At 41.7% G+C, this 234,291-nt stretch overlaps 10 protein-coding genes and 2 long non-coding RNA genes across 15 annotated transcripts; 6 read left to right on the plus strand and 6 right to left on the minus strand.

The window, feature by feature from the left end:
- Nucleotides 1-2,543: 2,543 nt before the first annotated feature.
- Nucleotides 2,544-75,771, minus strand: LOC5512020. Of its 2 annotated transcripts, XM_048727350.1 has the most exons (68): nucleotides 75,604-75,771; nucleotides 72,741-72,908; nucleotides 72,551-72,627; nucleotides 71,377-71,643; nucleotides 70,312-70,552; nucleotides 69,259-69,495; nucleotides 68,480-68,815; nucleotides 65,761-65,922; nucleotides 65,257-65,370; nucleotides 64,774-64,957; nucleotides 63,909-64,174; nucleotides 63,417-63,617; nucleotides 62,564-62,904; nucleotides 57,699-57,951; nucleotides 57,126-57,235; nucleotides 56,652-56,798; nucleotides 55,661-55,964; nucleotides 54,858-55,007; nucleotides 54,116-54,418; nucleotides 50,264-50,515; nucleotides 49,696-49,887; nucleotides 47,161-47,498; nucleotides 45,953-46,205; nucleotides 45,379-45,609; nucleotides 44,314-44,637; nucleotides 43,848-44,003; nucleotides 43,145-43,404; nucleotides 42,405-42,687; nucleotides 41,920-42,064; nucleotides 41,466-41,515; nucleotides 40,326-40,492; nucleotides 39,935-40,096; nucleotides 39,231-39,483; nucleotides 38,680-38,789; nucleotides 38,058-38,376; nucleotides 37,547-37,675; nucleotides 36,924-37,079; nucleotides 36,305-36,544; nucleotides 35,542-35,862; nucleotides 34,732-34,932; nucleotides 33,666-33,877; nucleotides 33,163-33,285; nucleotides 32,131-32,383; nucleotides 31,437-31,673; nucleotides 30,558-30,881; nucleotides 29,801-29,953; nucleotides 28,527-29,090; nucleotides 27,266-27,460; nucleotides 26,328-26,665; nucleotides 25,058-25,310; nucleotides 24,075-24,632; nucleotides 23,383-23,541; nucleotides 22,585-23,148; nucleotides 21,887-22,087; nucleotides 20,041-20,237; nucleotides 17,979-18,128; nucleotides 16,171-16,423; nucleotides 14,714-14,955; nucleotides 13,947-14,167; nucleotides 13,396-13,496; nucleotides 12,831-12,992; nucleotides 12,109-12,264; nucleotides 11,803-11,980; nucleotides 10,290-10,522; nucleotides 9,844-10,053; nucleotides 5,814-6,145; nucleotides 5,151-5,388; nucleotides 2,544-4,212 (listed from the first exon to the last, which is right to left on the minus strand). In XM_048727350.1, exons 1-68 carry the CDS (start codon nucleotides 75,677-75,679, stop codon nucleotides 4,118-4,120), a joined length of 15,381 nt encoding a protein of 5,126 aa, XP_048583307.1. In that variant the 5' UTR covers nucleotides 75,680-75,771; the 3' UTR covers nucleotides 2,544-4,117. The 2 variants fall into 2 exon arrangements, with proteins under 2 accessions (XP_048583307.1, XP_048583308.1); XM_048727351.1 differs by lacking the exons at nucleotides 21,887-22,087; nucleotides 22,585-23,148; nucleotides 23,383-23,541; ... (1 more) ...; nucleotides 25,058-25,310; nucleotides 26,328-26,665.
- Nucleotides 75,772-90,043: 14,272 nt separating this feature from the next.
- On the minus strand, nucleotides 90,044-95,716 carry LOC5512019 (collagen alpha-1(XII) chain). The gene is made up of 5 exons (XM_032381357.2): nucleotides 95,518-95,716; nucleotides 92,932-93,101; nucleotides 92,392-92,462; nucleotides 91,319-91,585; nucleotides 90,044-90,907 (listed from the first exon to the last, which is right to left on the minus strand). Exons 3-5 carry the CDS (start codon nucleotides 92,413-92,415, stop codon nucleotides 90,659-90,661), a joined length of 540 nt encoding a protein of 179 aa, XP_032237248.1. The 5' UTR covers nucleotides 92,416-92,462; nucleotides 92,932-93,101; nucleotides 95,518-95,716; the 3' UTR covers nucleotides 90,044-90,658.
- A 4,267-nt stretch (nucleotides 95,717-99,983) lies between these two features.
- Nucleotides 99,984-108,136, minus strand: LOC5512016 (collagen alpha-1(XII) chain). Of its 2 annotated transcripts, none has more exons than XM_032381409.2 (6): nucleotides 107,938-108,136; nucleotides 105,157-105,274; nucleotides 103,246-103,413; nucleotides 102,991-103,061; nucleotides 101,001-101,267; nucleotides 99,984-100,452 (listed from the first exon to the last, which is right to left on the minus strand). In XM_032381409.2, exons 2-6 carry the CDS (start codon nucleotides 105,272-105,274, stop codon nucleotides 100,204-100,206), a joined length of 873 nt encoding a protein of 290 aa, XP_032237300.1. In that variant the 5' UTR covers nucleotides 107,938-108,136; the 3' UTR covers nucleotides 99,984-100,203. The 2 variants fall into 2 exon arrangements, with proteins under 2 accessions (XP_032237300.1, XP_032237299.1); XM_032381408.2 differs by lacking the exon at nucleotides 107,938-108,136 and adding an exon at nucleotides 106,228-106,459.
- Nucleotides 108,137-108,906: 770 nt separating this feature from the next.
- On the plus strand, nucleotides 108,907-130,169 carry LOC5512002 (DIS3-like exonuclease 1). The gene is made up of 31 exons (XM_032381380.2): nucleotides 108,907-109,156; nucleotides 109,850-109,902; nucleotides 110,427-110,504; nucleotides 110,734-110,885; nucleotides 111,272-111,353; nucleotides 111,697-111,841; nucleotides 112,204-112,274; nucleotides 112,713-112,783; nucleotides 112,995-113,057; nucleotides 113,478-113,572; nucleotides 113,652-113,773; nucleotides 114,128-114,160; nucleotides 114,970-115,049; nucleotides 116,972-117,205; nucleotides 118,421-118,489; nucleotides 118,673-118,771; nucleotides 118,880-118,972; nucleotides 119,375-119,477; nucleotides 119,820-119,917; nucleotides 121,059-121,135; nucleotides 121,535-121,614; nucleotides 122,084-122,179; nucleotides 122,483-122,568; nucleotides 123,339-123,405; nucleotides 124,049-124,198; nucleotides 124,508-124,612; nucleotides 126,703-126,845; nucleotides 127,937-128,028; nucleotides 128,249-128,331; nucleotides 128,623-128,769; nucleotides 129,394-130,169. The coding sequence occupies exons 1-31, from the start codon at nucleotides 109,015-109,017 to the stop codon at nucleotides 129,547-129,549; spliced, it is 3,165 nt and encodes a 1,054-aa protein (XP_032237271.2). The 5' UTR covers nucleotides 108,907-109,014; the 3' UTR covers nucleotides 129,550-130,169.
- Nucleotides 130,170-131,292: 1,123 nt separating this feature from the next.
- LOC5512006 (matrilin-2) lies at nucleotides 131,293-136,202 on the plus strand. Its single transcript, XM_001632321.3, has 6 exons — nucleotides 131,293-131,580; nucleotides 132,718-132,757; nucleotides 133,253-133,378; nucleotides 133,735-133,974; nucleotides 134,506-134,697; nucleotides 135,225-136,202. The coding sequence occupies exons 1-6, from the start codon at nucleotides 131,545-131,547 to the stop codon at nucleotides 135,482-135,484; spliced, it is 894 nt and encodes a 297-aa protein (XP_001632371.1). The 5' UTR covers nucleotides 131,293-131,544; the 3' UTR covers nucleotides 135,485-136,202.
- Nucleotides 136,203-136,323: 121 nt separating this feature from the next.
- On the minus strand, nucleotides 136,324-176,850 carry LOC5512017 (3'-5' RNA helicase YTHDC2). The gene is made up of 45 exons (XM_048728294.1): nucleotides 176,672-176,850; nucleotides 176,338-176,428; nucleotides 175,652-175,842; nucleotides 175,087-175,235; nucleotides 174,175-174,219; nucleotides 168,708-168,874; nucleotides 168,055-168,157; nucleotides 167,325-167,481; nucleotides 166,727-166,781; nucleotides 165,905-165,957; nucleotides 165,204-165,488; nucleotides 163,616-163,851; nucleotides 162,966-163,034; nucleotides 162,621-162,678; nucleotides 160,412-160,541; nucleotides 160,092-160,157; nucleotides 157,662-157,779; nucleotides 157,519-157,576; nucleotides 157,158-157,248; nucleotides 154,313-154,364; nucleotides 153,967-154,002; nucleotides 153,582-153,662; nucleotides 153,215-153,297; nucleotides 152,400-152,505; nucleotides 151,945-152,064; nucleotides 151,747-151,789; nucleotides 151,246-151,368; nucleotides 150,803-150,909; nucleotides 147,880-147,974; nucleotides 147,471-147,576; nucleotides 147,044-147,114; nucleotides 146,388-146,525; nucleotides 145,894-146,158; nucleotides 145,583-145,678; nucleotides 144,851-144,941; nucleotides 144,060-144,093; nucleotides 143,421-143,479; nucleotides 142,719-142,756; nucleotides 142,576-142,639; nucleotides 142,413-142,471; nucleotides 142,262-142,315; nucleotides 139,350-139,404; nucleotides 139,181-139,277; nucleotides 138,549-138,633; nucleotides 136,324-136,932 (listed from the first exon to the last, which is right to left on the minus strand). The coding sequence occupies exons 1-45, from the start codon at nucleotides 176,787-176,789 to the stop codon at nucleotides 136,468-136,470; spliced, it is 4,863 nt and encodes a 1,620-aa protein (XP_048584251.1). The 5' UTR covers nucleotides 176,790-176,850; the 3' UTR covers nucleotides 136,324-136,467.
- A 33-nt stretch (nucleotides 176,851-176,883) lies between these two features.
- LOC5512011 (nucleolar protein 6) lies at nucleotides 176,884-195,985 on the plus strand. 2 transcript variants are annotated; one of them, XM_048728295.1, is made up of 24 exons: nucleotides 176,884-177,061; nucleotides 177,254-177,364; nucleotides 177,793-177,909; nucleotides 183,691-183,870; nucleotides 184,314-184,482; nucleotides 184,593-184,727; nucleotides 185,570-185,736; nucleotides 185,831-185,951; nucleotides 186,023-186,087; nucleotides 186,316-186,533; nucleotides 187,098-187,275; nucleotides 187,504-187,623; nucleotides 188,324-188,475; nucleotides 188,908-189,169; nucleotides 189,370-189,508; nucleotides 190,074-190,228; nucleotides 190,934-191,091; nucleotides 191,525-191,775; nucleotides 192,230-192,354; nucleotides 193,075-193,161; nucleotides 193,772-193,963; nucleotides 194,732-194,833; nucleotides 195,459-195,512; nucleotides 195,737-195,985. In XM_048728295.1, the coding sequence occupies exons 1-24, from the start codon at nucleotides 177,014-177,016 to the stop codon at nucleotides 195,872-195,874; spliced, it is 3,444 nt and encodes a 1,147-aa protein (XP_048584252.1). In that variant the 5' UTR covers nucleotides 176,884-177,013; the 3' UTR covers nucleotides 195,875-195,985. The 2 variants fall into 2 exon arrangements, with proteins under 2 accessions (XP_048584252.1, XP_048584253.1); XM_048728296.1 differs by having other exon boundaries at nucleotides 176,885-177,061; nucleotides 177,793-179,833.
- Nucleotides 195,986-197,930: 1,945 nt separating this feature from the next.
- Nucleotides 197,931-201,694, plus strand: LOC5512010 (kxDL motif-containing protein CG10681). Its single transcript, XM_048727674.1, has 4 exons — nucleotides 197,931-198,204; nucleotides 199,565-199,717; nucleotides 200,278-200,324; nucleotides 200,707-201,694. Exons 1-4 carry the CDS (start codon nucleotides 198,017-198,019, stop codon nucleotides 201,423-201,425), a joined length of 1,107 nt encoding a protein of 368 aa, XP_048583631.1. The 5' UTR covers nucleotides 197,931-198,016; the 3' UTR covers nucleotides 201,426-201,694.
- A 1,313-nt stretch (nucleotides 201,695-203,007) lies between these two features.
- On the minus strand, nucleotides 203,008-215,386 carry LOC5512014 (dimethylglycine dehydrogenase, mitochondrial). Its single transcript, XM_001632345.3, has 15 exons — nucleotides 215,199-215,386; nucleotides 213,982-214,138; nucleotides 213,511-213,609; nucleotides 210,806-210,995; nucleotides 210,363-210,542; nucleotides 209,610-209,835; nucleotides 209,201-209,439; nucleotides 208,039-208,250; nucleotides 207,491-207,748; nucleotides 207,291-207,421; nucleotides 206,611-206,828; nucleotides 205,443-205,600; nucleotides 204,516-204,575; nucleotides 204,166-204,300; nucleotides 203,008-203,737 (listed from the first exon to the last, which is right to left on the minus strand). The coding sequence occupies exons 1-15, from the start codon at nucleotides 215,324-215,326 to the stop codon at nucleotides 203,507-203,509; spliced, it is 2,622 nt and encodes an 873-aa protein (XP_001632395.1). The 5' UTR covers nucleotides 215,327-215,386; the 3' UTR covers nucleotides 203,008-203,506.
- Nucleotides 215,387-219,711: 4,325 nt separating this feature from the next.
- Nucleotides 219,712-222,894, plus strand: LOC116618099. The gene is made up of 3 exons (XR_004296036.2): nucleotides 219,712-219,942; nucleotides 221,726-221,760; nucleotides 222,167-222,894. It is a non-coding gene; the product is annotated as an uncharacterized LOC116618099 (long non-coding RNA).
- Nucleotides 222,895-228,354: 5,460 nt separating this feature from the next.
- On the minus strand, nucleotides 228,355-231,176 carry LOC116609000. Its single transcript, XR_004292821.2, has 2 exons — nucleotides 230,778-231,176; nucleotides 228,355-228,918 (listed from the first exon to the last, which is right to left on the minus strand). It is a non-coding gene; the product is annotated as an uncharacterized LOC116609000 (long non-coding RNA).
- On the plus strand, nucleotides 231,160-233,139 carry LOC125562988. The gene is made up of 2 exons (XM_048727447.1): nucleotides 231,160-231,356; nucleotides 231,464-233,139. Exons 1-2 carry the CDS (start codon nucleotides 231,241-231,243, stop codon nucleotides 231,768-231,770), a joined length of 423 nt encoding a protein of 140 aa, XP_048583404.1. The 5' UTR covers nucleotides 231,160-231,240; the 3' UTR covers nucleotides 231,771-233,139.
- Nucleotides 233,140-234,291: the final 1,152 nt, after the last annotated feature.

Genomic DNA, 234,291 nt, shown 5'->3' on the forward strand with positions numbered 1-234,291 from the left:
GGTTAAAGCCACATTGTCACCAGTTCACTTTCGGAGGTCCGACAAAAACCTCAACGATATTTATAGATCTATTAGAATCTGCGCTATTTAACAGGTCATCCGCTCTTAATTATCAATCACATACTCGAAGAAACTCCCAAAAGACACATTGCTTTCACAATTTTTCGCGTTTTCTGTTAAAAATCATCGGAGATTACATAATCGACCGGAAGTAAACTGATGACAATGCGGCTTTAATTTGCTTGTCTTGTACCCAGACGCCTCGCGATGCATTATGGGGACACTGAAGAAGCGAGGATTCCTGTCGATGTCAGCAAATAGGGGCCTTAAACAAGGACGACGGCGACGGCTAGGGCAACTCGATCGAAAAAGATGTTTTCGCGCGTAGTGATCAATAATAATTTAATTGCAATTATTTCTACAGCGGCGAACGTAATTATTGGGGTTTACAGTGCAAACGTCAGCGTCCTCAATTGACCGTGAAACTTGGAGTTTTCACGTCGTGGTTTTACGGAAAACGGCTGAAATGTATCAGACAGAACGCATTCCCACGTGCTGCTATTGAATTCTGAATCAAATTCCATTGTTTTCTGCCGTCGGCGTCCGCGTTGCCGTTGTCGTTGCTTAAGGTCCCTAATAACGACTGGATACGAGTCTGTTAATTTGCCCATTTATTCTCCGGTTACTAGCTTCTAGGTGTTCTGTCACAAACAGAATTGTTTAATTATGCAAAAGATGGATTTCGTCCTTGGGTGGGCTTGAACCACCAATTTTCCGATTAACAGCCGAACGCGCTAACAGATTGCGCCACAGAGACTTGGACGGACACTGAACTTGAATCGTGGCACCGAATGGTTTCTGGTACTACTTCAAAAGCAGTATTAAACTATGCTTTAATTTCCCGGCAGGTTTTCCGTAAAAAGCTCGCATGTAGGTTGGCTAAGTTTTCACCAGGTCAAAGGAATTTCCCTTTTTTTTTATCTATGTCTATTTTCGTTCGGGGGGAAATTCCCAACGAGGTCGGAGTGAAATTGTACGATGGAAGGGAAAACTCTACCAGGGAGAGTAATTAAATCTCAGCGAGTACCGGGGAGACCAAAAATTCCCCAGGTAGGGTAAAAACCCTATTCAGTTCGCGCCTCACCAGGTCAGTGGTACGGCGGTGTATGTATCGTAACATGCGATGAATGTCGGTATTAGGTTTATTTACAGACGTATGGCAAAAGGTTGTCATCAACGGGCTTTGCGACTACGCGACAAGCCCGCATGTAAAGATGGATAAAAACCACTGAAGCGCCTAGCTTCATATATTAGCCACCGCTACATCGTCGAATTCTGAAGTTATGTATGGCTAATAAATGCAGCTAAGCGCTTCAGTGTTTTTTACCCATGCTTAGATGCGGGCTTGTCGCGTAGTCGCAAAGCCCGTTGATGACAACATTTTGTCAAACGACTGTATACACCTTCTTCAAAAAAGGTTGTCAGTGCAAATGGCGAATGGCAAATAGTAAATGGCAGTTCTAAGCCCGAACGGTGCTTCTGGGTACTAATCATTCGTAAAATTAAAGGTGTTAAATAAAGTCTAGCAATGTCAGAGACATACATTGATGATCTTTAATGGATAATTGTTTCATTTATCCATATTCTTCAGCATTAAGTAGAAATTTAATGAGACCCATGGTTCCTTTCGGTCCTAAAACTGCCATTTGCCAATCGCCAGTTCGCACTAACGACGTTTTTTGAAATAGGTATATACAAAAAATTTTGAATCACTCTGGCTTGTCAGGGCGCTGGTTTGTGTGGAGAATGAATAGACCCATTTTAATAAACGTTGTCAGTGTAAATGTTGAATTGTAAATGGCAGTTCTAAGACCAAACTCTGATTATGGGTATAATCATTAGAAATCGGTAGAAGTATTTTTCGATAGCAGGAACTGCCATTTGGCATTTTCATATTGCGCTGATAACATATTTTGAAATAGGTGTATACACCAATTTTACAAAAGGTTGTCAGTGCAAATGGCGAAAGGCAAATGGTAAATGGCTTATGGGTACAAATTATTCGTAAAATTAAAGGTGTTAAATAAAGTCCAGCAATGTCAGAGCCAAGCATTGAGAGCCTTTAATGGATAGTTGTTTTGATTTATCCTTATTTCTCGAGACGCAAGGTTACTTTCGGTCGTATAACTACCATTTGCCATTTGCACTGACAACCTTTATTGAAATAGGTGTATGTTACATTAAGCGGTGCGTTGAATTTCGGGCAATGCAAACTTCCAATTCGTTATTTAGGCCCTAGAGAGTATACTGTATTCGTACAACTACGTTCCACTGTTTATCAATAGGGAGCTTTAGCTAGGACTACGGGAGCGAAAATAATACGCTCGCACTTTGCTCTCAATTGCAGACTATAGCCATGGAAAAGACGAAGCGTTGCCGAAAGCATATGGAAATAGCCTAAGATTGTTATAGTGAATAAGGTTTTGGGAGAAGTTGGGATATATGGACATTCACATCCCATTATAAATGTAGAGACACTGCTATACAATAAAAATACAGTTTATTTCCAGAAAATAAATATAAATAATCAAATAAATAAATAAACAAATAAATGAATATTAAAAGATAATATAATGACAATGAAATTAATATTGTATAAAATCGCAAAGTGTTGATGATAAACATTCTTGAGAAAAGAAAGCAAATGTCAGTGAAATTCATCAATCCCTTTCATGTGAAAGACTCCTCGTTGACTCCTCGTAAATCCACATAGATCTGGCTGTAATTGGAATGCAAAGGCAGAAATAGAAAATATTGACAAAACAGGCAGGTAGACAAAGGGGAGACCAACAAGTAAAACGACCGTCAGAAAAATGTCGGGACAGACAAATAGATAGCTTAACCAACACGCTCTCATTTGGAGATATACGGGAATTATGGTCATTTCTATGATAATGCGCTAAGCGGCAAAGGAGCACTGGGGATGAAAGTACGCGTAGAAGCCGGCCCAGTGCATCTCATCCCGCGCACCACAGAACTCCAAACGTTCGATAACAAACATTTCCAAATAATCCCAAATTAAAGCCCACTAGTAGCGAGCCAAAACAGACAAAGGAAAAGCGAGAGATAGACAAACCATCGAGGAAAAATGGCTATGCAAAGTTTACCATTCCTTTATTTGCTTGTGGCCACGTCTGATCTGTGAATCACACAACAAAACAAAACAACAACAGCAAAAAAAAGAAACAAATCAATGGAACCCGTAATTAAGGACAATTTTCATAGTCCCATAGAAAATGCTCTTTTTTTATAAATCCGTTTTTGTAATGCTTAAAAGGACCAGTTGTTAGTTAAGAGAGTTTATGGGGTCCCGAACAGGTGCTAACCCAGGATTTGCCGAGGTCATAAATATCATTTGGAAAATGTATGATATTCACGACCTTTCCCACTTTTTAGGGATCGGTGGTAGCGCTGAGGGGGGGGGGGGGGGGGGGGGATGTGTCATTATTAATGGGTATGTCCTTATTGACGACGTTCCACTGAAGAAAAAAACCGGATATAATTAATTGTTTACCGTCTCGAGGTCCCGAGGTTGTTTCCGTCGAGTTATCTATTCTGTGTGGAAAATAAAAATCTATACGCAGACAGCTGAGCCGTGCGACTCTTGTAACACAATAGAACACAACAACAGCAATATCCTATCCAAAAAAAAATAGGATTCAAAACAAGAGAGATATCAAAGTCAAATACCAATAGAAATTAATACCAAAACGCATATATATTGCGTTACATTTGATTGTGTCACAGAACAAAATATCGCACAATATGTCACAACTTACTAACCGTCGTCACGCAATACTGAACGTGACATTAAACAACATATACTGTATGTTATTTCATATCAAGCCTGATAAACATAACAAGTCACGCAACTCATAATGGGTTACATTGTATTGTCACGCAACACGTGACGTGACACCTTCCATTCCATGTCACGACCCTCGAGAGGAACATGTTTCGATTTGCGTGGCATCATTACAGAACGCAATGGTGCACTGGTAATATGGTTAACATGGTGACAAATCCATGATCTGCCGTCATTTTCACATGGTATTTCTCATAGGCCGTTTGTTCTGATTTTGGCATTTAGAGTCAACCAGATGACAGAGATACAAACTTTCGGCATTATACTTACCATTAGGTTCTTTTCAGCTGGAAAAATGAAAATAAAAACAAGTATCAAAAAGTATGGTCACAATGAAGGAGACAATAATTTGGAGTATGGCAACTTGATGAAGATAATTATGATGATGACTATAATGATGATGATGACGATAAATTAATATTGTTGGTGATACGTCTAATTTTAATGAAGGTGATGTAATAGATTGGTGATGATGATGATGATGGTGATGATGTTGGTAATGATGTTTCTGTTATTGTTCTTGATAATGATGATGATGGTGATGGTGATGGTAACAATAATGATGATGTTGTTGTTGTTGTTATGGATGATGATGATGATGATGACGGTGATGTTTATGGTGATGATTATAGTGATGGTGATAACGATAATGGTCTTTTTTATAGAAGAAAAGTTATTCCATTCTCTAGGGGCTATAAGGTCCCTCGGGGCCTCGCTCGGCTGAGCTCACACATGTAATGCTATAATTCCCTTCAGGGACAATAATGGTGAGCTCACATGCGTCGGGAGATTATACGAATTAAGGTTTTTGCTAGCCTGAGTAAGCTGGCGGTTATGTTGTGAGTTCCAGAGCAGTTTTCTATTCGAGAATACGCAAACTCGTTCGTAGTTTGTTTTGTTAGCTTTTTGAATTGCCGCGCGAGAGAGCTGGGAAAAGCTAATGAAACAAACTAAGAACGAGTTCACGTATTCTCGGATAGAAAACTGCTCTGAAACGCAATAACCGCCAGCTACGCAGGCTAAGTTATTGCGTACCTCCGTCACAGACCCTCTGGCTTAACGTCCGTCAAGGGTTCATACGAATAATATTTTGTACCTCCGTCACAGACACTCTGGTATTACGTATGTCAGGGGTTCATACGAATAACGTTATTACGTACCTCCGTCACAGACCCTTTGGTATTACGCATGTCAAGTGGTTCATACGAATAACGTTATTACGTACCTCCGTCACAGACCCTCTTGACGAGTGCCCGAGCCTGCGCCCTCAGCGCGTCAGTGGACGACATCATAAAGACGTTGTCCTCTGTTGGCCGTGACACCAGTTGACGGATGGTCTGCAGGTCTGGCTTGTCGCCAATGACGACAGAATAGACGTCAACAAGCTCCTCCTTCATCTGCTGCGCGACAGCAAGGGCGGTGTCTGGCTTGTCGAACTGGCCCGTCGTGAAAAATACGACACTCTGTCAAAAAATTGAAAATCATTAATTCAGGAAAAGATAACAAAGCTCGACGGGGAGGAAAGGCGGGAATGAAATTTAAAAAAACAGCAGCTGAATTCAACACCTTCAAAATTGCGATAGTTATTTTCTAGGGTGTACTGGAAGTACACCCTAGAAAATTAGGGTAATACACCAAAAACTAGTATTCCACTCTGCCAAATTTTCGTCATTTCGACATTGGTGTCTGCCCTGAAGAAGTCTTATTAAAGACGAAAATTTGGTAGAGTCGAACACAAGTTTTTGGTGTATTGTATTCCAACCTCTTCTATTAGTACCGTATTGACGCCATCCCCACCCCTCCCCTGTAAGTACCTTATTGACGCCATCCCCACCCATACCCTGTAAGTACCCTATTGACGCCATCCCCACCCATACCCTGTAACTACCTTATTGACGTTGTCTCTAGCCCCTCCCCTGTTGGTAAGCGATATGTCAAGGGCTGTGGTAAGCGCGTTGGTGGGCACCGCGTAACGCCCTCCGTGGAAACGCGACTTGCCGATAGCCGTGTTCACTGATTGGATATCACTGAACGAGCTGAGGCGGAACTCCTCACGTGACCGTGATCCGAAGGAGATCATGCCGATGTGTGCCCCGTCACGTGACACACTAAAGGCGGAGGCGAAGTACTGGAGGAAGAGTTTTAGGCGCTCGTAGCCGGCTTTCCCGATAGTATCCGAAGACTCTACGATCAGCTCGATGTCCTTTGTCTTTTTGCATTCTAGGATGGAAGGGAAAAGGTGAGGGCTTAGCTAGCCCCGGGGGGAGGGGGAGGGAAAATGCTGCCCTACCAGTATAATGGTACTCCAATGGTAAAGAGTAAAAAAAGCAAAGTACCGCTTACAAAATACATAAGGTAGAAAATGGCGCCTGCCCCTGTTTCCCCAGCAAGCACAAATAATTACTGAGACCAGCCCCAGTCCCTCCCTGAACAATTCTAGCTACGGCTCTGAAAGTTAATATTAACCAGGGGCTCATAAGTAGGGGCAATCAACTTCCCCATATTTTCGTATTGTATACGTGTCACGGCGTTTCCTAAGATCAGGCTATTTTTAGACGCGCGGATTAGCCAATCAGATGACAGGGCGGAAAAATTGACTTTGTCTCAAGGGATCCAAAATGGCGGCCGAGAAGGGGCAAAACGACGCTTGTTTTTTAAAGTCTTATACAATCGCCACAGAGTAAGAAACATTTTCTTACATTTTCTTATTTCTATTAGTGAAATTAGTCAAATGTTGCTACGAGTTGCATACTAACATAAAAGGCAACCTCAATATGGATATTTGTGTCTTTTTGTAAATTCTATTTCCATTTAATTCAAAAATTTATACTTGTTATTTATGATCTGTTATGAATACTTTGTTCAAATTTGAGGATAGAGAGGATGTGTATGTAGGGGCCACCTGTGGCGGTTTCGGCCGCGCGCCCCTGGATCGACCCGTTTGAAATGCATTGTGGGACGATTTTCCCATGTGAGATTGTAGAACGGAAAAAGTAGACTTTTGTGAGTTGGATTATTAAATAACTAACTGAAATTATTTATTATTTATTAGTTATTCAATTATTAAATAAATAACTGAAAATCGCCCCACAATGCATTTCAAACGGGTCGATCCAGGGGCGCGCGGCCGAAACCGCCACAGGTGGCCCCTACATGTATTATAGTGACTATCCACTTGGCTGACCAGAAACTATAATACGTTTTATAATCATTACAAAAAAGGCAAGGAGGGTATAAAAGCATTTATATAATGTAAGACTTGCCACCATTATAGTAATGCACTTTCAATCCTTGTTAAATCTTTCAGAAAAGTTCTTGTGGGGAAGATTATGCTGCCACTCAAACAGTCTGTTATTTCCCTGTAATAACAACAGTCTGTTATTTCGCTGTAATAGATAATTATATGTTATGATAAGGAAATTATCCTTATGTTTTTCTTTTAATGATAATATCTGCTTATTCATGACTGTGTTTTGCTACTAAAAAAGCTTTATTGTTGACTTTTGTTTACTGTACTTAATATTAAATATTAACTGCAGGTATTGGCCTGCCAAAATATAGTGTATTAAAAAGCACCTCTGAATGGTGTCAACCTTTTTCTTTTAAAGTCTGTATTTGTCTCTAACTGTTGACACAGTCCACAAGATCCAGCAGGATAGAAGTTGTCAAGTGGTTTTCTTCCTGGGCTTATTTGGCCCATTCTGTGTACATTCATTTGGCATGGTGTTAACACAACTTCTAAGAATCTGAAATTTTTTTGGTGCAAGGCTAGATTTTCCTCTTCACAGACTGAAGCATTCACAGACTGAAGCAGGGCACCAACAAATCCAAGCTATTGACTTATTTGCCTTGATTCTCAACATCTTATCAAACCAGGAAATAATAGCCAGAAACTGGGTATTTTGAATCTAAGGCAAGGGAGTTGGTAGCTATAAAGGATGAATATGTTTACCTAATGTTGTTATGGGAGGGCTTTGAAGAGCCCCATTTAAACCAAAATGGAATGTTAGAAGAGCTATTACTTTCTAAGCATGTGCACTTAAACATATAGTTATATTGTAAACTTAAATATTAGCCCCATCTACATTGATCATGACATTTCTATATCCATCCTCTGAATATTTGTTTCGTTGCTAATCCTTTCAGTTGATTGGCGTACCAAGGCTTGGCCATATGAGATGCTTTCACCACTTTCAAATCTTAGGACACTTAAAAGGACTCCAGAGTGCTACCATTGACACAAAATGAATGGACTGATGAAATAATCATCACGCAATTGGCACAATGATAAAGAACCATTCAGCGAACTAAAGAAAACCAAGGATCACAATCTATAGATAACCGATGTCTATATACAAAAAAAAAAGGTTGTGTCAGTCTGAGAAAATTTTTTTATAATATTTGATAAGGGGTCCAATCACCTGGTGGTCAATGGACCCGGAGTCCATTTCCCCAAGTGATCCACAATATTTCAAGAGTCTTAAACTGTTTGAGTGACAGCATCATCTTTCCATCAAGAAATTTTTGGAAGATTTTACTAGGGCCATTACTATAATGATGTCCATTACTATAATGATGGCAAGTATTATTACAAGCCAGGATGACGGATTTGCATGCTTTTATACACTCCTGGCCTTTTTTGCAATGTTTTTTAATCTTATTATGATTTCTGGAGAGCCAAGAGGTCAGTCGAAAGAAAGTCAAATACTGTAAGTATCCATAACAGATTATAAGTTTAATGAGTAATTAAGTAACAAGTATCAATTTTCGAATTAAACTTAAATGGAAACAGAATTTACAAAAAAAAAAAACACAAATGTAACTCATATTGAGGTTGCCTTTTATGTTAGTATAATTTAACATGGTTATTTTTCACAATTTCTTACCAGATCAGGGCAAATTGAGTCCAGGGCAGGTCATGATTGTTGATATTTATGCGCATAATGACTAAATTCTTTTTTATACAAACACAATAACTTACAGATTTGAACAGCTGGTTTAATATAAATGTAAAACAAGACATAAACTTTCGTATGTTACTTCTTACACTATTGTTAGTTAACTAGCAGTGTCAAACACTTGATGATAATATGGCCTCTCAGCGAGAGAATTTCGAGATCATAACAAATGATCACTTATTTCCGAATTAAAGTTGCTTTGCAAGAGCGAGAAAAAATGTCCTCGTAACAACGTTTGAGTCCACTCATGGAGAAATAAATAGTCCAAGGCTAGTAACAAAATGTTTTTTTTCTTTGTGACAAAAAGGATTCAGAAATAAGAAGGCATATGACGATGTAGGAAGACTTTGAAAAGCAAGTATCGTTTTCCCCCTTCTCGGCCGCCTTTTTGCATTCCTTGAGACAAAGTCAATTTTTCCGCCCTGTCATCTGATTGGCTAATCAGTGCGTCTAAAAATAGCCTGATCCTAGGAAACGCCGTGACACGTATGATTGCCCCTACTTATGAGCCCCTGTATTAACCCTATTCGTAATACTAACCAGCCCAGTCCCTCCCTGAACAATTCTAGCTACGGCTTTGAAAGTTAATATTAACCCTATCCGTAATATTAACAGAACCAGACTGTGCCCGAACTAATTCTGCCACCGTTTCCTCCATTATGCACTATAAACCGCAAAAGCTTCCATCTCTTTAAAAACCCTATCTACAGAAAGCCTGGCCCCCTCTCTTTCCCTTAAAAAGCATAAAGAATACAACGCAGCATTTTTCCAAGATTTCACAAAATTTTTGGTGATCTAAACGTAATAAAGACACGATGGCGTTGTTTATGTAGAGACAAGCGTTAAACACTAATTGATAGCATCTTTTGTAGATCATTCGACCCCCCTCCCCTAATAATGTACTTTGTACCCAATAGCCACAGCCTTTACCCACCCCTCCTTAAAAAGCGTACTACATACCCAGAGGGGGCTCCTTGCAGACGAAGCACCCTGTATCCACGTCCCTGCAGCACTTCTGTTCGCCCGGACAGTCCCAGTCGTTCTCCCGCTGACTGCGTCCGGCTTTCTTGGCCGAGTCTCCGCATGGAATGATCTCGGCGCGGGCGTTACATACTGCGGGATCAGGCGGGTCTCCACCAACTGGTCCGGGAGGACACTGACCTGGCTTTTCTGTAGATATTACGGTATATATTGAAGTAAGGAAAAACTGCATAAAAAATCTATATGTATTGTGAAGCAAAGCAGAAAATATTATCTTCAGCCACCAATTTCTTACAAATGTTTTTCCCACTTCCCAATATGCTGTCCAGAAAATTAATCCTTTGGATACTCCACTACCTAAATAGATTTCTAATGGTACTTTTTTTTAATTAAATACATATCACTATAAAGGAATATGACCTTACCGGCGCAGAATCCAGCCAATACTTGAGGCCTGATTTTCTCCAGGCTCTCGGCACTAACTGACTCGAACACCAGGTCGCTAGACGAGGCGAGTTGATTTAGAAAGGCTTTATCCACATTCGAGCTCATGCCGACAGCAACAGTCTTAACACCCAGTCGATCTAGCTCCTTACGAGCCTCAAGCAGATCCCCTGAGTCAGCGGACGTTGCCGAGGAAACCACAAATACCAGGTAACTGCGGAAACAAAGAAGTAGAAAGAAGTCAGAGGGCAGGTTGGTTCCTCGGTAGACATTACATCAGATTACGGCACTATTATCGACGCTTGTTTCTATTGTGTTTTGTTTGCCGCGGTAGGGAGGGAGGGGGTCTAGACTGTAGATGTTGGATTTCACGGGAAAATACCATATCTGTCGTGTAAAACCCCAACGAGCCCCACGTAATCTTTGGATAGCACCCTTACCGTGGGTGGCCCTGTCGCGTATATCCACACCCTACCCCACACAGTCTAGGACATCCTTACCGTGGGTGGCCTTGTCGCGTATATCCCGACCATACACCACACACTCTAGGACATCCTTACCGTGGGTGGTCCTGTCGTGTATATCCCCACCCTACCCCACACACTCTAGGACATCCTTACCGTGGGTGACCTTGTCGCGTATATCCCCACCCTACCCCAACACAGTCTAGGAATTCCTTACCGTGGGTGGCCTTGTCGCGTATATCCCAACCCTACACCACAAAGTATAGGACATCCTTACCGGGGGTGGCCTTGCCGCGTATATCCCCACCCTACACCACAAAGTATAGGACATCCTTACAGTGGGTGGCCTTGTCACGTATATCCCCACCCTACACCACAAAGTATAGGACATCCTTACCGTGGTTGGTCCTGTCGGGTATAGCCCACCCTTCCCCACACAGTCTAGGACATCCTTACCGTGGGTGGCCTTGTCGCGTATATCCCCACCCTACACCACAAAGTATAGGACATCCTTACCGTGGGTGGTCCTGTCGGGTATAGCCCACCCTACCCCACACAGTCTAGGACATCCTTACCGTGGGTGGCCTTGTCGCGTATATCCCCACCCTACCGCACACACTCTAGGACATCCTTACCGTGGGTGGCCTTGTCGCGTATATCCCGACCATACACCACACACTCTAGGACATCCTTACCGTGGGTGGTCCTGTCGTGTATATCCCCACCCTACCCCACACACTCTAGGACATCCTTACCGTGGGTGACCTTGTCGCGTATATCCCCACCCTACCCCAACACAGTCTAGGAAATCCTTACCGTGGGTGGTCCTGTCGTGTATATCCCTACCCTACCTAGCCTGCATAGCGAGCGTTTCTGTGGAGTTTCAGCAGGAATAAAGAGCGAGCGAGGAATATGGCCGCGCGAAAAATGGGGCGAGCGCAAAAAAAAGAAGGGGGAGGGGGACATCCTTACCGTGGATGGCCTTGTCGAGTATAGTCCCACCCTACCGCACAGTCTAGGACATCCTTACCGTGGGTGGCCTTGTCGCGTATAGCCCTCCAAGCTAAAGATCTCCTTCTTGGCGGTTTTCAGGGCAAGGTCCACCCGTCTTGTCGGGTCATTTGTTTTCTTCATGTTGTCGATAACACTGCGCAGGTCCGCTTCTGAGCGCGCTTTTTTGAAGCCAGGGGTCAGCGTTCTGGCGCTGCCTGATAACAAGATGATTAAAAGGTTGAATAACTAGCTACAACGGACACACAAACAATGGTTGGTTCGGCACATGTGACCTGATGCACATGTTCAAATGCAGCAATCATATTATTGTTCCTAGACTCACCTGCGAACTCCATGATACTTGTGTGGATGTCGTTTTCGGAGTCGGCAAATCGCCGGATCATCTCCTTGACAAAGTCCCTGGAGTAGTCGAAGTCCTGTGAGCTGACGGTCTCAGACACGTCTAAAGCGAAGGCGATCTCCATCGGCACGAAGCAGTCTGAAGTCAGAAACTATTAAATGAGCGCAACATAAAAAAAATGAGGAAAAGCCAGTAAAACTTAGGTAAAAATTGTTTTCACTATGAATTAAGCGCAAGGACAAGTGCAAACGCAACACAAATGAGAATCTACCGAACACAAGGGAAAGGGTTTAGAAACTAAAGCAATTGTGTAGCGCTAGCGCTTTCTTCCTAGTGAGAAATAACCTCAGGGCTACTTAAAACATTGCCGCGACGTTAAGTTGATTGAGCATTTATCACAAAACATCACATTATCTGTATAAATGGAGGTAACTCCATTTTACTTAGCAAAACCTCGAACTTTTAAATTTTATAAAACCCAGACGCATCAGTTTCTTCGAAAATCCTGACACGTTTTGTTAGATAAATAAGTAACAAGTTATACTAAATCATATTGTTATTAGAATTGCATAACACGTGTAAATTCAGATTTATCAACCACGCCTTAATTGGTACCCGAGACGTCACATCACAGGGATCGCAAAAACATTGAATACCTATACATAAAATGGTTTTTCAGTTCGTTTAACGTGGCTATCCCTTACTCTTCACTCCATCCTTGCATGTCCTTTGCTTGCATCCGTCCTGGCAGCACAAGTCGCCTTCTGTTTTACAATCTTTGTCTTCTGAGCACTCATGGGCCAAGTCGTCCTCGGCCGGGCAGGACGGAGGAGCTGGCGGGGGTTTGGGACAGCGACCATATTTGGCTGTAGGTATTTAGTGACAAACATTGCTTATCACCAGAAAAACAAATATACACATGCTTATTGTACATAAGCTTAGATTATTTTTTTTGCATATTTAGGTTAGCGATACGTAAATGCTCCCCCGGGTGTTTATTTTTCTCTAAAAAAAAAGAGAGAGAGAGAGAGAGAAAGAGAGAGAGAGAGAGTGAGAGAGAGAGAGGGGGGGGGAGCTTATTAGGGAAAGGGGAGGGGCTAAAACCGTAAAGGGACTTTTTTTTTAATCTTTTACAGTTTTTGACCCTAGTATTTTTGCCCCTCATTAAGTCTCTGATGCTATAAATGACAATCACATTTGACGTTTGTAGAAATCCATCTAGTCCGCAGCACACATCGACATAACGTTTGTTGAAATCCACTAACTCACCGTTGCAAATTCTGTTGGCGGCGGCGTTGAGAGCAAGATTGAGCCCGGCGAATGAGTCAGCGGTCAGTACAAACTTTCTTGACGGTTGTGTGGACACCGTGCTGTAAAGAACATTTAAAAAACTCAACGCTTTAATTAGATATAATGGGGGCACTCGTATGTTATCATGACAAGGAGTCCAAGAGTTTGTAAGACTTGAAGTTGCGCGTTCTATCTATGAAATTGGTACTCGGAAAAATTCCAAAACGTCTGTTAATCTTGGGTATGAAATCATATATTGAGGACTGAAAATGTTTATCTGGGTTTTGCGTTGGGTATGATTTTTGGCCTCTTTTGACACCCCTCTCCCCTTGCTTATAACCCCCTATGAAAAAAGACAAACAAGACAAACAATAGACGAATAGAGTTAAGAAAGAAATGTAGTGGCGACTGTTTATCATTACGCTAAATAATCAGCGCTGATTTTTCGACACATGAACAGAAAGGAGCAAGCATACGGACAAATAGAAAGATAGAACACAGATCAAGGAGACAGATAAAACACAACGAACCTGTACAGCGACTTGTCGATGTTGCTGTCCAAGCCGAGAAGGACCACCCTAACTCCCAAGCCTTTGAGCTTAGTAACCGCGGCCTGGACCTCGGCTGGGGGACTGGAGACTGGACCGGGAATGTACACCACAAAGATCTTTGGTACAGTTTGCCGAACGCCGCCATATATGGTGAAACCGTGGTCTGCTGCTACTTCGAATGCGCGCGCAAGATTTAGACTCTGCAAATGGAACGTTATATAAGATAATATGTCTAAGAAATCGTTTCGAACTATTCCATTAAATGCAGCAGTTTTGTGTGCTGATGGCTTTAAAGAGCTCTGTTCATCCACACTCATATTTTAAATATCGAAAGACAAATGTTGCGACGAAATTTCAAAATGACCACCTGAGAACAAATATACTCCATTTACCAATGAAATTTTCCAATTCTATCGAAAATATAGCAAATGATTTTCCAAATTGACCGATAAAAAATGGATGCTTTCTCGAACTTTGCTAGGGTCAAAACTGAATTGCTGTTTGAAAAGGCGGTTGTTTACAAACATTTTTTAGTTGAAAATAGGTTGGTTAATTTAAGATGGTTAACGAGGAAATGGTAGATATAATTTGTGTGAGAAAACGTTTTACAAATAGGTGTCCGATTGACCAATGACCGTTTGTCGAGTTTGTACATTACTGAGCAGGCTGCAAGTAAGACTCAAAATCCATGTCAAAATCCATATGGGGTCCCCGCGTAGTAATCCACACGACGGTACAAAACCTACCGAGCCAGAAATGGGGATCTGATTGATAACCGCGCCCACGGCGTCCCTGTTGTATACACGGTTCAAGTTGAGCACCACGTCAGCGGTGTCACTATACCGGATCAAACCGGTATGCACCAGTCTGTTGTTGACCTTCAACAGGCTTAACAGGCTTGTGAACATCTTCTTGATGTTGGCAAACTGCGGCGCCACGCTGCCGGATACAGGGATCCCGAAATACACGTCAACAGGTCTGTCACACTCTGTCGAAGACAATAAGAATATTGAAATGTTTAAAAGAAAAAAAATCATCTAAACGATGGGTATGGCCTGGTAATATTCCCTGCGGATGACAATCTATACAGACACTTTCTTTAACCATTAGACTACGAGTTCAAGTTTTCTATGAGTTTACTATTTGACTCATAGAAAACGAGAACGAGTAGTCTAATTGTTTAAGTATAAATCCACTCACATACTACCTTCAAATAAATTACGATTTTCATAATTCTCATTAATAAATAACCGATTTCGTCGCCACTTTTTCGCTACTCACTATCTATGACTCAATAGATAGTGAGTAAGAGAGCGAATCAAATTGCTAGTGGATTTAAACTAAATTCATATATCATTTATACATTGGGCATGCTTTCCAGTGTGGTGTCGTCATGTGGCCATGCCTCTAACGTTTGTGTAGTCGATTTAGGTAAACCATGAAGTGATACTTTAGACTATGCTGACAAAGTAGCGCATTTCTGCAAAGCTTCACCGTATTGTTTCTATTTTTAGGAAGTGTTAATTATTTACGGCCGAGGGGGGGGGGGGGGGTCGGTATTCAGCGCCACCCCACTTGAAATTTTTCCCCCTTTTTGTCAACATCAAAACATCAACATCAAATTTGTTGCCCCCCCCCCCCCAGAGGAGAAACCCCAAAACTTGTTTGACCCCCCCTCCTTTTCTTTAAATATCCACAAAGCTACATTTATAATACGAAATATAGATACATATATACAAATCATGCAATGAGAAAAAAACCAAGAAATAATATTTCTTATTGTAATAAGTCAAATGTGGCCTTGTGGCGATTTCAAACAGTAAATATTTGCATGCCATATTACTAATCCATATCAAGCAGGACAATTTTATATTTTACTAGTAAAAGATCAAATCGTCCTGTGCCCTTGGTCTGGCAGATCTCCCAGATCTGGTACTAGGGGGGGGGGGGGGGGGGGGTGTCTAAAGCAAAGGTAGCAGCTTTTCTTGCATTTCAATTACTCATTTCAATAATAATAAAAAATAAAGTTTCTTTCTTTAAGGAATGAAACTTTTTTGACACCCGCCTTCACCACAATGAAACTTTTAAGACGCCCATCGGCGTACAAAAAACTTTTTAGCCCCCTCCTCCACATGTGGGAACCGACCCCCCTCGGACATTTATAATGAACACTCCCTTAGATTAATCCCTGTATTGAACTTACTTCGGATTTTAATGGCGCCATCACAGATGGCCTTGGTAACCGCGCGAACGTGAGGCCGCAGTGCATTGTGGGATGACGTCATAAACACGTTTTTCTCCACGTTGGGCGAGGCGAAGGATCTTAGAGTTGCTACATCCGGGTTATCACCCACAGGGACCGCGAAGACGTCTACTAGGTTCTGCTTAAGAGCGGCACCCAGACCGATAGCCACGGCAGGGTCTTGGAACTGACCGGAGCCAATGATGACGAGCGACTAATGAAGAAAGCAAATATTTTAATGTGCACGATATCAAAAAAACGAATTTTTACAAGAGAAAAATATATAAATCAGCATTCATCCTCCATAAAAAAGGACCCCATTTAAGGCGAGCTTTGAGCAAGAAGACAAAGACAAAAAAAAGTAAGCGCGGATATTATCACTGCTCATCTTACCCTTACTTTGGCACAAGATGCGTGATGTTAAGAACTAGATGAAAATCACAATCCATCGAACGCTTTATTTTTTTTGAAAGAAAACAAATCGAGTGAACGTGAAAATGTGGTCAAGCGGCACAGGGAGTTCGAGTTGAGCGGGTTTGAAATATCCTACAAAAAAGGGGCAGATCTAGCTTTCCGCTAGCTTGGTCCAGTGACAAAAGGGTAGGTTTTTTTTTGTTACATATGGTTTTCTGGCAGCCCAAACACCTACCCCCTTTCCCCCAGATCCGCTACTGCAAAAAGTGGGAAACTAGGAGCAAACGAAAAGGGAGTTCGAACTTCGAGTTGTGTTATTCAAGTGAGCGGGGTTTTACTTCAAATGTGTGTGTGTTATTCAAGTGAGCGGGGTTTTACTTCAAATGTGTGTGTGTTATCAAGTGAGCGGGGTTTTACTTCAAATGTGTGTGTGTTATTCAAGTGAGCGGGGTTTTACTTCAAATGTGTGTGTGTTATTCAAGTGAGCGGGGTTGTACTTCAAATGTGTGTGTGTTATTCAAGTGAGCGGGGTTTTACTTCAAATGTGTGTGTGTTATTCAAGTGAGCGGGGTTTTACTTCAAATGTGTGTGTGTTATTCAAGTGGGCGGGGTTTTACTTCAAATGTGTGTGTGTTATTCAAGTGGGCAGGGTTTTACTTCAAATGTGTGTGTGTTATTCAAGTGGGCGGGGTTTTACTTCAAATGTGTGTGTGTTATTCAAGTGAGCGGGGTTTTACTTCAAATGTGTGTGTGTTATTCAAGTGAGCGGGGTTTTACTTCAAATGTGTGTGTGTTATTCAAGTGAGCGGGGTTGTACTTCAAATGTGTGTGTGTTATTCAAGTGAGCGGGGTTTTACTTCAAATGTGTGTGTGTTATTCAAGTGAGCGGGGTTTTACTTCAAATGTGTGTGTGTTATTCAAGTGGGCGGGGTTTTACTTCAAATGTGTGTGTGTTATTCAAGTGGGCGGGGTTTTACTTCAAATGTGTGTGTGTTATTCAAGTGAGCGGGGTTTTACTTCAAATGTGTGTGTGTTATTCAAGTGAGCGGGGTTTTACTTCAAATGTGTGTGTGTTATTCAAGTGAGCGGGGTTTTACTTCAAATGTGTGTGTGTTATTCAAGTGAGCGGGGTTTTACTTCAAATGTGTGTGTGTTATTCAAGTGAGCGGGGTTTTACTTCAAATGTGTGTGTGTTATTCAAGTGGGCGGGGTTTTACTTCAAATGTGTGTGTGTTATTCAAGTGGGCGGGGTTTTACTTCAAATGTGTGTGTGTTATTCAAGTGAGCGGGGTTTTACTTCAAATGTGTGTGTGTTATTTAAATGGGCGGGGTTTTACTTCAAATGTGGGCTCTACCTTATTGACACCCTCGCGCGCTCCGTTGATATCTGAGAACACATTGTTGACGGCTTGATCTAGCGCGGCGTTCACTGCTGCAGGGGACCCTCCGAGGAACTTGATTTGGTCGATATTCTCGTTGATGTAAGATGCCGTAAGTTGTGGACCCTGTCAAAAATGATGCAAGTGTCACCGACGCGATATCGACATTGTCGATGGCTTACCGATTATGTACCCTACCGCTGTTTAATGTTTGGACCCTGTCAAAAATGATGCAAGTGTCACCGACGCGATATCGACATTGTCGATGGCTTACCGATTATGTACCCTACCGCTGTTTAATGTTTTGACCCTGTCAAAAATGATGCAAGTGTCACCGACGCGATCTCGACATTGTCGGTGGCTTACCGATTATGTACCGACGCGATATCGACATTGTCGATGGCTTACCGATTATGTACCAACGCAATATCGACATTTTCGATGGCTTAACGATTATGTACCCTACCGTTGTTAAATGTTTGGACTCTGCCGATAATGGCGCGAGTGTTACCGACGCGATATCGACATTGTCGATGGCTTACAGATTATGTACCCTACCGTTGTTAAATGTTTGGACTCTGTCGATAATGGCGCGATTGTTACCGACGCGATATCGACATTGTCGATGGCTTTCAGATTATGTACCCTACCGTTGTTAAAAGTTTGGACTCTGCCGATAATGGCGCGAGTGTTACTGACGCAATATCGACATTTTCGATGGCTTACAGATTATGTACCCTACCGTTGTTAAATGTTTGGACTCTGTCGATAATGGCGCGAGTGTTACCGACGCGATATCGACATTGTCGATTGCTAATCACGTATCCTACCGCTCTCAAATGTTTCGGCTCTGCCGATGATGGCCCGAGTGACGTATTGACGGTGAGGATGGCCTTCCTATCTTACCGTTGTCAAAAGGGGTGGAGAACTCTGCTTCGCCGAATAAAAATTGATTATCATAGTTAAAGATATTGTGTGATACAAGAAACTGAAAGAAGTTTTCATGAAAGAGGAAACAACAGTAAGGCAATATTGTGTTGTCCAATTCATCCGGCCACAGATAGCTGCAAAAGTGACACATGAAAGAGGCAGTACTATACGTTAGGATATCGAATGCAAATGCACCGCAATTCCAAAATTCGCTACGACAATACTCTACGGTAATATATCGACTTACCGACAAGCTATTGAAGTTGAGGACCAATACCCTACGGCGATATATCGACTTACCGAGAAGCTATTGAAGATGAATTTCCCTACGGCGATATATCGACTTACCGAGAAGCTATTGAAGTTGAAGTTCAATGCCCCACGGCGATATATCGACTTACCGAGAAGCTATTAAAGTTGAAGTTAAATACCCTACGGCGATATATTGACTTACTGAGAAGCTATTGAAGTTGAAGTTCATTACCCTACGGCGATATATCGACTTACTGAGAAGCTATTGAAGTTGAAGTTCAATACCCTACGGCGATATATCGACTTACCGAGAAGCTATTGAAGTTGAAGTTCAATACCCTACGGCGATATATCGACTTACGGCGATATATCGACTTACCGGGAAGCTATTGAAGTTAAAGTTCAATACCCTACGGCGATATATTGACTTACTGAGAAGCTATTGAAGTTGAAGTTCAATACCCTACGGCGATATATCGACTTACCGAGAAGCTATTGAAGTTGAAGTTCAATACCCTACGGCGATATATCGACTTACTGAGAAGCTATTAAAGTTGAAGTTCAATACCCTACGGCGAAATATCGACTTACCGAGAAGCTATTGAAGTTGAAGTTCAATACCCTACGGCGATATATTGACTTACTGAGAAGCTATTGAAGTTGAAGTTCAATACCCTACGGCGATATATCGACTTACCGAGAAGCTATTGAAGTTGAAGTTCATTACCCTACGGCGATATATTGACTTACCGAGAAGCTATTGAAGTTGAAGTTCAATACCCTACGGCGATATATCGACTTACCGAGAAGCTATTGAAGTTGAAGCTCAATACCCTACGACGATATATTGACTTACCGAGAAGCTATTGAAGTTGAAGTTCACTGACGAGCTGGCGCCAAAGGTGGTGACAGAAACGTGTGTCCCGGATGTTCCGATCTTAAAAGCGTTCACGATGTCTTTCGCGAATTTCTTGGCCTTCTCAAATCCGGCCGCACCCACCGAGTCCGACGACTCTATGAGGATCGCCAGATCATGGGCCGCGTTCTCACAAACTGTACAACGCAGTAAAGTGTTTAAGTAGGAGAAAATGATCTGGTAGCCATAGAAACTTGATGTAGGCGGGTTCTTTGTGGGTAAGAGAGGGTTGGGGAGTTATGAACGTTGAGGGCTTTAAATGTAGACTTTGAAATAGATTTTGACGTCTAGAAATCATGATAACCCGATGCTTTTAGAACTCTTGGATATATGGATGCACATGCTAAAGTCACAATTGATACCAGAACTTCGCCAATGCGTATTGTTTCAGACCATTAATATACATTTTTAATTATTTTAGCCTTTATATCCTTATGTATATTGCAATTAGTTTATCAGTTATAGCTTACTTTACTTAGGCTTGACCCTCAGCATATTCTAAATATCGCAATGCCAGCCATTTTATGTATTATGTTATTCTCAACTAAATTATTATTCTAGCGGCTGCGGACATTCAACTACGCCGTATTTACGCTTGATATTACGCCTATTTTTACGCTCTTTATAAATAAAAACCCAGGGCTAACTAGAAGGGCTTGCCGGAAATGACGTCACGGGTCCTCTCATGAGCCGGAGAGCCGTTTTGAAAAAAGCGAGTTCATTGAAAATGAGAGGATTCGTGCCACACACCGGAAAAAGCCTTAGGCACCCCACCATACTCCCCTTAGGCACGGGACCGTTCGCTATCTAGATGTCAGTAGTTGGTAATTAGTAGTTAAGGTGCTCGGTTAGGGTGTTTATGAAATACATATGGATATATTGAAATAATATCTAAATTAAAATAATTTTTAGGTTTGACCATTTTTCCTTATGCGGAAATGGTTCAGTGAATTGCATGCAAGAAAGAATTTTATAAGGCTTCATTATAGCAGATAAATGGAATGGTAATGGATAAAATTATTAAACAACCGGCATACATAGATATGCGATGAAATCACGGCATGCCCGTGCATAAACCACCAATAGGCATTGTATGTGCACGACATGCATAACATGCAGGTGTATCACAAGTGCATAGTACATGTGCAAAGCCGTTCATAGAACACAAGATAGATACCACGTGCACGTGCGTAGAGAAGAAGATGAATTACATGGCGAAATATACATTACCACTTGATGGATGATCCATTGAGCTGATGCTGACGTATGCAAAATACACGTGAATCGAATTATGCATCAATAAATATGCAATGACGTCACAAACCCCTTCTCACATGCCGTGACCTAGCCCATCCGCCCTGCATGCCATGACGTCACTCAACAAAAAAATGCCTGGACGCCATACACACTAAGCACATGCCTTGACGTCATACATTCCAGGTATATAACATGACGTCACACACTATTAGCACATGCAATGGCTTCAAACTGCATTCTACGTACATGACATGAGGTCTCACAATTATTACGGACGCCTCTATGCCCGCTTTCACTTTCTATGAAAATGACGCACTTCGCGATGTCACGCATTCTACCCTTCATAAACATGCGTCACGAACTCGATGATTTTGTCACGCAACGCCTCAGGTGATCGCATGACAAGCCAATCACGCAAGTGCTCGCCGTTTGTCATGCAGTTTGAAGCACAATATATCACATGTTGTCACGCAAGTGTCACGCAACACCCGTCATGCAGTTTTTCACAAACTGGGTCACGTGATCATACCGTTTGGAGGTTCCTTGCAGACCGAGTGGCATCCATCGTCGCTCTTGCAGCACCTTTGTTCTCCAGGGCAATCCCAATCGTTTGCTTTGTCGGTCCTGCCTTCTTTACCAGCCACAGACTCGCCGCACGGGATCTCTTCAGGGGGGACATCTCCGCATGATCCGCCCGAGGGAGGGGAGGGTGGACACTTGCCAGGCTTTTCTGCATTGAAAGAAACGGGAATTCTTATCAAATTTCTAATTCACTTTTATTCAAGCGTGTCACATTATAACGTCCTTTGGAATAAAGCTGATCGATCAAATTTAGCACCTTATCATATCAGGAAATTGAGATGTGATTAAGCCAAAGCTCATTTATAAAAAAAATACTTCGTCTACTATAAAATATTCTAAAGAGGCATTGTTTACGCCGGGTTTCCTATGCTCTTAGATGACCGTCATGAGGCTCAATGTGTAGGACTGGTTCCCACTTACGTTACTTCAATTGCTAACAACAAAACAGAACACCAGGGGTGTTTAATCGAAAATATTGCAATAACTCTCATATATCAGGCGATGGAATTTAGTGCTTTCTCTCACTTCTCAGACTTTCTTTAACTTCTCAGACTTTCTCTCACTTCTCAGAAATTCTCTCACTTAGACTTTTGTTAGGATGACAAGATAGCGGCTGGCTGAGAGTCTTTAACACTGATTTCATACCTTGGCACATCTGCGCCTCTATCGACGGCCATAGCGCATCCAACTCGGCAGGCGAATTTGCCGAGAAAATGAAGCGATTTTCAGAGGCGAGTTCAGCGAGAGATGCTTGATCTGCGTTACTGTTCACTCCAATCGCTATCATATTCACTCCAAGATCAGTCAAGGGCTTGGACGCCTTCTTCAGGTCGTCTGCAGTCCCGGTATTTGCGCCCGCAGAGAAAAATATCACGAATCGAGGATGTCCCTGCCTCATGCCACCTTCCAAGCTGAACAAATCGTTCTTCACCGCCATTGCGGCGAGGTCGTGTCTCCGTGCCTGCACTCCGGTTTTCTGGATTCCCTTGATGGCGGTGCGGAGCTTGGCTTCGTCAAAGTTCTGTTTGAAGTTCGCAAGAGTACGTGCTTCTTGGCCGTAGGTTGTAATGCCGAAACGGATAGAGTTCTCAGAGTCGGAGAATTGGTTGACAAGTGTAGTGACGAGGCTCTTGGTCTTTGCGAGATCCGCGTCGCTCATTCCGTCTGAGGTGTCAACCGCCAGCGCCACGTCCATCGTAACGAAACAGTCTAGAATAAACATAACATCGTTTTGCGACATAGAGACACATAAAATGTCGTAACAAAGTATAAGGGTCTATTGACGACAGTCTGGGGCATACATATCGCCCTAATTACGCAGGGTGGCTTAACAAAAACATTCCGTTTGTTGGAAGACAACACAACACAACCGACACAACAAATCACAACACAATGAAACGCAAAGCAACAAACACACACCATGGAGTACAGCAAGTTACTTACTCTTGACTACAGGGCGGCAGATCATGTTGCCACTGGCGCATCCGCTTTCACAGCAAACTTCGCCCGCTTTACAGTCCTGGTCCACTGCACATTCGTCTGCACCGTCTGTTGAACAGTTGCTGGCGGGTGGCGGGAAAGCTGGACATTTTCCATAACGTCCTACAATACAAAATGGAAGTTATTTATTTATTTAATTATGATTGAAGTCTTATCAGATGTGCGTCACGCGGAGTGCGTGACAGATCGCGTGAGTAGCCGTTACGTAGATATAGTTGTCTCCAAAGCAGATAATAAGGAATAACATTTTGAGCAATAACTCGATCTTAAACTTGAAATACGATGCGACGCGCATTCATTTCCGTGTACGTAAATCTTTTTGTATTTAGAGTTATTTTAAAGCACTGACAAAAGATCTTGTCAACCACCTACAAACAAAGTTCTCTACGTTTATTTCAAATTGAAAAAGTCATTACAACTTCCTCAAGCCGATGGAAACGGATTCTTTCTCACACTTGTTATTTTTCAAGAATAACAAAATGGTGACTGACGACAGAGACACTTCAGTTATACCTCGTACGCCCTTTTCTGCTGTTTGCTTCATTTTGCTTTACTCAGCGCGCTGCTCTCCTACATAACCTTTTAAGGTAATGAAAAACTCTGTTTTCTTCTTTATTTCACACCACATTACCAACCTTTGCAAACAGTCTCCACCGTATCCAACAGATTAGCTCCAAGCACGTCAGCATTCCCATGGACCAAGAACTTTCGAGTAGGCTGCGACGCCGACAACTTGTACAAGTCCTTATCCGCTCCCTCCAGCGCCAGAACCAGTAGCCTCACTCCCATGCTCTTCAGCTTAGCAGCCGCCCCTGCGATGACATCATTGGGCACTGACGCTTTACCAGGCACAAACAGGACAAATGTTTTGGGTACGGTTTGGCGGACACCTCCGAAAACCGTAAACGCGTTATCTGCCGCCAGCTTGATGGCGGATGCGACATCGACGCCGAGACCTGCACTTTGAAGGTTGGAAATCTCTGATTGGATCTTGTCGCGGTTGTACTCGGTATCAAGGTGAAGCGGCATCTCGGCACGGTCGCCGTACTTGATCAGCCCAACGTGCACTTTACGGTTGTTGACATTGAATTGGCGCAGCATGGAGCCAAAGATGGACTTGGCGGTCTCTAGCTGGGGCTTGAAAGCGCCAGATGTTGGGATGCCAAACACGATGTCCATAGGGACATCACAAGCTGAAGACAGAACATTGGAGTTCCGTAAATAAGAGCAACATGGGGACCAACAAAACTCTGCTCATACAATGATATTTAAACAAGGGTAACATGGATACCTACATAATTCTGCTCATACAATGAAACTCCGTTCACAAGGGCACCGTGGGGCCTACATAATTCTGCTCATACAATAAAACTCCGTTCACAAGGGCACCGTGGGGCCTACACAATTCTGCTCATACAATGAAACCCCTTTTACAAGGGCAACTCTGCTCATACAACTGGGCCTCGTTAATAAGAACAACGTTCGGATCTTCAAAACTCTCCCCATACAATAATACCTCGTTAATAAGGACAGCGTTGAGACCCAGTTAAAGCACCACTGATCGGAGGCTTGGGCTACCTTTGGTGGTAAAAAAAGGAAAGAAAAAAACACTTTTTACCCTTAATATCAACAGGTCCAAGGCAAATAGCGTTCGTCAAGGCACGCAAGTGGGGCCGCAAAGCATCATAGGAAGACGTCATGAATACATTCTTCTCGACAACATCAGACACGATCTTCTTGATGGCAGGAAGGTCGCCCTGTCCCCCAACGGGCACTGCGTACAGACCAACCTTGTCCTGCTTCAGCTTGGAGGCAATGGCAGCGGCTTTAATTGCGTCCGTCATCTTGCCGGATCCGATGATCACCAATCGCTGATGATGAAAGCGATGAGAGGGCGTGAGATAATAATAATGATAAAGATGGTTTTGAAAATCATGAAAGTAGTGATGATGATGACGAGGTTATGACGCTAATTGGAGTGGTGTTGATGGTGATGATTGTTGTTGTTGTAGAATCTGATTGTTGATGATAGTGATGATGATGATGATGATGATGATGATGATGATGATGATGATGATGATGATGATGATGATGATGATGATGATGATGATGATGATGGTGGTGATGATGATGATGATGATGATGATGATGATGATGATGATGATGGTGATGGTGGTGATGATGATGATGATGATGACGGTGGTGTTGGTAGAAATGTTGATGGTAATGGGGATGTTGGAGTTGTGGTGGTTATGATAGTGCAGTTGGGGTCGATGGTAATGGTGGTGATTTTGCTGGTGGCGATGATAATGATAATGGTGGTGGTAGTGATAGTGACAATGATGATTAGGTAGTGCTGTATTCCAGACCTGGGACTCTCTTTGCGCTCTACATTCTGGCTCGCGAGCTAGAATGTCGAGCGCTAAAAAAATTCCAGGTCTGGACTAGTAGTGCTGCCGATGATATGATAATGATACTAATAATGGTGTCTATTATTGAATTAGACAATAATTATGACAACGCATCAATGATTGTATCAATGAGAATAATGACAACTTGAATGATCATGAAAATAATAAAAATGGCAAAGATAACATTTCAAGAGGTGGTTTTGTTATCGAGGATTAAAGCTATTTTTATTTATACAACGACAGCATCTGCGCGCGCTCCACGAAACTAGATTGTACCGTAAAAAAACATTTTTATTTTTGTATAAAATAAATAGATTGCACGCGAAAATGAGATATATTCGTTAAAGAAATGATTGTGTAAAGCTGATAATCATAATAACTGTAATTGTGCGTAGATGTCTCATTTTTCTATGATAATAGTGATGCTTTTATTCAAGTAAAATGCTGATAATTATAATAATAAATAATAAATCGAACCTTTTTGGACCTCAGACGTGCTCCATTCTGCGTCTTAAACACCTCGTCCAGGGCGTGGCCCAGCCCCCTTCCAATATCAGGGGCATCCCCCCCTTGAAAAGTGGCGAACTCTATCCTTGACTTGATACCATCTTTACTCAGAGCCCCTCCTTTCAGCGTGTTGAACATAAAGTCGATCTTTGTGCTTTTACCAGACGTGATCACGGCGAACTTGGTATCTCCAATGTTGAAGGCATCCACAAGCTGACCAGCGAAGGTTTTCACCTTATTGAATCCGTCTAATCCGACCGCATTTGAAGAGTCCAGAACCAAAGTGATGTCGAACTTCCCTGCGCATTCTGCAGGTGGAAAAAAGACTCGAAAGACGAAAAAGAAGTTGCGAACAGGAATAAAACTCCAAAGAGTGCTGTCTGTTACAATGTCTCGAGAACAGCCCTGAAATAACAGGTATGAAGTCTGCATTGTGACATACTTACATGTTGCATTCAGGTATTCGATCCTTTGGAATCTAGACCTGATATGATATCTGAAAGTCGATAAGCGGTGCAAGAGTGCAGTGCTGTGGTGCGAGGGAAAGGTGCAGTTGTGCAAGCGTGCATGTGCTTTTAGGTAAGCAATAAGGGTTATCAAAGCCAGGCCAAACAACCGCGTGTAATTGTTAAAAAAGTCTCCGGCTCTGGACTTTCCGCAGCCATTTGCTCTGGTTTTTAGGGACAGTAACGAAAACATATATGATAAAAGAATTCAAATTGTCTTTAGCCAAGTCGATCAAATATTACAGAAACTGGATCAAAACATTCGTCATCGGAAAATTTTAAGATGAAATAACAGGTGTATACATATTTACACCCGCAATATGCCTTCGTAGCGCTGTTCTCTAATAAGTCAGCGCTTTTTAAATAAACTAGTTACTCAAGACGCTTTCTGCGCATGCGTACCATTTGGAGGCTCTCTGCACACGGTTCTCCCGCATCCGTCAGCGCAGCACCTCGTCTCACCCGGGCAGTCCCAGTCGTTCTCTTTCTCGCTCCTTCCTTCTTTCCCCGCCACCGAGTCACCGCAAGGTATATCTGATGCTGGGATCTCTGACCCACACTCGGCGCTCTTAGCTGGTGGACACTGGCCGGGCTTAACTGAAACGTTAGGCTTGAGTAAGAAAAAATCTACAATGCCCATCCAAAATATCCCTGAAGCCCGACCTTCCATCAATTGGCCTGACGCAGAGAACTCGTGGTGGGATGCCTCATGGGGGCGTGTTTTCATTTGCCAATTTCGGTAGCGAAGTTGTGGTGCGACACGCGCTACCGTGGCCACGAAAACAAAGTCAAATTAACATGAGAGATTCCCTGTTTCGATTAACACGTGTCTCACTGTGTTCCGATGTGTACCGAAGAAATTCTTTGCCCAAGCTGATTGGCTAGTGATATTGATGCCAATCACATCTTCATTGGCTTACTTCACAAAACTGTCAAGGTTGCCACGGTAGCGCGCGTCGTATCAGATAGCACGTTTCTCGTATCCCCATTGGCTTACTTCACAAAACTGTCAAGGTTGCCACGGTAGCGCGCGTCGTATCAGATAGCACGTTTCTCGTATCCCCATTGGCTTACTTCACAAAACTGTCAAGGTTGCCACGGTAGCGCGCGTCGTATCAGATAGCACGTTTCTCGTATCCCCATTGGCTTACTTCACAAAACTGTCAAGGTTGCCACGGTAGCGCGCGTCGTATCAGATAGCACGTTTCTCGTATCCCCATTGGCTTACTTCACAAAACTGTCAAGGTGGCCACAGTAACATGCGTCGCATTGTAAAGTTTATTTCTGCATTTCTTAATTTTAAGAAAGCAGTTTAGTACTAGAGAGTCGATTACTCGAGTTTACAAGATTTTAAAGATTGTAGTAAATGATCGCAAATCAAGTTATTCTTGGAAATGGCACAGGGAGCCCAAGTTCATAGTTTCAGCTTTTTTTTAGTTTTATCAAAACTTCACCTAGCTGTTAGAAGTGATAAATGACTCGTTACAGAGCATTGTGTAGTTTAAGGCAGAGTCGGTCAATTTTTACGAAACGCAGGGAGGAGTAAAGTGGTCGCTTGTAATAGCTAGATAAACGATATGCGTTTTTACTGTAAATTTCCCACAATTCTAAAGAACTACGAGCTGTGATATTGGGCTCCCTGTGGATAATGGTTGTGACTTACCTGAGCATAGCTCTTTTTCCACACGTGACCAGAGAGTCTTTAGCTCCTCGGGAGAAGACGCCTTGAACGCTAATCGATCCTCACTTGCCAGTGAAGTAAGGAACGCCGTTTCTACATTGCTATTGATGCCGACCGACACAATCTTAACGCCGAGCTCTCGTAACCCCTTTGATGCTGTCGCCAAATCTTCGGAATCGGGCGAGGAGTCTCCGGCGGTAATCACGATGACGTGCCGTGGGTGGCCTTGTCTCATCCCTCCTTCCAAGCTGAATATATCTCTCTTGATCTGCTTCAAAGCGACATCGATCCTTCTAGAGGGTTCTGCACTCTTCTTAATGTCTTTAATAAGTTGCCGGATTTGTGAGTCTGTTTTAAGGCCGTTGAAGTTGGCGAGTGTTTGGGAAGAGTCGGCAAATTGAAGGACGCCGTAATGAATGCTGTTCTCGGCGCTTGAGATCGAGTTTACTACCTGAGTAGCGAACTTCTTCTCTGCTTCGAGGTCCTCGTCAGAGACGCTTGCTGAGTTGTCGATAGCAATGGCGACATCCATGGTTACGAAACAATCTACGGAGTCACAAATACAAGGATGAGTCATTTACGTTAGTTTAAATAAAAGAACGAACATGTAACACGGGACTTGCGCTAAAAGATCACGTGATTGTTTGCGGTTGGCAAACTAGCGCGCGCCCAGGCTTTAAGCGGCAAAATAACAGCAACAAAAACAACCTATTTAGCGCTTAGGAAAATAGCCAGAATGTTTTTCAGAAAGGGTTTAGTTTTATTTAGATTTTTTCCGTCGTTCTCTTGTGACGGGAGCAGTGATTTCTGTGATTGTTTTGGTTTGAATTTGCCACCCAGAAATGTCACGGGATCTACATTTCCCATGTTTCTCTGAGTGTTCAATTAAGATACGAGAAATGGTCCATTCTCAGAGTAGTTCGAGTACAAAAGCGAGGCCTCGACAGGTTGGAGTTGGTTAACAGCCGTTTTTATATGAAGAGAGCATATTCGGTGTCCTAATAATAATGCCCTTAGAATAATCCGGTTTAAGATGACCACCTACATTATATATCCAAAACAGCACCTCTATATGACGAACAAATTCAGTGCTCATACGGTTAATTTGCTTTGAATAATCCTGATTAAGGAGAACAGTTACTCTTGACCACCCACATTGTACAGTATATCCAAAACAGAACCTCTATATGAAGAACAAATTCATGGCCCATACGGTTAATTTGTTTTTAATAAACCTGGTTAAGGAGAACACTTACTCTTGACTTGCGGTCTGCACTCCCTGGCACAGCCTCCAACACAGCAGACGTCGTCGCCCTGGCACTCTCCGTCGGTCGCGCACTCGTCTTTCGCCTCGGGTGGGCACTCTGGAGGTGCAGGAGGTGGGTACGCGGGACACTTGCCGTAACGAGCTAGATGAAACAAAAACAGCACGCGTCTACAAACAAGGTGTAGTGTGATCTGCATAGGCATTGTGGAAACTATAAAAAAACGTCTTTATTTTGATGGAAAAAGAAACAAAAGTGAAAAAAATGAACTTCTCCCTCGAATATTCAAATGATTTATAAATCGCTTCGTGCGCTTTTTTATTTATCTACCTCAGGTAGATAAAACCCCTCTAAACTGTAAAAAGTCTAAAGAGCACTATTCCGTCACACCTTTGTGAAACATAAAGAAACCTGAAAATACACATAAAAAGCGAGAAATGCTGAGAAAATCTGAGAAATGCATCTCCAAAATAAGCAGACGCAAACGGATCCCTGCTCATACTCGGTATAAGGCTAGAATGACTTAATAATGGCAGCTCTGAGGCTTCCCAGGGTCGTAGCAGGGGGTGGGCCGTGGGGGCATGCGCCCCCCCCCCCCCCCCCCAAAAAAAAATCAGAAACAGAAGGAAATGACCAGTAGGGGCATGTGCCCCCCCCCCCCAAATATTTTCTTAATGTTTCTGTATTTTGCACCCCCCCCCCCCCCCCAATCGTACGTGGCCTGCTACGGCCCTGCTTTCCAATGCACCTTTGCAAATGGTTTCCACTGCATCGTACACCTGGGCGCCGACTTCGTCAAACCCCCCGTGCAACAGATGCTTCCTGGGTGGCTGGGTTGAGAGCGTAGAGAAGGCCGCCTTGTCCACCCTATCCTTGATCCCTACGATCATCAGGCGCACGCCAATGGACTTGAGTTTCTTGACGGCTGCTTCTATGGCATCCCGAGGGGTGTCCGCCTTGTCTGGGACATAAAGGACGAAGGTCTTGGGCGCCGTTTGACGCACCCCCCCGAACATCGTGAAAGCGTGGTCTGTGGCAACTCGCAGGGCGGCGCCAATGTTGAAGCCGCTGCCTGAAGAAGAGGGAAATGGAAATGCAATTTGATAAAAATTAGAAAACAGCTTACCGGAGGCCAACATCGAATGCTGTCGAGGAAACTTTAGAATTTGAAAGAAACACCCCTAACTTACCCGGTTTTAATGACTCCTAACTTAGAATAGAGCCTTGAATACGGATAGGACCTTAACTTAAAATAGAGCTTTGAATACGAATAGAAAGAACGCAGAAATAAATAAAGTCCGATGAATATTCCCCGAACCGTTGAAATCTACCGCCAACCTCATTTAGATCCGTAGAGCGGGATAAGTAGCATCACAGTTTTCCAGAGTTTTCTCAAAGCGACTTCTATATCAATCAAGTAACTTATATCCTTCCGCCAGCCCTAATAGGCGTCACACCAATATCCCAAGAGATAAACGCCACAGCGTCTAAACAAGCTATGTTTTTTCATACATTGACAGGACACTGGGGAGAAAATGGCGGTCAGAAGGGAATAAGAAGTATCGCAGTTATCCAACACTTCAGCTGCAAAGAGTGTTATTAGATTTGTCAATCTATTTATCCTTACCAGAAGGTTTTAGGTTCTCGATAGTCTCGATGAGCTTGTTCTTGTCGTATGCCTTGTCTAGAGCCACAGCCAAGCGCGCATTGTTGCTGTACGGGACGAGACCCACATGGGTCAAGCGGTTGGACACGCCAAACTGCTTCGTCATGCTCGTGAAGAAGTCCTTGACTTTGTCGAAGTCTGGGCCGAGTGAGTTCGACACAGGGATACCATACACAACATCCATAGGGATTTTGCATTCTGTAAGATGCATTTAGGGGCATTTAGGGGCATTTAGAAAACGGGAAATCCTAAAATGGTGATGAAGAAGGGGAAACAAGAAGGTGAAAAGGGGAGAGAAGTTTTAGGAAAAAGAAAGAAAAAGTGAAAAACAACACCACAAACAACAATTCTATGCAAAGTAATGTTATGAGACGAACCAGTATGCAAAATAACAACAATGCGTAATAAAAATCGATACGAAAAAAAAACAATGGTATGGATAAACAATGCTACAAATACATTGGTATGTATTATGAAAAAAGAAATATAAAGAAAAAAAATAACAAAATTTAAGGTGTATGTGGTGCTCTTTAACACCAAACATAAAACACAATAAAAGGATAGTTTTTTAAAGAGAATAGAAGTCTTTTGTTTAAAACAATTAGAAAATAATGTTAGAGGCCAAGCTGTAATCAGCTAGTACGGGAGCTGGTACCTTTCAATTTTTCAGCACCATCACAGATCGTTTTCGTCAGCGAGCGCAGGTGGGGCCGCAATGCATCATAGGATGACGTCATAAACACGTTGTTGTCGACGATGTGTGAGACGATCTTCTTGAGCGCCGGGATGTCTGGGTTCTCCCCAACTGGGACAGCGAATACGTCCACTTGGGCTTGCTTGAGGGCTCCTGCCAGTCGAGCAGCCTTCGCGGGGTTCTGGAACTTTCCGGTGCTAATGATGACCAGAGACTACGAGAGCAAACAAACAAAATAAATACAATCAACAATTCTGGTACATCTAAATAATATATTAACAATCAAGAATACTAAAACTGCCGCATTAATTCGAAAGAATTAAGAATACTATAAAATACCATATTGCAACAGACAACACCCCCAACAAGAAAACGTTTTGAGGGAAAGGTACCGATGACTCTTAGTTTATCTTTTCAGAGATTTTCTCCATTGAACAAAGATGGTCACATTCACTTTTCTCTTCTGATTACAAGTCATAAAGATTACGAAGCACCTGCGGTACGGCAACCTTACCTTGTGTGTTTTCTCTTAGCAAAGAATTTTGTATTTTGCAAAGTATTTGATAATATATTGAAACAAAGTTCTTATTCCTCTATTGCAACTAAACCATTATTCTAATAACCAAGAAAAGGGGATTGTTTTAGCTCAAAGCGATTTCTGGATCAATCAAGTAACTTTTCTGACAAACGCCACCCTGAATACAGTAGTTATATATCAGCACCAACATATAAGCACCAGGAAATGAAGAACCTGTTAGGCTAAAATTTTGTAACTTATACACCATTCATATAAGAACTTTACAGTAAATGTATAAGAAATTGTCCACAAATGTGAAGGCTAACTTTGTAAATAGCAGGTTCTCATATGTGGGGTGCTACTGTAGACGTAACAGCTAGATCCCGAGAAGTAAACGCCACAGCATGTAAACAAGCAAATATTATTTACAACACTTTGGCACGGACAAGAAAATGGCGGCGTCAGAGATCTATTACCTTGTTAGCACTTGGTCTCATCTCTCTGTCAGTGTACACCTCCTTGACGGCGACCTCAAGCGCATCCGCTGTCGACGAGGCTCCACCCCCTCCAAACCTCACCCTGTCAATCGCGTTTTTCACCTGGACGTTAAAGTAGTTAATCTCGTAAGACATATGGTGGATTGTAAACAAAGAACTTGTCATTTTGAAATAACTGTACAAGCTCCATAGTGAAAAGGAAATGAAAAAAAGAAAGGTCATTATCTAGCTTTCCCGGCGAATGTCAATGGAGCGGTAATCTCTTGTTTTCCTAAATGGTCTGAAAGAGCCTTGGCGAGCGCACGGGAAGCCTTTGATGTTCTATAACGTTATAGCCTGGATCTAGCCTTTTCAAGATGGCTGTCCGCGAAAATACCAAATATAATACAGTATACGCAAGTTCCAAATATGGTATGTCACATGGCCGAGCGAGCTGGGAAAACGACGTTGAAAACTTAAAAAAGTGCAGGGTCTACACTTACCTTGTCGCTATTGACTCCGGAAATCCCTGTGAGCTTGAGGTCAAGCTTGGGTTTCTCGCCATACGAGATGAGAGACACACGCGTACCCATATCACCGACATTAAACGCATCGACCAGGTTCTTAGCGAACGTCTGCACCTTCTTAAATCCTTTCTCAGTGACGTCATCAGAGGTATCCAATAGCAGCGTGAGATCGAACTGACCGTTACAGACTGAGGACAAAAATAAAGACTTCGACAACAAACATTAAACGTAGAAAAATACGAAGGGGGGGGGGGGGGGGGTGCAGGTGCTCATTAGTTTTTAGAGATAATGTTATTTTGTCTTACAGTATCTCAATTTTGAATATAATTTGTTGTACCTGAACAAAATACACTAAAATGATACTATATCAATTGAAGGAGTTTACAAGTGACGTTGATTTGTTGTTCGAAGGCTTTTCTTAGATCCCTGACTGGCTAAAAGCGCTCACCGGCTGTTCAGATTGATCGCACTTGAAGTTATTTGTGTTGGTTAAGGTCACGTGTTGATGCATTACGAGAAGTCTAAGGGCAAAATTTGAAAAAGAAGGTAAAAAATAAAAACCCGCGTTTTTGTGGCTCTCCAGCTCATTTCGCTTCTGATTCAAATATTCCCCTACGACGTAGTAGTCAGGATGTCAGTTCTTAGATGTTAAGAGTCATCATAAAAAGACGATGAAAGAAAGAACAAACCTTTTGGCGACTACAAATAAATGGAATATATGTGTTTTAAGCCTGTTTAACCCTATACCTTGATTCGGCTACGTGTTGATGCCTCACAATATGTCACTCAATACAATGCAAGCAACTTAAGGTAACGCTTTATATAATTTCTTAACAAAACGTCACAGAAAATGCATATGTCGAGAAACGTTTAAAGATGTGCAACGCAATTCATATGGAACGGTCATGACACGCCACTCACGCAATCTCTCACAATCAAAGTTAAAACTGTGAACTCAACGTATCACCTGCATGTCACACAACCCTTCAACATCCGTCACGCATTGTTTCAAACACTTTACGCCGAATCACGTGATCATTACCGTTTGGAGGTTCCTTGCAGACCGAGTGGCATCCATCGTCGCTCTTGCAGCACCTTTGTTCTCCAGGGCAATCCCAATCGTTTTCTTTGTCGGTCCTGCCTTCTTTACCCGCCACAGACTCGCCGCACGGGATCTCTTCAGGGGGGGCATCTCCGCAGGATCCGCCCGAGGGAGGGGAGGGTGGACACTTGCCAGGCTTTGCTAAAATATTTAGTTAGAGTGTTTGATTAACTTTCATAATATAGGCGGGTATGTTTTTTAGTGTATACTATCAGGAGGGTCAAAACGAAAATGGCAACACGCCAAAACGCGGCTGTTTTGCTTTTCCGTAGATCGGTAAGAAGCGTGTTTTTCAAAAACATGAACGGAATTACGCGTTCCCTAGAGGTTCACTCAGGCCTATATATTTAGCTAATTACATTCGCCTTTCACTTGACCTTACCAGTTTGCATAACGCGTCGTTTTTCCCGGGGTTATTTTCCCCAGTTTTCTGCTAGCTGATACATGAACATGTTTGCATATTTTGCATTACGCCCCACCTATGGGTAGGGCGCCATCTATCATACTCCTTATGACCTATGTCGTGCGCCATCCATCATACTCTTTATGACCTATGTCGTGCGCCATCTATCGTACTCCTTATGGCCTATGTCGTGCACCATCTATCATACTCCTTATGACCTATGTCGAGATTAAGCACAGAATACCCCCACCTATGGGTAGGGCGCCGTCTATTATACTCCTTATAACCTATGTCGTGCGCCATCTATTATACACCTTATGACCTATGTCGTCTCATAATAGACTCACGTGAACACATTTGCTTCTCGATATCATTCCACAATGTTCTGAAGTCTTCAGGTTTGTTTGCAGTAAACTTGAGATTAGGCTCGGTCGCAAGCTGCCTCAGTGTATCATCGCCCACGCCGGCATTAGTACCGACTGCAATTATCTTTACGCCAATATCAGTAAGCTCCTTAGACGCTTTCGCTAATTCTGCTGAGACCGCGGCACTTGCACCGGAAGTGATAACGATAGCAAAACGGGGTCTCCCTTGGCGCATGCGTCCTTCAAGGCTGAAGATATCTTTCCTGATACCCTTGAGTGCTGTGTCAAACTTTCTGTCGCCATCTGGAAATAAGATTGAAATGTTGTCATTGTTTTGTAGAACATAAAAGCTTACAAGAATTCCATCTTCTGACACTGTTGAGGATGGTGATACTTGGAAATGTAAGCTATAAAAGGTAAAATATAACCTAAAATTATTTCGTCACATCACATCAGGTCATATCTTTACGATATCTTGTGGAAATTCTAACTAAAAAACCAGCCGCAAATTATCTAAAGAGAGTTAATTCTTATCAAAGTTGTTTGATCTAAAAAACCAAACGCCCCATGAGTCAACTGGTGAGCCAGCTCGTGAATGCAAATGCATTTTCCTAGTTAATGTCTGGATAATGAACTATATTGTATACAGTCTAATAAAAAAGTATAAGCACATAAAGAAGGCTGTAAGCTGATGCTTGTTAGCCAGTCATATAAATAGACAGAGACAGGCACATTTTTACCATACCCAGCTTTTGCATGCCCTTGATAAGGTCGCGGAGTTTCGCTTCAGACGCGAATTTCTGGAATGACGTCAATGTTTTGGTCTCTGCGCCGAATTGCAGGACGCCAAAATGGATGCTGTTCTCGGAATCTGAATTGGAGTTGACGATGCGTGTGACGAAGTTCTTCACATTTTCAAATTCGTCATCCGGGACACTAGCGCTTGAGTCCACCGCAATGGCGATATCCATGGCGACAAAGCAATCTGAAAATGAATGAAAACGTTTGTGTCTACCGGCTGCCATTTTGTCATATTGGAAGTCAAAGCTGAAAGGTGAAAGCAAAATTGAAAGCGCGAGAAGACCAAACCAGCTACTTGGGAGAGCTATTGCGTTTTTAAAATTAAATTGGCTAAATGAAGTATCATTTTTTAGCAGCTAATTAGATATTTTAGGATTCCTCGTAATTTGTCTCCAAGATGAATGAAAAGAAAGAGGCGTCTGACTAGGACATCTAAATCGTAAGCTCTATTTCAAATAGACGCTCTTTTTCAAAAGATCTTATCAAATCGACCACTTAAAAGTGATACCACGGCAAATGGAAAATCTATATCAAGAACGAACCTCATAAAGCCGACCACTTACTCTTGACTCGAGGTCTGCACTCCCTCCCGCACCCTCCGGCACAGCAGACGTCCTCGGGCCCTTCGCAGTCCTCGTCCACGGAGCACTCGTCGTCTTGGTCAGGCGGACACTCGGCAGGTTTTGGTGGAGGGAAGGCTGGGCACTTGCCATACTTGGCTAGAGAATACACCAAGATACATTCACACAGTCATACAATCACAAAGGTAACGTGATGAAGTCTCGGGCTCACTAAAGCCATTCTGGTCAGCCGGTGGCGTTTTTTTAGAAGTGTAGAACCTTTGGCTCTCTACAAAACCTCTATAAAACCTTTGGCTTTCTCTTTGGCTCTGTACGGAAACCTCAACCGACAAAAGACAGAAGCATCAGCTGAATCCGCGCAATTCAACAGGCCAACAGCTTTAAATTATCAGTCACAAGTTTAGAGATACCTCCAACAGACACACTGCTTTACAATTTTGAAATAGATGTTGCGTTGTACGTACGAAATCATCGGAAATTGTTACATAATCGACCGGAAGTAAACGGGTGCCAGTACCTGTTCAATTCTTCGTCTTCTCGGTTAAGGACGTTGAGACAAAGGTCAAGTCTCACCGCACTAAAAAACCTGAATTGGATGACCTTACCTTTACAGATCGTGTTGACGGCATCATACACGGCAGCGTTGATTGCATCAAAGTCTCCCGTCAGGTGGTGTTTGCGGGGGGGCTGAGAGGCAGCTAGGGCGTTAACTGCCGCATCTTTAGGTTTCAGCTCTGAAAACAAACCGAATTAGAATAAAGATTAGTGATGATTGAGGAATTCCCAGCTAATTGTAAAATTAATACGATCGTCGCGGGCATTGGTAAGAACCTTGCTACTTATTCGAAATAGTACCCAGTTATTCCTAAAATGTTTTAAAGAGCTCTTCTCAGCCTTATCATTGTATTGTTTTAATCCACATTGGAAGATAAAATTGAAATCTCTAGAGAACCATGTTGAAACGAAATTTCATAACTCATTCACCAAATTCAATAAAAAAAGAATTATCTCAATAGCTTCCCCAAATCAGACGATACAAACGGATGTTTTTACACGCATGAAATTTTGGCGGCTGAACGAGAAAATTAAAACCTTCAACCGAGTACTAAAGCTTACCAGCAATCATGAGCCTCACTCCCATGCTCTTAAGCTTCTGCGCAGCCGCATTGATCTCTTCCTGAGCTCCTGTCGCGTCACCAGGCAAGAAAAGCACGAACGTCTTCGGAGCCGTCTGCCGAACACCTCCGAAGATGGTAAACGCGTGATCGGCAGCGACTCGGAGAGCGTCAGCGACATTATAGCCGCTACCGGAAGGTCTCAGGTCGTTGATGGCGGAAAGGAGGGCTGGTCTGTCGTAGATTGAGTCGAGTTTTTGCGTCATTGAGGCGGTATTGCTGTACGGTATAAGCCCGACGTGCACGTGTCTGTTGGAAACCTGGGTATGGAATAAGTACGATAAGCAGCGGGAAAAAAATACACAGATTTATTATGTAAGATGACCGTTGTCATCATAGACATCGTTCTCGTAACAAATTGATGGTATGGGCAGATCGACAAAAAATACCTATACTCGTTGTCATAGACTTCGTTGCACCTACCTACCACTCTGTGTCTATCATGAAAAGCATGGCTGGGGGGACTTGGGCGTATGCACCTACTCTCTGTTTTAACTCGACTGATTTGTGCGAGGGGGCAAGTCAGGCTCTTAGGCTCTTCAAGCCTTAATATAAAAACATACCTTGAAAAGTTTGACCATGTTACTGTAGAAGTCTTTGACTTTCTGAAAACTGTCACCAAGTTCTGTAGCGGTGGGTATTCCAAACATCACATCCATCTTTTTGTCACAAACTGATGAGAACATGCAACGATATCAGTAATCATCCAAAAAGATAACGCCAAACAATAGTGAACTGATATAAATAATAACACAACTGAAATTGTAAAAAAAAAACTATGTGGTCAACACCGAGTTGAAGCTTTACGTTTAACGCCTAAAAACTAGAATTGTTTCGCTTTGTTTTCAGAGACTTTTGTAGCATAAAACTTCAACCCTTTTGATATCGCCCCACGATTACTTTTTTTAACAAAAAGGAATTCTTTATGCAAAAAGAATATTCTAATAATAACCATAGATTGAGAAATTACTTTCATTTACTTATTATGCAAAAAGACGTTTTCTTGAACTCAAGATCTACATCTATCTTATTTTTTAAGATGAAATAGACACCAGATGGCCATCACTCCTGGGAAAGTTGTCAATGAGAATTTGTGAAATCTAGTTGTCATTACCTTTGATCTTCTCGGCGCCTGCGCAGATAGTATCAGTCACAGCCCTGAGATGTGGCCGCAAGGCCTCAGGGGAAGTCGTCATAAACACGTTCTTTTCTTCTTTGCGCGACACCACATTCCTGAGGGTCGCGAGGTCGGGTTTGTTGCCAACAGGTACGGCGAACACGTCTACTTGTTGGAGCTTCAGCTGACCAGCCAGGCTGATCGCGGCCGCAGGGTTTTGGAACCGGCCTGTGCTGATGATGACGAGAGACTAGGGTTCATAAAAAATCAGATTAACTTTTTAGCACAAAACATTGGTCGTATGGGGGCAAAACAGAGATTGGTTTTTATGTAAGGAAGAGCCCGAATAGCTGACAATTCACTTGCACACGGTAGAAACGAAGAACTAAAAAAAAACACTGAACATGCGGAATATCCAAAATAATCAGCCAGGTTTATTAAACAATCAACAATTGATCTTTAAGACAAAAAAAAATATTTTGGTTTGAACGTCTCATATTGAGGATAGATAGAAATGGATAAAAAATTGTTTTAAGTTTCGGTACCGGCTGTACGTTTATTCAAACTATGTAATGGCATATTTTATAGAAAAAAAAACGAGATCGTTTGCATAAAATCCATTTCATGGAAAATAGATGTTCTTATCTGAGGACCCCATAACCCCCTCCTCCTCCCTCCCCCTCCCCTGAACGTGTCGTTACCTTGTTAACGCCTTCACGCGCACCCTTTGCGGCAGGGAACACGTCACTGAGGGCAGTTCGCAAAGCTTCGCTTGTAGCGGACGCCCCTCCCTGGTAAGGAACGTTGTCTATAGCTTTTAGGACCTGATCTTTGTCTTTGTAGCGCTTCAGTGAGAAGTCCGCCTAAAAAGAACACAAAAGCGAGATGTCAATCATGTGATAATGCATCGAATTGAACTATGACAGCTGTCAATATTATGATAAATGCGTGCGGCGTTCCTTTTGGCTGTCCGTCATGTGACCCATAATGCAACAGTGCAGTTTTGTCAGCGAGTCACGCCTGCTTCTCTTTCCGGCGTGCTTTCACTGCCTGTCTATTCTCGCGAAAAGCTGTGTGACCTCTCCACCTCACCTTTGCAGATGCGCCATATGAAATCAAGGCAATTTGCGCCCCATTTGAAGACACATCAAAAGCAGAGGCAAGCTGTTTAGCGAAGGTCTTGGCGTATTCGAATCCAGTCTCCCCGATGTCAGCAGACGCGTCCAATAGGATCGCCAGGTCGTATTGTCCCTTACATTCTATAAAAAAAAAATATACAGGGCTTCCAAAGACGTGGGTTAAACAAGTGAGCAGCGCTAGTAAAAATCGGGTTGTCAATCATGTAGTTCGAGTAATACCAAGTAGCTCCCGAGTGACTATCGAGTCCATCCCGAATTAATTCTACCGAGACACATTCTAACACTACCGAGTACGTCCAGAATATTACCGAGTATGTCCCGAGTTAGCCCAAGATAATAGTATTTAAGTACTCCGCATCTTAAAAGAACTGATTCACTCCAAATATCTTATGTTTGAACCCAAAGGTAACATAGAACTGGAGAATATCACTCATGGTCTCCAACATAATGACCAATTCCTTCCGAAATATTATTTCTATCGAATGCAGTATCAACTAGCCGTAGAGGAATTCCTAGGTAACACTGTGGTACTGCAGAACAATACCAAACCTACTTACTCGAGTAGTACAATTGTTAGAAATTTATAGAATTAGCGCTACCTGCATCAAAGACACCTAGCTTGGATAAGTTTTTTTTTTGACAGCCAATTTATTCTCTCCGGCTCTTGTCATATCCAGACTAAACGTCTTTGATACTTCACCTAATTTTTTTATGGGAGTAATTTGCCTTTATTGAGTCGTCTTCTACACGATTTGTAGAGAAACTGTAAGCAGATGAATTAAGAGACTAACCCGGTAATTCCATAGATTTTTCGACATCGAGACCAGCTAAGTTATGCGATGCTCAAACTCAAGTTTAAGACCATAGATCAATTTGTTTGACACCGCTGATTTATCAAATACTGAATAAATCATTATCGTTAGAATAGTTTATACTTTGCAATAGAATGGAGCTGCTTTTCTTGTCGATTGGATTGACTTTCACAGAGATTCAAGTGGATTTAGTTCACTACCGAAGAGTCCTTCAAAGAGAAGGGCAGGCGTACAGCCCTTATTTACTTCTACGGGGAAGATAAGTTGGACTATGTTTTTACCGTTTGGTGGATGACGGCAGACCGAGCAGCCATTGTCATCTTTGCAGCACCTAGAAATAAACCATACGTCTAAGGACACTTCCCTGGTTCTAATCAACGGGACACTAACCAATTTACTCTTGAAGGTTTATAAAATTACCTTTAATCGGTCAGTTAAGTGAATGTTACGCTATGATCTTTTAGCATAAAAAGGATGGAAACGGATCCATAAACGACTTTCTGCACAGTGTGTGCGTTTAATCAAACTTTAAAGATATTTGTTGAGTAGGGGGTCTGGGTGCTGAATAATTTGCTTCCGTTAAAGTGCCTCAGACACATCTAGAATCCAAGTATTGACCAAATTCAATCGTACGTATTGCAATAGCTTTCCTAAATAAGCCGATGGAAATGGATGCTTTCTGACACTTGATGTTTTGCTAAAAATAGCGACTGCCAGAGGCCCTAACGTTCGTACCTCTGCTCCCCGGGACAGTCCCAGTCGTTGACCTTGTCAGCTCGTCCTTCCTTGCCCGGGATCGATTCACCACAGGGGATGGCCTCGGCACGAACGGATGCACAAGAACCACCGCCACTTGTCGGGGGACACGTGCCTGGTTTGGCTTTTGAAGAAAGCGAGTAATATAAGGTTACTTACGTAGCTTAGACAGTAGCGGATCTAAGGGAAGAGTTTAGGGGGTTTAAACACCCTTTTGGGCTGCCAGAAAGCCATATGTAACAAAAACAATAACCCCCTCCCCCCTTTGTAACTGAGCCAAACCCCCCCTTTAGCGAAAAGCTAGATCTGCCTCTGTTAGACATTTGGCAGGCACAATAACTGACATATTTTCAGTACCCTGCTCCTCTATTAAGCGGCCACATATTACGGTCCAAGGGGTATCAGTTTGATAGAGGGACCATTTCAAAGACACAGTTTTTTTTCTTGTGGTGCGGTTGCCTTACCATTACAAAGCTTCTTCGTCATGCTCACAGCGAGATCTGACAGTTGGCCACCATCAGGCTTGAATACCAGCTCTGGGTCACTTGCAAGCTTCGCAAAGTCCGAGTCATCGGCTCCGCTGTTTGCGGCAACGACGACGACCTTAACACCGAGCTCCCGAAGATCTTTCGACGCCTTGGCGAGGTCTTCTGAGCCTGCCGCGGTAGCTCCGGAAGTGACGACAATCGCATATTTCGGGTGGCCTTGTCTCATGCCACCTTCGAGGCTGAACAGATCGGTCTTGACCTGAGATGGAGAAACAGTTTCTGTATTGGAATCTCTCAGGAAAAACAAAAGCAGAGTTGAAGAGTTCTTCTAACGTTTGGAGCGTTAGCACTTTGTCCTTTCCTCCCACAAAGGTCGAATTTTAATAACGTTTGCGAAACTGCTCTGCTTCCAGGCGTACAACTTGCTACTTCAAACCGTTGTTGCTTTTTTTCTGCACAGCCTTCGCAGACCAGCTAGTGTTCCAAAGTTTGTTTGAAGTCTTTCTAGTAATACCATTCTCCCTTTCATTCTGAGGCCGGGCTAATCCCTTCAAATTTTGTTACGATTGGCACCAAACTTTGGATTCGCTTAATCAAGACACGAGAATTTTCTGAGTATTGTACAGACACGAGTTCATTCTAAGAAAAAACAAAATGAGGCAAAACTGATACCACTTGTTAAACCTGATTAACCTGTTTTGATACTCCTGTCTTACCTGTCTGAGCGCCACATCAGTTCTGCGGCCACCTGGGGTGGACGCGATACCATCAACAAGCTCCTTAATCTTAGCTTCGGACTGGAAGTCTCTAAAGTTTGTCACAGTGTTGGCCTTCTCGCCGTATGTTAGAATACCGAAGTGAATGGAGTTCTCGGAGTCTGCCATGTTGTTGACTAACTGCTTCACGAACTTCTGCGTCTCCGCGACGTCTCCGGTTGTATCGATTGCGAACGCGATGTCCATATTGACAAAGCAATCTGAGAATATTGAGGCTTAGTATAAGGTGAAATTGAATCAGATCTAAGGTAGGGTATTAAAGGCGAATCCAGAGGGCCCAGATTTTGGAATAGCCCTAAATCGGCAAAGGGAAAGCAGATAGCCATACCCCAATATTTACTTTAATCCCTGTCACACCTCCTACTTGCTTATAGCTTAAGTGACTCATAATGCTCTTCAAGCATACCATATTTCCAGAAATATCAGCGCGCATCGCCCACGCGTCTGTAAAATTCTGCCGCTATCAGCCCTCCCAGTATCACCCCTCCCTGCTTGGATCCTTACACTTGAAGCTTTTTTAAACGGAAGAAAAGCAAACCCTCGCTCTCCTCCGCACCGTTTTGCGCTCACCTTCCCCTCCCTACCAGTCAGCGTGTGTCCCTGTGCACCCCCCCCCCCCCTCCCCTCTTCGACCCCGACTTACTTTTGAAGCTCTTTGTACACGCTGTGCTCCCAGGACACCCGGTAGAACAACACGCCTCGCCCTCATTCGCGCAGTCCATGTCCACCTGGCAGGTGTTTGACGGCTTGTCTGGACACTCGGCTGGCGGTGGGACCTTAGGGCACTTGCCGTACTTGCCTGTAAGATTTTGCTCATATTGATATCAAGCTCATCTAAAGTTTCAATTGACCAAAAGCTGTTCTTAGATTTAGACGGGCGCGAAACTTTTCGGGACTCGCGTCTCCAGCATGGAAACCACGTTTGGATATGGTCAACCTGGTTTTTTACACTGGGGACTGTGAATACCGCTTCTTCTAGGATACGGACGTTGAGCCGGAAGTTCCGTCTCCCCAACCACGTTACAGGGCGTAAGAGAACCACTTAGGGGTTGAAGTAAGTGCTTACAGGCTACTAACCTTGCATGATGCTTGCGCCCGTGAACGCTTACCTGCGCAAATGGTGTCAGCGGCAGCTTCTGTGGCAGCAATCAGGTAGTCATAGGAACCAAAAGGCAAGAACTTCCTTGTTGGTTGAGTACTAACACCGCTCAATAACCCCTTATCAGCTTGACCGTCCAACCCGAATACCATCAGCCTCACTCCCATGCCTTTCAGCTTATCGGCCGCAGCTCTGACGGCAGCGGCTTCCCCGGATATGGCCCCTGGGACCATAAGCACCAGGGTCTTGGGGGATGTTTGTCTGGTGCCACCAAATATGGTAAAAGCGTGGTCTGCTGCGACTGTTATGGCCCTAGCGACATTGTACCCGTTGCCTGTAGACATATCACAAATTTTGTTCATGTAATGCTCCGTGTAAGAACTACTGTAGCATTCCTAAAGGCAACTGCACGCTACATTTGACCTGACGCTGCGTAAGGCCAGTACTGGTTTCCATAACGAGAAGTGCCCAACCCCCAAGCTGGTGAGGCAGGCGCTGAACATTGTCTGACATCTATCCCACAGACCTGCCTAACATGGTTGAACCTTCTGGGGGGGGCTAGCCCCCGTTGGTATAGCTCTCAGGGGTCACGGAGGCACGCAAGCCTCCCCACCACCAAAAGGTATCAGCACTTGGGGTAGAATTAGTTACACTTAACACAATACCATAGGCGAATCTTAGTCCAAACGTTCAGGTCCCCGAAAGGAATTTCACGTTGTGGTTTGAGGTTGGGCGTTATCCCACATTTTCCATCGTTTTCTGACTTCGCCGTCCGTGGGAACTTTATGGCTAAGTTCAAACGTCGTAATATCCAACTGGTTGGTAAAAATTCCAACCAAAATGAATTTCCAAACACAACATATACATTTGCATTGAATTCGGCTCATGGATTGTGTGAATCTTAGCTAGCCTTAGATGCAAAGACGACAACGAAAACAGTAGAAATCAATAGGTGCTTATTTGAATACTGAAAGGCCTCACATTTAAATGCATTCGTGAAAATGAATTTTTAACGGTCACGTAAAAAATCACACAGTTCCACGTTACACTACCTAGTTACGACAGTAGTTGTTACCTTGTGGTTTTAGCATATCAATCTTTTTCATGATGCTCGAGGCGTCGTAATCCCCGTCAATGGGCGTGTCAAGTATCGCAGTGTCGCTGTATGGCATCAGACCGATATGCACCGCGCGGTTGTTCACCACGAACCGACGCGTCAGACTGTTGAAAAGGAGCTTGACTTCGCGCATGTTTGCGCCACTCGCCACAGGGATACCGTACACGATGTCAAGAGGTCGGTCGCATGCTGTCGGAAATTAAAATGTGTGATTCTGTTTAAATTCAGGTCTAGGTCCAAATTTCGGTAGCAACTAGATGTTAAAATCTCACTAGTAAAAACACTGTGTCGCAGAATAAGAAATAAACCATCAACACTTAGAGTCTGGATCTTTCTTGTGTGCCAGCCTGTTTTGGTTTTATTTTGAGTAATAAAAAATAATAAAAACTCGTTATTTTGAAAAAAATTAACTATCCATAGTTTAAAATAAACGTTTCCAATGACTTGTCACACAAGTTGGAACAAGGGCCTCTAACAAAAATCACTCAACTATTTCGTGACTGTCGAGTCTTTTACTACTGCTCTCACATACGTTTGAGTTTCTCGGCGCCCTCGCAGACGCGTTGCGTGACAGCTCTGAGGTGAGGCTTGAGCGCGTCGTAAGATGACGTCATGAACACGGTCTTGTCGTGCTTGTGTGACACAACACGTCTAACTGAAGGGAGGTCCTCGCCACCACCAACAGCCACTTGAAAGACGTCGACGTTGTCGAGGCGTAACTGGTAGGCGTGCCTCGCAGCCTTGTTCGGGTCTGAGAATTTTCCTTGACTGATAATGACTAATGACTGGAAAAAGTCACCAATAGAAAACCAGTTCAAGTAAGCGGGGATACAAAGTCGTTTTAACAAATTATTTTCGCTGCCCATTTTCTCATAAAAATCCCAACCTAAAAATTATATATTATTTAAATACAAGTAATTTGACACATTGAAAAATAATCAACAGCAAAGGAAGATTAAAATCGTTCAACCTTATAAATAGGAGTGTACCGGAAAAAAGGTCGAGTTCATAGGGAACAATGGAAAAATGAATATATATCGTATAGTTTGAATTGTTTTGCGTTCTGGTTATCCGTGTGGAGACAAGGTTAAAATCGAAGGATCGGATACACGACGCACGGTACCGCCCGCAATCGGATTTTATTTTGGGATGCGCGCTACCGTGGTCACCAAGACAAGTAAGCCAACAAGCATGCGAGAATAACAGTTTGGATTTACAAGAACATCATCAGCAGTCCAGGGGCGTAGCCAGACCCCCCCCCCCCCCCCCCCCCCACACACACACACACACATCTAGCAGCCAAAAATACAGTAAATGTATGAGTCATTATCTAAAATACATGAGAAAATGCCTTGAAAGGGCCTTTTGGGTCCCCTCTTGTTAAAACTCCTGGCTACGCCGCTGTAGTAGCATATTCCATCATGTTCTTATAATCATTGAAGCTTTTCTTTGCGAGAGGCCTGGTTGGCTAGTGAGGGTCATGTAGCAGCTCTCAGAAGATTTCACCTCATTGGATTGATGCACCACAGACAAAACAACGGGGAACAATACCATACTACGGGAATACAATAGAACAATGAGGTAATCCAGCCAATTACGTTAGGCCTTACGAGCGGGCTGCTACATGACTGGGTAGTGAAGTTGATGCCAATCAGATAGTTTCTCGCATTCTTATTGGCCTTTTTCACAAAACCGTCGAACTGGCCACGGTAGCGCGCGTGTAACGTTCTCACAACATACTTTATTAGCGTCGTCCCTTGAGCCGAATGGTGGTTTATAGACGTCATTGAAGGCCGTCTCCAGAGCGCTTCCCGTAGAGGACGCACCACCTGGCACGTGCCTCAGCTTGTCAATAGCATCCAAGATCTTGTCCTTTGACGCCATCGCAATCGTGTTAAACCGGAAATTAGCCTTGGCCGAGGCGCCATACGTCACAACAGACACGCGGGTCTTCTTGTCCGAGATGTCAAAGGCGGAGACAAGCTGCTTGGCGAAGGTCTTGACCTTCTCGAAGCCCTCAGGACCAACTTCATCATTCGATTCCAAGAGCAGCGTGAGATCGTGGGTTCCTTTACATTCTGGGGAAGAAAGCGAAGAAGCCACCGGACTTCAAGCAAGGTTTCAAAGTTTACACTACTTTGTAATTTATATGCGCACTTCAATTTTATAAAGTTTACTTGCGCGGTACTAGCCTGCTAACAGAAACTCGAAATGAGTTGGTATTAGCAAGAACTCTCGGAAATAATGTTCGCCCGACCCAGCCCCCCTTCCTTTGTCCGTGCGCCACAGATATACCAAATCCCCACTCCTGGGGGTCCTACATCCTCACTCCTGGAAACAAACTATAGAGCCAATGTAGGCTAGTATAAGATTGTTAAATTTCTAATAACTATATTAACTGGATAACTGACCCTAAATCTAACACTGTATCATAAACATTAGCGCAAGCAAAATAAAACCGTTAGTAGTAAATATATATTTTAGATTATTGCAGCTTTCTAACTGTTCACAATTGATACAGTGCAGTACAGATCACAGTGTGCTATGTGATGATTGACACCTTTCTTAGCTTTTGGATTGGTGTGCTATGTGATGATTGACACCTTTCTTAGCTTTTGGATTGGTGGGCTATGTGATGATTGACACCTTTCTTAGCTTTTGGATTGGTGGGCTATGTGATGATTGACACCTTTCTTAGCTTTTGGATTGGTGGGCTATGTGATGATTGACACCTTTCTTAGCTTATAGATTGGTGTGCTATGTGATGATTGACACCTTTCTTAGCTTTTGGATTGGTGTCTTTTGTGATGATTGACACCTTTCTTAGCTTTTGCATTGGTGGGCTATGTGATGATTGACACCTTTCTTAGCTTTTGGATTGGTGTGCTATGTGATAATTGACACCTTTTTTAGCTTTTAGATTGGTGTGTTATGGGATTTTTAACACCTTTCTTAGCTTTTGGATTGGTGTGCTATGTGATGATTGACACCTTTCTTAGCTTTTAGATTGGTGGGCTATGTGATGTTTGTCACCTTTCTTAGCTTTTGGATTGGTGTGCTGTGTGATGATTGACACCTTTCTTAGCTTTTGGATTTCTGTAGCATGGTGTATTGATCAGAAAAAAGATACAAGTTAAATTTTGCCTTAAGGTTGGTTCTCACTAGGACGCAAGCGCAAACGGAAGTGCAACACAAGTGAGAAGCGGTCAGACACAAGCGTGAGCGCAAGAAAATCAAGCAGTTGCGTTCTCTTGCGCTTATGTTCTAGTGAGAACCAACCTTTACACACAAAACGCGCACTATAAAAGGGACTTGCCTAAGGCAAGCTGTCATTCGTCATTTGACATCACTGAGTGCAGAGCTCCGTAGAGAGAGACCAAAATGCTACAATAGAGTTCTAGAGTGGCCGATAACACCTTATTGAAGCAAACATAGCCTTATCAACAGCTGTTTCTCGAAACAGAATAAAAATAGCGAGGAATAGATGGGGTTTGAAGCGATGAATATTTCAAATTCGTTGTTTGTACGCGCGCACTATAATGACGCCATTTCAAAAGAGCGCGCGCGCTGTTTTTGAATTTTATTTTTCAATTGAAACGAGAGCGCGCTGTGTTTGATTTCTCGAGGACAATTTTGCTCTTGTTTTTGTAGAGAATGGGCTCCAAACACTTTCCCCAATATTCCTTATAGCTCATTAACACTCTTTTTTACTTAAAAGTTGTCGCAGTTTGTCGTACGGCTTTACTTTTAGCATGTTTTCTTCCGGCGGTTTACAGAGGTCCGCACTCAATAAAGTCTAGTTGTAAATGGCGACGACTTGCGCGAGAGCTTGCGAAAAAGGGGGCTAAGCTATGCCTTTTATAGCGCGCGTTCGTGTTTAACGCACTGCTACAAAGTCGTGTTAACTTTAACTATCGTGTGCATATTATAATAGACTGCTACTTATTGTTAGAAGGAGGACCTGTCTGCGGCTTCAACTTTTTTGACTCGCTTTGTTGACTCTCCGGCTCAAAGGTGAAGCGCAATTCGAGTCCAAGCCTCAATAAGTCGTTATATCGTCATTTTGTTATCATATTCACCATCTATCTATTGTTATTTGCATTTATTAATCTAATAATAATCGGTTGTGGATCTATCACTATTTTCTAAGGCATTACTATTTACTTGAATCGATCTTAAGACAATGACTTCAGGCAGTCATTACTCAAATGACTTTTCTCAAGTTTGAGTATTAAAAAACCCACATTTAAAGGACGACAATAACACGAACATTACCGTTTGGCGGTTCCTGGCACACTGAGAAGCATTCACCCGCGTCACCGCTGACCCGACAACATTTCTGTTCTCCAGGGCACGGCCAATCAGAGTCCGAGCTGCCACCGGCGGAGGCGCCGCAAGGGATATATCTTGGCGGGGGATCAGCTTTGCACTCTCCCGCTGGTCCCGGGGGGCACTTGCCAGGTTTAGCTGAAGAGGGGACGGTACAGGTGTAAAGGGTATCAATTCGCTAGACTACTGTGTACAATGTGTACGGAGGTTTAGTGCACTATTACAGCTTACACCTCACCACTATGGCCCAGGTTTGAATTCTGGATCTATGGTTTTTTCAAGCTCATGAATTGATTTAAATTTGGTGTTACAAATTTGGTTTTGACTAGTGTCTAGTCGTTTGATTAAGTAATAACCGGAGGGCAGGTAAATAGGTGATTTTAAGTGGTCCCCTTTTCTTATGTACTGGGAACGCAATAAAGCCGCTATCAGTAGCAATCCTCAGTAGCAGTAGTTTAGAAGCAATACAAAACAAGGGGTTGGTTTCGTTTGGAAACATTATAATCGTCCTTACGGTTACAAAAGGCCTTCTCAACTTGTCCACGGATGTTGCTCAGGTCATCTGGAGAGTTCGCCTTGAAGTTAAGACCGCTTGAGCTGAGCGAGGACAGGAAGTCATCCGGGACACCAGAATTCACACCGACACCAATCACATTCATCCAGTCCATGTCCTTTAGAGTCTGCGCGGCTTTCTGCCAATCACTGCCACCAGGCCCAGACCCCGACAGCACGACGGTATAGCGCGGGTGACCTTGCCTCATGGCGCCTGGTGACAAGAGATGGGTGTATTAATACAAGGGTTATTAACAAGTGAAAAAACCACTACTCCTGCGGTCATAACTGGTTATTAACAAGTGAAAAAACCACTACTCCTGCTGCCATAACCGGTTATTAACAAAGGAAAACTACTACTCCTGCGGTCATTACTGGTTATTAACAAGTGAAAAAACCACTACTCCTGCTGCCATAACCGGTTATTAACAAAGGAAAACTACTACTACTGCGGTAATAACCGGTTATTATCAAGGGAAAACTACTACTACTGCGGTCATAACTGGTTATTATCAAGGGAAAACTACTACTCCTGCGGTCATAACTGGTTATTAAAAAGGGAAAACTACTACTACTGCAGTCATAACTGGTTATTAACAAGGGAAAACTACTACTCCTGCGGTCATAACTGGTTATTAACAAGGGAAAACTACTACTACTGCGGTCATAACTGGTTATTAACAAAGGAAAACTACTACTACTGCGGTCATAACCGGTTATTATCAAGGGAAAACTACTACTACTGCGGTCATAACTGGTTATTATCAAGGGAAAACTACTACTACTGCGGTCATAACTGGTTATTAACAAGGGAAAACTACTACTACTGCGGTCATAACTGGTTATTATCAAGGGAAAACTACTACTCCTGCGGTCATAACTGGTTATTAAAAAGGGAAAACTACTACTCCTGCGGTCATAACTGGTTATTATCAAGGGAAAACTACTACTACTGCGGTCATAACTGGTTATTATCAAGGGGAAACTACTACTCCTGCGGTCATAACTGGTTATTAAAAAGGGAAAACTACTACTACTGCAGTCATAACTGGTTATTAACAAGGGAAAACTACTACTCCTGCGGTCATAACTGGTTATTAACAAGGGAAAACTACTACTACTGCGGTCATAACTGGTTATTATCAAGGGAAAACTACTACTCCTGCGGTCATAACTGGTTATTATCAAGGGGAAACTACTACTACTGCGGTCATAACTGGTTATTATCAAGGGAAAACTACTACTACTGCGGTCATAACTGGTTATTAACAAGGGAAAACTACTACTACTGCGGTCATAACTGGTTATTAACAAGGGAAAACATACTACTACTGCGGTCATAACTGGTTATTATCAAGGGGAAACTACTACTACTGCGGTCATAACTGGTTATTAACAAGGGAAAACTACTACTACTGCGGTCATAACTGGTTATTATCAAGGGAAAACTACTACTCCTGCGGTCATAACTGGTTATTATCAAGGGAAAACTACTACTACTGCGGTCATAACTGGTTATTAACAAGGGAAAACTACTACTACTGCGGTCATAACTGGTTATTATCAAGGGAAAACTACTACTCCTGCGGTCATAACTGGTTATTAACAAGGGAAAACTACTACTACTGCGGTCATAACTGGTTATTAACAAGGGAAAACTACTACTACTGCGGTCATAACCGGTTATTATCAAGGGAAAACTACTACTACTGCGGTCATAACTGGTTATTAACAAGGGAAAACTACTACTACTGCGGTCATAACTGGTTATTAACAAGGGAAAACTACTACTACTGCGGTCATAACTGGTTATTATCAAGGGAAAACTACTACTACTGCGGTCATAACTGGTTATTATCAAGGGAAAACTACTACAACTGCGGTCATAACTGGTTATTATCAAGGGAAAACTACTACTACTGCGGTCATAACTGGTTATTAACAAGGGAAAACTACTACTCCTGCGGTCATAACTGGTTATTAACAAGGGAAAACTACTACTCCTGCGGTCATAACTGGTTATTAAAAAGGGAAAACTACTACTACTGCGGTCATAACTGGTTATTAACAAGGGAAAACTACTACTCCTGCGGTCATAACTGGTTATTATCAAGGGAAAACTACTACTACTGCGGTCATAACTGGTTATTAAAAAGGGAAAACTACTACTACTGCGGTCATAACTGGTTATTAACAAGGGAAAACTACTACTACTGCGGTCATAACTGGTTATTAACAAGGGAAAACTACTACTACTGCGGTCATAACTGGTTATTAACAAGGGAAAACTACTACTACTGCGGTCATAACTGGTTATTATCAAGGGAAAACTACTACTACTGCGGTCATAACTGGTTATTATCAAGGGAAAACTACTACAACTGCGGTCATAACTGGTTATTATCAAGGGAAAACTACTACTACTGCGGTCATAACTGGTTATTAAAAAGGGAAAACTACTACTACTGCGGTCATAACTGGTTATTAACAAGGGAAAACTACTACTCCTGCGGTCATAACTGGTTATTATCAAGGGAAAACTACTACTACTGCGGTCATAACCGGTTATTATCAAGGGAAAACTACTACTACTGCGGTCATAACTGGTTATTATCAAGGGGAAACTACTACTACTGCGGTCATAACTGGTTATTAAAAAGGGAAAACTACTACTACTGCGGTCATAACTGGTTATTAACAAGGGAAAACTACTACTACTGCGGTCATAACCGGTTATTATCAAGGGAAAACTACTACTACTGCGGTCATAACTGGTTATTATCAAGGGGAAACTACTACTACTGCGGTCATAACTGGTTATTAACAAGGGAAAACTACTACTACTGCGGTCATAACTGGTTATTAACAAGGGAAAACTACTACTACTGCGGTCATAACTGGTTATTAACAAGGGAAAACTACTACTACTGCGGTCATAACTGGTTATTAACAAGGGAAAACTACTACTACTGCGGTCATAACTGGTTATTAACAAGGGAAAACTACTACTACTGCGGTCATAACTGGTTATTATCAAGGGAAAACTACTACTACTGCGGTCATAACTGGTTATTATCAAGGGAAAACTACTACTCCTGTGGTCATAACTGGTTATTAACAAGGGAAAACTACTACTACTGCGGTCATAACCGGTTATTATCAAGGGAAAACTACTACTACTGCGGCCATAACTAAAGACGATGCGAGAAACGTGCTATCTGATTGGCGTCTAAGCCACTAGCCAACCAGCGTGGCGAAGGAATGCTCCGTCAGAACACGTAGGAATGGCTATAGACCTGGACTATCTTTGCGTTCGACATTCCGCTCGCGGGAAAGAGAGTCGCGACCGACAGTGCTGACAAACACAATCGTAGTGTTGGATCGTTCGAGTAAAGGTACGAAAGGATGACTTCAGTCGCTGTTTTGACCACATGTACAGCATTATAACCCTGCTGTACAAAAGATGACAGATTTGATGATAATGAGGGAGTCATAAAGAAAATCATATCCTTTGCTTTGCGCTAGTTTTATTAGCATTCACCAAAATGTGACAGTTCGCCGGTAAAAAGCCGCCATTTCAAAACAAAAAGTCTGGTTTAACCGCGCGGTATAGGAATAAGTCTTTCGTTTTTCAGCACTGGCGTCCAGACCTGGACTATTATGAAGTCCGTGTCAATAGAAACAGCATCTAATAGGGTAAACCTGCATCGAATAGGGTATTTTCTTAAAACTTTGTAATAGTGGCCGCGCGTGGCAATGTAAAGAAAAGGATTCAGCTGATCGCAAAGGTTACTATTCCCTGCGAAGCCCTTACCTTCCAAGCTGAACACTTTTTCTTTGATCCCCTTTAACGCCTCCCCGTAGTTGGTGGCGTTGCTGCTGGCGGTGATGGAATCCACAGCTGCTTTTAAATCGGCCTCAGTCATGAGGGCCCGGAAATTGGCCTTGACATCGGCAATGGTCGCAATACCGGACACGGAAATGTGCATGCTGTTCTCAGAGCCAACCAGAGCATGGATGAGATCTTTGACAAAAGTCTTTACTTTGGTGAGATCGCCGTCTGTAACAGCTGCAGAGTTGTCGATGGCGAAGGCGACGTCAGCATTGACGAAGCAAGCTTTGAAAGAAGATTAAGTCAGGTTGCTGCACTAGCCAAAGATCAGCCATAAAAAGGCGGACCGAGGAAAGACCAGAACGGTGCCAAATTAATCATACATCGTACGTAAAGGTGCGTAAATATGGCTTTTCGTGCTGTTTATGTTGCACTAAGAGCATCACGAAAATTTAAGTGCCCTTGTCAGCCACACCTTTGGTATTGTTTTCATGTAATATTGGAAGGCACATAGTAAAAATCTCGAAATATCGAAATATATATATTCAATCGAAAATACGATCACATTTTCTTCCCCAAATCAGCTGATGAAAATGGATGCTTTACCACACTTTTACTTTACTAAGATGACAAAATGGTGGCTAACAGATGTTTTTAAGAGCCTGAAATATCCATCAAAAAGGAAACCAAACCGTCTGTTTATTAATCATTCATTTTTACTCACTGTCTGTTGGGGGCTGGCAGCTACGGCCACACCCTGCCCCCCCTGCACAGCACTTTTGTCCATCTCCAGGGCAGTCCGAGTCCAGTGCGCATGAGTCTTCAGGGTCTGCACACGAGGGGGGAGGGGACGGGGGGCATTTGCCGTAGCGACCTAAAAAAAAAGGTAAGATTCCAAACTTATATAACACTATGAAACTACTGTGCATTGCAAAGGTCGGTGCCGTTGCTAGGGTCTGGCTCGTTGCTAGGGCTACGGCACGTTGGTTGGGCTCGTAACTTGGGTTGGGCCCGTTGCTAGCGATAAGCTTGTTGCTAGGGCCGTTTATTTTGCTTATAATCGGCACGGGCTAGGGCTGAAGTTGTGAGAGAAAGTAGACGGGGGACATTTGCCGTAGCGACCTAAAAGAAAAGTAAAGATTCCAAAACTTTTAAAACCTTTAAACAAAACTACTGTGCGTTGCTAGGGTTGGTGTCGTTGCTAGGGCTTGGCTTGTTACTTGGTTTTGTTCAATGCTAGCTATAAGCTTGTTGCGCTAGGTTCGCTCAGCTTTCTGTACGTTGCTAGGGTTAAGGCTGTGAGAGAAAGCTTCTTTTGTCAGCGGCCCTTTTGTACGAGTAAACATCTGAGAAATAAAGACTTTGTCGAGTCATTTTCTCGCTTTTACATGATATGGTGAAAAAGAGCTTGTCAATAGTCTATTGTCTATAAAGTCAATAAAATGGTGCTTCTATCGGGATGATACCCCTACCCCCTCCCTATATCTTAGAACAGCCGATAAAGACTGGGAGCTAACCCTTACTTACCTTTGCATATCGTCTCCTTAGCATCATAAATCTGCCCCGCGATGTCGTCAAAAGTGTTTCCGATGAAGAACCTCCTTGCGGGCTGAGACGCGATCGTCTTCCACTTATCCAGATTAGTGACCTTATCAACTGCGAATAAGACGATATGTACCCCCATGGCCTTCAATGCCTGAGCCTGCTTGTTGACTTCGGCCATATCAGCGGTTGAGTCACGTGGTACGAACAAGACGAATGTCTTGGGGACTGTTTGTCGGACGCCACCAAATATGGTGAAGGCATGGTCTGAGGCGCGTTTCATGGCGGCCTGTTAAGATGAGATGGGTTGGAATGAAGAAAAAAAGCAAAACGGAGGAAGAGTCGCTTTGGAGAACAGTATTAGATTAAGGACCTTATCAATCAACAACAACATCCACTACAGACAAACGACGGGCTTCGGCGAAAAGCCACAAAAAGCACAAGGACACGCGTTCAGTCTGAATGGGTTCATACAATAGCCACTTTTAAAATCACCATAAGGAAAACTCTTTTATTTGTTCAGCTTTATTTTAATGAGTTTTAGGTAAAGTAAAGCAACGCAAACGAAATGTCTACTGTGTTATTACAAGCAACTCGTATAACAAGTATAAGTCGCCTTCTAGAAGGACTGAAAAAAACGGTGGCGGATTTGAAACTTTGGCGTATTTTGCGACTCTGTTTTGGTTTTTCCTTTCTTCTTCCTTTTTTATGCCCAAGCAACTTAACATGTTTTTACAGCAGTTCGTATTATGAACCGTTGCATCGACTGCCGTTCGCTTTTAGGATGCATTGAGTTTACAGTGATGCACGTGGATTTTACGGATTTTATTGCGGCAATAAAAAGGACCGTAAACAGCCCTCGAAAAAACTAGGCAGGCGCATAGCTACGCCCCTGCTGGTCATTTCCTTATGATTTTAAAAAATGTTGGGGGGGGGGGGAACTTTCACTAAGGACCTTTCGTAATACGGTACGCACCGCAACATTGAATCCGTTTCCTGAGGGTTGTATCTCATCGATGACTTTAATCAGCTCTTTTCGGTCGTACTCTTGGTCCAGTGGTTTGGTCATGCGCGCGTCGTCACTGTACTCCACTATGCCGAGGTGGGCCTTGCGATTATTCACCTGTAGACCAAGACAACAAATGATCAAATAACCAATAATGTGGTTTGAAGGAAAATGAAAGGGCTTAGACATTTTATTCTGATTAGGTTTCGTGTTACAATATTAGTGTAATATCATAAAAACAATGTAGGGGCACAGCCACGATTTTACGGTTCATTTCCTTAAAATGTTTGTAAACATTTTAGGGGTGGGTGGTGGGGGAGGCGTGCTGGGGGCACCCCCAGGTGTATCCTTGTGTAGTAAAGACCCCCTAAAACCACTACTGCCATGGTACCTTAATATGTTAATACTTTTACTGATATTGAGTGCTCTCTAAGGCTTTCTTACCTTGAAGAATTTCAGCAACGAGGTGAAGGTGTTCTTGATCTTCTTGAAGTCACCTTCGAGAGATGAGGCAGTCGGGATGCCAAACACGATATCCAGAGGGAGATCACATGCTAAAGATATAATTAATAGATAACTAATTTATAACAACATAACACGATATCCATAGGGTGGTTACATGTTCAAGATAAAATAAATAGATAACAAGTAATTTATAACAACATAACACGATATCCAGAGGGAGATCACATGCTAAAGATATCATAAATAGATAACAACTAATTTATAACAACATAACACGATATCCATAGGGTGATTACATGTTAATGATAAAATAAATAGATAACAAGTAATTTATAACAACAACATAACACGATATTCAGAGATCACATGCTAAATGTAAAATAAATGATGAAAACTAATTTATTTAGAACAACATAACACGATATCAGTGATAAGTCAAACTGTCTAGTTTTCCCGCCACTGGTTTACCCGCCTAAAATTTTGAATCTCCCGGATGATCGCGCGCGTTTAACAATAAAATCACTAAGTAAACGAGATGAATTTCGATCTTACGTCTGAGTTTCTCGGCGCCCTCACAGACGGCTTCTGTAAGAGCTCTCAGATGAGCCTTAAGCGCAAGGTAAGATGACGTGACGAAGATGTTCTTCTCCACTTTCTTGGACGCTATGGTTTTCAGAGCCGCGAGGTCCTTGCCTTCGCCGACTGGCATGGCAAAGATGTCAACTTGAGCTTGGCGGAGCTGGTTAGCGAGATTCGTGGCGCCAGCTGGATTTTCTACTTTTCCTGAGCCAATAATTATCAAGGACTAAAATACAAGCAAATGGTTATGTTCGTTAACAGTTAGCCTACCTATAGGCGTTGGAGTCTTTTTGGCGAGAAAACACGGAGTTCGTTATTTGGCCGCCATTTTGAAAAGCACGGTCTCGGAAGAGTGGGGTGAGCGGGAAGTCCAAAATGGACTTCGGGTCCAAAATGGCGGCCACAATAGCGAACTCTGAAATTTCTAGCCATATAAAAAAATTCCAACGCCTGCAAAAGGATGGTTAACAGCGCATGATTAAGACCAGCGGTCTGAGTTCGTCGAGATTTCTCGGAAAAATGATGTTTGGGCGCCCTAGCTTAAAACTAAACTGGTAATAGGTATGGTTGACCTCAGTATACTGTGAAAGTTTGAAGCAATTTGGATAAATATTTTTGGCGATAGAAGCCGAAAAGTAATTTTTTGTCTCCCGCACCCGGACAATTTCGTGGTTGTTAGAAAAAGACTAAAAACCGGTTCGCAACGCGTGATAAAACATTTGCAGCTTATATAAACCTAAAGAATAGATAATAAGGATTTCCCAGGCTGAAAGATAAGCTGTTCTGTCAGCACCTTATTATTTTACGCGATTTTATTTTATTTTATGTTTTTAGATGACTTTGAAAAGCCTTGAAATGATCGTGTAATATCGCCGATGAGATGTGGATTTGGCAAAAATGATTGCATTCATCGAAAAGAACATCATTTCTACTTTTGATATGTGAAATAAAATTTAGGGGCAAATAAAATCCGACTTTTTTACAAGCCGAAATATGACCCCCACTTGACCCAAATTATAAACAAATGCCGACTACTGTATCGGGTTTTCCGCATTCAAACAACGCCTTCAAATCTCCAGAAAAACAAGAAAGAGCGCTCAAATCAAAAGAAATATACTGTCGGCAATACTAAAATTTAATGGAAATAATTTCATAGCATTTATTGCATTAAATTGCGATTTTTAGGCTCGCGTGATACTATTTTGTTTGCTGCCATGCATAGCGTGACAAACAAAGCGACAAGCATAAAATACCTCACCATGACTGCAATAAGACTTTTCTGATAATTACTTATTAAAAAGAAAAACGTCCAAAAGAAGAAAATGAGAGTTTTGCATGTTTTTATTTAATTAACAAGCGATACTGACATAATTTTGTACACTTTGATCAAATTGTCAAAATTCGCTTATTTTCAAAGCCTTTGTTCAACTACAAATTTGATCAAATAAAAATACAAATTATGCAAGAACGCTGAGACATTTGCGATATTGAGGCCTCTCACCGTAAGCTGTTTTCCTTTTTAGTAAAAGAGAGTATTGAAGTAAAAAAACTTACTCTGGTCTTCACAACAGAACACAGGATTACCGACTCAGAAATCTATTTCATGTAACCATGAAAAAAATATAATCGGGACCAAAGAAATCGTGGATTTATTTTGCGCAACTACATCTTTGAATAACATCCACGAGCGTTGCTACAAAAGAAGCTTTGCGTCGGGTTGCTCCGGGCACTTGAAGCTCCAGCTCTTTGCAGATAGTGGGAAGGGTGGCCACTGAAAGAAAGGTGAGCCTGGACCTGGAGTACAAGTGGCACAAGTCGATGCCGTTCGCTTCTATTGGGTGATTTAGTTGGCATTCATCTAGGATGGCAGCTCTCGTACGGAAGTAGGCGGCTGCCTCCTCCGCAGCCTCTACTGCCTCCGCACCCTGTGTTATTATCGGGAAAAATACACCTGTACATGGCCCGGTAATAGGAACTCGCTGATTTAATCAGCGTTCCCCTGTATAGAGATGCAGCTTGTTGATTCTATCACTTCATTCCCAATTAATGGTACGCCCCCCTCCTCCCCCCAACTACTTTTTGGTGGTAGCCAAGCTTGCCGGGAAGGGGGACTCCGATAAAAACAGACGGGGGTAATCGTCGGCAAAATTGATTGTAACCCGTTAGGGATTGCACTTTAGGCGTGGTCAACAGAAATTATTTCCTCTAAGAGATGGAAAATTGGGTGAGGTCGAAGGAATTTTTGCCCCTAAGGGATAGCAGAATCGAAAAAAAAAAACCGTTTAACACCCCCTTAGGAATAGCAATTAATCGAATTTTATACCCTAAGAGATAACAGAATGGAAAAAAAACGTTTAACACCCACTTTAGGAATAGCAGTTGGTCGAATTTTACACCCTGAGAGATAGCAAAATCTGAAAAATCCTCCAACACCGCCTAAGAGATGGCAGTTGGTAGAAATTTTATACCCTAAAAGATATGACGATTACCCCCGTCTACATTTTTAGAGAGTCCCCCCCCCCCCCCCCCCCCCCCGGGCAAAGATATGCATTCCCCTTCTTTGGCAAACTCGCATTTGCCGTATAGTGTGTGCCAGTCTAACCAAGCCAAGCGTGTATAGCCTTTCACGCACTGGACAGCTGAATAGCTTTGTGGTAGGCTCTTCCTCGCTGCTGACTGCGGGTTCTGGCTCAGCGGCGTTCGCCCTGCGCTCGACAACACGCTTGATGTCATCGAATTCACCGTCACTGAACGAGCCCGGAAACTTTGAAATCGATTGGTCAGGATGCGGCTTGAAGGCTCTCTCTCCTCTTCCCCTCCCACTTCCCTCGTTTTTCATTTTTGCTCAAATCCAAGATGGTGGCTATAATACACCGGGTAAACGCCCCCCCCCCCCCCCCCCTAATTGAAGGCTTTTCAAATATTATTCTTTTTCCAAATGGTACCTATGGTTGAGCAAGCCACACCTTCCCCCCTCCTCAGTCCTCTGGTCCTATGATCTCCTGCCTGAGACTTTGTCAAAGTAAAGAAGTGCTTATAGAGAGTAATTACCTGCTTGCAATAAGCGTTTACTGCACCTTACGCGCAATGATAGAATCCTGCGTTGTCTTGCTTGTAGTATGCCGGTAAAGTGAATAGTGAAAGCGTTTTTTTTACTGGTTAACAAGCCAATCGATTGGCCAGGACAAAATTTGGACGGCTGTTTATCCCGGCCAGACAAATTTTGTCCTCCTAGTGCGATTAGGCCCTAAGTTAACGCGCGAAAAAATGAAAACAGAAAAGTAACCTCAAAATTTACCTAGGGAGCTTTTTTGGACATATGCTCCCTGACAAGAATGGAATTTTTTTGGTAGTATTGAAAACAATAGTAAAAAGTATCAACTATTATTTTTTCTTACTTTCTTTTTATAACTCAATTTACCTGGGGAATGGAAATTGGTTGGTTATATTATAAACAATAGTAAAAAAGCTTCAACTGTTATTTTTTCTTGATTTCTTTGTATGAACGCTTGTTGAATAAATTAACTCCTCGAATTTGCATAACAACACGACAGCAGAAGATGGTACGCGTTTCTAGTCCACGAAAGTAGGGAACTAAAGAAAATATTATAATGCTTATAGAACGAGTGATGGATAGAAATAAATATAGGACGATTTAAGAATAACTTTCGTGGGAAAAAGTTTAGAGATGCTCATGAATAAAGAACCGGAAGTTTTTAGTGCCGATAATAATTATCATGCATGCGGATTGTACTTTAAAATGCTATGAAAATATAATCTTGAAAAGCATATAAACATCAGAGAGACAAGAATATTTGATCAAATACCAGTATTTTCAAGAATTATATTGCATCCTTTTTTTGGGAGTTTTAATTGTTATTTATAAGTTTTTGGTAGCGAGGCATTAAAAAGTGAGTGTCGACATTTGTTTATAATTAGGGTCAAGTGGGGGTCATATTTCGGCTTGTAAAAAAGTCGGATTTTATTTGCCCCTAAATTTTTTTTCACATATCAAAAGTAGAAATGATGCTCTTTTCGATGAATGCAAACATTTTTGCCAAATCCACATCTCATCGGCGATATTACACGATTATTTCAAGGCTTTTCAAAGTAAAAATAAAATAAAATCGCGTAAAATAATAAGGTGCTGACAGAACAGCTTATCTTTCAGCCTGGGAGTTCCTTATTATCCATTCTTTAGGTTTATATAAGCTGCAGTTGTTTTATCACGCGTTGCGAACCGGTTTTTAGTCTTTTTATAACAACCACGAAATTGTCTCAAATCCGGGTGCGGGAGACGAAAAATTACTAAATTAGTATTAAGATCTGACCTTACAGTATACAAATATACAACGATGTTGTCAATTAAATAAATGAAAAGTACCAAAGGCTTGAGTGGCAAGCGGCAATATAACACAACTTTGATGGTTGGGAGATTTCAATATAAACGGTGCATGGATATTTGTATTATTTTTTAATCCTGGCTTTGCGTAAAATTAGCCCTTTAAAAATCAGCAGCATGATTCATAGGAAATTGCAAGTTTCTTGGCCATATTGTTTCGAAGAGGTTGGGTTTGTATTTTTTAAACAATTTATTTCTTGATTAAGGGAAAATGGCAAGAGATCTAATTTAAGTTTATGGGCCAAACGCGGTAAATTCCGCATCAATTCCCCCTATAAATCGCTCGAATTTTACATTGAATAGCTTTAGATAAAAGGGTATTGCGCTCAAACTATTAGATTCAAAATTGAGAGCAATTTGTTGCGCTATCAAAGTCGTGTTAATACGAAAGGCCGCTAGCTTGTTCTAATAACGCCAGTCTCTCAATATTACCTACCTTGTTAGCGCTGTCACGGGAACCACCGGCCGCAGTATATATATCACTGACCGCCTTTTCAAGAGCATTGCTGACCCCACCGCCGGCTCCACCACTAAATTTCAGGGCATCAATTGCCTGGTTAACCTTCTGCCTCAAGCTGGAAGCACCGAGGGACGAAAGGGTGAACTCCACCTTAGCCGGGCCGCCGTAGGTAATGACAGATACCCGTGTGTTGTAGTCGGCCACGGAGAATGACTTAGTGAGGTCTTTGGCGAATGTTTTGAGCTTGTTAAAGCCATCTGCACCGACATCGTCCGAGTTTTCTATGAGAAGTGTCAGATCGTACTGGCCCTCGCAGTCTGAGGAAACAAGGGGTAGTTAAAAGGCATCTACCCAAAGATCCTCATCTAGCAACAAATGGGTCAGCAAACATTTTCATCACCTGAATTGAGGGATGGAGAAGAGGTAATATTCCGATAGTATATGGCTGTTTCAAGATTATTTTACATGTATACATGTATTCCAATGTCAAGCGAAAAATTACTAAGAACTCTTCAACAGAAAACAAAACGAAACAAAAGGATCAAAAATGATAAGTAAAAAGTTTGTCGGCTAGCCAGCAAGGGTTGCCAACGATTTTGCTATCGTAGACATCAATCTAGATTTTGCTATCGTAGACATCAATCTAGATTTTGCTATCGTAGACATCAATCTAGATTTTGCTATCGTAGACATCAATCTAGACAGTTTTTTTTATAAAAAGATGACAAAGCCTTCGCCTAACTACCTCGCCACGCACCAGCCCCTCCCCCTGCTTTGTACTACTTCAGGGCCTTGTTATAAAGTGTAAGCGAAACAAATAAGTACTTACACAGGGGCGGGTCCGTGCATACCGAAAAGCATCCCTGCCTGATGTCTAGGCAACACTTCTGCTCTCCAGGACATTCCCAGTCGTTAGATTTCCCTTTAGGATCGTTAATCGAGGGACCACATGGAACTTGGTCTGATGGAACATCGGTGATATCGGGACAGAACCCGGTGCTGAATGGTGGTGGGCATTTTCCGGGCTTAGCTGTTGATAACAAATCATTACATTTTCAGTAATATAGTATCCAAATGACGATAGTGTTTTTTTTTTCACTTTGAAACACTAACAAATGATTGGTTGAACAATATTCTTAATTCAGAGAGCTGCGATAGCTTATTAGCACTTGCGTTAGTTCTCAAGCCACAGGGCCGATTTTAATCTTTTTCCCACTTGCGCAAATCCTTGCGGTACCACAACCATCGTCAGACAAGTCGGGAACAGTAATTTATCTACTCTATCTCTTCATTGACCACTTACATAAAACACGGCTCTTACCACTACACATTGCCTTCTCGACGGCTTCTCTCTGTACCCCTAGCTGATCCGCAGAGCTTGCAGAAAATGCCAAACTTGACTTGGTCGCAAGACTGTTCAAAAAGGCCTTGTCTACGCCACTGTTGATGCCGAGGGCAATGATATTAACGCCGAGGTCTCGTAAGGGTTTCGATGCAACAGCCAGGTCCTTGGAAGCCGCGTCGGTGCCTCCTGCAGTGATGAAGACTACAAAGCGGGGATGGCCTTGTCGCATTCCGCCCTCCAAGCTATCAGCACACAGCAAGGGCCACAATTAAACACCATAACAACAGAGCTTAATACAGCTACCTTTTTTACATATTTAGAAGTTAACCTGTATACTCGAACACTCAGGGCAAAAACAGCACGAGTTAGTGTGGAATTCGAGTTATCCGATTAGAAATAACTGGAAAGTCTCTAAGGAAGCTTCGAGTCAGTTCGGGTAAAGTTCAACTTATTCGAGTAGAAATGACTGGAAATCAATCTCGAGATCAATGAGAGTAATACTTTGGAAAGATGTTTATTCAAAAGCGGCATTTTCTTGAAAAGAACCATCATTTCATTGTTCGGCCAGGTATTGCCAAAATAAACTTAATACCTTTTTAAAATGTGATATCGGTATATAAATATTTTGAGACCCCTGTTTGGGAGTTATTTGAGGGCGGCAGCTAACCTTAACGATACCTGGACCCGTAAACACAGGTTCGTTGGACTAGCACCCTGACATTGGGAGTCCCCACCCAACTTACCCCCCTTCCTCCTAATCCACTTCTTCTGTCGGGGTATTCGAATTTACTCGGAGCACCTTTTACCAAGCACTAAAACTAAACCTATGCATACGGTCTACCTAAAAAGGTCCTTTTTGACTGTCTCCAGCGTAAGGTCTACGCGTCGCGTAGGGTCGTTGTTCTTTGTCAGTGCTTTGATAGTCTCCCTCAAGGCCGAGTTTGGCATAATTTTGTTGAAGTCCACTATTGTTGTGGCTTTTTCGCCGTACTGGACCAGGCCGAAGTGGATGGAGTTTTCGGCGTCTTTAAGAAGAAAATAAAAACACCAGAGCTTAGCAATAACTGACTCCCAGGTTGCCATGGCGCATTTGAACAAAATTATCAACACTTTTTATTGACGTACATTTGAGAGACTCGCATCAATTGAATAATACTGTATGTTCTCGCTTAAGCCATTGCATTTCAGCTTCTATGAAAATCTTAACTTGTCATCATAAAAATAACTTTATTAGCTGATTTTTTAGAAGCAAGCCGATATACTTTGTACATAGAAAGTTCAATGATTATAAAAATGGCCTCCTTGGTCTGACCATGCGTCTTACCTGCTATTCCGTGCACGATTCTGATAGCAAATTTCTTCACTTTTTCGAAATCTTCGTCGCTGACAGCCGCTGATGAATCGATGACAAGGGCAACGTCCATAGTGATGAAACAGTCTGAAAGTTAACAAATGGTTGGTGTTAGTTATCTTATCGTGAAAACTCACGTCGTACATGAAAGCAACTTGTTTTGCAAAACACAAAATGTTTCACATGTATGCTTGGTCTACTAGATATAAATACAAAAAGTCCAAATAGTCGAGTTCTTGAACCAGAATAATAAATAACAAAAAACAAAAAACTGGTATTCGACACTGCCAAATTTTCGTCTATAATAAGACTTCTTCAGGGCAGACTGTCTACTAGAGGCATAAAACTAAAACTCGTAATCGGCTCTGTTCCTATTTCTTGACCTTCATAGCGCTATGGAGGCACACCTCTCGCACAATAAAAGCGTTTAAAAAGACATCATAGTATCCTTATTCTTAGATGCGTGGTTGTTCTTACTTTTGACGCGTGGAGTGCATTTTCGTTCACCGCAATCACCCTCGCAGCACATGTCATCTTTGCTGGCGCAGTCTGAGTCAACGGAACAACCATCCTTCTCGCCCCCAGCTGGACATTCCGCCACTAATCCCGGTTTGTAGGCTGGACACTTTCCATAACGACCTGGAATAGAAAGTGAAGGCTCGATATCACTGTAGTTGCTCCAAATATGTGTTGGAAAGATGATTAGTTATTTATCGAATATTGGTAATTGTCTAAATGTAATGTTGTGGGAAGTCAATACCCAATAAGAGTTGGAACATGTTTGCTGTTAGTCAATGGTCAATATGTCATTGTTAGTCAATGTTCCATTGCCGAATATGTTTCTGTTGGTCACGTTACTGTTGGTCATGTTTTATTGTTTAATCTTCAATGTGTTTCTGTTGGTCGTGTTTTACTGTTGGTCAATCGTCAATGTGTTTCTGTTAGTTAACCTGTTTCTTTAAGTCATTTGTTTCTGTTAGTCGATGTGCTACTGTTAGTCATCGGGCAGAATGGCTGGACATTTCCGTATGCCATAAATTAAAAAAAATCACTGGCGCGTTACCTCATTAACTAGCCGGCGGGAGGTTCAAATACAGAGAAAATGGCGAAATGGCCGTCAAGGCGCACGACTAAAACGTCATAACTCACTAATGCTTTAGTTTTGAACAGCCTTTCACGGGAACCATATTAAGCAAGAGTAGATCTTTATACTGATATGCATTATATGTCGTTTGGTTGGAAAAACCATGGTATGTTGGGCTTCTGAATATGAGCCATTTTCTCGTAAAATTTGTATGGGCAAGATAGTTAGTGATTCCCGCAAAACGGTGCAATTCTGAAATGCCTTTCAAAGGATTCTGGTAGATAACGTTTGTTGCTTTAAATTGATACTTCTTGCGTAAAAAATGCGACGAGAAAACACCACTATGTCAGAAGAAAAAACACGAAAGTCATATGAAAGATGTCAAAAAGTGCTAATTATGCACATTTAGTTTACAAGTGCAAACCACTTTCCACACGCCCTTGGGATCCCTTGGGATCATGAAACGTGAAATATCATTCTTAGGTATTTGTCAGAATAATTTATATGAGGCGTGTTTTATACTTTGATGTATTTCGTCTTGTTTCTATTCCTAGAACAAAAAAAAAACACGAAGACATTTTTCTCTAAAAGAGAGAACGGAGCAGACTGAAGGGTACTGTGCTCTAAGATAAGGTGCTTTGAGATATTTAACAAAGCAAAAACCAACACGAATACAAAACACGACTCTCGTACTTATTTCCCCGGTGATAGATTACAAACCCTAACGTAACTTTCACCAAAATGATCCTTGAAATGCGTAGACTAAGTATTTTGCATTTATTTTTGTGCTTTTCCAGTGGCGTAGGTACGATCAGCTATAGTTTGATTCCGATTCACAATTCGGTGTTTAACAAGAAAGCAGAAACCGACGAATTCAAAAAACGACTCTCGCCTTTATTTCTCAAATACATTACGATCTCCAACATAACTTACACCAAAATGATTCCTGAAATGCGTAGACTAACTATTTTTATTTATTTATGTGCGTTTTCAGTGGCGTAGATACGATCAGCTATAGTTTGATTCCGATTCACACTTCGGTGTTTAACAAGAAAGCAGAAACAGACGAATTCTGAAATTCTGAATTCTTTTGTGAAAAATAACAACATTTCCGCTTTATATGCGATTTCAGCATGCATTGGATATGATGTTTATCAGGTGTTGACTGATGTTGTAAAGCCAAATATCATTGTGGTCGCTTACGAGAGCTTAAAAATTAAAGAGAATCTCAGTTGGTGTTTTGAAATTGTGGTCGTAAACGGAGCTGGTCGCACCGATAACTCGGTCGCTTACGAGAGCTTAGAATTACAGTGTTTGTGTGACAATTCAATCGGTGATTCGTGATCGTGGTCGTTATCGGGGCTGGTCGCTTACGAGAGCGGTCGCTTACGAGAGCGGTCGCTCAGAGAGCTTCGACTGTAGTATGTTATTACAACTTCAACGATGCGCTAGCATTTGCATCATCACAATACATTTTAAACTTGCCGCTAGACACCTAGTCATTAGGTCGGTAATGTTTGACGACCTATGGGAGCTCAAATCCCGAAGCAGTCTTTAAGCTTAACCAATCACATTCAAACTAAGAAGTAATGAATATTTTATGAGAACTAGGCGCCATTTTTAATGATGTCCAGAAAACAATAGCCATTCTGCCCGATGTGATGTTTTATTTTGGTCATTTGTTGATGCTATGTCAATGTGTTTCTGTTGGTCAATGTGTTTCTGTTGGTCAATGTGTTTGTGTTAGTCAATGTGTTTCTGTTGGTCAATGTGTTTCTGTTGGTCGATGTGTTTCTGTTGGTCAATGTGTTTCTGTTGGTTAATGTGTTTCTGTTGGTCAATGTGTTTCTGTTGGTCGATGTTTTTCTGTTGGTCGATGTTTTTCTGTTGGTCAATGTGTTTCTGTTGGTCAATGTGTTTCTGTTGGTCATTTTTTTTTCGTTGGTCAATGTATTTCGTGGTCAGTGTGTTTCTGTTGGTCAATGTGTTTCGGTTAGTCAATGTATTTTTGTTGGTCAATGTGTAACTTGCTTTTAGTCAATGTCTGATCTATGTTGCAATGAAAAAAACTATAAAAGCAGAGCATTTATCATACCTGCGTTTTTTTTTTACCTTTGCAAATAGTGTCAGCGGCCTCATAAGCGGCAATACCCAACTCGGGATGATCGAAACCAGATAAAACGTATCGGATTTTAGGTTGAGAAGAGAGGGTATTGTACATGTCCCTATCCTTGCTGATGACTTTATTCAAGCCAACAGTCATAAGTCGTACTCCTATGCTTTTTAGCTTAGCCACTGCCTTCTCAACGACACTTCTATCAACAGTTGCTTCCCTAGGCATGAACAAGACAAAAGTCTTTGGCACGACCTGGCGAACGCCTCCAAACATCGTGAAGGCCTGATCGGCCGCAACTTGGATCGCTTTACTGGGGTCGACACCCGAAGTACCTGTAAAGATATCAGGTGTGGTGAGTATCTGCTGAACTTGATCAGAAGCGTGCCAAGCGGAGGGGTTGTGAGTTTGTTATGGAAGGCAGGAGAAAAGCATATGTAGGATAGGATAAGCGAGTCACTCATTTTGTAGACAGCGTGTTATAAACGGGTAACAAAATGGACTATCCTCTTCAAAGATTGTTTTGCCCATACTGGATTTGAATTGAGCCCCTTTCAAACAAAAAGCAAACCTACTTCACAGGATGCTGTTTCCAACAAAGTACTTGTCAATAAACCCTTTCTCCAACTTTTCCTAAATTTCAAAGCTAACGTATAACTTGGAATTCTCACAGTGTATTCAGGCGCTGGTCATTCCTCCCAGAACACTTTTAGTCTTCCTTGTGTTGTTTTATGTGATGTTGATTGAGCCCCTTTTTGAGCTAGTAAAATACACTGACCTGACAGCTTTATATTGGATATCTTATTCACGACGCTATCTCTGTAGTAACTTTCATCCAACGGTAGGATCATGTCAGCGGTATCACTATACCGTACAATGCCGACATGCGCAAGACGGTTACTTATCGTCAGCAGTCCAGCCAGCCTCGTGTAGAACTTCTTAATGTTATCAAATTCCAGGCCCAAGTCACTGGAGTCAGGAATGCCAAACACAACGTCTACCCTTTGGTCACAAGCTGATGAAGAACAAGTTCAAACATCATACGTTCAAACATCAATGTTTCCATTATTTTCATCAACGCTGTGTCTACTTGCACGGCTTCCGGTAAAAGAGGGGAAAAAAACTAGCTGCACAGCTGTCTCCAGTTTTCTCGATTTTTAGCATAAATAAAAAGTCTCTGGCTTTAAAACACTTCCACGATTATTTAGAACAGCCAAGCGACGATTTTTAGCCTGAAAAGCTATGCAACAAGCGGCCCGCAAATACTCGGCAAAGTATGAACGAAGCGTGGAGTTCGAGATTTCATGCATCCTTCATTATGTGCCGAGCATTCGCATGTCGCCTTTAGCGTATTTTTTCAAGCTCGAAGCCATCGTTTGACGGTACTAAATAACGGTGGGAGGTTTTTAAAGTCAAAACTTTTCATTTTGGCTTAATGGCAAAAAGAAAAAAGGGAAGTGCATCTACTTTTTTTCTCCTTGCACAGCTGTTATGGCGAAAACGAGGTGTCGAACTTCATGCTTCATGCTTCATTCATACTGTGCCGAGCATTTGCGGGTCACTCAATGCACAGATTTCAAGCTAAAAAACATCTCTTGGCTTTTCTTAATAATCGTGGAAGTGTTTCAAAGCCAGAAACTGGTTATTTAGGCTAAAAATAGAGAAAATTGGAGACAGCCGTGCAGCTAGTTTTTTTTTTCCTCCTTTACCGGAAGCCGTGCAAGTAGACACAGCGTTTTATCAAACGTCCTTAGTTTTTTTAGTTGAAAGTTAAAGGAAATATATCAGTTCGGTTATATTATACCGTGACGTAGAATAGCCCTTGCGTTACCTTTACACTGAGCCTGCGTAATGTCAGCTACTTTTGTTTCTAATTCGTCGAAATTCCTTGCACTGTACACATTGATGTCACTGCTTGCCATCGTGATCAACTCGAGAACTTCAATGTCGCTGCCTACTCCCAGGGAGTACACCTCAACACCCTTCATCTTTAGAGGGCCGGACGCTATCCCCGGTGGTGTGAATGGGCCGCGGTCCTTGGTTTGGATTCCGTCTGTCAGTACGAGAGCTACCTAAAATTGGAGCAATATAGGGAACTTAATTAAAAGAAGGTCAATTACGCCGCTATTACATGCTCCCGCTCAACGTCGAGTGACTCAAAGAATCCATTTCCATCGGCTAATTCAAGCGAGAAACCAAGATATCAAATATCCTCAATAACATATCAGGCTTTATTCTTAGATTGTTATTACTTTGAAGTTTCCTCGCGAATAATAAACCGATGTATTTTTAATGCTAAACAATAACAAACGTGAGTAATTTGACATTTTTAAGTAAAATGTAACGAAAAATGCTCCAGTGCTAAGTTGTCAATTCTCTACTAACTTCTATAAAAATTACTCGCTTTTAAAAGATGTCAGATGGCAGGTTGAAAAATCTAATCTATTGGATGCTTGGGGGCAATAAGCCTCTGAAAACCAGGATAAAATAAGTCTAGAAACTCTTTTCTGTCTTAGCAAGCATTGATAGCCTGGTTTGCAATGGCAATGTCTAAGTCCTCGACCATGAAACTTGAAGTTTTTTATCTTAAATGAGAAAAACGGCGATGCATCATCAAAGCTCTTTCAATTTTCTATTGTTTTCTACCCCCAAAACAGTCCCCAAACATTAATGGATTCGACTTGCGTAATATTGCTTTTTGGTTAAATTCTCGGTCCCTTCGGGACTCCATGTAGCCAATGAAGAAGCCAACGGCGCCCAGACGAGTACACAGGGGACCCGCAAAGTATACGCCCAGCCCCCTTGTCAGCCAAAAAGGGGGTCATTTCTTATTTAACGGTCCTTCTATGACTACGCGCCCGCCTCTGCGAATCCTGGGTTCGAGCACGTGACCTACCTTCTTCCTGTCTGTCCTCATGCCGCCTTCTACAGTAAAAACTTTGCTATCGGCTAGAGCGAGGGCTTTGTCGATGAACGTGAGACCCCTTTGCAGTTTGAACTCGTCGATATCTCTCTTTATGTTAACGGCGTTTCGCTCTACTCCTGTGTATTTGTTAAATGCAATCTCGACAACAGCGCTTGTACTATATGCGATGATAGCAAAATGGGTGCCTTGTTCCGAGATATCGTAGATGTCAACAATGGATTTGGCGAACTTTTGGACCTAAAGACATAAAGACACGAAAGTAAATAATAAAAATAGGATTCACAGGTAAATTCATTAACAACTACTGGATTGATCAGCAAAAATTATGATAATGCTTGAAAAGCTTGGGCAGCGTTGAAAATGCTGATGATAACAGCTATGGTGATTTGATGAAATAACGCAGCCTGTACCCCAGAAAATAGTATCCCAAATAAAATATGTAACACGCCTCAACACGAATAGAAAAAAGCTAACGAAGTTGAACATTGACTGTTCATAACAATAGTAATGATAATATAACAAGCATTTTTTCATCATCATAGAATACAACTTCATTATTGCGATCATCATTCTCATAATCATTATTATCATCACCATTATCATAACTATCTTTATTGCCGTTATCATTATCATCATCACCATTATCATAACTATCATTTTTGCCGTCATCATTATTATCATCATCACCATTATCAGAACTATCATTGCAATCATCATTCACAATTAAAATCAAAATAAATAAAATAAAATAAATAAATTTAGTTGTTTTTGCACTATTGATGTCTTAAAGGCATTATTTCAGACTTGATCATATCTCTTTTTATGGAGCTCTGCATTCGACAAAGTCTAGCGAGAATGACGACTTTTATACCGCTATCCGAACTTAAGAACGGTACTTATTTCTATATTTTAAACACTTCTAAACATTTCGAAGATTCATGAGCTAAACCATTATATAAAGATTTACTTTTTTTACAACTTTTATCGTTCTGCCAAGCTTTCGCTATTTGGGTTTCTCTTAATTTCACTTTTAAGCTTAAATCTCAAATGTTACCCAGCATGCAAAGCAAAAGCAGAGAAAAACCGCTGGCTATGGCCTGCTATTGGAAGTCTTTTCACTGTTCTTTCGCAAGCTTAATTTTACCTTGACCCAATTACGCCTTCCTATACTGCCCGATGAGTCTAGAAGAAGAGCTAAATCGATAGGAATAGGGCAGCCCTCTGAAAACAAAGAAAAGACAGTGAGTTCACAGAAACACTTTTACAGGGATGTTCCAAAAATCTTTTTTTTAGGAAAGTCGACTTCGCGTCATTAAGTATAAGGTACTTCTTACTTGTTATGACAGTTTTTCGGCATTTTAGAGGACACTCGTTTTCTTGCGGACAGCATCGCTCGCCGGGACTACACTCATCGTCCGAGTTACAAAGATGAACGGTCCCCTTGCATTCCCTGTGTGATTTGTACGTTAGCACCGTGGGACAGACTCTTCTCTGATATATCTCTGTAGGATATAAAAACGACATTGACGATAGAAATGATGATGATGTTGGTAATGAATTTCTAAAAAAAATACATTAAAAATAAGAAAAAAGAGAGATGAGGCTAGTGCGATTGAAACCTTAAATAAACTTCGGCGGTCAAAATAAAAAGGGGATGACCCTTAAGAGCTCCGGCAAAGTACGCTGGATCTTCGAGCATGGAGCAATATAAAAAGAAGATGTGTGAGTGAAGATGACGGTCAGCATTAAAAGGGGATGAGCGTAAAGAAGAGATGCAGAAAAAATGGACAAAAAATGGCGAGTAGAAAAGTTGGCGATCAGCATAAAAAGGGGATGCGCGAGTAGAAAAGTTGGCGATCAACATAAAAAGGGGATGCGCGAGTAGAAAAGTTGGCGATCAGCATAAAAAGGGGATGCGCGAGTAGAAAAGATGGCGATCAACATAAAAAGGGGATGCGCGAGTAGAAAAGATGGCGATCAACATAAAAAGGGGATGCGCGAGTAGAAAAGTTGGCGATCAGCATAAAAAGGGGATGCGCGAGTAGAAAAGATGGCGATCAACATAAAAAGGGGATGCGCGAGTAGAAAAGTTGGCGATCAACATAAAAAGGGGATGCGCGAGTAGAAAAGATGGCGGTCAGCATAAAAAGGGGATGCGCGAGTAGAAAAAATGGCGATCAACATAAAAAGGGGATGCGCGAGTAGAAAAGTTGGCGATCAGCATAAAAAGGGGATGCGTGAGTAGAAAAGATGGCGATCAACATAAAAAGGGGATGCGCGAGTAGAAAAGATGGCGATCAACATAAAAAGGGGATGCGCGAGTAGAAAAGATGGCGATCAGCATAAAAAGGGGATGCGCGTGTAGAAAAGATGGCGATCAGCATAAAAAGGGGATGCGCGAGTAGAAAAGATGGCGATCAACATAAAAAGGGGATGCGCGAGTAGAAAAGATGGCGATCAACATAAAAAGGGGATGCGCGAGTAGAAAAGATGGCGATCAGCATATAATGGTAATGAACGAGTGGACAAGAATAAATGGCCATTAAAAGGTGATGAGCGAGAAGAAAAGATGGCATCTAAATAACAGAAAGGGGAAAATAAAGCAGGAAAACCGATTATTTTTAAACTTTAATTCAACAACATTAGTTTATTCAACAACATGAATATACTGGATTACACTATTTTTTATATAAGAACGTCTAATTTTCAGTCGAGGCTGGGCCATTTTAAGGCTTTATTGTATATAAGAATATAAAACTCGATGAATTATTAGGAAGAGAACTATACTAATGATCACAATTTACACTACAAACACACGTTGATTCTGCATTTTAGAACGCATCAGGACTTTTTTTTTTCTGGGCTGAACGTTCTTATAAAAAAAGAGTGTATATGCGCTTATTTTTAGCAAAAAACGAAACAGAACTCTGTTAATTATTGGGCAAAGTAGCTCTTGCAAGGAACAGATAAAAGTTATCTCGCTGAATGGGAAACATGTGCGACGTTCACTGAAAAATTGTGATTTCGCCTTTAATTACACTTTTTTTAGGATAAGGATGTTTGGTCGGCAATAAAACACTTGAGTTTAAGAGCTTAGGAATAACGCAACACAACAAAACGGGAGTTGACAGAAAATCCCACTAGACCTTAGCAACAATAAAAAAGCACATGATCACTAGATTCTTGTAGATACCTCAAGAGCCGCTTTAATCATTAGGCTTTTATTCGCCTTAGACTGTCTGGATAAAGAAATGCCTGTTTCTAAGTAGATTTGGGTAGGGATAATATTACAAGCGCAGGGTCGATAAAACTTGCATAACACACACAAAATACCCGAAAACGCGACGTTTAGAATCCCTCCTGGATTGGATAAGAAAAGCTAACAAGAGTGTATGATCAAAATGGTGCACTTAGACAGGGGTTACTGTCTTCTCATGAAGGCGATGCGTCGTGACCCGGGTAGCTTTGCTTGGAATACAGAGGGTCGTAGAGAATAAAGGCTTATTGTCCTTAGTAAACTAGACCTGGTTCTCAACACCTTCCAATCTACAGATCCGTGTACATTTGCAACTGGGCTAAATACAGGCTTGTTTTCAACAGTGCAACAAATTATTTTTCGTGTTTTTGTCTTAGGATTCGCAGTATGTTGCAGTTAACCAATGGCCTATGAAAGCAGACAACATCACTCATAGATGATTCTCAGTCACGAAATTGCTCTCCCAGCGTGATTTAATTTGATCTTAGCCTAGCATGTACCCAGACATATCGTCAATCCACGGGCATATTGAGTTATTTGAGCATTGAATTATTACAATTCATCGCCAATAAAACCGACACTAATTGACTGAAACAATAAGCAAAACAGGATATAATACATACTGCTGCGAAACACTGTTAACAGGGACCTAGACAAAGGGAATTTTCCAGGAGTTGTCGATATGAGTAAAATATGCGAATTCAAATAACAGCTTAGATTTTTCAAATGAGATATCGATAATGTTATCGGATGATTCAGACTTCGAAATGAATATTCAATATGAAAAGCTCATTTCTGCTATATTCGTAACTCTAGGGAATTATCTGCCTAATAGTGGAATTTTAAAGAAACATTCAAAGGACATAGATAGATTAAAGCAGTTAAACCAATGATTGAAAATTGATTATAAAAGTAGAATGGACTATTTGGGTATCACTTACGCGCTGTGCATAGTGAGATGTAGCAAGCTACAAGCAACAGTAGAATCCACGTTGGGGCTGCTATCGTCGGCATCATCGCTTAGACTAGCCGAGCATTCCCCGGGACTCTTTGCTCTGAATGCTCCCGTGCCTTCTCTATCCGGACGAAGATATGCTGTCTGATTGGTGTATTAGGAAGCTTGCCCCAGTCAGCAATTCAATATCAGGGTGGAACTCGTGGTGCTGACAGATACCTGCAGATCGACTCGAACCGTGTAATTTCAAACAGAGTGAATTTGGCGCGAATCGTCAAATATGTGTAACAATGTGCGCTTCCAATAAAAACAACAACACTTTTTTAGCCTTAAATTTCTCATCACTTGTATCTGGTTTTAACAAAGGCTAGGCCTCTCCAAACCTTGCGTGATACATTGCAAAGCTAGAGCCGCAACTGTCGATTATGCAATCATGCGTGACACACTCGCTCCCCATCTATTCCTCTCTAGATGAAAGAAGGAATTAATATGTCTTGGTGCGATGGCTCATTTAATGAACTGCACTGTTTATCTCATGCCTCATGTACTAGAGATAGTGACACTGAATCTTTGTGCGCACAGTTGGTGACAGTTTACAATACAATACATATATGTTATTGACCATCTGGGAGGTCCGGTTTTTTTCCTCAATAGAATTTCCAACGTTGTTTACCTTACGGGCTTATGGTTGCACGAGGCGAGGTTTCGCTTCTGACTTACGTCGATGTTCGTGAAGATTTTGTTCGCTCATGATCATTCGGGGGGGGGGGGGGGGGGGGGTACTGGGTAGTTTCATAGAACGCGAATCGCGCCTCCGGCCTCCCAGCCCCATTTTAGGCTTGGGAGGTGCGCTGGGCAACTCCGACCCCCCACCCCCCCCCCCCCCCCCCCACCAGCCCCATTCCAGACTTGGGGCTTTCGTAGACACCGAAACGCGTTTCGCGTAGATTAATAATTGCTAATTATCAATCTACGTTGGAACCACTTCGCGTAGATTAATAATTAGCAATGGTTAGCAATCATTAATCCGCTGTCTATCGACAGAAGCGGGACTGGGGCCTTTCATAGAAACGAGTGGGAACCTTGCAATTAGACCCCCGGCCGCATGGACACCTACTGCAAGGTGCACCTCCAAAGGCTCCGTAAGGGCAGCCACCTCCCCGTGCTGTGCAGGGTCTGCGGCATAGGGTCGCAGTCGGAGCGGTTGTGTCGCCCATGCGGAGCGAATCATGTAGGGCAGAGGATGCGCGGCACCGGGAGGCGCGCTCGGGAACGGTTTGCACTCGTCCTGTCTGACATCGCAGCCCGCGATACCGGCAATTAGAGACTGGGTGGCACAAGGCATACCCAAACTCGTCCCGCCGGCTGTGATACAAGCAATTAGAGACTGGGTGGCACAAGGCATACCCAAACACTCGTCTCGCCGGCTGTGATACGGGCAATTAGAGACTGAGTGGCACAAGGCATACCCAAACACTCGTCCAGCCGGCTGTGATACGGGCAGTTAGAGGCTGGGTGGCACAAGGCATACCCAAACACTCGTCCAGCCGGCTGTGATACGGGCAATTAGAGACTGGGTGGCACAAGGCATACCCAAACACTCGTCCAGCCGGCTGTGATACGGGCAATTAGAGACTGGGTGGCACAAGGCATACCCAAACACTCGTCCAGCCGGCTGTGATACGGGCAATTAGAGACTGGGTGGCACAAGGCATACCCAAACACTCGTCTCGCCGGCTGTGATACGGGCAATTAGAGACTGGGTGGCACAAGGCATACCCAAACACTCGTCCAGCCGGCTGTGATACAAGCAATTAGAGACTGGGTGGCACAAGGCATACCCAAACACTCGTCTCGCCGGCTGTGATACGGGCAATTAGAGACTGGGTGGCACAAGGCATACCCAAACACTCGTCTCGCCGGCTGTGATACGGGCAATTAGAGACTGGGTGGCACAAGGCATACCCAAACACTCGTCCAGCCGGCTGTGATACGGGCAATTAGAGGCTGGGTGGCACAAGGTATGCCCAAACATTGACGCCTACATAGAGGAGGTTCTCAATAGCATGCCTGACAAAGAGGCCCCTGCCGTACTATCAGGGCTGGTCCAGAACATCCTGGACGGGGACATCCCCGACGATGTCAAACACAAGCTGCTTAAGCCGCTCGTACCGGCGAAAGCGTGGACAAAGAAAGTCTGGCGCGAGTTCGACCCTTTGCTGGAGCAGAAGGGCCCAGAGAGCTTAGACCCCGAGAAGTACTATTCTCTCTTCGTCGGCGGCGCCCATCTTCGGTTCCCAAGCGTTGATGCTACTCTTCGGGGCCAAGAAATAAGCGCCGGTGTTTACCAGGAGATACGAGATCTTGGTGGAGCAGGTGTCATTGCTCTAAAGCCGGTTATGCGGGGGCCTGATATTAATGACGATGTCTCGGTGTGGTGGGTCTCGCACAAGCGAGAGTCTCTGCGGGCAAACGCAGTGTTGCCACCGGTGCTTGAGATGGTAGACCCCGACCGGCGTTACAGACTCTTTACCGTCGTTGGTAAGGCCCCCGCAGAGCCATTGGCGCCAATCACAGAGGAGGAAGGGCGCTCGGAGCACAAGATCGGTGGGTCATTAGTCAAAAAAGGGGACCAAATCGCAGTCGGCGCCCTGGAAGGCATCGATGCGGGTATTTTGGAGAAAGGACGAGAGTACCTCGTCTACCTGAGATACGAGCTTCGCCCTTTACCTGAGCAAAATGGTGAGCCCGGGCCAATGTTTGAGCGAGGGGGGGGGATGACACCTTCGCTAACTGTGTTGTGAGTTATGTTGCCGACTTCTTGAGGAATCGCGGTACCTCGCGCTCCCTTGGTCTAACCAAGACACGAGGCAAGATCCTCGAGCGATATGACAAGATGCTGGCCACTACGGGATGCACCAAAGAAGACCTCTTTGAGATGGAAAAGAATTTCGAAGTAAAGCTAGTAGCCGTGGACGTCCTGGGCAACGTTCTGTGGGACTCGGGGAAGTTGCTAGGGTTGCGAGGGTTGCTATCCCTTGCCACAATAACCACGCCTGGGCGGAGCTCCCGACCGAACCACCCGCGATCACGAGCGTCCACGGCCTAGACTTCGAGGTTGAGGGGGAGCTTCGTTCGTTATGTCAGGAGAAGGCAGCGCTTCGTGCTACCAGTGCCGCCACAAAAACGCGCGAGGCAAAAGTGCGAGAGGTGCTCATTCGTTTTATAAAAGGGACGATCCCCAGAAGCACGAGGATCTGGCTGTGCGGGCGTGCTATAGTCACGCACGAAGGCAAACTGTACCGATCGGGACAGGACGGAGCGGCTGTCGACAGGGCGTTTACAGACCAGACAGGATATGATTCTCAATGGCTCCCTGATGATCACCCAACCTACCAAGAGTACACCGAAGCTACGCACTCGATGGGCGGTGCAATAGGGTATCGCTTCAAGAAGTGGACCCAAAGAGAGAACATCAGGCCAACACCTCTTAAATACAGGGACGTCTGGCGAGCGGCGCAGGTTGAGTCCAAAGTGTGGAACAGCAAGGAAAACTTAGGGGCGCAGCCTCCATGCGATGCGCACATCAACATGCGTGCGGCGTACCTAGGATGCGAGGACAGTCTCTCCGGCGGCGCCTCGGACGCCATTGATTTGGTACGGAAATACGGCTTCCCTACGAACGTGTATCGTATCGCGGATGTTGTGGGACGGCCATTGAGCGAGGTTCTTCAACTAACCGGGGCCATTCAGCTGACCGAGTGGGAGTTCTCTGAGGCCTGCCACCACTACACTTCCGGGAGGGTAGGGCAGCACTTGGAACAAAACGAGGGCTGGATCACCACGCCAGAGCTCAAGGACCTGTTAGACTCGGGTGACCTCCTCATGGCCACGGCGAGGGAGGTGTTGTATAGCGTCGGAAAAAAGGACTCCATCAAGTTCCCCCACTCCATCGCGTGCCGCCCCGGCGGCGAAGACTCGCAGTACCCTGAGGGTCGAGATCTCGCTGTCCGTTTCGTAGGCAAGTGCGCTCGCCATGGCGACGAGTCCTCGATCGTAGTCTGCGACCGTGAAGAAGCCGCGTATCTGACAAGCCTCCTTGCGGGCACCGACCACTTACTTAACTTCGAGCATGCCGACGGGGCTCATCTGATCCAATACAAAGACGGTGTCCGACGCTCACAATGGTACCATATCAGGGCCTTCGTCTTGGCGTACACAAACATAGCGTTGCGACGCATGTTGAGGCGGATCCCTCGCGGAGACGTCCTCCGAGTGTGCACAGATGCCATATACGCAAAGGCGGTGCCCAGTGGTGTAAAGCTCGTGGAGCGAAATCCGAGGTATGGAGAGTGGCGCCACAAGAAGCCTGGGTACGAGTGGCGACCCGAAGCGGCTTGGGGTCCGAAAAAGTTGGGGAGCTTGGCCAAGGAGCCAAGCACTGCGCCGAGTCTGCCGTGCGATCTAGTGGCCGCAAACTCTGCAAAGATGTATCTAGCAGGCCAAGGAGGATCGGGGAAGACCGAGTGGGCGGCGAGCATGTTCCGCGGCCGCAACGTTGTGGTGCTCACCTCCGATAACGACCTCGCCCACGACCATCGCAACAACCCGCGCCTCGCGGTGAAGGCTCAAACCTACCACCACTACCTCTGCATACCAGCGGAGAAGCCGATAGAGGAGTGGAGACCTTCCGAGCTGGGGCACAAACTCGACCGTCTCGCAGAAGTAATCATCATTGACGAGTGCTGTAAGGTACAGACTAAAGTGCTACGCGCCATCCTAGGGAATCTCGCCACGCGGCCGTGTCAGGTAGTGTGTTGTGGCGACTATGGGCAGGTCCCGCCCTGGGGAGATAAAGAGGGGCCTCACGATATGCTCAAGGAGTGGGCACAAGGGAACATCCGCTGGTTCGAGTCCGACTACCGCTGCCTGTGTGAAGACTGCGGAAAGCCGTACAGTACATGCAACTGCGGCTCTGCCGCGCCCTCCTCCAGGCTCCACGACATAAAGGGCCGGATTTGGTGTCAGCCAGATTCCCAACAGCTTGACGTGTTTCGAGAGGAGTGGAATGGGGTGGCGTTCGACGCGGCGATCGAGCAGGCCCACCCAAGCGAAATGTGGGTGTGCTTGACCAACAAGATGGGGGCTCTTGTTCAGCAGCGATTGGTAGAGCACCACAGGAAAAACTACCCACGGTTGCCAGCAACCATCCGCTTTGACCCCGATCCTAGCGTCGCGCATCTTTATCGCAAGCAAGGGCGGCCAGTTCCCGTGCCAGGCAAAAGGGGTGAGAAGGTCGACGCGTACAAAGGCACGGTAGTCGAGGTTCCTCTCGACGCGGTCCTTAACGGGCTTCCCCTCGAGTGGAAATACGCGGGCTGGGGAACCGTCCACCGGGTGCAGGGCAAGACTATCCAGCCTCCAAGACGTCTGTTCATCATAGACCACAGCTTAGAGGGCTGGATCACGAATGCTGTATACACCAGACCAGATAGTCCGCGTGATCCCCCCTGATAACACCCCCGGTGCCTTGGTTCCCACAGGACTGCAGGCTACACCCAGTGAAGAGCTCATTATAGCGCGAATCAAGCGATACGCTATAGACGACAGGCAAAAGGGTCGCACAAAGTACACGGGATCGCACCACGTTCTGACGGTAGGCCACGTACTCGGCATGATTGCTGACGCGGAAAGAAGTGCACGGTCTGTGGCACTCAGCTTCTGCTTCAGGGGTACACCAAGAGCCATCCCCAATGCTTCAGTATCGACCAGCTGGACGACAGTCAGGGTCACTACAAGTGGAATGTCTGACTCACGTGCCTTAGCTGCAATAGAAGGCACAAGCGCTGATCACGCTAGCGTGACACTACGCAACTGCGAACGCGTGAATCCGTGCTTAGAGTACGCCGTGTAATACAACACTGGCTGTCCGGGCCCCATAACCCTCTTTAGTATTGGGTATGCCTTGCTTGTCCACCACGGGTCCGTCGCTCGCCGTCGGCCCTTGTCCTGGAGGTCTTCCTCGTTTATTGCGATGTACACCTCCGTTCCGACCTCTAAGGGGACCTCTAAGCGAGGCTTTTCGGCTTTGAGAGGCACGCGCCTCAGCTTTATGGCGTCTTTAGGCGCAAAGCCAGTCATGCGAGTCTTCGTTGCGTTTATGTTCGAGATGACGATTGGCAAAGCAGTAACCCACTCGCGGTTTGTTTAGCCGGATGCAAGCTCCTTCGAGTACTGCGCACGAAATAGGCGCTGTGCCAGCCAGCGATGGAAAGACTCGGCGAAAGCTTGGCTCCTGTGGTGCCCTGGCTCAGCCCGTCGGACCTCCACCCCGTGGTCTGTTAGGAGCTTTGTGGTAGCACCCTTGAACTCCGTGCCGTCATCAACCATGAGGACTTTAGGCCATGTGAGAGGTCCCTCTTCATAGATGTCAGCGAGTTCGCGGGAGACGACGGCCGCCCTCTTAGCCCTCAGTGGACGGGCGGCTTTATATCGTGAAGCAACGTCAACGACAGTCAGGGCATACTTGTACCCGCGGTCGGTTGGCAAGAATAGCAGGTCCGACTTGTGGATACGGTTTGGTATCTGCTCCGAAAAGTAGGCGTAGGCAGTCGGAGGAGGGGGTGTCTTTGTGTAGCCCCCGACGGTCTGCGAGCATACCCACTTGCGCCTTCGATCTATGGAGGCTGAGCCCTTGGGGAGTTTGGCATGAAGAGCGGTCACTCCCTGGAAGCCACCTCTGGCGTAGTATATAGGACGAAGGAACGCATCGAGTTCTTCGTCGGACATGCGCTTCGCCGCCATTCATTTGTCGGCAATGTACTGCAACAGGTGTATCAGACTCCAACAGGCGGTTGCCGTCTGCTCGGGTAGTGCCGAGGCGGTCTTTCTGAGGTCGGTAGGCCCTCGGAGAACGACATTGGCGAACCTCTTAACGCACTCCCTGTCTGCGCGCCACAACTCGAGGCTTCGGTTAGCAATGTCACCAAAGCTACATAACCCATCCATCGACGGCCCCTTCGGTGTCACTCGCTTAGCAGCGGCTGCTACCTTGTGCATAGCACTCCACAACTGGTCTGCAATCATCTTATACGTATACGTATACGTATACGAATACACGCAGTATGGAAAAAGGCCGCCTAGATGCAGCGCCGGAACGGCAGCTGCATCACAGCAAGCGGCTAGCTGTGTAGCCGATTTTCTGCGTTTTGCTGGAGATGTAGTAGTCGGACAGCTCAGAAGCCCGCATCGACTCCAGGGATTGTTTTGGTCGGGTCTGGTTGTAGAGTTTGAGCGCGTAGTCAGTGTCGGTGAAGTTTTGCTTTGCGAGGGCCCCTCTCTCGCGACTTTGAGCTTGCCAATCGAGGATTTTTTGCCGCCGCTGTTGGTAGCGTCCATAGTCTTGTTGGTATTTCTCTAGGGCCTTGTCGTGCCTCTCCTTCTCAGCTAAGGCAGGGCTCTCATCGTTCGATAGGAACTTTGCGAGGTAGTTGCCACCAACGAATGCAGTCGCGTTTAGGACGGCGCCACCAACCAAAATCGCGATGGAGGCCATCCAGTAGTGTGTGATGCTGTGTGTACGTGTACATACACGAACACGAGTCTAATACATGGCCTACACATATAGTAGTATGCCACAGTACACTACTACATGGGCAGGATCTTCTGGTCCTCAAGGTAACCCTTCAAAGCGACAGCACCTGCAACTGCGGCAGTCATTTTTGCGTAGTTCATGGCGTTCGCGGAGGGGTCTTTGGTGAAGTCTTCGCGCAAGACCTTGCGCCCAACCCAGCCGATACCGGCGACGAGACCGGTTATAACTGCGGCGTCGGTGATGGTCTTTGTAATCTTGATTTGCTGGGTCGTCGACATTGCGATGCACGGACGTGCGGATATGGGTGGGGCCCTTGTGTTTAAATGTCTGCTTACTCCATTGCAAACAGTCGAGATTTGCACTGTCCGGGTCGGCTTGCCGGAACGGCAAGAGGTCTAACCTTGGTCTGCTGTGCGGCCGCCAGCGGCGGCCTTGCGGGCGGAGTCACGTCGTCGGCCACTACAAGTGGATCGGTAGCTCGCTGGTTAACAGCTGGTGTACGAGTGAACGCGGCAGCTAGCTCCCGCCTACGTGTGTAGAGGCCGATCAATGACACTAGAAGACCAGCGACCCCGATAACCGAGCTGGCCGACCAAGCAGAGTTGTTTTCCGGGACTGGTGTATGTATGTCTTCGGCGCGCGCGCGCAAGCCCTGGCGTCCCTGCGACTCGCTATCGACTCAACGTGTTGCACAGCTTTTTTCTTCGCTCTGTTAAGTCGGTTCCACTTTGCCAAGCGCCTTCCAGCTTCGACTCGTCCAGGGTGTTTACATCGGGTCGCGGGTGGTTCGGGGCTCGTGATTCTCTCCACTAACGCCGAATGCGTACGTGCAGGTTCATGAGCAGTTTTGTGATGATGCTCATCAGCAGCTTGTTTGTCAGGTTCCGCTGACCCGTAGGGTCGCAACACGTGTGTATATATACGTATACATATTCACGTGCCTTGAGGGCGGTGCGATCAATGCATCAATATATCAATATATATAGGAGATTCACTCCTGATGAGTGGGCAACCACGAAACAGGCTTGTAGAGATGAAACGGTAGTTCGCATGTTTTTTTCCTACAAACCAAGATATATCCCGCTCTACACCTATGTATTGAGCACTATTATATGAACGCCTGCACCCACGCATTATATATATATGGCGGTGATTTACTGCGCTTGCCCCCCAACTAGGGCGATGGTATAAGGGTGACGCAAGCAAAACTCTAACTTCGAGAACTTTTTCGTCTTGAGGGCCTTCATGTACTCTTTCATCTTCTCTTCTGAGAGCTCTGCGCCGTAGTCGTGCAGGATAGAAGACCACCAAGGCCGCTATGTTCTCCCGGAACGGCTTCGTGATGCTGGTGAGCTGCTGCGTGATCACCCACACGCTGATACCCACGTGGCAGGCGCTGAACGCCAAGTTGACAAGCTGGTCAGAGCGCCTCTTTACGTCTTTTGAGGCCGCACAGTCGTCGAGAATGATTAGCGTATTAGTGCCTTCGAAGACAGTGGAGACAAACCTCAGCAGTATGTCGATCTGACCCGCCTCAGGTGTGACGACAAACAGACGATTGTCGCCCACGCCGAAGCCTTCGTATGTTTTGTTGTAGACAAAAGTAGGGCACACGAATATGATGTAGTCAAACTTGCCCCGGAAAGGGCCATGCAGGTCCACTATGAATCGGGTCTTCCCGCATGACGTCGGGCCCACGATGAGAGCGTTAAATGGGATGTTTTTCGGGTCCATACCGCTTGCCGTTCCGGCGCAGCGCTTCGCGCAGAAACGCGTTTAGGTGTCTGTGCTCAGTTTACCAGTTTACGGTACCCTGGCCGCTTGCCGTGCGTTTTATCTCGAGATGCACACCGTCGCGGGTGTTGACCAATCGGAAACCACCTCCATGGATAGCACTGTCGTCCGTCGTTCGAAGGTCGATCAACAGAGCAAACTTGTTATCGCCAAAGAACGACTCGGGGCTGACTGCAGGGGCGGCAGGCGCTCCGCTGTGCCCCCCGGGGAGGGGCAGACGAACCGCCTTCTCGCCTCCCTCCAGAAATCCGTGGGGCGTAGTCCCTGGCTGAAGACCTTGTTTGGCATGCCGTCGATTGTAACGCGAACGCTCTTGATGTCGGGGTACACGAATTTCTCAGAGTCGCGAGCCCCTGCCGTGTATGGCTCCACAAAGAGGAGCAACAGACCACTCATAGACCTTCGCGGCGCGTCGCTTGGCAAGTCGCTCTCCTCCGTGGCCAGAGGGGTCGGTAACGGGCTTAAGGCTATCGGGAAAAAGCTAGGCGAGCTTCTCCCTGGGCTAGTAGGCAGCATCGCTAACTTCGGTGGTTCCCCCCACCTTTCCATCGGAAGTCCGGCTTACGCGTTAAGCCGAACTCTATACATAGACGCTCCAAAGCGGCTTTCTTGTAGGGGTTACCTTTTTGCGTGAACGGGCTGTCGCAAGGCAGGGAGGCGCCGAGCTCGTAGAGTATCCTCCGCGTGGTAAAGTAGACGTGAAACCTTAGAAATCCCCTGATGACAGAGGGGAGCGTTGCGAAAGCGGGGTCGGTTAGGGACACCCCGCATCCGGCGGTTGCGCACCAGACCGCAAAGTTGAGTTGCTGTGGCCAGTACCCATAGGAAGGCTCCGATAGCCACCGGCGAGACTCCTTGGCGGACTTGTGCGTGACTACTGTCTCTTTGAATATGTTTCACCTAGTCGTGAATGATTTGTCCTCAGCCACGTGTATCTCTAGCTGCGTGAGTAGTGGGGTGATGTCTGAGGCCGTGCTCTCCACGGGGGTCGCGGGCACGGCGTAGAGCAGCTTCTGCGCGAGGGTCAGAGACCTAGGGAAACCGGGTTTTGCGCGTTTGACTTGTTCGGCTATAGCGTGTTCGATATGTTCGGCTATAGAGGCTCCCGCCACAGTTGCCACCTTCTTCGTCTCTTCCACCTCCCTTCGGGGAATCGCCTCCTCGTTCAGCATCCGCCAGCCTTCCCAATCCATGCTCAGTCCTATTAAACACGAAGCGGGCTGTGTTCAACACAATGGTGGTCTTACATACTGTGCTCACCAAAGGCGAACAGACGCTCTTCTTCGAGCGGCCGATAAGGCGCCCACGCTTCGTGGCGCTCCGGCAGTGCTCGCTGTTTAACAGCTGGTATAATCTCGAGCGGGAGCATCAGATAACGACTATAGCCGCCTTTCCGCCCGTCGCTACTCTGCCAGCCGAGCACCACACGGCCAAGTCCATCGTGGAAACGATCAACCGCTCTGAAAGCGAGATTCTGACCGCGAAGCTGGATCCCCTCACCGGGAAGATCGCGCTCATTTCCAATGGCGTTGCGTTCCTGAATGCCGAGCTTTGCGCACTATTTGGCCTAGAGGCTAAAGACGATCAGTTGGGGGAGCGGGGCCTCGCACTGCCCTTGGGGGGGTGGCCCCCGCTTAAAGTGGATTTGCCGAAAATAGAGGCCCTCTACATCTGCTGCGATATCGTAGACCGCACGCAATGCCTCTCCTTAGGCGAGCCTTCAAACGTTCTCGCTTGCCTAGAAACCCGCGGGAGGCCGCACGAGAAAGTCGTCTATGGACCCGATATCCCCGTTTGTGCCGCAGCATCTTCCTCTGAGTTTGTCTCAGAGTATCCAAATATGGATCAGGGATGACCGCGGTAGACGGGTGGACTTTAAGGGCAAGCCTGTTCGCCTTGTATTAGAGCTAACCTAGGTCCGACATAACAAGCATGGCAAACAGCGACGTTAGCAGTGGTGCCATATACACCTCGCTTCCCAGTGTTTGCCCCCCGAAGGGTACGCACATGACGCCTGCCGTTCCGGCAAGCATCGGCGGCGACGTGTAAAGCTTTCTACTCCAGAAAATATGTGACACTCAGGCAGTTCTAGACAACGAGATAACGCATCATCGACAGGTGCGGAAGAAGTATAAGCGCGCCTTTGCCGTTACCCATGCTGTGTCTGTGGCATCCGGCATCGCTGCAGGGGCGCTTTCGAGCGCCGGGGTAGGGGTCTCTTTGAGTGGGATAGGGGTTCTGATCGGCGGTCCGCTGGCAGGGGTCGCTGGGCTGGTCGGTGTCGCGGGCGCAGGCGCAGGCGCAGGGATAGTCTCTAGGGGTCTTACGAGCAAGGTGGCTAAACACGAAGACACGATGGTTTTAGCGGAGAGTAAAAAAACCTCGATCAGCGAGCTGGTCTCTAAGGCTCTGCAAGACGGGCATATCTCAGACGAAGAGTTTCGGCTAATACTTCGGGAGCAAGAGAGATACTAGGCGCTCAAGGCCGCTACCAGAGCTCGGCACGGCCTTGCATCGCGTGAGAAAAAATGCAGGAAAGGGCCCCCCCTGGAAAAACGCGAAAAGATGAAAAAAAGACTGCGAGAAATTCGCGAGGAGTTCGGGAGTGAGATGTTCGAGTAAAGCTCAGGTTTAAACGCCACGCCAGCGGCTTTTAATTTACGGCCGAAAAACTGTCATTCCGCGCTCCGTAGGGTGGCGGCCCAACCCAATGCTATGCACATGTGTACATATATATACTACAGGACAGACGGAGGTCTAATTGCAAGGTTCCCACTGGTTTCTATGAAAGGTCGCAGTCCCGCTGCTGTCGATAGACAGCGGATTAATGATTGCTAACCATTGCTAATTATTTATCTACGCGAAGTGGTCCAGACGTAGATCGATAATTGCTAATTATTAATCTACGCGAAGTGGTCCCGACGTAGATTGATAATTAGCAATTATTAATCTACGCGAAACGCGTTTCGGTGTCTACGAAAGCCCCAAGCCTGGAATGGGGCTTGGGGGGTCGGAGGGGCCCAGCGCACCTCCCAAGCCTAAAATGGGTCTGGGAGGCCCGGAGGGGCGATTTGCGTTCTATGAAACTACTCAGTCCCCCCTCATTCAATAAACTCCATTTTGTATTTCCACACAACTGTTTAAATCCTCCAGATATACAGAACCTCCAAAGAAGACATTCTCTGAGTTTTGACCAACAATTTTGTAAAATACTTAATTTAGTCCAGATTGATACGTCGTTCTCAACTCGAATTGATCGTAGAAATGTCTTCTTTCGCTGTAAATCCTCCACAGACGATAAGATATATTCACTAAAGAACTTCTCTTGAATGTGGATACGTTAAGCTGGTTATGCAGGTAAATTCCTAGAGTGATTTGTCGTTTTTCTTCGTATGAAGAGACGATTAGCTTCCTTTTTTTATCCCAAATAAACATTCAGCAAACTTGAAATTGTCGCGCGCGTTGCAAAATCATTAAGGCCGGAAATTGTTAAAACACAGGGAGTTTGAAGCCGATTTTCCGTAAAGTCAATGATTCTAGATAAAATGACAATAAAATGCCGTTTTGGTGTTTAAGATCTATTACCTCGGGAGTAAAAACCCAGTTTCCGATTGGCATTTTACAAATCAACTCACTATTTCGAGCTTTGGAGGTGAGCGGTCCGGTATCGCGGGGTCCGGATCGTAGGATACCGGCCCTCAAGAGAGCCAATCAGAGCGCGCGATTTGATGGATACCGGACCCCGAAAAAAAAATGCTGTTATTGTGATTCAAAAAAAATATTCTAATATCGTAATATCATGGACCATTTGCGTCACTCAGTAGCATTGCCTTTGTCTATCGTTGCATTTTAGGGCCCCCGAGACCGAGCATTTTTGCGCGAGCATGCGACCATTAGCCGAAAACTTCAAGCACATCAAATTTTCGGGGGACCATTCGGGGGCCCTCATTTTGTAGAGTCAAGGTTTAATACAGAGGTTGCACGCTTGCTCCGGAAGAACCGAAAGAACAAGCAAAAAAAGCTGCCTCACAAGTCAGTGTTTATCTGCAACAACATAACCGCCATCAAACCATACATAACAACCACTTTACTATCCTGCTGCCCGTGACCTGACTTATAAGGGCTTTAGGAACAGGTTTTGTTAGGCCAAATTCTTAACAACGAAACAACAAGAAGTCACGAGCAAAGAGACTCAAGCAAATACTGCGGTCACGAGCTTTTCTACAAGCGTTTGATCTCCATTGCAAATACAATTATGCTTTTTAGTCCCAAACAGACTTTTATTACCAAACCATGATTTGATTACTAGAATATTTATTATTATTGGGTATTCGTACCAAGACGCAGGGGCCTAAAAAAGTGGTAGGGTGAGGGGGATGTGGGTGAATGGTAATAGGTGAGGGTGATGGAGAGGAGCTGCTATGTAAATATAGATTGCATGGTGATGTTTTGGTGTGAGTGGAAAATAAATATGATAACAAAATTGATGAGGAAAATGTTTGGATGGCTGAGGGGTGATTAAAAGACAAAGCAGGGAAATAAGGTGAAGGGTTATAGTGTAGGGTGTGGTGGAGTATATGGTGCGGTGAAGTGTATGGTGTAGGGTGTGTAGGAGTGTATGGTGTAGGGTGTGGTGGAGTGTAGGGTGTCGTGGAGTGTAGGGTGTGGTGTAGTGTGTGGTGTAGGGTTTGGTGGAGTGTAGAGTGTGGTGGAGTGTAGGGTGTGGTGGAGTGTAGGGTGTGATGGAGTGTAGGGTGTGGTGGAGTGTGTGGTGTAGGGTGTGGTGGAGTGTTGGGTGTGGCGGAGTGTAGGGTGTGGTGTAGGTGGTGTAGGGTGTGGTGGAATGTAGGGTGTGGTGGAGTGTAGGGTGTGGTGTAGGTGGTGTAGGGTGTGGTGGAGTGCATGTTGTAGGGTGTGATGGAGTGTAGGATGTGGTGGAGTGTAGGGTGTGGTGGAGTGTAGGGTGTGGTGGAGTGAAGGGTGTGGTGGAGTGTAGGGTGTGGTGGAGTGTATGGTGTATTAAATGGCAGTTCTACTATCGATAGATATATCCCGCTTTATTTCTACTAAATTCAGGATGATAAAGATAAATCTTGCATATAACTAGATAACGTTATTTGTCGTCTTTGTTCTCACATAAAATAGATACCAGCAAGCACCGGCTCGGTCTAGAAATTTCATTTTACCTTTGAGAAGAAAAATTGCATTTGAACAAAGCGGGGGACTGGGTTTGGAATCATGAAGGTTTTGTAGAATTGTTTAGGCACAACAACCCTTTTCAACATGTTTTTTTTAATTAGCCTCTTCCTCGTTATGCAACAAACTTTGGAATCCATAGAGAAGAACCTATTCCAGTCCTTGTACAATCCATTATACAATTTGCGTGTACGATGACACAAACAACGCTTGATGCAGCTTTTCATGTATATCATCTTGTCTATAATACAACTTGTTGCTCAATTTGGAATCTAGAGCTGTCTGATTAGTCCGTTTTCTCCACCACTTTGTAGACTGTTTATGTACAGAGCAACTGTGACGTAACGAACAATGTGCTACTTGCTCTACATTGAACTTGTACAATGTAAGCTAAGTTTGGTCTCTAATAACCCAAATTCGGAGCAACCAAGAAACCATCACCATCACCATTAAACTACTATTTGACTGCACACTTTGTTTGGGTAAAGTTGGCCAAATCTTCTCTCAAGAGCTCCAAATGCTGGCCATCAAACAAACCCGTGTCCTCGCTTGCTATCCACATTAATTCTAATACGTCGATACTAGCGCCAATACCCACGGTGTATACCTGGACTCCTTTCATTTTAAGACGATTGGCGGCGATGATGGTAGGCGTGAACGGTCCTCGATCCTTGGTCTGGATTCCGTCCGACATTAAAACGGCCACCTACAATTGTGTGACAAAATAGTAAAATATATCGCGTGACTTACAATTGTGTGACAAAATAGTGTAATGTATCGCGTGACCTACAATTGTGTGACAAAATAGTGAAATGTACGGCGTGACCTACAGTTGCGTGACAAAATCGTGAAATGCATCGCGTGACCTTCAGTTGCGTGACAACACTGTGGCCTACAATTGTCTGACAAAATAGTGACATGTATAGCGTTACCTTCAGCTGCGTGACAAAATCGTCATTTATTTATATAGTGTGAGCGTTACATATGTAGTGTTACCATAGTAACAGCACGTCGACGACATATCATCAAGAAATACGTCATAATGCGTTACCATGACAACGGCTTGATATATACTGCTCACACCCTGGCAACAACAACAACCGGCAACAGAACCCACCTTCTGACTGTCCTCTCTCATTCCTGCTTCCTGAGTGAAAAGACTTTTATCGGCAAGTGTAAGCGCTTTATCGATGAACGTGTAGCCTTTTTTCCGCCTTAGCTCGTCAATATCTCTTTTGATGTTGACGGCGTTCATTTTTACTCCTTTGTATTTGTCGAAGGGGATATCAATTACTGGGTCGGTGCTGAACGTTATGATACCGACATGGGTGCCTTGGTCGGATATGTCACCCATGTCCACGATAGACTTGACGTAGTTCTTTATCTACAGCAAAAATATATTAATTAGTTGATAATATCAAGGCAAATCAAACTGCGATAATAAATTCGAAATGTTTTGCTGAGGGTAAGAAGAGGGTCCTCATCTAATATGTCATTCATGTTCTTTTTGGACTTGAAAAAGTTTTTTATTTACATCAAGAAAGGTGTTACTGCGGTTTGCAATATTCTGCGAGCTCGCGCCGCCGATTAAACACTTAAACCGTCTTCTGGCGTCCGTCATTCAAAATGTTTGAAGCGTTTTCATTTGCCAACACTGAAATGTCTTCCAATCGTGCCACCTCTCCGCACTGCGCTAACCAAGCACCTAATTAGCCTCCTCTGCAGGCATCTCAAAAAACAGAAAGAGAAAAAAACCTGATTTGGGTTTCCTGTGGAAAAATACCGGAAGTCAGAAACCGGTATCGCTGCATTCGTCCCATTCCCTCTCTTTCCCTCTTTACTTCCCCTCAGTCTTCCTCCTCCGCAATTTACCCGTTTTTCTTCTTATTATTTTTACAAATGCGGATTTGTCTGTGGAGGAGGCTAACACCTTATGTAATTCCGTTAGTTTGAATGAAGTCGAAAAGCCAGAAACGGTTTAGCAGTTACAAATCATTGACGAGAGCTCGCAGAATATTAGAAATCGCAGTAAGAGATCTGTTAGAAACTAAAATAACCTATTTTCACTTTATAAATGATTATCAATTTATAAATGGGTATCAAAATATTTTCCCATTCTTTTCATTTTTTTACTTCATAATTGTTTAGGGACCACATCGAGATAATTCATAGGAAACGGGTTGAACTCACTTTCCCCCAGGTCCGCCGTCCCATACTTGCGGATGCATCGAGAAGGAAGGCGATATCAATAGGGCAACTCTCTAAAAACAAAACAACAGTCAGACAGACGGACGGACGGACGGACGGACAGACAGACAGACAGACAGACAGACAGACAGACAGACAGACTGACAGACAGACAGACACACAGACAGACAGGCAGGCAGGCAGACAGACAGGCAGACAGACAGACAGGCAGGCAGGCAGGCAGGCAGGCAGGCAGGCAGACAGACAGACAGACAGACAGACAGACAGACAGACAGACAGACAGACAGACAGACAGACAGGCAGACAGGCAGGCAGGCAGGCAGGCAGGCAGGCAGGCAGGCAGACAGACAGGCAGGCAGACAGACAGGCAGGCAGGCAGACAGACAGGCAGGCAGGCAGACAGACAGGCATATATACTGTTACCATAGTAACACTACAGGCAGACAGACCCAGCCGTAGCAAGGGCTGGGGGCTGGAGACCTGCTACGGCACTGCTTTAACTTTTGTTAGGAATCTTCTTACTTTTTTAATAGTTTTTCGGCATTTTAGAGGACAATCGTTTTCTTGAGGACAGCATCGCTCGTCGGGACTACTACACTCATCGTCCGAGTTACACAAATAACTGACGCCAGTACACTGCTGATAGGATTTGTACTGAAAAACAGGAGGGCAGGCTCCTCCTTGGCGGATATCTGCGAAGAAAAGAAAAAGCAAATGTAAGGAAAAAAAGGGCAAATAAAAATTCACCAGTCCAGTTTAAATTAAACCAGACATTATAATCTAGAAGCTAAATTCCGCACGTAGCAGCTGTTTATTGATTTAGACGTCCATTTCTTTCGCACGCTTCAACTTCAACTTCAACTTTATTGTACATAAATACATTATTGTTTCTTTTATGTGCTCACCCGCTAATAGAACAGGCTAATCTAAGCGGGTTCAGCTTAAATAATAGTTACAATAATAGTTACAATAATTTCAGAAATAACAAACACAGGACGAGCAAGACGAACAGGTACATGGGAGGAGTTTAGTTTTCATGTAGAGAGCAAAATGTTTGTTGGAGGAATATATCAAAGTAAACTTGAAAAGCTTGAATAGCTTTGCTTATATGGTATATATCAACGTAGTCATCAATCTGCTTTAAGACTTCAAGGAGTTTTTGATGTAATTTCGTTTTGAATGCTTTTTTTGCCATTTTCTTTTAGGAAAGCTGGTAGCTCATTCCATAGCCTTGCGCCAAGCCTGGAAAATGATTTGTATTGGAGCTGGAGTTTTGCATGTTTGATATAGAAATTATTAGATTTCGATGATCTAGTGTTATATGAATGAACTTTTTTAGTATCTGTGAAAGGTTCGACAATGTTCTTAGGTGCTATACAATTTCGAACATCATTCATTAGGTTGCATATATTTCCGAAATAAAGAAAATTTATTGGTAGAATATCTGCATCAAGGAAGAGCGGGACTGCATGGTCTCGTCTTTTTGCAAAGTATATAAATCGCAGAGAAAAGAATTTTATTCGTATGACATTTGTCAGCCGATCCCCAAACTGATATTGCGTAAGATATATATGGCTCAATTAAGGACTTGTATATTTGTAAAAGTACTTTGCGTGGAAGAAAATGTCTAATTTTTGCCATAAGTCCAACTGTTTTACTTATTTTAGTTGTAATTTATATGATTTTTAAAGGAGAGATTCTCATCAAGAAGCATTCCGAGATACTTGACAAAATTCTTACACTCAAGGCTCGATCTAGATTTTTTATCATTATCGAATATCTTTATTTTTGGTTTAAAAGGAAGCAGTTTTTGGTAAGGGCGAAATATAACATAATTCGATACACTAGAATCATGCACTTATTTGATGTGACAAAACATTACATGAATTGGTAAATTGATATAGTTTTAGCAAGTCTAGAAAAAACGTTTCACTGCTCATTTTAAGTAGCTTTTATTGACATTTGAAGTATGTTCATTAAAACGATTTGATAAACAAATATCTAAATTTTATTTGGGCGTCATCAACCCAAGGCAAATCTGTGCTGAGTAATAAAATAACAGTTATTGAATATAGCATAGTAAGATAATAAAAGTTTGACAAAAATATTAAAACAAAGTTTACTTGAATTTGCTAAAAGGGAATCGTTTCCTGTAAGATGTTGTGGGTACACACGGAATCGTTTTTATGGGTTTGTGTTTCATAGCTATTTTCCATCTTAGGCTAAGTTCAAACGTCGTATTATCAATGAGCCGTATATTCCATCTTAGGCTAAGTTAAAACTTCGTATTATCCATGAGCCGTATTCAATGCAAATTCGTGCAAATGAAGATGACGACTCGATTCATGCATTTGCATTGAATACGGCTCATGGATAATAAGATGTTTGAACTTAGCCTTAGTGTAGAAGATAAGAAAGAAAAAAAAATCTAAATTTGATGCCACGTGAACAAATGATAATACATGTGGCTAAAATGGAAGGCGCTGATTGGTCGAGTGGCAATGATACTTTGGCCAATCTGTACTGTGTGTGTATATACATGGACCATCTTATGCTACTAATACACAGGAAATGATAAAGAAAATTTCAAAATCGAGTCGCAAAATAAGCCAACGTTTCGGATTTCACACAGGAAAAGAACGCACGTATAACGATTCTATACGTGAAGAGAGAAATTATATACTGGCTCGGCGGCCAACTTGGCAACGAGGAGCCTAAGGACGTTTTTTTAAAGATAAGCAGCCCAAAGGTTAAACAGTAATTTGATTTTACTTTTGGCAAGGAAACTTTTTTTAACGGGATATTGGATTTTTAAGTACTTAGGTACTTGAGAATAACGCTTCGAGGGGCACGTCTTTGACAACTTGTCTAGCGACATCTCCAGATTATAACGTCATTGTCCTATAACGTTCAAACGGGTTGAAGCTCAGCTCGAAGAGAAAACAACACATATCAAAGAACACGATAGCATCAATGGTTGAGTTTTTCCCACGATACGATTGAATGCCGACTTTATACGGACATTTGTCAGGAATTCAAGTTTTTTTTATACAAGGATATGCAAAGGGTGCGAAATATTTCTCTGAAGTCAGACATATAAATATTTACCATTGTCAGTACTTCTAAGTAAACTTTATGCTCTCCGAGAATGCACTTGTTCTTCATTGTAGAGTTACCAGAGGTTATTATGAGCTTGCAAACATTTGCTTGTCGCATTATTTTTCAATATGGACGGCTCAAGTACTTAAGGATACCGTAGACCCAAGCGGTAATTACCCCGGTTTTACCCCGAAAAATCGCTCGCGCTCGCGTCGGATTAAAGCAAATGCCAGCAAACTATATATATATCAATTTAAAGCTTAATGATAGTACTTTCCTCCTAAAATAATCATTTTTTATACGCGCTTAATTTTGAGTGCTTTTGCCTGGTCCGAAGTGCGAAATCGACCACTTTTAAACATGCGAATTATTTATACACAACAAAAGCGCGCAACCTCCCGGGATCTGCTTTATATCTTTCGTTTTGTACTGAACTGACAAACCGTGTCTACATTTGACGTCACACAGCCTCGTTGATTAATAATCAAGGGTCAAAGTTAGGCGTGGAATAATTTTGCTTCTTTGGCTACAACGCGCTAATTAAGTCCGTAGCAAAAAAAGCTATTGATTATCCGCGGCAATGTTTGACAGAACAATATCTATTAGACGCTTGCCAAGTTGCGCAGGAATCGGGCGGTTAGAAGTGTACCTTTAATTCACATATTTAGAGTAAGATGGGGTGAAATTTGATTGCGAGATATCGGGGATTGAAGTTGTGTAAACATTAGAGGCAGCGTGACAGTAATGACAGACGAAGAGCAAATAGAGCCGCGTATGGCAACCAATCACATTGCATGCTCTACACGCAGCAGGAAAACTCTTAGGCGCTCAAATGTCATAGCGCTAGTCGTGCAAGTGAAGGAAGACTAGATCGAAACCAGCTTGCACCGAAGAAAAGAAGAGCGCGGAAAACTTAAAAAGACCGCGAACGGAGACAACTCTCTGTTTTAGGCTTTCTTCCTCGCTTAGCCTTCTTCGAAGGAAGCCAAGGATTCTTACTTAATCTTGGCGTAGTTTACAACTATGCAAAATTTAGAGAAAACGCTTATAAAGTTGATATAAATACGGATAAATCTCGGATAAAACATCGATAATGATACTGACGCGCTTGTATGCATATTAGAGGGAAAAGCCGTAAAACTAAGTTCCCCGGATGTTGATCGCGGGACTTTGAGCTAAGTAAACAGGATTATGGGATTATTGACACCTTCGGGAATAACGCTACACTCGTTCGAATTCGGTTTTTCTTGAATATCTGGCGGAGTATTTAAGATTTTGGTGGTATTTTTTTGCAAACATCTAGAGTGTGCCTATTGTCATCGAATGGCATAATAAAAAAAAAAATAAAACCCGAAATGAAGTCATTTGGGTCTACGGTATCGTTAACTTTGAGGAAATACCTCCCTTGGGATTTCCACACACACAAAAAAAACAATTTTTTTGCAGCCTTTAACAAAACCCTTCCCTTGGAATTTCCAGTGTTTCAATTGAGTTTTGACCCCTCACCCTCGGAATTTCCAGTGACTCAAATATACCCCCTCTATTTGGAATCTCCAGATCCTCGACCCCCCTTAGCAAAGCTAATGCCTGGAATCTTTTGGTGGTATTCTCTAACACAATTAAGCTATAAAGAGTAAGCTATACAGGGGCGGGTCAAGCGTTTCTTTAAGGGGGAGGGGGCATCAATATATAAAACATTATGGTTAAAGTGTGGAAGGTAAAATTGTGTAATTTAGGCTGTCTTTGGACACCAATCACAACCGGGTGGATCTAAAGGCATGGGGTGGTTAGCTCTTCTGCAGGCAAGGTTTACCATAGGGGGCTGGGTCTAAGAGTGTGCCTTTATATTCTCTCATTTGCAGCTATGGACAACTCAGTACCTTTATGAGTTGGTCATTGTTTATTATCACATATTTAAAATAACAGGTCAATGCTTACAACACTGCTATCTATAACTTTTACAGTGGTTTCCATAAAAATGTACAAAAAAGAGCACTAGCCAAAGTTAAGTTAGGAGAACAAAGATAGTGTATTGGTGATAAATAAGCCCCTCTTATAAGCTAAACTGTATTCCATGGGGTCACTGGGTTATGTAAACCACCAAAAGTGTTTCGTTTGAAAGGAATATGTACACTTATGCACTAGTCATTTGAAATCCCCACCCCCATGGTCCCGGGGAAGTGTGGGGTTAACGTGGGGTTTAGAGCACTTTTGAACGAGAATCTGTCCCGAGGGGATGGGTGAATTTACTATTTCGACTCTAAGAATTATTGTACTTTGCAAAAGTACTTTGCAAAGACAGATTCTGTTGGTGAAAAAATTGATTATCCCAGAGCCGTGTATCTTGCCGCTGGCACAAAGGTACGTGGGCTCTGGGAACGAGATTGGGGGTGAAGCTGAAGGAAGTGCAAGCGACAAATTCCCAGTTCCTGGCGACTCAGTTTGACCTTCATTTTGGCGACCAAGTTCGATGACGACAAAGCTCACGACGAAGAACGGCCTGCATTTTTAGACTCGGATTCCTACGGAAGCCCGAGTAAAAAATTAGGTATCCTTCGGAAGTATTTTCCCGTTAATAACCCGTGCTGTCACGCGGGGAGGGTTTCTAGTTGGAAATAAAAAAAGGTCTGCAAAACCTGGGTTTGGTAAAATCCCTAGTAGGAGTAGTCATAGGACCATATGGGAAAAGACATTTGAAGATCCCTATAAGAAATGGCCTTCTCTTTGACGGCCCCAGTGTACCCTGTATAGGAGGTGCAGGCGGGCGGGCGGGCAGGCGGGCGGGCAGGCAGGCAGGCATGAAAAAGCGGTATTTTCCCAAAAATATATATTTCGAAAAATACTGCTATTTCATATGAAAATACCGTATTTTCATAGTAAAAAGCTGCTTTTTACTATGAGAAATAGAGAAATGAGAAATATATATACCTTTTGTCTTTCCATCAAACTTTTTGACAGGTGGGGGCGCTCAGCCATGGAGCTAGTAATCGGGTAGGAGACGATACTCGGTTTGCAGAATACAACATTTTCGGTCCATGTCCTCATCATATGTATTTTTTCTTTCAATTGACAAATAATATATGTGAGTTTAAGGTTGAGGGAGTTTAGTTTATGGTTCCAAAATATGTTAAGAGTTTTTTTTTCACGCGATTCAAAAGCAAAATCGCGCGCTCTTATAAAACTAAGTATTATCATCGGAGTTTGAATGTTGACTTCAATTCCTGCCTTAAAAAAACTCCTATTCCGAGCTTAGGATTTTTAGTGACAACAAAGCAAAGTAACGAAAAGATTCAAAAGTGCGTACATGTACTAGTAGTTTAAATAAATTTGATCGAATTTATCCCCTAAAAATAAAGTAACGATCCATATTATTCTAATACCATATCCATATATTTGGACGTTTATTTGCTATTTTCTTTCCATAGTACTCTCTTCAACGGTGTGCTTTATTCTCAACTGCCTAATAACATAGACTCATTTATTGCCGTAATAATCCCGCTATCCAATAATCGCAAAAGATGAGAATGACAACACTTTTCTTTTCTTTATCATCAATAATATTTAAAAAAATATAATTCTTCTTTATTATTCCATAGGTTCCCTAAATTGACAATAATAAAGCTTTTCAACAAAGATGTATTTTTGTTGGCGCATAAACCATGCGAATGTGCTCACAATGCGGAATGCGTTTCGTAAAGAATGATGAGCATCAGTTGAGGTTCTTATTATTAACAGAAATCTATTTACGAATCGGGAATTCAGATACTAGCTAAGTTAGCTAGTAAATAAAATTGGGGGCGAAAAGATCTAGTGGTATTATTTTAAAATTTCATTTCAACTCCTATTATAATTACGTATAAGCCCTGAAATGTACGAATGTAGTAAACCAATGCAATACCGAGCACTTTTTATGGTGACGTGCTGTACAAACAAAGAAAGGGGATTGGGCAGTTTGCCAAGAAAAAAATATATATACTTTATATTTTAATAACCAAATATGGCCTGAATTTTGCTGTTTCAAATTCAAATCAAGGGGAGACAGACACCTTCCCCCTCCTTCTAAACGCCAAATTACTGTGTGTGTGAGGGCGGGGGGAGGGGGGGCACTTACTTAGACATACCCATAAAAAAAGCCAGGAGAAGTGTTGATTTCGAGCCCAGTGGACCTTATTTTTCCGGGGGGGGGGGGGGAGGGGGAGTTCTCTGATAAAAATCTTACCAACGTTATGTCTTTGCAGTATCTCCACGGGACGTTTATTGTCGGGTTTGGCTACAAAAAAAAGTCTGACTTATGGATTGTTGACAAATCGGAGTGATCTTGCTTATGCTCTATATTTTTTTCTACAAATAGCACGTCTATTGACAACCAAAAGTGGACTTTCGGCCGTTGTGGGGGAGGGGGGGGTGCGTTCGCTTCCCCTGCACCCCCCTGGGTAAGGGCCTGCAATTTGCGTGTATGATGACACAAACAACGCTTGATGCAGCTTTTCATGTATATCATCTTGTCTATAATACAACTTGTTGTTTAATTTGGAATATAGAGCTGTCCGATAATTTCGAGTTGTCCGTGTTTCTCCACCAATTTGTAGACAGTTTATTTACAGAGCAACTGTGACGTAACGACCAATGTGCTACTTGCTCTACACTGTGCTTGTACAATGTAGCTAAGTCTGGTCTCTAATCACCATTAAACTACTACTTGACTGCACACTTTGTGTGGGAAATGTAGGCTAACTCTGCTTTCAAGTCGTCCAAATACCGGTCACTAAACATACTTGTGATACCGCTTGCTACCGCCATTAATTCAAACACGTCGACATCAGCGCCAATACCCACGGTGTAGACCTGGACTCCTTTCATTTTAAGAGGATTGGCGGCGATGTCGGTAGGCGTGAACGGTCCTCGATCCTTGGTCTGAATTCCGTCCGACATTAAAACGGCTACCTACAATTATGTGACAAAATAGTGAAATGCATGGCGTGACCTACAATTGTGTGAAAAAGTAGTGAAATGTATCGCGTGACCTATAATTGTGTGACAAAATAGTGTAATAATGGCGTGACCTACAGTTGCGTGACAAAATCGCGAAATATATCGCGTGACCATCAGTTAAGTGACAACATTGTGACCTAGAATTGTCTGACAAAATTTTGTAATGTATGGGACAAAATGATCATTTATTTACAAAGTGTGAACCTTACATATGTAATGTTAGAGTGGTTTCCAAAAAAACCGTGAAATACTATTTAGTTTGTTCAGTACTAATACACTGTAATGTCTTTATTCTCTTTTGTTCTGGCTTGACTATTACACTTTAACAAATACATTTTGTTTCACGGGATTTTGAAAACCACTACTATAGTATATAGTATATATGTCGTCGTCAACATCATCCAGAATTACGTCATAATGCGTTACCATGACAACGGCTTATATACGACATATATACATCTCACACCCAGGCAATAACAACAACCGGCAACAAAACCCACCTTCTGACTGTCCTCTCTCATTCCTGCTTCCTGAGTGAAAAGACTTTTATCGGCAAGTGTAAGCGCTTTATCGATGAATGTGTAGCCTTTTTTCCGCCTTAGCTCGTCGATATCTCTTTTGATATTGACGGCGTTCATCTCTACTCCTTTGTATTTGTCGAAGGCGATATCGATTACTGGGTCGGTGCTGAAAGTTATGATTCCGACATGGGTGCCTTGGTCTGATATATCACACATGTCCACGATAGACTTGACGAAATTTTTTATCTACAGCAAAAATATATTAGATAACATCAAGGCAAATAATCAAACTGCGATAAAAAATTGAAATGTTTTGCTAGTGTAAGAAGAAGGTCCTTATTTGATATGACATTCATCTCTCTTTTTACACCAAGAAATGCAGTTTTTTTATATTCTGCGAGCTCTCGCCGACGATTTTCATCAGTTAAACCGTCTTCTGGCTTAAACGTCATTCAAAATTTTTCAAGCGTTTTCATTAGCTAACACTGAAATGTCTTCAATCGTGCCTCCTCTCTACAATGCGATAACCATCAAAAAACACCTAATTAAACAGGCAGAGATTTTGTATTGAGCATGCGCTTGACCACTGGCCATTTGTCATAAATCACCGGCGCGTAAAGTCTACAATGATTGCGATAATTTTATTTGCAAATTTACTAGTGCAAATCAATAATACAAAGTATATTAGTGTGGCGAAAAATAAACATTTATATGAATAGCATTAATATAGATCCTAAAGTTAAGAAATATTACAGGAATTATAAAGCCAAGGCCAGGGGCAATGTTTGTTACCCTTATTTAAATAATCATGATAGGCTATCATTAAAAGCAAAAATATCGGATTCGGGGATATGTTACAGTTGTCTTATTCTACACCCAACTAGCATTTTTCTTTTCTATGTCTTTACTTATTTGTGTTCACGATACATCCTCGAGGAATCCTGAAGAAAAAAACTGAGATCACGGCCTTCATTAAAATATGCAAATTAATATTCTAGTACAGCTAAACTGAGTACTATAAATGTTTTTTTACAGAGAGCGCCAATTTTGAGAGGGTCCAGTATACTCTTGATAAATACTAGATACTCAATATTTTCAGATCTGTAGGATATTTGGCCGGTACAACGACTAGCTTTTCCAAAAAAGAAAAAAAATATCGCACCAAACGCATCGTTTATTTATTACATTTTGTTTACAAAATTATTATTTTTCCAATTGTACATCATGGCGCACAAAAACATAACATAAGAGCAATATTCAATAACTCATAAAGCCTGCAGTACGCTCTCGAGAAAGAATTCAATCATTTGATATCATATTTAGCGTTCAAAAGGTGGACATTTTTACGTTAAAATCGTAAACATTCAAAACACGAACAATGCCAAGTATGATAATGAAGCTCGCATCTAGGAGCCTGGAGCATGCGCAATGCATATTCTCTGCATGTTACCTAATAAGCCTTCTTCCGCAGGTATTAAAAAAAAAAAAAAAAAAAAACAGAAAAAGAGAAAATAAATGATTCGGGTTTCCTGTGGCAAATTACCGGAAGTCGGAAACCGGTAGCGCTACATTCGCCCCATTCTCTCTCTTTCCCTCTTTACTTCCCCTCAGTCTCCCTCCTCCGCAATTTACCCGTTTTTTTTCTCTGCTTCTTATCTTTACAAATGCGGATTTGACTGCGGAGGAGGCTAACACCTTATATAGTTAGTTTGAATGACAGCGAAAAGCCAGAAAGCTTAGCAGTTACAAATCATTGATGAGAGCTGGCAGAGTATTTAAAATCGCTGTAAGAGATTTGTTAGAAACTAAAATAACCTACTTTCACTTCTACCTAATCGGTTAAAAAATAGGTATCCAAATATTTTTTCATTCCTTAAATTCCGTTCATTATTTAGTTCATTATTCATTATTTAGTGTACAGGCGTAGGGATCCAATCGAGATGATTCATAGCAAACTGATTCAACTCACTTCCTCCCAGCTCCGCCGTCCTATACTTCCTGATGCATCGAGAAGAAAGGCTATATCAATAGGGCAACTCTCTGAAAACAAGACAACGGTGAGACAGACGGACGTACGGACGAACGAACGAACGGACGGACAGATGACCAGTGGGGTCGTGACCATGTCCCCAAATATTCTCTCACTGTTTTTGTATTGTGCTCCTCCCCCCGGTATTTGGAGGCTACGGCACTGCTTTATAGTTTTTGTAATGAATCTTCTTACTTTTTTTAATAGTTTTTCGGCATTTTAGAGGACACTCGTTTTCTTGCGGACAGCATCGCTCGCCAGGACTACACTCATCGTCCGAGTTACACAAATAACTGGCTCCAGCACACAGCTGATGGGATTTGTACTGAAAAACAGGAGGGCAGGCTTCACCTTGGAGGATATCTGCGAAGAAAAAAAAAACGAACGCAACATAGAAAAGGGTAAATAAAAAATACGCAAGTTTAAACTACACTGGACATTATAATCTAAAAGACAAATTTCGCACTTCGGGGGAATGCATTCGCATTGAGCTCCACGAAGACTCCGTCATAAATCGATAAAAATGGGGAAAAACTTATTAGGGTTCCACTATAATGATCAACTGTCTCGTAGATAACAAGCAGCTGTTTATTGATTTAGACGTCCATTTCTTTCGCACGAGCCTCTATTTAGTGTGCGACTTCAAGTAGACTGAAGCAACGGGCGAGGCTTCAAGCTTTACTAACAAGCCCACTAGCATAAAATTCAGTGAGATTCGTGCATATCCCAGATCCAGTCTGATACCATGTGCTCCTTTTCTAGGGTCAACAAGGAATATGAGCAATCTTCACTAGACGTAAATTTATCTCCCTTAGACACTTTTTAAATCAAGCACCCTACCAGCCCTATGATACTAAGTACACTTAGGATCTCTTGACATATCTGTCGCCTACAGACGCTCGCCGGAACACTAGCAATCAGCTCATACTAAACAGGGATAAATATAATGTGTAATATGTGTTAAACGTATGTGTGTAATATGTAATATCCAAACCCCCCAATGGAGGGGATTGGAAATTCCGGATGGATGGGGGGGTTCAAGTGCCAAGGAATTACGGGGGTGGGGGGGTAAAATGCCTTCCTTAAAAGTTATTGTATTTATTTTTTTCAGGGGGTTGGAAATTCCAGAGTGGTGGTGGTGGGTTGGGGTGGGGGATGGGGGGAGGGGGGTATGGATATTTTCTGGAACTACACAATGAAATAGATATTCAACGATTTAAAAATGATAGCGTGTATTCCTATTCCTTCCACGCTTGACGTTTTGAGTGTTAAATTGTACTAGTGTGCCCAACGATGAAAAAATACACTGATAATTGTAATAAGGAACAACTGTCAACTAAATGACCGCTTCCCAATGTCTTGAAATATTATAAACACTCAAACGCTGTATTGTATACCTCTTTTAATAGGCCACCTTCGTTTAGCGGACGCGGCCACAATTTTCTATTCTAAAGTATTAAATTCACTCTGTTCCTTTGAAATCTATGATAGATAACGACTAGAAATTCTTATTACTGGATCTAAGAAACCTATGGTGACAATAATGGCAATAAAAGCAAACAGTTTCCTGTTGAAAGCGACATAAATTTTAGTCAAACCAGAGGCGGATTCAGGTGTTCCATAAGGGGGAAGGGGGTGGGGGTGGGAAAGAAGTCTTTAAATGGGAAGGATTTATTGTTTTTTTAGTGGATTTCATTATATCTTTTGTTATTTTCAAGTCTCTATAGCGAGGCCGGGGCCCAGGTATATATAGGTATATACTATATTTTTAGTTTCACACCTTTTGTCGTGAACCCCCATTTAGCAGTTTGAGGGTGTGGCCGCACCAACCCAACTATATTTTCATTTGGCTCCATTGGCGCGTTTCGACCTTTCATTGACTTTAAAGTGATGAAAGGAGAAATACTAAAGGGAGGTGAGCTTGTAGTGTAATTGTAATTTGATAATATAAAAAAAACTGGAACGAAAGGAGAGGTGATCCAGGGTATCTCGTTGGAGGGCTTGTGGGCAGAAGTAAATTTGTTAAATTTAGTTCTTATACATACTTTCGCTCTAAAAAAAACTTTTAGCCATTCCTTTGCACACATTTGAGAAAATGCTTCTAACCTTGAAGACCATCTGTGGTGATGCCTATCTCGAGAGCTCGCGGCGACGGCTTGCCTTCTCCAATAGACGCAAAAACCACCGCCATCACCGCGGCCAAGCAAGAGATGCTTGCGACCATCTGCAAGGAGTAGGAGGTTAGAGTGCCGTATTTAGCCGTAGTAGCTATATTGACAAAATGCCTAGATGAAAAATATGTTGAAAAATGATATTATCTAAAACTTAGTAAAATATCAATAAAGACAAACAAGATAGAGGCGTATGCTGTATTCACACCAAAACCATGTTTAGTTTAACAAGGTTTTTCTTTGCCTGATAACTTGCCAAGTTTCTTATGGTGTTGAATTCTTACTAGCTAGATGATCACTTAGTAACATGTACAGCACTGTCTATTCAGGTTTGTTTTTGGTTCTGTTCACTCCTTGGAGATTGAGATTTAGACCAGTTTTATTAAACCTTTAAACTGGCATGAATGCGGTATATAGATTATTAACACGAAAACAGTTTTTTTTATGTTCAAGATTATATTTATATCGTCGCAGAGGTTTAGCCAGCAAGCAGGCTCTCGAGTGGGTTTATTCGGAAATAACTGTTTTTACGAGATTCGGGATTCCTGTGGAAGTGGAAAATTCATTTTCAAATTTCTGATATAAAGGGAAAACCAGTAGTTTCAACTACCCGCGGGAATCTCGTAAACGAGAAAACTAAGTTTGGTGCGGCGGAAACCCATAAATGTTTTTTTACATCGGTAGTAATGGGACACAGGTTTTTCTCGTTTTATATTCAAAGACAATTTGGGGTAGGTCAATAATAGCTTACCGTGACAGTCGCAAGGATAGTCATTATAGCAGGCGATGACTGACGGAATATCTCAAGCAAGCAGTAGTAAATAAATTTAAGGCCAGTCGCCTAAAGACATGCCCCAATATTTGCAACACCATGTACTATTATTACACTACACAGAGTAAGGCATTATGGTTTCAATGAATATCGCTTATATTCATAGAATTGTATTAAAGTACGAATAACCACAATTCCCTGGATTATTGTAATAATTCTTCTGAAGTTACTTACGTTTTCATTAATGGTATAAAGTGACAAACAAATAGAAGAACTTCACACCTTTACTTCTTCTACGATGCAGAGAACTTTGTTTGTTTTAGCTCAATAATCACTCTAAGAATCACCAGGCACACGCCCTTTTATATCCTCTTCTACGTGTAACAGGCAAGGCGTCGGGGTCAGATGAGATTGATACATAGGAGAGTTTGCGCCGGATTCTGTGGTCACGGACCGGAACGGGAACTTCTTGTCAAAAGATAATAAACACAAGCAAGAGACCATGAGAGGCAATTATGTGTATCAAATTAGCGATTAGATTTTTCCTCTTAGGAATAAGCCAATCAGATGAGTGCCCGAGACAAGCAGCGGAAAGCCTTAATCAGTTCCACTTGAAAACATACAAAGAAGAGGAAATTCGTCAAGATAAAGACACCGTATCAACAGACAACATTCGAAAAACAGTCTTTCTACTAGAGAGTTTAATGATACACTAGAATTATGCAATTATTCAATGTGACAAAACTTTACAGAAATTGGTAAATTGATATAGCTTTAGCACCTCTAGAAAAAAAACATTTCACTACTCATTATTTAGTAGCTTTCTTTGACATTTGATGTAAGTTAATTCAAATTAAGTAAGTAAGTAAGTTAATTTTAATTAACTTACTTCAAATGTCAAAGAAAGCTACTCAATAATGAGTAGTGAAATGTTTAAAAAAAACAATTTGATAAAGAAATATCAAATTTTATCAAGTTTACTTGAATTTGCTAACAAGAAATCTTTTTCTGTAAGATGTTTTGGGTACACACGGACTTATTTTTATGGGTTTATATTTCATAGCTATTTTCCATCTTAGTGTAGATAACAAGAAAGAAGAAATCGAAATTTGATACAACGGGAACAAATTAAACAAATCTATGACATGTTGCTGAAATGGAAGGCGCTGATTGGTCAAGTGGAAATGATAATTCGCGGACACCGTTGGCCGAGCTGTATCGTAAAGAAAGTAAAGAAATACTGTATACAACTATTTCAATAAACGTTGTCAGTGCAAATGGCGAATGGCAATTGCCAAATGGCAGTTCTAAGACCAACCAGTGGATATATTTTGTAAGAAAAAAGATGATAAGTAATATAATCGCAGAAATTATCCACATTTTCATACTACAAAAAAAAAAGGCTGAGATCACACAAAGTTAATTCTAAGTACAACTCTGGCTCAGATGCAAGTTTTATGGAAGCAAAACTACAGAGTATGCTGTCGATCAAAATCACTCGTGAAGCCTGCCCGACTAAGGGCAGTGCATTACCTTTGTAATGATCAACAACATTGTTAACATAACGTCCTGACCTGGCTTAACGTACTAACATGTTTGTAATGGAACCCAGGCCCGTAGCCTGGGGGGTTCGGACGAACACCCCACCCCCCCACCCACCCCACCCGGCTTAAAGGTCCGCTCAGAGCAAACAAAAAATATATAACGTTTGGCTGGATTACCGTGCACATCAATATGTCTTTAAAATGACTACAAAATTCTTTTTTTTTAATAATTAGCTTTATTATTATTGCTTTATGTGCCTTCTAGTGCCCCACTCTCAGCTATAGGCGCTTGTTGTTTTTTTTTGGGACATTGAAGCGAAAACCGTATGGCGTGTTTTTCTCATGACAGGGTTTTAGATGGCAAAGGAGTCCTCCTTTCTTTCCTTGTACTTTCACTTACCGTCCGCGCCTGGGCCTTTTTTGGTGGACCACGAGCTTTTTGTGGCTCGTCGGGTGAAAAACAAAACTCAAGTAGATCCCTTGGATCAGTGCCTTGAATCGCTTCTCTTTAGCTGCAACCGTCCTGAAGACACTCCAAGCCCGCGTCCCTAAAAGAGGCTTCTTAATATTGAGGCTGGTGGCGTTTGAACTGGGAGATGACGCGACGACGCGTTGACAATCTTTGCTTTAAATCTGAGGAGTTGACACGGTGACGACGCGTTGACACTATTCGCTAAATATTGACAATGGCGTTGACAGCAAGGGGTAATCTTGGGGGGGGGGGGGGATATTCTACAATTTAGCCTTACAAATTATTGTTATCGTGGAAGGTATATCTAAGGGCTTTTTGGTGCTTTAAAAGTAATTATTCGACTTGATTGTCCTTGCCAACTTGTCTAGCGACAGCATTGTCATTAACGGGTTGACCCCCAGCTCAAAGAGAAAACAACACACATTAAAGAACATGACAACATCAATGGTTGCATTTTTCCCACGATACGTGTAATTCTTTTATACAAAGAATGTGCAAAGGGTGCGAAATATTTCTCTGAAGTCAAATATGTAAATCTTTACCATTGTCAGTATTGCTAAGGAAAAATATGGTTTTCTTCGAAGTAGTTTCCCGTTAGCCGTGCTTGTCACGCGGGGAGGGTTTCAAGTAGAAACAAAAACAGGTCTGCAAAACCTAGTTTGGGCAAAATCCCGCTAAGTAGGGGTAGCAGGCCCGTACCCAGGGGTGGGGGGGTGGGGGTGCGAACGTACCACCCCACAACGGCCGAAGGTCCACATTCGCTTATCAATAGACGTGTTATTGTAGAAAAAAACTATAAAGTATAAGCTAGATCAGTCAAGTATGTAGCCAAATCTGATTATTGAATTGATGAAACAGGGGGCTCATAAGCCCCTGGTCAGGTGAAGCTACTGGTCTTCCTTTGGTTCGATTCACGTGACCCAAAAACAAAATGGCGGAAAATCCAAAAGTGAGGCCTGAGAGTACGTAGTGCGGAAGGGCAAGACTGAGTCTTCTATCTCCGCAATGTTGAAGACTAACAAACTCCTTCGCCTAAAGACGAAGAGAAGCCGGCTTGTAAATGTCGTCCGTGAACATTATCTGCGTACTGACATATCATGCCATAGCAGCTTGTGTCAAGAATGCAAAAACAATAACACTCCGACGGGTACGAGTTTTAAAGGAAGCTCTGTTAATATGGATTCTTTTTCTTTAGGCATGCCATAGACCTCGTCCATGTAACATACCTGTCAACCCCAGAAAATCTCAAGGCTTGAGAATTGTTTTGGGGGGATGGGGTGGGGTATATTTATTTTTGGGTGAGGGGTGGGTAGACCCTTGCATGAGTTTTCCGTGTAGAAAGCTCTGGCGCACAAATCCACCTATAGATATCACGAGGGTAATAGATAAACTGTGCTTGCAAGGGAATTAGGCAAAATTTCGATTTAGACTCCTGCCTTATGCAGGAGAATTGGCAGGAATTATGTATCTACATGACATATGTATGATGTGCTAGATCCATCTTGGGATACAGTATACTGTAATTTTGGAATCTATTGGGGGGGAGGGTCTGGCTGCCAAGGGAAAGTGTTATGTGTAAAACATGCCATACTAAATATTCCTATTTGGTGCATTTATCCATATCTATCTATGCATTGATTTTAACAATGATCCCAGCAGAGAACAGAGATGCATCCCCACCTTACATTGTAAGTTACCAAACCATCCCAGTATATCAAGAGGATTTAAAACACTATATACTTATAGTGAATCCTTGTGTCAAGAACTCAACTGGTTTAGTGAAAACTCTGGTGGACTTCCACAAGGACAATAGTTTACAGTCTCATATATTTCTGTTTAGGGCTTGTTTCATTGTCATCAGATCTGACACACTATGTCGTCCCTGACTGCGAGGTACGTAAGATTTTACGTCTAATTATATTGCAAAAATAGGAATGATAAAGACATTTTATTCTGTTGTTTCAGTTTTATTGAGCAGGGGGCTCCAAAATCAAATGTGACCTTGCTCTTTTTTTTTTCAAGTACTGCAGTTTGTAGTTTATTCCTTCCCTTTGCCCCAAAGCCAAACAACATTAGAGTAAGCCTGAAAATGCATTTATTTTGGGGTAGAGCTGGCTTACTTGAATCAAGACTCATTAAAAAAATGATTTCTTACTCAGAAAAGCTCAGACAAGAAATGATCTCAACCTCTCTGTTCAAAATTTCCTCGCATAACATAGCATCCCAACTTCATTATGCTCCAATTTCATTAACTGTTAGAATAGAATGGTTTAACTAATTGTACTTTAAGTTAACAGTCTGTGAAATTGGTTTATCTTTACAACCAAAAAATATTATAAACACAAATATTATTTGTGCATCAGCAAAATATTAATATTCAGGATACATTTCTGATTCAGTTTGTTTGGTTTTTGCAGGTTTCCAAGTTATATCTTGAGATTTTTGAATTTCCTGAGATTCAAGGTGTCATCTTTTTCCAGACCGTAAAGAATCATGTAAGTACTGTCAGACTTTGTACTAGGAAATGCACAAACCATTCTGGACTACAACGTCCTAGTAAGACAGGCCTTTATTATTGAAAGATGTTATTAAATTAAAAAACAAATTTTCCTAAAAAAATCCCAAATTTCCCCATCTAAAGACTTTCACACCTCGTGGACCAAATGCAGTCATCTATGGAATCTTGGCAGAGACTCGTTTGCTAATCATTCTTTTTGGTTCTAGCTGCAGCACTCAGGTAGCCGTAAATTGTTGAGTCGTCTGAAGAACCTGGTAAAGGACACAAGGCAACAGTGCACATTTTTCTCTAATGAGTTTTGTGAGGGGGCATATGTACCTAGAGAGGCAGGAGAGAGCCTACAAGATTGGCAAGCTAGGTAGGTGTGATAATGGACCAACAATGAAAACGAGTTTTTACAAAGCTAAGCACAAATTCCTTTAATACTGTAACTTTGTATAAGGGCTGCATAGATTAGAAGGTCTTTGCTTCCCAGACAGACTATACTGAATTTGCAGTCCCTGAGTCTAGAGTTTGTTTACAATAAAATGGAACATGGCTGGCAAAACAAAATGTTGATAGACTAATTGAAAAGTGGATTTTGGAAAGTCCCCTAATTTGATATCTTAGGACTTTTTGTATGTGCTTACTTTGGTACAATCATTTGACCAATGTTGTAAAGAGAATTAGAGATATTGGTCAATATAACGTCTGTTTCTACACTGTACTGGTCTCTTAAATGCATATTCTACGTTTTATCGTCAGGTGCACATATGCAGGTGTGCTGTGGTATTACCATCATCTCCATGAAAAGATGCCTCTTGTTATGGTTACCAGCTCTGAAGAGGTACACTGGATACTAGGACGATAAGCCATTGTCTTTTTTGCTATTATTGTAAAAAATATATAATTGCATTGAAAGCAGTAATATTTACATTAAAGAAAGCTTTAAAGCTCGAAAAATCTAAAGAAATTTTCTCAGACATCCAATTCGACCCCTTCCCATGAACGCGAATTTAGAATTTTTGCTAAATAATAACAAATAATAAACACTAAATAATCGAGTTTTTATAGGAAAATCACATAAACCAAAATTTCCAGGGGTCTCTGTAAGGAGGAAATATTTTTCAAAAATTAGACATTGAAAGAAAAACGTTTCCATGAATTATCAACCACTCTTTCTCATGAAGGTGATAGAGAGGTACAATGGTAGGACGATGGGTGTTTTTGTCATGTCCATGTCTGACTACATATCTGGGTTCTACCCTGGCCTTACAAGTGTTCATGAGCTGTTCGAGTCCCTGAGCACAGCCATTGCTGTAGCAGACTCTAATAGTAAGTATTGCTTGCACAGCCACACCCCTACTTGTTCCTTAAAATTCCAGAAAAAAATGGCATATTTCTTGACACTCTTGGTATGGCCCAGTAGATACATGATTCAGTAGATACAGTAGATACATGATTCAGTAGATACAGTAGATACATGATTCAGTAGATACAGTAGATACATGATTCAGTAGATACAGTAGATACATGATTCAGTAGATACAGTAGATACATGATTCAGTAGATACAGTAGATACATGATTCAGCTTTTGGGGGTGGATAACAGTTTTCCAGTGATATGCTAGATCACAGTTTTGGACTCTGTTTGGTGTTTGCATGTAGGAGTATGAATTGTCATGTTTTGTTCGTAGAATCCCATAAAGGCCACAAGGAATGCAGTGAATATCTACCTCTGGATGTTCTAGAAGCTGGAATAAAATCTGTAAGCACTATCCCCTCTTTGGCACCTTTGGATTACTGTACAATTATATAGTGTAAGGTTAACATTGGCTAGCCTGGTATCCCGAATCTCCAAAGAGCCGGCTAGCAGGCTAAACGTTGGCATGCATGATAAAACATGCTTCAGATGCGATTGGATACCTGTTCTTACATAAAAATAAAAGACAGACTTCTTTATTTTTATAGTCATGATCTTGGCGTTATGTGGAAAGCACCAAAGTTGTAAACACAAAACGCAGCATTCCCATTGATTCTATAGGGTTCCCCTCATTATAATGTAAAATTATTAGGACCTTCAGCTGAAAGTTGATACCACGAGTAGAATCTCAGTCCCCAATATGAGGGGTTTAAATTCAGATTCTAAACCAGGTCCAACTTATAAATCGAGACCTGCACCAGTGATTTTACATTGCTTCTACAGGGCCGGTACATCAAGGGAAATTTGAACGTTAACAAGCATAACTCCCAGACTGAAGCTTTTATCCAAAAAAGGTGGGTAACACATGTAGGGTGTATTTGTGTCTTACCTTCTTGCTAAACATTGTGTTGATATTTTTCAATACTAAAAATATCACTGTTTATTCTATATACTGTACTTGTATTGTCTTTACTGATCGTATGTATGGGTTCTGGGGGATATTTTGTGTAGTATTAGGATAAGTTCAATTATGCAGTAGTTACTAGAACTGATTGTATGGTGTAGGGATATCTCGAGTGGCCAAGGTACTTCAGAGTCCGATGTCCTTATCTACGGCGTGGCTAACAGGTAAGTCAGACACACCTTTGTTATACTTTTCAAACAATATTGTAAAACATGAGAAACCCCCAAAAATAACCACTTAAATATAAAATATTATGCGTTATTTACTAAGTTCAATTAAAAATATTGCGTCAGCGTCCTTAGCCTTTCTCGCAGGCTCGGGAGTTAGCGACCTTAGCCTTTCTCGCAGGCTCGGGAGTTAGCGACCTTAGCCTTTCTCGCAGGCTTGGGAGTTAGCGACCTGCCTAAAAACGCCCGCGATGGAGGCTTCAGCTTCCCCAAATCAGCCGATGGAATTTTGCTAGAATGACAACATGGCGGCACATTTTATTTGTGGTAACGGCACACAGATCAGTTATGCTTCCAACTCCCTTTTATTGTCATGCCCTGAGACTACAGTGAAAACTAAAATGTTCATATTTTAAGGAACCGCGCCGTTCATGGTGATGTCGTTGTGGTGGAGGTGTTGCCTAAATCGCAATGGAAAGGTCGCTCTACAGCACTTAAGCTACACGAGGAAGGTACATATGAATCCAGTTAATCCGCAGTCCATCAATCCGTTCTGTAACTGCAATGTATTTAAGGTAATTGTTTTCTCAGCTGGGGAATCAACAGACGCAGAGGATTCTGGGAATAGCAGTGACGTAATGATGACGGGTCACGTGGTCGGGGTACTGCAGAGGAATTGGCGGGATTACGTGGTGTCGTTTGCAGAAGATGTGGTACGTACAGCCAAAATGGCGGCGACTCCTTGTAGCGGAGTTTTTTCTCAATGGAAAGCTTTAGCAATCCACTACAATCTGAGTTTGGCTGCCTCATGAAGTGATTTTCTAGTTGGCAAAGCATTACTGTAGTGCCTGTGTTTTTCACCACTGGGCGTCTGTTTCAAAGCCCTGTGATGTGTAGGACTTGGTTTGCTGGTTCACGCCCTTGTTCCGAGGGATTTTCTTCGCGTTCGTTCGGTGTTCCTGCCTGGACAAACAACAAAAATTTCAATCAATCTCTCGATTGTATGACCCCTCAGTGTCGTGAAAAAGCAGAGTACCCATCTCATACAGCTTCCCTTTGCGTTTCAGGTGTCGCAAGACCAAAGGCGTTCCGCGGGCAAGGTGATTTTTACAGTTAAAATAATTCAATTTTCTTAATTACTTAGGATAAGGAATGATTCACCACCACAAAAATAAATTAGCCTTAATTTCACACCAGACTACAGACAACATTTTTACCAATTCATTTTCATTTAATTTTAAATTTCACCATTAAAATCAATTTTTCCTAATTTAATTTAAATTTTGACCAATTTTACGACGTCTAATAAATATTTCTTCCTCTTCCTGATCCACGTTCAGATTTTATATGATGGATAAATTTCGAACCACCCAAAATTTCCACGAGCTGTTTAAAAAAAATACATCAAAGTTTTCAATTCAAAATAACACTGCGAACGAAAATGCAATCCCCAGTCATGATCGTGTCTGAGTACCCCCCCCCCCCCCCCCACACCCAAGAGGGATGATCAGGGCACAAAGGGTTTATTGGTGATCCATCTAACCAGTCGTTTACTTCATTAACAAATAATGACCAAACTATTCTAGTTTCTTCTTGTAGGCAGTTATGACAGACAGTCTACCGTGTTCTTTTGAAAAACTGCCTTTGTTACCAGATTCGTATCCCGAATAAAAGTGACACATTCCGAATAATATCGATCCACATTGCCAGCCCTAGTCAGTCACAATTCGGACATATTACACAGATTCTATCAATATTCGAACATATTACACAGATTCATTCAATATTTCTAGATAGATTATGTGATAAAATGCCTTCCTTGGTCAGCCGATGGAAATGCTTTCTCAAAGTTGGTACTTGCCAGATTGTTAAACATACGGCGCTTAACAAGGATTCTTTCCTGACGCAGGTCGTGGTAGTACCCTGGGACTATAGAATCCCAAAAATACGAATCAGTACGCGACAAGTAGAGGCGTTGCGTGACCAAAGGTATGTAAGTTATAGAAAAACCATGTCACGCAACATTTTACTATAATGCTGAACCCCTTCGATAAGGAGAACACTGGGACCAAAAGCGTGCCAAGAGGGATGTCCGAGGCGTCCGGACCCCACCTTGCTCATGTGACGAGATAGACGCGTGTCTATAGGGGTGTCCGAGGCGTCCTGACCCCACCTTGCTCATGTGACGAGATAGACGCGTGTCTAGATGGATGTCCGAGGCGTCCGGACCCCACCCTGCTCATGTGACGAGACAGACGCGTGTCCAGAGGGATGTCCGAGGCGTCCGGACCCCACCTTGCTCATGTGACGAGATAGACGCGTGTCTAGAGAGATGTCCGAGGCGTCCGGACCCCACCTTGCTCATGTGACGAGATAGACGCGTGTCCAGAGGGATGTCCGAGGCGTCCGGACCCCACCTTGCTCATGTGACGAGATAGACGCGTGTCTAGAGGGATGTCCGAGGCGTCCGGACCCCACCTTGCTCATGTGACGAGATAGACGCGTGTCTAGAAGGATGTCCGAGGCGTCCGGACCTTACCCTGCTCATGTGACGAGATAGACGCGTGTCTAGAGGGATGTCCGAGACGTCCGTACCCCACCTTGCTCATGTGACGAGATAGACGCGTGTCTAGAGGGATGTCCGAGGCGTCCGGACCCCACCTTGCTCATGTGACGAGATAGACGCGGGTCTAGAGGGATGTCCGAGGCGTCCGGACCCCACCTTGCTCATGTGACGAGATAGACGCGTGTCTAGAGGGATGTCCGAGGCGTCCGGACCCCACCTTGCTCATGTGACGAGATAGACGCGTGTCTAGAAGGATGTCCGAGGCGTCCGGACCTTACCCTGCTCATGTGACGAGATAGACGCGTGTCTAGAGGGATGTCCGAGACGTCCGTACCCCACCTTGCTCATGTGACGAGATAGACGCGTGTCTAGAGGGATGTCCGAGGCGTCCGGACCCCACCTTGCTCATGTGACGAGATAGACGCGGGTCTAGAGGGATGTCCGAGGCGTCCTGACCCCACCTTGCTCATGTGACGAGATAGACGCGTGTCTAGAGGGATGTCCGAGGCGTCCGGACCCCACCTTGCTCATGTGACGAGATAGACGCGTGTCTAGAGGGATGTCCGAGGCGTCCGGACCCCACCTTGCTCATGTGACGAGATAGACGCGTGTCTAGAGGGATGTCCGAGGCGTCCTGACCCCACCTTGCTCATGTGACGAGATAGACGCATGTCTAGAGGGATGTCCGAGGCGTCCGGACCCCACCTTGCTCATGTGACGAGATAGACACGGGTCTAGAGGGATGTCCGAGGCGTCCGGACCCCACCTTGCTCATGTGACGAGATAGACGCGTGTCTAGAGGGATGTCCGAGGCGTCCGGACCCCACCTTGCTCATGTGACGAGATAGACGCATGTCTAGAGGGATGTCCGAGACGTCCGTACCCCCCCCCCTTCTCATGTGACGGGATAGACGCGTGTCTAGAGGGATGTCCGAGGCGTCCGGACCCCACCCTGCTCATGTGACGAGATAGACGCATGTCTAGAGGGATGTCCGAGGCGTCCGGACCCCACCCTGCTCATGTGACGAGATAGACGCGTGTCTAGAGGGATGTCCGAGGCGTCCGGACCCCACCTTGCTCATGTGACGAGATAGACGCGTGTCTAGAGGGATGTCCGAGGCGTCCGGACCCCACCTTGCTCATGTGACGAGATAGACGCGTGTCTAGAGGGATGTCCGAGGCGTCCGGACCCCACCTTGCTCATGTGACGAGATATATGAGTGTGAATACGATTGAGCCCTTCGCTGGTAGTTAAAAAGATGGCTAAAGGGGGAGGGGTAAACCCTCCCCCTAGATCCGCTACTGATACCCAATATGCTACAATCATTCCAACACTATATTCCAGGTTCATAGTCCGCATTGATTCATGGGAAGTGGACTCCATGTATCCCAGTGGGCATTTCGTGCGCGCTCTCGGCCTTATTGGTGACTTGGAGACGGAGGTAGCCACCCTTATGGTGGAGCATACATTATCTGCGCCCCCATTCACAGACGGTCAGCTGAAAGAGTTGCCTAGTGACAGCCCAACGGAACCTTGGGTAATCTCAGAGGAAGAAGTGTGCAGAAGGCGCGACTTAAGGTATAAATTTTGTTTATATAGCACCATTTCCTAAATCTCAGTGGCGCTTCACATTTATAATCCTTTTACGTATTCCCCTTCTGGGAACTGAGGAACACAAGCTTCTACTAAGCTTACATACGTTCACCAAGTCAAATTCAGGGCCCAAAAACGGAAAGATACTATCCATGTCTTGAACGGGAATCAAACCCGTTTCAGCAGGGGAAAGGCCCCCTGACACACTAACCACTGGGCCACCTGTGGTGAGAGCCTCCATACGCTGACACACTGGGCCACCTGTGGTGAGAGCCCCCATACGCTGACACACTGGGCCCCCTGTGGTGAGAGCCCCTATACGCTGACACACTGGGCCCCCTGTGGTGAGAGCCCCCAACGGTGACACACTGGGTCCCCTGTGGTGAGAGACCCCATACGCTGACATGCTAACACAATAGGCCCCCTTTGGTGAGAGCCCCAACTGTGACACACTGGGCCCCCTGTGGTGAGAGACCCCATACGCTGACATGCTAACACACTAGGCCCCCTTTGGTGAGAGCCCCAACGGTGACACACTGGGCCCCCTGTGGTGAAAGACCCCATACGCTGACATGCTAACACACTAGGCCCCCTTTGGTGAGAGCCCCAACGGTGACACACTGGGCCCCCAGTGGTGAGAGACCCCATACGCTGACATGCTAACACACTGGGCCCCCTGTAGTGAGAGCCCCCAACGGTGACACACTGGGCCCCCTGTGGTGTGAGACCCCATACGCTGACATGCTAACACACTAGGCCCCCTTTGGTGAGAGCCCCAACGGTGACACACTGGGCCCCCAGTGGTGAGAGACCCCATACGCTGACACACTAACACACTGGGCCCCCTGTGGTGAGAGACCCCATACGCTAACGCGCTAACACACTGGGCCACCCGTGATTCCATGTATATATTATTGTGCCCCTATATTTTCTAAAATTGTAAGGAAATGAATAGTAGGGGCGTAATACTTTCTTAATGTTACTATATTGTGCCCGCCATCTAATGTGGCCTGCCGGCGCTTTGTAACTATGGGTGAAAAGTCACCGAGCAGTCTTAGCTGTCTCATCTCACTTTCACTGACCTTCACTTTCATTTCCACCTCACCTCGCCTCGCCTCGCCTTGCTTCGCCCTCACCTCACTTTGCTTCATTTAATTTGTCATTATTTTGATAGCTAATAATTGTTTACACCTTGTTCAGGAAATCGCATCTTGTGTTCAGCATAGACCCTAAGGGATGCGAAGACGTGGATGATACGCTATCCATCAGGTACCATACCATGTCCTACTCAAGCCTTGCCATGCTATGCGCTGTCTGTCAAGTGCCGTTTGTTGCCATACCCTGACGTGCCTCGTTTTACCGGCCTCATGCGGTGAAACGATGGCATTGTCTTTGCCGGTAACTTAAATACTAGAATTCCACTTTAAATGATGTGTTATCAACTTTTGATAGGCAACTCAAAGATGGCAGGCTGGAGCTTGGGGTCCACATCGCTGATGTCACTCATTTTGTCCATCCGGGATCTCTAACGGATGCCGAAGCGCGATCAAGGTAAATAATCAGCATTTTTAGATAATAATAGCGGTACTAGTTTTGAGCATCTTGGTAAATCAAGTTAATACGTATCTTCGAGTACTCTGTGTTTAATTTCTCTCTAAGGTCCACATCAGTGTATTTAGCGGACCGTCGTTACGATATGCTGCCAGAGATCCTCAGCGCGAACTTGTGCTCACTCATTAGCGGTGTTGATCGGTAAGCATTTATGCACACTATGCAGGGGTAAGCACACTATGTACAGGGGAGCCATATGAGACGATGCCGATCTCCATGTTGATGTCTTGGGTGACTGTGAGGGTGTAAATAGAGGCTTTGAGAGTTGCTATAAATGATATCAACACGGTGTAATTAGTGTTAATGGATATGGTGTTGATAAAGTATCGGCAATAATTCTGATGTTTAAAGCTGTTGTTACCGCGGCATCCCACTGTATTGATAAGATGGCATGAAGATGACGTTTTTGTCGTTCATTATGATTATCATTATCTTGATGCTGTCGTGACGACGATGCCTATCGTTATAGTTATTGTGCTGTCTGTGGTGGCAATTATCCTAGTGCGGATATTAATGATAGTGTGATGACCCCTCCCCTTTTAGGCTCGCAATGAGCGTCATGTGGGTTTTGGGTTCGAATTATGATGTCATCAAGACTTGGTACGGCCGAACCATCATCCGTTCGTCATACAAGCTTTTCTATGAGGTTAGACAAAGGGTCACTCACCTGTTTTGTATTTATGACGGGGAGGGAGTCGAGGAATAAAAAATGGGATATTTAAACGATGCTAGGCAGAAGCTTATCCATGTGCGACGAAAGGTCTGAATTTTAAAGTTTGTGAGTTAAGGCTAAATTCAATCGTCGTATTATCCATGAGCCGTAATTATTCAATGCGAATACATGTAAATGAATCAAGTCAATTTCATCTTCATTTGAACTTAGGCTAATTGACTTTGTAAGGGTCGCGTTCTGTTCGTGGAAGTATTTAGACTTGTGCTGGCAGCTTATCGAAGTACATATTTTTTGTGTGATATATTTTGTCTTAAGGTTGCACAAGCCATAGCAGATGGTGTGGTACCGAACGAGGATTTACTTAAAGAAATCCCTGAACTTCAAGGACTTGATTCGAGTGCAGCGAACAAAGGGTAGATCATCACCAGCAAACAAACACTGTACTTTGCTGTCTTCTCAGCTCAAGCTAAGCGCAATGAGTCTTGGACGCGGACGCACCTTTTTTGCTTTGCGGGGGCGGATCCAGGGCGGGAGGGGGGGGGGCACCCGTATAAAACATTCAAGGAATCTATTATCCTCCATACATCAGCCATAAGAAATTTCTTTAAAGTTCGGGGTCTTATATTTGGAAGGAGTTGTTTATGGTTGTTATTCATACTGTATATTCATGTTGTTCGGTTCAATGATAGATACCAGGTGTTTCGACTCGTAAAGGAGGTTTGTTTATACTGCTTGTGTGTATGGGCTTGTTTACACTAGTAGATACCAGGTGTTTCGACTCGTAAAGGAGGTTTGTTTATACTGCTTGTGTGTATGGGTTTGTTTATACTAGTAGATACAAGTTGTTTCGACTCGTAAAGGAGGTTTGTTTATACTGCTTGTGTGTATGGGTTTGTTTATACTAGTAGATACAAGTTGTTTCGACTCGTGAAGGAGGTTTGTTTATACTGCTCGTGTGTATGGGTTTGTTTATACTGCTTGTGTGTATGGGTTTGTTTAAGTAGATACAAGTTGTTTCGACTCGTGAAGGAGGTTTGTTTATACTGCTCGTGTGTATGGGTTTGTTTATACTGCTCGTGTGTATGGGTTTGTTTATACTAGTAGATACAAGTTGTTTCGACTCGTGAAGGAGGTTTGTTTATACTGATTGTGTGTATGGGTTTGTTTAAGTAGATACAAGTTGTTTCGACTCGTGAAGGAGGTTTGTTTATAATGATTGTGTGTATGGGTTTGTTTATACTGCTTGTGTGTATGGGTTTGTTTATACTGCTTGTGTGTATGGGTTTGTTTATACTGCTTGTGTGTATGGGTTTGTTTATACTGCTCGTGTGTATGGGTTTGTTTATACTGCTTGTGTGTATGGGTTTGTTTATACTGCTTGTGTGTATGGGTTTGTTTAAGTAGATACAAGTTGTTTCGACTCGTGAAGGAGCATTTTGCCACAGGCACACCGTTTATATATACAAGAGAAGAAGTATTTATTCTAAAGGGGGAGGGGGGGGGAGATTACCTATCTGCCTTGTATTCACGAGGATGTCTTTCCATAACTCCTAGAATACAAGATATACGTTGGTCTGTTCTCAAGTTGATGGATATAGCTCGATACTATAAAGCGCGAAGGCAAACACAAGGTAGGCCTCATAACGTCTCACTTACTTACCTAGTTAATTCTAGAGCAAACAGCGTGAAAAGTCCTGAAGAAACAGCCTGCTGAACAAGCTATGCCAGTGTTGTTTGCACACCATGTTTGGATTTGAGTCAACGAGCATAGCAGTACTAGTTATGCTGTCTGTGTGCTGTAACATTCCTGATTTAATTGTGTACTGTGGTCTTGTGTTGCTGCGTTTGCAATCTTTATACTGAGAATTACTCAGGCCCATGCCCCACCCCCCGGAGGTTGTCATTCACCAAACCGGTTCTGAGCGCTCGCGCGTCTGTCTTCCAAGCATTTTATTTTCTCTTCAGCCATATCATGTTTCCTTTCCTTTTTAGCGATTTTGTCTTTTAAAATGGTGTACTCGTTCGTTTAGGCGCGGTGGAGCTTGATAATCCAGAAGTAAAGGTCCTTCTGAATGAGAAGAAAGATATCCTTGACCTCATCGATAAACAGGTTTGCACTTGACATGTGCATGGGTGTGGATTTTTTTATACTGCTTTTGGGTGTATGTTTTGTGGAGAGGCGGATGTATTAAATGTACTATATACAAAGTACTAAATGTAATTAAAACATCACAATATCTCATCCAAAACATCCTCACTTGCTATTTTCTTAGGACGACAAGATGGCTGCCTATAGAGACTCGAGAGGCCGATTTAGACAGCACGATTTAGTCGTATGCGACCTGCCTACGACAACGACTTACGAAGTCGAACGTTGTAGCGGAGCCACAGGCTGATTAGGACAGCACGATTTAGTCGTATGCGACCTGCCTACGACAACGACTTTCGAAGTCGAACGTTGTAGCGGAGCCACAGGCTGATTTCTACTCTACGAGTTGCACAGGTGTCGGGGCAAGTCGCATACGACTAGATCTTTCTGTCTAACTCAGACTTAACGGTTCTCCTCTTGTTCCTTGTAGGGTCTCGAGATCCACGAGACCATAGAGGAGTGCATGATTCTTGCAAACCACTGGGTCGCCAAGAGACTGGTGCAGACCTTCCCGACATGCTCGCTGGTAAGCCATCGCCAGAGTAATCTTACCTGTCAAATATGCGACTAGCGCAAGAGTGATTTAGCCCGCGACATCTCATTAACTCCTTTAACGTAGATAAAATATGTACTTGATATAATGTTATACATGTTACAGTATCTTTCTCCATACCCTTATAGATCGACCGGTATAGACCGGTATAGATCGACCCTGAACGTAACCCCTGCCGCCTAAATCAAAAGCATTTCCCCATTATAAGATACCACCACTCACAAAATGTCCCTGTCCTGGTCCCTACCGATATTAACCATAGATCTTGCCGCTTAGCTTCGTCGTCACCCGCTACCCCGCCAACAGTATTTTGAAAACCTGATGCAGTGCGCCAAGGCCAAAGGCTTCACTATAAAGACCAGGTACTTTGTAACACGCTAACCATGCGACGCGCGCTACCGTGGCCGCCTTGACAGTTTTGTCAAGAAAGCCAATGAGGATGCGAGAGACGTTATCTGATACGACGCGCGCTACCGATGCCACCCTGACAGTTTTGTGAAAAAGGGCCAATAAGGATACGGGAAAGGCTATCTGATACGACGCGCGCTACCGTGGCCACCTTAACAATTTTTGTGAAGTGGACCAATAAGGATACGAGAAACTTGCTATCTGATACGACGCGCGCTACCGTGGCCCTCTTGGCAGTTTTGTGAAGTGAGCCAATAAGGATACGAGAGAGGATATCTGACTGGCATGAACTTCACTAACCAATCGGCGTGGCAAATAGATGATAAATTGTGCATCAGATGATCAGAACACGGTGGAATCGCCAAAACTGGTATTACGTCTTTTTCAACATTTGGTTTCCCTAACGTTTTCTTCTGCAATACCCCCACTTCTCTATGATTAGTGATCTTAAAATATTTCAACCTAGACATTATTATACTCGAATAACTTATTCCTACAATAGCGTAGTACACGGATATTCTAGTTTATAATGAAAAATTAAACGTCATCAATAGACCGTAACTGGGAGTTTTCACGTTTAGTTTGCTGGAAAATGGTTGAAATCTACCAGACAGAATTCACATGAGACCTTGGAATTCTCAAATTTTATTACGTCGTTTTCTAGCGTCGCCATCCTTGTTACTACCGGCTTATTGAAATTGTCCCTGTTATGATTTCTTTTTAGCTCGAACAAGTTGTTAGCAGAATCATTGGACAAATGTGAAGACCCTGACGACCCAACCTTTAACAAGGTACGGTTGATTTATCTGATGAGCTCCTGGAAATGTTTTCATAGCACTTTCATGCTAGGCCCGATTCTTTTTTTACCCATCTGCCGTGTCGAATCTTACTTTCTAAATAGGGGACTTGCGCTTAGAGATCACGTGACCTTTCTGGTTGGCAAATTCAAAACAAAAATTGAGAAATGACTGCGCCCTTCACACCAGAGAATGACGAAAAAATGAAACCTTAAAATGAACTAAACCCTTTATGAAAAAAAGGAATGCTTTTGCTATTATTTTGCCGCTAAAAACCTGAAAAGTTCACACGAACAGTTTGACGTAATCAATCAGTCAAGTTCTACACGCCAGTATTAAGTTCGGCACGGACCTGTAAACGGCTTCACTGTGAAAGCACGACACCCATCTCACGTCAAGCCTTTGATGGCTCGAGTGAAATACCATATTTGTTTTGATTTAATTGTGCAACAGAAAATCCACATTAAGTCAGCTTTGACTACCGCAAGTTAGCGCAACTCATTTAGACATTTAGATCTCACACGGCATATGAAATGGTAAAATGTCATAATCGCAGGTACAAATCTTACTAAATAACTTCACTTCACCTTTACCCTCCTTGCCACACATATTTGTATTTATTTTGTTCTTTTTATAGCTCTTAAGGATCCTCGCCGTGCAAGCCATGTCTAGCGCTTTGTACTTCTCCACCGGCTCTGTGTCTGTGGATGAATTTGTTCACTATGGTCTAGCCTTGGACCGATATACCCACTTCACCTCACCCATACGTCGATACGCTGACGTCATAGTAAGTTACACGCGCTGTTATACTAAGAGACACGTGCATCGTAGTAAGTTACACGCGCCGTTATACTAAAAGGCACGTGCATCGTAGTAAGTTACACGCGCTGTTATACTAAGAGACACGTGCATCGTAGTAAGTTACACGCGCCGTTATACTAAAAGGCACGCGCATCGTAGTATGTCACACGCGCCGTTATAATAAAAGGCACGTGCATCGTAGTAAGTTACATATGCCATTTAAGTTAAATTAACATGCAGGAAACTTACCGTAAGATGACAATTTTGTGTTCTTATGATTGGACTTCCCGTCTAGGTTCATCGCCTACTAATGGCCGCGCTGGGGTCTGATGACCAGTCCCAAGTGTTAAATAACGAAGAGCTGGAAGAGCTGGCACAACATATGAACGATAAACACAAGGTAGGTCACGTGAACACTAAACACAAGGTAGGTCACGTGAACACTAAACACAAGGTAGGTCACGTGAACACTAAACACAAGGTAGGTCACGTGAACACTAAACACAAGGTAGGTCACGTGAACACCAAACACAAGGTAGGTCACGTGAACACCAAACACAAGGTAGGTCACGTGAACACCAAACACAAGGTAGGTCACGTGAACACTAAACACAAGGTAAGTCACGTGAACACTAAACACAAGGTAGGTCACGTGAACACTAAACACAAGGTAGGTCACGTGAACACTGAACACAAGGTAGGTCACGTGAACACTGAACACAAGGTAGGTCACGTGAACACTAAACACAAGGTAGGTCACGTGAACACCAAACACAAGGTAGGTCACGTGAACACCAAATACAAGGTAGGTCACGTGAACACCAAACACAAGGTAGGTCACGTGAACACTAAACACAAGGTAGGTCACGTGAACACTAAACACAAGGTAGGTCACGTGAACACTAAACACAAGGTAGGTCACGTGAACACCAAACACAAGGTAGGTCACGTGAACACCAAACACAAGGTAGGTCACGTGAACACCAAACACAAGGTAGGTCACGTGAACAATAAACACAAGGTAGGTCACGTGAACACTAAACACAAGGTAGGTCACGTGAACGATAAACACAAGGTAGGTCACGTGAACACTAAACACAAGGTAGGTCACGTGAACACTAAACACAAGGTTGGTCACGTGAACACTAAACACAAGGTAAGTCACGTGAACACTAAACACAAGGTAGGTCACGTGAACACTAAACACAAGGTAAGTTACGTGAACACTAAATACAAGGTAGGTCACGTGAACACCAAACACAAGGTAGGTCACGTGAACACTAAACACAAGGTAAGTCACGTGAACACTAAACACAAGGTAGGTCACGTGAACACTAAACACAAGGTAGGTCACGTGAACACTGAACACAAGGTAGGTCACGTGAACACTAAACACAAGGTAGGTGACGTAAACACCAAACACAAGGTAGGTCACGTGAACACCAAACACAAGGTAGGTCACGTGAGCACCAAACACAAGGTAGGTCACATGAACACCAAACACAAGGTAGGTCACGTGAACACCAAAGACAAGGTAGGTCACGTGAACACTAAACACAAGGTAAGACACGTGAACACTAAACACAAGGTAGGTCACGTGAACACTAAACACAAGGTAGGTCACGTGAACAATAAACACAAGGTAGGTCACGTGAACACTAAACACAAGGTAGGTCACGTGAACACTAAACACAAGGTAGGTCACGTGAACACTAAACACAAGGTAGGTCACGTGAACACTAAACACAAGGTAGGTCACGTGAACACTAAACACAAGGTAGGTCACGTGAACACTAAACACAAGGTAGGTCACGTGAACAATAAACACAAGGTAGGTCACGTGAACACTAAACACAAGGTAGGTCACGTGAACACTAAACACAAGGTAGGTCACGTGAACACTAAACACAAGGTAGGTCACGTGAACACTAAACACAAGGTAGGTCACGTGAACACTAAACACAAGGTAGGTCACGTGAACACCAAACACAAGGTAGGTCACGTGAACACCAAACACAAGGTAGGTCACGTGAACGCTAAACACAAGGTAGGTCACGTGAACGCTAAACACAAGGTAGGTCACGTGAACACTAAACACAAGGTAGGTCACGTGAACACTAAACACAAGGTAGGTCACGTGAACACTAAACACAAGGTAGGTCACGTGAACGATAAACACAATGTAGGTCACGTGAACAATAAACCCTTGTGCACACTTGTGACATAACGACATAACGATGTATGCGCGCGCACTCCTATGTTCGTATGTTCAAGGGTGAATGGTTCGACTTGAAGAGAAGCCCGACATAATGACATGGACATGACGACATAAGATATTTTTATTTTATTTTATTATGTCCATGTCGTTATGTCGGGCTTTAACATACGAACACGAGTGCGCGCGCCCATGTCGTTTTATCTTTATGTCACTAGTGTGCACCAGGCATAAACACAAGCTGAATCATGGAAAAAAACCTTCACGATCCACAGGCTGCCCAGAGACTGCAGCGGGACTCTGTCGAGCTATTTCAGACGCTGTTTTTCAACTCGATGTCTGAGGATGACGAGCGACTCCTGGCTGATGCTGTCATAGTGGGCTTAAGAGCCAACGGTCTGTTGGTCTATATACCCAGGTATATATGCGAGGTAGATCACAATATCCTGGCTGATGCTGTCATAGTGGGAGCAACGGTCTGTTGGTCTATATTCCCAGGTATATACGCGAGGTAGATCACAATATCCTGGCTGATGCTGTCATAGTGGGAGCAACGGTCTGTTGGTCTTTATACCTAGGTATATATGGGAGGTAGATCACAATATCCTGGCTGATGCTGTCATAGTGGGAGCAACGGTCTGTTGGTCTATATTCCCAGGTATATATGCGAGGTAGATCACAATATTCTGGCTGATGCTGTCATAGTGGGAGCAACGGTCTGTTGGTCTATATTCCTAGGTATATATGGGAGGTAGATCACAATATCCTGGCTGATGCTGTCATAGTGGGAGCAACGGTCTGTTGGTCTATATTCCCAGGTATATATGGGAGGTAGATCACAATATCCTGGCTGATGCTGTCATAGTGGGAGCAACGGTCTGTTGGTCTATATTCCCAGGTATATATGGGAGGTAGATCACAATATCCTGGCTGATGCTGTCATAGTGGGAGCAACGGTCTGTTGGTCTATATTCCCAGGTATATATGGGAGGTAGATCACAATATCTTGGCTGATGCTGTCATAGTGGGAGCAACGGTCTGTTGGTCTATATTCCCAGGTATATATGGGAGGTAGATCACCATATCCTGGTTGATGCTGTCATAGTGGGAGCAACGGTCTGTTGGTCTATATACCCAGGTATATATGGGAGGTAGATCACAATATCTTGGCTGATGCTGTCATAGTGGGCTTAAGAGCCAACGGTCTGTTGGTCTATATTCCCAGGTATATAGGGAGGTAAATCACAATGTGGTTTATGGTTTATATGAGAGATATAATTTAAGTATAATAGTAGTATATAATAGTATAATTTTGCGCTTATACCCGTGTCTTTTTCGCATTTTTTGGTACGAAGAAACCGAGTACGAAGTAACCATGGTGATATTTAAGGAGACCAGCGCCTGATTCGTTCGCTGCCATTGTTTTTTTTTTTTTTTTCAAGAAAGAAATTCTTATTTTTTTCGCTTGATGACGCCTCTTTGATATTCTCGGCGTCTTTTTCTTGGCAGGTATTGCTTCAAAAGTGCGGTCTACTTGAAAGATAAGAACGGCCTAGTCGTCACGCCAGGTGCTGGTAAAGATTGCGTGACGCATGGACCAGGTAACGTAACAGGGACCCCATCACCCAGGGAGAGGGGCATTATATGAAACATGGTGGAAGGTAGATTTGTGGACTTCAGCTTTCATAAATTTCTTCTAATAGTCAAATCTGGAGAGTTTTATTTGCCTTTTATTTTTTCACCATGTTATTTTAGAACCTCAGAAGTTCTATCCTAACCGGTTGAACGGTTGACTTTTTTTCTTATTCACACATTTCCCAGGTTCCATTGTACGCGGGGAGTTTGCTGTCGAGCTGCACACTTCTTCAGGCGTCTTCACGTTCAAACTGTTCAACCACGTGAAGGTAAGACTGGCAAAACTCAGGAGCCGGGAAATGTGGCGGGATGGGGTAGTGGGAATGTACATTGAAACGTTCCACCACGGGGGGGGGGGGGGTATTTAAGCAAATTCTGACACATCTAAAGAACGAACAATCCAAAGTAAACATATGGTTTCTGGTGACTTCCGGCACAACTTTATCCTGAATCGAACCTAGGACCTCTCGTCACAATAAACCGCGAAAAGTCTTGTGAAAAGAGTACTGTAACAAGTAAGCTTACCACTACGTCACGTTTACCTGATGTCCTTGTTGCAGGTTAAAATTTCAGTGGCGACATCCAGAGCACATGCGCAATCATTGAGAGTCACACTGGTGTCATTCCAAACTCGAACCGGTCCCCCACCGGGCGAACTCAATAGCGGGGAACTGAGTAAGGCTAACAAGAGAAAGGAGATGATCAGGGTGAGAATGAGCTTGGCATTGCAGGACTAAGGGGTCCAGGGTGGGGGGTTAATCACTTCCCCTACCCCTCTCCTGTTATTTTTTTTTAAGAAATGTATGTGAGTTATGATATACTGGCCTTCCCCACCTCCATGAATCTCCTCTCCCTCGCCTTCGAGCTGATATTTTTGAAATTGTGACATGTGGCTAAAATTCGATAATCCGACCTAGAATTACTGAAATAACTGAAACTTCCCTCTGGCTATACAGTAGCAATCTTTCAATTTCCTAGAAACTACAGTGAACCCCAGATAACACGAACGATAACAGAACTCCGGATAACACGAACACTCCAATAACTCGTACAAACTTCAGAATAATTTTCGATCATGTCTACTCGGATAACTCCCCGACAACTCGATCTTTCGTGTCGCTTGTGTTCAAGTTAACGAGGTTCGACGGTGTTTCCCCGCAAACCACATAAAAAAATGCTGCCCTCTTGCTCCCTCGGAGATGAGGCTGAGGCTTGTGATATGATTTTTAGTGGCAGTACTATACTTATGAACCATTCTCACAACCTGCTCTTGTAATCGCTATCAATATTTCAACTGGAATTTATGCCTTTTTGTCCGCTTTTCCCCTCAGGAAATAATGGAGATAAATAGACCCTCGCCCGTCGAACGTAATCAAATGGCATCTGACTTCACCGAGCTGAAAGCTGAGTATGGTCAAACAAACGCGCATGTGAGCTTGTACAACCTTCTAGAACACTTTCGAGAGCTATCCCTCCTGGACACGTGACACAGTTAACCACGCCCACGTCACGTAACACGGGGTCGATCACGCCTGTATCACATGACTCATGGTTAATCACGCCTGCATCACGTAGCACGGGGCTAATCACGCCTGTGTCACATGACTCAGGGTTAATCACGCAGGCATCACGTAGTACGGGGTTAACAACGCAGGCATCACGTAGCACGGGGTTAATCACGCCTGCACCACGGGGTTTATCACGCCTGCATCACGTAGCACGGGGTAATTCACGTCTGCATCACGTAGCGCGGGGTCAATCACGCAGGCATCACGTAGCACGGGGTCAATAACGCCTGTATCACGACTCAGGGTTAATCACGGCTGTATCACGTAGCATGGGGTTTATCACACCTGCATCACGTAGCACGGGGTTTATCACGCCTGCATTACGGGGTTCATCACGCCTGCATCACGTAGCACGGGGTAATTCACCTCTGCATCACGTAGCGTGGGGGTCAATCACGCAGGCATCACGTAGCACGGGGTCAAAAACGCCTGTATCACATGACTCAGGGTTAATCACGGCTGTATCGGTTTGTGCACTTAATAGTGCATTCTTTATAAAGATATACAATAGAAATAATAAATTCTGTAGATAAATGCAATAATAAGAGTTGTAATTTTCGTGGATTTGGGGGGAACTAAAGGTATCTTGAAAAATAACTTCATTAGCTCTGAATATCTGTCGGAAATTTCAGCAGAAGTTTCAAAGCGAATTAAAGTTTACTAAATATTTTTGCTCAAAGACGACCGCAGGGAGCCGGAGAGCAAGTCTATTCTTGACGACAATTCGCGATAGTGTATTAGATCATGTCCAGTAAAAGTCACGTGCAAAAGCTTTAACCGTTTTGGTCTCCGTCATCGCTCCGAGCATTTCCCTATATTAATGGCATTCCTAGTTTTAACAGTTAGAGCATTCCCGTCCCCCCCTAGTCTCCTGCGCTACGCACGCAGAGTATGCTGGGTAAAAGAGCACCCCCTCCCCCCCTCTCTCTCCAGCACGGAATGATTCTAATTATCTGATTATTATTACAATTGTTATTTATTTCGTAAAATTAAAAACATACAACTCTAGAACAGATTGATTCTGTGTTTCTTGAAGTTCCGGGCCAAAACAAATTTTATTATTCGGTTTTATTATTTGCTTTACAGCGCTCAATTGAGTAGTTTACAGTAATTTCCCCAATCTCCCCACGGGTTAATTACCTGATGCGTTATAAGTACATCTTATTGGCTCATAAATTCCTGCTTATTATTATATAGCATCGACCGTACGCTCCCTTATTGTTTTAGATGGCATTACGGATTTGCGTATTGTCTTACGGGGGATTTTCAAAATCTTTTTCTTTTCACCTTCAATTTAGAACTTGAATGCAGAAAATAAAAATGCCATATATAGGGTCTCGGTCGATACGCCAAAGCCTCAGTTTGATATTTCCCGGTATCACCACACACTCGGTTTGTAAGTAGTTATTCATTTCCTTTTGATTACAAGTCAATGTTTCTTCAAATAAAACCAATAAGTCCAATAAATCAAAGTCCAGACAGGCCGAAAATATTTTTTTCCTTTTTGGCATTTATGTTAGTATTCCTATCCTTAAACTCGACAAGTTTTCGTATGTATCTTTAGAGTGCGTCTGGTATTTTCCGTTTTTTTTTTCTCAAGTCTGTGTAATAAAAGAGATCGGTTGTTCAAATCAACTCGAAATGGATTAAAAAAAGATGAAAAGGCATCAAGTCGAGGCATTGCCAGCGAATTTGATTGTTCTTGATAAAAGATAATTCATTTCACAGATTTTATTTTTACTTAGTTCTCTTTTTAAGCATTTCGTGATTTTCCAGCTGCTTGCATTGTTTGTACAAACGCACCGACTGTCCTCTTGTTGATTATCATAGCCACACATCGAGAAAACATCATTATTAAATATGCAGTAAAAATATCTAAGAGTGTGTGAAGTAGGTCCGAGCCAGATCAAGATCATGGGCAAATCAAGGCGAGTTATATGGCTGCTGCAGGTGAGATTAAATAATCATAGTGATACCTTTTCAATTCACCAAGTGCAATCCTTTTTCCCTTTTTCTATCTTCTCTCTTTTTGCATCTTATTTCTTTATTTTCTTTATTTCTGAGTAGGAGTGTTACTGAAATGCGTGTTTCTGAAACGAGGGTATGTTTTTGCTAAGGGGTAACATGTATTTCTTTCTGTGGTAAACAGAAATAAAATGATTTTGAAACCGATCTATTTTTCATTTCTTATATATAGTTCCCTCTAATTTTCGTCGAAACCATTGTAACTTTTTAGCAAACAGTAACAGTTTCTTTTCCGAGGATGTTTTCTTTCTTTCTAAAAGATCATTTTAGAGTTTACCTTTAAAAGGTATGAAATCTAGTGTAAATTGGGCGTAAATGTCTGCTCTATGAACAAACACTTTGGTTGCAAATGTTACTTTATCCTTTGCTACTATATAGACAACTAATCAGCTTGAAAAAATGGATGAAAAAGAGTCAACACAGCCCATTGTATTTTTGCTTTTCGGCGAGCGCAATCGCAAAATCTCAATTGATATTATGACACCTTAATCTTGGGATTTTTTTAGAAAAAACTGTATCAAGCAAGACTGTGATTGGTCAATGAGTCGAAAAAACTCGGTTTATACCCACAATTGCTTCCATGACAAGAATACTAAAAATAGTTCCGCAGAGTACATGTAGCTACAAAAAAAGATAGAAGTTTTTTTATCAATATTTTTTATTTGAAAGGAATGGATCAATAGACCTGCTCGATATTCTCTTGTCTAAAATATAATTTTGAATTTCCGCAACATTCGGAAAATATTCGGACTTTCCGCGGATTTAATCTCCGGCTGTAGTCGTATATAGATAATTATAACATAAACTTCAAAACAAAACTAGTCGTTAATGGAAAGATTGAAACAAAACAGCACTGCTTGAACCAAAATGTTTGGGTTTTATTGAAAAAGTGTTTGTACTTGCTATTTAGTTTGAAAAATTTATCAGGCAAAGCTTGTACTTACAGTTTTTTTTAGCTCAGACTGGCAGACACTTTTTAGCTCTGTGCGTCACGCTCTGTGATTTCACCCTTTTTAATTCTAAATAATTTCATATGTGCTAAACGGCTGTTTTTTTTGTCAGCTTCTTGCATACTCTGTTGTGACTTGTCGAAGCGAAGAAGGTAAGGCAATTAAGGATAATATTATTAGGTTGTGAATATTGTTAACGTCATCGATACAGACGCCTTAATATACGTACACTAAAACAGCCTGTCGGCTGCCATGTTTTCATCCTAGTACCAAGTGTAAAAAAGCATCCATTTCCATCGCCTTATTTGGGGAAGCCAATGCGATATATTTTCGGTTGAATTTGGTAAATAAAGTATTCAAGTTTGTTTTAGATGTTTTTTTTTCGAGATTTTAACACATAATATTAAACGAAAACAATAACAAAGGTGTGGCTGAACATTTGGAATAATACACTACAACATAAAACAGTGGATAGGCTTATGTCTGTCTAATTGATCACTGTTGAGTGTCGAACACTTGATCCTATGCTATTACTGTATGTAATAACGTAATTGCTGTATCATCATGATCATCTTCATTAGTAATCATCGGCATCATCATTATCACCATCGTATTATCATTGTTAGTATTACTTTTATTATGTACAGCTTGTGCAGTGACGATGGATCTCGTCTTCCTTGTGGACGGGTCAGGAAGTATCGGGTCGTCAAATTTTGACAGACTTAAGGAATTTGTATCTACCGTCATCGGCGGCTTCGTTATATCCCCCCAAGGTAAAAAAAAGTAAGCCACGTTTAACAGCAATATCAGCAAAGCTATTGGGATGTAAAACTGACGAAATAAAAGATACACCTATTTCAAATGAAATGCTTCATGGGTATCAAGTTGACAAGCAAATCATCGTAGATAAAAATAAATCTAGGCTTCAACAGCTAAAGTATTCTTGCGCATGTTCCTGTAAACCTTTATATGGCTTTCAGATACCAGCCTTTTATACGCTACCCATGAAGCACTGCGGGTTACCATATAATGGTTTTCGAGTGCAACGTTATTGGAAATAGGTGTATACGAACTACAATATTGCAAAAAGTTTTATTTGTATGTAGTGGTTTTGAACCTTGTATTCCAGGTACTCAGATATCGGTGGTCGTGTATCACTCTTCGGCCAAGACACATCTCTCGTTCGGTGACGCGCAGGACTTGATCTCCGTCAGACGTATTATCAGCTCCATCGCGTATCCCTCAGGACCCCAAACGTACACTGACCGCGGGCTCGTAGAGGCACATCAGCGGTTTGCGAAGGAAAATGGTGCGCGGTCATCAAGAACTACAAGAGTAGTGGTGGTGATAAATGATGGAAAGAGCAATGGTTCGTACTATAAGTAGTGTTTTGCGTACTTCGTCCATGTAGTTCCAGATATTTTACGTTAACACTAATTTACGCTACTCTATTTAAAAGTTTTGTTTTGGCAATAGCTTATGGGTAGCTCTTTCTTGTTTTCAGCCCGTTTCTATACTATAGAATGAGAGCCCGAACTTTGTAGCTCTACTTTGAGCCAACATCTTGTAGCTTTGTGGATAACTGGTGATTTTTTAGGCCAAACAACTTTTAGCTCTATGGATAACTGGTGCTTTTTTTTAACGGACATCTTGTAGCTCTATGTTGAGCCCAAATCTTGTAGCTCTGTTTTGAGCCCACATCTTGTAGCTCTGTTTTGAGCCCGTATTTTGTAGCTCTATGTTGAGTCAACATCTAGTAGCTCTATGGGTAACTGGTGCTATTTAAAGCTCACATCTTGTAGCGCTATTTTGAGCATTCATCTCGTAGCTCTATGGATAACTGGTGCTATTTTGAGTCCAAATCTTGTAGCTCTGTTGGTAACTGGTGCTCTTCTCTTAGGTGAAAGCCTTGAGGCCAGCTCTAAGCCGCTAAAGGATGAAGGGATCGTTATCATGGCACTCGGCTTCGGTTCCTCCGTTAGAGTAGAAGAGCTGCAAACCATGGCTAGTTCCCAAGGCGACATGCACCTTTATAGCACGGCTATTGCTCTCAAAAACGACGCCAACAGCATCGTCAATTCCATCTGTATGGGTACGTGGTACACGAGCTAATACAAGAGTAGAGTAATTTGTATAGCGCTCATACAGATGCTTCCTTTTCTGTTCTTTCGCGTCGTTTCCGCGATACCTAGACAAACGAACACGCGAAAAGACAAAGAAATGACGTAGCAAACAGTTAGGGTCAAACAGGAAGAAAGCTTTGCTACTTTGCCAACAGGGTACAGCCGAGAAGACTCTTTAAAATACAGTGGAACTCAAACCCTGATATACCTTTTTAAATATTTTTAATCAAGGCCGTAACCTGGGGTGGGGCACTAGGGGCACGTCCCCCCATTATTTAAAAACAATTATAATGACCAGAAGGGGCGTTCCTGTGCCCCCTCGATATTAATGTTCCTGTATTGCCCCCCTCCCCTCCCTCCAATCTTACGTAGCATGTTACGGCTCTGTTAATTTTTTAAATAATCTACCCCTTACCACAAGTCTATAATTCGACACAATTTCAAGATACTCTTTCACAATGCCAATCTCCAATCTCGAGAATCCCTTTTTTTAAAGTCAACAGAAAATCCCAGTTGTACTTCACAAGCGTGGAGTCCGATGTCTCGCTCACCAGTCACGTGATATCAAGCGATGAAGTCGAGGACGACTTGGAGTGTGCCTTCCGATGCTTACGTCATCAGCGGTGTTTCTCATTCAACTTTTGGCCAGCCTCGAAATCATGCCAGCTCAACTCCTCGTCAAAAGTGATTGACAGCGACGACGTTATACCGGATAAAAACGCAATGTATTATGGCATGACATTCTCACGAAGTTGAACTTTTCAAAGGACCTCGGGTTCAAATCAGATCGTCTTCGGAGCGAGGAAAGACCCAGTGCCGAGTTAGTTTACAATATTACGCGCGCTACCGTGGTCACGTGCGGGGATGATTGTTTACAATACCACGCGCGCTACCGTGGCCACATGCGAGAATCATTGTTTACAATACAACGCACACTACCGTGGCCACGGAATTTCATGGTTTAGAATTTAACCATCAAATTCAGATCCGCCTGCCCTTGTTCATAGATAGGAGGACCAGTATATATATCCTCTAGCGCGATGAAGAATTTTTTGCTTCGCTGGCCGGCTAGATAGTGGAGTTCATATTAGTTAGATATTACGTTCGTCATCGCTATTGTAAGGGGATTTAAGATGGAAATGCATATCTATAGCACCCATGTACATACGAAATCTTTACAAGTTATAAAGGAGATTCGAAGGTTTTTTTTTTTTGCCGGACTCCTGTCGGTAAAGGCTTTCTTGGTAAACGGCCGAAGTGTACCGAATAAGCCGTGCACATAGCTCAAGTATCCGAATAATAGGTACTCGCTTTTGGACAAAATTACTCTACATGTGGAAGAAGCAATGTAGAATAGAAGAATAGGTTTGCATTTAAGGTGTAACGTCGTAAGGCTTTTGTATTGTAGGTCCATGCAACAAGGTCTTGACCTTTCATGATGGGGAATAGTTTTTAATAAAACGCATCTTATCGATCCTATTAGTGGTCATACATGAGAGGTACTGCGGCGACAGACTGCGCTATCACAAGCTTTTGGCTAGACCATGTTGTACCTCCCACTCGTAATTCATGATCAAAGCAGCAAAAAGGACGAATAGCTCCCCAGATTTATTTATTTTCATAACGATATTCCTTCATTGCTTGTGAGTCAAGCTGACATGCATGCAAGACTTACGAAGACATATCTTGATCACTGTAAATAATAATAATAACAATGCGAGAAATCTAATTTACGACATTTATCTCTTCTGCTGCGGATACGAGCCTGGTCGCAAAGCATGTGAGCCTACCCCTCGTGGGGACTGCGGCTGCATCGGTGCAGGGATCACGTGGCCAGGATACCTTGAATTGCGCATGTGCGGGTGCACTCCATAAAGAGGTTGGGAACGAATAGGCTGTGGCGCGGTCATTGCTGGCCGGGGATAAGCCTGGAGCAGAGTTTGCCGTGAATGCTGCGCAGGGACTGGTACTGGTATCGGCATTGAGGCTGCATGTGGCGCATAAACTGTAGGATATACCGCTGGCTGTTGTGTCACAGGCCCAATTCCATGTTGCCATTTTCCAGAGTTTCCTTCTGGTGGTAGTTTGCCACGCCTGCTGTTGTTGGTAGCTCCGCTGACCGGACGTGAGTATCTATTGGAAGTGTTTGTATGGTCGACTTCCCACAACTTGCACAGCTCAGCACCAATACTTGGCTCTAGCTCCTTAAATAAGCAATCGAAATAAATGCCCATTAGAGTTTAACGGGAACTTAAACTACGACATAACCATTCCACTCACGTGGCCCGTCCATGACAGTTCACGATACACTTAAATGTCTTACGTACCCGTGACAGTAATACCACCTTAATGTCCTACCTACCCGTGACAGTACACGATACACTTGAATGTCCTACCTACCCGTGACAGTACACGATACACTTGAATGTCCTACCTACCCGTGACAGTACACGATACACTTGAATGTCCTATCTACCCGTGACAGTACATGATACACTTGAATGTCCTACCTACCAGTGACAGTACATGATACACTTGAATGTCCTACCTACCCGTCACAGTACACGATACACTTGAATGTCCTACCTACCCGTGACAGTACACGATACACTTGAATGTCCTATCTACCCGTGACAGTACACGATACACTTGAATGTCCTATCTACCAGTGACAGTACATGATACACTTGAATGTCCTACCTACCCGTCACAGTACACGATACACTTGAATGTCCTACCTACCCGTGACAGTACACGATACACTTGAATGTCCTATCTACCCGTGACAGTACACGATACACTTGAATGTCCTATCTACCAGTGACAGTACACGATACACTTTAATGTCCTACCTACCAGTGACAGTACATGATACACTTGAATGTCCTACCTACCCGTCACAGTACACGATACACTTGAATGTCCTACCTACCCGTGACAGTACACGATACACTTGAATGTCCTACCTACCCGTGACAGTAATACACTTGAATGTCCTACCTACACGTGACAGTACACGATACACTTGAATGTCCTATCTACCCGTGACAGTACACGATACACTTGAATGTCCTACCTACCCGTGACAGTACATGATACACTTTAATGTCCTACCTACCAGTGACAGTACATGATACACTTGAATGTCCTACCTACCCGTGACAGTACATGATACACTTGAATGTCCTACCTACCCGTGACAGTAATACACTTGAATGTCCTACCTACCCGTGACAGTACAGGATACACTTGAATGTCCTACCTACCCGTGACAGTACATGATACACTTGAATGTCCTACCTACCCGTGACAGTACATGATACACTTGAATGTCCTACCTACCCGTGACAGTACATGATACACTTGAATGTCCTACCTACCCGTGACAGTACATGATACACTTGAATGTCCTACCTACCCGTGACAGTACACGATACACTTGAATGTCCTACCTACCCGTGACAGTACACGATACACTTGAATGTCCTACCTACCCGTCACAGTACACGATACACTTGAATGTCCTACCTACCCGTGACAGTACATGATACACTTGAATGTCCTACCTACCCGTGACAGTACACGATACACTTGAATGTCCTACCTACCCGTGACAGTACACGATACACTTGAATGTCCTACCTACCCGTCACAGTACACGATACACTTGAATGTCCTACCTACCCGTCACAGTACACGATACACTTGAATGTCCTATCTACCCGTGACAGTAATACACTTGAATGTCCTACCTACACGTGACAGTAATACACTTGAGTGTCCTACCTACCCGTGACAGTAATACACTTGAATGTCTTACCTGTCCATCGCGGCTGATCTGAACCTTCTTATGGTCATTCCAAGGGTTGACGAGATGATGCGCCTGCTGGAATGGAATGTTCGCCCTGATGGACAGAACAGAGTGAAACAAATCATTATGTGAGCTTTTGACTCGAGGACCAGTTTACACGGAACACAAACAAGTACGGACGTGCACAGACTGTGCATGCGCAATAACTCTACCACTCGTTTTTCGAGCGAGACTGTTCGCGAGATGTAAAGCTCTCTACAAGGAACGAGAATGAGTACGATTCTTATCACGAAGGCGAACATAGTTGAGGTCAATGTGACCTTTACGCTTATTGTGCAATTGTGTTTAAACAACAAACAGTTGACTTGGTAAAGACTCCTGGTGGTCCATTTCTACAAGGCTAAAGCAAGTCAACGCAAACGGCACCGAGAACGACGCGTATTCTAAAAGTACAGTTTGCACTCCGTTGCCAGGCGCGTAGAACATGCGGTAATGATAGAACGTAGTAATAGAAAAAATACCATTTTGAGAAATTAGAAAGTGCGTGTCCCGTTCTTGATATCATTCACGTTTATTTGCGCGAGTTCTCTAAAAAAAGACGCAATCACCATTACAAGAGGCTACAATAATATCGAACGTACTTTGTTATCCATTCAACGGTGAATACGCCTCCAAGAGAGCTGGATCCGAATTCGGGAGACTTCTCTCGCCCAATCGGTGAAGTCATATGGGCCACACCTACAGCGCGTAACCAGGAATATATTATAAGTATAGACTCGATAAGGGATCTTAGACGTCATTGTGGTTTACCTTGAAAGTGACCGCTTCCTTGTACTGAGAATATGAGCACAACTTTCTTGCTTTCCTGTGAACGTTTTGGATTCATAAATAAAAAGGATTTTTTTAATAAAACGCATCGTTAAAGTATTTTTTGAGCGGATGTTGAAAGAAATGATAGAAAGCCATGTAACAGAGAATGCAAATTATTTTGTGCTCTCTACATAACATGCGGCGTGATGTTGGAGGGTGTTGGAAGAAGTTGCATGATGTTGGAAGAAGTTGGAAGAAGTTGCATGGTGTTGGAAGAAGTTGCATGGTCTTGGAAGAAGTTGCATGGTGTTGGAAGAAGTTGCATGATGTTGGAAGAAGTTGGAAGAAGTTGCATGATGTTGGAAGAAGTTGCATGGTGTTGGAAGAAGTTGCATGATGTTGGAAGAAGTTGCATGATGTTGAAAGAAGTTGCATGGTGTTGGAAGAAGTTGCATGGTGTTGGAAGAAGTTGCATAATGTTGGAAGAAGTTGCATGGTGTTGGAAGAAGTTGCATGGTGTTGGAAGAAGTTGCATGGTGTTGGAGGAAGTTGCATGATGTGTTGGAAGAAGTTGCATGGTGTTGGAAGAAGTTGCATGATGTTGGAAGAAGTTGCATGGTGTTTGAAGAAGTTGCATGGTGTTGGAAGAAGTTGCATGATGTTGGAAAAGTTGCATGGTGTTGGAAGAAGTTGCATGGTGTTTGAAGAAGTTGCATGGTGTTGGAAGAAGTTGCATGGTGTTGGAAGAAGTTGCATGGTGTTGGAAGAAGTTGCATGGTGTTGGAGGGTGTTGGAAGAAGTTGCATGATGTTGGAAGAAGTTGCATGATGTTGGAAGAAGTTGCATGGTGTTGGAAGAAGTTGCATGGTGTTGGAGGGTGTTGGAAGAAGTTGCATGATGTTGGAAGAAGTTGCATGGTGTTGGAAGAAGTTGCATGGTGTTGGAAGAAGTTGCATGGTGTTGAAAGAAGTTGCATGATGTTGGAAGAAGTTGCATGGTGTTGGAAGTAGTTGCATGATGTTGGAAGAAGTTGCATGATGTTGGAAGAAGTTGCATGATGTTGGAAGAAGTTGCATGGTGTTGGAAGAAGTTGCATGGTGTTGGAGGAAGTTGCATGATGTTGGAAGAAGTTGCATGGTGTTGGAAGAAGTTGCATGGTGTTGGAAGAAGTTGCATGATGTTGGAAGAAGTTGCATGGTGTTGGAAGAAGTTGCATGGTGTTGGAAGAAGTTGCATGGTGTTGGAAGAAGTTGCATGATGTTGGAAGAAGTTGCATGGTGTTGGAAGAAGTTGCATGGTGTTGGAAGAAGTTGCATGGTGTTGGAAGAAGTTGCATGGTGTTGGAAGAAGTTGCATGGTGTTGGAAGAAGTTGCATGGTGTTGGAAGAAGTTGCATGATGTTGGAAGAAGTTGCATGATGTTGGAAGAAGTTGCATGATGTTGGAAGAAGTTGCATGGTGTTGGAAGAAGTTGCATGGTGTTGGAAGAAGTTGCATGGTGTTGGAAGAAGTTGCATGGTGTTGGAAGAAGTTGCATGGTGTTGGAGGGTGTTGGAAGAAGTTGCATGATGTTGGAAGAAGTTGCATGGTGTTGGAAGAAGTTGCATGATGTTGGAAGAAGTTGCATGGTGTTGGAAGAAGTTGCATGGTGTTGGAGGGTGTTGGAAGAAGTTGCATGATGTTGGAAGAAGTTGCATGGTGTTGGAAGAAGTTGCATGATGTTGGAAGAAGTTGCATGATGTTGGAAGAAGTTGCATGATGTTGGAAGAAGTTGCATGATGTTGGAAGAAGTTGCACGGTGTTGGAGGGTGTTGGAAGATGGGATAGTCCGTTGGTCGGCTTTTGCTGTACAACTCCTCTCCGCGCGCCGGATTTCGTTTGCTTCGCTTAGGCCTGATTCGCGCTCCTGCCTTGCCGAATCTAATTGTCTATTTGTATCGACACAAATACATTTGGGTTCAACGTCGATTCAGACATCGTACGAAATAAGTCGGGCTCAATAGATTGTGAGTAGTAAAAGTTGACTTCGCGGAGTTTCTGTTGCACAAAATTAAAAAAAAATATGGTATTTGATTTGGCACATCAGAAGCTCGACGTTTGAATCGGTGTCGTGTTTTTGCCGTGCAGCACGACTGGTGCTGTAACACTTTGTGCCGTGCTGAACTTAGTTCTGCCGTGTTGAATTAGTTCTGCCGTGCTGAACTTAGTTCTGCCGTGCTGAACTTAGTTCTGCCGTGTTGAACTTAGTTCTGCCGTGCTGAACTTAGTTCTGCCGTGCTGAACTTAGTTCTGCCGTGCTGAACTTAGTTCTGCCGTGTTGAACTTAGTTCTGCCGTGCTGAACTTAGTTCTGCCGTGCTGAACTTAGTTCTGCCGTGCTGAACTTAGTTCTGCCGTGTTGAGCTTAGTTCTGCCGTGTTGAACTTAGTTCTGCCGTGTTGAACTTAGTTCTGCCGTGTTGAACTTAGCTCTGCCGTGCTGAACTTAGTTCTGCCGTGTTGAACTTAATGGATTCGGACGTCGAACTGTTTAGGTGCGCAATCCAAACAATTAGATTCGGCACCTCAGGAGTGCGACGTATAAACGAGCCTGACTGCGCGCCTTTATTGTGGAAAATCAAAGAGGGCGACTTGGGGCAATTCTAGAAAAGAAACAATACTGGTGTTTCCTCGCTCGTAGCTTACATAAGAGGTTCCGGTATAAAAGGCTGACCCTAACAGTGTAAGGGGTCTCATTTCTTACTATGTCGCTTCAGCTATAGGAACTCTGTAACCGACCAAACTCTAAAGAGATGAGAATAAGCCTCAATAATAATGGAAAATAATATTAGCTCACATATGTAGTTGCAGCGGATCCAGGACTACCTATTTCGCATTTGTTTACTCGCCATAAAATCTCAACATCGTTAACTCACCTTAAAAGCTCTGTTTAACTTCTTTTCATTGGCTATTGTGGTAGCCCAGATGCCCTTCGGAAATAAACGTATATATCGAATTATAAACAGCACATTAACCACAAATACGCTTTTCCTTGTTTACTTTTCCCGTAGAAATATCCATGTTTACCTTGGCCATTGAGATATCCAAGTTTCTCTGATTATTACACTTCATGATGAAAAATCGAGCTGACAAAAAAACTGAACGGTTAATAAAAAGTAAGGTTTAATGCAATGCATACTCTGTTTACAAAGGCACGCATCATAATGAGACCCACCAAAACCCTGAATACCTTCTGATATCTTATCCTGAACAGGCGATGATCTAGCAGAGGAGGTCTCCATACGCGGCATTCCCTAAACACGACATATTAGTAAAGCACTGCATCTACTACTGACAATAAGTGATCTGATGAACGTCTATGACCAGACAAACCTGCTGATTTGAAGACGAGTCTGGCCTTGGGCTTGCTCCTGCGGTATACAAACACATTCGTCACAATTATGGTATTGATGGTTAAACAACATATATACATTTTTGTTTATTTCTTTGATTCATCGCGAGAGCAATAAGATTTTCTAAGACATTCATATATTTGTGGCTATTTTTTATGGCATCCTTAAACAGCCTCTGCCAGCCGCCGATTTGTCTTCCTAGCAAAGTACCAAGTGTGAAAAAGCATCCATTTCCATCGGCCAATGCGATATTTTCGATAAAGTATCAAACTTTGTTAGATGTTTATTTCGAGATTTTAACTTTATTTGCCTTCCAATGTTAAATGCACACAGCAACAAAGTAACAGGCAAAAGGCGACACATGCCATGAGCAAATGAAGGTACGCTTTGAGCGTTACGCTTGTTTTTGTTCGATTCGGTGCGTGCAATGTTGTAGTCTTGGGAATCGTTTGACACACACTTTAATTTAGCTTCCAAAGAAGTTAAATAAACGTATTCTCTTTTCTCTACAACCGAGTCAGCTGTTTAACAAGTATTGCTATAGAGACATATGAAACTGTAAGTAGATTTGAGGTATTTCACAAAGCCAAGGCAATGGTCGCAACACTATCAAAAAAGGGTTAACAAGGTAGTTCAGGGATCTTTAAATACCGCATTGGTTGAAGTGGACTACAGTACGTACCAGATTCTCTAACATCTCTTCCAATGCGATCTCGACTGTACCTCTCTCCTGGACGCTGTCTATGGAAAGAAAACAGACGGCATTTTTAAACTCCTAAGTCTTGCCAAACATTTATTTTCAGGCTATTCTAAGTATTGTCGGTTAGAAATAGTTCCAAGAAGATACTATCCACCCCCTTCTCCTGGTAAGTACATTCAATTTTCTACGCCCAGTAATTCTCACGCACGGTACTCCACGCGAGTTCACTTCGGCACATTGCTTGAATATTGAAGCTTATTGAGTTTTTAGATGCAAATGGAGCACGAAAAGCGTATAAAAAAGGAATAAACAAATTTGATAAACTAAATACAACGAAAGTACAGAAGTAGTCGAGGCAGCCGCCATGCAAATCGTGTCTGACCACGGAACCCAGCTTGGGGTAGAAATTGTGGAGAGATACACCTGAGAACCCCCCCCCCCCTAAACATCTGAGAAAAGGGAAAGAAATCCAGTGGGAATCAAATCCACTGGTCAGAGACACACGACACAGGCATTACAGAGCGACATTCTTCAAACTACGCCACACAGGCTCCACTGTTGTTTCTGGCTGAGCTACAGAAGACATATTAACGCAGCTCTTAAAGGCTGAAAGTGACTCACCTTTCAACTCTAGACCGGGACTCATATGAACTCTCTGCAAAATACGCAAAAAAGTATCTTTGTTAGGACAGACGGACTCGTACTCTGCAACCGTACGCTGAATACCGGGAATAGTCAAGCCCACTCGGTCTTTCATGGTACTTTTTCAGATAAAATCCTGGTTTAGTTCTCCCTTCGAAGCAAAAGACTGAATATTACCTGGCCTTGCTCGCCGCTGTTTCTGGTAAAGCTCGGGATTGATTCACTCTATTATAACAAAAGACTTAATCTTACCTGGCCTCACTCGTCGCTGTTTCGGATAAAGCTCGGGATCGATTCGCTATATATAACAAAAAGCTAAATCTTACCTGGCCTTGCTCGCCGCTGTTTCGGATAAAGCTCGGGATTGATTCGCTCTATATAACAAAAAGCTAAATCTTACCTGGCCTTGCTCGTCGCTGTTTCGGATAAAGCTCGGGATTGATTCGCTCTATATAACAAAAAGCTAAATCTTACCTGGCCTTGCTCGTCGCTGTTTCGGGTAAAGCTCGGGATTGATTCGCTCTATATAACAAAAAGCTCAATCTTACCTGGCCTTGCTCGCCGCTGTTTCGGATAAAGCTCGGGATTGATTCGCTCTATATAACAAAAAGCTAAATCTTACCTGGCCTTGCTCGCCGCTGTTTCGGATAAAGCTCGGGATTGATTCGCTCTATATAACAAAAAGCTAAATCTTACCTGGCCTTGCTCGCCGCTGTTTCGGGTAAAACTCTTGATTTATTCGCTCTATATAACAAAAAGCTAAATCTTACCTGGCCTTGCTCGCCGCTGTTTCGGATAAAGCTCGGGATTGATTCGCTCCTCCTCTGCTGATAGGACAGCTACCACCGCCCGCACCACCGTCTGACACAAATGAAGTAATTTATATCATCCCTCGCTACACTTTCAAAACATGTTCGGTAAGGGGTTTAAGAGATTTTGTTTTGTCGTAAAAACATAGTTACTTTATTGGACATCCAGTCAACTTCGTCAAATCTTCTGTTACTGAACTAACAATCAGTTGTTAGAGTCGGTAAAAGGAGATGTGTTGCTTCGTCAAAATCTTCTGTTACTGGACTAACAATCAGTTGTTAGCGTAGGTAAAAGGATGTGTTACTTCGTCAAAATCTTCTGTTACTGGACTAACAATCAGTTGTTAGAGTCGGTAAAAGGAGATGTGTTACTTCGTCAAAATCTTCTGTTACTGGACTAACAATCAGTTGTTAGAGTCGGTAAAAGGAGATGTGTTACTTCGTCAAAATCTTCTGTTACTGGTTAACAATCAGTTATTAGGGTCGGTAAGGGAATGTGTTACTTCGTCAAAACCTTCTGGTACTGGACTAACAATCAGTCTTTACGGTCGGTACGGAGATGTGTTACTTCGTCAAAATCTTCTGTTACTGGACTAACAATCAGTCTTTACGGTCGGTAAGGGAATGTGTTACTTCGCCAAAACCTTCTGTTACTGGACTAACAATCAGTTGTTAGGGTTGGTAAGTGTTTACCTCGTCCACTTGAGACCAAGGACGGGACGGTGCGCGGATTCGTCGCATGAAGACTATCTGCAGCTTGTGGCGCAGGAACGACGCTAGCTCCACTGTCTGTGGATAGCAACATGAAAGCAAGAATGTGTGATTCCAGAAAATATCCAGAATTATGAAAAATATAAAGAAAAGCATTTGCAGAATTCATAGTAAAAGGGTGTTTCATTGGTCTACAAAGACCTTTCCAGGTAAGTGTAGTACCGAACACATAACGATTTTTCCCCCAGACTCCAACCCCTCTATAATACACGTTCGACCCCTTTATCATTTACCTCGTCACTTCCCAGCATGCTTATCCAATCGTCAACCTTCAGCTCTGCCTGGTTGTCACGTGACTTGTCCCCAGGCTTGCTCTCTTCTGCATCGCTATCACTACTTTCGCTTTCCCATCGTCCTTCACTGTTCCGGCGTTCTGTATCACGTGACTTGTCCTCCCCAGGCTCTAGGTTTGGAGCTGACAAGCTCGGACCAGCAAAAAGCGCGACTGCGATGGGGTGAACAGCGGTACAGCACTTGACGGAAACCGATGTGTACATTCTAAAACGAATTTCATTAATGAATAATATATTTAAATAAGTGATCACAAGCAGATATTGCTCAACGCAGTCGACTCTCGCTTTTGCGGCCACACTTGGGACTGCCACTTGGTGAATATAATATCAATCATCCTCTACTATGACTGGGATTGTTTTTCTATTCGTGATAACGGGGTATCCGTCAAGACAGGGTACCCTTGAGAGCTAAAATCATCAGGTGTTTGGCTAACCTTGTCATTTCCTCGTAAATCAGCCAATCAGATGGCAGCTGCTTCACGGCCTTCGCCTGGGAAAGAGACTGTGACTCATTCTTTTCTGGTGCTTGGTACAGGATGGAGGAGGTGTGAATGCGAACCTTGGTCTCTTTCCTGAAAGAAAATATATTGGTATGGGTTTTGTAATTATAAATATAGACCATATATTTTCTAAATTTCACCCATACCCCTTTCATAGCTAAAAAAGAATAACAATTTCCCCCTCCTCAATACAATTTATTCTGCTAATGATTATAGCTCGTAGCTGTTACATAAGAAAACATTTGTTTGTCAGAAATATATAATACTACAGGGTGGATAAAAACTTCGTGCACTTTTTAAATTGCGTTAAATTTTATTCTTTCAAACTTGAATATTTGACCAAAAACCTTATTTCTAGTTTTTAAAAGAACATTGGTTAGCATTCCTAAAAAAGTGCTAAGATCTTAAAGATTTTAAAAGATCTTTAAAGATTTAACCTTTTTCCAGTCAAATATTGCACGCATGCGAAATCAGAAATGCACATTTCACGCCATTTTCGTTTTTACGCAATTAAAAAAGTGCACGAACTTTTGATCCACCCTGTAGATAACATATGTTACTTTAATACTTACGGAATCTTGAATACTTACGGTGTGGTCAGCTTGTTATCCAATCTATCGACACGGGCGATCTGGGGGTACATGCCTGCACAAAGCGCAGCCTAAGGGATGGAGGGAAAGGTTTTTACTAGACATAATATACAAGGGCGATATTGGGGTACATGCCTGCACAAAGCGCAGGCTAAGGGAGGGAGGAAAAGGTATTTACTGAACAGAATACAAGGGCGATCTGGGGGTACATGCTTGAACAAAGCGCAGCCTAAGGGGAGGGAGGGAAAGGTTTTTACTAGACAGAATACAAGGGCGATCTGGGGGTACATGCCTGAACAAAGAGCAGCATGGAGGAGGGAGGGAAAGGTTTTTACTAGACATAATACAAGGGCGATCTGGGGGTACATGCCTGAACAAAGCGCGACCTAGGGGAGGGAGGGAAGAAAAAAGGTAGAATCTTACACACCTTCACAACTGCCCAGTTGTTAGAGTTAGTGTTCAGGTCCCTGAGGTCTCCTGCACCGCGCGGCCGGATAAAACCACAGGTCTTGAGGTGCCCGATAATCTGAGACCTACAAGATTAAAGATGAAAATCCTGTAGTATTATTTATTGACATAAAACAGACGAAAATACCAAGTCGTACGCTTTCCATGTAATTGGTATATTGGATGACAAAATGGCGGCTGACAGAGACCAATGATCTGAATAGGTACGTCGCGTTTTTTCTTCGTCTTTAAAAATTTAAAATCTGAATGACGAATTCACTTTTTTATGTCTGGGAAGCTTTTATGTTAATTGATGCTTCTAGACTTCGTCCTGCTTCCGGTTGGCATTCGTCGCCTAGAAACGTATTTGATAATGGTTGGCGGCTTACTTCATGCCTGACATCATCTCCAGTGAGGCGGGTGATAAGTAATTCCGCTGACAGAAGCTCTTGTCTAACCCCTCGGCACGTGCTTTCTGCCAGCCCTACAGCAACAACAAGACAAAATCTGTAAAAAGGTAGAAGTGATACAGCTCAAGAGATGTACCCTGGCGAAGTCTTGTCCCACTAACCACAAGACAACGAAAAGTTGGCAAACTACTTCAAAGCACCTTCTAGTTTTGCTGGTCTAGCGTCTCGTCGACAATGCTGGCGCTGACGCTGTTCATGGATGCATAGTGTGTGAACACATTACCCAAGAGGCCTTCACAGATGCATAGTGTGTGAACACATTACCCAAAAGGCCTTCACAGATGCATAGTGTGTAAACAGATTACACCAAAGGCCTTCACAGATGCATAGTGTGTGAACACATTACACCAAAGACCTTCACAGATGCATTGTATGTGAACATATTACACCAAAGGCCTTCACAGATGCATTGTGTGTGAACACATTTTTCTAAAATCCTTCACAGATGCATTGTGTGTGAACACATTACACCAAAGACCTTCACAGATGCATTGTATGTGAACAAATTACCGGAAAGGCCTTCACAGATGCATTGTGTGTGAACACATTACACCAAAGGCCTTCACAGATGCATTGTGTGTGAACACATTACCCTAAGGGCCTTCACAGATGCATCATGTATGAACACATTACACCAAAGACCTTCACAAATGCATTGTGCGTGAACACATTACACACAAGGCTTCACATATGTATTGTGTGTGAACACATTACACAGAAGGCCTTCACAGATGCATTGTGTGTGAACACATTACACAGAAGGCCTTCACAGATGCATTGTGTGTGAACATATTACACACAAGGCCTTCACAGATGCATTGTGTGTGAACACATTACACACAAGGCCTTCACATGCATTGTGAGTGTACACAAATTACACAAAAGGCCTCGACAGATGTGTTATGAATGTACTCATTACCCTAAAGGCCTTGACAGATGTGTTATGAATGTACATATTACCCTAAAGGCCTTGACAGATGTGTTATGAATGTACACATTACTCTGAAGGCCTTGACAGATGTGTTAGGAGTGTACACGTTACCCTAAAGGCCTTGACAGATGTGTTATGAATGTACACATTACCCTAAAGGCCCTGACAGATGTGTTATGAGTGTACACATTGACCTAAAGGCCTTGACAGATGTGTTATGAATGTACACATTACCATGAAGGCCTTGACAGATGTGTTATGAATGTAAATATTACCCTAAAGGCCTTGACAGATGTGTTATGAATGTACACATTACCCTAAAGGCCCTGACAGATGTGTTATGAATGCACACATTACCCTAAAGGCCCTGACAGATGTGTTATGAGTGTACACATTGACCTAAAGGCCTTGACAGATGTGTTATGAATGTACACATTACCCTGAAGGCCTTGACAGATGTGTTATGAATGTACATATTACCCTAAAGGCCTTGGCAGATGTGTCATGAGTGCACACATTACCCTAAAGGCCTTGAGAGATGCGTTATGAATGTACACATTACCCTAAAGGCCTTGACAGATGTATTATGAATGTACACAATAACCTAAAGGCCTTGACAGATGTGTTAGGAGTGTACACGTTACCCTAAAGGCCTTGACAGATGTGTTATGAATGTACACATTACCCTAAAGGCCTTGACAGATGTGTTATGAGTGAACACATTGACCTAAAGGCCTTGGCAGATGTCATGAGTGCACACATTACCCTGAAGGCCTTGACAGATGTGTTATGAATGTACTCATTACCCTAAAGGCCTTGACAGATGTGTTATGAATGTACACATTACCCTAAAGGCCCTGACAGATGTGTTATGAATGCACACATTACCCTAAAGGCCCTGACAGATGTGTTATGAATGCACACATTACCCTAAAGGCCCTGACAGATGTGTTATGAGTGTACACATTGACCTAAAGGCCTTGACAGATGTGTTATGAATGTACACATTACCCTAAAGGCCTTGACAGATGTGTTATGAATGTACACATTACCCTGAAGGCCTTGACAGATGTGTTATGAATGTACATATTACCCTAAAGGCCTTGGCAGATGTGTCATGAGTGCACACATTACCCTAAAGGCCTTGACAGATGTGTCATGAATGCACACATTACCCTGAAGGCCTTGACAGATGTGTTATGAGTGCACACATTACCCTAAAGGCCTTGAGAGATGTGTTATGAGTGAACACATTACCCTAAAGGCCTTGACAGATGTGTCATGAGTGCACACATTGACCTAAAGGCCTTGAGAGATGCGTTATGAATGTACACATTACCCTAAAGGCCTTGACAGATGTATTATGAATGTACACAATAACCTAAAGGCCTTGACAGATGTGTTAGGAGTGTACACGTTACCCTAAAGGCCTTGACAGATGTGTTATGAATGTACACATTACCCTAAAGGCCTTGACAGATGTGTTATGAGTGAACACATTGACCTAAAGGCCTTGGCAGATGTCATGAGTGCACACATTACCCTGAAGGCCTTGACAGATGTGTTATGAATGTACTCATTACCCTAAAGGCCTTGACAGATGTGTTATGAATGTACACATTACCCTAAAGGCCTTGACAGATGTGTTATGAATGTACACATTACCCTGAAGGCCTTGACAGATGTATTATGAGTGTACACATTGACCTAAAGGCCTTGACAGGTGTGTTATGAATGTACACATTACTCTGAAGGCCTTGACAGATGTGTTATGAGTGTACACATTGACCTAAAGGCCTTGACAGGTGTGTTATGAATGTACACATTACCCTGAAGGCCTTGGCAGATGTGTCATGAGTGTACACATTACTCTGAAGGCCTTAACAGATGTGTTAGAAGTGTACACGTTACCCTAAAGGCCTTGACGAAGAGAAGGTGGTCGCTGTACTGGTCTATGATGAATCTCCTTTTTGCCACCGCAGCAGCTCTCTTCTCGGCGGCGTACATGGGAAGAACGACTGTAAAATATATTATGGTCGATTTCTCATTTCTCGTTTTCGTTAGATTATTTGTAAAAAAAGGTGACTGTGGTGTTATTAATTGAGTATTTCCCCAGCATACTCAGTTCCTTGCAATAAATTCATAATTCAAGAATCGCCATTTTGCGATCCGTATTGTATCACATGTAATCAAGAAACTGCAATTCTAATAAAACATATTAATCACGTATCAGACTTCCATATCGGAAGAATGTTTCTAAGCATGCTTGGAAACGTTGTATTATCATATCAAAGCAATATCAAACAAGTGGATGAATGGTTGGTGCAAGTGCCGAAATCATTGTCATGACTTACAAGGGTCGCGATAAGCAAGTGCACAAGCCACCGTGATCACGGGATCCAGACACTTCAGCACCACTGAGTACAGGATCATCTTGCCGAGGCGGGGCTCCACAGGGAGATCTGCAAGGTGCCGGCCTGTAGGCAAAATATAAGAGAATTAATATGCAAAAATAAGAGTGGTATTTGCCAAGACGGGGCTTCACGGGGAGATCTGGCAGGTGCCGGCCTGCAGGCAAAAATACGAGCGAGTTAAAATATTTAAACGAGAGTGGCATTTGCCGTGACAAGGCCAGGTCAGCAGGCAAAATTACAAAAAAAAAAAAAAAATTGTCCGTCTATGGTGTAATAGTGTTTGTATTTGTGTGGTATTGGCCGATCGTCATGTCCTGGGTTAACAAAGGTACTATAGATTGTTATGAGTTTACTAGGGTATTATAGAATGATATGGGTTTACTAAGGTATTATAGAATGTTATGGGTTAACGAAGGGTACTATTAAATGTTCAGGGCTTACCGAGGTCAGTAAGATCTTCCCATTTGTTGAGAGCATCAATTGTCTGTGGAAAAGACACATTTAACAAGTAGCAGCGTAACAAGCTTCGATGGGTGACAATAAATACATCATTGTACATTGGGGGGCGTAATACATCTTTTAACATACTTCAGGTGGCGTAACCCCTTGAATACCGTGAGAGAATGAGATAACGAATACCTTAAGAAGTGTGACAGCGTTACGCAGCACCAGATAAGTTGGGGGTTCTGGTGCTTTGGCCAGGAAATCAGCAATACAGGTATTTGGTCCTGCCAGAAGCTTAGCATGAAGGCACAGCTCCTACAATATAATAACAGGCGTATTGTATTGAATGACTTGTGGATTTTATGCTATAATAACAGGCGTATTGTATTGAATGACTTGTGAATTTTATGCTATAATAACAGGCGTATTGTATTGAATGACTTGTGGATTTTATGCTATAATAACAGGCGTATTGTATTGAATGACTTGTGGATTTTATGCTATAATAACAGGCGTATTGTATTGAATGACTTGTGGATTTTATGCTATAATAACAGGCGTATTGTATTGAATGACTTGTGGATTTTATGAAGGTTGTATTACGTGACAGGGACACAGTAACATGATGTGTTGTGTGATGCGTGACAAACCTGTAGCGGCATCCTCAGCAGTTCAGGTATCTGGTACGGCTGTAAGCTCTCATACCGCACGCCGCTAAACAAATGGTAACATGTGCCAGGAGAACAACGACCAGCTCTAGAAGAAAAAGAGAAAATGAGAACAACGACCAGATCTGGAATAAAGGGAAACACTGAGAACAACGACCAGATCTGGAATAAAGGGAAACACTGAGAACAGCGGCCAGATCTGGAATAAAGGGAAACACTGAGAACAACGACCAGATCTGGAATAAAGGGAAACACTGAGAACAGCGGCCAGCTGAGGAATAAAGGAGGAAAATAACAACGACGTCCAGCTTAGGAATAATGGGAGACAATAAAATCAACGACCAGCTCATGAAGATAGGTAGACAACAAGAACGACGACCAGCTCAGGAAATAAGGGAAACATTAAGGACAACGACCAGCTCATGAAGATAGGTAGACAACAAGAACGACAAGCAGCTCAGGAGTAAAGAAAAGCAATAAGATGTCAGTCTTTTACATTAATCCAAGCGGACTCTGCAGACATTTATTAATTTCAATTATCAAAATGCTTCCAGGCCAGGGTAACCTGTGTCACGCATGACAGCCGTCACACAAGCTTGTCTTAAGTGAAATGAATCTGGAGAGGGGGGGTTGATGAGGAGTACATAGGCGTCATCATGTTAATTACCATTGATTAGTCATATGGTCTCTAAGTCTTTTTGCTTAGGTTAGCTGTCTTAAGTGAAATTAAGCTGAAAAGGGGGGTTGCTGATGTGGGGTACATAGACATCGTCACCTTAATCATCATTGGCCTGTACCTGCCACGCCTTTGAACTGCGCTTGCTTTAGACACCCACGCCACTTGTAGGGTAGATACTGACGTGAGAGCGTCAAACGATTTCTTGAAGGAAGACAAATCAAAAGTCAACACATAAAATGGACCTTAAGCGCAATGGAGCTTTCAAGGGGACCAGCAAAATTAGCAGGAAAAACACGGTGTGGAATGACTGTTATTTGCCTCCTTAATGCGGTAATACCATACAGGGACCGTTTTTACTTGACTGTTTTAATATTGTATGTGTATTAATGACTATAATAAACATTCCATATATATTTTTGCTGCTTTTAATTTTAGTGGTCGACCTGTTATAGATCATCGAGGTAAGACGTAACACAACTGTATACCTCTTTCACTTTTCCAGAGTCGATGACGAACACCACATCGTCTATGGTCACACTGGTCTCCGCGATGTTAGTGGATAAAACCTGCGATCACAGAGAACAAACGAGTACACAGTTGCATACAGTAGAGTCCCGCTAACTCGAATGCTCAATTCAATCTCCCTGGGATTTTGACACTATTTCCGATAATTAAAACTCAAAGTTCGAACTATTTCTCCTTTATCTTGGCCATATTCTACATTGAAATCGAACTTTCTCTCGTTACTTCTCAAAACAAAACAAAAACGTTATACATTTTTATTATTTTGGTTTCTTTTTCTTCTCGAGTGAATCAAGCGTATAGATACCTTTATGTAATTCAAGTTTATTACTTTGTTTTGTTACTTACAATCTTGCGTACGGTAGGTGGCAGTTTTCTGAAGACCTGATAAGTAAAGCGGGCCAAACATATTAGACGAAAATCTTTTTCTTTGCAAGCCTTCCCCCACAGCCGACTCCAACCAATTAACAGAGCAACAGTGAGATTATTTCTGAGTGTACCCTAAAGCTACAACATATTAGCATTGGGATCCATTCAGATCAACATATTATTATATGTTTTAATAAAACCCATGTCATCAGGTGCCTTAGAGAACCTTGGCAAAAATACACGCTGTTTCCTTAATGAGACAAGTACAGTTATCTTGTTCACATATGACTGCGACTGATATGACTGTGTGTATTAAAACACTTGCCTTTCTTTGCTCGCCAGGTTGCATAGACGAGTGAAGTGTAAACAGCTGGTACCTGAGGGACAGAGAAAAAATTGCCTTAAATTGCTACAAAATATTATTTATCCAAAGTTCTGTCACGCTGTACCGTTTGGTCTGTATTCTGTCTCACTGTACCGTTTGGTATGTATTCTCTGTCTCATTGTAAGGTTTTGTCTGTATTTATGTCTCACTGTACCGTTTGGTCTGTATTCTCTGTCTCACTGTACCGTTTGGTCTGTATTCTCTGTCTCACTGTACCGTTTGGTCTGTATTCTATGTCTCACTGTACCGTTTGGTCTGTATTATCTGTCTCACTGTACCGTTTGGTCTGTATTCTCTGTCTCACTGTACCGTTTGGTCTGTATTATCTGTCTCACTGTACCGTTTGGTCTGTATTCTCTGTCTCACTGTACCGTTTGGTATGTATTCTGTCACGCTGTACCGTTTGGTATGTATTCTGTCTCACTGTACCGTTTGGTCTGTATTCTGTCTCACTGTACCGTTTGGTCTGTATTCTATGTCTCACTGTACCGTTTGGTCTGTATTCTCTGTCTCACTGTACCGTTTGGTCTGTATTCTGTCTCACTGTACCGTTTGGTCTGTATTCTATGTCTCACTGTACCGTTTGGTCTGTATTCTGTGTCTCACTGTACCGTTTGGTCTGTATTCTATCTAACTGTACCGTTTGGTCTGTATTCTGTCTCACTGTACCGTTTAGTCTGTATTCTCTGTCTCACTGTACCGTTTGGTCTGTATTCTGTCTCACTGTACCGTTTGGTCTGTATTCTGTCTCACTGTACCGTTTAGTCTGTATTCTCTGTCTCATTGTACCGTTTGGTCTGTATTCTATGTCTCACTGTACCGTTTGGTCTGTATTCTATGTCTTACTGTACCGTTTGGTCTGTATTCTATGTCTCGCTGTACCGTTTGGTCTGTATTCTGTCTCGCTGTACCGTTTGGTATGTATTCTGTCTCACTGTACCGTTTGGTCTGTATTCTCTGTCTCACTGTACCGTTTGGTCTGTATTCTGTCTCACTGTACCGTTTGGTCTGTATTCTATGTCTCACTGTACCGTTTGGTCTGTATTCTGTCTCGCTGTACCGTTTGGTCTGTATTCTCTGTCTCACTGTACCGTTTGGTCTGTATTCTATGTCTCACTGTACCGTTTGGTCTGTATTCTATGTCTCACTGTACCGTTTGGTCTGTATTCTCTGTCTCACTGTACCGTTTGGTATGTATTCTCTGTCTCACTGTACCGTTTGGTCTGTATTCTATGTCTCACTGTACCGTTTGGTTTGTATTCTGTCTCACTGTACCGTTTGGTCTGTATTCTATGTCTCACTGTACCGTTTGGTCTGTATTCTGTCTCGCTGTACCGTTTGGTCTGTATTATCTGTCTCACTGTACCGTTTGGTCTGTATTCTCTGTCTCACTGTACCGTTTGGTCTGTATTATCTGTCTCACTGTACCGTTTGGTCTGTATTCTCTGTCTCACTGTACCGTTTGGTATGTATTCTGTCACGCTGTACCGTTTGGTATGTATTCTGTCTCACTGTACCGTTTGGTCTGTATTCTGTCTCACTGTACCGTTTGGTCTGTATTCTGTCTCACTGTACCGTTTGGTATGTATTCTGTCTCGCTGTACCGTTTGGTCTGTATTCTCTGTCTCACTGTACCGTTTGGTCTGTATTCTATGTCTCACTGTACCGTTTGGTCTGTATTCTATGTCTCACTGTACCGTTTGGTATGTATTCTGTCACGCTGTACCGTTTGGTATGTATTCTGTCTCACTGTACCGTTTGGTCTGTATTCTATGTCTCACTGTACCGTTTGGTCTGTATTCTGTCTCGCTGTACCGTTTGGTCTGTATTCTCTGTCTCACTGTACCGTTTGGTCTGTATTCTATGTCTCACTGTACCGTTTGGTCTGTATTCTATGTCTCACTGTACCGTTTGGTCTGTATTCTCTGTCTCACTGTACCGTTTGGTATGTATTCTCTGTCTCACTGTACCGTTTGGTCTGTATTCTATGTCTCACTGTACCGTTTGGTTTGTATTCTGTCTCACTGTACCGTTTGGTCTGTATTCTATGTCTCACTGTACCGTTTGGTCTGTATTCTGTCTCGCTGTACCGTTTGGTCTGTATTCTCTGTCTCACTGTACCGTTTGGTCTGTATTCTCTGTCTCACTGTACCGTTTGGTATGTATTCTCTGTCTCACTGTACCGTTTGGTCTGTATTCTATGTCTCACTGTACCGTTCGGTTTGTATTCTGTCTCACTGTACCGTTTGGTCTGTATTCTCTGTCTCACTGTACCGTTTGGTCTGTATTCTCTGTCTCACTGTACCGTTTGGTCTGTATTCTCTGTCTCACTGTACCGTTTGGTCTGTATTCTATGTCTCACTGTACCGTTTGGTCTGTATTCTATGTCTTACTGTACCGTTTGGTCTGTATTCTCGGTCTCACTGTACCGTTTGGTCTGTATTCTCTGTCTCACTGTACCGTTTGGTATGTATTCTGTCACGCTGTACCGTTTGGTATGTATTCTGTCTCACTGTACCGTTTGGTCTGTATTCTCTGTCTCACTGTACCGTTTGGTCTGTATTCTATGTCTCACTGTACCGTTTGGTCTGTATTCTGTGTCTCATTGTACCGTTTGGTCTGTATTCTGTCTCACTGTACCGTTTGGTTTGTATTCTGTCTCACTGTACCGTTTGGTCTGTATTCTGTCTCACTGTACCGTTTGGTTTGTATTCTGTCTCACTGTACCGATTGGTATGTATTTTGTCTCACTGTACCGATTGGTATGTATTTTGTCTCACTGTACCGTTTGGTATTGCCATACTCTTTGCTGCTTGCAAGGATGTCGCGAAGTGTGATGATATCATCATAGCCTGGGAGAAAGACCAGCACGGCTCCTGGATCACAACAAACACAGTCAACTCTACATTATTTTGGTTTACAGCAAATAAACTGTTTATATATCTACAGTAGAACCCTGCTTACTCGAAATCTGAAGGGAAACCAAAACCAGCTTGAGTTAGTGGGACCCGAGTTATCTGGGTTTGGAGTTCGAGTTGCTCAAATTCAAGGAAAATTGAACCCATTTCTGGTTAACAGTAAATTTGAGTTATCTAAGTTTAAGTTAGGGGGGTTGTACTGTATCATACAGTATATATTATACTTACCCTGTTGTCCAGAGTTGCATATGTGGTCTATGAGGCAATATATTAGATCCAGGTCAACCTGAACCAAAAGGCAAAATATTAAGACACTAAAGATTGGATGACAAAAACAACAGTTTATAAATATGATTGTTTGTGTGTGTTACCCGATCATCATCAAAAGTCTTGTGATAGACAGCAAGCAGTTCCTTGGTCTCTTCACTCAGCTCGGTGCTCTGTTTCTCGAGGGTGACGTCATCGCTGTAAGGTGCATGGGACGAACGCCTGAGAGGAGGTGAACATGCAAACGTTTAACTGTAACCTTTAATTTATAATGCATTATACGAGAAAGCAAGATAAGAGATGAGGGAGTGAGAGATGGTTGATAAGGTCAATCTAGTAATTAAGGTGCTCTAACATTGTTCGATGTTTAGCCCAATAAGTATAAAGTGGTACATCGATTAAGTGGCCATCCTAGGAATCTGCTAAATGGCCGCTTAATATATGGAGGTATAAAAAAACGTAATAAAGCTGAAAATGAGGAAAACCTTCAATGGTGGTCCCATCCATTGGGACACAAGGCTCACGTGCGATTAAAATAGCACGCGCATTATCTATTATTGTTTTGAATGTTTCTGTATATAACCTATAATGTCAAAATAACGCTAATGAGGACTGCTTTATAATAAAGTTAATGCTATTGACTATTAGTTTAGTGTTTATGGACTTCACGAAAAGAGTTTTAACGTCCAAGTTATAAGGCCTTGAGTGCTGCTTTCACATACATCAGGAACACGCCATTTTCATTATTATATTTTATTTCACCCCCCCCCCCCCCCCCCCCCCCACACACACACACACACCCTCTTTAATGTTGAATGATATATCAACCCAAAACACTTAGCACAAAATTGAAGGTGGGGAGGGGGGTTGTAAATTATTTTGCGGGTTTTGTGCCCTTGAATAGATGAGCTTGGTGATACATGAGCTTATGATAAACAAGATCTTACATGTTAGAGTCAAGGAGCTCAATAACGTCCGTGTCTATGCTTATGAGCTTATGATAAACAAGATCTTACATGTTAGAGTCAAGGAGTTCAATAACGTCCGTGTCTATGCTTATGAGCTTATGATAAACAAGATCTTACATGTTAGAGTCAAGGAGCTCAATAACGTCCGTGTCTATGCTTATGAGCTTATGATAAACAAGATCTTACATGTTAGAGTCAAGGAGCTCAATAACGTCCGTGTCTATGCTTATGAGCTTATGATAAACAAGATCTTACATGTTAGAGTCAAGGAGCTCAATAATGTCCGTGTCTATGTTTATGAGCTTATGATAAACAAGATCTTACATGTTAGAGTCAAGGAGCTCAATAACGTCCGTGTCTATGCTTATGAGCTTATGGTAAACAAGATCGTACATGTTAGAGTCAAGGAGCTCAATAACGTCCGTGTCTATGCTTATGAGCTTATGATAAACAAGATCTTACATGTTAGAGTCAAGGAGCTCAATAACGTCCGTGTCTATGCTTATGAGCTTATGATAAACAAGATCGTACATGTTAGAGTCAAGGAGCTCAATAACGTCCGTGTCTATGCTTATGAGCTTATGATAAACAAGATCTTACATGTTAGAGTCAAGGAGCTCAATAACGTCCGTGTCTATGCTTATGAGCTTATGATAAACAAGATCTTACATGTTAGAGTCAAGGAGCTCAATAACGTCCGTGTCTATGCTTATGAGCTTATGATAAACAAGATCTTACATGTTAGAGTCAAGGAGTTCAATGACGTCCGTGTCTATGCTTATGAGCTTATGATAAACAAGATCTTACATGTTAGAGTCAAGGAGCTCAATAACGTCCGTGTCTATGCTTATGAGCTTATGATAAACAAGATCTTACATGTTAGAGTCAAGGAGCTCAATAACGTCCGTGTCTATGCTTATGAGCTTATGATAAACAAGATCTTACATGTTAGAGTCAAGGAGCTCAATAACGTCCGTGTCTATGCTTATGAGCTTATGATAAACAAGATCTTACATGTTAGAGTCAAGGAGCTCAATAACGTCCGTGTCTATGCTTATGAGCTTATGATAAACAAGATCTTACATGTTAGAGTCAAGGAGCTCAATAACGTCCGTGTCTATGCTTATGAGCTTATGATAAACAAGATCTTACATGTTAGAGTCAAGGAGTTCAATGACGTCCGTGTCTATGCTTATGAGCTTATGATAAACAAGATCTTACATGTTAGAGTCAAGGAGCTCAATAACGTCCGTGTCTATGCTTATGAGCTTATGATAAACAAGATCTTACATGTTAGAGTCAAGGAGCTCAATAACGTCCGTGTCTATGCTTATGAGCTTATGATAAACAAGATCTTACATGTTAGAGTCAAGGAGCTCAATAACGTCCGTGTCTATGCTTATGAGCTTATGATAAACAAGATCTTACATGTTAGAGTCAAGGAGCTCAATAACGTCCGTGTCTATGCTTATGAGCTTATGATAAACAAGATCTTACATGTTAGAGTCAAGGAGCTCAATAACGTCCGTGTCTATGCTTATGAGCTTACGATAAACAAGATCTTACATGTTAGAGTCAAGGAGCTCAATAACGTCCGTGTGGTCCCACTTCTTGGCCCAGTCAATTGCGATCCTAGAGAAGCAAAGGTTATGATATGGTAAGCGGAATGCAATTTTCTTTTTGCAGTGCTGGATATTAAAGGCTCTTAATCCGACACATGGTTGCTGTGTTCTGGTTTAAGTATTCTGGAGATTAAAATATCTCATCATTCCGGATTGTGTTAACAATAGAATGGATCCTTGTATTGTAGGATTACTTGCCCTGTTATGAAAGTAGAATGTCAGGAGCTCATGTGCAACTCTTGTCTTTGTGAAGAACACACTTACCAGTTGTTTTTAGGATCCCGGATGTGTGGATTTGCTCCCAGGGCCAGTAGCTGCTCCACAACTGCAGCACAGCCTCTCCCAGCCGCAACCATCAGAGCGGTGGCCTGGGTCTCAGAGTGTTGGTAATCAACTGTGAAAAGAAACCATGGAAACATGGCTTGTTAGAAAAAAAGAGACCATAGAAACATAGAAACATGGCTTGTTAGAAAAAAAGAGACCACAGAAACATGGAAACTGGCTTGTTAGAAAAAAAGAGATCATAGAAACATGGAAACTGGCTTGTTAGAAAAAAAGAGACCATAGAAACATAGAAACATGGCTTGTTAGAAAAAAAGAGACCACAGAAACATGGAAACTGGCTTGTTAGAAAAAAAGAGATCATAGAAACATGGAAACTGGCTTGTTAGAAAAAAAGAGACCACAGAAACATAGAAACATGGCTTGTTAGAAAAAAAGAGACCACAGAAACATGGAAACATGGCTTGTTAGAAAAAAAGAGACCATAGAAACATAGAAACATGGCTTGTTAGAAAAAAAGAGACCACAGAAACATGGAAACATGGCTTGTTAGAAAAAAAGAGACCATAGAAACATGGAAACATGGTTTGTTAGAAAAAAAGAGACCACAGAAACATAGAAACATGGCTTGTTAGAAAAAAAGAGATCATAGAAACATGGAAACTGGCTTGTTAGAAAAAAAGAGACCATAGAAACATAGAAACATGGCTTGTTAGAAAAAAAGAGACCACAGAAACATGGAAACATGGCTTGTTAGAAAAAAAGAGACCATAGAAACATGGAAACATGGTTTGTTAGAAAAAAAGAGACCACAGAAACATGGAAACATGGCTTGTTAGAAAAAAAGAGACCATAGAAACATGGAAACATGGCTTGTTAGAAAAAAAGAGACCATAGAAACATGGAAACATGGCTTGTTAGAAAAAAAAGAGACCATAGAAACATAGAAACATGGCTTGTTAGAAAAAAAGAGACCATAGAAACATAGAAACATGGCATGTTAGAAAAAAAGAGACCATAGAAACATGGAAACATGGCTTGTTAGAAAAAAAGAGACCATAGAAACATGGAAACATGGCTTGTTAGAAAAAAAAGAGACCATAGAAACATAGAAACATGGCATGTTAGAAAAAAAGAGACCATAGAAACATGGCTTGTTAGAAAAAAAAAACATAGAAACATGGCTTGTTAGAAAAAAGAGACCATAGAAACATAGAAACATGGCTTGTTAGAAAAAAGAGACCATAGAAACACGGAAACATGGCTTGTTAGAAAAAAAGAGACCATAGAAACATGGAAACATGGCTTGTTAGAAAAAAAAGAGACCATAGAAACATAGAAACATGGCTTGTTAGAAAAAAAGAGACCATAGAAACATGGAAACATGGCTTGTTAGAAAAAAAGAGACCATAGAAACATAGAAACATGGCTTGTTAGAAAAAAAGAGACCATAGAAACATAGAAACTGGCTTGTTAGAAAAAAAGAGACCATAGAAACATAGAAACATGGCTTGTTAGAAAAAAAGAGACCATAGAAACATAGAAACTGGCTTGTTAGAGAAAAAGAGACCATAGAAACATGGCTTGTTAGAAAAAAAGAGACCATAGAAACATGGCTTGTTAGAAAAAAGAGAACATAGAAACATGGCTTGTTAGAAAAAAAGAGACCATAGGAACATAGAAACATGGCTTGTTAGAAAAAAAGAGACCATAGAAACATGGCTTGTTAGAAAAAAAAGAGACCATAGAAACATGGCTTGTTAGAAAAAAAGAGACCATAGAAACATGGCTTGTTTGAAAAAAAGAGACCATAGAAACATGGCTTGTTAGAAAAAAAGAGACCATAGAAACAGGCCTTGCTAGAAAAAAAGAGACCATAGAAACATGCCTTGTTAGAAAAAAAGAGACCATAGAAACATAGAAACATGGCTTGTTAGAAAAAAAGAGACCATAGAAACATGGCTTGTTAGAAAAAAGAGACCATAGAAACATGGCTTGTTAGAACAAAAGAGACCATAGAAACATGCCTTGTTAGAAAAAAAGAGACCATAGAAACATGGCTTGTTAGAAAAAAAGAGACCATAGAAACATGCCTTGTCAGAAAAAAAGAGACCATAGAAACATGCCTTGTTAGAAAAAAAAATGAGTAAAAAGACTGTAGAATCGTAAAACAGGCAATAATTGCACTCACCACTAATGTTTTCATTCATGATCAAGTGAAGAATTTGAACAAAAGAGTCATCATCACCCTAAAAACATCAATAAATTAATTGACAATACTTTATACTTCAGTCTTTGCTTCGTGAAGATTGGTAAATTCTTTATTGGTCTATAGCATGCAATTCTAGATCGTGCACATTTTTTTTTGTCAGATTGAGGTAATGTTTATGATGTTAAGTTACTTGTAACGTTTAACCTTTTTCAGATCGCCCTGAAGAAAGCTTAATAAAGAAGAAAACTGGCATTGTCGACCATTTTTTTTTTTTTTGCATTTTTCGGTAGTTTCGGCACATGCCTGTATTTCAATGGGTGTTACCTTAAGCCAGGCTTGAGATATGCTGTCGTCCATTTCTTGAAGAAGATAAGCCTCATCATCCAACTCACCCTGAGTCATACAATAGTGAATCAGCAGGTACACAACATGTCTTGGTACTGGAGGGGGACAATCCAGAGACACTTGGGGTGGGGGTGGGGACCAACCCTGCCTCTTCTGGCATTACAGCCCTGATCATTTATACATTGTGCCAACAGTAGATCAGATCAGACCAAATAAATACCCACCTGGCTTATCTGCTCCCTGCAGCCCTGATCATTTATACATCGTGCCAACAGTAGATCAGATCAGACCAAATAAATCCCCACCTGGCTTATCTGCTCCCTGCAGCCCTGATCATTTATACATTGTGCCATCAGTAGATCAGATCAGACCAAATAAATCCCCACCTGGCTTATCTGCTCCCTGCAGCCCTGATCATTTATACATCGTGCCAACAGTAGATCAGATCAGACCAAATAAATCCCCACCTGGCTTATCTGCTCCCTGCAGCCCTGATCATTTATACATCGTGCCAACAGTAGATCAGATCAGACCAAATAAATCCCCACCTGGCTTATCTGCTCCCTGCAGCCCTGATCATTTATACATTGTGCCATCAGTAGATCAGATCAGACCAAATAAATACCCACCTGGCTTTTATTCTCCTCCATCTCCTCAACAAGAGACTCCTCCTCCTTCACAGAATCTTCTCTCCCCTCATCATCATGGGCATCATCAGCTTCTATGATGATCTCATCATCACCACCTTCTCCCTCCTCTTCGCTGGACAGAAGTTCCTCCTCTGTCGGCTCTTCTTCAAGGGGAAATTCTTGCTCATATCCCTTCTCTTGGGAGTCCTCCACAATTTTCTGTTCTGGATCATCATCTGGAATACACAAACCAACTTTCATTTTTTTTATCAGAACACATAAAATGTGCTCAATTTGAATTTTTAATAAATGTTCTTGAATTAGAATCTGATAATAAGCAATGTCCGATGCTGGATAAAACTTGTTTTTTTCACTCCTAACCTTTTAAAAGTTTTCAACCTTATTTTAACCTTTGTGTATCCCTGAAGCCCTTTTAGTTTTTGAAAACACTAATAGACAGTCATGAATGTTAACTTCTTTATATAGAGTAGTCAGTATTTCCTGTAGATATTCATTCCCAAATCCTTCACGCTACTTCCTCCCTTTTTCCGAATCTGTCGCTTGTGTTGAAGAAAAATATTCGCAAAGTTTTTTGCCTCACCCAAGCCAGGTTTCTCATCTAGAATAATTTTTTTGCTATTCTTGCCGCTTTTATTTGAACTGTTGGTGTTTTTGGCTTGAGCTTCAGGTAGAGCTTGCTTCATCATGTACATGTTTTTGTAATCTGTAATGTTTGTACACTTTGTTCTGTTTGTGGCTGTCTTTGTACCACAGTTTTAAAGTATCTAGTCAGAGTTTCTTAGTCTAGTAATATTTTTGTATAGTTCACATTTTGTCTAGAGTTGTTTTTGATTGTAATATGGTGAACTATGTAAATCTATTTTTTTATAATCTAGTATAGTATAGTTTAGAAGGGCCATGGGTTAGAAAACTGTCAAAAGTTATCATGTTACCCTCGTTAAATAAAGTTTATTGTATTGTATTGTAACCCTGTGGAGGGAAGCTCCACAGGTCCCCATTTAGTACTTGTGACTTAGCTGAGTGGAGTAGTCTATACTTCTCCCAAAAGATTCTTCTATAAACTCTACCCTCCACAGGTCCCCATTTAGTACTTGTGACTTAGCTGAGTGGAGTAGTCTATACTTCTCCCCAGTCTTCTATAAACTCTACCCTCCACAGGTCCCCATTTAGTACTTGTGACTTAGCTGAGTGGAGTAGTCTATACTTCTCCCAAAAGATTCTTCTATAAACTCTACCTTCCACAGGTCCCCATTTAGTACTTGTGACTTAGCTGAGTGGAGTAGTCTATACTTCTCCCCAGTCTTCTATAAACTCTACCCTCCACAGGTCCCCATTTAGTACTTGTGACTTAGCTGAGTGGAGTAGTCTATACTTCTCCCAAAAGATTCTTCTATAAACTCTACCTTCCACAGGTCCCCATTTAGTACTTGTGACTTAGCTGAGTGGAGTAGTCTATACTTCTCCCCAGTCTTCTATAAACTCTACCCTCCACAGGTCCCCATTTAGTACTTGTGACTTAGCTGAGTGGAGTAGTCTATACTTCTCCCCAGTCTTCTATAAACTCTACCTTCCACAGGATTCAATTCAAGGTCTCCTAGAACTGCAAGCTCCAGATCAACATCATTATCAGGCTCCTCGTCAGCCAGTCTGGCTTCTTCCTCCACCCCTTGAGCCTCACCAACCAACTCATCTGACATCCTTGAGCTACTATCTGTAGTGACCAAAGATCCAGCGGGAAGGTGGATGACGCCAGGGCAGGGCTTAAGGTCAACATCAAGGGTCTGCTTGGAGAATGGGCCGACTTTGTCCAAGTTGTTCAGGTCTTTTTGGATCTCCTTATCTATAAATGACTCTGCAGGTAGAAATACTGTACAGTCACTTACGCTTGACAACAGTCCTTACTACTATGCAGCATTCAAAATACTGTAAACAACCACGTAGACATTACAAAAAAACTATCATGACTCTATACCATTACAAAATACTGTAAACAGCCATGCAGACATTTCAAATAAACCATCATGACTCTATACCATTACAAAACACTGTAAACAGCCATGCAGACATTACAAATAAATAGTCCAGCAAGCGTTGCAATAAACAACTATGCCTTTTTAATCCATTGAGGCCTATGACAATCAACATAGACACATAAAGAGTGGGATAAAACATCAAATACAATAGGAGGAAATAGATAAAGAGCATCTGACATCCTGAAATGATTAAAATGTTTAAAAGGTGCTCAACAATCAAAACAAAACTATGCACCTTTGCCATCTTCCTTGTAGTGGCGTTCCATTCCCTTGTTCTTGTAAGATGTCCTGGGAATAGTAAAAACAGGGCTTCTGGAATTACGGGGAAAAAAACTCAAAATTACACGGGAATCAACTGTTTCGCCCAAACTACATTTTGTACCGAAGGAAAGCACGAAATAACTTGAAAAGGTTATTTTTTTGCGTGAAAATATCTTAGGCAAGTTTTTATTCGCTCCTAGCCACCAGCCAATTAAAAAAGGTATTTTATTATTAATCCTAGGCCTTCGCGGTTTAGCAAAGAACGCCTAGTCATTTTATTTGTTTTCGAAATTCAGTTCGAAACATCGCACTCTTACGAAGAATATAATTTTTTATGGGTAATAGAGGTAAGAACCCTAAAAGAACACATCAGCTGTGCAATTTAATGTTTTGTCTTTCAAAATTTAGCCAAATTACGCAGGATTACGCGGAAATTTGTGGATTACGCGGATTACGCGGAAAAAGCCAAATTACGTGCTTCCGCACAAGCGCGTAATTCCAGAAGCCCTGTAAAAACAAATTTAAAAAAAGCACAGAGACCTTGGATTACAATAAAAATTCAAGCAGAAACCTGTAGAAACAGTAGGTAGCACACATATCATACAGACGTACAGGGGCTACTTTATCCAGTTAAATGTTAACAGGGCTCTTTTTGACCAAAATGCTTAGGCCAAGGAGCAAAGCACAGGCCATACAACAATGGACAAATTTATGGGCTTCTTCTTTTTTATAACAACATCAACGTTATAAATATATATGTGCCAGAGTGCAATAAAAAGTCAAAGGAAAGACTTACAAGTGAAGAACATCTTCCAAGAACAGGACATCAACATCGAAACACCGTCCTGGAACTAGCCACAGAAAGAAAGTGGTAAAAATAATAGTCCAGGACAGTCCAAACAAACAGCATCAAACACGCTTTTCAGTGGAAAATTAATGCTAAATGGTGAGTGAGAGTGTCTCCTGGGCAGAGACCCATTAGAACAGTTGGAACTCTTCACAAGTACCAGCCAAGGCACTTTAAGCATTGTTGTTATAAGCTCCAAGGTTTCCTTGCAAAAAGCTCTTAAGTAAATGGATGAAGCAGACACTGTGCAAACAGCCCAAGCACTCAGCCAAGATTTGCCAGCACTGCTCTGCTCCGTTGACCACAGAAAAAAGGTGTGCAAACCAGCATTGCTAGAACAACATTGCCAGGTGTCTTGCTGGCATGCTGCCAGCAATGTTGGCGCTGTTTCAAATGGCTATACTTCAAATAAGGACTACTGGTATCTTGTTAGTGTATGTAAATCTTCTAATTTTGCTCCAACTTTTCTTTATCAATTTTCTTTGTATTTGCATTGTAAGTCACTTATCTATGTAGGATAATAATACTTGGAGTAGTAGTGGTTTACCATTAATAACTGGACATTTTCCAAAGTATTCCACAAAGAGGTCAATGTCAAGGGCTGCACTCATCAGCACTAGCTTAATATTCTTGTTGAAAGAGAGAAGTTCACGCAGGGAAATTAGGAGAAAGTCACTAAACCGGTCTCTCTCATGAATCTCATCCTGAAAATACAAATAGTGACAATAAGAGGAAAGAGGAGAAAGAACAGATAGTGGTAAGGTAAGCAATAGTTGTGATGATGATAACAATGAAGATGATGAGAATGATGATGACAATGAGGATGAGGATGTGATGTGACAATGACAATTAAAACATTATTTAAAAAAAGAAAAAGTAGAATAATTAGTGAAAATAAAGGTGCCGTGAAAACCTCTGAGTGGAATTATACATTAAAATATAATGTGTTCTTACTGATGTACCGTGACTTTAGTTGTGTGTTGATAGCTCATAATGATGCAAAACATACTGTAACTCATGTACCCCATGTGTGACATGCCTGTAATGGATGATAAATATATGATATGTACATGTGTGCTAATTTATATACATGACCATAACATGCATGTAACATGCCTATACTGTAGAGGGATGGTCAATGATTAACCTACCACAATGTGTGTGATGAATGTAACATGCCTATACTGTAGAGGGATGGACAATGATTAACCTACCACAATGCGTGTGATGAATGTAACATGCCTATACTGTAGAGGGATGGTCAATGATTAACCTACCACAATAATATGTGTGATGAACGAGAGGGAGTTGTCTCCTTGCATCAAGGTCCTCAGCAAAACACCATTTGTGCAATAAGTCAACAAAGTCTTTCCTGAAACTCTGGTGTTGATCATACCAGAAAAAAGATTTTTAGTAGAAGTTTTCTTGATGGAAAAGCTGTGCTTTTCCCACATACATTGCCCTGTTCTGTATCTAGCGTGCCGTGGGGGGGAGGGGAGGGTGGGTGGGGGGGGGACTCTCCAGAAAAGTAGACAGGAGTGATCATCCGATCTTTTAAGGTAAAAATTTCAACCAACTGCTATCCCTTAGGGGGAGTTGAAGGATTTTCCTGATTTTCCTATCTCTTAGTGTATAAATTTAACTTTTTTTTTTCTGATTCTATAATCTCTTAGAGTATAAAATTCGGCCAATTGCTGTCTCTTTGGGTTAAATTTGATTTTGCCTACGATCATAACTGTGTGTTTTTATCCAAGTCCCTCCCCCTCCTTGGGCTAATGTGCTTGCTTGACTTCCAAGTGTATTTGGAGGCCTGCCATTTGACTGGCAATTACACCATATTCTCTCCATGTGTGTGTGATAGCTTGTTGTATCACTGATAATTACATCCGTTCCTAAAGCTCTCTTCTCTGTAGCACCATACTTGGTTTACCTGCTCTCCAAGCGTATTTGGTAGCCAGCTGTTTGACCAATTCTCTCGCCCCGTTCTGCTGCTACTCGCTCCGCTACAGACATTGCCGATATTCTGCGTGGCTGAGTGCAAATGATACGACAGGGGGATGATACCTGGGCAGAATACTCCAAGATGAACTGTGGGACCTGTAAAAAAAATTCAAAGCTAAATAATTTGGATACAGTACATCTCAAGGCTATAGAAATATATACTCAAAACTTTAATAGCAATCGAGTATATTCAATTGTCCCAATAAAGCAAAATACCATAGTTAAGTTTACTCCTCTGAATTGCATTTTTAACCTAGCTCTATTCACTAACATGCCTTTTTTTCCTTATTTCGAGATACACTTATTTTGATATTTTAACCCACCATATGATCAAGATCTTATTCTGAAAGTACAGAGAAAATCTCAACATAACTATAATTTCAGAGTAATAACACATTGAGAGGAAAATTTTGGTATTATGGAAGGTACATGTCTTGTCAATTCACATCTTTTCTATATCTAGAAACAGTAATACACCCCCCCTCCCCCTGTGCATTGGTATTTTCACCTTGTTGTGCAGGAAAAAAAAATTCATGTATCATATGTTTCTCCATATGATCCTACTTGCACAGGAGAAAGGCAGTAGCAGTTATATTTCAGGTTATATTTAATTAGCATGGGACTTTAAAACATGCAGGATATTGAAAAAAAAATAGAGGTTAGGCAACCAAGTACATAGCTAGGCAGAATGACATTGATTTCAGTAATGAATAAAGTTTGCAAAACAACCTGATATATTGTGCATTGGTGAAGGGAGTGGTGAGGAGTAAAAATGTTGTTATTAGAAAATAAAAGATGGAAATTGACATGTGTAGTGTCCGCCGCGTTGCATTATGGATTGTTAAGGTGCGCAATGCACCATGGTAGAACACATGTTAGAGATCCGCCATCTTGTATTAAATGTGGAAGACCACGAGTCTGTTTCTTTTTGCTTTGTTCCTTGCCGAACACCACATTCTGGCGACGAGGATGGGATCAACAACTGGATAAACACATACTGAAGTTAAATCTGTCAAAAAAAGCCGGTATGGCCGTCTGTTTATCAGGATTACCAACGCCAAAAGCCTTCGACTGCATTGGCGAACCAGCCACGCTGGAACAAAGATGGACAATCTGGAAGTCCGAATTTGAGCTCTACTGCACTGCATCTGGCATCAAAGACTCGAAACAACAACGAGCAATACTTCTTCACCTAGCAGGAGCTGGAATACGAGAAATTTTTCACGCTTTTACGGCTGAACAACAGGGGGAGGACTATAAAACAGCCATGGACTCCCTCACTCAACACTTCAAACTCAAGAAAAACGTACCGATGGCCAGGCAAGCCTTCTTGACAGCGGTACCAAAACCCGGTGAGAGGATTCATCAATTTGCAATTAGACTGCAAACCCTTTGCGAACACTGCGAGTACAACGACCAAAAGGACAGTCAAATTCGAGATTTTAGAATTTTGACCTTCATATTGGATAAACCCCTCAAAGCAAAACTCTTTCGTGAGGAAGGTCTGACTCTCAGCAAGCTCCTGGAAATTGTCAACACGTACCATGACAAAGAAGCACTAGTTCTTGTGCCAGATCAAGGTGGTGTTAACCAATTGAGAGTACAACAGAAGCCTGACAGTGCTGGTCCCAAGTTTGATGGCAGATGTCATCGTTGCAATAAGCAGGGTCATAAAGCTGCTGACTGCAGATGTAGCCAAAATCACCAATGTGAAAAATGTGGGAAAATAGGACATTTCAAGGTCTGCTGCAAATCAAAGCAGACATCTGGAAAAGCAAAGTCTGCAAGTGGACCAAAATCAAAGGGCAGGAAGCCATCTCATGTAAGACAAGTGGAAGCTGTTGATGTTCAAGAAACTGATAGCGAAGAGGAAGAAGATGTTTTTAATGTATTCTGCACGCACACAGAGTCACCGCCTGGTACTATGGAGATATCTATTGGAGGTGTTATACAGAATGTCATCATTGATTCGGGTGCAAGCTGTAACCTTATGTCAGAAAGGACATTCAATGACTTATCAAAAGGAGACATTGTTTTGAAGCCAAGTAGCAAGCAAATTTTTGCATATTCGTCTAGTGATGCTTTAAATCTTAAGGGTAGTTGTATGCTTAATGTGCATGTACCAGAAACAAATGTGGATAAGCGCGCAAAGTTTTTCATTGTCTCTGGAAAAGCGTCAACTTTGTTAGGTCGTGAATTATCTGAAGCTCTAGGCATACTCAAAGTAGGAGTTCAGGTTAATAGTTGTAGCTCAGATTTCTCAGCTATAAATACTCAGTTAAACAGCAAAGCAGCGCTTAAGGCCAAATTTCCTAATGTTTTTCATGGTTTGGGCAAGCTTAAAGGTTTTAAACTCAAGTTACATATTGATCAGAATATTAAGCCAGTAGCACAACCATTGCGTAGGATTCCTTTTAGTCGCAGGCAGAAGGTCGCTGACAAGTTAGAGGAACTTGAGAAGCTTGGTGTGGTGGAAAAGGTAAACAGTCCTACAAGTTGGATCAATCCCCTTGTGGCAGTCGAAAAGCCAAATGGAGATGTTCGCATTTGTTTGGACATGCGCCAGGCCAATCAGGCTATCTTAAGAGAAAGACACCCAGTACCTACTATGCAAGAAACCCTACAAGAAATCTCAGATGCAAAGATTTTCACCAAATTGGATTTAAACATGGCTTTCCATCAAATCGAGTTATCCCCAGAGTCCCGAGACATAACTACTTTCGCAGCGCCAACAGGTTTATATCGCTACTGTCGATTGCTCTTCGGTGTGAACATGGCTACCGAGAAGTTCCAGAACCTGATATGGCAAGTTTTGAAAGACTGCCCTGGAGCCTTCAACATGCATGACGACATTCTTATAGTGGGTAGGAACCAAAAGGAGCATGACGAGAACCTGGAAAGAGCTGTCCAAAAGCTGCAAGACAGCGGGCTCACCCTCAACTATGAGAAATGTGTGGTAGGAGCCTCGAGTATGGATTTCATGGGAGACACCATTTCTGCAGATGGTCTTAAGTTATCTGACAAAAGAGTCGAAGCAATTGTCGAGGCACCTGCACCAACCAACCAATCAGAGGTGAGAAGTTTCCTTGGTTCTGCTCAATTTTGTGCCAAATTCATTCCACAGTTTGCAACCATTTCTGCTCCCCTGTGGGATCTTACCAGTAAAAATGCTAAATGGAAATGGGGTGCCAAAGAGGCAGAATCATTTGCACAAATTAAGCACTTGCTAACATGTGCACCAGTCATGTCTTATTTTACACAGGGAGCCCAGACCAGGATTATCACTGACGCCTCACCAGTTGGCCTGGGGGCCATACTAGAGCAAAGACAACCTGGTGATGGTCAATTTCGACCAGTGTACTACGCAAGTCGTAAGCTTAGTAAGGTTGAACAGCGCTACTCACAGTTCGAGCGAGAGGCCCTTGCTGTCAAATGGGCCTGTGAGAAATTTCACATGTTCCTTTATGGAACCCATTTTGAAATACTAACTGATCACAAACCCTTAATTTCAGTCCTAGGTCCAACGTCTAAACCCCCGTCTGCTAGGATTGAACGCTGGCTGTTGTACCTTCAGCAATTCAGCTATGTGGTCAGGCACATTTCCGGAAAGGAAAATTCAGCCGACGCCCTGAGTCGTTTACCAGTTGGTCCAGTACAGACAGCTGATTCTAAAGCAACCAGCGAGTATGTGTTTAGCACTGCAAAGGCCGCAGTACCTGTCGCCATGACCCCAAAGCATGTAGAGGTTGTTTCAGAGAAGGACCCAACCCTTATTCTGGTACGCGAAGCAATTAGAAGTGGAGACTTCACCCGCCTCACAGGTACCTTGTACAAAGCAGTGTCGAAGGAGTTGTGGATTGCCGGACAATTAGTGATGCGTGGAAACCGAATTGTGCTACCAGAATCCCTATGGAAGCAAGCAATTATTTTAGCTCATGAGGGACACCAAGGAATGGTGCGCACAAAATCCCGCCTGCGAAGCAAACTATGGTGGCCGCAGATGGATGCACAGGCTGAACAGTTCATCAAGGCCTGCTACCCCTGCCAGCTAGTTGGACCACGTGGCAAACCGGAACCTGTTCGATCAACAGAACTACCTGAAGAACCATGGGAGGACCTCGCCACAGATTTGACTGAGATACCTGGAGGAAACCACTTGCTGGTAGTTGTGGATAACTACTCCAGATGGCCAGAGGTAGTACTCCTTAAGAAAACCGATGCACCACACGTCATCACGGCATTGGAGGGAATATTCAGAACACATGGCATACCATACACGGTTCGCAGCGACAACGGACCGCCCTTTGCCTCGAAAGAATTTGAGAATTTCTTAGAGTTCTTAGGCATAGAACATAAGAAAGGAATTCCATATTGGCCACAGAGCAACGGCGAAGTGGAACGATGTAACAGAACAATTCTTAAAGTGATTCGGATAGCAAACTTGCAAGGAAATGATTGGAAGAAAGCGCTTGATGATTTCCTCTTTCAGTATCGCACAACAAACCATGCCGCAACTGGATGCTCGCCAGCCGAACTCCTAATGGGAAGGCAGCTCCGAGACAAGCTACCTAGTGTAAAGATTCCGAAGGATAGAGCGACAGAGTCAGAGTGGCAACACAAACTTAGGGACAGAGACGCTCTATCAAAACTCAGACAGAAAGAGTATGCTGATGCTAGAAGACATGCTGAGCCAAGTGGAATTGATGAAGGCGATGAAGTACTGCTGCGACAGACTCGCCGCGAGAACAAACTCTCTCCAGTTTTTGAGCCTGAAGCTTACAAGGTTTTGCAGAAGACAGGTAATGCAGTTGTACTGGAGGATTCTGATGGAAATAGGAAGATGAGGAATGTAGCACAAATGAAGAAGTTCATCAAACCACAGGAAGCAGTCGCCGCAGACATGCTGCCTACTCCACCTGAAATCGCGCAGGAACACCAAACCGCACCTGAGACCCAGAACCAGTCCACACTTGATTGTACAGCTGAAATGCCAGCGTCTCCTGGTTCTCTAGCCAATCAGCGACCTGCGCGTACTAGGCAACAACCTGTTCGTTTTAAGGATTATGTGCTACAATAAGTTTTGTTAGTTTTATTTTTCTTTTCAGTTTTTACATACATGCATAGGACCCCTACTATAGCTGTTATAGTTATTTAGCTCCTAGTATGGACTTTAATGCTAAGTAAGGGGGGGATGTAGTGTCCGCCGCGTTGCATTATGGATTGTTAAGGTGCGCAATGCACCATGGTAGAACACATGTTAGAGATCCGCCATCTTGTATTAAATGTGGAAGACCACGAGTCTGTTTCTTTTTGCTTTGTTCCTTGCCGAACACCACAACATGCTGTTCACTTAATACCTAACTTTCTCTGTCTTACAGTATTTCTGCTCACTGTACCTGAGTCGTCTTGCCTGAACCAGTCTCACCAGAAACTAAAATGACCTAAAAAAAAAAGACACATTATCCAGAAGGTCAATACCCCTAAAAAAAATCTGAGTTGCTTTGGCTATTGAGTATTATTCACAATGATGATAATTTCCAACTCCATTTCATTCTTTCATGTAATATCCTCCAGGCCGAATGAAATAATCCAAGCAGCATTTTTCTACAATTTTTTTTCTTTGTTTGCAGTTGTTACTTACTGTATCTTAGCAAAAAAGGTGATTGAGTCGGGGAAAAAAAAAAAGTTTTTTTTTTTTTTACTAAAAAATCAGGTCATCATGTAATAAGGCCCAAGGTATTTCTGGGACATCAATGCCATCACCACACCACTATCACAGCCATCAACATCGTTATCACTATAATCCCCAAAACCATCACCATCATTATCATCACAATTATTTTCATCACAACTACCACTGTACCTTTTACCATCATCATCACCACAATTATCATAATCACAACCACCACAATCATCATATTTCACCAACATCATCACCACAATTATCATAATCACAACCACCACAATCATCATATTTCACCAACATCATCACCACAATTATCATCATCACAACCACCACAATCATCATATTTCACAATCATCATCACCCCAATCAGGGGTTTCATTAGGCCTTGAGCGCCGGCTACTTTTTTTAAAATTCATCTTAAGTTTTATTTAAACTAAAAAGATAAAATAACTTCCACCCCCTACTTATCAATCTCCACCGCCTACTCTGAAAGTTAATAAAAGCTCTGCCAGTTATCATCATCACTACTAGTACCATCATCATAACTACCACCACTATCATAATCATTGCCAGCATCATTCTCATCACCAAAAACACATCAGACATATGTTAAAGATATTACCTGGTTGTCTTTGATACACTTTATAATATCCTGCCTCTGTTCCCATATTGGAAGGGATTTGCGGAATGCGGTCAGCTCATTTTCACATGTTGTTGGCGGCACAGCAGGGGGAATACTACTCAACTTTCCAGAGAACTTATCTCTCCTGCCTAACATAACAGCAGGAAAATATATTAAAGAGTGTATAAAGTACCACAACAACTACTTTAAATCTTGTAGTATCAAGTCCTATTTCTTGCACAATTACTATGCATTCAAATAAGCCATGAAAGCTTTTAGTACAGGATGATTAAATTCAGGATAAGTACAGAATTATGTACCAATGTGAACCTCAGTACAATTTCCTTTGATCTATCCAGCATGCAGGCATTTGATTATGTTTTTATTGTGAACTCAAGCGATCATATTTGGCCATCTTGAATTTTGAGCAAAATATGAGTTGATGTTTTTTGCTCAAAATTCAAGATGGCTGAAACAATCACTCGAGACAGGATTTTCAAGTTTTCAGTATTTTGTGTTGCATGCAATAACTGCTAAAAAATTGTCTGTTTATTTATTTCCCTACCATATTCGAATGGCGCTCCTTGTCTTTCTGACCGAGGTTGAAGATCCTGTCTCTCTTTTTGTGTGAGGGGGAATTTCTTGTTGACAGAGTCTATAACCTGAAGGGCACTGGGGCACAAACCAATTTGGGTGCTTGAACTACCAGCTTTCACCTCTTTATTTGAGACTGACAGAAATCGATTACTCCCTTTACTGTAAAGAAAATTGAAAGATCAGGGATCAGATTCAAATAAGTGTTGTTCTTTAATGCACAAAATCAAACCGAAAACAGATACCTAGCCAGCAGTATCCTAGCTTTCCTACAGTGCTTTGCGGTCCCAACTCTAATCACACATGGTTGTGTTGTTTTGGCTGTTAACTTTGTAAGATCAGGGATAAAGCATAAAATAATAAAATCCCAGTCTCTAAGTGCATCTTTTTAGGGGGGAGGGGTGGGGTCTGATAAATCTACAGGGTGGGTCAATCTGAAAAGGGGAGACGAGGTAATTTAGCAAAAATGTTAAAATCAACTGCTTATGTTTCTAATTGATGGATTAAGGTGTGTTTGTCGTAAATTCACATCAAACAAAAATATACTGGTTGTCCCAGTGATCCATCCCCCTTGGCCATGGTACACTTTATATGCCCCCATAACTATACAGTAGGTGAAGGGGAGTATATTTCTCTGTGTGTGTTATTGTTATTTACCCTCTGCTCCGTGACTTGAGTCCCAAGTTGAGGCAGAGCCGATGAATGTACGCCCGCTCAACCGCCGTAAACGATGAGGGGAATTCCAGCTCTAGACAAAACAATGGCATCAGTCAAACGGAAAACGAAATGTTAGCTCAATACATAACTTTTAATAGGTAAACTATGTTTAATACTAGAAACCTTAAATGATGGTACATATTATTAGGCTGAGAAAAGAGGGAAGCGGGCATTTAATCATTCCCACAATTCGCATCCGCGCAAAAAAACTGACAACCTTTTGGCAAATTCATTCATTTAACACAAAAAAGGAAGCACTGTTGCAATAGTTTACCTTTCTGTGTCTCATCATATCGAAATTTATCTAATGCGATCTTAACAGCAATCTTAAACTCTTCTTTGACACAAATATTCTGATTACGGAGTCCTTTTGGACCGCGTTTGTCCGCCATCTTGGACCCTTCCGCTTAATAGATGCCTACTCCATGTGAGAGACAACCACCATAATTGATCCCTATATTTAATATAATGAGAGCTCATGAAGTATTCGACTGCGCCGCTGATGCATCATCGCGGGCGCAAGCATACAGTCTCGTGTATCAAACCAGCAAGAAAAATGACTTGAAGAAGATTGTTACGTTTTGTGTGATGAGATTAAAGGATCGTCTTGTCAAAAATGAAGAGAGCTAACGAAATAATGGCTGGAGGGAGGGAGAAGAAGAAGGTTGGTGGATTTTGCTGCTAAAACGGTTTTGTTTTCGCGAAGACGTTTTCCACGTGGGAGAGATTGTGTTTGTTATTTTCTTACAGATCCACTAGCAAGTACTGTACTATTTGTGTGTATCCACAAAAATTATTGGTCCCATGTAGATAGTCTTGATCTCATTTGATATTTTGATATTTTTAATAAATTCAGACAAAGGACGATGGAAAGATGGAGTCCTTGTACCGACCGCTGACAAGTGAAGAACTCGGCGAGTTAAAAGAGACGGAACAGCTATTCCACTCAAGTCTGATACGACTTCAGGTACACCGTAATGATTCGAATAAACGCCCTTCTTTAAATAAGCGCCCCTAGCCTTATAAGCGCCTTCCTCCCCCATCCCTGGCCTTGAATTTTGGAATAGGCACTCCCCCCCCCCTCCTCCCTTGGAAAAGATTCTTCATTTTGTTAGCTCGCATTGATATTCTCTCATAACGTGTCTACTTATTAACCCTTCAACTGCTATATCCATATGAGCACAAATTTCTTTCATTCATCTTATTTCTCCTTCAAAACTTCGTGCAATTGTAATAGGTGGTCACTCACAAATTGAATTAAGGGCCCCCTCACCAATAAGTTCCCCTCTGAAATAAGCGCCCCTCCCCCAAAGACCCTAAAAACTTAATAAAATAGGCACTTAATCAGATTATTATGGCATATACATATATTGGTAATGCTCTGTTTGACCCCAGATAAAAGAACTCATTGAAGAAATTCAAATCAAAAAGAAAAATGAAGCTCTTGAGGATACACTCCATGCATTAAATGAAGTTCTTCTGGCGATACCAGATGGGAAAAAAGAGTATGAGGTACAGTGTAAAACATGTCTGATATATTAAATGGGGTTCTTCTGGCGATACCAGATGGAAAAAAAGAGTATGAGGTACAGTGTAAAACATGTCTGATATATTAAATGGGGTTCTTCTGGCGATACCAGATGGAAAAAAAGAGTATGAGGTACAGTGTAAAACATGTCTGATATATTAAATGGGGTTCTTCTGGCGATACCAGATGGGAAAAAAGAGTATGAGGTACAGTGTAAAACATGTCTGATATATTAAATGGGGTTCTTCTGGCGATACCAGATGGAAAAAAAGAGTATGAGGTACAGTGTAAAACATGTCTGATATATTAAATGGGGTTCTTCTGGCGATACCAGATGGAAAAAAAGAGTATGAGGTACAGTGTAAAACATGTCTGATATATTAAATGGGGTTCTTCTGGCGATACCAGATGGGAAAAAAGAGTATGAGGTACAGTGTAAAACATGTCTGATATATTAAATGGGGTTCTTCTGGCGATACCAGATGGGAAAAAAGAGTATGAGGTACAGTGTAAAACATGTCTGATATATTAAATGGGGTTCTTCTGGCGATACCAGATGGAAAAAAAGAGTATGAGGTACAGTGTAAAACATGTCTGATATATTAAATGGGGTTCTTCTGGCGATACCAGATGGAAAAAAAGAGTATGAGGTACAGTGTAAAACATGTCTGATATATTAAATGGGGTTCTTCTGGCGATACCAGATGGAAAAAAAGAGTATGAGGTACAGTGTAAAACATGTCTGATATATTAAATGGGGTTCTTCTGGCGATACCAGATGGGAAAAAAGAGTATGAGGTACAGTGTAAAACATGTCTGATATATTAAATGGGGTTCTTCTGGCGACACCAGATGGAAAAAAAGAGTATGAGGTACAGTGTAAAACATGTCTGATATATTAAATGGGGTTCTTCTGGCGATACCAGATGGAAAAAAAGAGTATGAGGTACAGTGTAAAACATGTCTGATATATTAAATGGGGTTCTTCTGGCGATACCAGATGGAAAAAAAGAGTATGAGGTACAGTGTAAAACATGTCTGATATATTAAATGGGGTTCTTCTGGCGATACCAGATGGGAAAAAAGAGTATGAGGTACAGTGTAAAACATGTCTGATATATTAAATGGGGTTCTTCTGGCGATACCAGATGGAAAAAAAGAGTATGAGGTACAGTGTAAAACATGTCTGATATATTAAATGGGGTTCTTCTGGCGATACCAGATGGAAAAAAAGAGTATGAGGTACAGTGTAAAACATGTCTGATATATTAAATGGGGTTCTTCTGGCGATACCAGATGGGAAAAAAGAGTATGAGGTACAGTGTAAAACATGTCTGATATATTAAATGGGGTTCTTCTGGCGATACCAGATGGAAAAAAAGAGTATGAGGTACAGTGTAAAACATGTCTGATATATTAAATGGGGTTCTTCTGGCGATACCAGATGGAAAAAAAGAGTATGAGGTACAGTGTAAAACATGTCTGATATATTAAATGGGGTTCTTCTGGCGATACCAGATGGAAAAAAAGAGTATGAGGTACAGTGTAAAACATGTCTGATATATTAAATGGGGTTCTTCTGGCGATACCAGATGGGAAAAAAGAGTATGAGGTACAGTGTAAAACATGTCTGATATATTAAATGGGGTTCTTCTGGCGACACCAGATGGAAAAAAAGAGTATGAGGTACAGTGTAAAACATGTCTGATATATTAAATGGGGTTCTTCTGGCGATACCAGATGGAAAAAAAGAGTATGAGGTACAGTGTAAAACATGTCTGATATATTAAATGGGGTTCTTCTGGCGATACCAGATGGAAAAAAAGAGTATGAGGTACAGTGTAAAACATGTCTGATATATTAAATGGGGTTCTTCTGGCGATACCAGATGGGAAAAAAGAGTATGAGGTACAGTGTAAAACATGTCTGATATATTAAATGGGGTTCTTCTGGCGATACCAGATGGAAAAAAAGAGTATGAGGTACAGTGTAAAACATGTCTGATATATTAAATGGGGTTCTTCTGGCGATACCAGATGGAAAAAAAGAGTATGAGGTACAGTACCGCTCTCGAACATGTGGACATATGTTCGCGAAATTGTTCGCGAAATTCGCGAACACCGTTCGCGAAATTCGCGAACACCGTTCGCGAAATTCGCGAACAACGTTCGCGAAATTCGCGAACACTGTTCGCGAAATTCGCGAACAACGTTCGCGAACAGCTGATGTTCGCGAACACAGTGTTCGCGAACAGACCGGGACAAACCGTTTGACAAACGGGAACTCGTACCTCGTAACCGAAGACTTACAGTACTGATACTCACTTAAAATACATACAGGAGTTCTGCAAGCGATTCAAATAAATTGTTCGTGTAAAAGTCAGCTGAGAGCTATGGTTATCGTTAAAATCAGAAACAACAAATTCAGTTATAGTCTGATATGCCTTAAGTTCAATTATTTGTAGACGATCAAGACAAGACACTTTCAAGTTTGAGAAATAAAGACGATAAAGATGGCGGATGAAAGCCAAAGCATGCGAAGGATTCAATCGTGGATTTACGAGGGCAGACACAGGCAAAAAAAATTTGTTAGTTTATTCTCAAAAGCTTGCCTCGAAGAGGGAAGGAATGCCGATCGCTTGATATGCTTCGAAGATTGTCGAATGTGACAACTGCTAGCGAATACTTTTGAACAGCGGGAAGCCATTTATTTAACGAATACTTGTATTACACACGGGATAATTAATTTGGGGAAGGAATGCCGATCGCTTGATATCCTTCGATGATTTTAGAATGTGTGAAAACTGCTAGCGAAGAATTTTGAAATTCTATTTAACAAATACTCGTAATAAACACGGGAGAAGGAATGCCGATCGCTTGATATCCTTCGATGATTTTCGAATGTGCGAAAACTGCTAGCGAAGAATTTTGAACCGCGGGAATCTATTTATTTGACAAAGCAAAGACTTGTACTAAACACGGGGGAATAAGTTTGAGGTGGGAATGCCGATCGCTTGATATTCTACAAAACCCGAAAAGAAGACATTTATAGTAGAGCATGTTGTCGCTGACTCATGTATTCGAACACAAACGGCTACTACTCACAGTTTTCACACATTCGAAAATCTTCGAAGAATATCAAGCGATCGGCATTCCTTCCTCAAACTAATTCTCCCGTGTCTAATACAAGTTTTTGTCAAATAAATGGCTTCCCAGTGTTCAAAAGGATTGGCTAGCAGTTTTCACACAATCGAAAATCTTCGAATAATATCAAGCGATCGGCATTCCCTCCTCAAACTAATTCTCCCGTGTTTAGTACAAGTCTTTGCTTTGTCAAATAATGGCTTCCCGCTGTTCAAAAGTCTTCGCTAGCGGTATTCACACATTCGAAAATCTTCGAAGAATATCAAGCGATCGGCATTCCTTTCTCAAACTAATTCTCATGTGTTTATTACATGTCTTTGTCAAATAAATGGCTTCCCGCTGTTATTAAGTCTTCGCTAGCAGTTTTCACACATTTCAAAAATCTTCGAATAATATCAAGCGATCGATCGGCGTTCCTTCCTCAAACTAATTCTCCTGTGTTTATTGCATGTCTTTGTCAAATAATGGCTTCCCGCTGTTATTAAGTCTACGCTAGCAGTTTTCTGACACATTTCGAAAATCTTCGAAGAAAATCAAGCGATCGGCATTCTCTCCTCAAACTAATTCTCCCGTGTTTAGTACAAGTCTTTGCTTTGTCAAATAAATGGCTTCCCGCTTTTCAAAGTATTCGCTAGCAGTTAACACACATTCGACAATCTTCGGAGAATATCAAGCGATCGGCATTCCCTCCTCAAACTAATTCTCCCGTGTTTAGTACAAGTCTTTGCTTTGTCAAATAAATGGCTTCCCGCTGTTTAAAAGTATTCGCTAGCAGTTAACACACATTCGAAAATCTTCAAGGAATATCAAGCGGTCGGCATTCATTCCCCAAACTTATATTCTGTCTAATACAAGTCTTTGTCAAATAAATGGCTTCTCGCTGTTCCAGCTGTTATTAAGCCCTGGATCACACGTTACCGTTCGTCAAACCGTTTATTTTGCATCTGTTCGCGAACAGCGTGTTCGCGAACAGTCTATATGTTCGCGAATTTCGCGAACGTTGTTCGCGAAAGTTTCGCGAACAGTGTCCCTATGTTCGTGAGCGGTACTGTACAGTGTAAAACATGTCTGATATATTAAATGGGGTTCTTCTGGCGATACCAGATGGAAAAAAAGAGTATGAGGTACAGTGTAAAACATGTCTGATATATTAAATGGGGTTCTTCTGGCGATACCAGATGGAAAAAAAGAGTATGAGGTACAGTGTAAAACATGTCTGATATATTAAATGGGGTTCTTCTGGCGATACCAGATGGAAAAAAAGAGTATGAGGTACAGTGTAAAACATGTCTGATATATTAAATGGGGTTCTTCTGGCGATACCAGATGGAAAAAAAGAGTATGAGGTACAGTGTAAAACATGTCTGATATATTAAATGGGGTTCTTCTGGCGATACCAGATGGAAAAAAAGAGTATGAGGTACAGTGTAAAACATGTCTGATATATTAAATGGGGTTCTTCTGGCGATACCAGATGGAAAAAAAGAGTATGAGGTACAGTGTAAAACATGTCTGATATATTAAATGGGGTTCTTCTGGCGATACCAGATGGAAAAAAAGAGCATGAGGTACAGTGTAAAACATGTCTGATATATTAAATGGGGTTCTTCTGGCGATACCAGATGGAAAAAAAGAGTATGAGGTACAGTGTAAAACATGTCTGATATATTAAATGGGGTTCTTCTGGCGATACCAGATGGAAAAAAAGAGTATGAGGTACAGTGTAAAACATGTCTGATATATTAAATGGGGTTCTTCTGGCGATACCAGATGGAAAAAAAGAGTATGAGGTACAGTGTAAAACATGTCTGATATATTAAATGGGGTTCTTCTGGCGATACCAGATGGAAAAAAAGAGTATGAGGTACAGTGTAAAACATGTCTGATATATTAAATGGGGTTCTTCTGGCGATACCAGATGGAAAAAAAGAGTATGAGGTACAGTGTAAAACATGTCTGATATATTAAATGGGGTTCTTCTGGCGATACCAGATGGAAAAAAAGAGTATGAGGTACAGTGTAAAACATGTCTGATATATTAAATGGGGTTCTTCTGGCGATACCAGATGGAAAAAAAGAGTATGAGGTACAGTGTAAAACATGTCTGATATATTAAATGGGGTTCTTCTGGCGATACCAGATGGAAAAAAAGAGTATGAGGTACAGTGTAAAACATGTCTGATATATTAAATGGGGTTCTTCTGGCGATACCAGATGGAAAAAAAGAGTATAAGGTACAGTGTAAAACATGTCTGATATATTATTTTCTCAGCCAAACCCAAATTGCTTTTGGTCATTTTATTTGAAAAATGGAGGCTTGTATTTTTCCTACTGTTATAAGCAACTAATAAAAAAGAAGAAACATATTTGCGAAAATCTGCAATGCACAATTCGGTTTGTTTCCTAAGTAGAGAAAGAGATTGTCTGTGAGTGAGAAAAAAATATCCAAAAGTTTGAGAGTGTGAGCTAAGTAGGTAGCCAAAGGCATTTTTGTAGAATATTGTTATTGTACTAAAGCTTACTATATTCATATTAGTTGTATATTGTAATGGGCAATGCTTATTTCAAATTTTAATTCAGAGTACAGATCTTGCCATTATCACTTGCCTATTCTGTTTCTAGCTTTCAGACATGTCATGGCTGCCTCGCAAAGTTGTCTTCCCACTCCCCCCTACACCCTCTCCTGTTAAGGGGAAATTTAAATTCTTGAAACCCTCAGCTGTGAATATCGTAGGGAGCTATCAACTGAAGACAGCAATAAAGCCTTCCTTTAATGTGGATGTTTCCATCAATATGCCAAAGGTATAAAATTGTCACCAGGGATATACATCCATCAGGGACATATGGGCAACAGGGATATATGGCCAACAAGGGGTATATATGGCCACCAGGGATATACAGTAAGGCCATCAGGAATAAATGGTTATCAAGGATATATGGCCATTTCCATAGGGATGTATGGCCATATCTATTGGGAGATATTGCCATCTATAGGATAGAAGGCCAACAGGGATATAACCAACAGGGGCCATCAGGGATATAAGGCCAGATATATATGGCCACCAGGGATATATATGCCCATCACACATATATGTCCATGAGGGATATCGCCTTAAAGGATATTTTGCTACCAGGGATATATGGATATTCTGTAGGTAAATGGCCATCAACTCTCCATGATGCTGTCACTAAGTAGCTGTGAGACCCTGAGGACCCCTTGAAGACTATCTATGTTTGTATTTCAGGAATGCTTCCAAGACAAAGATTACCTAAACATGCGCTACTTACACAAGCGAGCTGCCTACCTCTGTGTGGTGGCTCACCATGTCATAAAAAGTAAACTATTTCAAACTGTACGATTTGTTAACACTGATGGAGATATCCTAAAGCCAGTGTTATCTCTAAAGCCAAAAGGTAATTCAGCTTGCACATTATATGACTTACTGTCTACCCTAACTTAATCACCTATGCCCAAGCTTCCATCTCTCTTCACATTAGTCATATTACTATTGACATCTCTCCAGGAAAGGCAGGTAAAAATTGCACAGTACGCATCCACCCTGTCATCTCTAATGAAGTCTTCAAGCTACAGCGACTAGCTCCCAACAAGAGCAATGTCAGGCTTAACTGGCTTTTTCCTGAGGCTTCCTCCAGTTCAGGTACCAAATTCTCCCAAATGCTAAGTATGGTTGTATAGTTCTTTTGCAAAAAAAGTATCATTGCTCATTCTCATTTCCTTATTCTGTTTATTTTTTCTTTTCAACTTAAACACAATATCGGGAAACCTGCATTTTACGATATGCCTTTGAGGAAAGAAAATGTATCGTAGAATAGATTGCAAAGACAACCTCGATTTTACAATATAACAGAAAATCCATTGAAAATATCCTTGTTGTGAGGTCTAGTTAATTATCAACTTTTACAAAATAATAAAACTGTAACTGTACTCTGTGAAAGACTGTTACTTTTTGTAAGACTGTAATCTGGTTTCACAAGACCTGTCAAGTCAAAAAAATCGATTAAATGTACTGTCTGTGTGTAGTGTCTTAAGTTTTTCTCTCTATATTGATAGACAGAATCAGTAATATGGTTGTATCAAGGTCATAACTTCGCTCAGTAGAACAGATTTGTATCGTAAAATCGAGAATATTGTTGTATCCAATATAGTAATTTTTTTAAATATAGTATATTTCTGCCTGGAGAAAAGAATGCCATCTTAAATTCCAGTATAGTAAAATCCAGGTTCTACTGTACTTCTTAGGGGCTCGCCTTTTCTTCTCTCCTCCCTTCCTGTTCCTCTCCCTTGAGCCGCTAGGCAGGCTACTTAGGGTTAGAAAAAGGCACTCTAATTCCTCCTCAGTTAGAATGAAAGATGGAATGAAGGATGGATTTTTTTCCGTTTGTGGAACACCGATAATACAAATCATACTGTATCTTTGCTTTAACACTAAATAACTGGAGTAAGGTTAATATAAGAATAGTTTGTTTGTTTGCTTTAAAGATATAGAGTCAGTGCTTCCCACCCCACATTACAACTCACTGATTCTACGCGACATGGTACTGGGAGGCCATCTTCGCTGCCTGTTTCAGTGTATGAATGACTGTCCTTCGGCTCGGGAAGCCATTATGCTGCTCTCTGTATGGCTGCGGCAGCGTGAACTGGATGAGGTACTTATTCCCTTTAGATTTTTTGACAGTTTTGCTTAAATTCCAAAAGTTACTAAAACAGCAACCATTATTCATATGTTATGTTTTGTTACAGGGCCAAGGTGGTTTCAGTCGATTTCTTGTGTCAATGGTAGTTGCACATCTTCACACAACAAGGAAAATTAATTCTTACATGAGTTCTTACCAGATTGTGAGGATATTTCTACAGTTTATCAGTAAGTAGCAGCCTATTAAGACTGTTGAAAATGGAATTACCAAAATTACAGCATTTTTCCCTTTTGAATAGGCTCTAGTGATTGGACAACTTGCACAGCAATAAAGAAAGATCAAAATTCTGATGAAAACAACTTGGTAAGAAGAAAAAAAAACAAAGAATTATCAGTGGCAACATTTGTGAATATTTGGGTTTCAATGACTATAAAATTATTGCCTTTAATATACAAGCCTGCGGGGTATTATTTTAAGGCCATTTAGTTGGTGTGTAAAAACAAAATAAATTGCAGACTGGAGACGTCTTTACCTCTATAAAATAATAAGTGCATTTGCTGTATATTGAGCTGGATTTGCTGTTTCTTTTAGCCCTCTCTTTCATGTCACCATGCAGCATTCGATGTGGTGTTTGTTGATCCATCTGGGTACCTAAATCTCTGTGCAAATGTCAGTAAGTCCACCTACTACAGAGTTCGCCATGAGGCAAAGCTTTCATTTCACCTATTGGATGACAGATTTGTGGATGGTTTTTATGCAATGTTTATGAAACCAGTCCCCTTTATGCAGAAATTCGACCAATGCTTCAGGTAAATATACAGTAATTTCCTTGATTTCTTGTTGTTATATCTGTTGACTTGTGAACCTTTAGTGCGCCAATAACCTGTCCAAATGCCATCTATAATCCTTTGCTAGGACCATTACCTTTTCAAGCGTGATCTGTAACTCGTTGCTGGGCCCAATACCTGTTCAACTGTGATCTGTAATCCTTTACTCGGCCTAATACCTATTCAACTTTAATCTTTAACTCTTTACTGATCCCATAACCTGTTCAACTGTGATCCATAACCCTTTTCTGGGCCCATGACCTGTCCAACTGTGATCTGTTCCCCTGCACTGGGCCCATAACCTGTTCAACTGGATCTGTAACTCTTTTCCGGTCCCATAACCTGTTCAACTAGATCTGTAATTCTTTACTGGGCCCATAACCTGTTCAACTGTGATATGTAACCCTGCGCTGTAACAATAAGCTGTTAAATTTTGAAAATGATTCCTTTACTGTTCAACTACAATCTTTAACCCTTTACTGGGGCCATAACCTGTTCAAGTTTAGCCTGCTCCTTATATGACCTTTGCAATCAACAATTATCTAGTTTGGCCAACATAGAATGCCTCAAAAATGTCACGGAGAGGGTGGAACTGCAGCCCAGTATTCTTAGCCATGCAGGGGACTGGGTCCCAGTAGCTGTATCATGGCTGGTAGAGCTGCTTCACAAAGGACTCGGAAAGAGGGCAGAAATGATATATGTCAAACCCTCAGCATGCAAAGAGGTAATGTATCCGTTTTACTTCAATTAAGCAGTATTGGGTATTCCTTCAAATATTTAGGATATGATTATTGATTTGAAAAATGGTTCAAAGATTTTGGACATGATTGGAATGACTTGCAAACTTAATAAAATGTTTTGTCTGGCCAGATTACCAATTTGAAAATTTAATGCCTTCCATGGAATTGTTACTTTGTAAAACGTTACAAGCTCTCTTTATTTCTCTTTCTAGTGGTCTGTGCGTGAGAATCCCCCCACCCTGCAACAGGACAGCGTGACCATTGGTTTGATACTCGATACTGATCACTCAGACAGTATCCTGGATTATGGTCCCCCTGGTGATAATACACTGGTGAGCTCTTCCCCCCCCCCTGGTGATAACACACAAGTGCATCACCTCCCCCTGGTGATAACACACAAGTGCATCACCTCCCCCCTGGTGATAACACACAAGTGCATCACCTCCCCCCCCCTGGTGATAACACACAAGTGCATCACCTCCCCCCCTGGTAATAACACACAAGTGCATCACCCCCCCTGGTGATAACACACAAGTGCATCACCTCCCCCCCCCCCACCTTCTTAGTGATGACCCCCTGTTGATCCCCTACCCTGATCAAATTGCACTGTTGAGTGACCCCTCCACTATTAATTAAACCCTAGTATTAATACATTGTTTACTCCCCTCCTAGTAATGAAACACCTTTGAGTAACTCTTGTCTAAGTGATAACACACTGTTATGTCTTAATTTTGGGGGGTATTCCTCCCTCCATGGCAATAACAGATTTGTCATCCCCTATTCCCCATTTCTTAGCACAAGACATACATCAGCTAATGGCAATAGACCACTTTATCACCCATTGGTGACTTGAACTTTTAATTTGCAATTTCTACTGTATCTAACACTATATTTTATTACTGTTTTTAGACCCTTTACCTATGTATTGCACAATAGTATTCCAAAATATATTCCAACCAACAAATTTAAATCTGTAGCAGTACTTTTTGTGACTCAGAAATAGCAAGATTTCAGACCTTTTTTTTCATTCAGGAAGCTGCTATATTCCGTGAGTTCTGGGGAAGTAAGTCAGAGCTGAGGAGGTTCAAGGATGGGTCGATTCTTGAAGCTGTTGTATGGCCGAGTAGCTCTGCTGGTGAAAGACGAACAGTGTGTGAACGTATTATCAAATACTTATTGAATAGGTGAGCACTGCATGTGAACTTACAAGCATTACGTCATACATGGCTAAATAAATCCTTGTGAACATACATATCAGCCACATCTGTCAAGGTCAAATTTGTGTCCAAATATGTTGGGTTTAGAATGCAGAGTATGTATTTTATTCTTAGAAAAACTGTGTAAACAAATCAATTATGTGTCAAAATATGTTCATGCACTGGTCGCTACATTCCAGTTCTAACGAAATCTGCTGCCACAACAAAATCAAAGAGACCAACTGATTTTGTGTCTGTAAAGTCATTGTCGCTCTCCTGTAATTCAGTCTGTTACTGCGAATGGAAACAAAAATAAACTAACCAACTAAGGTGTTAAACTTACTAACTTCAAAAAACGAAAATAAACTATGTAACAACTAAAGTGTTAAACCCACTATAACTTCTTACTTTGTCATGCAGACATGGTAAGGTTGAGCCAGAAATGGTCAGGTTTGTGTCCAGTCAGCTCGACTGCCTCCTGCAAAGGAACAATGGCACCTCCACTACCCCGTCTGAAAGCCAACAGGCTCCTACAAGCAGTAGTATACAAGGGACTGGGGAGGAGAGCATGAGTCTAGTGATCAAGGCCTATGACTCACTATGTAAGGACATTCGCGGTTTGGAGTTGCCCCTGGCGGTTCACAGCTTACAGGGGATCAGCCCGATTTTTCGTGGAGCTGAGGTAAAGAAAATACAGTAATAAAAAATGTAGCATAATCATAATTCATTGCCGCTTTGAAATTAAGCCTATGGTTGCATCATCTGTAAACCTTGGTGAAAAGAAGGGATGGCAACTAAACTAAAGCCTAATTGCACAATAGCACTAGCATGCTATTTATTTCCTTTTGATATTCCCATTTCAACTTACAGTATGTTTGACAGGTCCATCCACCAAACCCGTGCATCAGTAGTCCACAATCCAAGAACAGCCACCAAGACAAAGAAAACAACAGGAATATGGCATCCAGCGTGGCATTACCAACAGACTCTAAGGTCCCACCATGGTGCCCTGTCATGACAGGTATGTCAACTTGTGTTGCCATGGCAATAGGCGGCTTGCACTAGCTGATCATGTGACTTATTGGGTGGCATACTTGTGCATGCTTCGGCTTTAAATGGCAAAAAAACAGAAAGTTTCTTTGTCAGAAAGGGCTTATCTTCATTGAAAGATTTCATATTTTTGTTGCTTTCTGGCTTGTTGGGTGCTCCCATTTCTGTATTTATTTTTGGCTTAGAGGGTTACATAGAGTATCATGTTTATAATGTAAATGACCTTCTGAAATGCGCTCATGCAGTTTAAACACTAATAGAATAGTAACATAAATCATTTAGATTTCTGTGACGCCAACATCTTGACCTTTTCTGTAGTATGAGTAAGCCCTTTCTAAGCCTTTCAACGATACTACTACTGGCTTCCGCCCTTGCGACTCACACAGCAAATGGGACCATTCCAGTGTGTTTAATGGGGTGTATTCTACGGAACACTCAGTATTATTATTGCTGCACACTTAAGAAGTCGGAGCATGGGTTGCATACAGAGCTGCCCCTTCATATTGCACTACTAGCAGCATTCTGTTTATGTTTAGTTCTACTTCAGTTCGAGACAAGTGGGAAGTGGCCAGATGACCTGGCCGCCATCAAGCATGTGAAGGCCGCCTTCCACATCAGACTGGCGCAACAACTCAAGGAGAAACTAGGTCTTGTTGCAGCCACCTCGCCTACATGTGTGGATGTGGTAAAGGTATCAAGGAACTTCTCGTCCATCAACCTTTAGGTCACCAAAACCTTATCCAGTATTGTCTAACACTACCTATTGTGGTCGTATAAACTCCATCCAATAGCATCTTAGAGCACTCCATCTAAGGAGGCCTTACAGAGATACATGGGGTCTAAGAAAACTACATTCAGACAGCTTTAAGATGACCCAATACAATAGTATCTTAGAACACTCCATCCAAGGAGACTTACAAAACTACATGGATTCTAAGAAAACTACATTCAGAGAGCTTTAAGATAACCCAATACAATAATATTTTAGAACACTCCATCTAACAAGGTCTTACAAAACTACACGAGGTCTAATAAAACTACATTCAGAGAACTTTAAGATAACCCAATACAATAGTATCTTAGAACACTCCACCTAACAAGGTCTTACAAAACTACATTCAGAGAACTTTAAGATAACCCAATACAATAGTATCTTAGAACACTCCACCTAACAAGGTCTTACAAAAGGTCTATGTTAGAAAACATGTCCCAACCCGGTCATAGTAACCTTATACAATAAGAACTCTTAAGAAAGCCAAATAAATAATAACTTCATACTCTAGGATCTCGAATAAAACCTAATAAATTCTAAGAAAACTACATCCATTGAGAGCAGGCGATTTTCTGTAGGGATGTTTAGTTTAGCGCTAGCTGTGACCTCTTTACCTGTTTGCAGGACGGTTTTGTGTTCAGGGTCAAGATAGTCCACTACCGTGAGATGGTGCTACTGCAGGAGCCTGGGGATGAAATTGACTCGCACCTGCGGCAATCTCAAGCGGTTGCCATGGAGAAGGAGATTGTTTGGCTGCCAGCGCTCACAAGCACACTGCACGGGTAAGACAATGATTGAAAATGGGATGACAAGCCAGAAGGACGAACAGTCTGATACAAACAAAAAGGCACTTAGATAGAAAGGTGGATAAACAGACAAAGACAGCCAGAAACCAGCTTGACGGACAGTGAAACAGAAAGGCAGCGAGACAGACAGACGGTAAAACAGACGAAAAGACAGCTAGTCAAACATAATAGCTGCAAGACAAACCGACTAACGTAAAGTCAGAATGGCAGCCAGAAAGACAGAAAGATTGACCATATCTATCAGCCATTATATATTGCTCAATAAATGATGCTTGATAAAAATTGTCGTGTGTATCAGGGTTTTGCCGCCTGCATTTTTATTCTTTATCATTGCATTGCGAATTGCAGGAAAAATTGCTTCTTATAACATGACTGTTTGTGTGACTAAACCTAATGTTCTTTTTACAAGTATTCAACAGCAGTTCGTAGCGTACAGCGGTTGCGTTCGCTTGGCCATGCGCTGGGTGTGCAGTCAGCTATTGTTCCCTCACTTCCCCTCTGAGTGCGTCGAGCTATTGGTAGCGAGTCTATTCCTCTCACCGGCCCCGCTCACCCCTCCCCACTCTGCACTATGTGGGTTCATGCGCTTCCTCCACGTGCTGGCCACGTGCGACTGGAAGACGACCCCGATCATTGTCAACTTCAACAACGATCTTACAGGTACACAATAGACACCTCAGCATATTCCGATTATGTTGATTTATTATTTATGCTGTTGATGGCACTTGTATGAGATAATACAAGTGTTATTTTGGAAAGAACGAAAACAAACAAAATTTTATCTTTCTCCTTGGATCTTTCAATTTCGGGTTTGAACGTCTCACTAAGAGGATAAACATTAATAGAAATATTACTCTAAGGATTACTAAAAACTGCATAGAGTAAACCAAGAAGATTCTCCTCATTAGTTTAATTAAAAATTAGTTTCTATACTTGGATGATGTTGAAAATAATAGGTTTAACATTCCGTTGCACGCTCATGTTTTCTTATATTTTATCTGAATGCATCTGTAATCTTACTGTATTTTAACAATACGGTTGCATCAACGTTCAGGTGTTGAAAATGATTTGAGGGCACACAACTCAGATCTATAACTTGTTTTTTTTTTCTTAGCCGAGAATTATCAGGAAATCTCTTCCAAGTTCAGCAGCAACCGTGCACATTTGCCACCACTGTTCATATCGACGCCAAAAGACAGGTTCGACTCCAAGTGGACCCGTAACGCACCCAGCCGTATGGTCAGTATTATATCAGTGGATACACGCCTGTTTTAGTTAAAAAAACCTCACCAGCGCAAACGGGAATAGCAATTAGCCCATCTTTTTTATATCCGAACCATGGATCTCAAAACACAGCTGATCTTAAATAGGTTCATCCTTCCCATTGGCAACTTTCTTTCTCCGTCATTGGTAACCCTCCCTCCCATTGGCAACTCTCTTTCTCCCGGAATTGGCAACTGTCTTTCACCCGGTATTGGCAACTCTCTTTCTCCCGGTATTGGCAACTCTCTTTCTCCCGGTATTGGCAACTCTCTTTCTCCCGGTATTGGCAACTCTCTTTCTCCCGGTATTGGCAACTCTCTTTCTCCCGGTATTGGCAACTGTCTTTCACCCGGTATTGGCAACTCTCTTTCTCCTGGTATTGGCAACTCTTTATCCCTTTCTCCGTCATTGGCAAACCTCCCTCCCTTCCATTGGTAACTCTCTCTTTCTCCCTGTATTGGCAACTCTCTATCCCTTTCTCCTTCATTGGCAACCATCCCTCCCTCCCATTAGCAACTCTCTTTCACCCGGTATTGGCAACTCTCTCTTACTCGGTATTGGCAACTCTCTCTTACCCGGTATTGGCAACTCTCTTCTACCCGGTATTGGCAACTTTTTATCTCTTTCTCCGTCATTGGATACCCTCCCTCCCTTCCATTTGCAGCAGGTTGAAAACTTGTGATATATTTTTGTCAGATTCTCCAGCGGGTGCGCGTGTTGGCTCAAGAGTCGTACAATGTCATGAAAGAGACTCTTGAATCTACGGAACCTCCAGACCTTAAGGTGACAAGAACCCTTCTGTGCTCTTTTGATTGCTTCTAGATCGACGCGCGCTACCGTGGACACTTTAAAAAAGTCAGCTCGATACGATGCATCTTTGACTGAAAGGAATTTCAAAACTAAAAGGATAACCTTGTTTCGTTGAAGAATTTCTTTACCACGCTGGTTGGCTGAGTCGCACTACAATTGGAATCTAAAAAAATCAGAATGCATTTCAGTAGCAAACTAGATCCAACTCAATCACTATGAAATTTCATCTAGCATTTAAAGACATCTTAATTCTATTGCCAAGACAATATTTAGAAAAATGTTTATAATTAAAAAAAGGTCCGCAATTCTTTCAGTAAGAAGAAGGAAGAAGTAGTAAATGTAATTTGCGATGTTTAATTGTTTAATCGGTAAATTTCGGGTAACAAAGTTCAAGTAAACGTCACTAAGGCGAAGTTCAAACGTCGTATTGTCCTTGAGCCGTAGTAATCAATTCAAAAGCATACGAATGAATCAATTCGATTGTTTCATCTCCATTTGCATTCATTTGCATTGAATATGGCTCATGGATGATACGACGTTTAGACATAGCCTAAGACTGAGGAATCCTTCGTTAAACTTTCAGCCGATATTCCGACCACCAATTGATGGGTATGACGTCATCATCACGCTGCACTCCCGTATGCTGCCACGCCGGGACGAGGCTGTCGATGTTGACAAGCCACTGAAGAAGAAAGCCCACAGTGCTCGTAATAAAGCTGATGAACTCCCTGTGGTGGACTTTGACCCCGCTGAATGTTACCTCAGAGAGTTGCGGGTGAGAGCGAGTTACTCTAGATATACCTATTTATTCCAACGTTAAAGAAAGCAAATTTTACGCTCCTGCACAAAACAGTCATAAAAAGCATTTCAATCGAGTTACTAAGAAATTTCTATCAAAATATCGTCGTTACAGCAAAATTCGTTGTTGCGCGACCTCGGTGAATATCCGAAATCCTTGTCTCGTTTGGTAATAGCCACGTAGTCAGACACAAGCTTTGGGGTGGTTTGTCTGGTTTTGATTGTTTGGTTTGATTGACTACGCGCTATTCCCAAACGAAGAAAAAATTTTTTTGATTCCGTGAGGTCGCGATACCAATTCGGCAAAATTAAGATATTTAAAGTTCGGCAAATGTCAACTTTTGACAAGAGCTCCGTGTAAGCTAACATAATTTTACTAGTTTACCTATGACTGTTTTAAAGCAGCTAAAAAAAATCCGTGTTCCATACATACTACTTGCTAAACAACCGGACTCGACTATTAAAGCCGTGACATTGCTTTGAAATTCAGATAAACACTGTAAACGGTCGATGCAAACACCAAGAACATACGAAAATGAGAAGGCGCGAGTGGGAAGTGAACCCAGACCTCCATGTCCCAATGCCTGACATGTTAACCACTACACAATACTTTCCAACCTAACCCATCTTCACATCTTTTCTGCAAACGGCTGTAGATTAAAAACTTCGAGATGCATTACATGTTTCTCACGTAAAACTGAGGTTTTCTCGACAATTTTTTTAATGTCATCCTTTGCATTTCCAGGAAGCTTTTTCAGACATTGCGTTGTTTTTTCACGACCCACATGGTGGAGATATGATCGCCGTTTTATGGAGGCCGAACGCTTTATCGCCGGCTCTATTCAAGGTAAAATACACTTTAGTACATGCAAGTCTCTGCCCCCCCCCATCCCCCCAGCTCCAACAAGGACGTTCCTAATGCGTATTTACATGACTTATAATCATAAGCTTTTTATAAATACTATAGTTTATTTAATTTTTAAATTTTAGTGCAGTTTATCTCGAATCTTGTGGCGCAAAAATTTTAGACGAGCTTCTTCGTCACTTGCTCCTCGACCCAGTGCATCTCGCATTAAACGCACCAAAGAAGTCCCAAAGCTTGACGGTCAAACGTCCCTGCCTCTATAACACATTATTAAAATTAGCATTCTATTTGTGAAAGTTTTGAAAAGCAAATAGCTTACCAGAGGTAAGAGGGACTCACTTCGCTCCAACTTCTAGGCTTCCAAATCGAGAAATAACAACAGCACAAGTTCAGTTAAGACTTATACTTTTATTTTAAACTGTTGTTTGGAACTATGAAGTGATTTAAGCAATTTAGCAAGTTTATCGATGACGCTTATACGAGTACTTAAAATGAACTTGGGCCGCCTGTGTGTGAACCCGATACAAGCTTCATCTTGACTTCATTGTAGCCATTGCTGTTATCGTACGTCACGAGTGCGTAAATCTACTATGAATTCATTTCGCAGGTGCTTCACGCAGAGTACAAGGCTCCTGTCAAGGAATCCTTGACCAGTTCAAAGGTAAGAAGCAAAAGCAGATATTTGCAAATATTGGAAAGACGGCCGTAATCAATGTCTGAACAGTCAGAAACTTTTTTCGACCATTACAGAAAAAAATACAGTACAGTTATATTACAAAAGTAGATCGTGAATACACAGAGCACAGATACTTTGATACTGAAAATATTAAAAACAAGAAAAACGCGAAGAAACATTCAAAGTGCTTTATTCTTGTTGTATTTCAGAAGCGGACCGCGCCTGCGCCGACAGTCGAACCCAACATTCCCGCCATCTTGGAGGACTTCAAGATTATTGGAGAAGGACTGGTGAAGAGTGTTCAATCATTAAAGAAAAACACTGATCAGTATATGAACACACCATGAAGAAATGAATGGAGAACATTGATATTCAGACGTAGCAGCACGGGCTATAAGAAAATTTTACTCCGAAATAATGTCTAATTATTGTTGAATAAATCACGTATTCCCACCTAAGCTGGTCCATGCGGAGCGCATTATCCAAGATGGCGGCCGGGTTATGCGAACTCCTTGTTTACAGGGTTTACGTGCCAGAAAAACTATGAAAGCCTACAGGTAGGCTAGGCCCGGTAGGATTTTGTTAGGGGAGTATTTGATCCCGTACCAAACAAGGATGCTCTGGCCCTCAGGCACGAAGAGCGATCTCTCCGATTTATCTGTATCTCTGGGGAATAGATTTTACTCGACCAAGTATTTTCAAAGGGTACCACTCATTTTAAAATAATTCACGCCAAGAAACGGCTAGTTGTATTCCATGTCTCGTGTACCCGATGGGTAACATGAGGATTGAAATATAAGATTGAATATCTTGGAATCTGAACTAGCCTACTAAACAAATCCTGCCAATCAAGTAAAGGCTAAACTATCACGTGATGGCCACACCTGCGTTAGGAGTGGAGGAGTTTCTAGGCCATTTCACTTGCTAAGAAAAATGATCGCCAGGAATGTAGACATCACAATCTGAATCTGAGAAGCGATTTTTATCTGCTTTTAAAGTTGCAAAATATGCAAAATATGTTATTAAACCCGGCTTAGAAAGTTTCGCTAATCTTTATACGTGCTGTTGTTTTTATGTTCGTTTCTATTTCTATGTCTTAGAAACGATATCAGAAGACTAAAGAAGAATTAGAGAATTGGGATCTAGAATTATAAGCACGATCATGAATCAAGGACATTTCAATTTGCACGAAAAAGGACTCGTTTTTATAAAACCGCAAAAACTGTTTATTTTTTATCAAGAGTAGGAGATCAATCAATGGGAACATAATCTATGAACTTCTGAGACTTTTCTGTAAGCAAAGATCAAGATAAACATAATACATATTGACATAAGACATATTGTCGCCTTTTACTTGCTCGCTCTAGCTTCCTGTTTACTGTAAGCTAATGAGGTAATAACAGCTTCGATTAGGAGGAAGATTAGTGTCTTGTCCTCGTCACGGTTTGACATTGCAGCGCCACAAATATTAACCCAGGAAATAGCAGTGAAAATCTTGCACGAATTTGGACCAAGAGGCGGTGGTTAACAATTGACCCAGGGCCGGCGAAGGTTTAACCCAGGCGTTGCGTAAACACAGGATCAGAGGGACGCGCCCGGCAGCTATCTGGCCATATCGCTTCGGAAGCTATACAAGGCAAAGGAAATTACCTTGAGTCTGGGTAAGCAGTAATGACTAAAAAAAATAATAATAAACCATCAAACTATACTTAGTTTTTTTTTATATATATATATTTTAAGAAAATGACCGAAAGGGTGTGCACCATACCAACCCCCACCCCCTTACCCGCACCTTAAGAGGATACCAAATTCCGACAGAAATTGCTTTTATGAATTACTCTTTTCGTTGTTGATTTAATTGCGAGGTCGAAAGATAAAGACAAGGAAATGGTAAAAAGTCGTTAAAAATATCGGCTTACCTTACTCTGTCTGACTTAATCGAAAATCTGCAATCTGCAGCTGCGTTCACTAAAGAAGCAATTTTCCGGACTTTCTTGATACAGGTTAATCTATTCACAAAGCGCGTATAGAATTTTGATTGGCTCACCAGCTTTTCTCAAAATAGCCATTCTCTAGGAAGGCTCATACACCTTTTGCTTTTCATTACCGAGAAATACGCAGTCATTTTAGCCAAACTTACAAACATTTACGCCGACGTACTGTCATTTATACGAAAGTAAAAGCATTTGAACTAAAAGGAAATACATTAACGATTTTTACATAATCGAGTGCACACAATTGCATTTTTATCACATTCATTTACACTTTTTGACAATCAGGAACGAAAAATCTGTTTTCATTTTCGCGTTAAAGCATAACAACAACACTAAAAAATTGTTATTGTTATGTTATTGTTTTTTGTATCACTCGTACCCAGGATCTTGCTTATATTGACCGTCTGTTTCAAAGCGAGGCTGCCAAAAAACAAAATGGCCGCCGTCACGAGTAAAAACCCACAATAACACAAGTTAACACTTCCTTGACATCTAATGCTTACAATGGCCGAGGCACCTGAACCGAGTGCCTTACGGTATGGCCAAGGTTCTAAGGAGGAGATGCCGTCCCGTGTCTTTGTGACGCGTGCTAACACCTTAGCGGCGGATGAGTTCTGCCGTCGTATGAGCAAGATGGCATCAAAGGAAGACGTGAAAACCATGGAGACACTTCAGATAAAAGCGTAAGAGTGTTTTACTTCTATGGATTATTTAATGATGACCGCAGTAGACAGAGCAGGTAGTAGACCCTTACAGTTGAAAATGCTAAAGTGTAAAAAAGTGATCACGAGTGAGCGCCTAACCCAGGTCAAAATTTGTTTTGTTTTACATAAGCCCGGTTGACCCACATGTTTTCCACACTGCTCTCAACCCGTGTAAGATTTTGGCTGCTTGCAAAAAGATATATACATGATATAAGCTCGGGTTGGCTAGTGAATTGTGTGTTTTACATGAGAAGATCTGTGAACCAGGGCATCCCCATCTGAGAACCAGGTTGCGCCGGGATAAAAATTGACCTGAGTTAGAGGTGGATTCATCTAAACGTTTACAGAAAGTTATGAGAAGAATTGTTGACCCAGGTTAGGGCGCTAGCCTGGGCTGGTGCTCATCCAAGGATCCTGTAAGAAATACTTAAGGAGCTCTGGAATTCCCAAATCGCTGAAAATGACTACAATTTTCAATATTCTTTAAAGTCTTGCCAACAGCTTAATCGCCTTCTGGCTTCTGTCATTGGAAATCCTTGAAGCGGATTAATTGTCCAGCACCAAAATGGTCTCAAATCATGCACTTCTCTGCAAGGGGCTGGCCATTAGAAGGCCACCAAATGTAATTTCAACATTTTGAATGACACTAGCGGGAAAGCCGTTTAGTAGAATATTTCTTAATTTCCATGAATAAAAAATAATTGAAGGCTCTGCTTTTGTCACTGCTCAAATCGTATGACTGCATAATGTTATCACATAAATAATAAATGACTATTGATTATTGGAACACCATCAACGTATCAATATCAATCAATGAAAGTTGTTTGATACTATGGTATTAAACAATCAGTGAATAATTGAAATTCTACCATAGATTGAGATTTGATGTAATTCAGAAAATCATTGTTCATTAGTCTCAGTGAAGTTGGTTTGGGATATTAATCGATTGATGTTTTTTATGTTTATTTTGATTATGATTGATAACCTGTTTCACTAATTGATTACATGATAATATTAAGCATGATAAGGGAGTCTTTATCATTGGCGAGGAGGTATGGGTGTAAGTAATGTACATACATATTTATATAAATAACACTACTTGTATTCACCTTCTTAGAGATAATATGGAATAATAGAAAATTTTTGTCCATGTTTTAATTGGTATACCAATTAAAAAAATGAAAACATCCATTTTACATTTCACATAAATGAAATACTCATAGACATAGTTGCAGTCACACGAAATAATTTGACAATAAGTTGACTATAAGAACCACCAAAACATAAGTTTTTAAAAAAAATCCATTTGGTCATCCTAATTTCATACCTTTTTTACTAGGTTGACAAAGTTTGAGAAAACAAATGAAACATTTCAAAGCTTCAACCATCTGTCCTCCATCCGATATGAGGTCCTCAACCACAGGTTCAAAAACCACACAACAATGTTGTTGGATATGAAGAAGGACTTGGACATTGTCTTCAGAAGAATAAGGTAGATTATGGCCACAGTCTGGAAGGGGTATTTTAGACTAGAAACAGGATTTAAAGGCAACGCCATGGTACTGCGCATGTCTTGAGTGAGTGTTTATTATAGGCCTTTAATTGTCTACAAACAGTTGATCTTTAAGCTGTCAATGCCTTGTTAAATAATATGCAATATTTTATTGAAAATTATTTTTATTGACAGTTTGTGGTCATTTCCTCTGAATTTAAGTTTCCCACATGTACCAAAGGCTCAAAGTAAATAATTAGAATTTAACTGAAATTCATTGTGTCCAGGCAGGAGAGCTTTTACAAAGCTCTTACCATGACACTGCCCCTTAAAACTAGCAAGAACAGAAGTTGGTCTAAAAGGAAGGGGATGAGGAATAAGGAACTTGATTTGTAGTAAACAGTAAAGAAAGAGTGGGGAAGAAAAGTGTCCAAGAAAATCGGAATACTCAGACCCACTCCCACTTCAGGAGTCTGTATGGTACCCATCTCTGAGAGGCTGTTGGCATTATTGAGTTGGGTGATAACTTACTTAGACAATATGTAACCTTTCATTTTCAGAACATTGAAGTCAAAACTTTCCAAGCAATATGGGGAAGCTTTCCTCTGTAAGTTTACGGGTGCATGAAATGGTAGATTAAATGCCAAATGGGTAAATTAAAAGCCAGTGCAATGTGATTGATAAATCTGTTATGTGCACATCCCTAAATGGTTCAGGCGCGTTTGTATTATATCCATATCTACCATTATCCACATCAAATACTTTTATTGCAAGAAACGAAAGTGAGTTCCAATGAAAGAAACCATTCTCTTTCCTTTTACTTCCTTCTCAGCTTCCATCTCTTTACTGTTGCCTGTTGATTTAAGTGCCCAGTAAAACTTTTACAAAGTTTCCTTTCTTAGCTAATTTTTTAAAATAAAAGCATAGAACACAAACTCCCACTCCCATATGTGCACTTTAAAAAATAACAAATTTGATTTTTTGTGTAGCCACATCAGTGAACATAAAAAAATTAGAAGAATTGGTAGCGGAAGACCAAGAGGAGGAAAAACCTGATAGACCAGGTCGTGATAGGACAACAACATCAACCGATGAACCAGGTCGCGATAGGACAACAACATCAACCGATGAACCAGGTCGCGATAGGACAACAACATCAACCGATGAACCAGGTCGCGATAGGACAACAACATCAACCGATGAACCAGGTCGCGATAGGACAACAACATCAACCGATGAACCAGGTCGCGATGGGACAACAACATCAACATCAACCAATGAACCAGGCCGTAATAGAATAACAACATCAGCTGAGGGCCTGCCACACAGACAAATTGATGTACCCATGAGCACAGGGAAAAATTACCATCAAGACATAACTAATCAAACTCAAGAACAAAAGAAAATAGGTGGCGGTCAAGCACAGTGTGCTAGTGAAACCTTTAACCAAAGCCTTGAAATCGAACTAAACAAAGAATCTGGTCAACAGGGAACTGATTTTCCAGGCAGCGAAGGCATGAATAACTCTCCTGAGAGACCCAAACTCAGGCCCTCACTTTCTAGCTCTGATGAAGATTTTGGTTGCGAAGATGAGGGAACTTATAGCTCAGTGAGCTCTGAGTCAGGTAGTACAAGCAGCTTGGATGTTATTGATAACATCAGAGATGATAGCACTGGGAATGGGTCAGTTCTGAATGAAGTTGAATAAGATAGTGATTATCAAGAGCTTGGTTTGAATGGTCTAAAAAAGTTAAGCCAAAAGAAATGAAACAGGCCTTTGATAGTTATCGATATGTTACGGTCAAATCCAATTATTGTTCAGTTAACTAGTTGATCATAATTATGACACAAGTAAAAAAAATTGTCAGTGTTCTAATTTTCCAGCTGACTATGACTTAGGCTCGATTACCAGCCGTTTGAAAAAGATAATGATTATCAAGAGCTTGGCTTAAGTCGTCTAAAAAAGTTAAGTTGAGCCAAAAAAAAAAACATGAAACAGGTCTTTGATAGTTATCGATATGCTACTGTTAACTCCAATTAATGCTCACTTAACTAGTTGATCATTATGACACACAAAAAACACGTCAGTGTTTTAATATAGCCTAACTATGACAAGGTCAGTTGTCTATGAGCTTCATCTTGTACTTGTAGACATCTTTTTATTAATGTTTGATATTTTTACTAAATTTCGAATTTATCAAGAACACATAAATGATGAGCAATTTAAACATCAATTAAAAAGAAATAAAAAACTGTGAGTTTTTGTGATTTTACACCATAGAATGGAATGGAGTGGTTTTCAAAATCCCCTGCAACAAAATTTAATTGTTAAAGTGTAATAGTCAAGTCAAAACAAAGACATTACAGTGTATTAGTACTAAATAGTATTTCACAGGTTTTTGAAAACCACTCTACCGTAATAATTTGTTAATGTGTTAACGTATAGATTGGATAAAAGTAGTGTTTTCAGAGTTAATACTCTATTTTTGAATAGAGGTTCCTTAGCATTCCCTTCGAGTTTTGTGTGATCATACGCATGCAACGCGCAGGTTTAACGTGACCATAGAAACGTTAACCCATTAACTCCTACACCACCCAAAACTAGCCGCAAGATGGTTTCAAAAGCTAAAAAGCATCTCATAAATGCAAAATGTATTACGAGTTTTTGCAAGAAAACGTGGATTCTTGGGCATTTTCTTGTTTGGCTTTGAGAAGTTACTTTTAATGAATACTAAATGCTGTCTTTTCTTATACCAAATTGATAAAAAAAACTGTTGAAACTGCTATTCTGGGTCGTTTGACCTCCAATATATTCGCTTGTGATAGAGGGTTTATTATACTCTGGGTAAAAGAGGCCCCGGAGCTTCGCGGCGACAACGATTTGAGCGAACGAGTCTACCAAGGTAGTTTTTTTTTTTTTTTTTATAGAAAGAAAACAAAACCACGAAATAAAAAACAATTTTGATTGTCATACACAAGTCATGGGGCGGCAACCCAATACTTATTCATATGCCTTCGGCTCGGCTTTTATACTTCATTGAGTTTGCAATACCCTGGTCATAGAGCCTCTAACGTCTCTGAGTCAGGACCACAAACCTTTGTACGGGACACAGGGTAACTTTGCAAAGCCAAGAGAACAACAATAGAGCGGGCCCGCAAAGCACTGTTAAAAAGATAAGCCATGGAGTCGCTTTTGGCAGTGAGAAGATGGGGGTGGTGTTGCTGTTTGTTTTACTCAGTCTAACAATGCAGCAGTTTCCACGATTAAATAAAAAAAAACGTCTTCCTGATTTTCTTATGGTCTATTTATTTCTAATTAAATCATACAGATAGTACAAACATTTAGCTATAGTGTAAAAATATAACGATAAGCTAATGACGACGTTTCATTCGGATGCTTTCGTGCCTTGCAACTTGATTTCTCTCTTGACATCAGAATATATATATTTTATATATATATATAAGTATAAATTTCGATAAATGTGTATATAAGAACAAAGGTGTATAAACGAACACAGGAAGGTTTTCCTATGACAGAGTAACCCATGTCATTGTATAGATTTGAGAATCCATATACTTCAACTCTCAAATAAAATTCTTTTAGCATATTATATCATACAGATTTCATATTTTTATAAACCGAAGAACTTATTCGATTGTAATACTGTTTGGGCTTCCCGTGGATGGATACATGGCGTCATCAGAAACCTTCGTTCCAAGCCTAACGGTTTACCACAGGAGTTCCACACTCAAGTTATTGGACCCTAATCTGAGTGCCTTGTGCGACACTCAGCTCGCAGATTTTGCAGCGGCGGCCTTAGCTGCCTTCAGTTGTCTCCGTGTGCGCACAGGTTCTGTGTCAAAAAGTGGTTCCTTCACTACAGTGGCGGGACACTTCTGGCCAAGAATCTCGACCTCCACCCTTGATCCCAGGGTTGTCAGCTCTAGGGGGAGGTAGGCAAAGCTGATGCTTGTATTCATGGTGTAGCTGTACGTCCCTGTTGTCGTGTTCCCGACAACCTGACATTGAAGCAGAAACAATGTTACATTACAGTCCAATGGTTGAATTGAAGCAGACAGTGTTACATTAAAGTCCAATGCTTGAAATGTGTGGTTCTGTAGCATGCGTAGCAAGCGTTTCTTGAGTCTCTAGCGCAAGTCCCTATTCTCTGCGTGGTAAAACTCCTCACTCGGTCCCTATTTTCCTTGAAACTCCACAGGAACGCTTGCTACGCAGGCTGAAGGCTCTGGAGAAAAAAAAAACATCCAACGTAGAGAATTTCTCAGAACCCACGGAATTTCCTCCCTGGAGGAGTTAGCAAGAACAATTTTGTTTTACCCCCTGAAAATAGGCATTAAAAAGCATGGGGGTGGAGCTTTTCTGGAATCACTCATTCTGAATAAAAATGTCACAAAAGGCAAAATAGGGGAAGAAATAACATGGTCACCTTTCCACCAAACCATATGGACTCATTGCCTTCCGGATCAGTATCTGTTGTCTCTACAGTCAACATGCACAGTCTGCGCTTGACTCCCTCTTCCTTCTGCTTGAGAAGCGCTTCCCGACCAATGAAGTTTACACCCTGGTGGCAAATGTAGGCAAGATCTTAGGAATTGCGGCTCTACCCTTGATTGAGTTTGGATGTGTGGCGAGGTTGCCGTATAGTCTGTGCTGCTCAGGTTGAATAGTTGGACAAAATTGCCATATATGCCATATATGCCATATATGCTAGGGGGGATAGTTGACAAACATAGGGTTTATGCTTAGGGGTGAAGCTTTGTGCTGGCTATGTAGTACCTTGTCAAATTTAATAAAGAAGTCCAGACCAGCTTCGAGGGGAGTTGTATCTAGATTCATCTGAAAAGAAACATGTTTCATATCAATGCAACCTATAAAGGAACAATAATCAGCGATTATTTAAGAATGTTGCTGTGATTTATCTACAATGTATGGTATTTTGTTAGGCAAAACACAATTAACCAATTACTTCTCATTTCATTTTTTATTTATTGAGACATAGAATAAAATCGTTTTAAACTTGAGAAATAATTTAACATTATGAATGCTTCTAGAGAAGTTTTTTTTTCGCTGTTTCAAGTAAGCGTGTACTGGTTTCTGTTAATTGGCCGAGCATTGTTCTTCTTGCCTGCTTTCGCAGCTGTGAGAATTCCTTGTACCCAGAATACTCAAGGTGCAGATGTACAGTGTATATATATATATATATATATATATATATATATATATATATATATATATATATATATATATATATATATATATATATATATATATATATATATATATATATATACACTGTACATCTGCACCTTGAGTGCATCTTAAATCTTTGATTGAATTTTGTAAATGAAGTCTTAAACTTTGTTTTTAGATGGTCATTTGATGGTTATTATGTTAGGTCAGCACGTAACTTGTCTTCCAATTGTGACTGAAAACAATAACATAGATGTGGCTGACTGGGGATCATAAATGTTAACTATATATATATATATATATATATAGTTAACATTTATGATCCCCAGTCAGCCACATCTATGTTATTGTTTTCAGTCACAATTGGAAGACAAGTTACGTGCTGACCTAACATAATAACCATCAAATGACCATCTAAAAACAAAGTTTAAGACTTCATTTACAAAATTCAATCAAAGATTTAAGATGGAAATGGCTGCTTTCTTGCACTTGAAATTAAGATGGAGCTCTCACCTCCAGGCCCCAGGCCCTGAAGCCTTTTTCAACTCGCAGTGTCGTCATGGCGAAGGTACCAAAGTTATCAATACCAAACTCTTGGCCAGCCTCCATGATGGCATTGTACAGCTTCAGGGTGTGTTCCTTGCTACAGTACAGTTCCCAGCCCAGCTCACCTGGAATAAATACAAGGGCTCCCACTTAAAAGAGTATATGCTACAGCTATATGTTAACCCATTGACTCCTGGCTTTTTTTTAGCTGAATTTACAAAAAAACAGACTGAAAACAGATACCTCCCCCCCTATTCTGAGTTTTATACAGCCCGTCAAAGTCAAACACAGCTGCACCTAGTCAGCGGTATCCAAGCTTTCCAACAGTGCTTTGCAGTCCCCACTTTTAATCCCTCGTCGTTGTGCTGAAGCCAGCACAAGTTGATGGTTGCTTGTATTTTTCATCAAAAATACAGCTATGAGCATATTAGGAGAGTGTCTCAGGACATCATGAAGCCTTTTGGGGCATAATTGGGTGCTTCGCTTATGGATATTTGCAAGCAAAGGTGGATTCATGATGATTTTTTCTTGTTTGGCTTTGCCTGGATGAGAAAATAATTTTCTAATGAATCACCACAGCTCTCCTAAATGCTGTCTTTTCTGAAACCAAATTGATTCCAAAATTGTTTACACTGCTATTCTGGGTCTGTATGACCTGGAATTGATTTGTTTGCCTTCGGGGTGAAAAGACTTATAAAAAAACATCTGACTTTGGGGAGAGGAGTGTTGACTGGCCCTCCCCTCGTGAATTTTCCCCTGGATCTCCCAGAATGCTTTGCAATACGTAAAGACATCTTCGTGGGTGTACAATCCTTCCAGTTTAGGTGAGTTTCTCTTTAAAGTGGAACCTCCATATAACAATGGACACCCATTGTAAGGGCGACATCTATTTATACAACGACACTCGATTCCGCTTCACTGCGTACTTTTTTGTTCAAGACAGGCTGTGATGTGATCTGTGCATCTATTAGAGGACAGATGCACGCAAAAATTAGATCTATTTGTTAAAATAATAGATGCTCTCTTGGAAGTTCTCAATCCAAATTCTTTATTCAAACTTAAATAAAAACTCAATTGGGATTTTATATAGCACACCCATTTTTGGGCCTGGACTTATCCCAGATTCTTGGCTTACCTGTGTATGATATCCTGATAGCTCTAACAGGAACACCTGCCATTTCTATGTCTTTGACATTCAGGAACTTGAACTTTCCATGGCTCATGTCCTCAGTAGTCAGTTTCTGCAGCACATCACGGGCCTTAGGACCAGCCACGCCCAGCGTGTCGACCTTGTCAGTCAGGTTTTCAAAGGTGACATCATAGCCTCCCTCAGTTGCATGCTTTTTCAGCCATCTGTTGATGTCATTACATTACCAAGTTAGCTAAGGAAGACTTGAACTGCGGGATATCTGCACTTTTTGCTAATAAAGGCAAACTTGAGCTCTCAATAAAAAGTCCAAGTCAGCCACATAGAGTTATATGAAGAAATCATTATTTACGAAATTCAATAAAAAAAATAGCTTTCTTAAATAAGCCATTGGACATAGATGTCACAAAGTATGGCTACTAATGAAATGGCCCTATAGATATTGCCCTATCACAAGGCATCTACAGTACCAAGAAAGGTTAACTAAGGAACATTTAAAATTTTGCACCCTCAAATTATGGTTAGGTTGTTTTTATTTAGATCCTACATTGCTCCAGTACAGTGCTTTATTACCAAAACCTCAGATAAAATATGTAGAAATGACATAATGCACTTTGGCTGAGCAAAGGTAAATAAATATGCCACAGAATACACAAGAGGAATTGTACCTGAGATCATGGAACTCAGAACCACTTCCAGTGAGCAACAGATAGTGATCTTCGCCCAGAGCAGAGACGGTCATCTCTGCATACACTCTACCACGCGGCGTCAACAAGTGGCTAATGTTGGTGGTTCCGATCTAAAACAGAGTAGAAGCCAAATTCCGGAGATGTTCTTGAAAATGGAGCAAAAACAAATTCTAACTTACCTTGGGTAAACTGTTCGCAAACATAACATCCAGGAATATTTTGGTATCTTTTCCAGTAACTTCAAACTTGCCAAATGGTGATACATCAATTACCCCTACTCGGTTGAGCACCAGGTCAACTTCTCGGCCCACTGGCTCGAACCAGTTTGTACGACGAAAGCTTGGTTTGTAACCGCCTTCATCACCAGGTTTAACAAACCAGTTTGGTTGCTCCCAACCAACATGGAAACCCATTTCTGCTCCCTGTTCAAGTGTCCGCTGAAATACAAAATTCACATAAAATGTGCTTTAACTGCTTTTACAACTTTTTCTTATCTTTATATAAATCTAGAGATACGACACACACAATGTTACAGGACTTGACTTTGATGGCAAAAGTACTGAAAGAGCCCTTGGAAGACACACTTGTAATTTTAATTGTAATTATTTATCCATGATATGAAACACAAATTATTTGAAAATAAAATCTCATTATAATAACTATTTAATCCATTCAAACCTTAACCGGCCTTGTACTTCAACTGGCCAGAGAGCCTTAAACGTATTACCTCATAGATTCCACTTGTTCTCATAGGCCTGCCACGGAACCGCTCCATCTTCGGATGCAGGATTTGGTTGTTAAGGCCGTATGACTCTCGTGCTTTTGTGTGCACATATTCCTTGGTAAACCACTTTCCATAGCGACCAGGGTCTAATTCATTAAGATCATATTGTGGTTCTCCATCAATGATCCAGTCACTGAGGTATTTACCAATTCCTCCTACAAAAAGAATAAGATGAATTAATACTCATCCTACATAGTGCTATAAGATGTCTATATTGTTTTGACACATATTTTGGCATATATCTTATATTTAAAGATGCAATAAATAGTTTGTTCAATTAACTTCTATCACATTGTTATTGTAACCATTTTATTACATGGGTGTGCTGATTTAATTAAACTTATTATAAACCCCCAGAAGAACTCAGGGTTCAATAACATATACAGTATATTGAAAATGTTGTCCTGCTGAAATTGAAATGTTGTCCAATCCAAGAAATATATGTAAGGTATGGGACAACATCTATTAAAAAAATCTATTCTATTACTGTATGCCGGCCTAAAACAGCCTACTAAAAGGCCCCGTAATTTGGATACCCCTCACCTACGTTTGACTAGCAAACAGTCTGCCATGTGTGAATTATAAAAGAGAATAGTAAAAATATCTTGGAGATATAAAGTAGGTAGTCCAATCATTCCATGCCTAATAAGCCATTGAGCTACATCAAATGGGTGGCCTAGTGTGTTAGCGCATTGGCCTCTCGCCACTGTGGCCCAGGTTGGAATCCTGGCTCTGACTGGGGATTTTTCTGAGTTAATGCCTTGATTTGAATTGTGTCTCAAGTGAGTTTTCCTGTGTTCTCAGTGTTCTTGTATAATGATCCCATCTCCCATCCTGGCGGAGGTTTAGCCCCTTTACAGGTGCAGGCATGTAGATCTCTGCACCATGCATCCTGTCTCTTCAAGCTGCAAAACTACACTAACCTGAACCAAAGGGACGTAAGAGAACCACTGAGGATGCAATTAACATGCTGGCAGTGACCTTCAGTAATAGTGCTTACTAACAATACACACAAGAGGCACTTGATTTGAGGCCTTGATTTCGGTTGTGCCTTGCGCACCAGTAAAATTGATGAAAGTTAGTACAAACAAAATTCATAACATACCCGAGTGAATAATACCATATCCGGTTCCTATGGCAACCCACATGTTGGGTAGTTCAATGTCTGGGCCAAGCATGGCTAACACATCAGGTGAATATGTGATGGGTCCACACACCACACTAGAAATATCAGCATTCGCAAGCACTGGGAAACGTGCCATGGCATAGTCAAGATTATCAGAGAGACGATCTAGATCACTCTCGTACAACTCCTTTCCAAATCCTGCTGGGACGCCGTCCCACCTAGGGAGACAAGATGTGAAACAAGAGATGAGTTGGACTTGGTTTAAGCAAGCAGTACGGTAAAAATCAAGAAATTCTCTATATAGAAAATTCAAAATTCAATATCTTATTGTTTCATTCAAGTAAAATAATAACATAATTGGAATGCATTTCAATAAGAGATGACATACCAGTCTTCTTGTAGTCTCATTTTGTCCATATCTTCATATGGCCCTGTCAGCAGCCCTCCCCTCTCCATACGGAGGTAGTAAGACCCCTCCAAATCACGAATGACTGGGATCTCCTTCTCCAGAGCCTGCACCTCAGGAATAGATGACGTTACCATGTACTGGTGGTGGATGGGTGTGACAGGGTACTCTACCCCTGCTAGTTTGCCAATCTCTCTGGCCCAGAACCCTGCAAACATAACCAGTTACTCCTTGCATTGTTGCAAGTTTTGGTACTCTAATAACATTGAGGACTGTTATACAAGAACAAGGACTGGCAGATTTTTACAAATAGGAATCAACATCATCATGCCATCATCATCATCATCTTTATCATCATCATTGCCATCATCATCTTCATCGCCATCGTCATCATCATTGTCATCATCATCGTCATTGTCATCATCATCATCATCATCATTGTCATTATCATTGTCATCATCATCATTGTCACCATCATTGTCATCATCATCGTCATCGTCATCATCATCATCATCATTGTCAACATCATCGTCATCATCATCGCCATCGTCATCATCGTCATCGTTGTCATCATCATATCTTTCTTTCTCCTCATCATACCTATCACCACCATTAAAATCACCAGCACAATCGGCACAACAATTACCACAACCCAATATCATCATTGCCACTATCAGCACCACCATCACACTACCAAGAAGTACTTCTTCGTATTCATCATCACGATCATCTCACCAGCTGCATTGAGTACATGCTTAGCTCTGATCACTCCGTGGTCTGTCTTGACATCCCATCTCCCATCCTGGCGGAGGTTTAGCCCCTTTACAGGTGCAGGCATGTAGATCTCTGCACCATGCATCCTGGCTCCAATTGCCAGGGCTTGAGTCAGTGAGTATGGATCAATATGGCCATCCCCTGGAAAAGAAAATAACTCTAAGTGCTAACAATAACAAAACAGCAGTTAAATTATTGCACAGAAACATGGAACATTAAAAAAGCACTGATACTCCAAGATTGCTGTGACCAGCTTATGTATGCTAATTGACCCCAACAATGCTAGCCTGGTTTGCACATTAACAGCAGACTGGCTACCAGACAGAAGATCCCACTGACAGACTGAACAGCAAATCCTCTAACCTATAAGAGCTACTGATAAATGTAACCACTATATTTTCCACCTGGGTTGAACAGCCCCCCGAGCACACCATCCATATTCATGATTGGCACCATTTTCTGGATCTCGTCTGGCGTCACCAGCCACTGAGGTGCTTTGTGCCAGCCGTGCCTGGACATTTGGTACCGGCCCTCATCAAAGCGCTCAGGGGTGGTGAAGATTCGTAGGCTGCCGGGAGTGTGGAACCCTACCTCCTACAGTACATTGGAGAGCAGAGTTATCAAGATATTTACTAACTACATTAGGTGTGTGACTACAGTACATTGGAGAGCAGAGTTATCAAGACATTTACTAACTACAGCAGGTGTGTGACTACAGTACATTGGAGAGCAGAGTTATCAAGATATTTACTAACTACAGTAGGTGTGTGACTACAGTACATTGGAGAGCAGAGTTATCAAGATATTTACTAACAAGGTGTGTGACTACAGTACATTGGAGAGCGGAGTTATCAAGATATTTACTAACTACAGCAGGTGTGTGACTACAGTACATTGGAGAGCAGAGTTATCAAGATATTTACTAACTACAGTAGGTGTGTGACTACAGTACATTGGAGAGCAGAGTTATCAAGATATTTACTAACTACATTAGGTGTGTGACTACAGTACATTGGAGAGCAGAGTTATCAAGATATTTACTAACTACAGTAGGTGTGTGACTACAGTTCATTGGAGAGCAGAGTTATCAAGATATTTACTAACTACAATAGGTGTGTGACTACAGTACATTGGAGAGCAGAGTTATCAAGGTATTTACTAACAAGGTGTGTGACTACAGTACATTGGAGAGCAGAGTTATCAAGATATTTACTAACAAGGTATGTGACTACAGTACATTGGAGAGCAGAGTTATCAAGATATTTACTAACTACATTAGGTGTGTGACTACAGTACATTGGAGAGCAGAGTTATCAAGGTATTTACTAACTACAGCAGGTGTGTGACTACAGTACATTGGAGAGCAGAGTTATCAAGATATTTACTAACTACAGCAGGTGTGTGACTACAGTTCATTGACCAGTGAAGTAAAAAAAGATACATGCACCGTACACTAGCCAGGTGTGTGACCACCCCCAGTCCCCCCTTCCTACAGTATAATGAAGAGTAGAATGATCATGATATACACTAGCCAGGTGTCAGGCCCCCCTTTCTACAGTATACTGTATCTAGGTGTCAGGCCCCCCTTTTCTACAGTATACTGTATCTAGGTGTCAGGCCCCCTTTCCTACAGTATACTGTATCCAGGTGTTAGGCCCCCCTTCCTACAGTATACTGTATCTAGGTGTCAGGCCCCCCTTCCTACAGTATACTGTATCCAGGTGTTAGGCCCCCCTTTCTACAGTATACTGTATCCAGGTGTCAGGCCCCCCTTTCTACAGTATACTGTATCTATGTGTCAGCCCCCCCTTCCTACAGTATACTGTATCTAGGTGTTAGGCCCCCCTTCCTACAGTATACTGTTTCTAGGTGTCAGGCCCCCCTTTCTACAGTATACTGTATCCAGGTGTCAGGCCCCCCTTTCTACAGTATACTGTATCTAGGTGTCAGGCCCCCCTTCCTACAGTATACTGTATCTAGAGTAAAAAGAGTTCTATCCGCGGCTGGATTTAAACCCCGCCCACAGTTGTAAGCACCATGGTACTGTGCTGTTGCAATAAGTGCATTATTCACAATACCATGATTCTTCTGACATATGCCTTCCAATAATTCTTGATTTATCGCCTCACTGATTAATCTACTGTCACCAATTTTTGATTCACCAAATGTGCGATTAATAGATTGACTATATCATGTCAATTTGGATATTAGCAAAATAGAAATCATTGATATCCTATATATCTAGTTTATCTCTACTAGTTATCACCACTGTTCAGGCAAAATAGCTGATTGTTGGTGCTAGTATGGCACTTTTCAATATCAACTTGTATACTGTCGCAACCAGTGACAAACAAAACATGCCATCATCAACAAAAAAATAACAGACAGCCATACTACTCTTACATCCTAACTTATTCACTATCGACACGACGGAAAAACCTGGAAAATACGCAATTCTAGATAGAGAAGGAAGACACAATTTCCTACAATGGCCATCGGTTCCTTGTATTCCAGAATGATTTTCAAAACACAAATAACGTGAGAACGAAATGCACATACCCAGATTTTGGCTTTTAAAGATATTTTCCTTGATCATCCTTGCGCTGTGTATGGGCTCAGGGACGAATAGCTCAAATTTCAATGACACAAAAGTCAGATCAATTTAAAAAAGTGCCATTTGATATTTTGTTTGCTATTACTCACTATGTACTTTGAAAAATTTTCCTCCTTACTAGATGTGAAATGGGCTTATTTGAAGTGTCATGTCATGTTTTTCCGTCATGTCATTCGCTATCACCATTTCCCTAATCGCCACAATGATAACTACCAATAACATGGACATCCTCTTCATCACTCGTCATCACCCACACCAGGTCATCCTCATTACCCCCATGATCATCCGCATCATTACTGCCATCGTCCTCATCATCATCACCATAATTGCCACCATCATCCTCATCATCATCATCATCACCATCACCATAATTGCCACCATCATCCTCATCATTATCATCATCATCATCACCATCACCATAATTGCCACCATCATCCTCATCATTATCATCATCATCAGCACCACCATCATCATCTGAGTAACTGCATGTCATACCTGCCCTGTCTCAGCCTCCAATTGCTCAAACAATTTGATGCTATAGTAGTGCAGGTGTTTCATGTTGATCCCTGGGTTGTAATAAGTGGTGAGACCAGCCTATGAGAAACGCATAAGACTTACTGTGAGCTCAGATTTGAAGAGAAAGGCTGTTTTGCTGATTTTCCCTAGAGTAGAATTGAGATTATTATTATTTTTTCAATGATTATGAGTTAAGTTTTGAATTCTGTAAGTCAACACACTGCATTTAGTTGACATGATTAAGAGCCATATAAGTGTAGGCCAATGAAAACAGTTCAAGGAATTGAGTTCACAAATTACTAAGTACAGTAATCACAGTCATTTAAGGCTCCCAATTTATTTCATTAGGATTGCTAAACCATCCCAATAAAAAAACCTTTTTTTAATAAACTAATTTCAAATCACTGTGTCTTTGCTATGCCAAGAAGTTGCCAATTAAAAAAAACTTACGGCATGCCATGTTGAGCCTGCAGTCAGCTCTGATTTCTCCAGCAGAACTACATCTTTGAGGCCTCTCTTTGCCAAGTGGTAGGCCGTGCTTACTCCAAGACATCCACCACCAATGATCACCACCTCGGCATCCTCTTTGAGCTTTTTATTGAGTGGCCTTTGGATTAAAGCACATCAATCAGCAGCTGGGTCAAGCACAAAAGCACAGATGGAGACAATGGATCTGATGGTCTATAAACATCCCAATGTCCATACTATTGTCCCTTTGTCGGCCCATGCGCGCAGCGCCTGCCTACTACCAATTGTTTGCACACTATTATTAGTCTTTCTAATTATTCCATACTAGATCTTAGTTTGAATAACAATCATGAATCATAAATCTTGTGAATTTTGAAGGTTTGTGATTGTGACACCTCTGTTGTATCTGTTTTCTACATTTGCTATATATTGTTATGGGTAGTTTTTGAAGGAAACCTTAATGATTTTCAAGGAAGTTAGGATTTAACTGTATTCATTTATAAATTAAAACTTTGTGAAAAAGGTTCCACAAGCGCCCTTCAAGATGATGCCGTGTTGCGAAAGCACAGAAAGACCACGAAAAGCTAAACAAAATTTGTGCAGGCAGGCAGAGAGACAGGAAGAGCTTGAAAGCTGCCCAAGGCACCTAGACTCGAGTAAAGTCTAATAGTGACTTTGGTTGGGTGGCGGTTGGAGGCCACCGATCACTGTAGAATTCGATAAAGGCCGCGGCGAATGCTGCTGCAAGCGTTTTTTTTTTTTTTTTGAGATTTACAAAATCTTTTGAGGCATGCTTTGGTGATCCAAGCATGCCTCAAAAGAGAGCCGCTAAACTTTGGAATAAAGTTCCACATATTTTAATTAAACAATTAAAGCCTTGTTCTATATCAATTTATTCTGGATTTTCTTGTTAGTTGCACGCCTTGTACGAAATTAAGTAAGGTTAACGACACGTTGGCAAGTAAGAGTATCGAATAGCCTTCACCATTACACTTACTATTTCTAGTAAACCTATATTTCAGTAAATGTATTGCAAATAGTATAATATATTTCGGATTTCTATGGTTCATCTCCAGAAAGGGTGAAATTATAGCGTGCAAGGCACTTGAGTCGCGATCTTACTACAAATATAAAGTACTTAAATTGAAGTTCTATAAAATCGTACTTTACATCTAAAATACTAATGTAATAATGCTTACCGAACGTTTGTACTTTTATTACATATCTGGAAGGCTGCTAAGCAGGTTGGAGCTCTCCGAGATAAATCAAAACGCCTCAAATTTGATAAAAATCCTAAAGATTGCGAGCTCCGTAAGAGAGCCGCCATGTTTGGGTTCGAATGGGTACCATAACACTACACAGGCTTCGGTGACCTTCAGCCAATCAGATCGCAAATATCTGTGGGTTTGACCAATCATTGCGCTTGTATGTTTTTGGGTGCATTCGCGCGAAACTTGTAAGTCAAGTTTACTCCAAGTTTGACTGGTTTGTTCACGGGCTATAGGATTCAAACAGCCTCGTTCTGTGAAGACAGGAGCAAAAAAAATGGCAAAGTTCAAATTTTAAGGTTGTATTAGCTTATATTTGTTTGTTTTATTTACTAAATTTCCCTTGTGCAATATAGAAGAAAATAAGCTTTGGTACTTTATGGTAGATAATCCTTTCTTGAGATATTGAAAATTGTAAGACTCTTGATTTCTGAAATTGCCCAATTTGGGTAAAAAATACTAGTTTTTCATGTACTGACATCTGTTGCTAAGGAAAATTAAATATAGCATAAAAGCCTTGAAAAAAGTCACAAGGGTCTGATGTTTGCCAAGTTGACCACCAAAATTATTCTGATTATTTTGATGACGTCATACCTTGACGTCATCACGTGACGTCATTGATACAGAAAAAAAACAAATAATTCGAATAAACATAGTCGAAAATATGTTTTAAATGCGTTTTAAGAATCTTGAGAGATGGGCGTAATCAGCCAAGCGTGCTTTTAAAAAATTGTTGAGAAATTATTTTTTCACAAATTTTCAAAGGTCCTGAAATCCAGAATAATTGATATAATTCTAGTTTCTGCTAGTCTAGTTTCGATTGCCCGCGCGTGCGCAGTAACCACTTTTGTATTTGATGGTTATCCACGTGCTCGGAATCCAAATGAAGTATTGGGACAAATTGGGTATGAAATTACCATTGCTTCTCACTGAGATGGTATAAACCCATACAGCCAAGACAGTTCAAATAATCCTTAAAATACTGCCCACAAACCAAGAAGACAATTGCGAGGAAATTACATAAGTATGCCCTATACACAAGTTTGACCCCCACATTGTTTACATTTGAATGTTATAGAAACTTTGCCCCTGGTCTCCCCTACCACTGCAGCTTCCTCACGGTTAATTAGCGCGTTACAATGTTCGCAGTGTGCATTATTTGCTATCAGGTTGAGGGTTTGTTTATTTGTAAGGACGTGATTTTCGGGCGTTATTTTTAGAGTGTTGTCGGTGAGGTTTTTCGTTAGCCTGTTCGTATATATTATCGACCCGTTCGTGGCACCCCTCCGCGGTCTGCTCTGTTCCCTCTTGGGATAATTTAGTCTCCACACCAAGGTCCTCAAATATTTGAGCTAACTCGACCCGGCTGTGAAATTCAGAAAGATTGGCAAGATTGGGCGAAACCGGCGTTGTTTTGAGGAATTCCCCCGAGTCGACTTCCGGTATTTTTACTGTTACTAAATCTGTGTCTGTGTTTCTTTGTCTTTGAATTTCCCCTTCTAAGCTGGCGCTAGCACAGCAAATATTTACTTGACAGCCGAAATCTTTTGTAAACGTAGCCCGAGACGTATTTTCGGAAAAATTTTCGTTTGTTTTTCTCCAACGTTGTTTTGCAGCAAGCCTTGCTTTTTTTCTAAATATAACCACACTTTCACCACTGTCAAGCCATTCCCAACAACAAAAAACTACACTATTGATTTCGTATTTTATATCCTTTTATTTTACAGCATTTGTCTCAAACATTTATTTTTTGTAAACAAAGACGCGCGGGTCACAACCGGAAGTAAAATTGTTTCCCGCCAAAACGGCATTTGTGATCGCGCGCGCTCAACGCCACCAGCGTAGCAACGGCATCGCTGGGCAACACTAATGTCAGTACACCCTTAAAGTAACTTTGCTCAATCATATCACAATAACGGATCATCTACCAAAATTACCAAAGCTTATTTTGTTTTGGATTGCACAACAGACAAAAAAACAAACAAATATAACCTCAACACAAGGTTGAAAAAGTATGTTGAAAGCCTCTGTGAAACAGGGTAATTGCGCTGTCGTTTGAGTGTTAGCCCTTCGTCGCAACATACACGATTCTGGTTATCGTTTGCAAAACGGCGGATTGACGTGCAGGAACTTTGCCACTTGAACCTTGCACTGGGTACCAGGTAGCCTGGTCCCGCTAATCTCTCGGTCAAACCGGAAACGCTCAGAAAGCGAGCAGGGGTCAAAACGTTTTTTACCACTCGTGACAACCACTCGTGACAACCACTCGTGACAAACCACTCGTGACAACCACTCGTGACAGCCACTCGTGACAGCCACTCGTGACAACCACTCGTGACAACCACTCATGACAACCACTCGTGACAAAACCACTGGTGACAAACAATTGTAAAAACCACTCGTGTAGAACACAAGCGTCTTGAAAACTTTTCGTAACAATAATTAACGTTGATAAGTTACAGCCAAATTTGTTTTTGCGCGACCACGGTGAATCCAAAATCCTTATCTCGTTTGGGAATAGCGCGTAGTCAGACAAAAGCTTTGGGGGCGGTTTGTCTGGTTTTGATTGTTTGGTTTGGTTGACTAACGCGCAAATTATGGATTCTGGGAGATCGCGCAACAACAAATTTGGCTATAAGAAGCCATTAAAAAAGAAAGAAAAATACGTGCAATTTAACTCAACGCTTGATCATAAATTCGAAGTTTAATAGAGACATTGTTTGGGTGTTGGTAAGATCTTTCCTCCACGTTTACTACATTGAGATCGCACTATTTTCCAGGATGAACTCAACAGAATACCACTCGTGACAATTGGCTTTTATTCGATAGCAATTGATTCGAATCAAACTAAACTCATACAGATGAAGAGTCTTAGTAAGGTCTCTCATCCCTGTTAATTACACCGAGATCGCACTAATTTCCAGGACGAATTTTACAGAATACCACTCGTGACAATTGGCTTTAATTCGATAGCAATTGATCCGAATCAAACCAAACTCATACAGATGAAGGGTCTTAGTAAGATCTTTCATCCACATTAATTACATTGAGATCGCACCAATTTCCAGGAAGAAATTAACAGAATACCACTCGTGACAATTGGCTTTAATTCGATAGCAATTGAACCGAATCAAACCAAACTCATACAGATGAAGGTTCTTAGTAAGGTCTCTCATCCATGTTAATGTCACGAGTGGTATTCTGTTAAACTTGAAAAAATATGTATATATATTATAAGTATTTTTTTAGGTTAACCTCTAATCTTGTTACTGGCAAAATATTAAAAGTGTTCTATTTATTGCTATAAAGTTATGGTCTTAAATGCAACAACTGTCCGTAATTGGGGCAATACACTGTAGTATGTATTGACAGCCTCATTAGAAATAAATTTTCTAGCACCCCCCACCATATCTTAGTATTAATGAATAAGCGCCGCATTCCCTGACAGGCGCCCTAAATGTATGTAAATAACACCGCGATACTAAACAGAATACCAAAGAAACCCGTGGAGTTTAAAACCGCAGCGAGTTTTAGATTTTTTTTTTTTACAAAAAAAAACACATTACTATTTTTAAGTATGTTTTATTTCCCCTCGAGGTCTCAAACCTCTTTACCAAGTGACTTAGGTAACCGGAATGAAATAGTATGAAATGAACATTTACTTTCATGTTTCTCAGAATATAGAATTGAACACGAAGTTCCGTATAAGGATTTGATCTAAGGATTTAATTACACAAATACTTTTCATATTTATGGTATGACATTTCTTTCCTGCTTCGAAAAATCTAAGCTGCTGATAAATGCCCACAACAAACTTATAATTGTTAAACAATGAAGCAAATTAATAATTACGCTATTTTTATAGTGCTAAAGTATTGAGTTAAATTGTACGTTTGTATCTAATAAGCGATTGGGAAAAAGCCTATGTGTAATGGAAGAAAATTATTGTCACGAACGGTCTTCAAATAGTAGCTGTCACACCACAGGTAGCCCAGGCAATGGTTGCTTGTCGTAGATCGGAATTCGGCTGTTCTGAGATCGGTCGAGTAAAGCGTTTTTTTGTGTGTGTGAAATGTTGGCAATAAAATTGCCTTAGAACTTAGAACATGCCTTGTTGTTGTCAAATTCACGTGTAATAAACGATTTGGGGGGGGTTTTCTCAACGGAATTTATGACTTCTCTCTCCGTACTAAAGAAAGATACAAGGTTGGAGGCGCCATTTTCGGTTGCACTCAAATACCGTCGAAATTCGAGAGGAAAAAACAACAAACTAAATATTTTTATCTCGCAGACCTATGCCAGGGTACACTTACATTCGATATGTGGCAAAACATCCGAGCTAAACTATTTTCCCTGGCCGCTAGCCGTATTTTAAAACGAGAAAGTAGCCACAATTATCCTTGACCGATGCCGTTGGACGATTAGTTACGCTTGACCGCGCTGGGAAGGAGAGCAAACTATATTACCCTTGTAGCGTTGCAGAATGGTCCTCGTTGCAGAAGTGTCTAACCAATCAGATTGTCTCTTGTATCTCCCATACCGTCCATCCAATCAAAGTGCCTTGTGATCGTGTCTTGTACCTCGTGGAGATCGTGCCAAGGGGAGATCGTTCATAGGGTCGTGTTGGAATTGTTAACTTGGTGAATCACTTTTTCAGCATTTACCTTTATTCAAGGTAAGGATCTCCATTAATTATAATAATTTTTGGGTAGATGAAGTTCTGCTGAATATGTTCCTCTTGAAAATCTATAAGCAAAACAGCGAAGACTATTGTAATACTTAAGTATTAGCTCAACTGATGAAAAAAAGCAAACGCCATCCAACCTTAAGTTATTAGCCCAACAAAGTCATGGAATAATGCATGTTTAATTATGTTACTTAAGACGATTTGTTAAGTTCAATCAGGCCCTGTTTTTAAAATTAGGTAAGTTTTTCACGCCGTTCCAAGGAATCCGAAATCAAGCATCCAGTGACACTTTCAAAGTATTGCTTTTGTTTCTCTGTTAAAATACATCCCTTTCTTAATATATTATCTGCAAGCATACCAGTCTTATCAAGTGAGACTTTATGTTCTCTTAAGGGATAATGATTTTTGGTTATCCTTACAGCTTTTCCCCATTAAAGTGGATTCCGATTTGTGTTATTTTGCCCTTGTAATCCACGTGTCGGTAGCCGTTTGTGGTGTCCGGAACTCATAGTGAACGAATAATAAGGAAATGCGAGAAAAAATATAGGAAGCGCCTTATATTAGCATTGTTTAGAATCTAAGTGTTAGTGATTTTTTTTATTTTTAAACGCATTAATTCCTAGCTCTAGTGGAGCGGGATTTGAATGATGTTGAGCCATACTTGTGTTTTACGATCTCAAATAATCATTTTTGTATTATCTATAAGCTTATAAAGCGTTGAAATAGAGTTCTGTATTTGTATTCACTTTTATTGGACTAAAATATTTCTTCCCTGACCCTATTTCTGAACAAAAGCCTTATTATGTATTGCTTTGTGTGCATAATATTTATGCACACGCTTTATGAGTTATGGATGGTTCATGTGCAAAATTACTTAAACAAAAGCCTTTAAACATAAGGGTCTGTTGTAATCATCTTTATCCATTACCAACAGTTTTCCCTGCAATGCTAATTTTTTATATGCTTCCTTGGATCTTTACTAGCTTTCTAAAGGTTTACCACCTAATAAAAACAGGATATGGTGAAAGTTGGAATTTTGGAAATTCCAAATCAAGCATGAAAGCAAAATAGAATAATGTTAAAGAGTTTTTAAGATGCAAAAAAACGATTTGTAAAAGGTGGTAAACAGTTTCAGAACATGTATATACAGTAACTTGTGTTTGAAGTCATCATACAACATAAAGTAATTGAAAAAAGATTTGTCACTTATTGCAATCATAAACATACAGAAATAATATCACATACTTTTTTCAATATTATGCTGGAAAAAGCTTATATTTAGTCACAGATGTGAGTCATGTGTCACACTCTGGTTCCAATACTGTATATGCATATAGCTGTGTAGGCTAAATGTCACTGTGACTTGGTTTGCACTTTATTTGGAAAGTATGTGTGTGTATAAAGCCCCATGTGCCAAGCAAAAAGCAAACATTTGAACTTAACCCATATGACTCCTAGACAACTTGGTAGAGGTTTTCAAGCAATGGATAAGATTATAGAAAGGGTTCTAATGGGTTTTTGGAGAAGTAGGACATCAACATAGTTTTGAAACTTGAAAAAGTGACCCAGTTTTTAATTTTCTCACACAAGCTCAAAATACACTAAAATGTGACTTCATGTGTATATGGGACTAAATTAATAGGTCCCAGTTAGTCCCTTTTTATGAGTTCAACTGTATGTTGGTCTGCACAACCCACATTGAGGTACTATGACGGTATTACACCACAAGCAAAAGTTGTTTAAAAAAAACTAAACATGTTCTGTTTGACAGGCTGGAATGGCAGAATAACCAGGAGACATTACAAGGTAAAAGTCCAGCCAAACATGCAAACATGTGTTAACCACTGATGTATATGTAAAGGTAATACCGGGGCTTACTTTTGGTCGCCATGTCAAAGATTGTACTAAAACATTTGTTGTCACCGGTTTTCAAGAATTTTGTTATCCTAAATAAAAAGAATCTCTTTTTTCGCGCGAATTCATGAAATGTGAGCTTCAAAACATTGAGCAAAGTACAACAGGGATTGGAAGAAAAACCTACTGTAATTCACACTTTTGTTGTGTCCAGCAAACATTTTGACTGACAATTAAAAAAGTCTCAACATATGTAAAGTTTTTGTCATTCACCTCATCACCCAAGTTTCACTAGGATGTTTTTTTGCTTTTTGGGTTTCTTCAGTATATTTCACAACTAATGTATAACCTCTCCCAGGTCTTAATGGTGGCAGCAACCAATTATGAGCCATAGCAAGATTCAAACAATGACAACATGCAAGTGAGCACCATCGCCTGATCCAAGTGCCAACTGTGCCAGAATGTGAACTTTTATTGGATCTGTATCGTACAGTGAAAAAACGTTGTTTGAGAAGCTAATCACCCACCTTTCAACTGTGGTGGCGAGTATTGAGATTGCAGATGTAACACATCATTTGATTGTGACCTTGACACAGCTTGATATCGAATCAGTACAAATAGGGTGCAAGTGCATATAGTACAAATGAAATCCCCCAGCTTTCTGGTCTGTCTGAAGTTGATCGGCCAAACTGTGACTCGCTTAAGCTGGCAACAATGAATCAGGTGGTTCCTGATGATACCCCCTGGTGAACCAGGTTAATATCCCTACCATTTTCTGTTATTAAAAATGTAGAAAATGGATAGGGAGGGGACCAGTAACCTTGCGTTGTCTCTTTTTATGTTTTATTTTAAGACTCCACAACCATACGTAGTAAACTGTATGTCCGATCGGGTCTTATGGAGGTAAATGACAGAGGATCGTATGACAGCAGTGCCGGAGATATGCTTTAAATATGAATAGAGTCTAGTGGCAAAGTTTAACTAGCGCAGATTTGTGTAGTAAATAAATACACTTGTACTTTGAGTTGAAATGTCATTTGTTCTGTTCCTTGTTTAGTTCTTTATAAATTCAGTTTATAACCTTTAGTTGTCTTGTCAGTGTTTTTACTAGAAAACCTGTGGTAGCCCAGTCATAAAATGCATTTTTTTTTTTCGTCGTCTCGTGTTTGTGCAAAATACCCAAGAATATTTGCGCTATAGTCGATACCTTCTGCATAAGCTGTGTCATGGCCGCCATCTTGGATTTTGCGAGTACAGCTCTCAGATCCATGTATTTGTGCAGTTGAAGGCCAGATTCCAGATTTCATTACTGTATATATTACCATAGTCTCTGTCTCTACCAAGTAGTTGTGCAAAACCATCTCAAGCCGGATTGATTTCGCTGTATTTACTCGTGTTTACATTTGCGATCGCCATGAATGAATCGCAAAGAAGTGACTACCTTAGTTTGAGACTATTGAAGAAAATCGTCTTCTACAAATCGCTGTGAAGAATCCCAAAAAAGTGACTACCTTACATCGGGACACTTGTCCGGCTACCCATAAGACACATTTTGTTTTCTTACTATAAAATATCTTGATCACTCTCATTGAATGACATGATTTTTTTACCAAGTAGATTTCAAATTATTTTGGTACTATGGTGCTTATTTTTTGGTATTTTGGTCCTTTCTTTAAATAAGTTTTGTTTTCTTCCTAAAACAACTTTATCCCTCATTGAATGTCATTTTAATTTTATGGAACATTTTCAATGAAATCTAGAGCATTGTGTTATCTTTAAAGTGTTGTTGATCTCGATCCTTAAGAATATGTATATGTTACAATTTCAAGTCTGGATATTCTATAGCCCTCTCATTTACTTCAAAATAAAAATGTTTAAACAATATGATAGCATAAATAGATATTGTTGTTTACTTTGCACTTACATAAATGAAATAAGAAATTAAATCGAAATTATATTGTTAATAGAATATGGCTCACTTTGGGTGTTAAAATAAATTTACCCGTAAGTGATAGCACATTGAGGGCAGTGAACCAAAGAAATGTTTACGAAATATTTAACATTCTCACATTCTTAGTTTTCCTGAATTTTATTCCGGTGCTATCTCTGCTGCGGGGATAGTATTTGTAAGATAGGACCATCAGCCCCTACTACTTTAATGGAGCACACTTCGAGACCAACCCCATCTAAAGAGATGATGCTTCTTACCTTTCTTGCCCCAATCATTGTTGTGATATGGCATATACAATAAAAAAAAAACAAGATTATACATGTTTTTATTATATCCATTTTATGATAGCTGAACAGAATAATGATTATTAAAAATAAATAATCCCTAAAGTTATCATGTTCGTAGAATCTGTACACAGCACAAGCAGAGGTTTAGTTAAGAGCGGAGACTATCGAATTTCTCTCTTTAGAACATTTTCCCTTTCCATAGCATAACCTTATTTAGGCAGCTAATCGCATTTTTCCAATACTCACTAAACTAAAATTAGTCAAGCTTCTTTCTTTCTAAGAGTGGCTTTAGTGTTTTGATTGTGCTATTTCTTTTTGACGAACTCGATATCTTAACTAACAAAATAAGGACAGATCCTGGGCAGCCTGTGAGGCTAGAAACATATTTTCTTTAGCTACGTCAATTCTTTGCAGATAAAACTCCACTACAAGGCCAAGACAACAGGAAGAAGTATTTCTGCGATATTTTTAGAACAATAGAAGTGCTGAATGGATATTGAATAAGAAATCAAACTTCTTTGAAATTTATCCAACTTAAACACCATTCGACCGGATTTATGGATGTGGAAAACGGACCCAACATTACTATTCGAAAAAAAAAAACGAATTCTTAAATGAGAATAAAATTCGGTGAGTCATGTCATAGTTCGCCTCCCTACAACGCCTTAGAAATAGTAAAATAGGCGTAGTCATAAGAAATAATATGCCTAAATCAGAGATTCTCTTTCATTATAGGGCAAATGTTTCAATACACAATTCAACAAGGCCCGTACCCAGAGAGGGGCAGCACCGCCCACGAGAGCAAAAGGTCCACTTCTATGTATTTATGGATATGTTAGAAGGGAGTCCTATTTTATAAGCCTTTGGCTTCTCTGGACTTCCTTGCCTTCTTAATTTTATGAATTGTAACTCTATAAAAAAATACTGGCAAAATAAAACTGTGAACTGTTCTGAGCCACAATAAAAACTCATAAAACAGCAAAACTAGTAATGAAGTGAACAAAGCCCCTTTCTAAATCATAATTCAGAAAAGGTTCAATAATTTAGATACACCTTTGTGCAGATTTTTTCATTTTTAAATATAGTCTCGGTCATATCATGTCTAACGTAATAAATGGAAATGGTCCTGTGTGCGTTTTTTTTTTTCAATTTCAACGCTTATACATATATTTTCAAAATGCCTTGTTTTCCACCTGTGTATGCTTTTCGCGGTTTACTTTACCGATTAACAACTATTATTTTTGCGCATTTGTTGCGCCCCCCCGCCTCCCCTCTCTCCTCCCTCCCTCCCTTTATCTCTCTGACTACTGTTTAGTGTCTTTGTCTATTTGTTTGATGTGTGTTGCTTAAGAAAAACTGTAAAACGATTAGGTTCTACGGTAAAATAACATAATGTATGCATATTTTGTTTAGAAAGCCGATAGTGATGCAGGATTTCAAGTTCAAAATTCTCAATTCTGTCTAACATATTCACATTTTGTTAATCAAGTATGCAAGACAATTTCTATTGTTCTGCGACGGATCATAATTTCCCGTCCATAGGATTTTCTTTTTGTACTAACATACAGGAAGAACATACGCGGTTACAGGCATGTAGCCATAACTTTGAGCTTGGATTCGTTTACCCATTTAGATGACCATTTGCTCTTGGATATTTCGTCCCAGCTCGCAGTATATGAGCGGACATGCCGGTTGAGTCGGAGGGCTTCCAAATACTTTAACTAGATTTCTGGGGTGCATACCCCATAAACATTCTCGCGGTTCGTTTATTATGCTTGCGAAAAATGCAGGAGTTGAGGTCCCCAGAAGAAAAAATCCCTCTTAAAACAGTGCACACGATATAGGGAACGGTTAGGCCAGAAAATATTTCATTTCTGGTCGCGGTTTCTACCTCGAGAGCACGCAGGCGGGTGATTTTTATTTATTTTGTTTAATTTGTTTATTTATTTCTAATAATAAAATCTGAATTTCACGTGGAGAAAAATGATTCATTCAATCAGAGGCACTATTGCGACACCAGCCCTATCTTCTAAGCCAACCCTCTCTGATAAACTAGCCCTCTCTAATAAGCCACCCCTCTCTTATAAGTCACCCCTCTCTAATAAGCCACCATATAAATCACTATATTTCCCAAGTGATATGTTTGGAGTTGATATCCAATTTTACACGTGTAAAATTAGATACAATTGGATTGATTTTTTAAGGAATAATCGGAATATTTTTTTGTGGCTGTAAAGACAGCAATGTAAAACTTGGGCAGCCAAACGAAATGTCATATAAATGAGAAAAAGACCATTACGTTCCAAGATTTTAAATAAAACGAGTCACAGTCACATTATAAACTGATGTTTTATTTCTTTTGTAAACAATGTTTTTTTTTAAATCAGCAAATCCCAAACTCATAAATATACAATTAGATGCAAATGTCGAAATGAAATTAAGCGGGTCAAGGGGGAAGGGTGTGTTTGTTTTTTGGATGGGCGGACATCAGCAAAAAAAAAAAGACTGTAGCGGATCTATCAAAAGTTATACTAAGATTACTAATCCTGGTATTTGACAACAAAATGACCGTGAATTGCACAATTGTTAAATTAGCTAGAAAAAGGGCGATACGTCCCGACTAATCGGATGATGCGGCGAAAAAGAAGCGATTTCCAGCGTATAAGTTCTTCCAAAATTTCAAAATGTATTGGTGCAGATTTGTCAATTCATAGCTTCATCATCCTTTTCATCATCGTTTTCAAACTGTTCAGGCTTCGTGCAATAAAGTCGAAAATAAAAATAGCCGACATAGATGACACGCCGCAGATGCTTTTTCTTAGTAAGCATTTTGTAACTTCCCTCGTCGTATCTATAACATAAGATATGACCTTTTAAAGATCTTCCAAGCCTTGTGCTCTGCTTGAAAAGGTATTTCATAGTGAAATATTGCACTAGTGAAGATCTCAAAACTTGCTGACATTTGTTACGTTTGCTGACATTTGTTACATTTGCTGACATTTGTTACATTTGCTGATATTTGTTACATGAAAATAGACATAGCCATACTCCACACCCCATTGTCATTTTGGAACGAGTTTGTCTTTCCTGATCACACATCATATTACGCTGCCGAAATCTTTAAACGTGATTAGAGTAAAAGATTCGATGGTATAAAACTGACTATTTTTTTCAATATTCCCAGTACGTGCTAATGGTTTACAAAAACGGTATCCCCGTATTTTTAAGGCCACAAGCGTCCAAAATAGCTTAATCCAAAAAATATAGGGTTATAAACATTTCGTTGTATTGCTGTCTTTGTTGAAATAACATGCAGTTTCTATCCATGAGGCGACTCAATAGTCTCCTAGCGCGTTCTTCCAGGAGCTTCAACATTATTCTTTAACAGTATCTACTGCTTATTCTACCTAAATAATATTGAATATTGAATAGTACGGTAACTACAGAAATGTGCCACATTATTCCATGCTGAGGCCAGGAGGGAATACACCTTTTCATAGACTAGGTAATTAGTTGTCGTAGAAGGCAGTTGATAACATTGACTGCTATCCCTTAGAGTTTAGGGACCACGCCCTTTTTCTGCCGCATAGGTGTCAAAACTTATATTGGCCACACGTAGGATAGAATCCTGCTAGGGAGACCCCTATTCATCCCCCCCCCCCCCCCTTATGAGACAGATTTGGCTTATTAGAGAGGGATGGCTCAACAGAGAGGGGTGGCTTATAAGAAAGGGGTGGCTTATTAGAAAGGGATGGCTGGCTTATTAGAATGGGATGGCTTATTAGAGAGGGGTGGCTTATTAGAGATGGGTGATTTATTAGAGAGGGCTGGTTTATTGGAGATGGGTGATTTATTAGAGAGGGCTGGCTTATTTTAAAAAGGGGTGACTTGTTAGATAGTGATGGCTTATTAGAGGGGTGACTTATTGGAGAGGACTGGCTTGTTTCATAAGGTTGGCTTAATAGAGAGGGTGGCTTATTAAATAATGCACTCTATGCAGCCTAACAGAAGGTGCACACTGGTATGTAAATAATGTAATACTAGAAATTTTGCCCAGGGGATGGGTAAATAGAGTCGTGGCTTGCTAGAAAGGGATTGCTTATCAGAGGGGCAGCTTATTAGAGAGCTATGTTTTTTTAAAGATGGCTTATTAAAGAGGGTTGGCAGAAAGGAAGGGCAGATCATTGAGAGGGGGGGCATATTATAGAGGGGGAATAAAGGGCAGCATATTACAGTAGGGGAATGTTGATTTGGTTAGTGAACAGCTGCTTTAGGAATATGTTTCATTGCCATTCAGAGACAATGGAGTCATCAAGGAATCATGTGATTTATTGAAAGATTATGCAAATAAATAGTTACATAACTACAGCAGAACATTATAAGCTATGATGTGACAAAGGTTGCTTCAGTAATCAAATTTGGAAATCCATCATGCCTGCTGAATAGATGGACAAAGGTAGTATAAGTCAAGTGTAACATACAAGTGAAAATCTCCTAGAGCTTGAAATAAAACAATGTAAAACATGTGAATTCTTTATGATCTCGATGTTATTTGTGAACCAATAATCTGAAACTTAGGCTCACACTGTCTTTATATGTGTCCTTAATTCCAATGGCACAGTTGAATTCAAAACTGGACTATTTGCTTGGTGCCGCCTAAAGCTAAAGATGAGCTAAAGATGACAAAATCTCTGGTTCAATTTTGTTAACCTTGGCACCTTTGACATTGAATAACAAAATTTGACGCTGCCTGAAATAAATAAAAATGGAATTCCTCTGCAGTATTTGTCAAGGGCAATAACCAACTGTGATGTGTGGACAACTGCAGTGCAATGACTTGGTCAGGATGAGATAATCAAGGTGGTGAAGCCCCTGTGACAAAGAAAAATCATTGTAACCTTGTATTAAATATTACAATTGAGTCAAGAGAACATGTTGAAGATGTTAGAAATTCATCTTAAAAACACTATCTGGGCAAATGAGGAATAGCAATGTCAGATGAACGTATAAGAAGTAGCCAAAGACAAAGTTAAAAAAAAACATGTTAAAAAACTTTTACACTAAATGAAGACCCAGTTTCTGAAGCTGAGGCTAATTTATTTACTGTTAAAGGTGATTAAGTGCCATTGTTACTTAGATTACATAGAAATAACAAATTATTAATTACCCCATTAATGTACTTTTGCGCAAATTTTTGGAAAAAAACAGACCAAAAACAGAAACCTTCCCCCTATTTCAAGTCCCACACTATCAGTCAAGTTCAACTACTGCTGATCAAGCAGTATGCCTTGAAGTTTCCAACAATGCACTGAGGTGTCTTTTCAGTCTGGGGATGGTGGCAGTCTGTTGCTGACAACAGTTTTGCTTGTAATTTGCTTAAAAATTACAACTTTTTTACATCAGGATTATAAAATTATAATTTATTTACATAAATAAAAAAATCAGTGAAATATAAAATACAAGTGCATAATGTCTTCAAAGTAACAAATCCCCCTGTTAACATAGTAGTAGATAGGTTGCTAAGCCAGCAATAAAAACATAAATACGCTCTATAGCAAGTGCTCTATAGCTAATTTGGCGTTTCAACAATAATCCAGGAAAACAATGAAAACAAAGTCGCAACTTAGGGAATACTAATCACTAAGTAGTAAGCACTTATTTCTAACTACACTCCCTACTAATTCTCTATTGCCTCATTCTCTATTGACTAATTCTCCCCACTCATTCTCTCATTGGTTGAGGTATCAGTGATCATTTTCTAATAGTTATTAGTATAAATATGAAATTTAATGGATTGTTTAAGCAAGGATTTGATATGGTGCAAAGGATTGGCAGGGACACAAACAGCATTTGCAGCATTTGGCAGTCATAGATAGCTATGGAAAAAGTCTAACATGACAACTGTTCAAAATCAAATACCAACTTTTTGGTGGTCAATGGTGATGACACGCCTGATAGAGAAGCATTCTAACGACTGTTGATTTCTTTTTATCTCATTAAAAATTTCAACCCAGGCTGAGTTTTCAGCACAGTCAGGGGGTCCAACCGGGTATTCCTAAAATGCTTGTAAAATTGCTTTTTCTATTATATGAGCGAGATTTCCAGCCTGGGCTGCTCACCTGTGCTAGGATTTTCACCCCAAGCTCCAGTAGTGGATGGAATATCTCCATGTAATCACATAAATAAAGAACACTTTATAAGGACCTTTTTTTATATGAACGTCCAGCATTTCACCAAATTTAAAGAACTGCTAAGAACATGCCGAGGTGCTGTGAATAGTTTTAACTGTTCAAAAACGAATTTAGTACAGGCTGAAGCTAGCTACTAATATGAAAAACATTTTCAGTCGCCTGGCCATACTAAAGCTTCAGCCAGGGTTGATATTCGTAATGTAAACAGACCCTTAGAAAAGGCAAATCTAAGGATATGCCAATTCACCGTATTGATTTTTATGAGGCAGAGAAAGATCAAATCAGGTTACTTAGGGGACTGTGTGATAATTGTAAGCTTATAGCTGCAATCTTACTGTACAACTTAGCCCAACTTAGATAGTGGAACTGATTGATTATCAATTGAATGTTTTACTCGCATTGCGTTCACTTGTTTATCAGTAGTAGCTTTCAAATGCATTTCCTATGAACTACTTGACCTGCTTTATTGTGGATATCTCCCCTAGCGAAGGACGGTACGAAAAGTAAAGACTTTTCGAGGAGCAAGTGAGCGTGACTCACCTCTTAATGGCTTGTCTCCGTCTTAGGACGGACTCCAGTAAGGGAACATAACATGGCTTTTGCTAAATCCTTTTCTCTTGGGTGTTTCTCTGCTTTATCAATTCCTCAGAAATCAGTTATATTATCAACAAACGACCGTTCTGCCATACCAAACTCGATCCCAGGGAAGAAGAGGGAAGACTGTTCCGCCACTCGATCCCAGTGTCACACGTGTGGCATTCTAACAGGGTCTATGATTGGACACATGTAGTCCTATCTGATTGGTTAGACACTTCTACAACGAGGACAGTTCTGCAACGGTACAACCCTCCCTGCCAGGTGGGAAAATGTCGCGCTCGGTCTGGGAACTAGGGCAAACTATTTTACCCTCCCTACCCAAGAGAGCAAACTTCGCGCTCTGCCGAAATTGACCAAAACATCCGTTGGGCGGGAAAACCCAACCAGCTGATCGATACCTCAAAAAATGTCTAAACTTAATCCTCTTGGCGGCCTTAAACGATCTAATGAAAACGATGAAAGGTTAAGCGCTACTTCCAAAAAGGCTGAAGTCGTGAAGGAATTTACTGGAGCGAAAACATGGTAAGAGTGATTCTTTTCAAACTCGTATTTCAGTTACATGGTGCGAACCTGTGCAAGCACTTTTGAATATTTATATTCACATTTTGATATCTATATTTCTATTGAAGGGTCATGCTAAATTATGAGAAGAGCAAAAAGAGCTTTGCACAATTAAACGATATTATTGACCACTATACAGAAGAAAACAAGGAAAACATAGCGCCTGCAAGAAAGTTAGTAGTAAAAAGAGCCGTTGACGAAGTCTTCGGCGTAAAGTGTGTGAAAAGGATGATTAATTATGTTCGGGAGCAAGGGTACCCTGGCCTTAGAAAAAAACAGCTTTTAGACGAAGGGCAAGCAGCCGAGTTTGTAAATGAGTGGGAACATCTAAATTCAAATGCAGAGGAGATCATGTCGCCCCCTGGAGTGTACTGAGAAACGACCTGAATAGTAGTTTCAACCAACTACTATTCCTTACATGATATTCCCAATTCTGCTATTCTCTTATTGTGTAAATACTGCTATTCCTTAGGGGAAGTTTAATGGTTTTTCCGACTCTGCTATCTCTTCCGGTTAAAAACCCCTCTGACAACACCCGATTTGCTATCTCTTAGGGGCAAAAATTGCTGTTGACCACACCCATAGTGCCCATCATCCCCATCAGTTTTTAAAATGTCATGTTTTTTCATGCGACTGAAATGCCGAGAGTCGATAGAGACATCTGAAATATCGAAAATATGATTTCTGGATTTCCAAATTAGTTTTATACTTTTTTCTCGCTATAAAACATTGCATAGCACGGCATTATTATGACAATTGGTTTCGTATTTCTTGGGAGAGGACTTCCGGTATTCCGCGGTTTTCGTGACAATCTTTACAATAGGAGTATTTTGATAGACGATAAACGAACGTAAACTGAAATACAATGTATAATCAAGTAATTACTAAATAGCTAAAGGAATCACAATGCAATAGCACCAGGTGCATTGCATTCTTATCATAGTTTCTATATTCTAATAAAGACCTAAAAGACGAAATCGTGCACACTGCCAAGATAACTCTAGCTAGCTTTGATGTTCATACAACAAAAATCACTAGATCAGTTTCATTTATAGAAATTAAACATCCATTATCTGACAGGTATTTAACCTGCTGCTGCTGTCCTGCTGTTTAAGTTATACCTATCAAACAAGCTGCTCAAGCATCAAGGGTGCACACAGCTGTGATCAGGAAGGTTAAATACCCGTCGGATAATGTCCCAGTTAAATATATGGTATAGAAAAGCATTCAACCACCTCCCGTGAAATTTCATAATAATTATGATTTATGTATTTTTAATAGAGAATCATTCTATTTTTTTATATTTCTTTGACACATATATCATATTCCGGGCAATGAGAGAATAGACTAAAGGTTGTTTTTCACTTGGGGTAAGCGCAAGCGCAGAGCAAGTAATTTCCTGATTCTCACTGGAATGCAAGCGCAAGAGGAAGCGCATCTGCTTGATTTTCTTGCGCTTTACCGATTCTCACTTGTGTTGCGCTTTGAGTACTATTTCATATTAGAACCGCACATCGTGTTAGGTCACAGGTGTGAAGTTTTCCAACACAAGATGACTTCTACTTTAATTCAGTACTCTTAAAAACCTTTTCGTGATGTGAAAACTAGATTATTAAATGTTGGTAATTTCTCGAACTTAAAGCATGCTGAAGTAGGTTCGCAATGAAGAAGTTGCCAACTTCGGCGCGAACTTTTTTTAGGAAAAGTTATGATAATAACTGTAATGGTCTGCCATATAGAGATTTTGTTTTATTGAAAATAAATAAAAACCTTCCTGTTTAGCTCTGCTGGCATAGCACCGTTTTGTAGAACGGGAGATTTTTCAAACAACAATTCACACATTTTGAATTCACACATTTAGCTCCTCAGTAGGGCAACTCAAATATATTAGACTGAAATAAACGATAACAGATTACTTACCTAGTGATATCCTACAGCGATTTTGAGACTCACATCGCGCTTTCCATTTGTGAAGAAAGTCTTCAAAAGATTCGAGTGTGCTACCTACAAACAAAATTCGAAGGATTGCAATCTGAGTCCGTCTCTTCGCCTTCTCTGTTGTTTGTCTTGGCCGTGTTTATACTTCAGATTTAAAAATAAAAAATGCTGCCACCTTAAAACTTACCTGTTTATGTTGAATTCCGGACAATCTCGCTCCGCAAACTGATAATAGTGAATTTGAGATCGTAAAAAAGTGTGAAATCCGTATCTACTACAGTTAGTAATGCGCCGTTGACAGCATCGCGGGTTTTCCACTGGAGAGTCTTGGTCAACTCGCGTTCGAATTGGATGGCCTAACAATGGCAGAGCGCGAAGTTTGCTCTCTTGGGTAGGGAGGGTAAAATAGTTTGCCCTAGTTCCCAGACCGGCCGAGCGCGACATTTTCCCATCTGGCAGGGAGGGTAATATAGTTTGCTCTCCTTCCCAGCGCGGTCAAGCGTAACTAATTGTCCAACGGCATCGGTCAAGGATAATTGTGGCTACTTTCTCGTTTTAAAATACGGCTAGCGGCCAGGGAAAATAGTTTAGCTCGGATGTTTTGCCACATATCGAATGTAAGTGTACCCTGGCATAGGTCTGCGAGATAAAAATATTTAGTTTGTTGTTTTTTCCTCTCGAATTTCGACGGTATTTTAGTGTTACCGAAAATGGCGCCTCCAACCTTGTATCTTTCTTTAGTAGGGAGAGAGAACAAGAGAACACGGGGGAAAGGAATGCTAAATTGCGAAACTTCTTATGTCTAATAGATAACAATCAAAGTTCTAAAGTTCTGTCTGGCATTGTCTGGATAAAGGGTGACATGTTGTAAGAAGAATCGAGAAGAAGTGCGAAGTCCATATTAAACTTACACACAGCGGGCCACACCACAGCATATGTATTCCCACCAAAAAGTAGA

This window comes from Nematostella vectensis, chromosome 5 (assembly GCF_932526225.1).
Source record: "Nematostella vectensis chromosome 5, jaNemVect1.1, whole genome shotgun sequence".
Classification (NCBI taxonomy): Eukaryota; Metazoa; Cnidaria; class Anthozoa; order Actiniaria; family Edwardsiidae; genus Nematostella; species Nematostella vectensis.

What these genes read in the sequence shown, in the direction of transcription:
- LOC5512011 (XM_048728295.1), top strand. Translation starts at nt 177,014, where the DNA reads ATGAAGAGAGCTAACGAAATAATGGCTGGAGGGAGGGAGAAGAAGAAG. An exon ending in TTTCCATCAATATGCCAAAG is followed by an intron (nt 183,871 to 184,313) that starts GTATAAAATTGT and finishes TTTGTATTTCAG; the next exon opens with GAATGCTTCCAAGACAAAGA. An exon ending in CATGTGTGGATGTGGTAAAG is followed by an intron (nt 190,229 to 190,933) that starts GTATCAAGGAAC and finishes ACCTGTTTGCAG; the next exon opens with GACGGTTTTGTGTTCAGGGT.
- LOC5512002 (XM_032381380.2), top strand. Translation starts at nt 109,015, where the DNA reads ATGTTGAAGACTAACAAACTCCTTCGCCTAAAGACGAAGAGAAGCCGG. An exon ending in TAGAAGCTGGAATAAAATCT is followed by an intron (nt 112,275 to 112,712) that starts GTAAGCACTATC and finishes TTGCTTCTACAG; the next exon opens with GGCCGGTACATCAAGGGAAA. An exon ending in CCTTCCCGACATGCTCGCTG is followed by an intron (nt 122,180 to 122,482) that starts GTAAGCCATCGC and finishes CTTGCCGCTTAG; the next exon opens with CTTCGTCGTCACCCGCTACC.
- LOC5512019 (XM_032381357.2), bottom strand. Translation starts at nt 92,415, where the DNA reads ATGGGACGGCGGACCTGGGGGAAA. An exon ending in GACGGCGGACCTGGGGGAAA is followed by an intron (nt 91,586 to 92,391) that starts GTGAGTTCAACC and finishes TTTTTGCTGTAG; the next exon opens with ATAAAGAACTACGTCAAGTC. An exon ending in TGAGAGAGGACAGTCAGAAG is followed by an intron (nt 90,908 to 91,318) that starts GTGGGTTCTGTT and finishes ACACAATTGTAG; the next exon opens with GTGGCCGTTTTAATGTCGGA.
- LOC125562988 (XM_048727447.1), top strand. Translation starts at nt 231,241, where the DNA reads ATGTCTAAACTTAATCCTCTTGGCGGCCTTAAACGATCTAATGAAAAC. An exon ending in TTTACTGGAGCGAAAACATG is followed by an intron (nt 231,357 to 231,463) that starts GTAAGAGTGATT and finishes TTTCTATTGAAG; the next exon opens with GGTCATGCTAAATTATGAGA.
- LOC5512014 (XM_001632345.3), bottom strand. Translation starts at nt 215,326, where the DNA reads ATGGCGGCTCTCTTACGGAGCTCGCAATCTTTAGGATTTTTATCAAAT. An exon ending in TGGAGGCTGAGACAGGGCAG is followed by an intron (nt 210,996 to 213,510) that starts GTATGACATGCA and finishes AATGTACTGTAG; the next exon opens with GAGGTAGGGTTCCACACTCC. An exon ending in CCATATGGTTTGGTGGAAAG is followed by an intron (nt 203,738 to 204,165) that starts GTGACCATGTTA and finishes CTTCAATGTCAG; the next exon opens with GTTGTCGGGAACACGACAAC.
- LOC5512016 (XM_032381409.2), bottom strand. Translation starts at nt 105,274, where the DNA reads ATGGTCGCAAGCATCTCTTGCTTGGCCGCGGTGATGGCGGTGGTTTTT. An exon ending in CACCACAGATGGTCTTCAAG is followed by an intron (nt 103,414 to 105,156) that starts GTTAGAAGCATT and finishes TTTTCTTCGCAG; the next exon opens with ATATCCTCCAAGGTGAAGCC. An exon ending in TGAGAGAGGACAGTCAGAAG is followed by an intron (nt 100,453 to 101,000) that starts GTGGGTTTTGTT and finishes ACATAATTGTAG; the next exon opens with GTAGCCGTTTTAATGTCGGA.
- LOC5512017 (XM_048728294.1), bottom strand. Translation starts at nt 176,789, where the DNA reads ATGGCGGACAAACGCGGTCCAAAAGGACTCCGTAATCAGAATATTTGT. An exon ending in ATATGATGAGACACAGAAAG is followed by an intron (nt 176,429 to 176,671) that starts GTAAACTATTGC and finishes TGTTTTGTCTAG; the next exon opens with AGCTGGAATTCCCCTCATCG. An exon ending in GATAACAAGCTGACCACACC is followed by an intron (nt 146,526 to 147,043) that starts GTAAGTATTCAA and finishes ATTTTCTTTCAG; the next exon opens with GAAAGAGACCAAGGTTCGCA.
- LOC5512020 (XM_048727350.1), bottom strand. Translation starts at nt 75,679, where the DNA reads ATGATGCCGACGATAGCAGCCCCAACGTGGATTCTACTGTTGCTTGTA. An exon ending in GACGAAGAAGCTTTGTAATG is followed by an intron (nt 42,065 to 42,404) that starts GTAAGGCAACCG and finishes TTTCTTCAAAAG; the next exon opens with CCAAACCAGGCACGTGTCCC. An exon ending in TGGTGCTGAAAAATTGAAAG is followed by an intron (nt 31,674 to 32,130) that starts GTACCAGCTCCC and finishes TGCATCTTACAG; the next exon opens with AATGCAAAATCCCTATGGAT.
- LOC5512010 (XM_048727674.1), top strand. Translation starts at nt 198,017, where the DNA reads ATGCTTACAATGGCCGAGGCACCTGAACCGAGTGCCTTACGGTATGGC. An exon ending in GAGACACTTCAGATAAAAGC is followed by an intron (nt 198,205 to 199,564) that starts GTAAGAGTGTTT and finishes CTTTTTTACTAG; the next exon opens with GTTGACAAAGTTTGAGAAAA. An exon ending in ATATGGGGAAGCTTTCCTCT is followed by an intron (nt 200,325 to 200,706) that starts GTAAGTTTACGG and finishes TTTTTTGTGTAG; the next exon opens with CCACATCAGTGAACATAAAA.
- LOC5512006 (XM_001632321.3), top strand. Translation starts at nt 131,545, where the DNA reads ATGGGCAAATCAAGGCGAGTTATATGGCTGCTGCAG. An exon ending in CTTCGTTATATCCCCCCAAG is followed by an intron (nt 133,379 to 133,734) that starts GTAAAAAAAAGT and finishes CTTGTATTCCAG; the next exon opens with GTACTCAGATATCGGTGGTC. An exon ending in CGTCAATTCCATCTGTATGG is followed by an intron (nt 134,698 to 135,224) that starts GTACGTGGTACA and finishes CTTTTTTTAAAG; the next exon opens with TCAACAGAAAATCCCAGTTG.